The sequence below is a fragment of the Triturus cristatus genome, chromosome 11, assembly GCF_964204655.1.
Source record: "Triturus cristatus chromosome 11, aTriCri1.1, whole genome shotgun sequence".
Taxonomy (NCBI): domain Eukaryota; kingdom Metazoa; phylum Chordata; class Amphibia; order Caudata; family Salamandridae; genus Triturus; species Triturus cristatus.
The window spans coordinates 345,141,791-345,430,148 of NC_140594.1; the positions used below are offsets into that span (position 1 = coordinate 345,141,791).

A 288,358-nucleotide genomic window follows, 5' to 3' on the forward strand; every position below is an offset into this window, starting at 1 on the left:
CACATCTTTCTATGAAGATAGTTTTTAAATTGTGTGTTTAGAAACCACGTTTTTAGAAGTGGCTGGTTTCTTGTTCTAACCATCCTGTGTGCCTCTGCCTGGTTGTATATTGGCTGTCTGGGTTTGGATGTGACAGCGTCTGGGTAGGGGTCCTGACACCAGGGAGGAGTAGGTGAGACACCAACAAGCTTGCCTGTATTTGGTGTGGTGGGAGGAGTAGTCCCTTTGATGCGAAGAGGGCTGTGTTGCTGCCACAAAAAGTTGGCTCCACCTCCTGCTGAGCGTCTAGGCCCCAGACCCTGACTATCAAAGGAGTAGGGTAAGCACTGGCAGGAAGTCACCCAGAACTGGCTTGGACCGGGCTCAGAGCCCCCTGAACACAAAGACTTGAAAGGCATTTAGGGGTATAAATGTAAGAGCTGAAACCCCTGAACTCAAGACTGAAATCCAGACAGAAAAAGGATTGAACCTACTTCGTGATCAAGAGGAACCTCTGCCAAAGGAGAACAGCTGAAGAGACTGAAGAGAAGGACTGCCCTTGCTGTATGTTCTGGGGCTGGCATGCAGTTTGCTGTTTGACTAAGGAGAGGACAAGGTACTTTGCTGTGTTCTGTGTCCCCCTGTTTGAAAGGACTTTGCTGTGTGCTGTGTCCTGAAGTAACTTGTCTCCAAGGGCCCGAGGAGAGCTGGTCCCCTGTTTTGGAAACTCAGGAACATCAAAGTTTCCAACCGTGTCTCAGCGAAGCTTGGTGCGTGTGCTTTTGCATGCCTGAGACTGCCGTGTGGTCTGTGGTGCGGTTTACGAGGTGCCCTGCGACCGCATTGCCCCCGCAGCGTGAAACATCGTCCACACTGCTGGATTGCTGTTTGTGGCCCGAGCCGTCCTCGTAACTGAGGCTGTGAGTAAGGATCACCGCCACCGGCTCAAGCCGCAACGTGCTAAAGGATTTCCTGAAGCTAAGGAAGCTGCAAGGTGAACGGGATCGTGATCGTTGTTCGCCAAGAGGAATCTACCCAAGATCGTCAACGAAGGAGAAGACCGCGCCATATCCCATCCAGCTACAGCGTCGCCTAGGAACGGAGCTGTAACATCATCGGGCCACCCAACAGGACATCGACGAGCGGAAGTACAGAGTGAGGCAGCGCACCCCTCAGGTGGGAGACATCCTTTACAACGCAGGCATTACAATGGAAAATCCTTTAACAACGCAACCGTTACAACGCAGGTACACTTACATCGCATGATTTTACAACACATGCCATTGCAACGCATATACAAGTACATCGCATTGGTAAGTATTGTATGGCAAGTGTTTGTTTTATTTTTTGATAATGTACGTCTAATAACATAACACATTAATAAATAAAAATATTTGTATTAATTTTTGGGTCCTAATATGGTTATTAAATTGTTAATATTTATGATAATTATATTAATTATTTTATGGAATAGGTATATTTTTGGTTACATTAATAGTCCGTTATGAATATTAATACTAACTTGTTATTAAATAGGGAAACATTTATAGGAAATATTTTGATTTAAAAAAAATAATAATACACAGGTATTTATTTTGTTCTTAATCAGTTAATATTTATGCTAGTAATGTTATTAATTATTTAATGGAATAGGTATATTTTTTGGACAATTAATACTCAGGTATGAATATTAATTGTAAGCTGTTATTTATTTGTAAAAATTAATAGAAAATATTATTTTGATTTTAAAAAAATTGACAGGTATTAATATTTATATTTTAATTTTACATTATTAACTGAAAAGTTTATATTTAATATTTCATATTTAATCGTATTATTTTATTTTGGAAATTGTTTGTTATTGTGTAAATTAATTTCGAAGTAATTATTTTTTTGCTAAGGTATGAGGTAATTATGTTATTTTTTTTAAAAAATACTCTGGTAATATTAATATTTATATATAAAAATTAGTCTAAATATACATAATTAATAATGAAAAATAAGTATTGTGATGTTTAAATATTATGATGGTTAAGATTTTAATGGGGACAAATTATAAATATAATCTAATGTAAAGTAAATTAATATTTATTAATATTTAAAAAAAATTAAATATATACCTTTAAATGTTAAAATTACTAAAAAATTATTTAGCATTTTTACATTTTTGGGACATAAGTAAAAATGTATAAACAAATACATGACATGTAATGTATTTATAACAATTTCTTATTAATAAATTAACATATTTTTTATTATGTAAATAAATTAAGAGAAAATTATAAATAAAATAGAGTAGACATACATATTTTTCAAAAATATATTTGTATTTTATTATGAACAGTAACATTTTATAATACATTTTTGAAACATTGTCTCATGCTTTTCCATTGTTTTCAAAGAGAGAAAATGTCCTGCCATACCCCCGGGAAACGGGACCGCCCGCAATGCATGCGGCGGTCCCGCAACTACAATTAGAATGCGCCCGCCACACTGGCGGGCGCATCCTGCATTCATGACATTGCGGCGGACGGTGCTTTCAGCACTGCCTGCCGCAATGCCACAAAAGCAAGTTGTGCCTTTCAATGTACAACGTGACAGGCACCGGGAAATGCAGGGGCGGTACCATAGGTACCCCCATGTGCACCCCCCAACCCCAGAATCCCTGGTGGCCCACTACGGGCCCCCAATGTCGAAGACCGCATGCCTTTCTGTGGCAGTAACCCCCCGCCTGCATATTAATATGGATGGCGGTGTCTACCAGACACCGCCACCATGTTAACAGCTTTTCCGCCTGGTAGGCAATCGGGCGGATTGCCTACCGGCGGTAAACCGGCGGACGGTATTTCCGTCCGCCGGGGTCTCCCCCGCCATAGTAATATGGCAGGGGGAATTGGCATGCGGGCGGGAAAGCATGTCGGGCGGATCGCCACTACCATGCGGGCTGTGGCGATACACCCGACATTCTAATGGGCCTCATAGTGTAGTGGTAATGTTTATTGTAAGGAGAGACGAGGAAGGTAGATAGATGTAGTAAATGTGTTTTAGTTATTTTTGATGTGTGTTTACCAACTAATTTCCGCCATTACATTTTGCAGTAGTGGGCCCACGTTGGGTCTCTTTTTTTTCACAAACTATTTTAGTTTCATAAAGGGGTTAGTGATATATATATTAAAAACTTAGGGGCAGATTCCGATTCCGGCTGCAAAACGTACCGACTGACACAGACCCGGAACGGAGACCGACCGACACGGACCGGCGCCGTACCACCCGTGCAGTACGATGCAATGCATGTGAATTACAACCGACACGTACGGAATACAAGCCGTATGACCGAGCCGTAGGGAAAACAGTGATTCGCACGGAAACCAGACGCGATTCGCACCGACCGACACGCACCAGGAATGAACCCGACCGACACGTACCCGCGATGTCTGATCCGCGCAGTACGATGCAATGCATGTAAAACCAGACCGACTTGCACGGAGCCCGAGCCGCATGACGATCACGCACATAAAGCAGGGACCTGAAGCAATAGAGATCTCCGTGACCGACGCACATGAAACACAGAAGAAAGTAAGCGTGAAAGACCCGGAGAAGCCCGCAAGAGCCAACATCAGTAAATACAAAAAAAGGACCAAACATGCAATGACAAAGTCAATAAATATCAACAAAAAAAAACTTGGAACTAAGACACACCCACAACTCAATCTATATAAAGGACACCAATCACTACCATGATCCTTTGCAAATTCAAGAGAACAGCCAGCAGAGAACACCATCAGACAGCAACCACAGACACACTCACAACTCACCCATCACACAACTTTCACACCATTAGCACCTCACCAAAAGCACTCACACATACACCTAGCAAAACTGACACTCACCCACCCTCACACACACATCACTCACCACCATCACCCATCACCATGGAATATGAGACGTTATTTCGCATGCCATTACTTCGCATGCTTTTACTACGCGGTTATTACTTAGCAATAACCGTTACTACGCAAGTTTTTACTTTGCATACCATTACAATGAAAGTGTTATGGTATGCGAAGTAAAAACTTACCTAGTAATAATAATGGTATGTGGAATAACGTGTCATACTACACTTAACCCTTAAACTCTACACTACACTTCACTAACACACAACACTACCCTTAACCCTAAACTAAAACACTAACCCCCCGACACTACACTAAAACCTAAAACACTACCCTAGACTTCACTAACTCACAACACTACCCTAAACCCTAAATCACTAACCCCACGACACTACACTAAACCCTAAAACACTAACCCCACGACACTACACTCAACCCTAAAACACAACCCTAGACTACACTAACCCACAACACTACCCTAATCCCTAAAACAATAACCGCCCAACACTACACTAAACCCTAAAACACTAACCTAGACTTCAATAACCCACAACACTACCCTAAACCCTAAAACACTAACCCAACGACAATTCACTAAACCATAATACACTACACAAGTACACAACCCTGCACTACCCTACACAGCCCCTTCACAGCCCCACTTACCTCTTAACACACGTGGTTCAAATCTTCTCCCCCTTCATGCTTCCACCGGCTTCCTCTGTCAGACTCTCTTTGCAAATGTCCGCCGTGACTAGTACCCGCCCCCTACGCATGCGTTGTACAACGCATGCGATGTGAAGTGAAGTGAAGGGTTTTTATAGAGCGCGTCTGCTGCCCGCGGGCGTCCAAGCGCTAGTAGTGGAAAGGAGACTCTGAGGAGGGGCCAGGAGAGAGCAGGGGGGATTAGTGAAAGGGGGCAGAAGAGGATTAGTTTCTGAATAAAAATGTTTTCAGTTCTTTGCGAAATGAAAAAGGGTGGGGTTGGATCTAAGTGAAAAAGGCAGAGAGTTCCAGAGTTTGGCAGCATTCAAAGAAAAGGACCTACCACCTGCTCTCGCTTTTTTAATTCTTGGGACTACGGCGAAAAATGCATTGGTGGAACGAAGGGTTTTACCTGGACAGTAAGGGGAGAGAAGTGAGTGATTGATCTCCGGGCTCACTCTATGAAATGCTTGATGCGATATGCAGAGGGCTTTGAACTTTATTCTCTCTCCGACTGGAAGCCAGTGGAGAGATCTGATCCCTGCCTTGACTGACTGTCTGTGAGGGATCTGGAGAAGGGTGCGGGCAGCACAGTTCTGTGTTCTCTGCAGTTTTTCCAACACATACTCTGGGGCTCCTAAGTATAGAGCATTGTTAAAATCCAACCTAGATTGTACATGGCCCTGAATGACGACCTGCTTGGCTTCAGAGGGTAATATTGGCAAGATTTTTTTCAACATTCGGATAATCCCGAAGCAGGTTGCAGCTGTTTTCGTTGCCTGAGTATTTAGTGTGAGTTTGTTATCTAGCCATACTCCTAGGCTTTTTATATCTTCCTTCGGAGTTGGTATTGGTCCTAAACTTGCGGGCCATAGCTGGTCGTAGGTGGTAGGGGGAGAGGGACCGAGTATCATTATCTCGGTCTTATCACCGTTAAGTTTTAAGGATGACTTTGTCATCCAACTTTTGATGTCCTCCATGCATGCTGCCAGATTGGATTGAGAAAGCACGCTGTCTTTCTGTGTCAGGGAGACCACCAGCTGTAACCAGATGTAACAGCATCCGTACTAAAGGGAAGCGTTGTTACATTGCATGCGTACTAACGCTTGCGTAGTAACGGTACGCGAAGAAATGTCCGCGTACTAGTGGATGTTTCCCATCACCATGCCCCCAAAGAAGAATCCAAAGTTCACAGATAGTGAGTTACAAGTGCTGGTAGATGAGCTCATCAGAGTAGAGCCACATTTGTTTGGTACATTGGTCCAAAGGACCCCCATGTCACAGAAAACAAAGATGTGGACGAGGATCGTGGACAAGGTGAACGCACAAGTACCAATGTTGCACACAAAGGATGATATCCAGAACAGGTGGTATGACGTGCGCAGGAGGGTCAAGAAACTCATCAAGAAGGATTACGCCTTGAGTCAGCGCACTGGTGGTGGCCCTCCTGCTAAACCAGTATACTTCAGGTCCTGGGAGGAGAAGGTGCGGGACATCCTACCACCAGAGAGCGTCCATGGTCTATCAGACATACCAGAGCCTGGTGAGTACACAACCAATATACTCAATATTGTGTGGCAAGGGGACAGTGAACCCATGTACCATTAGCAAAGCCACAGTAACCAATAGATAATCATACCAAGATGGGTATGCTAGTCAGACAAACACAATACCTGCTATCTCATAGTGACTTGTAACTGTGTCATGACATGTACAAACCTACCAACAAATAGAGCAAGGCAGTGGCACAAAGCTAAATAAACACTGTCGGATAGTTTGCCACCACAAACACACTACCTCACAGTGAAGCTGACTGACAGGAAGAAATAGTGGGTATGCATGTGAAATGAGTGTATCCAAAAGCATGATGGGGTTTGTAGTCACAGATAATGCTCCCCCTCCCAATTGGCCCTTCAAGACCTCTCTGAACCATGCCCACATCACAGGGAGTAGAAAATGACTGACAAGATGGCTGACACTGGGTCCTGCTGTGGGGAGCACATGGCCCTGGTTGTGCGCAAATCAGAAGCAGGACTGCTTGACATCCTGAAAGCCAACTAGGACGCCATCCAAAGGAAGCACGTTTCATGGTGGGATGTCTCGCCGGGTGGGAAGGAGGACTGACCATACTTACCAGCATGTGGAGACATATGCACCCCTCAACACAAACTCCACACAACTCACCGGGTATAATGCATTGACTCGCACTGTAGTGAAATATCACCCAAAGATACACCGCATTGGGTTCTGCGTGTGAAGCACAGGGGCTCTGTTTGTACTTGTAGCCAAAAAAACACCAGGACTTCACAGTCAGCCATCTTGCCATTGCTGTCACACTCCCTCACAGGGAAGCAGAGTCAAAAGGAAGGAAGTATGGCATGCTGGGAAGGGGGTGTAGCCAAAAGCATGATGGGAGTTGCAGTCACAGACATTCCCCACCCACCCACATGGCCCAGCAAGCTCATACTGAACCATGCTCACCTCACAGGGAGTGGAAATGGACTGACAAGATGTCTGACACTGGGCTCTGGTGTGGGAAGCACAAGGCTCTGCTGGGAACTGGGCACCAACAAACACCAGGACTGCACTAACTGACATCCTGAAAGTTAACCTGCACCCAATGCAATGGTGGCACGCTTCATTATGGGATAACTGGTCTGGGGGAGAAGGAGGTCCTGACTTGAAAACAAATAACACCGATGCTGGCCATACACACACCGTCTATGCTAAAACACATTGCACACGTCGTACCAGTCACTCACAAAGATAATGCCCGGGCAAGATGTCCGACACATGGGCCTGATAAATGATGTGGCTGCAAATCACACATATGCACTGGCCAACCCAAACACGGTCACACACACACAGCCATTGCAACCATATGTTCAAACTCACTGTCTGGGGATGCAGTGTCCAGGGGTGTCCCCTGGCCTGGCTGTGGAGGTGTGTCTTGCAGATGACAAGTGTGGAGATACATATATATAGTACATCGCATAAAACACACAGGCACTCACATATACAACATTGACAGGGGACATCTGACAGTGAATGGAATGGACACACCAATATAGCCGACACCATAGCATGGTCTCATTCACACTCTGTGCTGTTGTGAGCTGCATTCCACTCCTACATTGTGCTGCAACATATGTATCCTTCACACAACACACCACTCACTGACAGACACTGTAGACACAAGGTCTAACCTGGACTACATTGGAGGAGACATGCTACTCACAGCAGTCAAACCGCAACACACACAATACCAGCTCTCACTGTCATGAGCATTGAAAAGTCAGAGTGCTTCCTTGCCCAATCCATGTCACCATGGAGAACATTGACAAGTCAAATCATATATGCACGTGCAAAACTCAGCACCAGACTCATTAACGATGGGGACATAATCACTTGTATGAAATGAGATGGGAACTATGGAACACTGTAAAAAAAACTTTCTCTCAAGAGATCACAGGCATACCGGACTGTGACCATGTCGTACAAATACACCAATGTGACACACAAAGACTAGCAAAATCTGCTACCACACATGCCCCAATCTTACAACATATCCTCAGTGAAATAGCACGTATGTCCTTGTTAAAGCTCACATGTGAACAGGGATGACACACCTTTGTCAGCAACGTGATGGCCCTTGAGTAGTAATGGCCATGTACAGCCAAATCTATACATGAGCTGGGCATGCACACACTTCGACATACACATTGAAATGTTTCATGTTGGCTGGGCAATGTGCCACAACAATATCAATCTCTGTCCGTGACAACTTTGGACAAAGTAGTGTACAGGCACCCATCCTGACGTACAGTAGCAAATGTCATGTACGTGAACAATTGATGCCTGTAGAAACATAACTTACATTGTGTGTCTCTTCCAAACACAGGTGGTGCTGGGGACACAGCAGCAAATGAAGAGGAGTCCCTGTCCCAGACTCCGGTGGACCCTAAGCTCTCTGGTGTGGATCAGTCTCTGTCCTCTTTGGATGACGAAGAACAACGTGGCACCTCCGGTGTGAGTCATCATGCAGCACCAGCAGTACAAACCTCTGCTCCCCCTGTACCCACGCCTCCAGCATCTGGCAACAGACAGGGCACACCCGCCAGCACGGACAGACCAAGGACAGAACACTAACAGCACAGGGACACAGGACCCCCAGGAAGCTATGGACAACACCACCAGTAACAACACCCAAGGGGGGGCCAGTGTCACCTGTGCATGGCACCGCAGGTCTTTCCCGTGTGGCTAGGGGTGCTGGGAGGGGTGGTAGGCAGAGGTGGCGGTTTGCAGAGGGGTCTGGACTGCATGATGACCCCCAACTGGCACGCATCATAGATGCGTACAAGGATTGTACCGGAGGATTCGGCCAGGTAGTGGGGATCCTCAAGGACATTCAACAGGAGCAGGCTGCCCATCATGCCCGCATGGAGGCAAAGTGGGATATACTTACTGTGGTGCATAGGTACATACTCACATGCCTCCGCCAGATAAGCACCAACATGTCCACACCTCCCTGTGTGGCCACATTATCTGTTGGTGCAAGATCTGCCAGTGCCACAAGGAGGAGAGTCCTCTGCACTGCAGACGTCTGCACCTGAGGATCCCCCCCCCCTGAAGAAGAAGAGGGGTAGTCCGAAGAAGGACAAGTGAGACACAGATGTCCATGCACATCCCCCAGGGCCTCAAAACCTGTTCTGGAAAATGTTCTTTGTGCGCAACCTGTTCACCTTGTCGTATCTAACAAAACTCGCCTACATGACATGGAGGGTTCATGTTGGTCCAATGTAGCAGGTGACTGTGGACTTTACTCTACTGTGAACTTTGGATTCAAAACCCAATGTACAACACCCACCATCCTGTGCACTATCCTTACACGTGTTTGTAAATGAACTCACCAGTACACTACACTTGCCTCTGTTGTGATTCCAACTTGTTATGTGTCATGGAGATGTTGAACACAGTGCATGCCAAATACTACAGCAATGTGATCACCGTTATGCGAGTCATGGTGATGTGACACATGTGAGGGAGACACACCACTATGGCACCACAACACATACTCGCCATGGCCATGTAACTCATCCCATACAATGATGTTGACCTGAAATACAGTGGAATGCACAGAGACCACACTTATCCACAGTCAGTGGTGACAATCCCACAGGTGAGGTAAGCAAATGTCAGTCAGATGTGGGAAGACAGACAACGCACATAACAAAGCGTAGCACAGGTTCATTACACATCAGCAACATGTTTATTCCACAACAGTTGCAAGGTAATTCTACGTGACAATGGACACACGGTCACAAAGTGTCGGAGAATTGAAGTCCAGGGGTGTGTGGTACATCACTTGATGGGAATCGACAACTTCCATCCTGGGATTGGATTCTGGGTGTTGGGGGTCAGTGTTGACCAAACAACAGGCAAAGTAACCTGGGAAGGACAGACACAAGACACAGTCAAAAGCACAGCAGAACTGGAGAGAAATGCAAAACACATGCACAGAACATGTCAAAATAAACCTACACAGAAACAAGTTAGCAGTTCGAAACTATTGTAGAGTACAGACCACCTGAAAGGACACACTGCACGCATCCAGCTAAGTAGCACACAGACACACTCAAACAGCAATAAAGCAGCCCCAACACATTTCAGGCTAACTCAATATATTGACATAACAACCCTGTAAACTCACATTCAGGTGAAGAAGTTGTTGATGAGCTGTGTGTGGACGTCACCCTCATCATCCTCATCACTGGCATCGTGGCCCAGGCCTGGATCCTCCACAGGTGGCGGATGTAGGTCATTGTCATCCTGGATGAGAGGCAACTTCTTCCGCACTGCCATGTTGTTTAGCATGCAGCATACAAGGATAATTTTGCACACCTTTGCAGGGTCATATGGGAAGGCGCCTCCTGTCTTGTCCAAGCAGCGGAAGCGGCTTTTCAGGAGACCAAAGGTCCGTTCAATCACCCTCCTGGTCCGACCATGTGCCTCATTGTAGCGCATCTCGGCTGGTGTCACAGGGTTCCTGAGGGGTGTCAGCAACCACGGCATGTTGGGGTATCCGGAGTCACCTACATACAAACAATTGAACAATTGGCTGAGTTTTGAAAGAGGGTGGAATACAACATTGTCAAACACACACAATGGTAAACAGTCAGTACACACCGACAAGCCAGGCACGCTGGTTTGGCATCTGTGACATCAGCGTTACAATGCGACTTCTCATAATGTAGGCATTGTGCGCAGAACCGGGGAAACGTACACACACGTGTGATACACATGTCTGCAAGACATACCACCAGAGTATTGATGGAGTGGAAATGTTTCCTGTTCTGGTATGCCTGCTCATATGCCTGTGGTGGTACCAGGGCCACATGTGTACCATCAATAGATCCAATGACGTTCGCCATACTCCCCAGTGTATAAAAAGCATCCTTTATGTCAGTGAGTTGACCTGGGCTAGGAAACTTGATGTACAGGTCAAGGAAATGCAACATCCCCTCCAAGACATTGCGTAGCACACGACTGAACATAGTTTGCAACATACCACCAGCAGTAGCCACAGTGTACTGGAAGGTACCAGTAGCAAAGAAGTGCAGGGCTGCCATCACCTTCACCTCTGGGGTCCGTGCTGTAGGGTATGTCCGGCCAGGAAGCAGATGTGGCGCCAACTGCTCCGCCAACTCCTCAAACACTGGCCTGGTGAAGCGGTACCGTCGGATGCAGTCGCATTCCTGCATAGTTTCAAGGTCTGGGAACGTCTATGGTGCCCTGAAGTACAGAGATGAACAAAGGAAGATTGTCGATTCATCCACCCATGTGGCTATGACCAAGCAAAATATCACATGATACATCATGACAATACACAATGTACTGAGGTGTGTGCTGTTGGGTATGGACACATATGTCACCTACATGCCCATCACCTCACATCTCAAGTCCACATGTCTACATAAGTTCCATGTAGTGCAATGGCCAATCATTGGGCTGTGTCACAGTACCTATGTACTGCTGTCACGTTACAAACACACACCACAGTGACAAGTGAGGCCTGATGTCTCCCAGGCATCACAGCTCTTTGACATGCAGATAACCAGGGTCCCTGTATTGCCACATGGACACTGGCATGACATGGCGTATCATATACACGCCACAAAACAACCATGAGTCCCACAGGTAGTGGCCACTGTTGTCTCTGCAGGCCCTACATGGACGTCTCGCAGACACACACACAACATCAATGTTGATGCACAAACCACATGGATGTGGAGACTGTCTCCCATTGGGCACCTTTGATCAGACACATCTGAGACACAACATGCACACAGACTGTGGGTGTACATCAGAATTGTGGCTATGGGTCTCACTTTGACGTACATGCCATCCAACCCAGGACTCAGGGTGTATGTGACATGTCCTAAACATATCCAACCTGCAACTGTGTCCATGACTCATGCCTATAACTGTACAGTTGCACATCACTGTGGTAATGTGTACAACACACAAAGGATTCTGTCCCCATGAACACGTGCACAGCCTGGGAGTGGCTGCACAAAAGTGCCACACAACAAACAAAATGTTGCCCCCCCCGAAACAACAGGTAATGCAGCCTTACATGCCATGGGACACAGCGTGGCACATGCTGTAGTGTGGTAGGTGTGCCCCTGAGTCCCTGACAAGTAATTGTGTGTGGAAGCCGTCACAAAGTCACACCAATGTCAACCGACGTGGGTGACTTCTACAGAGATGCATTGACCAGTCCAGGACCGAGCCGTGCATATGCTTAACCATTGACTGCAATGAGAACCGATGCGGGTGACTATCATGCGTACGCATTGCACAGTTCAGGACCAAGCCGTGCGTACGCTTAGCCATTGACTGCAATGAGAACCGATGCGGGTGACTATCATGCATAAGCGTTGTGCAGGCATGGACCGAGCCGTGCGTACGCTTAGCCATTGACTGCAATGAGAACCGATGCGGGTGACTATCATGCGTACGCATTGCACAGTTCAGGACTGAGCCTTGCATACGCTTAGCCATTGACTGCAATGAGAACCAATGCGGGTGACTATCATGCATACTCGTTGTGCAGGCATGGACTGAGCCATGCATACGCTTAGCCATTGACTGCAATGTCAACCGATGCGGGTGACTATCATGCATAGGCGTCGTGTAGGCATAGACGGAGTCCTGTGCACGCCTTGGCCATTGAATCGTATGGAGACGGGTGCGAATGGATTTTCAAACTACGCGTTGTACAGTCAAGTGACCGAGCCGTGCGCACCCATTGGCTCTGGACTGTCATGGAGACGTATGCGGATTTAAAACTTGTACGACTCGTGCGCTGGAAATTCAGTTGGATGACTACAACAATGTTGCAATTTCTAGGGTTTTATGAAGGTGAAGATTTGAACGATGCAGAAGACGTGTACGAGTCGTACAATTCCATGGATTGGCCAGATTCAGACCCCAGGGAGCTCACTTGCCTGCACAACATGCTACTGGACCACATCTCTGATACCACTGCTGCTGTCTCTGCATCCTCCTGCTACTGCTATAGCACGTACTCTGGAGAGGGCCCCAGCCTTCACTGAAGAAGAGAACCAGACCCTGCTGGACGGGCTCCTTCCACAGTATTGCAAGCTGTATGGGAAACCAGGGGAGTAGGTGAGTGTGCAGTCAACTGCCTTCCTAATTGGGATTGTTGTCTGACTAGCAGTACTAGCAGTGTGTACACCAGTGGCAAGCATACTGAGTACTTTCAACCCCCAAAGTGTGTAGGTACATGTAATGAACAGGTGTTCTGCAGCAAACGTGCATTTGTGCAAGCTTCAACTTCCCAGGCAATGATAACATGTCAGACATGCAGGGCATTTGTCCATTTCCATGGGTGCACTACCTGTGTAACTCATTTTCCTTTGTGATGACAACATGTATAGCCAACTGTGTGCGGCACAAATATGGGGTATGTGTGTTAATGGACTCTTAACTTTGTCATCCTCACAAGTTGATGCTCACCAGAAGCAGGAGATCTGGCTGACCATCGCCCAGGCAGTTCGATCAGTGGGGGTCTTCAAGCGCCAGATCCGCAACAGCCAGAAGAGGTGGCAGGACCTTTGGGGCTGGACCCAGAGGATCGCAAGGTCCAGCTGAAGCTGTCGCCTCCTCGCAGGAGGGGCGGACACCAGACCCTGACCCCCCACTTGCTCAGGATTCTGGCGGTGGTCTTCCCGAACCTGGATAGGCAGCTGAAGGCCATACAGCAGCAAGGAGGAGGTAAGTCCATGCCTAATCTGTCTACTATGTCTGACATGCTATTTGCAGTCTTTTGGACTGGTCACACTTCCACATTACGTAGGTCTTGTAGTCCAGGACTCATGTCCCTCAATTGTGTAATGCACCCTCCACATCTGATCCACAGGTGTGGACCCTACAGTCTGTGGCTTGTGTCACTAGGGCACTGTGTCCCTGCAGTTAGCTAGGCTTCAGGTTCCGGACAGCATCTGTTACCGTGACTCTGTTGTGTTTCATGGGTGGGTCAATTGTTTATACAATGCCTGAGATCTGACATGTGATCTGTGCGTGCCCTTGATAAGTGTTCCAATTGCTGGTCTGACTCGCCACATGTGCCTGGGGTATTTCAAACACACCCATGCAGCAGGGGACTCCACATTTTGGGCCTCAGGAGTATGTATATCAAGTGTGTCACACTTGCTTAGCCACCTGACTACTGGCCAGGGCTATACACTGTTTCACGTAGACCTGGGCAGTCATGCCTACTCAAGGGCATTTGGAAACACTCTGTAATGCAACTCCTGTGTATCAACTTACAGGTTGTGCTTACTGACATGTGCCTTCAGATGTCTGCCTCTGTCATTGTGGTGTGGCTTCCTTTTCAGGACAACTGGGGTGTTCATGAGTTTGAGGGTCAGCAGGACATCTGAGATGTGACTATAAGAGACAAGACCTGTGTGACATTTAGGTGTGTGATCACTTGACAGTGCACAATGGTGTATGCAACTGTAAACTTCAGGCAGCTGTGTTTCATGCACATCAGATTGTGATGTGCTCATGTACAGGGAGTTGTGTTTGCAGAGACCGAGACGGTAACCCTGGCAGTCCAGAATACACTTCGGTGTAACGCAGACAGGGATGTCCACCAGGCACTGGTGCTTCTTGACCTGTCTGCTGCATTCGACACGGTCGACCATACTATTTTGGTCGGCCGTGTCGAGCAGGCAAGCCTCAGAGGTGCTGCCCTGAGCTGGGTGGAATCATTCTTGTCCGACCGGACTCAAGCAGTGAGACTGGGCACTTTCACAGCCCCTAGAATTAAGAACGATTGCGGGGTCCCTCAAGGCTCATCCCTGTCCCCCCTTTTATTTAATTTATACTTGCGTCCCCTTTTGTACTCCTTGAGGAAATTCAAAGTGTGGATCTTTAATTACGCAGATGATCTGCAATTGGTTTTCCCCCTGGGGTCGCCGGATGCTGTCACTGAGTTTAGGGAGGTCATGGCTCATATCCAGAGATGGATGGGCCTTAACCACCTAAAACTAAACCCAGGCAAGACTGAATTGATCTTGCCTGGGAAGAGCGAACTCAGCTGGGGACCTCAATTTTGGCCTCTGGAGATGGGAAACCCCTCCTCCAATTCCCGCACAGTTAAGAGCCTTGGAGTCACCTTTAGTGAAGACCTCTCCCTGAAAAGTCAGGTAGGGTCAGTTGTTTCCGCTTGCTTCTTTCAGCTGCGCAAGATTAGAAAGATTGCCCATTTCCTAACCCATTCTGCCCTGATACAGGTGACCATCGCCCTTGTGCTGTCTAGGCTGGACTACTCAAATAGTTTATATTTGGGCCTTCCAGCCGGGCAGCTCAAGAGGCTGCAGCTGGTTCAAAATCAGGCGGCCAGGCTGATCTGTGGGCTTCCTAAATGGCAGTCCATCAGGCCAGGCCTGGCAGACCTGCACTGGCTGCCGGTAGCCCAGAGGGCGGCTTTTAAAACCGGCTGCATTATCTTTAGGGCATTACAAAGTAAAGGCCCCAAATTTATCATCAATCTGCTTGCCAGATACACCCCCTCCCGCAACCTCCGCTCTGGTCACAAAAACTTGCTCATGGTGCCGGTTGTTAGGAAACAACGTCAGGGCGGCAGCTCTTTTCATTTTCTTGCTGCCTCCCTCTGGAACTCCTTGCCAGCTTCTTTAAGGTCACACGAGGATATTCTAGCCTTTAGACTAGCCTTTAAGACCTGGCTTTTTAGAGAAGCTTATCCTTAGACGTTCTAAGTTGTCCTCCTGTTGTTGTGTTATGCTCTGAAAACCTCCTACAGCGCCATGAAGCCTACGGGCGTACGTGCGCTTTATAAGCTAAATTTAACAGAGACTCGCATGTCTGTTTTGTATGATGTGGGGTCATCTGGGTCCGGGATATGTTGTTTGCAGGGGATGGACAAGTGCACTTGTCAGCTGCAGAGTTTGCTTTACCCGTGACCTATGATTGTGACACAGTGCATACTGTTGTTGTCTGGATGCCCTGCACCCCTGTGACAGGAGACAGTGATGACTGACTTTCCAGGCATGCCTGTGCCATAGCATTTAACTTGCTATGAGTGATCCTGCATTGGGGTCAAATGTGCTCCATGCACCCCATTGTGGCATTGACTATCAGGACATGAGAACATCATAGTGTGTGTTGCTGGTATGCATCACAAGCATGTGAAATGTGACTCTGCCCATCCCTTCTTCCTGACACCTGTACTGAGTCAGTGGCAAGAGATGCGATGTGTGTATAGTAACATACTCCTACATGTTCACTTGCATGTCCAACAAATGTGTAGGTGGTGCATGTCTGCACATAGGGGTATTAGCATACAACATGCAACAGACATATGGGTGCAAGTCCAGGAGGGATACGAGTGCCATGGTTGATGGTGAGACTGTCAATTGGCTTATTCAAAACAGTGTGAGCACTTTGAGCAGTGTTCAGCTGAGGATGCCAGGGCTTGCCCTGTGATGTGCTGTACTCACTGTGGTGTGTTGGGTCAGTGCAAGTGACTGATGTTCTTTTTTTCCTAATTCTATCCAGATACATCCACGGCCACAGGAGGGGACAGCTCCATGGACCAGGAGGAGCCACAGAGCCAGATTGGGACAGAAGGCGAGGAGTTGGAGGGACCCAGTGGCACAGGAGGGCGAGTGGTGCCACACCGAGGAGTCCTCAGCACCATTCACCCCAGCTGAGGGCCACAGCAGCTCGGAGGATGACTCCCTTGTGGAGGCGGGTGTCAGTAGCCACCAAGCCCCAGCTAGTGAGGTTGTCCCCCCCACCATCATCACCCTCCCATCGGCTCCCTTCCCAGAGGTCCGTGGAGGCTCCCGTGTTCTAGAGCATGTCTCCTTTGTGCCAGGCACCGCACCCCCACCCCGGTGTCCCCTGCTGCCCTGAGTGTGGAGTCTGTGGACTTGCTTCGACAGATCCATGTAGGGTAGACATCAATGCTGAGTGTCCTCCATGCACACACCAGTCTCTTGACACAACTGGTATCATTCATGGATGGCATTTCATTGGGCATGTCTGCCCTACAGAGGACAAATCAGTCCGTGGCCTCCTCCCTGACTGCAGCAGTCTCCCTGCTCCAACAGTCCCTCATCCCTCCTACCTCTTCCCCATCCATGATTCCTAGCACCCTACCTGTCCCAAGCATACACACACCAGCACATTCACCCAATCCCACAGACACGGGCAGCACACAAACACCCAAACCAAGGTCTAGACTTGCACACAAGCAACCTCAGGGGACTAATATCACACTCACAGGGGATGGTTTGCAAACACACACACAGGCATTCACAACCACTCCGCAGTCCTCCGATACCTCTCCCTCCAAGACCCCTTCCCTTGCCTCACCTGCAACACCATCTCCCAAGAAGCTCTTCCTCTGTGACCATGACCTCTTCCCCACCGATCCAGCACATCCAGCTTACAAGGGGAAGAGGAAGTCCCCACACACAGAGGGGAGTGCCCCTCACACCCAGACACCCTCCCCCAGGCACAGTCAGACTAAGGCCCCCACCCGCAAGTCCCCCCGGAACTGGAAGAGCAAGACCCCACCCCTGCCCCGCAGCTCCACGACACAGTCTCTGTCCTCCATCCCCCAGGCCACAACTCCAGAGGTTCCCCTGCCACACCCTGCCACAGATAAACCATCCCCAAAATGCTCTTGCCCTCCCCCCCTACCACTTGCTCTTCCACCCCCACCGCCCCGGTCAGACTGTTTGTGCCACTGGTGGGGGGACCATGGCACAGCCATCTGTCCTGCCGACCTCACCTGAACCCCATTCCGCTCCCATGGAGTTGGGCACTACAGTGGAGTCCACGACCACCCCATCTGATTTGGGCACTGCAGTGGGGACCCAGTCCACTCCATCTGACCTGCCCACTGCAGTTGTGCCGGCACCCACCCCATCTGACTTGTGCCCCACAGTTGTGACTGCACCCACTATGTCAGACACCTCCACTGCAGTTGCCAGTGACTCTCCTGCATCCACCACCACTTCACTGCCTCCTTCTGCTGAGCCCTGATCCTGTCCCTGCGGTGCCTGGCCTGCCCCCTTGTATGCTCCTCCGAGTGGATGTCCCCTGTCCTTACCAGTGCAGGCAAGCAACGTGTGACAGTTGTCACTCAAATCACATTGTTGACATTTGGATATGGACTGGCCATTGGCCTTTGTTTTGAAAGGACTTTGCATTTCAATTTTGCTGAATAAAGCATTTGTATTTATCCTTGTGAATTTGATTTACCTGTACATTATATTGATGATGTTTACCATGACCTTGCAGTTATAATACTGGATTTCCAATGTTGAATACTGAGGTGTTAATGTGATGTACTCCATGTGGTCCATGAGATATGTATCCTATTCTGGTCGGTATCCATGTCATCCTTTGCAGCTAACTGGGTTTGTCATGAATAACAATTTGTGAACATTTCTGTAAACATTTCATTTGCATGGTCACATTGTGCTTCCCATTGTCCAATTTTTCTATTTCCCTGACTGTGGGTGCATCTCCTCTGGACCTGCAGGTGTGGGCATCATTGGTGTAGGAGCAACTGGGTCCTCTGTGCAACTTGCTGGACATATGTATTGAGTATGTGCAGATGACTTAAGGGACACTCCCGTACCCAGGCTGTTGTGACCAGAGTCTTCATTTGGTGGTAACTGATGGCTGACTGACCAAGTGTTCTGCTGACATGACTGAGGCCTGCTGGGACTATGTTTGGCACAGCTGAGCTTCCACAGGAGTTGAGTCCCCTCAAGTAAGTGTGTTCCGTGACATTGCCTGGGCCCATGGTGTGTGCTGTGTGAGCATGTGTGTGTGTGGGTCCACATCCCTTTGTATACACAGGCAGTGTTCCCTTGATATGTTCCTGTTGTTGATGCTTTGCTGAGTTGTACTGTGTTCATCCCACATCTTTGTCCTGGGATACCAGATGTGTGGGTGCATGACACACTACTGTTAATTGGTGTTTCATCATTGGGATTTGTCAGTTCGGAGTGGTGATGATGTGGTCAGACGCAGATGGGACACAGTCATGGGTCCCCAAGGCACTTGTTTGTTCGCAATATCATGTAGTTGTCCCTAGGTGGTACCTTTCGGTGATTGAGACATGTGTATGTGTGTGTGACTGCTCCCACTCATCAGGTTCATGGCTGCAATGTTGGCAGGTGTCCGCATGTGTGCCTTGTGGTTCTCCTTGGCTTCTGTATTGTCCTGGGACTGTGGCAGGGATTCCAAAGGTTACGGGAGCTTTGAAGTCATGGCCAGGTACCGCATACTGTGCAGTATGTCTGTCCTTCACCAGGGTTGTACACTTTCCTTGTGTGGTGAGTCTGTGCACCTTAGTTCCTCCCAACATTACTGTGTTTGTCATGGGTGCATGTGCAATGTCACCTGTCCATGTGGGCTTCACAGATGCACATTGGTGCAGTTCAGGGTGTGTGGTGTTGAGGGTGGACAGATGTGAATGTTGACATGGATCAGCCCCTCCTCCTGTTTGTCCATGGATGACATGCCATGCTGAGTGATTTGTGTTTGTGTAGGTGTAATATATGTTTGTGGCACAGGACACATGTCTGGGTTTCACAGTTTCTACGACATCTACCTTTGTCATCACAGTAGACGTATCATGCATGCTTGTGTTACCCCAATGTATGGTCCCTGGGGGTAGTGCTGTTGTGTGTCAGTCTCTTGCTGTGTTAGTTGCTGTTCATTCCAGCTTGTGTCACATGTGTCTGTTGTGCTTCCTGTCATCTCACAATGCCTGATTGCCCACTAAGGGGGGCCCAATGATGGGTTACTTTTGTATGGCACTGTGTTCACATCTGTCTCACTTTGGTTCAGCCCCCCCTCATGTGTTGTGTAGTTGCCTAGGGATACTGAGACACACACACATGTTGTGTCAGATGTGCAGTGTGAGGTTGCCTGTTTGTGCTTGTGCATCTGCACCAGGGCATTGGTATTGCTGTTGGGGGCCATTGTCTGGATGTTATTTTTGTGATTTTCCCTGCTGTCCCTGTGAGTCATATCACATAATTCTGCACATTACCTCCTCTTTAGTCTTCCTCGCCACATGACTAACGAAGAGAGCTTCAGCTCCATGCCAGAACCCTCCAAAGAAAAAGTTAGCCTCCCATGGCTCTCATCCCTTCCCAATATGGCCGACCCATGCACTCCATGACCACTATAAGAGGCGGGCCGGCCCAACCCCAAAGCCTGTTATTTTTAATCTGCGTACGTCTCTCCAGATGCATCAGGTAAGTGGTGCCTGCAGCAGCGGGTACGTGGGGGGTGGCAGGGATGTATGGGGGCCGGCACTGCCTTGCCTCCTCTGTTCTTCCCTATGTGTCTTTTTCCTGCCTACTTTTAGGGGCCACTGTTTCGTTCTCCTGTTGTGGTCTCCAGTGGGCTGCTGCTGTCTTTTGTGCTAGTGTTCCTGTGCTGTTGCTGCGCATGGAGCGTGGGGATGTCCCTGTGGAGGAGGACCCGGCCTCCCAGGTTCCTCCTCAGTCAGTCACCCTTCAGTCCATTCAGGACATGATTCAGGCTGCGGTGGCGGCTGCTTTTGCGCAGCGCTCTGGTGGGCAGGGTCCCTCTTTTCCTAAGTATCCTCACTTGGACCCCGCTTCGGTTTCGGACGCTGAAGGGGAGGAGGAGGATCTCCGAGGGCGCTACAGCCAGGGTCAAGAGTTGCGGGATGTTCTCCTGCACATCAAACAGAACTTGGCTTTTCCTGCTCCGGCGGCTGCGGAGCTCTCGGAGGACTTTTTCTTACAAAACCAGCGTAAGGAACCAGAGTCTCTGCCTCTTCATTCGTCCATTAAGAAGGTGTTGGAGGGGGAATGGATGGAGACTGACAAGCAGGCCTTCCCGAGGTACCTGGCGAAGCACTACACCATCCATGACTTTGCCAAGGATTTCCCTCCCTCTGTGAAGGTGGACTCTCTGATGGCGGGGCTTTCCTCGCAGGGTTCCATCATTTCCGAGGACGCCTCTCCCTCAGACCCTGTTGACAGGCGGGTGGAGGCGGGCAATTTTTCCATTTATGTCTTTGCCTACCTGTCTTACACGGTGCAGTCCTTGTTGAAGGATTTCCAGTCCTTGGCGGAGCTGTTGGACCAATGGGCGGATGTGGTTCCTACCCTGGCACTTACGGAGAAGCAACTCGGCTCCTGTCGGACATCTCCTTCAACACCTTGGGGGCCTCGGCTGCTGCTGATGGCACTGCTATTCAGGCCCGGCGGCAGATTTGGTTGTACAACTGGAAGGCGGAGGCTGCCCAGAAGGCTTTACTGATGAACATCCCCTTTTCCGGGCCGAAGCTCTTCGGGTCTTCCCTTGAGGACATGGTCAAGAAGTCGGCTGAGGACCGGAAGCTGCTGGATCCCCTCAGGTCTTCCAGGGCCCGCTTCCAGGGTCCCAAGAGAGAGTTTTCCTCCTCGTCCACGCCCAGGGGCGGGGTGCCCTTTCGAGGTAGGGGTCGCGGCCGGGGCGCCCCCTTCTCCAAATCCCGGTCTCAGCCTGCTGCTTCCACCTCTGCTCCCAAGTCCCGACTATTTTCTGGCCCCGCCGGGTGGATTCCCGGTGGGTGGCCGACTCCGCCACTTCCTTCTGGCGTGGGAGTCCTTTGTCTTGGACCTTTGGGTTCTTCGGATCGTAAGGGAGGGTCTCTCCATCTCCTTCAGTTCCCCTCCTCCAGACGCCTTCCGCACTACCCCGCTGCCTTCCTCTCCGGTCAAGCGGGCGGCCTTGCTCGCTGGCATCCAGGACCTGCTCATGAAGCGGACCATCCGGCCTGTTCCTCCGTCTCAGAGGGGCTTCGGCGTCTACTCCATCCTGTTCCTGGTAAGGAAGGTGTCTGGGGATTTTCGGCCTGTCTTGGACTTAAAGCGGGTGAATTCGTTCATTCCTCACACTAAGTTCAAGATGCTTTCTCTGCAGGAGATTGCCGCTGTTGGTCCAGGGGGAGGTGGTGGCTTCTCTGGACCTATTGGATGCCTACCTCCATGTGCCGGTCCACCTGTCTTCTCAACCCTTCCTCAGATTCTGCGTGGGGGCCTGCCACTACCAGTTCCAGGTACTCCCTTTTGGTTTATCGTCTGCCCCGAGAGTGTTCACCAAGATTCTGGCGCCCTTGGTGGGAGTTCTTCACCGGGAGGGTATCCGGGTTTTTCTATACCTGGATGACTGGTAAATTTCTGCTTCTTCTTTTTCAAAGGGGAGGCTACACGTCCAGAGGGTCTGCGAAGTCCTTTCTGCCCACGGTTTCCTGATCAACCTGCGGAAGTCCCACTTAGATCCCACCCAGAACTTGGTCTTCATTGGGGGCCGTTTGGACATGCTCCAGGGGAAGGTGTTCTTACCCCTGGAACGTCGCAACGTCTTCTGGTGGGAACTGGGGGCTCTTCTTGGGCGGGACTCTGCTCCTGTGAATCTGTGGTTGAGGGTTCAGGGGTTAATGTCTGCCACCATCAATGTACTCCCCAGGGCTCGCCTCCACCTGTACCCCTTAGTCAATCACCTCCTGTCTCTCTGGGCCCCCTGCTCTGAGGACTACCCCGGTCCGACCTGGGCTGGTGGCTTGTGGCGTCCCATCTCTCAGAGGGTCTTCCCTTTCTGATCTCCCCATCCCGGGTGGTCACGACCGATGCCAGTCACCTCGGCTGGGGGGCGACCATGGAGTCCTGGTCGGTTCAGGGTCAATGGGGTCCTCTTCTGTCCCACTGCTCCTCCAACTACCACGAGATGATGGCAGTCCTGCTGGCTTGCCGGGAATTAGCTCCCTCTCTCCGGGGTCATCATGTTTTGGATCGGTCGGACAACCAGTTGGTGAGGTGTTACATCAACCACCAGGGGGGTTGCCGGGTGCGCTCCCTATGGTTGCTGTCCCGGGAACTGTTGTCCTGGGCAGAGGGGGCGGTCTTGTCTCTCAGGGCAGTCTATCTCCCGGGGCCAGAGAATATGATGGCGGACCATCTCAGTCGGGTGGTCACTCCGTTGAGTGCCCTCTCCCTGTCGCCAGCAGTCTTTCGGCGTCTGGTGGACCGGTTTGGCCTTCCCCAGGTGGACTTGTTCACAGAGTTGGACAATGCTCTTCTGCCCTGCTTCTGCGCTCTCCATCCGTGTACGGGGGTCTGGAGGGTGGATGTTCTGTCTTTCCCTTGGCCTCGGGGTCTCTTTTATGCCTTTCCCTTGATTCCTCGGGTCCTCTGCAAGATCCGATTGGACCGGGCCCGGGTGCTCTTGGTGGTTCCCGGTTGGGTGCACCGCTCCTGGTATCCTCTCCTGGGCGAGCTGGCGATTTGGACCCGTTAGCCAATTCCAGATCAAGCGTTCCCCTTGTGGGGGCCTTCTCTCTCCGGGGCGGTGTTGCGCCGGCTCCATCTGCAGGCTTGGCTGTTGAGCGGGTGACCTTGTTGGCCCAGGGGTGTTCCCCGGGGGTGGTAGCTTTTTTGCAGGGTTCCCGGAGGTCTTCGACCTTGCTGTCCTATTGCCGTCCCAAGTCCTCCTTTTCCCATTGGTGCAGCCTGTGGACCCCATGAGGGTTCTGGATTTGTTGGCGGAGGGTTTTCCCTGGGGTTGTCTACCTCCACTCTGAGGGCTCAGTGGGCTGCCCTGTGGGTCTTCCGTAGTCCGGACCTGGACCAGCTGGATTCCTTAGTGGCTCGCTTGCTACGGAGCTTTTCTCTGCGGCGGCCTCGGGCTGTGTGCCTGGCCCCTCCTTGGGATCGTCCCTTGGTCCTGCGGGCTCTGCAGGGTCCCCCCTTTGAGCCCCTTCAGTCGGTGGATCCGAAATTCCTCACCTTCAAGGTGGTTTACTTGGTCGCCATTATCTCGGCTGGCCGCATGGGCGAGCTGGGGTCCTTCCTTCGGTCTCCCCCCTTCTTGAAGGTCTTGCCGGACCGGCTGGTCCTGCGCCATGATCCCTGCTTTCTGCCTAAGATTCCCTCCCTTACTAACCGCTCTCGTGAGGTGTCCTTGCCTTCCTTTTCCCCGGCGGTGGGTGTCCCCCTGTCCTTACTGGATGTCCGTCGTGCGGTGGAGATTTACTTGGACTGCATCTCCTCTTTTTGTCAGTTTGTTTGTGACCTTTGGTCCAGTGCGTTCTGGTCACAAGCCTTCTCTGTCTACTCCGAGTCACTGGCTGAACCAGGCTATCCTGCTGGCGTACGACTCCCAGGGTTCTGACCTCCCGGGGGTTGTCCAGGGTCGTTCCACCCGGAGTGTCTCTCTGTCTTGGGCTTCGTTTAAGGCTGTGTCTACCGAGGAGATTTGCCGGGCAGCAACGTTGTCTTCTCCCCACATGTTTATGGAACACTACCGGGTGGTCCTGGGGGGCTCTCCTCCTGGGGATTTTGCGGGAGCTGTTCTGAGTGCGGGTTCTGCCATCCCTTGATTTGTCCCTTGTTGGACTGTGTGTTTATTCTGTTGTTTCTTTACACGATGGATTAAAGTTGTTTTGGTTACCTGTTTCCACCTTGGTGGTGGTTTCTTGTGTTCCATGAAGCCTTTTTGGCTTGGGTATGTGCTCACTTCGTTAGTCATGTGGCGAGGAAGACTAACGAGGAGGTAATGCCCCGGTTACTTACCGGTAATCTTCATTACTCCGAGTTAGTCTTCCTCGCCACATGAGTTCCCGTCCCTCCCTCCCTGTCTGGCTATCGGCTTCATGTTTTGGCTTGGTAGTTTCATGCTTTGGGGTTGGGACGGCACACCTCTTATAGTGGTCATGGAGTGTATGGGTCGGCCATATTGGGAGGGATAGGAGTCATGGGAGGCTAACTTTAGCTTTGGAGGGTTCTGGTGTGGAGCTGAAGCTCACTTCGTTAGTCATGTGGCGAGGAAGACTAACTCGGAGTAATGAAGATTACCGGTAAGTAACCGGGGCATTCATCCTGGTTGTTAGGTCCCATTGCTGCCATGGAATGGGAGTTTGTGACCTGACACCTACAGTCTACATAGGATGTTTTGATTGTGTGTCTATTTTCGAGATGTTTGTATGCTTAGTGATGGTCACTTCTGCTTTTGTGTCATTGTACACTGTATGCAATGTCAGCCCCCATGGGTGGTGCTTGTCTGCACATGGCCGAGAGTATGTTAGGTTTCCACAGCACTGTTAGCCTCACCACATCTCTGTGGGTATGGGACACAACCACTACTTGGCCACAAAAGTGTTTCATGTGTTGGGACAAGGAATCATACATGCTGTTTGGCATTTGTAGCTTTGACCATGATGACACTTACCTTTTGGTCACTGTGATGAGGGCGGTTTTAGACCCCATCACCACAATGCTTAATATTTGCTGCAGTTTGGAACCCCACACTTAACTTTTGTTCTACACAGTGAGGGGGTGTTAGTGCACAATGACACAGTGCTAGTGTGATGCTTGCCTTGTGTAGGCCACACTCCGTTTTTGGTCACACGTGATGGTAGTTACATTGTATGTTCAAAGTCATATTCACTGTTGTCGGCATTTGTCACAGACTACACACTGTTGTCATGATGTTAAGGGGGATGTTTTTTGCTGACATACCTAATGTTGGTGTGTGATGGATGTGTGGCGCATCACCCATCCTATGGGTGGGGGTGGCAGTAGTGATGGGCAACAGGTCCCCTATGGGTGGGGGTGGTAGGAGTGCTGGGCAACGTAGTCCCTATGGGTGGGGGTGGCAGTAGTGATGGCCAACATAAGCCCTATGAGTAGGGTTGGCAGTAGTGATGGGCAACAGGTCCCCTATGAGTGGGGGTGGCAGGAGTGAAGGGCAATATAAGCCCTATGAGTGGGGGTGGCAGGAGTGATGGGCAACATAGTCCCTATGGGTGGGGGTGGCAGTAGTGATGGGCAACATAACCCCTATGGGTGGGGGTGGCAGTAGTGATGGGCAACATAAGCCCTATGAGTGGGGGTGGCAGTAGTGATGGGCAACAGGTCCCCTATGGGTGGGGGTGGCAGTAGGTAGTGATGGGCAACATAAGCCCTATGAGTGGGGTTGGCAGTAGTGATGGGCAACAGGTCCCCTATGAGTGGGGCTGGCAGGAGTGCTGGGCAACATAAGCCCTATGAGTGGGGGTGGCCGGAGTGATGGGCAACATAGTCCCTATGGTGGTGGTGGCAGGAGTGATGGGCAACAGGTCCCCTATGGGTGGGGGTGGCAGTAGTGATGGGCAACATAAGGCCTATGAGTAGGGGTGGCAGTAGTGATGGGCAACAGGTCCCCTATGGGTGGGGGTGGCAGTAGTTTTGGGCAACATAACCCCTATGGGTGGGGGTGGCAGTAGTGATGGGCAAAATAACCCCTATGGGTGGGGGGTGGCAGTAGTGATGGGCAACATAGTCCCTATGGGTGGGGGTCGCAGGAGTGATGGGCAACAGGTCCCATATGGGTGGGGGTGGCAGGAGTGATGGGCAACAGGTCCCCTATGGGTGGGGGTGGCAGGAGTGATGGGCAACATAAGCCCTATGAGTGGGGGTGGCAGTAGTGATGGGCAACAGGTCCCCTATGGGTGTGGGTGGCAGTAGTGATGGGCAACATAGTTCCTATGGGTGGGGGTGGCAGGAGTGCTGGGCAACATAGTCCCTATGGGTGGGGGTGGCAGGAGTGATGGGCAACATAGTCCCTATGAGTGGGGGTGGCAGTAGTGATGGGCAACAGGTCCCCTATGAGTGGGGCTGGCAGGAGTGCTGGGCAACATAGTCCCTATGGGTGGGGGTGGCAGTAGTGATAGCCATGCAACCGCTATGATGGCCTGTTGCTAGTGGCCAGGGTATGGATCCCCTGGGTATGTGTGACATTTGGTGGGTACTTGTTGTTTGTGTGGTGGGTGTCTGACTTACCATCTGCACCGTCCGCATCTGTTCCTGATCCGGTCATGGATGTACAGTACTGGTATGACCTGCACGATAGGATTCATAATGTGTTTGTCTCGTACACGCTGCTTGTTGCTCCGTCTCGTTCCCGTTGCTAGCTGGTCCGTCTCGTAGCCGTGGATTGTGTTCTGGCGCGAATCGTACCTGATATGCTTCTTTTCCGGATGCTGTGACGTGCTGTACGTGGCGACCTGTCCGGCGCGTATGATTTGCGCATCGTACTTGTCCGGCCGGAAACTGCTGTGGGTACTGCTTCCGGGCGACTCGGTTCGGCGATCGGAGGTACGGCTCGTATGGAAAATGAAGCTTGAACCGCAGCCTACGTGTCGGTCGGAATCGTACTTCATCGCCCAGACGGACCGGTTTCGGGTACGAGTTGGTCACAAGGTAAGGCTACGAACAGCTCTCTGAGAGCTGTCCGACCCGGATCGGAATCGACCCCTTAATGAAACAAAAGTGTTTTGAAAGGTGTGCTTTTTTAGTTTAGCGACACGCTTTTAAAAAAAATAGATATTTTTATCATTGTCGCGGTTATATGTATTTACAATGTGATTTCAAGTTATAGATTTTGGATGAGCTCATCATTATTTTTAAACAGTATTTTTGGGCCAGATGGATTGAATCATTGCAATTTGTTGTGTTTTTTCGAGATAAAAAAATAAAATAAAAAATAAAAAAAATAAAAATCAGGATGTTTTTCTTGGGTCTCTTTATTTTGGATTTCTACAGCTATCGACATGGCATTGTCTTTCGATCAGAATTGGATTGCAACGTTGGGATTTGTTGCTTTTTTTGATAAATATCTATTTTTTGGGATTGTTCTATTGGGTGCGTTTCATGATATATGCACTGTTATTAGTGTGCATATTCATATTTTTTTAAACGGTTTATGGATTTTTTAAATGGATTCTTTTATTTACTATGGATTTTACAACAAAAAAAGGACTCTTGGTGAAGTAATGGATGGAATGTAAGTCCAAGAGTTGAAGAAAGAAAACATCTTAAGGTAAGGAGACGCAACTTTTATTATTAATTTAAAAATGTTTGGATGAAAATCAATTGAATTAGTAGGAGTTGTTTTAGGGCAAAACAGACAAGTAAAAAGATTGTGTGTGTTAGAAATGCAGGATGTGTGCAAGATTAATAAGATAGTCTGAAGCCACTGTCAACGTAAACTGTTGAATTACACCCAATAGTCTTTCAGACATTTCCTTAGTTCTGGTAGAAATAAGTGGGTTCAGACTACCCGTTAATGATTGCGACATTCTCATTTCTTGGAAACTTTGCTCCTTTTTCAAAATTTCCAAGAAATGATAGAAATTAGGATGAGGTTTGCCAATTGATTTGTTGAAGGAGTTGTGCCATCCCTCTATGGCATTGTTTGTTTTTGCTCTTCCCTCTAAGCAGGCCGAGTAACAGTTCCTCAAGTCCACATGGAAACGGTCCTCCTGTGACCCGACCTGCTTAGATGGCCAATCCATGTGTCTTCATAATAATTTAGAATAGGTGCCAATTTTTCTTCATTCGTTGTAAAATATTCAGATTCAGTAATTGAAGTGTAGTACTCGTCTACACTATCAGGAGAAACAAAGCAAAGGGTAGTTCGTTTTTTTAGTTCAAACTGTAGTTTGCTGTCTGATATATAATCCTCAATTAAGGATGTTTTTTGTAGTTTTCGCCAATATGCCTGAGAAAAGTGAAAGAAACATTCTTGAATTTGTGTATCAGGGTATGTTTTGGTTATTAGATTAATCATAGTTAATTCAAAGTCAATTATTACTTTTCTCGGACTTTTGTTATAGGTTTTAGATTTTATCACTGAGAAAAATTCTGTGTATGTTGAGGATTGTTTATCAGGGAGTAAACTGTATACTAAGGGAACAACTATAATGTTAATGTATGTGTGAATAGTGTATATACGGGTGAATGGATGGGGTGTGCTTTTAAACGTTCCATCTATCATCCAAATATCACTGTTTTCTAACCTTACTAGATTATGGGGTGTACCAAAGATTAGGATTCTCTTTTGAGAGTTTTGGTTGTCATGCAATAGGAATGGAATTATTATGTCAGAGTATGTTTGGGGTGTTACTCTTTGTGGGTTACTTGTCTGTTTTTGACGTAGAATTTTTTTCTCAAATTAGGTATTGTGGGTATACTACTTGCATCATGTGGGGGAATGTGTTGGGATACCTCCCATAAAACTGTACAACAGGGTTTATTGGAGGTGTATGTAATATATTTGATCTCATTAATACTTTCTCTAACTTCAATCTCCATTGCAGAGGCAAAGTGGTTATGGTCTGTGGTTCTTAAATCAGTGTCACCAAGACTAACCGCTCTGCCTCTGCAATGGGTTGAGTAATATTGCACACACCTCCAATGACACCTGGGTTCAGATAGTCTATCCTTACAATAAACATACCCACTATGGTTCAGCAGTCTGTTCCCTCTATTTGATGTTAGGTATTTTGCTTCTTTTGATGGGGTAGACATTTTTGGTTCTGTATGGAGAACAAAGAAAAAAAATATTGTTATTTATTTAATATTTTGTGATGCATACCTGTTTAGAGGGAAAATGAAAGTATGTTTTATATAAAAAGTTAATTTGTTGCATTAAAATATAATTCAGTTTTTCTTACCTATGAATTAGATTTTGCTAGATTAATTTGCTTTGGAAAATGTATTGATTTGTTGTGTGTTTCTGAAAAGAAAAATAATTTTTGAGTTTTATTACATATATATAGCTTATGGTGAAGTTTCCTAAGGAGAGAAACATAGTTAACTTTTGGGATTGGCTTTTCTTTCAGAAATCTTAACTTTATAATATTGTTTAGGTTGTTTCTTGCTTTGCTTTATGAGTTTGAGTTGTATTGTGGTCTAAAAAAGTTGAAAGAAAATGATTGTTAGTATATTGGAAATATTTTACGTTATTTTTTTTAAATATAATAGTATATTTTTGGTTAAGGAACAACAGGTTAATGTTTTAGAATTGTACAAAACTTTTTCATTGTAATTTGAAGAGATACATTTGTGTTTATTTGCCTACATTTCTTTAGTCAAGTTTAAACAATCTAATTTCCTGTTATATGTTTTTAACTGTGGGAGAAAAAATTTGAATATCTTAATAATAAAAGAACTAAAAAATTGAATGTAATAATTTATTGATGTGAAAATTACCTTATGTTTTTCTTTTTTCTTATTGTTTAAACGTTTGAAAGCTGAAAGAATTTTTTTTTAACATTGTTTATAATTTGTAATGATGATGTTTTTTAATTTGTTTCTTTTGTGTTTGTATGCTTTGTCATTTATTTACTTGTTTTTGGTTGTTTATATTTAAGGAAATTACCTTGCAATATGCTTTTCACAACGTTAAGTGAATATATATATATATATATATATATATATATATATATATATATATATATATATTCACAGAAAAAACCATAGGTTTCACGCACGTTATAGTTAGGAATTAGCATTTAAAAAACCTCAGAAATTCACTGAAAAACCCAGTGATGTCATCAGTGATGTCATTTGAGATGTCATGAGTGATGTCACTGACCATGTCATGAGTGATGTAATATGTGACGTCATCAGCAGTGCATTGCGGGCGCGCGAGTTATAGTTAGCTGAACTAACTATAAAGGGGGAATTTCAATTGTTTTGTACAAGTGAAAAGTCCAGCTAACTATAACACCCCTGAAACCTATGGTTTATTCAGTGAATTTCTGAGGTTTTTTAAATGTTAATTCCTAACTATAACGTGCCTGAAACCTATCGTTTTTTCTGTGAATTTCAAAGGTTTTTTAAATGCTAATTTCTAACTATGCCTACAGAGATAAGACATGTGAAGAAAGAAGAAAAAATGCACAGAAAGAAAAAAAAGAAGTGCAGAAAGAAGCAACAGAAGTCCTCAAAGACGAAGAAAAGTGCAGGAAGAAGAATAACGTGCAGAAAGAACAAAAAGAAGAGCAGAAAGAAGCCTTGTTGCAAAATCATCCTGTACCCTCAACTTTTTCAGACGGATACTGGTGGTAACTGAGTCTGACTAACCAGTCCTAGAGCCAGTGCTATGTTAAAAGACACTTAGAATACAGTGAAAACACCTACATACACTAGGGAACATTATGCGTTGGGGACCACCTCTCTGCAATGCAGCTCAGTGGCGCTTACTGGAAGCACTTGGTGGGCTAGTTAGCCCCCAGGAGCCCTCAGTATTGAAGGGAAATTATATCCCCAATTTAAAACGTGCCATAGTGCGTGTTTACACATGTCACCTCAGGCCCCGTCCCCTCCCTTCACCACTGTGTAAACACGCCCTGTGGCTGTTCAAAGTAGAGAGATTAAGTCCCCTTGAATCCTAAGGGTCCCTAGGGTCAAACCAGACCACTAGGTACCTCCAGTAAGCTCCACAGAGCTGCTTTGCAGAGAGGTGTAAAAAGGGGCTTGGCCCCAGAACACCTGTCTGCAGCGCAGCTCCCTGGCACATACTGGAGATGCCTGTTGGGCTAGTTGGCCCTCAGGGACCCTCAGTATTGAAGAGGAATTAATTCCCCAACTTAGAACTCGCCAGGGGGCGCGTTTGCAGAGTGCTGCAAGGAGGGGGCATGGCCTCCGGCACGATAACAGTCTTTTATTTATTTTAATTTTTTAAGAAGGGGGGCTGTGTGGTTCCCCTTCGTATTCTAATTTATTGGCCCTGATGACCCCATCCCCCAGGGCCTGTCTGCTAATTATATTTTTTTGACCCCAATCCCCAGGGCCGGCCACTGTTTTTTTATTATTTTTAAAAAATATATATTTATAGACACACCTAGGACATGCTGGACAACACGTACGTACCTATCACCATGACGATTTGCGTGATATTCATTAAAAGGCGACTATGCATACAATGAATCCACGTGGAATGTATTTACACCACTAGTGAAGCTCTGACATGTCTGATGCCCTACCGTGCCTAATCCCGGTAGACACCCTTGCCGTTTATTTATACAAACATGGGTAGCTATTGACGGGCACATTTACTACACATGCACACCAAGCCATTCAAAGGGGATTCGACAAAAATTCGACCAAAACTATGCAAGAAACCCCCCTCACGGTTAATAAAACACACATCCACTGCCGGATGTGTAATACTTTTTATTTTACTCTCTGGAAAGGGGACGAACATCACTTGAGAGTTACAGCGCGCTCCTGGCAGAGCCCAATGCTGTGTTACACCCACCATTGCCTGCTGAGTGCCACACACCTCTGTGTTGTATTCCACTAGCTAGTGCATATGCTATGACACTCTCTAGCCCATGTGCACTGTAACACCACCCCGTGAATATGTCATGCCACACTTGTCTTCGCACGGGTTATATTGCCCCATCTAACGTGCCTTCCTCGATGCCTATGTTATAACGCACAGTGCTATGCCATACATATTACAATCTGGGATCCATATCTTTGTCACAGTGCATATGCAACGTTACACTCCCCAGCACATATTTTATATTACAACTTTAGAGACTAGTTAGGTTACACAACACTGCCCTGTGCATATTACACTCCAAGGCGCATATCGCATAGCACGCGCTAGTGCCTGTGCTATCTCGCGCTCTCCAATGAATCTGTCATTGCGCAAAATGTATTGCATATTATATTTCACGCCCGGTTCATCTTATATCACACTTTTTGGTGCATAGTTTATACCATACACTATATCTAGTTTTCATTTTCAATCGTGCTCTCAGGACTATGTTCTATATAACACTGTGTTCACCTACCCTTTTCACGGGCATTACATTTTGCGATAGGGGGTGGAGGGTCAGGGGGTGTTTCTGCCAAGTGAGCCCGGAGTCACAGTCACAAACGTCCTCTTCTTCCTGAATAAAAGTGAGATTATGCTGCATACTTGTTCATATTTTAAGTAGTTCGCACAGACACACGTTTTAAAAACAATAAAGTTCCTAATACCCGCCTTCTCTGAACAGTTAGCTTGCTGCCCCATCCCCCTCCTCCCTATCCTCTGTTGTGTGAATCCATGGACTAGCCTCCTCCCTCCTGCCATGCATGGTCTGATGTGCTGCCACTGCCCTCAATTTAGTATGATGTACCAGCCCACTCCTCCTGCCCTCCATTGCCCAATTCTATGCCCCATCATTGACCTCCTGCTTAAACTCTGTGCTTAGCTTGCTGCCCCTATTCTCCTTCCCCCTGCCCTCCGATGTCTTTGTGCATGCCCCTGCTCCATCCTTTTTGCCCACCATGTTCCATGGACCTGCCACTCCTATCTACTCTGAGTGTTCTGTTGAGCTGCCACTCCCCTCCCACCTGCCTAGAATTGTCAGATGACTGTAACCTGTCCCTGCCACCTCCACCCTGCCTGTCCACATGCCATGCCCCTATCCTCTTCCTTCTGTCCTACATGGTCCATTGTACTGCCACACCCTTCTGCCCTCCCTGGTCTGTTGTGCTGCAACTGCTCCTCCTGCCTGCCCTGTGCGGTCTGTTGTGAGGCCCCTTCCCCTGAACTTTCTTGTCTGTGCACAGGTCCTGACCCTCCCTTCTATCCTCCATCGTCCTTTGTGCATGCCCCTGCACCCTCCTTCTTGCCCATCATAGCCATTGTGCTGCCACTAACCCTCCCACTTGCCATGCATGGTCTTCTGTGCTGCCATGGCCCCTCCCACCTTCCCTGTGTGGTCAGTTAGCTGCCCCTGACCCCCCCCCTACCTTCCCTCCATGGTCTGTGTGTATGCCATCACAGTCTCACTGTTGCTCTTCATGGTGTGTCTTGCTTCTAGTGCCCATCCTGCCTGACCTCCATGGCTATCTTGCTGCTCCTGCCCTGCCCCCTTGCCCCAGCCCTCTGTTTACATGTGCAGACCCCTACTCCCTCCCTCCTGGCTTGTCTGTTCCATTGTAATGCCCCTGATCCGTCCCTCCTGCCCTTTATGGTCTGTTATGCTACAGCTTTCTCTCCTGTCTGTGCATTATGGTCAGCTTGCTACCATTGCCTCTTGCCCCTCTGTTCTCTGTTGTCCATGTGCATGGTCCTGTCCCCTCCCTCTTGCTTTCTATGGTTTGTTGTGCTGCACGCCCGTCCCGCATGCCCTGTTTGGTGTATTGTGCTGCTGCAAACTCTGATGCCTGCCCTGCAGGGTCAGTTTGGTGCACCTCTCCATGTCCCTCCTGTCCTCTGTTATCCAAGTCCATGTCCCTACCCCATTTCCTTCCATGATCCAATGTACCATACTTGCGAACATTTTGAACTTGGTAAGAGGGAGATTTTGAAAAAAAACTGGGGTATTGATTTTCCCCTTGGAGTTACATTGAAAAAGAGGAGATTGTAGACAGGAGACAGATCAAATAAAGCCCATTTGAGCTTAAAAACATTGGACGTTTCCTGGCTGAATCGGGTCTGGCATGTATGGTTGTACTACCATTGCCTCTTCCTTCTGCCCACAATGGTCTATTATATTGCCACAGCCTCTCTTGCCAGTCCTGTATTGTTGATTTGTTGCCCCTGCCCCCCTTTCCACTGCCCTCCATAGTCTAATGTGCTGCTACTGCCCTTCCTGCCTGCCCAGTGTGGTCAAATTGTTGCCTCTGCACTCTCCTACCTGCCTTCAATTTTCAGAGTCCGTGGCCCTGGCCTCTGCCTCTCAACAGTATCCTAATGAACAACTAGATTGCTAACATTCTATATTTATTACAAAAGTGTGGAACGCCTGACATCATTTTGATGTAATCAAAACTGTAATACCTAGAGCATTTCCGTTAGAAATTACATAAATGAGAGGGTCTTATTGACATCAAAACTATGGTTAGTGCTCTAAAAGACTAAAATAAGGACATATTTTCTGAGTTTTCAAATAGCGACAAAGCACTTTTAAATTATTTGTTATCTTTATGTTTTTTTATCCAGTTGACCACTTGATTAAATGTTGCACTTAGGTGTTACTTCCAGAACTGCAGACTTTGCAACTGGAGAACCAGGTTGGAGTTTCTGCTTCAGCTCGACATTCTGTGATTCTGGTCAAATCAATTAGTCTCCCCATGTCTACAACCAAAATGAATTTGTTCTTGTGTGATGTAACCAATGCTCATGTAAAGCACTCCAATACCTGGCAAGTCTGCACTATATAACACTGCAAAAACACAAAATAATAAGTGTTTTGCACACTTCTGTCATTGGGCTATATTTGGGCTACATCTGGGTGATTTTGGGCTACATTTGGGCTCTTTTCTCTCCGGTGGCCATCTTGGGAGATTTATTTGTTATGAAGTTTCCTAATTTCCTCATGTACTGCAGTCTCCTCAGTAGGAAATGCTTTCAGTTTTTTACTTTGATTCCATCATGAAGGTATTCAGATATGTCATACATTAGCCATAAATTCTGAATGTTAGCACTCTAGTTGCTCATTAGATCACTGTAGTAAAACTACTGTTCACCATGGAAGTCTGCTCTTGGTATTAAAAGTGCATGTTTCAGTCTGCATGTCAGAATTTTGTAATGAAATAGAAGAGGATTTGAGAAGTCACTCAAAATGTGCCCTCATTTTCTTTCTTCAGCATTAATCATAATTTCTATGGCAAAATGAACCCCCTCATTGTGTTCCTTTTTAAATTAAATGTTTTAAGTGTTACCACTTTATTCCAATCAAGATGGCTTCAGGTGTGCCATACTTTTGTCATAATGAAGACAGTAAGCGCTCTAGTTGTTTTTAAGAACACTCTGGGACATTCTGTCATTGGGCTATACTTGGGTTACATCTGGGTGATATTTGGGCTACATTTGGGCTCTTTTGTCTCTGGTGGCCATCTTGGGAGACTTATTTGTTATGAAGTTTCCTAATTTCCTCATTTACTGCAGTCTCCTCAGTAGGAAATACTTTCAGTTTTTTACTTTGATTCCATCAAGAAGGCATTCAGATGTGTCACACATTTGCCATAAATTCAGAATGTTAGCACTCTTTTTGCTCATTAGATCACTGTAGTAAAGCTACTGCTCACCAGGAGAAACTGCTGCTGGTATTGAAAGTGCATGTTTCAGTCTGCATGTCAGAATTTTTTAATGAAATAGAAGAGGATTTGAGAAGTCACTCAAAATGTGCCCTAATTTTTCTTTCTACAGCACTAATCATACTTTTTTATGGAAAAATGAACCCCCTCATTTTGTTCCTTTTTAAATTAAATGTTTTAAGAGTTACCACTTTAATCCAAGCAAGATGGCTTCAGGTGTGCCATACGTTTATCATAAGTAGGACTGTTAGCGATCTAGTTGTTCTTTGGAACACTCTGGGAAGCTGCAGTAGAACACAAAGGAATCAACTGACAGTCTCTGCCCTTGTTGGATGTACATGTTTTACTGAGAATGTCAGACTTCATTCTCACATGACTGAGAAAGATAATGTGAATTTACAGAAAATAAGCTCTCAGTTTAGCTTATAGATCACCTTCTAAACCTCTGTGGGAAAAGCACGAGAAAATATTTTTCTCTCAATCATGATATCCCAGCAGAAGGCTTTTTCACATGGTAAAATCACCTTAGAACACACCACAATTCCTAAAATGAGTATGGTACCATCAACAAATGATTTATAATGTAACTAAAGTTTTAAATCCTTCTATTAACTGCAATGCTTTTTAATGAGGTGCTATCATGTATATTGGTCCCAAGATGGCTGCCAACACTTCTTGGATGAAGTACTGACAGCCAATCAGATCTCACGATGAGATGTGTCGTTAGGCTCCACCCACATATATATATGATTTTACTTTTGATTTTCTCAGGAACTACTGAACAGATTGACACCAGACCTGCAAAAGGCACATCCCTGAGCTGAGGACTACCTCTCTGCCAAATTTCAAGTAATTCTGTTCAGCCGTCCGGGCTGTACCTTGGACTAATGGTCCCTATGGAAAATCGCATGGAAAAAACGCGTTTTGGGACCCCCCTTTTTTCTCAGCCCCCACTAGACGAATCCCCCACGAGACTTTCAGGGTAGGAGCGGAGCGGAGCGCCCCACCTATTTTGAAAATTTCGCGAGGATTCGTCAACTGGCGCCAAAGTTATTCCAAATAGAATGTTGCGGATTTCCTATGGAAACACGGTCCTAACTATAACTATCTACTGGCGACCGCCAGTAGAATATATATATATATATATATATATATATATATATATATATATATATATATATATATATATATATATATATATAGTAAAGAAGCTTCAATGATTAAACATTAAAACACAAAACATTATTATACATATTGTCAACCTTTTTCCTTGTCTCTTGCTACCTCAATCATATTTGGAACAGCGAGGTACTTATTCCTTCTGACCCAGGGATTTGGATGTTTAAATGTTATTCTGCCGCCCTCTGGTCAGAAGGAATAAGTACCTCGCTGTTCCAAATATGATTGAGGTAGCAAGAGACAAGGAAAAAGGTTGACAATATGTATAATAATGTTTTGTGTTTTAATTTTTAATCATTGAAGCTTCTTTACAACAAAGAACAATTTTGTTCATTTATATTTTCTCACTGTCTTGTAAATACACCAACCAGTGTACTACAATGACCAGAATGCCGAGCGCCAATTCACAGGAAATGACGCAAATGAGTTTGCCTGTTAAATAATGGTTCTGACATTATCTCTGGTTACCCGTGACAAAGGTCTAGGAGAGACTGAAACGCGTAGGGTTATTTGTCGGCGAATTTTTGCTGTTAAAATTAAAGCAAACTATTTGGACGCCCGTGAGTGCGTTTGAAATATTTCCGAACAGGAAAAACGCTGAGAATATATATATATATATATATATATATATATATATATATATATATATATATATATATATATATCAGTCCAAATGTTGTTGGTCTTTGGCTGTTGGATATAGTATTAATCTGTTGATTTATAAAAAAAGTAAAATAAATATTTTTAGTATGTGATAATATTTATCAGGTAGCTACAAATAAAACAGCATGTTTTACTGAGATAAGTTTATGTTTTAGTAGGATTAGGAATTTAGTTCAATAAAAATACAGCATTTTTACAGTGTTAGACATCATTTATATTAGGAATAGTAGTTTAATCTTATCTCTATTTAGAACTGTTTTGAGATGTGCATATTTTGGGGTAAGAATAGTAATTTGAATAATTTCACTACACGGCATTTATTTTTGAGGTATGCACCCTTTGGAGTAGGAATAGTAATTTTAACATGCCACTATACTGCACCTTTCTTTAAGCAAGCATATTTTGGCGTTGAAATAGTAGTTCAAACCCCATCACTATCCAGCATTTTAACTGAGGCAAGCACACTTTGGAGTAGGAATGGTAATTTTAATATACTACTATCCTGCACCTTTCCTGAAACAAGCACCTTTTGGAGTTGGAATAGTAATTTAAACCCCATCACTATCAAGCATTATCTATGAGGCACGCGCCCATTGGAGTAGGAATAGTAATTTTAATATACCACTACCATGCACATTTTCTGAAGCAAGCATGTTTGGGTGTTGGAATAGTAATTTAAACCTCAAAACTATCCAGAATTTTCTTTGATGTAAGCACATTTTCGATTAGGAATAGAAATTTGAACATACCATTATTCCTCACCTTTCCTGAAGCAAGCATCTTTTGGAGTTAAAATAGTCATTGAAACCCAACCGCTATCCAGTATTTTACAGGAGGCAAACACCCTTTGGTGTAGGAATAATAATTTTAACATACCACTATCCTGCACCTTACTTGTGGCAAGCATGTTTTTGAGTTGGAATAGTAATTTTAACGCTATTACTATCCAGCATTTTACGTGAAGCAAGTACATTTTGGACTAGGAATAGGAATTTTAATATAACAGTATTCTGCACCTTCTCTGAGGAAAGTACCTTTTGGATTTGGAATAGTAATTTAAACTAATAATATCCAGCATTTTCTGTGAGGTAAGCTCCCTTTGGAGTAGTAATAGTAATTTTAATATACTACTATCTTGCACCTTACCTGAAAGAAGCACCTTTTGGAGTTGGGATAGTAATTTAAATTCTACAACTGTCCTGCATTTTTTCTGAGGTAAGCACCCTTACAATTAGGAATAGGTATTTTAACATACCACTATCCTGCACCTTTCCTGAACCAAGCACCTTTTGGAGTTGGAATAGTAATTTAAAAACCACCACTAACCAGTATTTTATAGGAGGAAAACACTCTTAGGTGTAAGAATAGTAATTTTAATATACCACTCTCCTGCACCTTACTTGTGGCTAGCATGTTTTGAGTTTGAATAGTAATTTAAAGTTGTGCTTTATAACATTTATTGTGAGGAAGCACTATTTCCATTTGGAATATAATTTGTAAACTTAATACTATTTATTATTTTCATTGATGAAGTATCCTTTAATTTTTGAATATTTTGTATAAACCCACCATTATACATTTATTAGGAAACGGTAAAAAATATGTATATAGTTTTAGTCACTTACTTTATATATAATGTCCAAAATAGAGTGTTTTGCAAAGTTTTGTAGGAGTTTGTAAAGTTCTCTGACAAACTGAGAAAAAGTTATTATGTTTTATTTTAGTATATTTGCGTATAAACAAATTTTTAAGTAGTTATACATTTCTATAGTTTGTACTTATTTCGTGTTTTCGATGGCTGTCTCTGAGGATTATAGTTTGGAGTATGTAAACGCGCGTGCAGTCTCTGGTAATCAGGTAACTACAGTTTTTAAAATGGTGGATGCCTCCTTTCATACGTTTTGTTGTGTTGAACGTTATTTGAAAGGAAAATATATGTTTTGCATATGATTTTTCTTTGTGTGTTTAATGGTGTGTAAGAATGTAAATAATTATTTTGTTATGTCAGTTTTTGTAACTTTTCATTTTGGTATGTTTTAACATCCATTTTGGCTATTTCCGGGTCAAAGTAATTTCAATGAAATAGTTGTAAGACTTTTGTTTGCCTGCATTTAAAAACGGTAGTTTTCTTTTTTATGTTGATATTACTTGTGTGTTATTGTGTTTTTCACATATGAAATTTATTAATGGCATTTTACTTTGCAAAATTAAGTGTATTAATGTTTGCTTATTTGTTTGTGATTAAATTTAAAAAAAATTGTAATTGTTGGATAAATGTGTATGATGTTTAAATATTTTTTATGAATTATTTTGTGTTAACTTAAGTTTTACATTTATTTTATATGTGTTTTATATATTTGGGTAATGTTTAGTATGGTTATATTTTTTTTTAATCTTTCATTAGTTTAAAAAAGTACACCAGTACTAATTTTATTACTCAAGTATTTTTTTTTACATTTCGATAATTTCATTAAATATCATGTTACAAAACAGTATCTATTTAAGCAATATTTTAATAAATTCGTATATTTTTGTATAATTAATAGTATACATGAGTATTAATTGTAGTACTCGAGTATTAATTTTAATACTTAGTTGTTAATTTCCATTAACTACGTTTTAATACACATACCAACCCAAAACCCCTATTTTCCTTGCATCACGCTACAGAGAATTATTAGACAATTTTTTTTTTTACATCGCGTTGTAAATGTGTGCGTTGTGGTAGTATGCGTTGTAAAGGATCATTCTATGTATTATAGTACATTTGCGTTGTAATGGTATGCGTTGTAAAATCTTGCAATGTATTGTCATTTGAATTGTAAAAGTTGCGTTGTAAAAGCATGCGTTGTATTTGTTTGCATTGTAACGTCATATAGTCCTCTCAGGTAAGGCTTGGACTCCGGTCGGGAGCCACAAGCGTGTGTGGCCTGGGGAGGCATGCAGGAGGAGTACAGGAGTGCTCCGATCTCTCTCCCACTGCACCATGTTAGACGCGTTGAGTCCCCGAGCGGCCCGTACCAGCCCAGCAGTACCGGGGCCGCCCCTTTAAGCTTACAACCGTTGTCTCTGTTGTTGGGGCCTAGTGGTGCTCGAGTTGACCGTGCAGATTGGCTTGTAGCATTATTCCTCCCATTACGAACTGCATTATTCCTTGCATCACAAACTGCCTGATTCTTGCATTATGAACCACATTCTTCTTGCATTACGAACTGCCTTATTCTTGCAGTACGAACTGCCTTATTCTTGTATTACGAATCACATTATTCTTGCATTATGAACTGCCCGATTCTTGCATTACGAACTGCCTAATTCTTGCATTACGAACAGCCTTATTCCTGCGTTACGAACTGCATTAGTACTTGCATTAGGGACTGTCTTATTACTACATTACGAACGGCATAGCATTGCATCAGGACTGCATTAGATCATCGTGAACTGCTCATTAATACCGCAATAACCTACAAGTGATTGTTGGCCTAATAACCGACAAAGTGAAATATTACGAATACGCATCTGTTGGATTTCTATCGTTTGGTCTCATCGTATTCCTTTTGATAAAGATACTGCTATTTTTATAAAACCAGTATGGTGTCAATTTAGTGAGGACTAGGGGTTGGGCTTTCATTGTAGTCAGGAAGAATGGCGCTCAGACGCGTACGCGTGGTGTTATATGTGAACCTGAGTAAGTACGGTGCTGCCAGGTCGGGGGAATAACCCAATAACCCCCTGAAGTATGTGAATCGAACGATCCACACTTGGAAATTAGCAACGGTTCCGGGCACACGTGGGGGGGGTATGACAGGCTGGTTGTTTGTTTCAAATGCAGTCGTTGCTTCATAAAAATAACTTTTCAATCCACAAACTGATGTTGACCACTGGAACTGTTATTCACACGAGACTTCCACATCAGTGTCATACCCCCACCACGTGTGCCCAGGACCGTTGCTCATGGTGTCCATTTGTGGTGTTATCACTGTGTTACTGGGAGTGTGGTTGCAAATACTTTACACATTGCCTTGGAGATAAGCCGGATTGCTCGTGCCAAGCTACCGAGGGGTCAGCAGGGATTATCTAAGAGTGAGTCTCTCCTTTACCTGACTAGAAGCAAGTGTCCATATTTGGACTAAGGTACGTACCTCAGCCAACTAGAGACCCCCAGTTCTAAGGCCTTAATTACGATGTCGGTCGAACAAACATCTGACCTACATCGGAGCGGAAATGGACTGCCCAACAAGGAGTCGGCGGTCCCGCTTCCACAATTCTGATGCAACTGCCTTTACGGCGATTGGAAAGTGCATATTTTTTTTATTGAGGCTGCCTATCTGATCTCAGAAGAGCCCTGAAAACTGCCTCACTTTTGCAACTAGGAGAAATAAGTGAACTCCAAAGTCTTAGAAATGGGGGTCTCTAGTTGGCTGTGGTATGCACCCTAAGTAGTGACCTTCCTTCTAGTCAGGATAAGGGAGTCACACACCCAAGATAACCCCTTCTCACCACCCCGGTAGCTTGGCATGAGCAGTCAGATCTATCTCAGAAGCAATGTGTAAAGTATTTGTACATAACACACACAGTAACAAAGTGAAAACACTCAAAATGGGCACCACACCAGTTTAGAAAAATAAACGTTCTTTATCTAAACAAAAGACCACCAAAACAACAAAAACCCAACATTCATAATGCAAAATAGGGCTTTTTAAAGGTTTCAAGCAATTCTGTCTATATAACTCTATGAATGTTGTGATTTTTCACAAAGCACCTTAGATGCATCAAAATCAAAATCCACAAGGAAAAACTGCTGCACAGGAGGGAAGCATTGAAAAAACTGTGATACGCCGATTCCTATGTTCCTAAGGGAGGCAATGAGTAAGTTCTGCTGCACACAGGAGAAGTGTTGTGTTGAATCCTGGCTGTAAGAGGAAGTGGTGTCTCAAAATTCAAGACGGTTCTGGTCTGCGGGTTATGCGGTGGAAAACTTAGCACACAGGTGCAATGGATGGAAATCTGGACATGCTGAAGGTCGATGCAACAGTGACAAGCAGGTGCTGCATCCATTTCTTCAGCCGTGGTCCAATGATGCAATGATTCTTTCAGCCTCACAGCGGGGCTTGCATTGGAGTCAGTGTAGTGGTCACGGACTTCGGAGATATGATGCGCTGAACTTGGGCTACTGGTGCTTTCTTCAGCCATGGGCAGGTGCTGCACTGATTTCTTTGGCCACATGGCGGCAGCGCATGGAAACTCTTTCCGCACTGCAGTGCATATTGGAAAAATAGGAGCTGGAATGGAGAAGCATCGATTTTAAAAGTCTTTTGTACCTTTTTGCAGCAGGAACAACCTCTAGGGGCCTAGGACTAGAACTGGCATCACTTGGCAGGTCCGAACTCCCAGCAGTGGAGTTCAGGGGTGCTGCCGATGTCATTTTTGATGGCCCTGAGACTTCGTAACAGGAGGCAAGGACATACAAGTCCTTGGAGAAACTTCACAAGCAGGATACACAGCAAAGTCCAGTCCTTTTCCTCTCCAAAGCAGAAGCAGCAAATGCAGGCCAACCCAGCAATGTAACATGCAGCAAAGGGGCAGTACTCCTCCTTACAACTCTTCAGCTCTTATCCTTGGGAGAGTCTCCTCTTGATCCAGAAGTGCTCGAAAAGCTTTGGGTTTTAGGTCCAATGCTTATACCCCTTTTGGCCTTTGAAGTAGGCATTCTTCAAATTATTTTCTTTGTAGTGCCTGGTCTTGGCTCCAGACACACCCCAGGGGGTTTGAGATATCATTGTGAGAGGCCAGACACAGCCCTATTCAGGTGTCAGGGACAACTCCTCCCACCACTCTAGCTCAGGAAGGCCCATCAACTTGGTGATGGGCAATCAGGATAAACAGGGAACACCTCAACTCCCTTTGTGCGACTGTCTAGAGTGAATGCACAAACAGGTCCCTGTCAGTCTAAACCAGACATTGATTCCACAGGCAGGCAGAGGCACAGGATGGTTAAACAAGAAAATGCCCACTTTGATAAAATGGCATTTTCAAACACACAGTTTAAAAACCACCTTCACTAAAAGAAGTGTTTTTACATTCTGAGCTCAGAGAGCCCAAACTCGAAATTTCTAGCTGTTCCTAATTGAAAGAAACACTTGTAAAATGTTATAAGGCAGCTCAAATGACAGCCTATGGGCGAGCTAGTCTTTGCAATAGTGAAAAATGAAAAGGGTATTATTTCACTATCAGGACATATAAAGCACACCAGTAAATGTCCTACCTTCACATACACTACACCCTGCCCATGGGGGTATCTTGGGCCTACCTTAGGGGTGTCTTAAATGTAGTAAAAGGGAAGGTTAAAGCGATCGAAGACAGAATCTCCACCCATGCACACAACAGCACAGAACTCTTCAACATCATCAAGGAGTTCGCCCCACCTACCAGCAAGTCCACCGACATCCCACCCTCACAAGACCTCTGCGACAAACTCAGCACCTTTTTCCACCACAAAATCAAGAGCATCTACGACAACTTTGATGAAGACAACCAACACACTGAACCCTCACCAACCACCCCCGACACCATGAAGCCAACAATCGACAACTAGACAGCCCTCACCACCGAATACACACTGAAGACTACAAACTCAATCCACTCTGGGGCCCCCACGGACCCCTGCCCCCATCACATTTTCAACAGAGCCGCCGACACCATCGCACCCATGCTCCACCACACCATCAACCGCTCCCTGGCAAACGCATCGTTCCCTGACAACTGGAAACACGCCTAGATCAACCCCCTCCTCAAGATACCCTCGGCAGACCCCACTGACCTCAAAAACTACAGACCCATCTTCCTGCTCCCCTTCCCAGAGAAAGCCATCAACAGCCAACTCGCCACATTCATCGAAGAGCACAACATCCTCGACTCCTCCCAATCCAGCTTCAGAAAAAACCACAGCACAGAAACCGCCCTCCTCGCCGCAACAGACGACATCCGCACCCTACTAGACAAAGAAGAAACAGCAGCCCTCATCCTCCTCGACCTCTCAGCTGTGTTCGATACAGTCTCTCACCACACCATAATACGCAGACTCCACGACGCAGGGTTTCAAGACAGTGCCCTCAACTGGATCCGCTCCTCCCTCTCAGGCAGAGCACAGCGGGTTAGACTCCCCCTTTCCTCTCGGACCCTACACCAACCACCTGCGGAGTCCCCCAGGTGTCATCACTCAGCTCTACGCTCTTCAACGTCTACATGGCTCTACTCGCCCCATCGTCAGAACCTACGGACTCAACATTGCATCATACGGAGAGGACACAATTTTCGAGAAGGCATGGAAGCCGTTGCAAAATGGATGAAAAACAGCTGCCTTCAACTAAACACCAACAAAACAGAAGTAATCATCATGGGCCCACACCCCGATGCCTGGAACGACACCTGGTGGCCCCCCGCCCTCAGAAGTCCACCCACCCTCATGGACCACGCACGCAACCTGGGAATCATCCTGGACTCCGAACTCAAAATGGACCGCCAGATCAACGCTGTCTCGTCCTGCTGCTTTCACACCCTCTGCCCCCTACGCAAGACCTTCAAATGGATCCCCCTCGAACACAGAAAAAATGGTCACTCACGCCCTAGTCACCAGCAGACTTGACTATGGCAACGCACTCTATGCCGGAATAAACAAAAACCTTGCACGCAAGCTACAGAACATCCACAACGCCGCTGCAAGACTGGTCCTCAACCTGCCAAGACACTGCCACATCTCCCAGCATCTGCGCACACTCCACTGGCTCCCCATCGAAGCTAGAGTCACCTTCAAGATGCTCACCCACACTCACAAGGCCCTCCACGACACCGGACCAGCATACCTGAACAGCCAACTCAAATTCCACGCACCCCAAAGGACCCTACGATCAGCCCAGCTCTCCTAAGCCGTGGTCCCCCGCACCAGAAAGACCAGATCAGGCGGCCGCTCCTTCTCCTTCCTCGCGGCCAGAGCCTGGAACGCCCTCCCTGTCCATCTCAGACAGACAACATCTCTCCCTATCTTCACAAGAAACCTCAAAAATTGGCTCTTCGACAGACCCCCTGCTTGATGGACTGGAACCTGCAAAACCCCCTCCCCCAGTGGCTTGAGACCCTCACGGGTGAGTAGTAGCGCTTAACAAACGCATGATTGATTGGTAATTGGGTGCACTTGCCAGGTCGACATGACAATTTAGAACTGCACTCACAGACACTGCAATGGCAGGCTACCCATGTGGGTGTCACAACCAGTGTTGCAAGCCAACTAATAGCATTGATTTACAGGCCCTGGCACCCCAAGTGCACATCACTAGGGACTTAACAGTAAGCCAAATATGCCAATCATGGGGAACCAATCAGAATTACAATTTACACAGGGAGCACTTGCACTTTACCACTGATCAGCTGTGGTAAAGTGCCAAGAGTACATAAACCAGCAACAACGAAGTCCAGCATAACATTAGAAATACAGGCGGTAGAGGCAAAAAGACAGGGGAGATCACACCAAGAATGCCAGGTCTAACACAAAGGTCATACAGCTGAACTCCTGTTCAAGATATAAGGACACAACAAGCTATAAGAGGCGTTTTCTTCAACTTCCCAGTTGATCAGTTTCAATTGGACCAGCCCTAGACCCTGGGGTGCATTGCTTCATGGCCAAAAATTCAGATTGCTCTTGCTTGGAGTTTTTCTGCAGCAGCGAATCCGATTCATCTGGACATCATGGAGAAAGCATCCAGCCTCGTGGAGCCCTTTTCAGCTGCAGCAAAATCCGTTCCCTCGATGCAATATTCGAATTTCTTCTGCTCCAAGCTAACACTTCCGTCCAGGAGGAAGCTGTTTTTATTTTTATCCGACTAATGCTCCTTCACGGTCGGCCTTAACGTGCACCTAAGTACAGGTCAGATAAAACAGATGACCACGGTTGGAGCTTAATGCTTTTGGGGCCATTATCGCATCCACTTATTGGATTTGTTGTTTTGGTGTCATTTTATTTATTAAAATGTTCTTTTTTTCTTAAATTGGTTTGGGATTTTCTCGTGTTGTCTTTTTGCTTTGTTACGGTTTTGATAATGCAAAAATACTTTGAACATTGCCGCTTAGTTAAGCCTATCTCTTCTGCAGCATAAGTACTAGGCGGTTGAGCTCGGGTTAATTTAGTAACTTTACTTCCTCATCCTGACAAGGACTGTGGTTATTATTTGATGTGAGTACTCGCCACCCTCAACTATTACCCCAATTTCTCACACAGAAAAATAGTAGATTGCTTTCATATAAAGGTGAAATTTTCAGTATCCTACTCTTCCCTTCAATCTCATTGTACAGTTGGGGGTAGGATGAGGTGTTTAGACTAACCCACTCATGGTTCTAAACTAATTACCAACATTTTGCAGTTAGCTTTTTCTCGCACATTCATACTGCCTATCTTTCTTTGGATTCTGAGACTTTTAGTCCACCATTTATAATGACAAACCTAAAACTACAAATACCATATGCAATTAATAAAAATAGGGTTGGAGAAAATATTGGGGCCAATATAAACAACTTGAGATGGATGTTTCTGTTGAACTCGTACAGATGCAGTAGGGCGCATCCTTGATTACATTAATCAAATCTCTTACAAAGGATTCTTAGTTACACTTCATGGGCATGTGCACTTTTGAGAAGCCTCTTACATATCCCAAAGCAAAACCATAGGGGATGACGGACGGAGTGTTGAACAATGCAAGCACTCACCCCCAGTCAACTGATCTGGGTTTAATCCATCATCATTCTTTAGCTCACTCCGCCACCCCAGTTCAGACATGGCCATATGCAAATCAGTCTGACCCTGTGCCTCATGGGAACAGTCCAGCCCGAACTGCCAAGCCATGTCTTCCCTGGACCGGAAACAAGCATCCTGGGACCGGTTTCTTGCTAATCAGACGTCATCAGCCAGGCTAGCTTGAATCCAGTGGCAAAGTGAGCAAGGAACCCACGTCTGGGCATACTCTGCCAACTTAGGGCGAACAAAGCAAAACCAAAGGGGATGATGGACGGAGTGTTGAACAATGCAAGCACTCACCCCCAGTCAACTGATCTGGGTTTAATCCATCATCATTCTTTAGCTCACTCTGTCACCCCAGTTCAGACCGGTCCTAGGATGCTTGTTTCCAGTCCAGGGAGGACCTGGCTTGGCAGTTCGGGAATATTTTCAGGGCTGGGCACAGGCTCTGAGAGCCGAGCCAAACCCACGGCTCTGCTCTGGCTCAGCTCTCCCTGTTTATTTGTTGGCTGACCCACCTCAACCCAAAATACATTATTATAAATCTGCTCCATAATCTCCAGATATTAAAAATACATTTTACAGTTACTAAAAACATAGATATGTGTTACCCTCATTTGAAGGTGCTTTACAAATGTTGACTGGTCACCTTTAATTTTCTTGTTACTGTATTTGCTCGTTTAGCTGGTGCTAATGAGGTGGAACGTTTGTTCAGACAGTGGCAACATGTAAAAATAACAAAATAATCAAGTAGCATTATCACAAAATGTGCAGAACTTTGCAAAGTTTGCCTTTTCTTGTCACATAATTTAGTCAACACTACCACATAATTTGGTCCTGCCGCATAATTCCATTGGTGAGGAGTATAGACCACAAAAAAGTAGGGTGGATTTACTAATACGACCTTTACAGGGGTAGGAGTGCTTATTGGTCACGGTGAAGCCAGGGAGGAACAGTACAGTTCAAGGTGCAGAGTGCCATGAACTGGTATGGGAGCCTAATAGGAGTACAGTATAGATCAGGGTATTCCGTATTTTCAGCGCACAGCTCCCAAATAGTTCCAAAGCAGGTACGGCTCATACGTAGGCAAGTACGGGCCGTACTTTTAGCGCGATTGTCCCAAATACCTTCTTTTCCCCAAGGGGATGGTCACGGCAGCCTCGGGTTTCCACGGGGAGGGGTCCCACGTCGCGGTGTCGTCCCTCAAGGTCAGAGGGCGGCGGTGCTTCGTGGCACCCTCGCAGAAGGTCTCAGCCACACGATAGAAGGCAGAGGAGGGGAAGGCAGCTCCGGGGCAATCCTTAGCGCGTTGCAGCACCGACGGCTTCTCAGTAGATCACCTGTAGATCGCAGGTCCTCACTGTGATCTCGGCGGCGCGGGGTCGCCAAGACTCGGTGCGCAGACACTCAGGCTCCTTTCCTTGCGGTGCAAGCTACGGCTCGGAGGGGCGGGTACTTGCGGTGCTGGGACCAGACAGGTCCTTGCAGTGCTCGTGGTAGCCCCAGGTGGCAGATGTCGCGGTGCTGGTAAAGGGGTAGAGGCACACAGGTTCTCTGGGAGTCAGCTTCACAGAATCGCTTCCAGGCACTTCTCCTCTTCTTTGGGAATGGTAGCGCCCACTGTTCCTGGGGCGCTGATCAGGGGGCAAGTTCACAAGCAAGCCCTTGGAGATTGTTTAAAAGCGCCTGTTGACTCATTTTTTTTCTGTAGTCTTTTCCTCTCCTTCCAGCAGACAGGCACCCACTGCAGGCCAGTCTCTTAGGCAGAGAAACAGTACTCCTCCTTCAGCTTCTCCAGGTCCTTCTCCTTCAGGCAGAGATTCGTCTTGGCGCAAACAGGATCTGCTTTCTTAGGAGCAGGGCTCCTTCTTTTAAAGCGCAAATCTTTTGTTCTTTGTCGCCAGGGGGCCTGGGCCTGGCTCAGTCCAGTTTTGGAGCACTTTGTTGTGGTGACTCTGCTCTTTCCTTTCAGCAGCAGGGCAGAGACATCAGCCGCTCCACAGGGGGTGGAGCCGACTTTGTGGTGGCAGAGCACAGGTCTATTCAAGAGTCAAGGTGCATTCCTCCCACCCATCCTGGTGTAATCTCTCTACCCACCACCTGGCAGCCAGCCTGTCTCCTGGAATTCCCCAGCCCTGCTCTTCACTGTTGCTAGGCAGAACACACACACACAGCGCAGAGGCGGACTGAAATGGCCAGGTCAGTAAATACTAACTTTCTAAAAGTAGTATTTACAAACGCAGGATATTAAAATAAACTTTACTAAAAGAAGTATTTTCTTATTCTGAGTTCAGGCATACTAAATATAACTTTCTACCATGCTCTATGAGTCCACTGGGATTACAGCGTGTAGTAATTCCAGCAGCCCATTCTGGCCTATGGAGAGCAGGTAGCCTTCTATAGTGAAAAACGAAAATGGCTGTAATTCCCTATTAAGACATGCCACGCACATCAGGGCATGTTCTACCTTATGCCTACAATGCACCCTGCCCTTGGGCCTACCAGAGGGGTGACTAATATGTAGTTAAGGGAAGGTTTAGGGACTGGCAAGTGGGTGCACTTGCGCAGTCAGCGCGACAGTACCAGACTGCACGCAGGTTCTGCAGTGGCAGACCTTAGACACATTTTACTAGGCTGCTTCTGTGGGTGGCACAACCAGTGCTGCAAGCCCACCAGCAGCATTTGTATTTACAAGCCCTGGCACTCCTGGTGCACTTTACTAGGGGCTGACAGTAAACCAAATAAGCCAAACATGGACACCAATCAATGTATACATTTTACATAAGGGAGAGCAAATGCACCTTAGCACTGATCAGCAGTGGTAAGGTGCCCAGAGTCAAAAATCAGCCAACAACAGGTCAGGAAAAATACAGGAGGAAGGCAAAAAGTTTAGGGATGACCCTGCAAAAAGGGCCAGGTCCAACACCCAGATTATTATAGAGGAACATTATAGTCTATTAAATTACACACAATATGTTTTTGTACAACAGTCATTCTGAACTCACGTACAAAACAAATCCGAAAATGACAGTGGAGCCTTTTAGCTACCAGCACCTAATTGAATATTACTCCTAGATTTATATCCCCTTTATATTTTTGAGGGTATATGTTAACACCGATCAGCACCCACCATCACAATGCTTGTTCCTACAGGAACTCTATAATTTTAGAACAGAACCACAGGTGCACCATGCTACAACAAGCAAATTAATTGGAACAATGATACAGTCCAAGTCCAGTTGATAAAAGCGATGAGAATTCTTTGATTTTTTCTCTTTATTCCATGTTCATATGATGTTAACATAGAGACACAACACAGTCGACGTGTTTCGTCCTGATACAGGACTTCTTCTGGGCTGTTAAGAACATATAAAAATACATATATAAGAACACTTACAACAATTAAAGAACATTAAACATGGACTGACACATATAAAACAAATTACAAGCCAAAAGGTTTTTTTCTCTTGGACATGGCATTAGATCTTAGCAATAACAATCTTATTGTATTGTGTATGATATGAACAAAATCCTACAGATAGACAAACATTTTCAATTTTTTATATCGTTTAAGCATGAGATTGAAGAACTCTCTAGAACCATATCATAAGGGGGAAAAAATGTATGGAGATTGTTTTATATATATATTATATAATTTTATGAGGACCAACAGTCCTTTCGGGAAGATACCATAACATGCTCTTTTACATTATTTTTTTATTCATCCCTTTGTTTAGTCAAGGAATGACTACCCAGTTCTGGCTATAATATACCTGACATGGGTAAAGTTACAATGAAGGTGTCCTTTAATTAAATAATCATGTTCTCAAAAATATAAATTAGCAACTAGAGGAAAGACGGACAGTAAGAGAAAAGGAAAGAAATATACAAGAAGACCAAAGAGAGGTAACAAGAAGAGAGCAAATGTAAATGGTTGTCTTATAGGGTTAGCTTCCATATATCGTTTGGCATATTGAATATGTTTGAAAAGTTGTTGGTGCCATATATAAGTACCGAATTAGTCGAGATAATAAGGCTCATTGATAAATGGTATTGTAATTGTATCTATCCATAGCATGCTCCTGTTATATCAGACGCATATCCTAGTTCAATATAGAATAAGATATAAGATCTATACCTACCACTGTATATAAATCAAAATATCTTCATAAGTGAAGGAGGGTAAAAGAGAGATGATAAACTCAATATCAAGGTTCCATCCAGAAAAATCTACAATTTTAACAATAATATATGCATTCAGTTATATTCATGATAATTACCAATATATCATGGCAAAAGATTTTTTAGAAGGATACTGTAACATGAACCCATTTATCAAAAGTTACGGAGCCATCCGATTATAGATCACAAAAAATTCTAAAAATTGCCTCATCATCCCATGCATTTTTTCTCCAGAAACTCCACCATTTAGTTATTGGATAGACGGTGCAGTCAGACATGCAAGGAAAAGGGGGTTGGACATTTATTAAGGAAGCTCCAATCCAATGTGTATCAGTCTATATATAGATCATAAGGTGTTAGCCCAATATTTACAACCGATTAAAATAGGCCCAATGTTTATAACCGATTGGTATTCTATGTAAAGAGAAGCTCCCTGCAAGCAGAACTTTATAATAGATATGCCATACCTTCATGAAGTGAATCGCATATAAGATCTTAATGAGGACATCAAATTCATAGAATAGATATCCAAGTTATTTAGGACATTATTAAATGGACCTGAAATAGAATAAAAATAGGACAATTCAAATTCAGCTTGCATGCGTTTTGTCACCAACATAAACTCCATGTATTGACTCTAAAATTCAATGTTGTATTCCGGTATGACAGGACTATGTCTTCAGACAAGAACATTTTTGGAAAATGTCCCTAGGGGCCATATTAATTGTATCCTCTTATCTGCAAGATGCGACCTTTAACAAGCTATAAGTTCTCCAAGTTCAAGCGTTCAGCATTCACCTCAGCCAGTTTATATGAATACATCTCCAAACTATTCCTTTGCTTTACTTAAAAAGCGTGAATCTATCTCAAAGAACACCCGATCGTATGTACATTAGATTTTAGTTTTTTGTGTATTCAATGTAGTTCCCTATAAGATATATAGCCTTAAGCAACAAGTAAAAGACAGACCGAGAGTTTCCATGACACCTAGAGATGACTAGACGGCTCGAAAAGTACGAGAACCAACATCCCTGGATTACACCTACCGTGATTCAGTAGTCACGTTCGCCGAAAGAGTGCAACGGCAAGGCTTCCTCCAAAATAGCATCGCTACGAACGCCATAACCCCGTTTAAGTAATACGGGACGGCTGTTCAAATCGGTACACCTGTATCGGGCGAATGCAATGCGCCTAGAACTAATCACGTGATTTGTCATAAGAAGCTCGCGGCCATCTTGTAATGTATGTGTTTGGCTCAAGTTTCATTACGGTTGAAACACGATTAAAAACTAAGCGTGCCGGCCCAATAACTCGAATCTAAATATAAAGTAAAAAGGAGTCCATACCCTCATACAGCGTGTTAAACTACCCCTTATTTTAATCATCACATATGGACACAGTTCTTGATGGATCTTCTTGGCGGTCCCAATGTAATGTATATTTTCTCGATCCAATAATGCTGATAAGGAGTAGCTGAGTTTTTGAACAATAGTGTGATAAGGTCATTATAAAATATGCTCCGCATGTTGCAGTGATGTCTTTGTCAATCAAAACATAGCGGCCATCTTGGATAGGTCTCAATGCCCGTCCTGAATATAAATAACTAAAATTTCAACAACGAAAAAAAATTAAAAAAAATAATATGGCCCCTAAGGACAGTTCAAAAAAAAATTCTTGTCTGAAGATATAGCCCTGTCATACCGGAATACAACATATGAATTTTAGAGTCAATACATGGAGTTTATGTTGGTGACAAAACGCATGCAAGCTGAATTTGAATTGTCCTATTTTTATTCTATTTCAGGTCCATTTAATAATGTCCTAAATTACTTCGATATCTATTCTATTAATTTGATGACCTCATTAAGATCTTATATGCGATTGACTTTATGAAGGCATGGCATATCTATTATAAAGTTCTGCTTGCAGGGAGCTTCTCTTTACATAGAATACCAATCGGTTATAAACATTGGACCAATTTTAATCGGTTGTAAATATTGGGCTAACAGCTTATGATCTATATATAGACTGATACACATTGGATTGGAGCTTCCTTAATAGATGTCCAACCCCCTTTTCCTTGCGGGTCTGACTGCACAGTCTATCCAATAACTAAATGGTGGAGTTTCTGAAGATAACATGCATGGGATGATAAGGCAATTTTTAGAATTTTTTGTGATCTATAATCGGATGGCTCCGTAACTTTTGATAAATGGGTTCATGTTACAGTATCCTTCTAAAAAATCTTTTGCCATGATATATTGGTAATTATCATGAATATAACTGAATGCATATATTATTGTTTAAATTGTAGATTTTTCTGGATGGAACCTTGATATTGAGTTTATCATCTCTCTTTTACCCTCCTTCACTTATGAAGATATTTTGATTTATATACAGTGGTAGGTATAAATCTTATATCTTATTCTATATTGAACTAGGACATGCGTCTGATATAACAGGAGCATGCTATGGATAGATACAATTACAATACCATTTATCAATGAGCCTTATTATCTCGACTAATTCGGTACTTATATATGGCCCCAACAACTTTTCAAACATATTCAATATGCCAAACCATATATGGAAGCTAACCCTATAAGACAACCATTTACATCTGCTCTCTTCTTGTTACCTCTCTTTGGCCTTCTTGTATATTTCTTTCCTTTTCTCTCATTGTCCGTCTTTCCTCTAGTTGCTAATTTATATTTTTGAGAAAACAATTATTTAATTAAAGGACACCTTCATTGTAACTTTACCCATGTCAGGTATATTATAGCCAGAGCTGGGTAGTCATCCCTTGATTAAACAAAGGGATGAATGAAAAAATTATGTAAAAGAGCATGTTATGGTATTATCCCGAAAGGTCTGTTGGTCCTCATAAAATTATATAATATATATATTAAAAAATCTCCCTAAAAATGTTTTTTTCTTATGATATGGTTCTAGAGAGTTCTTCAATCTCATGCTTAAACGATATAAAAAATTGAAAATGTTTGTCTGTTTGTAGGATTTTGTTCATATCATACACAATACAATAAGATTGTTATTGCTAAGATCTAATGCCATGTCCAAGAGAAAAAAACCTTTTGGTTTGTAATTTGTTTTATATGTGTCAGTCCATGTTTAATGTTCTTTAATTGTTGTAAGTGTTCTTATATATGTATTTTTATATGTTCTTAACAGCCCTGAAGAAGTCCTGTATCACGACGAAATGCGTCGGCTGTGTTGTGTCTCTATGTTAACATCATATGAGCATGGAATAAAGAGATAAAATCAAAGAATTCTCATCGCTTTTATCAACTGGACTTGGACTGTATAATTGTTCCAATTAATTTGCTTGGTGTAGCATTGTGCACCTGTGCTTCTGTTCTAAAATTCTGAACTCCCGTATTTGAAAGTGCTTTTATACCTGATAATGAAGGAAAAGGAGTTTTGGTTAAATAAAATATTTGCTTAAGATCACTCAATAGAAGCGGGGCAGCTGGGATTTATACAGGTTTTCTCTGGTTTTACTTAATACAACTCAGCCGCTAAACGGGTATCTACTTGACTGTCCTTTGAGCCTTTGTTTTTACCACTTTTGTGCATTTTTCTGCAGTTGTTGTATATCGCGAACTCGACCTAAGCTATGGGAGTGCTAAAACACGGGGCATTTGCCAGAATCACAGGAGGTTCAGTTGACGCCAAGGCTCGAACTTGGTTTATCAGTTCCAAAGTCCGCAGCTTCGGTCGTAAATCCACATCTTGTATAGAGGGTGGGCGTCAGGCAGAACCCACATAAAAGCTCGGCTCGCTGCGGCATCTAGGGTCCAACAGGAACCCGAACTGAGTCAGAGCCGGGCTCGAGAATGGTTCGAGCTTTTAGTGGCTCGCCCACCTCTAATGTTTGGGTTCAGTCATACTGTGTATTCTGTGCTAACCTGACTCCTATAGGTCTGCTCTTTACTGTCTGCCACTCTGCTGACCCACCATGCCTGTTTAGAGGTCTGCCACGAACCGCCCGCTTCTCTCCTCCAGTCCCTACCGCCATCCCTCCCTCTCATCTCTTCAAAACATTCGTCGTTGTCGGCTGCAGCCGCAACAGCCCTCTCTGTCCTGCGAGCTTAAACAACCCGCCTGCCGGTCCCGTGGGGCGCCTCTGGCACAGTTTGTAAAGTGGGCGAGGGAGAAGGTCACTAGAACCGCACCCACCACCGGCTGCTCCACTGTCGAATAGCCGGTCCCTTCTGTGGGCGGAGCTCCTCCGTGGCAGGGGCGGGTCTGTGCTTGTGGGTGTGGCAGCCAAGTAGTGTTTCGTTAAACTCCGAGTTTCTGCCCAGTCTGGCTCCGTCCTCATTTTGTTGGCCTCTTGGTTTTAGCTCCGCGCATCTCGCCCTCAGCCATGCCCGTAGATCTGTCTGCCTGGACCGGGCCGCTCTGCCTCACTGACGTGGAAGAAAAGCCCAAACACCCGCTCCGTCTGTGCTATGGGAGCCTGGAGGTGGACCACCTGGGAAAGGAACTGACCCCTACACAGGTAACGGTTGTTGAATGAACCCCCTAGAGAAAACGGCATTCACCCCTCTCTTCAAATAGGCGTGTGGCTGCTTTCAATGCAGTAACATTCCAGCTTGCTTTACTGACGTATCCTGTTTAGGCCTATCCCATCACCCCATGGTGCCTCTACACACCCAGCCCATGGGGTACCCGAGCTCACACACCATACTCCACAACTCAGGGTGGAGGAGTTCCTCTGGTAAATATAGTGCTTCGAGGCCACTGTCAGGAGATCGAAGGGAAATATTGGCAATCCAGGTACTTAGAGCTGCATTTCCATAGCGTACCTGTCCCCTGCGGCAGCTCCAGCAATAGTGTGTGTCAGCTGAGGAGAGGGTCCTTCTCTCCTTTCCTGTGATCGTTCCCCGGTGATGTTTTGTGTGGGGGGGGGGGGGGGCGAGTAGTGGAGAGTGGCTTACATGACTTTTTTAAGGGTTGGGACAGTCAATTTCTACCTTAGGGTATTGTATGCAGTGGTTGGGTGGGGGGGGGGGGGGGGCGGCAGGGTCGGATTGGTAAGGCGGGCACTCGGGCAATGGCCGAGGGGCCGGTATCGATGTTCCAGCTGTGGTCTGCTTTTTTGGCAGCCTGGAAGGCCGATTAGGGCTGTCTGGTGTGTTCAGATGCCGCCAGCCTCCTAGTGGGGCCCTGAGTGGGCTTTCCTGGTAGCAGATGGGCGTCCATTACCTCCCTTTTATCAATGGCCAGAGGTTTCACTCCCTTTCTCACCCTGGTCTGGCCAATTAATGTGTGCATACTGATCGGGGGCAGGGGGCCTGAGCAGAAGTGGTCTCACTTGTTTTCAGGTGTTTATAAAACTTCGCTGAAGCAGTGTTTTGCAGAAAGGCAATATGCAAATGTGAGCCACCTTTTTTTAGCGTGCCCGGGACGATTTCTATTCCCAATCCAACCCTGGGAGGGGGGGGGCAGAAGAGCACGACGTGGCCACACTTTTTTTTAGAAAACTAGTCCCCCCCCCCCCCCACACTTTTTGTAACAAAACGACCGTCCCAAGATGGTTAATTTTGACAGTTGAAATGCTTCAGCTGAAGTGTCAGGCAGCAGGGAGTCTCCTGTGCTGTGAAACCGAGGGAAGGCTGACAGCTAAAGAAGCCTTCTTGCCAGGGTGCCGGTTTTCCTGAACTAAAAGTACATGTGTGCAGCTAGTTAATCTATAAATGTAAAGGGGCATGGAAGCCGTTCTTGGCTTTGATTGTCACTTGAAGCTTCATGATGCTACAAATGTATTCTTATTAGAGGCATTGTATGGGAGCTACCAGCTGACCTGTGAAATGAGCGCCTTAAAAAAACAATTAAAAATAATTGCACTATGTACAGTGCAAAATATATAAATGGAAGCACTTTTTTCTCTTTTTATCTTAAACCTTTTTGTGCATTTTGTAGCAGCCTATCTTAAACTGCGAGTAATGCACGTTTCAAATAATGGCTTACATGTCCACAGTGCTTTCTGTCACAGGCTGGACCATTTAGGATTAAACATACACAAGTCACTATTCTCCACTGCACCAACCAGGATTCAATTATATTTCTCTCTGGTACAGCCCATTAACTAAAAGTGGTTTCCTAATGTACGATGGCGCATTTCACAATGATTAACATAACTTGCATTTAGCTTTCATTTAAGCAGGGCTATATTTCATATGTTACCTGAAGGTGAATGACCGATAAAAGTTACAGAATCTTTGATTTTTTTAGCCATGCCTTTGACCACACCCCTGTGCTCACTCACCCTGCCCCATTGCGTGCAGCATCACAGTTCCCATATGTTTCTTAGTTTACCTCGAACACTGATTATACATACATTTTTCAGTTTTACTAATCAGCAGTAGAGTCAAAGCTTAAAGAGGAGCGCCCAAGAGAATACATTCATTCATTAACAGTTGTTGGGACGGAAGTGTAGATTAGTTGAATAAGACATGGTAAGGATGGAGATCATGTAGTATCAGAGTGGAGGATGCAGGGCAACATTATCTGTACTGTAGTCTTACATACACCGCTATAAGCTAGTAGTTAAGTATATAAGGGATAAAGTACCCCCGCCTTACATTGCATGGATATTGCAAGTCACGGAGGAATCATATAGAGCAACGATGCCAAAGGCTGATTTCCTTTAGAAGGTTATGAAACTACAAGGTGACTTGCATTATCCTTATCATTTACTGTTGGGAGTACTTTATCCCATAAAATACATTTGCCACACCATCACCTTTCCCATAAACCACTTAAAACTTTGGTGCGTTGCTCTTTCATTCGAAACAGCTAGCATGTTTGTAAACATAAAGAAAAAAAAAACCCAAGTGCAAAATTAAACATATCAAAAACGTGTTAGATATTTGTTGCAAATACATATTAGAAACAGCCCCATAAGAGTCAGTTTTCTATAATAAAAAAAAGGCTGCAGCAGCTTGGGATGTGTAGAACACGTAGAAAGATTACAGTTTTTCTCTAACTATCCAAGGAATGCAAAAAAATAAACTTGTTCTCTCTGCTTGTCATTGTAAGCTAGAAAAACAAGCATTTACAATGCAATAGGTCTCGCAATGACATTATTTTGAGTTATTGACACTGTAAATGGCAATGAAATGAAAGAGTTTTTATAAAGCGCGATGGCTACCCTGAGGCGTCCCAGCGCTAGCGAACTGAGTATACATGAGTGGGTGGAGGGACCTAGTCAGTGGTGGTAAACAGCAGCGTTTTTAACCCCTTTCGGAAGGAGAGATGGTTGGGTTCTGAATGCAGATGGAGAGGGAGGGAGTTCCAAAGTCTTGAGGAGTTGTAGGAAAACAGTCGTCCGCCCGCTCTGGATCTCTTAATTTTTGTCACTATGGTCAAAAACAAGGACGCTGACCTAAGATGCCTGGTAGGGAGATAAGGGGAGATCAGCGGATGGTTAATAGTGGCGCCAGTCTTCCAGAAGGCGCGATGGGCAATACATAAGCTTTTGAAGGCAATTCTTTCCCTCATTATGAGCCAGTGCAATTTCCTTAGGCCAGGTTTTATAGAGACGAGATGGGGAGCTTGCAAGAGCATTCGTGCTGCACAGTTTTGGATGACCTGCAGCTTATTGATGGTGGACTGGGGGGCCCCCGGATAGAGGGCGTTGCCATAATCCAGACGAGAAAGTACCAATCCTTGTGTCATAATCGGTCTGGCTTTAAAGGGGAGTCTGGAGAGAATTTTTTTGATAAGCCTGAGCATGCCGACACAGGTGGCTGAAAGCTTAGCCGCCTGGTGTGAGAAGTTAAGGGTCTTATCCAACCAGAATCCCAGGCTCTTAATTGAGTCCTTGGGAATAGGAGTGGGGCCAAGGCAAGATGGCCAGAGGAAGTTATTGATGGCATTTGAGGAATTACCCAAGAGGATCATCTCTGTATTATCTCCATTTAATTTAAGACAGGAGGAGTTCATCCAAGATGCGACTGCTTCTAGGCAGTCCCTCAGGTTACTGGTAGTCTGTGTCAGGGTTTGATCAAGAGCGACTACTAGTTGCGTGTCGTCTGCATAGATTACAATTTTTATCCCGAAAGGGCGGACGATTGCAGCTAGCGGGGTCATATAGATATTAAAAAGTGTTGGGCTTAGTGACGAACCCTGCGGTACTCCACACCCTAGGGGTTTACGAGGGGAGATAGTATCATTCTCGAAGACCTGAAAAGAGCGGTTGGATAGAAAGGACTTAAACCAGTCGAACATGGGTGGAGACTCCCAGATTAGAGAGTCTCTGAAGAAGGATGCTGTGGTTCACAGTATCAAATGCAGCACTTAGATCAAGGAGGAGGATGGCCACGGTCCCTCCTTGATCAATAATCTTCCTAGCCTCTTCCGTCACTGCAACCAAGGCGGTCTCAGTCCCATGCAGGGGCCGGAACCCGGTTTGGGAGGGATCTAACAAAAGATTGGTTTTGAGAAACTCCGTCAGTGCCTTGTTGACAGGTTTCTCTAGAATCTTACTTAACCAAGGTAAGAGAGAGATTGGACGGTAGTTAGACGGGTTGTTACTATCTAAGTTAGGTTTTTTCAACAGAGCCTTTACCATAGCCTGTTTCCAAGGTAGCGTGACTATGCCGGTGGTAAGAGAGGCATTAAGCAGATCCATGATAATCGGCATAATGAGCGGGCTGACCGAGATCAAAGAGCGCGGGGGCGCGGGGTCATTAGGCGAGCCTGACTTGACCTGGGACATCAAAGCCTGTAGGGTGGCCAGATTCAGTAGAGGAAGCTTTTCCAGAGTGGCCCGGGACAGTCCCTCTGACCCAGCATCTTTAGTCGATGTTAGAAAAGGCTGGGTAGCTGGGAAGGAGGAGTAGATCGCTTGGATCTTTCTATGAAAGAACTCTGCCAAATCGTTACAACGACCTTGGGCGTCCGAAGAGTTGGGAGTTTTTTCTGGGAGTTTGAGAAGAGTTTTAGCGATATTGTAGATCTCTTTTGGCTTAGAGGCTGCTGCATTAATTTTTGTTTCATAGAAAGCAGCTTGTGCGGTTAGGATTTTTTCCTTATAGGATTTTATGGCAGTTCTATAGGCCCTTTTCCTGGAGGGTGAGAAATCTAGCCGCCATTTCCTCTCTAGTTTTTTACAGAATCGCTTGCTTTCCCGCAAGTCTTGGGAGTACCAAGGGGCAGTTTTTGTGGCACGTTTAGGTTTGCTACATTGTAAAGGAAGTATTACATCTAGAGAGTTCAGAATCCAATTGTTAAAATTAAGGTTGGCCAGGGTAGGGTCCAATATAGGAGGTGGTCTTGATGATTCGAGGGCCAAGGTCCAGTCCACTCGGGAAAGTTTAGACCAATTCCGCCCTGCCCGAATAGCAGTGGGCGGAGGAGGGGGGCTGTGCAGAATAAGCAGCTTAAACGGGATCAGAAGGTGATCTGTCCAGGGAAGTGGTACAGGGTTTTCCACCAGAAGGTCAGAGCAATTGCTAAAGATAGGATCCAACAAATGGCCCTTACAGTGAGTGCGTTTCGTGACTAACTGTAACAGTTGTAATGCGGCAAGGTTTTCGGACAGATCAAGGGCATTATGGTCATTGGAGTTGTCAAAGTGAATGTTAAAATCTCCTAACAGAGAGTAGTTGGCCGAGCTACACACTGAGTCAGCTAGTAGGGGAGAAAGGCCATGGAGAAATTGCCCTATAGGTCCCGGTGCACGATAAATAAGTGTCCCAGAGAAGGTGTAAGTGGCTGAAAAATCTAAAGCGAAAGTTAGGCTTTCGCAATCGGGTATAGAGTTGGGCAAGCTCCGACAATTGTATCCTTCCTTATAGATAATAGCCAATCCACCTCCTCTCCTAGTGGGACGATCTACCCGTAAAATCAAATAGCCCTTAGGAAGGGCATTAATAATATCAGGGTCAGATTCAGAGTGGAGCCAGGTTTCCGTCAGAAATAAGGCATCAGGTTTGTTTTCCTCTAGGAGCAATGAGATCTCAGTACTATGTTTGGGGAGAGATCTGCAATTCAGTAGGTACATACGGACTAGAGTAGTTTGGCCCATAGGAATACCAGGGAGTTGAAAGCCACAGTGGGAACAGGTCACTCCTTGATCTATGGGATTGCAGGAGGGAACACACCGAGGAGAGACCTTCCCTCTTAGTGAGAAGAGGGCCTGGGAGCTATACCTCCGTATAGTGGGAGAAAAAGGAGCAGGGTTCCTGGCCCCGTGCCCCGGTTGGCCGCGGACGGGCGCAGACGGGCTTGCCTTTGGCGCGCCGCCGGCGCGCCCGCTGCGCGCTCGCACCATGCCCCTCTTTTGTAGCGTGAGGGGAGCAGACGCTAGACTGCTCCCTGCGCTACTACTAAGATGGCGGCCGGGCGAGTGATAGAAGAAGTACTGGGGGAGCGAGGAGCTTAGGCTGCACAAGAGGTGAGTGCAGGTAAGAACCTGCTTCCTTTAAAAAACACAAGTCACAAGAATAAAGATAAAAACAGGTTTAAAAGCTACCTGATTAAAAACACTCTTAGTATCACTCCAACCCTCACACAACACTCGGTAACGCTGCAGCTACTGTCTCCCGGCTCAAGCCTCAGGAGTTTACTTACAATACCAAAAGCAACACCTATTGCATTGCATAGCGCGGTGTCCGTGAAGACGGCGCTGCACTTATTAAAGTAAAAAAAATAATAATATGAGGGGTGGGGCTTCAAGCCCCCTCCTGAACCTCTTCTCAGAAGTTTACTGACCACCAAACGGCAATGTGTTTGTTATTGAGAAAAATATTTAGGACAAAAAGATTGAAAAGCACTGCTGTAGGTAGGTATCAGGTGTTACTTTTACACAATATCATTCCACTCTATTTAAACTGAAAATATCAAACATTTGTTACATACTATTGGCAAGTATTTAGCAAAACCTCTGAACATTCCTACATGAATGCACTACCGTATGAGCTACATGCTGCATGCAAAGCCTTCTGTGGCAAAACTTCAACCTCTAGGACATTAAATGCGTGCACGTGTAAAGTGAGAAGTGGTGGGGGCAGGAAAGTGCAACCTGCCAGTACGGCTGTTGGAACGGGCGGAAGAGAAGAAGCGGGAAAGCTGGGTGGGGGATATCCCTGCGCCGGAGGGAAATCTGCAGCAGGTTGAAAGTTGTTGCGGCAGGCTGAGCCGCTCCGAGTTCCTCCTCTGCCCCCGGGGGAGAAGAGTAGAGAGTTCAGCGCTGCCAGGAAGGTGAGACCTGGAGAGGAGTGGGCATGCAGTGCGGCTGCTGAGTGAGACATTTGTGAGCAGTGCTGCCCTTGGGGAGATGACACCCGCCGCCCCTTCCTCCGAGAGGAGCCTGCGAGCAAACAGCACCAGGAAAATGAGCCACCATGACTAACAAAATGTCCAGCTTTCTGTACACTGGAGACATCGTCTCCCTCTATGCGGAGGGCTCGGTGAACGGCTTCATCAGTCAGTGCTGGAAGCGGGGCGGCACGCTCCGTGCCGGTCCGCGTTGCATGCTCACTTCAACTGGTGTTCACTTGCAGTGTGTGACCTTTCATTCCCACATATCTGCAGCATTCTTTTAACCCATTGACTGCTGTCCTACTTGCAGAAAGTGACCGCATCATTGAAAAGCTCTGTTAACATTCAGACTTACAGTTTCATGTGGTCCGACGTGCACACAGAACTCAAAGAAAATAAAACAAATAAACAACGTGTTTAGGTTTTGCATTTAGTTTTAAATCGATGCTTGCACAGCAGTCTTAAAAATGACAGACTGAAATCTACGCCTGAAATCGTGCCCTACTTTCACAGAGCACCAGGCGCCTGATGTGCGTCGCTACCTTGTTTCCACCACAGTTCTGCCTTCTGAGGATGTTGTGTTGTGACACGGCGTCTGTGAAACGGAAACATGATCCGCCACTACACGCCCTAAAAGATAAGAAATTGCGTTGCAACAGCTGCAAAGCAGACGACCCTGTCCGGAACAGCCGGACAAAATGGCGAAAGGGCGGCAACAAAAAAAACTAATTTCCAATGGCAGGCCACCGTTTAGCATAAACGGTGATGCCAGCAAATGAAAATGATGGGCGGGGCTTCAAGTCCCCTTCTCAAATCTACTCTCTCACTATATGTTCGCCGAGCGAGCAGCGCATGCGTTGCAACGCTAGGCGAGGCCTAAAATGCAGACTAAAGAAAAGCAGTATTCACTTTTTGTTGATTAAAACAGTTGCTCAGTGACCTAACCTGCCTTTCAACTCGGCCTCTTGCTCTGGCAGCAGGCATTGTGATGTGAGAACTAGACTGTAGTAATATACTAATAGAGCTTCAACCTTTTTTCTTAAAAATCAGTGACTGAGTGTACCAGAAGTTGCAGATAATAAGGAAATTAGAGACTGACATTTTGTATAGGGATTTGCAGAACCCCATGCATTATAAGGCCCTTTAGTTGCAGCCCTCTCCTGGAAGCTACAGCTCTCTTTGCTGCTGCCTCTTTTCCAGCCCTCTCCGCCCACCCCACAACCTCTGAATTTCTCCTTCTGCCAGATTCCAAACAAGGAGGTATGGTGACCTAAAAGGAATACCGGGCACCAGACGTTTTCCTGGTGGCTAGCAGGGTGGGTGCCGGTTTCACTGCTGGGGAAGATTCTGTTGCTGGGGACAGGCTGGCTGCCTTTTGGGCCTGGAGCTCTTCAGTGCTTTACACATAAACAAATCAAAGACTGGTTTTAAAGTAAGCTTTCTAGGTGTCTCTTGTCTCACGCTGGCAGCAAGGGCTTTAGGGGGAGTAGGGGTTTAAGGGGTCTGCTGTTGCTTGGTTCAGAGCAACCAGTGCATATATGATAGACTCTATAAAAAATATATGCGGTTTTGAATTTTGCAAGATGATCTTTGCAAAACAGTTCAATTTAAATGCAACTAGTGACCCTTTCCAATGGGCCTGCAATGCTCACCATCACGTGTGGTGCAATATGTGTAGTCACTTTTGATCAATTTGAACAAGAACTATTCTTTTGTTGAAAACTACAAATTATGCTGCATCTGACATAATCATTTGCAAGTGCGATAAATCCACACTTATGTAGAACACACTGCAGCACCATATAATTCCAGTGGCCCCTACAATTGTAAATACACTGCAAGATACTTACATTAGCTGTTCAAGCCGCCTGTGAAAAATTAAGATTTGCATGTTAAATCACCAGCTCAACTGAAGTGTATATTTAGCAAATTCGGGTTTGATGTACTATGATTCAATTTTTAAAAAAGTGGCTGTACTACGGCTATTTTTATGCTTCCTTTTCTACCACAGAGTATTATATACCTCCGTATTTCTGTAGCCTAGGAAATTTCTCCTCACACTTTTCTTTGTACGCAACACATACTTTTTGTGGGACAATCCAAGCAAAATCAGTAAGTGAAGTTCAACTATAGTACTGGCGATTGTTCTATTGTTCCGAGCGACCAGTTAAAAGGGGGCGTTGTCCCCAATGCATTTATTATGCATCCATTGGAAAACAATACAAGTCCCATAATCATTCAGTCATTTATTTTCTAATGTACCTTATTTGACTGTTTTTCACCTTTAACATCTGAAGTCACAGTTTCCCCTCCATCTCTGGCACGTTTCAAGCGGAAAGAGCCACGTAATACTTTGTTTCTCTGTGGGAAGAACCTCTGCCAATTTATCCACCTAAAGTAACAGTATTTATTCTTCTTGAAATGTGTCACACAAAAGCTAGTTATGGGAAACAGATGTCAGCTGACAACTGTTAAACATTTAAATTGTTGAAGCTAGAAAAAAAAAGTAGCATTACGCAAAAATAAATTATCAATGATTTTGGGGTCTTTGCACCGCAGGTGCAACTTCCTAAATCGCTGCTTACATTTAATCCTGGTTCTCAAAGTGTTAGTTACATTGCAGCATTTTAAAAACTGCTTAGCATCAAGAGGAGGGGGTTGCATTCATCAGGCTGTAGCGGAATAGAAGTGCCTGGTGTTATACAATGTTATATTTTCATTTTTTTTTTCTTAAACAAGTTAAGTTCAGCTTGAAAACCTGGATTTTTTTGGCAGGTAATTCATTTTGGAAAGCTCGTCCCCAGGCTCATAATACTTACCTGCAATGGAAACCGTGTTTTCTGCTAGCGACCTCTATTCTGATTTAAAGAGTATCAATCCAAAAAGGAGGGAGGTGATATATAACGGGGGAGCTTTCTATTTTATCACAGAATTGGACTAAATCCCGCCATCTAATATCCAATGGCGGCCTTTTGGGTTGTACGTGCAGTAGGGGATCTAGAACTGTGCCATCCTGCCTCCATTTTGTTTTGTTCCTTTGTCTGGCATGGAGTTCTTCTATTGCCCAGTGACTTCTTGAATCTCAAACCAATTTGTGGATGTTTCACAAGCTCTTTAATATTCTCTCTCTTAGCACAGTTGAAGATTCCGCGAGGCTGTGAGGCGTGCACACATAACAATGCCACCAGGTGCGAAGGGTTGCTTTGGTGTCTTCACTAGGTGACTGCTTGGAGCCCGGTCATAAAATTTGATCAGCCTCCCATCCCTGGAAGCCTGATTTTAGGTTTCACCTATACAGCACATGTACTTGCAAACAATGGGATCACAGCCTGCCCATAGCTCTCATTTGCCTCGCTCCCGTTTTTCACGGTATGCAGGCATCATGTCCTTTTCTTGTATTTGAGCATCCCCTAGGGCATGGACCAAGAATTTGTGTCCATCCACTGCTCCCGTTTTAGGAGCTACTTTGTTTTTGTGCTCAAGCACTCACTCCATATGAGTGCTTGTTTTTTCAGTCTGTCTCCTATATCCTCATCCATGTAGCTTTTTCCTCTCCCTAAACTACACTCTACGCCACTGCATTCTACTCTGCACCACTGTACTCTACGCTACTGTGCTCAATAGCCATTGCACTCTACACCACTATACCCCAAGCCGCTCCACTCTATGCCACTCTACTCTGTGCTACTGTACACTATTCCGGTCTGCCCCCACTCTATGCTACTGCATTCTACTCAGGAGTGCCCTACTGTCCACCACTGCACTTTATGCCACTGCAATCTACGGTGCCACTCTACTCTGTGCCCACTGCACTCTACTCTGCCCCACTCTATGCCACTCTGTTCTACACAGGTGCACTATGTACCACTCTACTTTGTGCCACTGCACCACTCTACTCTGCACCAGTCCATTCTACTCCATACACTCTATGCCCCATCACTGTATGCGACTCTATACCACTCCACAAAGTGGCACTCTAACCCACCCCAAACAATGCCACTCTACTCCACCCCTCTCCACACCACTCCACTCTACTCTACTCTACTCTACTCTACCCTACCCCACCCCACTACAAGTCCCTCTACGCCATACCACTTCACTCTGCTGTGCAACATCACTAAAAGCCATTGGCAAAGCCAGTAGTTCTCAAGTATGTGAAACCTATTGGCTTTGCCAACGTTTGTTTACCTTTTAATGCCATGTGCATGAACGCACTGGTGTGTGCATGTGTTGTTTCAGTTACAGTATGTACAGTGACCTTTTTGAGGGATTTTGTGGCCGACTCATAACAGAAGTTCCATTTAAGTGCATGCCACACTGGCTTCTTTTCTAGTACATGTTATTGTCCTAGTACTGCCTACTCCTTCACTTTCAGAAACGACAGTTTCTGTTCCCTCACTTTTTTTCTCTGCAAAGACTTTGCCTTCTGATACAGGTTGCCAAAATCCTGCCCAGAAGCAGTAGACCTGAAGGTCTGACCAGGTAGCCTCCCTCTCTTCCTTCAGTAAAAGAGCGAGGGCATCTGGGATGAGCTTAAAAAACCTCTCCACATCCCTCCTTGTATTCTTTTTGGAATTCCAGGGAAGAAGAAAAGCCCTGTAAATTATTGGGACAGTCATCTGAATTTCAAAAGATGGCAGCTGCTAACTCCCATCACATTTAAGACAGACAGGATACTAAATACATGGTTGCATTTTCTTTTTTTCTCTCCTTACATTCCACAGTTACCCGTATGCTCTAGAATTATGCTAACATTGACTGTCGGACCAGTTTTTTTGTAGTACCTGCTGTTCCTGCAGGATGTTCCAGATAAAGACTTTGACTTGTCTTGCATGATTTTGTGAAACTACAGAAGGTAACTGTGGGAGGGCAGGCTTAATGAACAGGCGAGGAGGCTGTATATATTTGCCTAAGGAAGGCTTTTTATTGATTTTCGGTGAGAATAGAGATCCGGATGATGTTGGTTCTTCTGGTTTCCCTCCTGAGAGACTGTCTTCCCGGTCCGGAGATTCCGTAGGGTTCAAGGTGGATGTATCGGGGACTTCTTTGGCGATGGCGTGGCCGTCTTCCCGGAGGCTCATAGGAGGGAAAAGAAAGGGGTTTGTCAGGGTGATATATTGCGATACGTTTGTCTTAACACCGTCACCGCACCAGCGAGTGTTGTTCAGGATCAGTAGGAGGGGTCGTGAGGGAAATAGGGACGTGAAGGGAAGTATGGACGTGAAGGGAAATACTTCAAGTTGAACGTAGTCCGGCTATGTATCGGGAGTAACCGGTTTAGCAGGATAGTTAGCTTTGGCTATGGAAGGTAGTGAGGTCAGACATTTATCTAGACAGATTTCTACTTGGTTACGACAACTACACGGTAACTCGGGCCTCCCAGGTCTCGACCCAGTCCCTCCGTTGCCTCCCTCAATCCCCCTCCCAGCTCACACCCCGGAGACGGTTTCACTCACCGACCCCCGCCGTAACTCTCCTGAGTTACGGCCGCTTCTCAGCGTCCTCCGGTGGGCACCACCATTCCTCGTACCAGCGGTCCTCTGAGTCCGCTTCGTCTCGGTCTTCCGTCTGCTTGTGGTCCTCGGGGTCCGCTCTCTCCTCAGCGCTTTCTCCGTCTTCGTCTTCTTCGTGTGGTTCGTTCCGGGTTCCTTCCTCTTTCTCGCGTTTGGTCCTCGACAACGACGTTTCTTCTCCTCCGGCTTTCATTGGCGCTGGGACAGTACTTCCGGGTTTAACCCCGCCCTCTTCCGGGTCTTTGGTTCCCGTCTGTGAAGAAACCAGAGAGGAGCATGGATATTGCAGTTCCCGTACGTTCCTCTTCTCTTTCAGAGGGGCGGAGTGAGGGACGGAGTGTGTGAGGTCAGGACCAGAGTGCTTCCGTGACGTCAGTCTCGGGCGGTCATCGCGCAATCCCTCACATCCCCTTTCCCTTGCTGTCTTTCTACTAGGGTTCTGTTCTTGGGGAAACCTAGATAAAAAATCCACGTTTCCTTGTTCGGTCCCCTTTCTATGTTTGGTTGTGAACCTGTAGGGTTGTAGGGCCAGGAACCATCTAAGGACTCTCTCGTTACGTCCTTTGTTTCGGGCTAACCATTCTAATGGGGCATGGTCCGTAAAAAGTGTGAACTCCCGGCCATCCAGGTAATATCGTAGGGTCTCAATGGCCCATTTAATGGCCAGGGCTTCCTTTTCAATGGTAGCATAGTTTTTTTCTCTCGGGAACAGTTTACGGCTAATATATAAAATTGGCTTCTCACCTTGTGGGGTTTCCTGAGATAGGACCGCGCCGAGGCCTTGATCTGACGCGTCCGTTTGAAGGATAAAGGGGAGGGAGTAATCCGGACTAACTAAGACTGTGTCCGACGTAAGAGTCGTTTTCAGGGTATTGAAGGCTTGCAAGACCGCCAAGGGAGGGTGACGTAGCACCTCTTCGGTGTTAACTTTCTTCTGGAGCAGGTCTGTTAGAGGTGCAGCTACCTGGGAGAATAGAGGTATAAATCGGCGGTAATAACCCAGAAGGCCAAGGAAGGCCCTGAGATCCTTTTTGGTTTTGGGGAGAGGGATTTGAGAGATGGCGTTCAACTTAGACGTTTGGGGTCTTATGAGGCCTTCACCCAGCAAGTACCCGAGATAGTGTACCGTCTGGGCTGCTAAGTGACTCTTGGTGTGGTTGATTTTCAGACCTTGTTGGCCTAAGGTCTGGATAACCTGATACAGATGTGCAAGGTGTTCTTCCCAGGTGTTGCTGTAAATGACTATGTCGTCTAGATATGCTCCTGCGTATGATGCATGGGGATGTAGCAACACATTCATAGCTCTTTGGAAAGTGGCAGGGGCTCCATGCAACCCAAAGGGTAACACCTTAAACTGATACAACCCGTCCGGAGTGGAAAACGCCGTTTTCTCCCTATCCTGGGGTCTGAGTGGGACTTGCCAGTAACCTTTACACAAATCTAACGTGCTAATGTATTTGGCCTTCCCGATTCTTTCTACCATCTCATCCACCCTGGGAAGAGGGTAGGTGTCGAATTCTGATATCTTATTGACTTCACGGAAGTCAATGCAAAAGCGTACCGATCCATCTGGCTTGGGTACGAGAACAATCGGTGAGTTCCACTCACTTACGGAGGGCTCAATGACATCCATTTTTAACATCATTTTTATTTCCTCTTTAATGACTTGACGGCGTGCTTCAGGTATACGGTACGGCCGTTGACGTACTTTTTTTCCTGGAGGTGTTTTTATGGAATGTTCTATAAGTGTTGTTCTACCCGGGGTGGTGGAGAAGGTAGTAGCCAGAGGGTTTAACCATTGGGAAAGACTATTCCGCAAAGAGGGTTCTAGATCAGGTGAAATACACTGTTCGAACAAGGGAACTGGGGTATCCACCATGTTTACTGCGAGAGGACAAGGGCCCTGCCATTTTTTTAATAAGTTTATGTGGTAAATCTGAGAGGTGTGTCTTGCCGAATCTGTTTCTATCCTATATGTCACGGGAGTTACCTTTTCCACTATTGGAAAGGGCCCCTGCCATTGTCCCAATAGTTTCTGGTCTGATGAAGGCATCATTAGCAGTACTAAATCTCCTACTTGGAAGCTTCTCTCTTTGGCTCTTCTGTCATATTGGCCTTTCTGAGCTGTTTGGGCGTTCTCCAGGTTGGAACGCATGATGGTTCTAATCTGGCTTAGATGGGTGCGTAAATTGGCCACGTATTCAGTTAGGGGTTTGGAGAAGTCGGGTTCTTTCTCCCATCCTTCTTGTGCCATGTCCAGGAAAGTACGGGGTTTACGCCCATAAAGTAATTCAAAAGGCGAGTAACCCGTACTTTTCTGTTCCTTGCATCGAATGGCAAATAAAGCCAGGGGTAGGATATCTTCCCATTTCCGGGTTTCTAGGGCCAAGAGTTTTTTTAGAGTGGTTTTAATGGTGGCATTATACCTTTCCACTAATCCATCCGTCTGTGGATGGTATGCTGCTGTCCTAATCTGTTTAACCCCTAACTGGGAACAGACCTGTCGCATGAGGCGGGATATGAAAGGAGTGCCTTGGTCAGTCAGGATTTCCTTCGGAAATCCGACTCGTGAGAAGAGGTTGATCATAGCCTTGGAGATGTTAGAGGCGTCTGGCCGACGTAAGGGTATGGCCTCAGGAAAACGTGTGGCATAGTCCACTATAACTAGCACATACCGACACCCACTACGGGACGGTAGTAAGGGACCAATGATATCCATACCGATACGTTGAAAGGGTTAGTCTATTATGGGAAGAGGACTTAGGGGAGCTCTAGGGGGTTGATACCTGCTATTCCTTTGACATACAGGACATTCCTTGCAGTATCTTTTGATCTGTTGGTATATCCCTGGCCAATAGAACCGTTCGGTGATCTGTTTTTCGGTTTTCTCCGTGCCGAAATGCCCTCCTAACAAGTGGCTATGTGCTAGATAGAGGACTTTGTCTCTGAAGGGGCCTGGGATCAACAACTGGGCACGTAGAGTGGGGGATCCCTTTCTGTACAATAACCCTTGCTTCGTAAAGAAATAGGGACATACATGGTGGGGATCTTCAGCGTCAAGGGCTTGAGACCAGGCTCCTTGTAGTAGGGGGTCCTCTCGCTGTGCGGCGTGGAAATTCCTATCTGTTTCCCAGGGATTTTCGTCCAGAAGAACCGGTAGTGCCACAAGATGTCTGGCCTTGTCTGCTCTCCTTTGTTTCCGGCTTTTCCTTGTCTTTGTTGGAGGCCAGTCTTTATCCACCTCCTGGGCAAAAGGTGCGGAAGACCACCAGTCACCTTCCTTGGTCTCCGCCTCCCGTACCAACTGGGTCAACTTCGGGTAATCGTTTACTATGATGGCTTGTTCAGGCAAGCGAGGAATCAAGCCCACAGTAAGGAATGAACCAGGATCTTGAGAGTGCTGGATTTGTACTTGTGTTGTGGGATACGGTTTGGTATCTCCATGCACACACCAGATGGCGACAGTGCCGTCGATAGGACCGACATGATTCCCGAGGTCCTGTGGCCTTATTACACTATGTAAACAGCCGGTATCGGCAAGGGCAGTCATAGGTTGTCCGTTCACTGAGATGGTACATCGGTAGGGTGGTTTTTCTTTTTCAGTGGGTGAACAATAGTAGTTACGAGCCACTCCAATTTCCATTGGTTCTTCTTTCTGTGGACAGAACCTGGCGATATGACCCAGTGTTCCGCACTGGAAACACTGGGGTCCTGCTGTCGGTGGTCGTATAGGGGTTATCCCTGGAACAATGGTAATAGTCTCTGGTCTTTTGGGCGGTGGGGGCCTCAAAGGCCGGTGTAATCCTGAACTAGTGGGTTTTGCTGTGGGCTCGTCGCGCCCTTTTTGGACCTCTTGGGCCCTACTGTAGGCACTGGCTATTTCCACTGCGGTTTCAAGGGTAAGGTGAGGTTGTTGTCGTACCCACCTTTGGATAGGGGGGTGTAGAGAGGACAAATATTGCTCTAAATATATTTTTGCCATGATTCCATCCTTATCTGTGGTAGCGGGTTTCAGCCATCGATCTGCCATGTCCTTCACCCTAAAGTAGAGAGCTCGGGGTGTTTCTTGGACGCCTTCCTTCATTTGTCTTAAGCGCTTTCGATACGTTTCGTCATCTACCCCCAGTCGCTCCATGATGCAGCGTTTTATGTCTGCGTACGGAACCACCCCCTGAATGGTGGCGGCCTGATACGCGGCTTGTAAATCTCCTGATAGGAGGGGTCCTAGGTATTGGCCCCATTTATCGGCCGGCCAGGAAGCCGCTGTGGCCATCCGTTCGAAGTTCGTAAAGAAGAAATCCGGATCTTCACCTGGTACATATCGTTGTAATACTACGGATGGGAGCGTGGTGGGACCTCTCTGATGTCCGAGAGCTTCAGTAAGTTTCTCCATAGCGGCCCCGTGGGTATCGCTCTGTCCACTGAGTACTTGTTGCAACTTGCCTCGGTCTTCTTCTACCACCGTCAGGAAGCGTACCATCACTTTGCCCAGATGCTCCTGATTTTCAGCCATTTTCGCTAGGGCAGCCTCCATGACGCCTTGGGATCCCACTTCTGACACCACTTGTGGGAGGGCAGGCTTAATGAACAGGCGAGGAGGCTGTATATATTTGCCTAAGGAAGGCTTTTTATTGATTTTTGGTGAGAATAGAGATCCGGATGATGTTGGTTCTTCTGGTTTCCCTCCTGAGAGACTGTCTTCCCGGTCCGGAGATTCCGTAGGGTTCAAGGTGGATGTATCGGGGACTTCTTTGGCGATGGCGTGGCCGTCTTCCCGGAGGCTCATAGGAGGGAAAAGAAAGGGCTTTGTCAGGGTGATATATTGCGATACGTTTGTCTTAACACCGTCACCGCACCAGCGAGTGTTGTTCAGGATCAGTAGGAGGGGTCGTGAGGGAAATAGGGACGTGAAGGGAAGTATGGACGTGAAGGGAAATACTTCAAGTTGAACGTAGTCCGGCTATGTATCGGGAGTAACCGGTTTAGCAGGATAGTTAGCTTTGGCTATGGAAGGTAGTGAGGTCAGACATTTATCTAGACAGATTTCTACTTGGTTACGACAACTACACGGTAACTCGGGCCTCCCAGGTCTCGACCCAGTCCCTCCGTTGCCTCCCTCAATCCCCCTCCCAGCTCACACCCCGGAGACGGTTTCACTCACCGACCCCCGCCGTAACTCTCCTGAGTTACGGCCGCTCCTCAGCGTCCTCCGGTGGGCACCACCATTCCTCGTACCAGCGGTCCTCTGAGTCCGCTTCGTCTCGGTCTTCCGTCTGCTTGTGGTCCTCGGGGTCCGCTCTCTCCTCAGCGCTTTGTCCGTCTTCGTCTTCTTCGTGTGGTTCGTTCCGGGTTCCTTCCTCTTTCTCGCGTTTGGTCCTCGACAACGACGTTTCTTCTCCTCCGGCTTTCATTGGCGCTGGGACAGTACTTCCGGGTTTAACCCCGCCCTCTTCCGGGTCTTTGGTTCCCGTCTGTGAAGAAACCAGAGAGGAGCATGGATATTGCAGTTCCCGTACGTTCCTCTTCTCTTTCAGAGGGGCGGAGTGAGGGACGGAGTGTGTGAGGTCAGGACCAGAGTGCTTCCGTGACGTCAGTCTCGGGCGGTCATCGCGCAATCCCTCACAGTAACTCTGTAAACCTAGTCAGTGATTTGCTTGTAGGCTTACCCCAATATGAGTAATACCACTGGTTGCATGCGTTCAAACAGAAATAATTGGCTAGAGAGCTTAACTTAGCCAACTGCTGGAGGAGTTTGTATTGCCCTCTATTTTCATGAAAAGTAACCTGTCCATCCTTTCTTTGAGTAAGACCCTCTTAATGTGTCAAACTGTTGTTGCTTTTTGGTCATGTGGGAAGGGTAATAAAGATGGAATGTTGATTTTTATACTGCATTGCTTGAGTGCAATGACGTTTCAATCAGAAGTCATTGGATTGGCTTGAACCCCGTTTGAGAGCTTCAAGTTGAAAACGTATTCAACGGAGACATTTATATAGATAATAACGAATAGAAAAATTAGAATTGATATTCTCACAAGAGAGAGCTTTATTGTCTAAGGGAAACAAAAAGTCAGTGTTAAGAAAAGATGATGCACAGGTGGCATAAATGTGAAGTCTCCATGTGTGATGCAATGTGCCTTTGTACATCTCACATATGATGTGGGATATGAAAAACTTGTCAGCAGACTGTAAAGCTGCTCTGCGGAACTGAATGCAAGGGAGCAAGGCTAACATGCCTAAGTAAAACCTTTTTTGACTGGCTCAGATCTTTCTTTAACATTAAATGTTTTTTAAAATGCCTGCAATATCCAAATGAATACAATTCAGTAGTGGGACACTCAAGGTGTGCTGCATCTTAATTAATTTTAGAGGGGCATTCATAGTAACAAGCACATGTTAGGAGACACATTGAAAGGCTCCAGCTTTTGTCCTCCTAGTCAGGCTGGCACCAAACCCGGGGAAGAGGGAGTGGAGCCGTCATCCAGAAGAGGTTTGAAGTGACCACAGAGAAGGGACCGGTCATTACCCTGTGCATGGATGGGCACACAGGGTCTGCACATTGTGGGTGGGGGAAGGTTCTCAATTTTGGATTTTGAGCGTGAAGTGCTCTGTGTGGTTGCTTGCAGCAGGTCAAACAAAGTGCTGCAAAAATGGGTAGGGAACCCCTTAGAATGTTTACACCCATTGATTAGGGAGGAGCCAGGAGTCACCCCCAACCCACTAGTTGGTGCCAGACATAAATGTGGCACCTTCAGGCACCCCCTTCAGAAAACCCTCTGGATCTGAGGAAAAACAGAAGTGGGCTGGACCTGCTTTCTGTGACCCGAGCGGAGCCTTGAAGGCTGGTACTAGCCTTCTCTTGTACCCAGAACAAAGTGGACTCGAAGGGTCAGTTGCCTGACCTCCTTTATGGCTATAGGGTCACAACATGCTGCAAGAGGCCTTTCTCCTAAAGAGTCTAGCTCAGCTGACCAGTACCAACTGAACCTGAACTGAATCCTGCTGGGGTCTCTGCTGGAGTGACTTCTGACCTCCAACTTCTATTCCCATGGTCCTGGGATCTTTGACTGTGTGTAACTGGACTTTTCTTTACACCCTTAAAAAGCTGGGACTTAGAAACCTTTTGCACTTCCAAACCGCAGGGATGAACCACCCCAGTCTATTTGCCTAAGGTGTGACCTTGTGGGGCGAACAAAACCGTTTTCTCCTGCTCTGAGGTTCTCCACGGTAGCAAATCCAATTCAGCAGATACTTGGTAAGAAGGCATCCAGCCTTGTGGAAACCGTAGTTGGATGCAACCTGCAGCCTTGTCCCGCTAGAGATTTCCGATCTCCACAACAAAGAGATTAAGTCCAAAGGTAAAAATCTTGACTGGGTTAAGGAAGGCACCAGAAGTATCCCTTTGGCTGATGACTTCCCTGTGTGTGAACTTTGAATTTCTCCTGCTCCCGAGCTTTTGCTGCCAAAACCAACAGCTTTAGAGGGACCTAATGCCTACCCGACTTTGTGAGGGCTCCTCGTATACAGCCTGCTGCCTTACCTCACTGAGACTGAGACTGAAACTGAGTCACAAGTGAAAACCTTTAGCCCTGTCAGACCTGGTTTTGTATCTGACCTGCGTGCCTTCGCAGACGGCCTGAAATAGCACCTAGATCCTGTTCTACTGACCTGCCATTGGCATTGTGGGTTTTTGGCACTATTTTCCCTTAAATAAAAATTCATATCTCTGGTTCCCCTTATTCGCTTTTTGTCATTTTGGTATCACTTTATTACGCTAATTTGGTTTAGGATTTTTATTGCTTGGTGTTTTCACCTTTTTACAGCTTTGCTACTACTTAAAACTTTACACATTGCCCCAGGTTGAACCTATCTGCAATGTGCCATAGCTACCAGGGGGGTGAGCTCAGATTAATTTAGTGACTAAGTATTCACTCTATATATCGGAAAAAAATGGATTCCTACTCCGTACTGTGTGCTAAACCTCCTACAGGGAGAAAAAGCTCAAGGCTTTTTTTATGACCTTCACCCACCAGGTGGCATGCTTCATCATAGGGTTCTTCCGGTTACGCTGCGGAACGGAGCAAGTTGCTACCTGTGAGATACATGGAAGCACTGAATGCTATACACCAAATGATGGTAAACAGTAGTTGGAGGTGTTTTATTGTAAATTGAAAATAACTGCCAGGTGGGAAAGGTATGCTTTATTCAGTCCTCAAGACAGTAAGATTAAAAAGGGAATAAATGTAGAAAGTATGTGATGTTTTATTGACCCTTCTTTCTTCATGGTCTACATGTTTTAAGTCACCCTTCTCTGTGGCTTTCATCAGGACCAAGGACTAAAAGCCCTGACGCCACTCCTAGTTTGGACTATCCAATAACAACAAGTGTAGCAACTTCACACACTCTGCCTGAGTAAATGCCCTTTTCACCTACTTGGTACTATATTCTGTGTTACCTGTAACATATGGAGAGAATTATCCTGCCTTATTATATGGCACATTTATGTGAAACAAAATGCTTCACACCAGTATGATAGGCATGGACCATCATGCATTTTGCTTAAAAACATCTTAAATGGTTATAGCCAGTGCAGGCAGGTAGGGATACTTCATAAAGTGTTTATGGTTGCACATCTACTAAACCAGTGAAGACCCTGTGATTGGGCACTCTAAATAAAACAATACATGGATGGCCGATATTGCATACATATAAAAAGTGCTAACCTGACAGCTTTAGGGTGGTCTTCCCCCACACTTTTCCAGCCTCTTGCTATTTTTCTGTACTTGTTTTGCTGGTTTTAGGACTCTGAGCACTTTACCACTGCTAACTAGTGTTAAAGTGCCTGTGCTATCTCCCTTAAACATGTTATGATTGACTTACACTTGTTTGGTATATTTATTTACCTGTAACTCCCTTGTCAAGTGGCATGCCATATACCCAGGGCCTAAAAATTAAATGCTACTAGTGGGCCTGCAGCACTGATTGTGCTATCCACACAAGTAGCTTTCCAAACCTGTTTCAGGCCTGCCATTGCAGGGCCTGTGTTTGCTTTTACCACCACTTCGACTTGGCATTTATAACTACTTGCCACCCTTAAACTTTACTTTTATTACATATAAGTCACCCCTAAGGAAGGTCCTTGGTAACCCAAAGGGCCCTGGTAATAAAAACAGTCTATTTCATTTTCCTTTACTGTGAGGCCTACTCCTCTCATAGGTTAGCAGTGGGAAATCCTGAATACACTTTTACAATGTAATTCCTGAAGAGAGAGGAGTAGCTTTTTCATATTTCCTATGTTTGGAATGGGCTTGATAAATCCTCTTTACTAGTGAAGTTGGATTTCATTACTGTTTTAGAAATGTCACTTTTAGAAAGTAGACATTTTACTGCTCTTAGCTCTTCTGTGCCTTATAGCTTGTCTCCAATTTATGTCTGAGATGGGTGACAGCTACGCTTTGCGTATTCCCTCTAAACATTCAGAAATACAGTAAGAAGCATTCTGAACACTGAACACATCTGCATTCTGATGGGTCTTCCTGGGCAAGGAGGAATGGGAAGGGCTGGCACACTTCAATAGGTAGTGTCCTGTCCACATACAAAGCACTGATTTGCCCCCCGCCCCCAGGGTCAGCCTGTCAGACTGGACTGGGCTGAAAGGGTTTGTGTGCATTTGATGTCACCTCCACTTCGAAGGCACTTTCGGGTATCAGTACTGGGACCCTGACCCACACAAATCAGACACTTCTGGACCTACAACTGGACTCTGTCAGAAGACTACTGTGCTGCTCAAAGCCCTCAACTGGACTGCTGATCTTAAAGGCCAGCTTTTCTGCTTGTTGCCCTGCTGCCTGATGCTCTTTGACTCTGCTGAAGGAGATTTGTCTCTGCCTTCTTCCAAGTGATCTCCAAGGGCTTGTTGGCTTGCCTACGGTTGCTTGAGACTCATGGAAATCAACGTCTCTATCCCTGCTCCTGTGCCTGACTCACTGGAAGGGGCCCAGCCACTTACAAGAACTATTTTGACACCTCTCCTGCCTGTGTGTAGCAGAACCAGCTCATCAACCTGGTTGCGGGAGTAAAATCGGTGTATCGCGTTAGAAGCAGCACTTTGCCTCCAGAGATTGATGCATCAGACAATGCATTGCCACCGCTGCTGCTTGATGAGATAGGAGAATCCCCTCAACTGTGTGGCAGAAGGCGCATCGCTCAACGCCTCTCTACACCGGCATCTATCCTAGGAAAAGACTCATCGCCTTCACTGCGTGGAGAAGATCGTTGCAGGAGAGGTACTATGTTTACCAGGGCATGCGTAGGTTCTGTAGCTGGCCAGCGCTCCATCACACCCGGCCCAAATTTCGACTTTGCTCCAGTCCAACATAACCTAAAGTAACTTTTGTTGTGCTACTTGCTTCTAAACACTTTAGTGCATTTATTTCTTCACAGATTTAATATCTGTACTTCTACACATTGAATATTTGTCGTTTTGGTCTTTATTTAATCAGATAAATAGTCTCTATTTTTCTAAACCATTGTGGACAGTGGAGTACTTATGTGGGCGGGGGCAGCAAAAGTTTTGGAGGTGGCGGCCCCCAGCTCTTACTTGGCATCCTGAGTGGGAATAGCAAACACCCCCCTCATTCCTCAATGCGGCAATCGGAGAAAACTCGCTAGCACTCCCCCCCCCCCCCCGCCCGCTCTTCACTGCGGCCACTGCAGGGTGGCAAACGCTTGGACCACTAAGGGCGGCCAGAGGGCTAGCTACACCACTGATTGTGGAGTCTTTTTGTGGGGTTTTTCACTGTGTTACTGTATGAGTTATTGAACAAATACTTTACAAATTGATTTCTAAGTTAAGCCTGCCTGCTCTGTGCCAGGCTACCAGAGGGTGAGCACAGGATAATTTAGGATTATGTTGTGACTTACCCTGACTAGGATTGTGGTCGTGACGTGGACAGGGTGGATACCTCTGCCCACTAGAGGCCCAATTTCTAACAAAAGCAAGAATTTTACTCCATAGGTCCTCTGAGCTAATCCTTCAGCAGTGTCAAATCAGTTCCAAGAATTTTCTAAACATTTAGAAGCCAGAAGTCCCTAAACAAAAGCATCTGTTTGCTGGAGAGTGCCATCATGAGCAAAATGCAACAAACAGTATGAAAATGGATCCGTTCGGACTAGAGAAATCAGTGTGGGTTTAGCCAGCGGATCCCGAGCCAGAGATCAGCTATAGTGTGTACAGCAGTTTGTAATTAATCCCCCAGGAAAGTCCATTGCCCCGAGAGGTTGCCTAGGATTTGAGCAGCACTAGCTTTTCAACCAACTCTGTTGGGAGGGCCCTAGGGGACAAAGGAATTGGAGCACACCTTGCTCAACACAGGATTGCAACCTCAGGTTGGTGTCCCACTTCCCGGACACTGGACTAGGGGAGCCCCTGGGCCAGTCAGACTTAGGCCATAAGGAGATAAGCTCCCCAAACCAGGAACAAGGGGGCCTTCTCTCATACGGGCAGTTAAGGCTGTGTGCAGAGTGGAAAAGTGAACCCTGCCCTAGCAGTTTAATTTTGGGCTACCATTCAACCTCCCAAAAAGTATCCCCACAGGTGGGGCAAGGGCACCTGCCTGAAAAACAAGCATTTGCAATGCAATAGGTCTCGCATTTATAAGAGTTTGAGCTATTGGCATTGTAAAATTACAATGCCTTTTATTTATGTTTTGGTTTTAAAACAAATAAAAGGCATTGTCATTTACAATGTCAGTAGCATAAACTCGCATAAAAGCAGTGTGCGGCGTGCAGCAGTGTGAGGCGTGCAGCAGTGTGAGGCGTGCAGCAGTGTGCGGCGTGCAGCAGTGTGCGGCATGCAGTAGTGTGCGGCGTGCAGTAGTGTGTGGCGTGCAGTAGTGTGTGGCATGCAGCAGTGTTTCGTGTAGCAGTGTGAGGCATGCAGCACTGTGTGGCGTGCAGCGGCGTGCAGCAGTGTTTCGTGTAGCAGTGTGAGGCATGCAGCACTGTGTGGCATGCAGCACTGTGTGGCGTGCAGCAGTGTGCGGAGTGCAGCAGTGTGCAGCAGTGTGCGGCATGCAGCAGCGTGCAGCAGTGTGCGGCATGCAGCAGTGTCAATCAGCATGCAGCAGTGAGTAATGCAGCAGTGTGCAGCAGTGTGTGGCATGCAGCAGTGTGTGGCATGCAGCAGTGTGCTGCGTGCAGCAGTGTCGTGCAGCATGCAGCAGTGAGTAATGCAGCAGTGTGCAGCAGTGTGTGGCGTGTAGCATTGTGCGGCGTGCAGCAGTGTGTGGCATGCAGCAGTGTGTGGCATGCAGCAGTGTGTGGTGTGCAGCAGTGTGCGGTGTGCAGCAGTGTGCGGCGTGCAGCAGTGTGTGATGTGTAGCAGTGTGCGGCGTACAGCAGTGTGCAGCAGTGTGCGGCGTGCAGCAGTGTGCAGCGTGCAGCAGTGTGAGGCGTGCAGCAGTGTGAGGCGTGCAGCAGTGTGAGGCATGCAGCAGTGTGAGGCATGCAGCAGTGTGAGGCATGCAGCAGTGTGAGGCGTGCAGCAGTGTGAGGCGTGCAGCAGTGTGAGGCGTGTAGCAGTGTGTGGCGTGCAGCAGTGTGAGGCGTGCAGCAGTTTGAGACGTGCAGCAGTGTTTCGTGTAGCAGTGTGAGGCGTGCAGCAGTGTGTAATGCAGCAGTGTGTAATGCAGCAGTGTGCGCAGCAGTGTGTGGCGTGCGGTGGGGGGTAGTGTGCGGCGTGCAGCAGTGTGCGGCGTGCAGCAGTGTGCGGCGTGCAGCAGTGTGTGGCGTTCAGCAGTGTGTGGCGTGGTTTGTAAACAACAAGAAAAGCGGACATCAAAGGAAGGGTGGGAGGGAACGAGTATATGGGGTGTGAGTTATAACGAAAGTTAATTGTTGTAAGAGGGGATGCAGGAAGTGAGGCCGAGCGCACGCTGGCAAAAGCAGTCTGCTGCTTTCAAGTCCGATGCCAGATGCCAGCTTCGCGCTTGAATGCCTCACATGAACTGGCCATAAACTGCATTCCTAAGGTCTTGTACCCCTTACTAAATCTCTCTGAATGCGTGAGGCGGCGCACGCGCAGGAAGTAGCTGGTGGCAAATGGAATGCGCGTGGTTGTGCGCGTAACCACCACCCGATCCACCTGGGAAGCCTTTGGGAGCATTTTCTGAAGCCCCTACATAAGTCTCGGTGAGCGATCGCTTACGCGATAGCCAGGCGAGACCTAAAAATGGGTGCAATGTGTCTACAATTAAAGAAAAAGAAAATCCCTTTCTTGTGGTAGTTGAATCAAAGGACACTGCCCCAGGAAGAAGTAGCACCCAATAAGCCAATGTAGCTACTTCAAAATGTGCATATTGTGCACTTGTGATGCCCAGTAGGAGCAGGTGACTTCCAACAAATCGAATTGGCTCTGGGGACTGCGAGGACAGTGGCAGGCCCCCACAGGAGCCTCATTTGATTTTTGGCTAATCTCACAGAAAAAATTGGGTGGAGAGAGTTTGCTTGCAAATTCAAGCACACCTAGAACTGTGACGTTTGTCCAGAGCCTCTGGGATGAATTCACCTTTGTTACTGGACCCTGTGAATGCTTTGCAGCCATGTTAAATATAAGGGTGGGCGATAAACTCTGTTCCGCTGGCGGAGTTCGTGGAGTTTTTCCCATTCCACGTTTTGCTTGAAACGCGGAGTTCCGGCAAAACTCTGCCAACCGCCATGTGGCGGAGTTTTTTTCACGCACGACTCGCCGACGTTAAGTTAAGGAGTGAGAATTTGCATACTCTGGTGCAATTTTCTTGCTCTAGAACACCTCCCAGTGAGATCTCTCAATGCGGGCGGTAGCAGCAAGTTCAGACTGATTGCATTGAGAAAGGGTGCCCTATGGAGTGCCGCGTGGTGCATTTCACACTGATTTTACAGCGCGAGAAGCATGATGTGGCAAATTCCGCCCAATCGCAGAACTTCGCGGAATCTCAGAGTTTTTTTGTATTCCGCCGAATTCCTCAGAGTGGTACTCTGAGTTCTGCCCACCCTTAGTTAAAAATAGAAGACAAACTGGATTATATTGAAAACTCTGATATGTACATTGTTGACAGTGAATCACTGCCTATGATTTATGTCCATGAAAAGTTGCACCCTCTTCCATGATTCTGAACATCAATAAACATTCTACTGGAATGCATATTTTACCTGTGCTATTGCGACACCCTTTCAGAGCCAGTAGGTCTGACTTTTTATTAATACTTACCACATGTTCGATCAATCAGTATTTGTTAAGCACGGCAATTCACCTGCGAGGGTCTCAAGGTGCTGAGGGTCTCAATGTTGTGTTGGGCACATGGATAGTATTGTATTTTTAATGGAACATTAAAGGTGCCTCCAGCACAAGTGGGTCAAGGTATATTTAATGGGTTACCTGACCTTTAGGATCTTTCTATCGTGTGTACACCCTGTTCGTTGAGAGACCCATTAGAGAGCCACAATAGGCATTTCGACCTGCCTTGCTGCATATACTTGTTACTTTGTGTGTAATATTTGGTAGTGTCTGTAATAAAGCACAGCACCTTCCCCGAGTAAGCCTTAGACCAGGGGTCTCCAGCCTTTTCTGTAGTGAAAGCCCCTTCTGATCAGTGAAAATTATCATGAGCTACTGAAGGCCAAACAACTCGCTAATTATTACCAGATACCCCCATGCCTAATTTCATTAACTAAGCCTAATGTTCGTGGAGCCAGATACTATGGTTTTTCATTATAATTTCTGACATAGCTATGGTTCTGTATTCTGAGCGCCGAGACACCCCCGGGTAGTTGCGCGCTATAAAAATTGCATAAACATAAACATGGTTTGAATAAAACACTTTGACTAGGGGCACTATGACAGGGCTTGCACGTGTCTCAGTGAGAGCATGTTCTAATGCGATGTATGAACATGTGTACAAATGAATGGGATATGTGTGTGTATGGGTGAATGAAAGCCTTTGTTGAGTGTACCTGTGGCACAGGACATACCTTACGCCATATTTGGCACCATTTTTTTAAATGGTAGGGATGTAAAAATGTTCATAAAAATGTTCATGATATGGAACATTTTTCTACACTTGAAAAAATACAGCTTTTTATTAAATGTCAAAAATATAGTTATAAATATGACACTGTGCACTGGCCACTATAAACAAGATACCTGCTGTTTGTAACTGCAACACTTTGTAATGGGAGAAAATTAAAATGAAGATTCAACTTAATCATTAGTTTAACTCTTCATTTTAATTTTCTCCCATTTAAAAGCATTTAGAAGCATGTTTTTCTCAGCTCTAATACGGAGTTGACAAGGACTTTTATTCAAGAGTCAAATACTTTAATTCTTCACTTCCTCACCCCACCTTGTCTCCCAAAGTGGAGTCCAGGACTGCTCATTATCTGGTCCTGCTATCTGCAGCTTGATGTTAATATTTTTAAAAAATACAGAGCCCTCCGTTAACTTTAAGAGGAAAACATGATCCCTGAAAAATGAACTCAAGGCTGAGAGCTACTCTGAAGGGATCTGTGAGCTACTGGTTGCTCACAAATCGTCCGTCTGAAGAAACTTGCCTTAGACTTTTGTATCATACTATCCTGAGAGTTAAGTGGAAAAAGAGGTGTATCTTTCCCAGCTGGGGAAAGACCCCAGTTGTTAAAACTGATGTTTTTCTGCCTCAGACCTGGATTTCTTGAATATAGGCTGTAGAGGAGTCTGTGAGGCTTGTTGTTTGCTGAGAGCGAGCTGTTTCTGTGCTGCCTCCATGTTGTAACACGTGGCCAAGGTCCCACTTCCCGCTCCCACCAGGTGGCTGGCCCAGCAGCACTGCTTGGAGTGCATCAGTCTGCCACCTCACTATCCTCCTAGAGAAGTGTATTTTATTTATGATCAGCCAGAGTTTGGCACTGCTGTGGGCCCACCCCTGCAAAACCCACTCACCTATCCAAACACACTCACCAATCCATGAAGAAGCACTTTCACTTTAAAAAAGGTTATATAACCTTTTGCCTATAAAGACATTTTAATCTTAAAACTTTTATGTGTTCGACTATGAGAAATGTGTTTATTTGCCCATTATTGTTCTAGGAAACCATATATTAAAAACATGTTGAGAATCAACTTTTTTTAATACCCTACTTTAAATTTTGAAAATTTTAATAGTCATATGCAGTGCATTACTCAGTAGTGTATCTAATAGAACAAGGTTTGTGCTACATTACTTTTTTTTAAATCTGCCTTATGATGCCAGTTTTCCCTTTTTATTTTAAACACTGAAGGTTAAGGACAAACCAACAGCCTTTGACTGGCCAGGAATGGACAAAAGCAAGCTCTATACTGTGGTTTTCACAGACCCCGATGTCCCCAGCAGAGAAGATCCAAAGTTCGGGTAAGATGCAGTAGGCTATGGAAATTAACTTACAGTACAAAAGTGGCAAATGTTTAGGAAGGAATGTTGCAATCAATAATGTGTAGATAGAGTTCCGCTGCGTAGCAAATTAAACCCACATTTTGTGCTAGATCTCAATATCTTGGAACTATGGAGATCTAAAGCAGTAAAGTAAGGTTATAAAAAAGGCAAACCCAAGACTTGAACAACATTATACAATTTGTGAGGGAAGATTTTAAAGTTAGAGCTTGGGGTCCATATTATATATTGAGGTGCACTGACTCAGTTTGTGCTGGTACACCCTCATTGGTCCTCCTTCTACAGACAAGGAGCCTGTACCAGATTACATATAAAATGATCTTTGAAGTAGTGCGTGCACTCGAGAGAGTGAACGGGAATAGAGAGGCAGCGGTTAAAACCACCACCACATGTTTTACTGTAGGCCTGACTTGGTCTGCATTTGGAGAGAGAATAATGACCTCCATCATTTCCAAAGAGGGTTGATGTCTCAAATTTGAACTTTTGAGGGAGGTTCCCCATTGTCTCCTGGAACCCTCTGTGGCCATTTTCCTTTCTTTTCTCAAGTTTATTGTAACAAAAGGAGAAAAAAGACAATAGTACATTTCCAACCGTCATTGACTGCGTCATAGTACAGATGATATGGCCAAGTGTGCTAATACAAAGTACACACGTTACTCCCTTGTAGGTTTTAAGCACATCATCAGCTAAAAAGACCTTGGAGGGTTCTTAGAAGGTGAACAATATCTTAGAATAGAGAGAATTAAAAAAAAAAAAGTTCTTCACCCGCCGCATACAGATCGCACCATTTCCCCAGAGTTTTACCTCATTATGCAGACACTCATCTATGCCATGCATATGTGGTCATATAAATAATAGGGTTAATTTTTTAAGTCTGTCTTTTGTCTTTGGTATACACCAGTCCCCTTGCAGGGGGGGTTCCCATGATCTATTTTCCATCTTAATTTAAATGAGGGTTTAATGTGTCCTTGCATATGTTATCTGAGTTGTGCTAGCTCGAAGGCTAACCTGTATGACCATGTGTTGAAAGTGAAGCCCACCCCATTCCAAGGATGAGTGTAACTTAACTAGTTTAAGTATGGGTTTTCTGCCTTGCCACAAGTAGGCTTTCCATAACTGAGATAGTGTGCTTTTTAGGTTTGATGGGGCACACAGTGGGAGCATGGCAAATATGCAATTTAAGTGGGTCATTATGTTCATTTTGATTGTTTGTGCTTTTCACCGGATGAAGAGTTTAGTTTGGACTAGCAAGCTATCTCCCCCACATCTTCTCAGCATGAGGGCCCACTTTATCTTGCGTCATATTTCGGAGTGCTCTATTTACTAATCCCTAAATATTAGAGATTATAGGGAATCCAGTGGAATGGAGATGTTATAAGTGAGCCTATAATTGTTACAGGGGTTAATGGAAGAACCTTGCATTTGCTCCAATTAATGAGATACCCAGAAAAAGGTCGAAAATGCCAGTATTAGGTCTAATAAGGCAGAGATTGATTGTAGTATTTTCCTGAATTGCCTTTTGGGACTGGGCTGTTATATGTAGGTAGGGCATCTATTGCTTGCACGATTTCTTCAGTGGAGATTTGTGCTTCTAGTGATTGGGATAGTGATTTTAAACAGAGGCAGGAAAAGAGTTTAGGTTTCTGCTCTTGTGTGTTGCAGTTGTGTATAGCGATTAGTAAAAATCCTAGATCACTAGTATGTCGACAGGACATTAGTATGTCGATAGGGCATGTCAGTAATGTGTCCAGATCTGTACATATTTCTGGTGTTGCTTGCTGGGCTTCTTTTTTGCCTTATGTGAATGGATATGAGGCATCCCTCTTCCCAGCCATGTCTCATATACGAATATGCTGCTGCCCTAGGTGCAGAACATCAGTAAATGTGGCTGCTTGAAACAACTGCTTGGTCTTTCACTGTGCATGCAGCACCTGTCTGGACTTCAAAGAGGGCTAAGAGATCCACAGCAGGCATGTCAATTGAGTGACTGCAACCAGCTGCTGGGGGATATATGGGAGGTCCATGGTTCCCTTTTTCTCACCTCCAGAGAGCTGCTTAGTGGGGATGCACTGACTGTGCACCAGCTGACCGCTCTGACGTTGTAATATGAGAAAGGTGCAAGATGCAAAGTGTTGCCTCCATGCAAATGAAGGAAGATCCTTTAAAGAAAGTACTGGTGCATTTTTGTATTACAGGATATTCCACATGTAGTTCCTTTGTAATACTGTAGTGCCCAGAGGGTGAAAAAAACTTTTGCACAGGTCAGTTGCACCCCTGGGGCACAGTATGTAATATGGCACCTTCTGTAATGCAGATAGCACAGATGCACATAAAGCACCAGTACTTTTTTAAGAGAACACTCTGCGTCTGTGACTGCAGTCACTTAAGGCACCTGTCTGCAGGTGGGATCTTGGTTTCCCCTTTGAAGTGAAGACAGGTGATACTTGTATAGTAAAATAGATGCTTCAAGCAGCCGCTCCTTTTTACACTAATGTGCTGCCCCCCAGGGCAGCTGCAAGTTTCCATATTATCATGAGTAGGGCACACTCTGATCGTGTTTGCATCTGCTGAACCAATTTGAAGTTGTGATGTGTGAGCATGCAGGGCCATTGCCATGTATGTGTAATACAGGCACTGGTGTGCAAAGGAGATAGGTAATCCAGTCAATTCAACAAAAGAGCTCAGTCTCTGCCAACTAGGGACTGTTCCAGCATTTAATAACAGAACCAGCTGAGGGGCTAAGTCTGAGGCAACAAAGAGTAAGGCCGTTGGGATATGAATATTATGGATATGGTGCAGGGCTAATATTTAAAAAGTGTTACCAGTAAGGTAATTGTATCAATAGAAGTTATGACGTCTTAACACCACAAAGAAGTACAATTATTTGGTGAGATTAAACACTTGAAGAACACCAAGATGTGAAGGTGTTAATCAATCTGTATTGTATTTCTATATCTTTCCACGGACACTCTCACAATGGAAGATTTATTTCACTTTAGGGAATGGCACCACTGTATAATAGTAAATGTGAAGGGAAACGATCTCAGTTCTGGATGTGTCCAAACAGAATATGTTGGATCGGGGCCTGGTAAAGATACAGGTCAGTATGACTTAATTGTGGTTTAAGACTATTATATTAAAAGAAAGCCATATCTAATGATTTTTAATTGTATTTGTAATGCTATTGCCCTTCTTTGTAAATTAGACCAAGTCGAATAAGATCTACGAGAACGCGTCTATCTTGTGGTCAGTATCAGGGTTTGTTGGTAAAAGCCACCCTGCTTTTGGATGGTCTTTCATCTTCTACCAAGAATAGCAAGGCCTACATGATTTTCCCAGAGCACATTCAGGCCTTTCTCTTCTAAGTATGTGTTTGATCCCTCCATGGATTTGTGTGCTAATGGTGTGATGCAGGGGGGCCATTCAATTGAAAGGCTATGGATATAAGGAAGATGTGGGATTCACAGGGGCCCATCAGGATTCATGGGGTGCTTTCATTTTTGTTACACTACTATGCCTTTGGGTCCTAAGGCACTTTAAAATTGAGGAGGAAAATTAGACTGGGCTTAGCAAAGACATACTTTCACACACAACTTTTGAGCTGATCTGTAGTACTTACTAGTCTGATTTGGTTATTGGGAGTTCAAGATGGGAGCAGACCCTTCCACTGGCAACTTCCATAACGTTCTTGAAGATGCCTCCTATGTGCTCACTTAAAAGACTGTTGAAGCACTGCTCTATGTGAAGTGCACACTTTGAAGCAAAACAGAAGACTGGGTGAAGAGCAGTTGTGTACTAGTGATATTCTTCAAGAGGTGAAGTTGAGCATGCCAGCTTTGTGCACATTTCCTATTCACACCCCCAAAATACATTGAATATATGCTTTTTTTGTCAATTGTCAGGATTTGTATTGCTCATCTTACTACTCACTGTAGCCACACTCAATAAAAACATGTTCACATACCTAAAATGGGTATGCAGATACCTGGGAGTAAGGCTATGAAATAATTTTATAAAACGCACAAGAGCCCTCGGGTCGGAAAGGTGAAGTTTAGGCTGAGTGAGAATACGTCATAACGAAATAGGTGTCCTTTTAAAGGATGGTTTCCCTCACCCACCAGAGGTGGCATGCTTCACCATTGGGGAACCTCATTGCACCATGAAGCCTACTCATGGTGCGGGCTACAACCCCCTCACTGAGAGGGAGGAGCTCAGAGATGTTTTATATACTAGGAGGGTTGTTACTAAATAATCAATGTGAGCTACAAAACATGATGAGGCACTCAGTGCAAGTGATGAGGTGAATTAAAACTCGCTACAGGGTTTGCTGCATGTCTTTATTCAGGCTGACATGTGTTAGGATTAAAAACATAGGACATGATGGGAATCATTAAACCCAGTCGTGTTGTACTAAGATCGACATGTTTCAGCCAATTACCAATAAGTGTTGTGGCCTTCTTCAGGATACGATTCGTGCTACTGCAGTGAAGGTGATATATACAAGAGAAACTGTATCATTAAAGTATATTCTTTGTTTACAAAATTAGTGATCCATGGATTTTCAAGGTGATGGATTCACTGGTAGTACCTGTGTGGAAACATAAACATACCATACAGCTTGAAAAAGTGTTTAAAAATCTCAACTCTGCCTACTCTTCAAAATTACGAGACAACCGTGTTAACACAAATTCTTTATACATATGTGAAAAATACCCCCAAACCACCCAGTGTGACTCTGGCGGTAGGGAAACAGAGAATTAGAACCCAGTTTGCAGAGCACCAGAAACAATTGTCTGAAATGGACACTTACCGCACAGGAGTAGGGTGTAATGTCTCAGCTGTCCTTGGCTTAGACGCTCGAGAGGCAATCACGTCTCCAACCTGTATGGTAGAAGGTAGGGACATTACCAAACAAAATATAATAACAGGGTGTATCAAAAACATGGCTACAGTGGAGATCAAATCGCTATCTAAACAATAGAATGAAAGAGAGTAAGATATAAAATCCTGTAGGAGGGAGAGTCACTTCAATAGGTATGAAAATACGATCATTTGAATTGTGTGTGGTATTGAGTGAGTGTATCTGAATAGGCCTGACGTTCCATCATGAGGCCATTTATTCGGAGTGAAGCCAGATGGAACAGAGCCCCACGGTTGTTACTCCATGCTCTCTTGGCGGACATCTTAACTAGTGACGATGGATAAACATGGCTTCTGGTGCACTGCTGCTCGGAGGATGAAGTCCACTTGTGTCCTGAGCTCCTCAGGACACAAGAGGAGCTCATCGTCCCACCAGCAATGCACCAGAAGCCGCGTTTGCAGAGTGGTGTAAAAAGGGGCATGGCCTGGGAACAACTCTCTGCAAAGCAGCTCTGTGGCGCTTACTGGAGGTACCTGGTGGGCTAATTGACCACCAGGGACCTTCAGGATTCACAGGACTTAATAGGGATGTTATAGTTAGAAATTAGCATTCAAAAACCTTAGAAATTTACTGGAAAAACCATATCATTGAGGCACATTATAATTAGATATTTTTGTTTAAAAAACACTGAAAAAAACTGTAGGTTTCAGGGACATTATAGTTGGAAATTAGCATTTAAAAACCATTGAAATTCACTGAAAAAAAACATAGGTTTCAGGCTCATTATAGTTAGAAATTAACATTTAAAAAACCTTACAAATTCACAGAAAAAACATAGGTTTCAGGGACATTATAGTTAGTTGGACATTTCCCTATAACTCGCGCCCCTGCAATGCACTGCTGATGACGTCACATATTACATCATTAATGACATGGTCAGTGACATCACTGATTACATCACTGATGACATCATCAATGTGAAAATCTGATGCACCCCCTTGCACTCTAATATAACCTTTGATACACCCACTGTAAAATACAGACTACCATTTTCGAAACCATCGACACACCAATACCAGTTACTGCATACGCACTCACTGATTCCTAGGTCTACACACACATCCACTCATTCACCCATACAATCACTCATAGATGCAGTCACTCAGCAATACAACACTACCATATGCACTCATATACCTAATCAGACACTCGCACACCACCACTCATCCAGAGTTACTCACACACCTAGTCAGGCATGCAAATAATCAATCACACTTCCATTTACTGACCTATACAGTTATACACACACAACACATCACTTATTCAAACAGAAACAAACGCATATGTACTCTCTTGTACAACCACTGATACAAGTACACACTCATCCATACAGCCACTCTCACAATCACTGACTCTCACGTATAGTCATTTATATACTTCAACTCTCACATACACTTCCTTTTACATATGTAGATACTTGGACATGTACCACCGAGACATCCATTCACTCACCAACACACCCATACACACACTCACCCACCCATACAGATGTTTGCACATGCACTCTTGAACCCACACACTCAGTGAATCAACCACTCAAACATCTATGCACAGTCACACACCTCCGACCCACCCACCCACACACTCAGGCACCCATACAAATACTCAGGCAACTTATCGATAACCCATATAGACACTCATTTAGCTACTGACTAACCCATGCAGCAGCTTATACAACAACAGACAGACTGATGCAGACATTCACACAGTTTAGTCACTAACCCATGCATTCAGTAAGACACATGTAATCACTCACGTAAACAGTCAGTCACGCACCTACTAAATCCAACATACAGACACTTATACACCCACTCATTCTTCAATACACCTTGGCATATATATAATACATATTCCACAACAGGACGGGAGCCGTTTTTCATGGCAGGAATGTGTGTGCGCAAACAAACGAGGACTGCAGAACAACCCACTGAGGCAATACTTATGATTTCAACACTGTTGGGCATGAAGGCTCACTCGAGCAATACTACAGCGCACCACAAGTCCCAGAAAGCCTTGCAAGTGGCCGCGCCCATGTGGGCGTGGGATTTGATTGATATTCAGGTGTGCCACTTACTTCCTGCACTCCAGTTTTCACAGCCAATGATTAAGGGCAGGGGCCCGAAACGCGTCTGGCTGTACTGATGGACTTTGCATTTTCTTTTGTTGTGCGCTGCAGCCTTGAATAAATCATCCAGCTTTACTTACCCGTGTGGGCTCTCTCTTAAAGGTAACTTTTGCGGTTGAATGTGTATATATATAGATTACCTACTGGCGGTCGCCAGTAGGTAGTTATAGTTAGGACCCTGTTTCCATAGGAAAACCGCAACATTCTATTTTGAATAACTTTGGCGCCGGTCGACGAATCCTCGTGAAATTTTCAAAACTAATGGGGCGCTACGCTCCGCTCCTACCCTGAAAGTCTCGGGGGGATTCATCAAGCGGGGGCTGAGATAAAAGGGGGGGTCCCAAAACGCGTTTTTCCCATGCATTTTTCCATAGGACCTTTAGACACAGCTACAGCCCGAACGGCTGAACAGAGTTCCTTGAAATTTGGCAGAGAGGTAGTCTACAGGTCAAGGAAGTGCCTTTTGTAGGTTTGGTATAAATCTGTTCAGTAGATTCTGAGAAAATAGCCTTTAAATCAATATATATATCTGAGCCAGCTTACGGTGCGCTTACGGTGCGCTTACCGTACGCGTACGGTGACGTGCGCGAGCGCGATTCTGATTGGCTGTTAGATCTTAGTAAACATTCGAATCGGTCGAAACCAGGAAGCGGCGGCCGCCATTTTCTCTCTCGCACTCTTATGGGGTGATGAAAAAGAAAGGCCAAAAACATGTAATGGGACTGTTTAGACAGCTCCTTACCACCTAGCCTTGATTAATGGGTCCCCACAGTTCCCCCATGGGCAAAAACCCATTTTATTTTTTTTACGAAAAATCGCCGATTACGCTTACGGTAAAAAAAAAAAAAAATTTTTAAAAAATCAATCCACACTCTCCCCACCCCGTGTGCAAATGGTGCCCGATGTTGAAAATGAAAAAGCTTACCTTTCACAGCAAAGCGCATAATATGTCCTCCATGTGCGCACGGTGCGCGAAGCGCATCGTGTGTACATGGCCCATCCAGCGTAACGTGGGCACGCGGTGCGCATAGCGCACCGCGTGCCCACCCTGCGTGCACGGCACTAACTGCGTAAAGTGGGCGCGCGGTGCGCGAAGCGCACCGCGTGCTCATGGTGCGCGAAGCACACCGTGCGCGCACGGAACGAACTGCGTTAAGTGGGCGCGCACGCCACGAATGGCGTAAAGTAACTTAGCATTTAAAAAACCGTACAAATTCACTGAAAAAACCATAGGTTTCACACACGTTATAGTTAGGAATTAGCATTTAAAAAACCTTGCAAATTCACTGAAAAAATCATAGGTTTCACACATGTCATAGTTAGCTGGACATTTTACTGATAAAAAACCAATGAAATTCCCCCGTTATAGTTAATGCAGGCAACTATAACTCACGCAACCGCAATCCTCTGCTGATGACATATGTGTCTTTATGAAAAAAATATATTTGCAATATATGTATAGCTAAAATTTAATGGAAGAAGACATGGGCAAATAAGTGTCTAAATACAGTATTAGCATCAGCAGAGGATTGCGGTTGCGTGAGTTATAGTTGCCTGCATTAACTATAACGGGGGAATTTCATTGGTTTTTTATCAGTAAAATGTCCAGCTAACTATAACATGTGTGAAACCTATGGTTTTTTCAGTGAATATATATATATATATATATATATATATATATATATATATATATATATATATATATTCACTGAAAAAACCATAGGTTTCACATATGTTATAGTTAGCTGGACATTTCACTCGTACAAAACCATTGAAATTCCCCCATTATAGTTACTTCAGCTAACTATAACTTGCGAGACCGCAATCCACTGCTGATGATGTCACATATTACATCACTGTATTCACTAAGATACTGTTAATAAGTCAGTTATACAATTAATTTTACAAAAAAAACCCATCTATTTAGACACTTATTTACCCATTTGTTCTTCCATTAACCTTTAGATATACATATATAAAAAATATTTATTTTTCAGAAAGACACCTATTCACTGGATGATGTCATCAGTGATGTCATCAGTGATGTCATTTGAGATGTCATCAGTGATGTCATGAGTGATGTCACTGACCATGTCATGAGTGATGTAATATGTGACGTCATCAGCAGTGGATTGCGGTTGCGCGAGTTATAGCTGAACTAACTATAACGGGGGAATTTCAATGGTTTTGTACAAGTGAAATGTCCAGCTAACTATAACATGTGTGAAACCTATGGTTTTTTCAGTGAATTTGCAAGGTTTTTTAAATGCTAATTTCTAACTATAACATGTGTGAAACCTATGTTTTTTTAGTGAATTTGTAAGGTTTTTTAAATGCTAATTTATGTATGTATTATTATATTTTTTATATATTTATTTTACAATAAACTACCCATGTATGTAGTTATAGATTGACTGCATCCTTTAATATGGAATGGCTCAGCTCTTTTATTTTGAATTTGGATAAAGTTGAACAGCATAGTTAATATCTTCTATAAACTTATAAACAGTTTAAAATGTTTTTTTTTTTATAAGGGTTTTTTTTTCACCCTTCGGGGTCCTTCAGGGACCCCCTGACAAAGGCGAGGGGGTCAGGAACCCTGCCCCCTTTTCACGTTCTCCACCTTTCTTTTTCACTGTCACACACAAAATGGCGTCCGACACTTCCTGATTTCGACTGATTGGAATGTTGACTGACATCTAACCACCAATCAGAATTACGCTCGTGGACATTTGGTGCGCGCACCGTGCGCGCATATAGATATTTATGTACTCTTAACTGCAATTTTCTCAGGAACTACTGAACAGATTGACACCATATATGCAAAAGGCACATGCCTGACCGGAGGACTACCTCTTTGCCAAATTTCATGTAATTCTGTTCAGCCGTTCGGGCTGTACCTTCGACTAAAGGTCCTATGGGAAAACGCGTTTTGGGACCCCCCTTTTTTCTCAGCCCCCGCTTGACGAATCACCCCGAGACTTTCAGGGTAGGAGCTGAGGGAAGCGCCCCATTAGTTTTGAAAATTTCACGAAGATAAGTCAACCGGCGCCAAAGTTATTCAAAATAGAATTTTCAGATTTCCTATGGGAACTCGATCCTAACTATAACTATCTACTGGCGACCGCCAGTAGATTATATATATATATATTCACTGAAAAAACCATAGGTTTCACACACGTTATAGTTACGAATTAGCATTTAAAAAACCTTGCAAATTCACTTATAAAACCATAAGTTTCACACGTGTTATAGTTAGCTGGACATTTCACTCGTAAAAAACCAATGAAATTCCCCCGTTATAGTTAGTGCAGGCAACTATAACTCACGCGACCGCAATCCTCTGCTGATGACGTCAGATATTACATCACTGTATTTAGACACTTATTTACCCATGTCTTCTTCCATTAATCTTTAGCTATATATATATTACAAATATTTATTTTTCATAAAGACACATATGTCATCAGTGATGTAATATCTGACGTCATCAGCAGAGGATTGCGGTCGCGTGAGTTATAGTTGCCTGCACTAACTATAACGGGGGAATTTCATTGTTTTTTTACGAGTGAAATGTCCAGCTAACTATAACATGTGTGAAACCTATGGTTTGTTAAGTGAATTTGCAAGGTTTTTTAAATGCTAATTCGTAACTATAACGTGTGTGAAACCTATGGTTTTTTCAGTGAATTTGTACAGTTTTTGAAATGCTAAGTTATGTATTTATAATTTTTTTTTTTTCAGGTTTTTCACCGTGCGCGCACAGTGCGCGCGCTGTGGGCGCTCGGTGAGCTTCGCGCACCGAGCACCCACGGTTCGCAGTGCATGCCGTGCGCGCACCTCGCAATTTAAAAAAAAAAACAAAAAAAAAAATTCTCCCTTGGGGGTCCTTCTGTGACCCCCTGACCAAGGCTAGGGGGTAAGGAACTGTCCACACTGCCCCCTTTTCACGTTCTCCACCTTTTTTTTTCACCCCCTCAGACTGCGAGAGACAAAATGGCGGCCGACACTTCCTGGTTTCGACCGATTCGAATGTTTACCGACATCTAACAACCAATCAGAATTGCGCTTGCGCACGGCAGGGTGCGCGCACAGTGCACGCGTATAGATAATGATATGCTTTTAAATGCTATTTTCTCAGGAAATACTGAACAGATTTACACCAGACCTGCAAAAGGCACTTCCTTGACCTTATGGCTACCTCTCTGACAAATTTCACGTAATTTTGTTCAGCCGTTCGGGCTGTAGCTGCGACTAAAGGTCCTATGGAAAAATGCATGGGGAAAACGTGTTTTGGGACCCCCCTTTTCTCAGCCCCCGCTTGACGAATCACCCCGAGACGTTCAGGGTAGGAGCTGAACGGAGCGCCCCATTTGTTTTGAAAATTTCGCGAGGATTCGTCAACCGGCGCCAAAGTTATTCAAAATAGAATTTTGAGATTTCCTATGGAAACTAGGTTGTAACTATAACTATCTATTGGCGACCGCCAGTAGATTATATATATATATTCATTTAATGTAACAATGTGGTCTAGATGCAAATGCCGAGGCACATGCTGTCAGCTGGTGGCGGCGAGGAAGGCAGATCAATCCTTCCCTACAATTCTTCTCCAAGTGCAACCAAATCATCACACTTTAGGGAGCGAGTTTTATAGACTTTTATTGGCTTTCCTCAACTTCACTAACACGTTTTGAACTTATCGGTCTTGTTTGTCTGGTGAAACCTTCCTCCAGGCTCTTTTTATACTATCTACCTGTATTAACTGTAATGTGGCGATATGGGATTCGTAGGTGCATCCAAAATTATTTGAAATATAAGCGTGAAAAAGTATAACAACAAAGATGAGCAAAGTGAACAAGCTAAATAAAATTGAGCAATCTTTGAGCATTTTTACATCGCATCAGTTTTTGTGCGATATATACCATCATACAACCTGTACCTTGCAATTGCATTTTGAAGTGTTGTGAATCTCACGGATTACTGGAATGTGGTATGTGTTTGATTACTTTAGAACATGCTTCTCCCAAATACTCTAAATTGGTTACCAGGCAACATTGTGTCAAGAGCAGGTGCTGTGAACACAATAGCTCAACTTTCCTAGTAGCTTTTTAACCGTCAGAACAGGTGTTTACTTATAGAAAACTGCACAAAGCAAACATCACACAAAGTATACAGTTGAATCTTGCACCTGCATAACTCGTGAAATTATTATATTGTAGCTTTCTTCCATCAGTTGTGCAACACAAACATGTATTTTTAATCAGATTCAAAACACATTGATTGATACGAGATGTGTCCTTTAAAGAGAAATCCAACAGATGCGAATTAAAGCTGTTTTGCAGATGAGTGGAAATGGTCAACTACACAAAGATGCGAATTAAACAAATGTCATACAACTCATTCCACATATTACAATAGTACCAAGATAACAGAGATATTACTGGAAAATAGTGTGGAGTCCTCTATGACATACCTAGGGTTCGAGTATCAAACAGTCAGCATCGGATGGTCCCACCTGGATGCTAGACTCCCTGGAGTAAGAGAGCTATTACATCATATAGGATTGTAAAAATTGGGGTGGAAATGCTTGATGTTGAAGCACCCCTTGTAAATCTTCACCACTAGTTATAACAAGAATCAGAAATAATTATTAAAATTTGGTCAAGGACTACATTAGAGATTTATGGCAGCAATATCGAACAAATACAACCACTTGTGATAATATATCATTTTTATATATTGAAACAGAACATTGATTGAATTATTAAGGCTAGGGTAGCCAAAAGGAACATTAAGGCAAATGAAATTTCGCAGGAGTTTGTTCACAATCTACAACTGCTAATATAAACCATGCACAACCAGGTACCATGATAATTTAATTTAAACAAACCTTTATTTAATTGGAAAGATTGTCCAAAAAAAAAAAAAAAGTTGGGACATCATTGCCTTAGAAAAATATATAGAACTTGAGCGAGTTCCCAGGGCTTAAGAATTTATCATGCATAACCATTCTAAGGTGAGGCCAGAGATGTTACAAGAATGGGGAGACAATAACATGAATTGTTCAAAGAATATGATGCTAATTGTAATCAAATATGCAAAAATTGATTTAGAAGAAACAAATAAATTAATTGAAAGGATTGAAGTTCAGATTAAAACTAATTCCAGACAAGAAGACTTTATAATGTGGTAGAAAAAAATTGAAAACAGTTTAGATGAACACGTTGAAATGATTCAAGCACATAAACATCGCAAATTCATAAGGTATGAGAAAGACTATAATGAAGGGTCAATTTTAACTTTTGCAAAGCGTTTTGATGATTTAACACAGAAATATGATTTGGAACAAACAATGGCTAAACATTCAACAGAAGAAATAAGTGAATCAGATGAGGAACTTAGCGAAGGGGGAAGTACCTCTTCATCAATATCAACAACAAAATCCACTTTTTGTAGAGGAAATGAGGATTATCTATTTGGAAAAAAAGGCTCCGAGAGAGGTCTTAGACGAGGCAGAGGAAGGGGTCAAATCAAAAGAAAGAGAAAAAGCAGAAGAGGCAGAGGAAATAAAATATCTTCTTCAAAATCGGAAACAACAATGGACCAAATAGATGTAACAAATCACTAACATTTTACCCAGAAACCCATTTTAACTATGACTAAAAAAAGTTTTTGCAATGAAACAGAACATCAGCACTCATCAAACAAAGATCATCCAATGATGACTCTGTGGACATTAAATTGAACACATTCTGGATTTGAAAAATGTATTTGACCTATTGCATGATAACAAGTAAGAAGATGAGAGAGAATTGAATATTTTCAATGAACTGGCCATCAATACGAACAAGCACCGACCTAGTGAACTAAAGCCCAAATGTAACTTCTGTGCACCACTGTCCCCAGGCAATAAAATAGAGGTGTTCTATGACCTTGTTATTGCGGATCTAGAGAATTTGAAAAATCAACTTCAACCAGAAAAAAATCAGAAAATGTAAGCATGAAGGAGAGATTGACCTTGAAGAACCTTATGGGAATGACCATAATTAAACCCGCCTATAAGCAGGACAATGTGGTAATACTCGACACTGAAGACTATATAAAATGTGACAATTATGTGATGAGGACAGCAACATAAATTTGCAGCAAAATTCTATAAATAAGATGATCACAGAATTACAAACCTATTTGAAAGCATGACTAAAAGAGGATCTAATCCGTAATGATTAATAATAGTATCACATGGTCACACATACATTGATACCAAGCATTCTTTTCTTGCCAAAAATCCATAAGGACTGGACTGCCTCCCAGGTAAACCCATAGTATCTGCATGCAACTCACTAAATGAAAAAATATCTATATATGTGGACCAATATTTATCCACTACAGTGAGAACTTAAGAGTTCCTATATAAAAGATACAAGTGACTTATTGAGAATATAAAAAATAATACAACTTGGAACACAGAGTACCTTCTCATAACAATTGATGTGGTAGCATTGTATACCTCCGTTCAACACACAATGGGCTTACAAACGTGCGCATTTCTTTGAATGAAAGAAATGTTGGTGCACTTCAACATACCCAAATGCTGCTGCAAATAATGGAAACATGTTTAAACAACAATAGGGGGTTATTATGATGTCTGTCGGACCGACGGCATGTCGGTTGCACCAACATCTGAGGCCGCAGTGAGACCACTGCTTTGCGATGATGTTGGTCGGACCACATAGGTGCAGGGACCAACCAACAGCTTCCGACGAGCTCAAGGAGCCCATCAGGTGATCGGTCGGATCGCATTCCCCACTCTTTAGGCGGTGCCTTCTTAGGCACCACCATAGAGATTATGATCCACCTTGCCGTCTGCCCTTTCATGGCAGTCCACCCACCGTGAAAATGGGGGAAGAAAGGGACTTTGTGGGCCCAAACCTGGGCTCCCTGGCCCTCCTCTATGGGGCCTGTGTATACATCCCTGCACCATGTGCCAGGCACCCCATGGTGCCTTCCACACAGTGCAGGGCTATTGGAAACCATCAATTTTTCTATTGTAGCTTGTGCTGCAGCCCTTTTCCGGCCACTGCACAAGCTGCAATAGAAAATGGATGTTTACGACCCCCGTCACATTCTAATACTGCGGGTGAAACCGCTGACTATTAGTTGGGCGGTACCATTCCCTCTATGGTGCCGGTCAAATGTTTGCCCGACCAACATCGTGATGACCTCCCATGCCTTATTGTGCGGAATTCATTTCTCCCACACTTATGCGAAACTCACAATGGGCTGGTGAGAGAAGGAAATTACCTAGGGACAACAGAATGCACAGTATCTAGACAAAAGCATCTTATGGTCAAGTTATGTCGATAACACATTTATTATATGGCATGGCATACACCAGGAATTTATGCACTATTGCAATAACTTAAACAACCATGATGTCGGTTTAAGATTCACTTGCACAACCAGTAGTGAGAAAAATCTATTTTCTAGACGTCACTGTATACATACAGGAGCACATGATTGAAACCACAGTATACAGAAATTCCACGTCCACCAATAGCGTACTGCATGGAGACAGATTTCACCCCAACCCACTAGTAAAAGGTATTCCATATGGAGAATTACTGAGAATGAGATCTTTCCCATTTACAATGATCTAGCCAGAGTGTGTGACAGCCTCTTGAAAATTAATCAACAGAGGCTGCGAATGTAATATTCTTAAAAAGGGCTTAGAGGGAATGAAACATAAGACGCAAATGTAAATATTAATCATGAAGAAAATAAATATCTAAATAATTCAAGACAATTCAGTGAGATTAATAATAAATTGCAGCAAAGAGAGCTCAGATGTTGTAAGAATATTCAAGAGACACTGGCATCTGATAAAAATTGATGCAGATATAGCAAACACTGTGGGTCACAAACTAGAAGTGAACTATAAGAAAGCATCTTCTCTGAAAGACTTGTTAGTTAGAAGTAATTTCTCCAGGACACCAACGACAAACTGGCTTGACAATTCCCAAAAGTGATTTGTAAAGTTCTAAAGCTGCAAAACCTGGAAGATTGGTAAGAATATGAAGAAGATTCCAGTAGACAACAACCAAGCAATACCTATAAAACATTGTACAAATTGTCAATCCAAATTTGTAGTATACATAATTAAATGTGAGTGTGGGATGAAGTGTTGAAAGTACCACTTGCAGACTCAAAAAGTTCATCCTGGAGCATATCAGGGTTGTACAAACAAATAATATGACATATGCTGTAGCCAAACACCAATTGAATAATCATGATAACAACTGGAAAGCATTGAGATACTATAGAATTAATATGGTACTTGAACATTAAAGAGGAGGAGATCGATTTAAAAAAAAAACTGAGATAACTGGAATCATGCCACATCATTAGATTCAAAGCCAAACAACCTTTGGGGTTCAACAATGAAGAAGAATTGTTTTTACATCTATGAACAACTGGACTATAAGACATTCTACAATTGAGTGATAACCAACCACTTCAATAGGAATAATCAGAGACTGTATTGAGTATGATTGAAAATAATGTCCACTGAGGCCCAGATTGACATACAACTGTGAATTATAATAAATATGAGAAAATCATGTTAGTAATAGTGAGATTCAGGACACTAAAAAATGCAATTGCAAGGCACATGTCGTATGATGTTATAGGTCACACAAAAAAAATGAAATATAAAAATGCTCAAAGATTGCTCAAGATTATTTAGCTTGTACACTTTGTTTATGTTGTGTTATTTTTTTATACTTTTTCACTGCTTACATTTCCCAGGATTTTGGATGCAACTATGAATCCCATAATGTCACATTACAGCAAATATAGGTAGATAGTATAAAAATAACGAAAAGGAAGGACTCACCACTGTACAAATGACAAGAAACACGTTGCTCAAGCTGTAGAAAAATCAACAAAATGCTTATAGCACTTCCTCCATTGAGTGCGGCCATTTATTTGCATTCAGAACAACAGATATATTTTACCTACTGGCGGTCGCCAGTAGGTAGTTCTAGTTAGGACGTAGTTTCCATAGAAAGAGCATATGTATTTTTGATAATAATAAGTTTGGCGCGGCCTAACTAATCTTCATTAAATTTTGAAAACGTATACTTTAGTCGGTTCAGCTGCGGAGTTTGAAGTTTTTAGGGTGATCCATCTAGTGGAGTCCGAGAAAAAGGGGGAGGTCCCAAAATGCGTTTTTCCTATAAATTATCCTGCAGGGATTTTCAACAGGACTACAGCCTGAACTGCTGAACGGAACTACACCAAATTTGGCAGAAAGTTACATGTTGGTCTAAATCTGTTCAGTAGTTTTAGAGATATTAAAGGTTAAAAAAAAGTCGTGATCTACAGGAACGCGGATCCTCCATGGATCCAACAGTCCCCGTGCTGTAATCTCATTTACTGGCAACACCTCAACCAGGAAGTGATAGCAGTCATCCTGAGACTCTGCTTGAGCAGAGTTCCACCCAAAACTTTTAAAATAAAGATAAGGGGACAGGGTAGAAATACCCTGATCCCCTGGATGTGGTGATGGGTTCCCAGAGGGACACTGCTGGGGATTAAAAGCCTTTTTTTCAATTTTGCAGCATATTCACAGGTAAATTGGCGGATTCTCAGTGAAATTGAAAACATTTAACAAGCGCGGTCTCCCATGCTTGTTTTGAAATGAGCCGCTTGGTGGGCATTTGGAATTAAAGACAAAAAAAAAAGGGGGGCTGTAAAGCCCCGGGGACCACCATCTCCCTGGGGCTCATCTTTGTGTTACAGGGGTGCTGCATGCCCTCCCCAGGCTTAGGGACCGCCACCTCCCCAAGGCTACCTGTAAAGTAATCAGGGGGGACCTCACAGAATTGCAAGCACCAGTGACCACCACCTGTCCAGGGCAAACTTGATAGTAATAGGGGGGGGGCTCACAGACCCCCCCCCCGACCCCAAAGTCCACCACCACCTCCCCAGGGACAACATACCATTTTAGAAGTAGGAGGGGGGCCACGCTACCCCCCTTCCCGTGCCATATATGGCCCCTGGGAACACCACCTTCCCATAGCCGGCCTGTAAACTACAAAGAAGTGGGGCTGCATGGCCCCCGTCCGGGAACCATACATGGCTTTAGATACATCCACGCCCCCAGGGCCAGCTCCTGCTATGTTCTGGGGTTTCCACCCCCAGGACATAGCTGTTTGCTTTAGCTTGGCAGGAGCTTTGACAGTTTCTGTCAAGCTAAAGCAGGCTGTCTGCTTCCAGTGGGCTGGAGCTGTCAAAGTACTCCCACCCATTGAAAGCAGAGGTTTCATCTCTCTCCCTGGCCAATGACATGCGGGCAGGGAAAAACAGGCAACAGATTGCTCCTGCATGGAGGGAGCTGCCTTTCCAGAAGCTCCCTCCATGCAGCAGCAATGCCTTCTCCTACAGGAGGCTTAGAGCCGGATGGGATCATGGGGGCCCTGAGGCTCCCCACGCAGTCCAGAGGAAGAACAGAAAGAAGCAAAATAAAGGTGAGAAACTAGCAGAAAGAGGCAGAATAAAGGTCAGCAATGAGCAGAAAGAGGCAGAATAAAGGTCAGCAATGAGCAGAAAGTGGCAGAATAAAGGTATGAAATGAGCAGAAAGAAGCAGAATAAATGTGAAAAACTAGCAGAGTGGGGCAGAATAAAGGTCAGCAATGAGCAGAAAGAAGCAAAATATAGTGAGAAACGAACAGAAAGTGGCAGAATTAAGGTGAGAAGCGAGCAGAAACAGGTAGAATAAAGGTCAACGATGAGCAGAAAGTGGCAAAATAGAGGTCAGCAATGAGCAGAAAGAGGTAAAATACAGGTGAGCAATGAGCAGAAAGAGGCTAAATAAAGGTGATAAACAAGCAGAAAGAGGTAAAGTAACGCAGAGAAATGAGGAGAAAGAGGCAAAATAAAGGTCAGCAATGAGCAGAAGGGGCCAAAAACTGGTGACAAACAAGCAGAAAGAAGCTGAATAATTGGCAGAAACGAGCAGAAATAGGCAAAACAGAGATCAGAAATGAGCAGCAAGAGGCAGAATAAAGGTCAGAAACGAGCAGAAAGAGGCAGAAAAAAAGTCAAAAACAAGCAGAAGGCAAAGTAGAGATCAGAAACTAGCAGGATGATGCAAAATAAAGGTCAACAACAAGCAGAAAGGGGCAAAATAAAGTTATGATCAGGTTTTGCTAAAGATCTGATAAAGGTGAGAAATGAGCAGAAAGAGGCAAAATAAAGGTCAGTGATGAGCAGAAAGGGGCAAAATAAAGGTGAGAAGCAAGCAAATAAAAGGCAGAAAAGGAGCAGAGAACGAGCAGAAGAGGGCAAAACAGAGAGCACTCAGACGCTCATGCACGCCTCACAGACCGACTGAGAGACACACACCCACTCACAGACTTACTGAGAAACTCATGAACTCACACACAAACTCACTGTAAAAATGTTAGTGGTTACATTTAGGAAATACAATTTAAAAAAACATTAGAAATTCACTTAAAAAAACAAAAGGTTACAGGGATGTTATATTTAGGAAATAGAATTTTTAAAAACGTAGAAATTCACTGAAAAAAACAAAGGTTACACGGCAGTTATAGTTAGGCTCAGATTTCACTAGTACAAATCCATAAACATGGTCCATGACATCACTGATGACATCATCCACATAACCAGTCGGACACTCACTCACACCCCTATACTGTAAGTTACGCCCTGCAATGCACTGCTTATATCCTCACATATTACATCACTCATAACAGGCATTTAACATGAAATAGGCCTCCAAATGTGATAATACCTGAAAAATAGAACTATTCATTTTTATCAACATAATAGAATGCTAATAGAAATGATAGAGATGTGCCTATAAAACATAGTTTTATTAAATAGAGTTATTCAAACAAAAAGGACTGCCATGCAATTTTCATTTTAACCAAGCAATGCCAACCTAACAATGGGTTGGTGGGAACAGCAGATTGCATAGATAACTGAAAATGAGGAGTTCAATGAAAAACAATCACGTGGCTTTGATTCATCGATTATTTGTTCCTAATCTGGGACGGCACATAAAAAGAATTCACAAAATATCACACAAAAACTGAACAATAATCAGGCAAAACTCCAAATCACGTATGAAATAAGCGAAAAAAGGGTGACTTTCCTAAATACTGACATCTATGTTCAAGAGAACATGATTCACACAACACTGCATTGAAAGGAAACAGCGACATATGCAGTATTACATGCAGAAACCTTTCAGCAGACGAGTTTAAAAATTTGGTGAATTCTTGAGAATCCTAAGAAATTGTTCGCAGGAAATGGAATTTGAAAAATACTATCAAATAACCAGTGAATGTTTCAAAAAGTGCAAATATCCAAATGTCATGATAAAATCCGGTCTTCAAAAAGCAAAACACAAAAACAGAATGCTTATCCTACACGTGACAGACAAACAACCAGAAACAAATCAAATAAAGATTGATAACATTCTGCAGAAACAAACATACTGAATTATATATTAAAAAGACACTGGGTCATATTAAAACTGGATAGGGGCAGAGATAGTAGGAGATCACCCAATTGTAATAAACAGAACAGGAGGGTACGAAACTTGAAGGATAAATTAGTGCACAGTCACTTCAAGAAAAACAACAAAACCGAGATGAACTCCCCGGGGTTCTGGAAGTGTAACCAATGCAAGGTATGTAAAATAGCATTAAAATGAAAGAATTCACCTTGAAAACTCGCATGGGTATGAAGAATATGGATAATATAGTAGATCCGCGGCCAACTAAGCTTTACGCTAAATACAGTTATTGAGCATTGAGCATTCAGTGGCTGTGGTAATAATCATACATATAATAATCTCATTCATTCCACCGGAGGAAGGCAATATGCTATGATATGTGATGGTTCAGGCAGCGAATTATTCAATCCATTTCTCAAAGTTGTGAAATGGATTTATGATTGCCGAATCAACAGTTTGTCATCCGCTTGACTTGGGTCCTCCAACACATTGCTATGCTTTCCACGCTGTTAAATCTTTCGCCTGGCAGGAGCACGGAGCCCAGCGATTACTTCTCCCAAGCACTTCTCCATCTCCGGCTAGCCGGTACGGCTGATTTTTGCTCAGCCACAGCAAGTTGGGGGTCTACTATGCGGATAAAGCCTTTATGCATCAATATGTGGCCAACCCCCTGCTATGCATGGCCAAAGCCGTGTGCAGTGTAGGGTTGGCTTCCTGTGCCATGGGCGGCTGTGGGTTGGCTCTAAATGTTGTATTAAAATATTACTTCATGTTAAAAAAAAAAAACTAGAAATTCACTGGAAAAAGCAAAGGTTAAATGAACGTTATAGTTCGCTGAATATGTCAATGACAATATTATTAAAGGAGGACCTCACATATTATATCACTCACAGCATGTTCTATGGCACCATTTATGACATCACAAATGACATAATTGGTGACAGAATGTACAATTCATAGAAGTATGTCTGTTGCCACCTGTATCAACTGCAGCACTCATGACGTTTGTCCACTTATTTGTCAGAGGCTTTTGCCATTTTGGTTATAATGCATATTGTCCTTCCCCTAGGTCTTCACCGATATGTGTGGCTGGTATACGAGCAGCACGGCCCAATCAAGTGTGAAGAGCCTGTCCTTGGAAACCGCTCTGCTGACCACCGTGCCAAGTTCTGTACATCATCCTTCCGTAAAAAGTACAATCTAGGAGCCCCTGTTGCTGGTACTTGTTTCTTGGCTCAATATGACGACTATGTGCCAGAGTTGTATGAACAATTAGGAGCAAAATAGTGTGTGTATATATATATATATATATATATATATATATATTTTCTTTTTTTTTTCCAACACTATGGCTATACCTAGGCATGCATAGTGAGACTTACTGATTTACCTATCTATCCTTCTTTGTCAGGAGATTTTGGGTTCTGTCTAGGAAGTATAGTAAGTAGGTACTCTAGAATTTTAGCCTTGATTTTTTTTTTTAACCCCCCCATAAAAGAAGAGCAAAATAGCCATTGTAGAGAAACTGAAATGCTACGTAACATCCCATTCTAAGGTAAATCTCAGGCTTCAACCTTGTTTGAGCGGGGTAAAGGTATAGTGGAGTATTAACATGCTCATCACCAAATTCAGGCTTCTTGTATAAATTTAACATGTTGAAGTTATTAAGACATCATGTCGACCAGAGAACTATTTAACGTTTTGTCCAAATCAATGTACTTTGAGAAGGATTTTCTGGGGGTATTTTGAAGTGTGACACATTTGAAAACAGATCAGGTGTTTACTTTGTGAGAATTTCAGGGCTGATTTGAGGCCACTCTCAAGCTACTAGCATTTGGTACAAATCGGTGGGTAGGAATTTCATGGTGCTAGTAAAAAAACTTTATTAGGAGACATTTGAACAGCAAAACAATTGGATTAAATCGTTTATCCTTCAAATCAAAAGTTATTTCTTAAACTGTGCAGGCTTTTAAAATTGTCCTGCATTCAATATTGTAGAACAAAACAGCATCTCGCCTCTTTAGAAGTGGGTTCTGAAGCCTACTCTCTTTTGACCAATGTGTTGTGTGATGTAGAGGACGGAACCTGAGACACAGAGGCTCCCTTTTCAGTGCCGTTTGAATTAGGATAAGCAACAAGGGATACCTTGGCGGAAATTGGTTTTCGAAATGCTTTTTAAGAACAACATTTTATAAATTTCCTGGAAGAAAAATTGATAAGGAATTCAGCACCCTCTCACCCTCTAGTGTTATGCGTTTTTAAGCATGTCCACTTCAGGCCAAAGCCTAAAAGCAAGAATTCGCTAAATACACATCTTGTTACTAAAATCTTAAGAATCTCCAGATCATCTTTGTAAAAGTTCCTTTACCGTAGGTTTACCATAATCTTAATGTAAACATTTGTAATCTTTTCACTCTCAAGTGGCTTCCATTACCTTTAACTACTTCAATCACCTTGCCAATTTCACCACATCACTCTGACACGTAGTTAGTAGCCCAAAGTGTGTTTTAGGACTCTCGGATAAAAAGGTTACGAGTCCCTCACCCTCCAAAACAAACACAGTGTGCAGTATTATGCAACACTATGTAAAGTAATCAAGGGAGGGCCCGAATACATCAAAAAGTACTTTGTGAAAACAGGAAATGGCCTTTCTTGAGAGAAATACTCAGTACAATGTGACTTACTGTCCTTTTTAGCATGCTTGCCTATCATAGCTGTAGCATAACTATATCTCACTTTAACAAATGTGTTGATTGCCTCTCATTTACTTTGAGATTTTTTAATATTGCTTTTTAAATGATCTGTAACTAATATTTTGTCTGTCCTGTTTTAATAAAAACTGAAGATGAACTATGCTGTGGGCTGGCCTTTTACTTTCTCGCATTAAAAAGCATTCCATATTCAACAAGTCAAGTGGAAAAAAAAAAAATGTTACCGTTTGAAATGTTCCTGTTTATTATAACAAGTATGATATTCAGATTTCCTGCTCAAAAGTAAGAAATTAAAGTGCATTTTATAGACAGGAATAGTAATTGAAAGACACAGAACATTCGAATAAATGCTTTGTTGTTTAGACTGCCTTCAAGGTACTTCGGTTCCAAGAGTACTGATTTTTGTTTTCATTTTTAGGTCGAGTATTCAAGACCTCTTGTATATACTTTAGCATATACCTATATGTGTATGTACTTTGTGGGCTCTGGAGATCACCCTAGGACTCGTCTGCTTCCGCTTAGGGACTTTTTTTTCTGTTCAACTGCCTCTATTTAACTGTCTTGATAAAAAACGGCCAGGTGAGGTCAGTAAAATACCAGAATTACTTTAGCATTCTCTAGATTCCAGTCCATAGAAATTGTCTTCCACGAGCTCCCGTAGACAATAATATTTTTTTTCAAATCTTGTATTTTCAGTGATAGGACCACCGAAAGCCCTGACTTTATATTAAAAACAGAGCTTTGGACTATACCATTTCCTGCTGAAAGACAATATTTCTCTCCATGTGTTCCCATACCTGGCTTGTCACGCAGTTAGGTGCTTACTTTCCCTCCATGTTAAAGAACAGTAGATGTTTCAGCACTCAGGGCAATGTGCTGCACAGATAAATACCTGTAAGGTCCCAAAATCAAGACCGGTTGCATTGCAAATGCTTGTTTTTTTTGTTTTCCTCCAGGTCAGCATCTATCTTAGTCACAAGCTTAAAATGTTCGCACTGCCAGGTGGACATTAGAGCAAAATCTTTTTCAGGTTTCAGCAGAGCGACAACATTTTAAAGAGGCCATTTGGTTAATGATGTCACAATAGGTCTCAAAACCCATGTTGACAATCAAAGGAGCATTCTAGGACGCTTACTGTTGCGGTTTGTTAGTGACGCAGGATTTAGTAAAGACAACTGTACAAGGAAGGTGATTTATTCTGCGCATTCTGTAGGAAATGTAACTTTGCCAGCTTTTGAGTTTTTGAATATTTTAAAGTGGCAGGTTTCATATTAGAGGTTTATTTTGTTACTTATCATTACCTTGGTGCCTCTTATTGTTTTCTGCATTAGAAGGGTTTTATGCAGTTCATCTGAATATTCAGGCTGTAATATCTTTCCTTTCCTAAATTGTCAGGTTAAAAATATACCCTCTCTGCTGCAAGGTCCCATGAATTCAGAGTAAATGCAGACTGTGCCATATCTGTGGTCTATATATCTAGCGGTGTGGAGCCTCTGCCCTGCGCATGAGTTATGGCACGTCTTTCTACTTTGAACATTTGTTTTTGAACTCCAGCAGTAACGATTTATACTCACTTCAAGAGATCCAGATTGGGATTACTTCCCCTAACTGTCAGAAATCCAAGTGGGGAAACCATCTTGAATCGCAGATGCCCCAATTATATTTCGGGTATAGTCTGGTGCACCCACTTGAGCACCAGAAAAACACAGAATGCGCGGAGGTTCAGTATTTAATGGGTATACAATTTGTGCCCAATTCCAATCTTCTTGCCTAGCTTTGGGGATCAAAAGTTCAAATTGTGTATGTTTTCCCCCCATTTTAACAGATGTGGAAACTGAAAATTTAAAGTATTATTTACCTGGCTGATTTGTACCAGATCCTACCTAGTGCAAATGAAGTCGCATAATAGCCCCAATATGTGCAGTTTTTGCCTGGGATTTAATCTCGTTTTGGGCACAAACTACTATTTTGGGTAGGGATTACCACCAGAGTAGTAATCAAGCTCTAAGTCAACTTTTGGAGAGCGGAACTCTGTTTGCTGGCCGCCCCCACTAGTCATCTAGCTCAATGTCATGTACCACACTGTGGTGGTCAGTGGAAACCTTGTTCAAATTCCAGTTTGTGCAAAAATTGGATTTTCTGCCTAAATTGGGATAATGAGAAGCGTTGTATAACCCCCTCCTTTGGATTTTCATAGGCACATCACCTATTTAGAGAAGGCCTGATAAATTTAGACAAAAATGCCTAGAATGTGGGAAAAACTTCCCATTCTATATGTCTAAACTTATAGTGGTGTGGGAATACCTTTCATGGTATTTAACAGGCCCAGCAACAGTATTGGTGATCCTGGGTACTATATTACCCAACCAATGTCTTGGCGGAATCTATAATGAGCACCTTGTTGTGAAACTGTACTCTCAATCCAAATTTGATGCTACAAAGGATTTTTTGGGCTAGGGAACATTTCACTTTCGTAGACTCCACACATCACTTCCACTCAAGGTTCAAGATACTCAAGTGCCAGTCGCAAATCTGTATCAGGAGAAAAAAAGCAAGAAGTCCAAGAAGACCCTCCCCAATAGACCTTGCTTTAGGACTTACTAGCTACATGTATACATTGAGGACACTAGGAACTCATTCATGGAGCAGTTGAAAGAATTTCATTCGCCAGTCTGTGTGTGAAGACAGTTAATCACTTACAATACTCTTCCTGACAAATTACTCATCATCCTTATTCAGCATGCAGCTAAACATTTTGGTGGGCCTCTTCCTTCAGAGAGGAGCATCCTAGAGACTCTAGGTCTGTATGAACACTGAGCTCTGATTAACCTAGTTTGTCCCATACAACATCGGATCAAGAGCAACTGGTGAGAACTTACTAAGTAAGGTTAGACACCAGTCATCGGTGGGTTCCATAGTTCTTCAGTATATGGCACAGACTGCCCTCTTTACATGAAGTGTTGTTGTCATGACAAGTTAAGAGCATGAATGCGATGCAATATTACCGGATGTGTAAAGATCTGTCAACTGGTTTGGGGGATATCATCGAATAGTTTGATCTGATTTGATAGCTCAACTCAAATAGATGTTACAGATTTGTATAATCAGATGACTCAGAGCATTATTTTGCTTAACCCCTTCAGTGCCCATGACGAGCTGGACTCGTCATGGGCTGCGGTGGCGCTGTGCCCATGACGAGTCCAGCTCGTCATGAACTCCGCCCGCTAATGCAAGGCGCGGCACTGGGCGGGGAAAGGGGCGGGCATCCAAGGGGTTAAGGCTCACTAATCTCCATCCAGAAGTGTAATAAAATGTAATGGGTCTACCTGTTATACGTAAGTCTGTTTGTGGATGTTCAAAATATTAATACCTACAATGTTTGATGAGGAATAAATAAAATCTAACATCAGATTCTACAACAGATACTTGCTTTTGACCTCCTTTATACAGGATTTGTCCCTCCAGTGTACTCAAACATCACATAGTCTTAGTATTCAGGAGAACTACAATGCCTCAAATCGAGTTTAGCACTCACTCCGAGTTCATGACTGGCTCCAGTGCCTTAGTTTTGGTCATTTTCTGATAAGCTGTGGCGGCTCTTCTGCTAAGGCGGAGGAGCGTCGCCCCACTGCTTTGCAGCACTGTGAATAAAGGAAAAATAAAATGGTAATAACTCGTTGTTATCATTTAATTTTTTTCATGCTGCACCAGCACTCTGCAGGGTTGGCTGTCGTCACAGCCAGCAGGGGGAGGAGTGGTATGTGCACTTAAGTGCGCTAAGTGTTTGGTTGGCCATCCTGGGCAGGCCAAACAGTCATGCACACTTTGCATGTTCTTCAGAACATGCCCAGGCCATCTGAGTGCCGAACCACGGTGCTCAGACCAATCACACTGCTGCATTGCAGTATTGTGATTGGCTTAGAGGAAGCCTAGTTGCTTCCTGTTCTGCCTAGGAGAGACGCAAGTAGGCGGTAAGTTTATTATTTTTTTTATTTACCCTCTCTCCCACCGCCCCTGTCCTCCGCCCTCTCAGCCCTGATTCGTGCCAGCCACCATTGCTGATAAGTCAGTAGGATAAACAACAATGATTTACAGTCGAGGGGTAGGTTATAATGTCATCATACAAGTAAGTGTTTGAGATTGTAGCCAGTCTTTAAATGGTAAAAATTAATTAAAAAGGATTGGCAATGCCAATAAAGCAGGCCTATAACTGAAACTGCCTCTTCAGTCACTTGTGAGCTTACGCAGTCAATATATACTCATTCTCATAATGTATAAACTCTTTATAGTCATGTAGTCACCAAGTGATACATTCTTGCATTCACACACTTATCAAGCCACAATAAACAAACACACAAACTCAACAAGAATATGCAGAATAAATTGAAAGAAAAAAAATTGAAAAATGACAACAGCGTGCTGCCTAAGCATGGCAGGTATATGCGTGCAATAAAGAAAAAAAATTAACAAAGCAGGCCATCATGCAATGATATAGTACATAGTGTAGCATTGTGTTAAAAAACCAACTTGGTATAATATTTAGATGCAACATGCTTGCCATCTTGGAGCAATAAAACAATTATACACTATGCACAATACCATTCAAGATTATTGCTCAGTAAACATCACACTGGGCAGCCATTTCATACTGGGCTTGTTATGGCAATCAAAGATGGCAAACATAATGCTTCAGCAATTGGGGGACCATCCTGAAATGGTAAAACAAAGAAACAGTATGGCCAATATCACTCCAAGGTGGTTGCCCTATTTGGACACCGAATTCACATGGGTTGCTGCACACTGCAAATGAACGGAGTGTTAAGCACAAGGCTCTGTCACACTACTGGAGGAGCAGCAGGACATTCTGGAAACACAGAAAAAAAGTGGAGGAAAGAAATGAAAGGGTACCTAAAAGAAGAGAACATGGAAAACTAAAGGACTCATCCACCAGACCAGTCACAGAAGCACATTCATTTTCAGACAGATGTGATCAGGTCAAATATTATCACTTACACAGCAACAGAGCCAGTGTCTAAAGTGGATTGCCCCACTGCCTATGTCAACATCATCATTGAAAGAAGCAAAATATCAATGACACATGCACAGACCAATGAGAGAAGAGGACTGACCCCATCTCTATATGTGTATATATATTTATGTAGATGCAGATTTACTGAAAACGTTCATGTTTAAAGTAACTTTATAGTTAGGTGTTGAAATCACATAACATTTAAAACATTTTAAAGTACTGCAATTTGCCAGTTATAGTTATATGAATTATTACTCAAATCCCTGTAATGCACTGCATAGGACCTCATATATTACATCAATCATGGCATGTTAAATACCATCACTGATATTTTCTATGGTATGATTATTCATGTTCCTCTTTAAACCCTTATTAAAAAAAAAGAGACTTGTTAGTAAAGAGGGTACAGTCATGTACAGGCAAATGTAATTTTAAATGTTTTGTATTTACTGGAAAAGTTCATACATAACCAACAATTCATCTTAACATACACAGAGATTCCATTCTTCTCCACCACAAATCAGTATATTATGAAAACAGGATAAGAACCATCACATCATATTATTCGGGCTTACCCCTAAAAAGAAATGAGTATTGCACATTGTTCCTTATATTAGCAGCTATTAACAGCCCCCCACCTATTGCAGATCCCTCCATAGCCTCAGGGATTTATTATATGGGAGTTACCTCAGTGCGTAAAAATGTTCTAATCCCTTTATTTTTCTCATTTTAGATTGCCAATGTTTAAGGGAGGGAACAGTTTGGACCATCAATTTTGCAAGATTATAGATCTTGCTATAAGAGTAATCAGGAAAACATTTTTCTTCTGTATCAGCTTCAGATTAACACCTGACAAACAGCTCAGTACTACTGCCTGTACATCATTTGAGAACCGAATGTTTACTGTACGTAGGCAGTATTCCTGCATAGTGGCCCAAAACTGTGTAATTTTCGGGTAATTCCAAATGATATGTGTCCAGTTTCCCCCACCCTCCTTCGAGCAACTAAAACCTTTTTTCATATCTGCAGATACATTTTATTGAGGAACACTGGTGTTCTGTATAGCAGCCATTTAGTATAATAATGCATCTGATGGGGACTGGCCCCTATAGAAAGGTGAAATTAAACAAGTTGATCTTATGCCAGGTCTCCGCGGAAATGGTCAAACCCTCTGTTGACTGCCATTTCTGTCGGACTTCACTAAAAATACTAACTTCCTTCTGTAGTCTAAATAGTGCTACCCGGTGCCAAATAGACCATGTGTTCTTGATTTGATCAGTTCTTCCACCAAATCAAATCTAGTCTTTATACTCCTAGGGTCTAATTCTATTAGCAAAAGCCTAATACGAATAAAAGACCATTAGTCAAAGGTAGCGGCTGAGCGCTGGAAGGAGTTCCTCAGACTCTTGTATCAGTTTAGATCTGGTGGTGCCTAGGCTTCACTATTTCAATAGTCAAAACGGAAGATTTTGTATAAAGGAAAGCTACACATTTGTACGGACTTTGGGGAAGCACGTAAAATGTTGGCAACTGTTTGGTAGCCGGGTGATGCTCCCAAGCCGGGGAGCTAACCCTAAGCACTAATTTGCACGCTAGAATAGGGCATGGGTTTCTTTGGGTGCAGAGTGGGGGGGCACTTATTCGCATAGGCGGATGGGTGAGAGTGACGCAGAAAGAGGGCGCCAGTTAAGTTGGGGATTACAGAGGTCTCAAAGGGCACCTCTCCTGTAGTGTCATGTGAGTTTGCAATGATGGAACCCTTGTGATTCCAGATTAACTTTGTAGATCTGTGACGTAAGTGTTAGAGCGTAGTGAAGTGAATGCAGGTTTAGAATGTGGAGTTTGCAGTTACACTCAGAAAAATAAACACGTGGTATACAAATCTCAGTGTGTGGTGTAGGCATTAGAGAGTACTCCGGCTGGGCGAGGATGCTACAACTGGCGGTAAAATGGGGGATTAATAACCTGAAGATTGACAGTTCTCTCCCAGAGAGTTTGTCGTAGTCCATCAAACTGCTTGTGTGTGCCACATGTGCCTCCGTTGAAATGTGGAATCAAAGTTTGGCATATGTAGAGTCAAAGCACAACTCCAGGCAGTGTGAAGCATTTGACAATAACAAAATCTTTGCTAAGAAGTCTACATACCTTTGGCTGAAAACCTGCTGGGAAGGCCGCAAAGAGAGGTACCTGGACTACTATGCAACCTAAAGCCGTACATCATAGGGAGTGATAATACTGTGAGCAGAAGCGCTGCAAAGCAGACATCAACCAGGTGTCAAGCAGTACAAAGAAACGTTTACAAGCAACAACATTCAAATACAGGAAACGATCTTCTGCTTACCAGAATGGAGTAAAGAAAGTCATCATACAATAGAGCTGGGTAGAGAGGCCCCAGGGGAAGCCCCGCGGGGTTGTGCGTGAGAAGCTGTCCATACCCGAAACAGCACACCACCAAAGCTGCCGCGCAGCGGCTCAGAACAACTCCAAAAGTATCCTGAGAAGAATGGGCTCTCATTAAGTCCAAGAGGAAGTTCAAGGTTCCACAGACTGTCCAAGATGACCTAAAAGCCAGCACAGTACAGAGCCTTAGAGATTTTATTGATGAAAAAATTCTTAACAGACAGACAGTGTTGGAGAGAACACCACCCTCAGTGTCAGCCAATCTTGCAAATGGTTACAATGCAGCCACCTTCTTGAAACCACCACCGCCATTCGATACCACCAAAAAGCTGAATATTGATGTCCGATAGACTGCCTGGATAGAGACATTTGATGATTTGATGATACCAAGAAGATTATCAAGTACCGTAAGAAACGTGCTGGTGAAGGTGTAAAAGAAAATGCTGCAAGCTGATGAAACTACATACTGTCAAAGCAAAGCAGCCTTGAATCTCAAGTTCAATCCAATGCTGAATGAAGATTATGAAAAGTACATCTTCAGTCAAGAGCGACAAAGCCGGTGAGACCATCAACAAATTTGTTGAAAGACTGGATACTCTTATCAAACACTAAGTTCAATGAATTTAATGATGAGGAAGCTACACATCTCAGAGAGATTGACATATGCTTGTCAGATTCGTTCAGAAGACGAATGCTGAGAGAACCTCTTAGTCTGGAGCAAATTCTCATGGCTGACAGAGCTGAAGAGCATGCTGTTGACAAACTGCTGACATGGAGGCTGGAGGTGCCATTAAACACTACTACCGTGAGTAGAAAACCTACCACACATACTGAGGTGTAGATGGTTATAATCTAGGTCCTGAAGAATCGCGAGGAGAATAATCCAGTAGCGAGAAACATGTTGACCAGCACTTAGTTAAACAAGGTATCACACGACACAAGACATTACACTCGAGTGTGTGCCTTGTTTCTTGTTTTTAGTTAGGGTAGGAGACCCCCTGAATAAATACTTGTTTACCTCGGCACTCCCAACCCTATTTTAAACTCACCTCACTTCATCTACACTATATTGCCCCCTCACCCGCACTTCACCATACGGCATTCTGATAAAAAGATCTCCGGTAAAGAGCCCCTATGACAGGGAGCCCGTTGGGTATTGCACTGCCGACCCGACCAGGAGCAGCCCAGATGATGAAGCATGACACCTGCAAGGGTGTGTGAGGGCATTATTATCCGATTTATGGATTCCCTACACTGACCCCAGCTCTTGGGGCTTTTGGGTGTCTGGTCTACCCTGACTCTGCACTTTTCTGTTAGAGAGGAACGGCATAACCTTCTTGTAAAACATTTGCTCGGGTCTTTGTTTATGCTGGACCTCCCACTCTTGTGAGAGTGGAAAAGGACCCCCCCTCGTCCCTCCCTATTGGTTACAGCTTTCTGCACGGCTAAACACCGTGGGACCTGTGTTTTGGTGGGTGCATTTTGTTCTATCCCCCTTCCCCTTTTTTAATCTTACTCCACTACACTAGAGTGGTTTGCTCTGACCTAGCTTTACTTTTAAAACTTCCAGACTTTGCCCTGCCAACCTAGCCATGGAAGGCCAGGGCTTAAGTTATGGTGAGGAACAAGCAGCAGAAATTTTAAGGACACCCTCTATCCTTATGACAGTGATGGCTCTACAGGGAGCTATACAGAGGATTGGCAGTCTTTATCAGCCATTGAAGAGGGAATGGGTCAAAATCCCCTTACATGGTGCCCTAATGACTGAGTACCTCAGGGCTAACATCTCACCCAATGGCCTCATAGTTAAAAAATGTCCAAGAATCTTTTGGGAAGATGGACAATTTAAGGTCGAATGGTCTCAGATATCTTGGAAATGCACTAGGGACCTATTGTAAATTGATTATCAATACTGCCAAGAGACTGGCCGATGATTTGCTGACCAGTATCCAAATAGCCGAAAGCAGTCTTAAAAGCGCTGCACCAGGCCCTAGCTTCAAGACCAAATTAACAGAGCTCAACAACGAAATTGCGGAGCATAGAGAATATCTCATGAAGCAGAAAGTTACTAAGCTTCAGAAAGACATAAAACGCTTTGACAAAGAAAAGGTGTATCCTTATCTTAAAGCTGACTTTGTACCATCCGGAACAGGCTACTTATCAGACACTAGTTCCAACTCTACTAGAAGAGGGTCATCAAGCAACAGTGAATCGAGTGGTGACAATTGGCAACCCAACCAATCTAGGAGAGGAGGGAGACAGGGGTACAATACCTACCCCCCTCCACCTCAATACCAGGGACCTGCCTTTTGGCAATATCCTCTTTTCCCACAATGCCCACCCCAATTTGCACCCCCAGCAATGAGCCAGCCTTTTTTAGGCAGAGGTTGAGGCAGAGGGTGCGGGCGAAGAGGGAATCAGCAAGAAAAGCGGGTCCAGTGGGAGGATCCACAACAGCGGGTATACGAAACCCGGAGTCACACGAACAACAAAAAAAGACCCTAGTGGTCGATTTGTCAACTAGAATCCTCAACTAAACGGAAGAAGAGGTACTAGAGAAAGGTCTGGGATTTTTTCCCACACCTCCAGTGGATCACTTTAAACAAACATGCGAACTACACCAATTCTTTAGAAAACTACGCCTCAAAGGATTCTTTGATGGCAAGGTTTACCAACGGGATGACAACTCAGGGTTACATAACCCATTAACCTTCACTCCCAACAATGGGATAATACCCAAGGAAGTCATCACTTATGAACAAGCCGTACTCAAAGAGGTCAAAACCCTCATTACCTCTAGACCCTTTTACAACATGTCCTAGAAAGAGATGGCTGCCAATGAATCACTAGCTAATGACCCCACTCTCACAGTCAAACAAGCTGATAAGGCTGGCGCAACAGTGATAATGGCTACTACCAACTATGACACTGAGTGCCTCAGGCAATATTATACTCCTATTGCCAGAAATCCCACAAAACACCTGACGAATACCATTACAGGCATTGTTGAATCAGCTGAAAATCAGGGATGGCTGAGCAAGAAGGAAGCCTTGTTCCTAAATAAAAAAAGATTTTAAAAAACCCTATTTCTACATTCTTCCAAAGATTCATAAGGGGGTCAATCCCAGTACCAGGGAGACCCATTGTCTCTGGTATAGGCTTGGTTCTAGAACCTTTATCACAGTTTTGTGATCATTTCCTGCAACCGTTGGTGAAACTTGTACCTTCATACTTACAGGACACCATGGATGTATTACGCTTAATACAGCAATTCCCACGGGCTCATGAGATTGACTTCCTCATCATCCTCGATGTAGAAGCACTTTATACCAACATCCCACAGAGGGCCACTTTTGAGGCGATTGAGGAAGACCTTAATCGAGCCACCTGGGAGTCATTGACACCCCCCAGTTTTATCATGGAATGTGCAACATTTGCATTGACCGAGAATTTCTTCGAATTCATGGAGCAACTTTACCATCAGACCCAAGGTACTTCCATGGGAAGTACCTTCGCCCCTAGTGTGGCCTGCCTTTATATGGCAGCCTTTGAGAGACAATATATCCACCACGATTCCAACCCATACCGTGATAACATTATGGAATGGAAGCGGTTCATTGACGACATTCTTATTTTTTGGAAAGGGAACTCAGAAACCCACAGGGATTTCTTGAAGTGGATCAATAACCTTAATCCATATTTGAACTTTACCATCACTGTCTCACCTACACACATATCCTTTCTAGACCTCACTATGAAAATCGAAGGAGGTCATTTGGCAACTACTATGTAAAGAAAGAGCACTGACCGCTACAGCCTCCTTCATTTTAGCACCCATCATCCTAAGTCACTTAAAGAAAACCTACGCTTCGGACAATTCCTGAGAATAAGAAGGAATTGTAGTACGTGAAGGATTATAAATCTGAATCTGAGACCCTTGCAATGAATTTGACAGCAAGAAATTACCCACCTAAGAGCATTGCACTTGCAAAAAAGCGAGCATGCAATAACAACAGAGAGGCCCTTTTGGAACCCAGAAACCAGAATGTGTCTGAGACCGAAACACTTACTTGATCACAACATTCACACCTATTTCCAACAAACTTACCAAGGTGCTAAAGAAACACTGGGGTATACTGAATACGGGTTTCTTACACCTAGAACAACCACGATTCGCGTTTAAACGCTCCAAAAATGTAAAAGATATGCTCATTCACACAAGACCTAAACCTAAGGACACCATGAGACAGAGGACACTTTGGCAGTTACCAGCAGTCACTGGAAATTACCCTTGCGGTTCTTGTGCGGCTTGCGCCTTCACTTCTGTACACAAGACCATCACACTGAATAAGACATTTATCTGAGAATTGAGAAACCACATGAATTGTAACACAGCCAACTGTATTTATTTACTCACCTGTCCTTGTGATCTCTACTATGTGGGCATGACCACTCGCCCCATCAGATTGCGTATTTCGTAACAACGCAGCAACTTTCGCTGCCACAAAAACAATATGAAATTATGCGCACACTTTCTAGAAAAGACACACTCCCCAGACTCTCTCAAATGGGTGATTCCGGAAACTACACAGAATCCTTCCAAAACCAGTCTGTTCACCAAAGAACAGAGATGGATACACCGTTTATCCACATATGATGGAGGACTCAATGATGATATTCCCTGGAGCTCTATCCAGATCTAGGTGTTAAGATGAGATCTTACATGGTAAACCTTAAGGTTTCACAACGCCTATTCATACATTATTGGAGGGTATCCACACCCTGCTCTAACAGATTCATGCTTTTGTGGTCGATTTTCCACTCTAGCAGTACTGTTACCTTACATTTTGCATCTTACTAACAGGTTCCTCACCCCTAAGCCTCTTGACTAACTGTTAAAAACAGTCCCCATCTTTAAACTTCATTTTTTACATCTAGTTTATTACCTTCATTGCGCCCCACTCTTGAACAGCCTCTGCCAGATGGCTACTGCCAGAGGACTGCCCTGACTAAATAGATTGTATTCATGAACTACGGAGAGATCCTCTACCAGTCCACTATCATTATTTTTATCCAACACCATAGAACTTGGAGAGGACCGTAACAAAGTACATTTTTCCTCATGAAAGCTCTTATTACTATTAACAAGCCCCCATTTTTGTTTCTACACTGGTTGCTTTTGACTAATTACTATAGTGGGACCCAATATGCCAAAACAAACTAGTGGTTCGCATACCATTCTAAGATGGGCGCCACATTAGCCACACAATCATTGAGGCACCAATCCCCTTCCCCACCCACATCCGTAGGAACATGACATGCGCTGTCCATTTGAACCCGAGTAGGAATCTAAACATCTACCTCCCGGGACCCGGTGGACAGGGCAGGTCCACGTTTCTGCATTATGCGCCTTAACCGTAAGTAAAAACGCAACGCTGCGTTGGTGTCACTGCTGTGTTTGGTTGTTTAGCACTCCGTAGTATACTTCCCAGACCGGTTGACTCTCCGATGCTAGGGGACGTTACCGGCTGTGACTTAGGTAGCGCTTGAGCATATTTTAATAGACCAACGGGGAACTGACGGTTATTGGGCACAATAGACGTTTACTAGCCGCTTTATAACACAACAAAGCAACTTTCTGCCTTTATCTGACTACCTCCTCTATCGTATGCTACACTTTACGCTGGCCACCGTGCAAAACATGTTGAGAACACTACACTTTTGGGAGAAATTGAGAGGTATTTACACCGCCTTGCCACCAGACCCTAGCGGTCAGGTTATCTTAAGGACTTGACAAACACCATGTCCCTTAGTGGGCTACATTCGGCAGACACGCAAATACGGTCTTTGTCTTGACCTGCCCACGCCAGTCACATATTACACGAGGGAAATACCAATATTATCTCCATTAAGACATGAGCAAACTGTCCCGATTCTTGAACTTACCGTGAATATTTTCCTAGTCCTTAGCCCACACACTAACGAGCAGCTAAGGGCTATTTAGTGAATTCAACATGACTCTCTGTGCGTAGATCAACAGACGAAGAGAGACCATGTACTTGGTATACAACTACAGTTACCACTACCCTTTTTTATATGAATTGTCTCTCTGCTTAAGTCCTACAATTATAGGAACCATGAGCTATGCATATCCCACCGGGTACTGTTGAAGCCTGGGGTTTTACTGATTAGGGGGAGTACCTCATTTTGTTTCTGCTGCATCACGGTTTTTCCATAGGGGCTTAGAGTCACATCAGCTCACTGTGGAGACCCACCACCTGTTTCTAATAGAAACGTTTTAATTCTCCAACGTAATTACGCTCACTTCACGTCTGTTTTAGTTTAGAAGTCAGAGTCACTGTTAGACTGTGTTTATGCTTAGATTGTACCACTTCAACCTGAACGATATGTATATGGTTTTTTGTCTCCCAACAACAGGTAGATCCAGGTACTTTAATCATTAGACACTACTACCATGAGTAGAAAACCTACCACACATACTTAGGTGTAGATAGTTATTATCTAGATCCTCAAGAATCGCGAGGAGAATAATCCAGTAGTGAGAAACATGTTGACCAACACTTAGTTAAACAAGGTATCACACGACACGAGACATTACACTCAAGATTGTGCCTTGTTTCTTGTAATTAGTTAGGGTAGGAGACCTCCAGAATAAATACTTATTTATCTCGGCACTCCCAACCCTATTTTAAACTCACCTCACTTCATCTACACTATATTGCCCCCTCACCCGCACTTCACCATACGGCATTCGGATAAAAAGATCTCCGGTAAAGAGCCCCTATTACAGGGAGCCTGTCGGATATTGCACTGATGACCCGATGAGGAGCAGCTCAGATGATGAAGCATGACACCTACAAGGGTGTGTGAGGGCATTATTATCCGATTTATGGATTCCCTACACTGACCCCAGTTCTTGGGGCTTTTGGGTTTCTTGTCTACCCTGACTCTGCACTTTTCTGTTAGAGAGGAACGGCATAACCTTCTTGTAAAACATTTGCTCGGGCCTTTGTTTATGCTGGACCTCCCACTCTTGTGAGAGTGGAAAAGCCCCCCCCCCCTCCCTATTGGTTACAGATATTAGTAAACCATAACATGAATGCTCATCATAAAATAGTAAGTCAGTTTCCTTCCTTGTTTCATGGGCAAGGAAAACTCAAGACTATGAAAGTCCAATTACACATTAATCAGGACGTACGTCCCATTGCTCAAAGACACAGACAAATTGGCTTTCATTTACAAGAAGCTGTTGAAAAAGAACTTGAATCCTTACTCAGACATAATATCATTGAGCGTTCCACTTGTCCAACACCCTGGGTTTCTCCCATAGTGGCAGTACCCAAAAAGGACAGTGAAGGAGCTGTATGCATCTGCATGGATATGCTGCAAGTGAACAAGGCAATCGAAAGAGAACGACATCCAGGTCCACGCACTGCAGACTTAAGAACACAAATCTTGCAAATACATTTTCTCACCTTGATTTGAATAAAGGATATCATCAGTTGGAAGCTGAGGAGAATTGAAAGTATATTACAACCTTTTCTATACATATTGGTCTGTTCCATTACAAAAGACGGAGTTCCGGTGTGTCATCAGCTGCTGAGCTGTTTCAAGATGTCATTCAACCTACTATACAGCCTGTCACGAATGCTTTCAATTATAGTGATTCCATATTGGTCTTCGGAGCTTCACAGAAGGAGCTCAAAAAACTCTCATGCAAGTGTGTGGTTTGCTCACTGATGCAGGTTTAACTCTGAATGCTGAGAAATGTGAGTTCCATAAGACAAAGTTAAAATTATTTGGCCATATATTTTCTGATGGGAGAATAACACCTGATCCAACTAAAGTGCAAGTGTTGTCAACTGCCAGTCCCCCACAAGAGGTCTCCATGTTACGTTCTTTCCTTGGCATGGCCAGCTATTTTTCAAGATGTATGCAAGACTTAGTCCCCTTCAGTACACCATTAAGAGACTTGACGAAAAAGAAGGTTCCTTTTCACAAGTAACCTTCCAGAAAGTCAAACACGCTATTGAGAACACTACTAAAATGGCCTGCTTTGATACAAAGCTTCTTACTGAGGTTGTTGTCTCTGCTAGCCCTGTCGGGTTGTGAGCCATTCTTGCACAGCACATCGGTCATCCAAACGCTCGGAGATGTATTGTGGCATATGCAAGCCAAAGTTTGTCCCAAACTGAACATGCTTATTCACAATCTGAGAAAGAAAGCTTAGCAGTGGTGTGGACCTGTGAGCATTTCTACTTATTCTTGTATGAGGAACCCTTGATGCTTGTGGCAGATCATCAAGCATTGTTGACCATCTTTGGCAATCCAAAGACAAAAATGCCGCCTTGCATTGAACATTGGGGTCTGTGATTGCAAAAATACAACTGCACCATTGTGCATCATCCAGGGAAAGATCAAAATCCTTCTGACTACTTCTCAAGAGTCCTTTTACAGTGCCCTGGCACTTCTTCTAAGATGGCTGAAGCATATATACATTTCATTGTGCACCCCAGCTGCCATTTCGATGGAACAAATTGTCACGGACAAGATAGTGACATGCTAAAACTGAAAAACATTATTACACATCAGTCTTGGTACCAGCACTCTTGACCTCTTGCCAGTGACAGTAAATACCAGAAGTTTAAAAATGTCAAAGATGAACTGCCCATTACTCGGGAAGACATTATTCTAAGAGGTTCAAAAATGGTCATTCCGAAGACCCTGCGACAACAGATAATTTGTGGCCCATGAAGGACACAGTGGGATTTTTGCCACCAAAACAAGCTCTCTGAGATAGAGCCTGGTTTCAACATCTCAACAAGCGGGTTGAAAGAACTAAAGGTCTCTCATCTATGGAACTGCCGGTCATCGAAAACCACTCAACACACCTTAAGCATGTCAGAGTTGCCAACTCATGCATGGGAAAGAATTGCTGTTGACTTCTTCGGTCTTCTTGATAACGGACATCACCGGATTGTGATCATTGATGAATACTCCAGTTTTCCATTGTTTGACGATCTCTAATCTATCACTCAAGAAAGAGTCAGAGAGATTAGATGGGGTGTTCCTGCGATCTTAAAGTCTGGCAATGGCCCAACTTTCAACAGTCAAGAATTCAGAGACTTTCTCAGTCATCTTAATGCGAAGCAACAGAAGAGCACACCTCTTTGGCCACAGCCCAATGGCATTGTCGAACGTTTCACGAGTACTCTTAAGAAAGCTGTCTAGCGTGCTGTACTAGAAAAGCTCAACCTTAAAACCATCTTAAATTTGACTCTTTAAGCTTACCATTCAACCCCTCACTCAACCACAGGTGAAAGCCCTAAAACCTTGATGTTCAGGAGAGCCATGATGACCAAGTTACCTCAATGTAACAGCAGATCAACAACTGAGGAAGAAACCCGCATGAAAGACTTAAATTTTAAAAGGAAAATGAAAACCTAGGTAGACAAGCGTTGACATGCAAATGATGTTACATTCACTAGAGACAGAGTGCTTGTTCATCAACACAGAAAGCAAAAGTCGGATGTTGCTTTTGATTCTGAACCATTTCATGTTTTGACCAGCAAAGGACACAGGTGACTGGCCAACATTCTAGAAATCCCTCATGCAAGATTCCTTGCTTTTCCAACACGGCTCATAGCACATCTGGTACTGGTATCAATATAGAGACTGGGTCTGAAAGGACAAGTGAAGACCCCCTGAATGCTGTTGTTCCAACTTCACCAACGCAGGTCATGGACACTTCTACTGCCTGTCACCAGTTTGCAAAGAAATGGTCGGGATGTGTGATCAAAGCAAGATGAAGACTCATTGAAAAGCTAGAATTGTTTATTTAACAGAGAGGAGGGTTTAGTTTCGTGTGAGTTTGCATCGACTGAACCCCTATGGCTCCTGATGCACTCTGTAGAATTGTGACTGAAGTGTTAGAGAGTAGTGAAGCAAATGCATGTTTAGAATGTGGGGTTCGAAGTTACACGCAGAAGAATAAAGATGTGTTATACTAAGCTCTGAGTGAGGCATACTCATTGGCGAGTATGCAGGCTGGTTGGATGCTGCAACTCTCCCAGTGGAAAGGACAAGGTTGAAGGTATACACTGGGAAGGGCCTCCAAATTGAGGAGGGGAACGGGAAGGGGGCACATTCCATTAAATGAAATGGAAGTGTTTGTACTATGAGAAATTGCAAAAAGCATCAACCTGCAGAGAAATACATATTCAGTACTTTTTAGAACTAAGGGTTAGTGCAATGATGTGGTGCAATGTTGCAAAATGCTTGCACATAAGCACAGAGTCAATTTGGCCCAGCGATTTTGCACACAACTCTTTAAATCGTTAAGGGGTTTGGAAAGAATTAGCATTTTGGGGACTTTTCTGACGTATCCTAAAATAGGGAGGTGTGTGGTAGGACAGTGCACTTTAAAGCTTAAGCACTTTAGGTAGGTATATGGAGCAAAGAAAAGCGACAGGCTGAACTATGAAAAATGTCAAATATATCAGTACTCGCCTTGTCTGCAATACCTATAGACACTAAGGACTTATGTTACACCGGTTTCCAGATAACAGATGAAACCACAGAATGATTGTTTGAAAATAGTCTTGTTCAATGCCAACCGACTGAATAATAAACGCAAGGCTAGAGCAATTGAGGATTGGCTGAAAGGACACTCCCAAGATATTGTTCTAATTCAGGAGACCCATTTCTGGGAGGGGGTAGAGCAGAGCTGCACAATGTTCAAGCACTGGGCTGGGTTTGAGTGCATTTCAAGTGCAAAGGCAGTCGACAGGGGAGTTGTGATGTATAGAAATAAACATCTCCAATATCGTATAGGCACCTCCCAAATGGATAAAAAGGGGAGATGGGCACTGGTCAATGGCTTAATCAGTTAAGTTAGAAGGACAGTTGCAGCAATCTAAACCCCTTAGTAGATTATACTGCCCCACGAGCTGAGCTTTTTCAGCCACTTATAACCCTCGCTGAGAAAATGATCTTGGTAGAGGATTTCAGTTTTTTTCCAAAGAACGACTCAACATCCAACTCGCATAAACAAAACAGGCCCCAAATGGCCAAATTAATCCCTGAACATACAGGGAGTCTTAATTTAGTTTATCTATGGCGAGAAAAATATCCAACTAGGCGTGAGTACACCTGTATCTTAGAAATACTCAATTCTGTGGCTAGATTAGATTACTTCTTATCCTCTTATGATTTAAGTTTAAGTAGTTACAGTCATATTTCAAATGGATTTTATAAGCACTCATTGGTTGAAATGCTGGTGACCAGGATCAAACTAGATCAGCCAAATGGCAGATGGTCCTTTAGTAAGGTGAGACAGGGAGATGAGGCCTGGTGCACTGGGATTCAACACAATATTGTTAACTATCTTGAACTGAATACCAATTATGTCAGTGTAAAAACTTTCTGGGATCCTTTAAGGCAACTATTTGTGCTTGTAATACCTCCAAGGGCATCATGGAATAAGCAGCTTGTAGAGAGGAGAGAAGAGCTAGAATTCGCCATCAACCTGGCCAGCGAAAAAGTCTTAAGCTATAAAAACCCACATAAATAAACAGGGGCTTAGGAAGGTGAAACAACTAATGCAAAATTATTATTACGAGCAATATTATATCTCTAACAGTGCCTCTCTGCAAACGACATACAAAGAGATTGAGTATGCTGGCAGGTTCCTAGCTTGGTAGTCCCAGGAAAGACATACTCAGAATATGATCACATCACTTTTTTGAGGCAGAGACAAAGACACAAACAACAGACCCAAGATAAGTTTCTAAAACACTATAAGCGGGTATATAGTGTGGAACAGAAGGTCGATATTTCTCCACTCAAGACGTTTTCTGAGCCAAATTCCCCACTGTGAAGTAAAAGCAGAGACAAGCACATGCACTCATGAGTGGGTTCTCCTAATGGAGGTCGAGCAAGTCACTAAACCCCTAGCTAATGGGAAGGCATTTGGGGAGAATGATATACCAGCCAAATTGTATAAGAAAATTTTACCCACTTTATAGTTTGAAATACTGAAGTTCGCCAACCATATTTTAAAGTGGGGAAAAATCCCATCATCTTTCTACACCACCATAGTGGTTAGTTTCCTATGATTATAGTGTATTGATAATTAATACTTTTTCATTGATAGTCAAACTTTAAAAAGTTTGAGACGCCATCAAAATCTATAGAACATGTTTATTCCCTAGATAATTGAAAACGTAAAAAATAGGGCTACATACACTAAATGTGGGTAAGTTGACAAATCTGTAATCTTTAATGCACAACAGTAAAAGTAATGTCCATTAACTGTCAATTACTTTTAAAGGACTGGTCTCATGGCTTTTAACATGCTGTGAGTAATGCAACAGGTTAGGACCTATGCAATGCATGATTGGGGTTCAAGTTATAGTTTGTTCACTAAACTATAAATGGTACATTGTCATCAGATTTGAAGTTGAACATAGGCCTAATTCCCTGAGGGCAACCTCCACCCAATCCTCCACTGTGCATAGCGTTCAACCCTCCCTTCCTACACTGTGCATGGCCTCCGTACAGGTACTGTACCCAACCCCCCAACAGCAGACACACAAAAGTTGACGGGAGGAATGCTTGCAATAAGTCTAACAACTGGAAATTTCTCAGGGTAGCATTTCAACCAGTGTTCATTTGTCCACTTGCCACCTCATTTTGGATCCCGCCGTATGCCAATCAGCCTTGACCCTGCTCCAATTGGAACAGCCCAACCCTAACTGCCAGGTCAGAGCCTCCCCGTACTGGAACAAAAGTGAACCAAGATTGATTTTGCCCCAAGTGGGGTTGGTCAGTCAGGTGTAGCTTAGTTCAAGTGGCACAGTGAGCATGAGTGCACATCAAACACTTGGAAGGTGAAAGAAAAAATGCTTGCAACAGGGTTAACCACTGGAAACCCCCACCAGCAACCGGTAAGGAATACACTACTGGTGGCCAACTCCCATGCCCATGCAAATGAGGGGGTTGAACATGTGCCCAACTTCCACTGTGCACGGGCTTGAACCTGCCCAGTGGCGGTTGGCCACATGGTCTGATCTATGAACAGACACTTGTATCTTCTTTTTTGGAATTCTTTTTTTTTTTACTTTTTTGTTGGAACTGAGATACTAGTGTGGACCTATAATAATACACAGGAGAGCCTTCCTGGGTACTAGAGATCCAAATGCTGGAACCACAGTTCCTACAACAGAAAAAATAAAAATAAAGTTTAACCCCAAGGAATGTATCAAAGAGCAACCCCACCCCCCGCATGGAAATGCTCACCATGCACGCCCTTCTCCAGGACTTGGAAACAGAGTCTCAGAGTCTTGCAATGGCAGCTGCAACATCTTTTCTCATTTTGCGGCCACCCAATCTGATAATTCCCCTGCTCCAGATCTTTCTCTGGACCCTCCTGGTTTTGCTCCCCACTCGACAAATCAGTGTAAAAGGGTCCATGAAAGAGCACATGGTGGAAGAACTTTTTTTTTTTTTTTTTACAAAGTTTCATGAAAATTCGTCAAACAGTAGTACCAAAGTTATTTAGAAAACAAAAAATCCTTTCCTATGGAAAGTCTGATCTATCTAAAACTTCGCTGGCTTTATGAACGGCAGAGATATATATATATATATATTCATTGAAAAAAATAAAGGTTACAGGGACATTATAGTTAGGCTCAGATTACACTCATACAAAACCATTAAAATTCAGCAGTTACCTAAGCTAACTATAACTTACGCCCCCGCAATGCACCGCTTATGACCTCGTAATTTACATCACTAATGACATGGTCAGTGACATCAGTAACGAGATCATTGATGACATCTCAAATGACATCACTGATGACATCATCCACAGAGCGCAAATGTTTCGTAAAAGTTTCTGAGCGTTAAAGTTATATACTAAGGTACTACATAAGTTAAATTAGTATTATTTTTGTACTACTAATGAGTGATACCATTTCTAATATATGTAATCTCAGTGGCACTGTGACTGTCTGTGTGGGAGTGGATGTGTGACTGGCCTATGGGTGAATAGGTGTGTGCGCGACTAGCTGATTAGGTGTGTGAGTAGGTGTGTGTGTGTGTGAGTAGGTGTGTGTGTGTGTGAATAGGTGTGTGTGGGTAAGTAGGTGTGTGTGAGAGTGGTTGTAAGGGTGAATAGGTGTGTGTGCGCGAGTAGCTATATAGTCAGGCGTGTGTGTGTGTGAGAGAGAGTGTGATTGTCTGTATCAGTGGCTGTGAGAGTGGCTCTATGGGTGGATGAGTGTGTCTGAATGGCTGTATGGGTTGAGTGACTGGGTGTGTAAGTGGAAGTATGGTTAAGTGAGTGGCTGTTTGAGTATATGGCTATGTGAGTGGGTGTGTGAGTAGCTGTTTTGCACAGTAAATATTTGAGTGAGGGGCTGTATAGATGTGTGAGTGGGTGCATGGGTGATTTTATTGGTGTGTTAATGGGTATGGAAGTTGTTTTGTGGATGTTTTAATGGACGTGGGAGTGGCTGTATGGGTGAGTGAGTAGCTCTGTTAGGAGCTGTATGGGAGTGTCATGTAGTTCCTATAAAAAGTATACAGGATCTGCGCGTTTAGACAACATACACTGGATTGGTGTCAGATGAACTCTGATCACCCCCACCGGCTATGTTGGCCTTTTTGTGGACCAACTAGCTCACAGTGCCACTATACTTTCTTCTTACCAATGAGAGAATAGTTCTTGGCAACCATCGAACATGACAACCCTGATCCCTCAGGATCGTGAAAACAATAGACTTCCTTTCATTCAGTCACTCGTGCTTACTTAGTTTGTCTCAGAAAGATACACCGAATAAAACAGGCTGGGCGTTTTCAATAAGTATTTATTGAACAGTTGTTATTCTGGTGTAAAATGGATGTGCTGCAACAACCGTTAGACAGTATAAGATATAAATGATTAACAGTACTATGAAGGTAAAAGGATGGTATAGTTCTACCATCTTACTATAATCATGGTTACAGTCAAGTATATAAAACACAAGATAAAAGATATGTACTCCTACGATACCTTCCCTAACTAGATGTACCTACGTGTACCTAGCATGAGTGTAGGTGTTAAGCCAAGAATCCCTCTAGGATTTAGTCAACCCCATTACCTGAAGTGTGAGACTGAGGGACCCCTTCCTGGTCTCGAGCTGAACACCCCGCAAGGGATGTTAGACCACTGTGAGCTGGAGTATCTGCACGCAGGAATCTCAGCGTCTCTGGTCAGTGTGTCGGCCGGGAAGTCTAGGTCTCCTATGTCTATCTTAGCAAGATGTGGTGTATATATATCCATAGGTCTCCCCAGGGGTCCTACCTTGCTGTATTACTTTGCCGGCCTAAGGATGACATTGGGTATGAACTTTACACATAGATTATATACAGGAGATGACAGACCTGCTGTGCTTCCAAGAACCCTCATGCATAATGTATGAGATTTCAAACTAGGGAAAACCCGTGTTCTGAATGCAGTGTCGTATCTAGGTAAAAAGTCAGTCCCCGTAAAACCTTGGACAAGTGTAATGTAGGGAGAGAATATAGGTGAAGGGTAACGAGTTTACCAAGGCCTATGTTATGGTACATATATGGAATATAACACCCACTCCTCTTCCGAATGGACGACATGGTTAAATTCTAAAACGTACTACTAGGTGGACTAGATACTTGTACGCATATATATATATATATATATATATTTTTTTTTTATTATTTAATTTTTATTTCGGCCAATTTGGCCATAAAAGATATACAAAAAAACACATATGAAACATGTAAAACCATCAAAGAAAAATAATCAGGAAACACATTTGGTACAATGTAAAATCATTCCACCCTACGAAAAAAATACTACTAGGGTGAATCAGATAAAAGGCCATGCGATTAAAATTATGAACTTAAAATTAGGTGGGAGCCTGCGACTTTAGGATACGGGTGCGAATATACCAGACATTAGTAAGAAATTTAGCTAGTGCAAACACAATTGGACCTGAAACGTCAGTTTTTAAAATTCTATACACCGGGAGGTACTCCCTAAAACCAAGGTTTCTGATGAGTGGTAGGAGCCAATGTTTCCTGGCGGCCGTGTAAGTTGGACAAAACAAGACCACATGCAGATCGCTTTCCTCGGCACACACACATGCCGGGCATTGCTTGGTAGAGGGCGGTGTTGACCAGGAGCTGGTGTAAGATCGCAGAGGTAATGTGCCATATCTCCATTGGAGAAATAGCTTCCTGGCCAACACAGGAGACATAGCGTCCAGGACCCTCTCCAGCCTGTATGAGTCCTTGCTTTGCGCGAATACAGATGTTAATGACCCCTCTTCCTTGCAGTCTAGGGCCATAGATAATTTCTGCTCGTGATAAGCGTTGGCCAAAGCTCTTCGTGCGATCCTTAGTGAGGCGTTAGCAGGATCCGACCACAGGTCGGGGAGCCCCAGTCTCACACAGGACTTTTTTATATATTTTATCCACGGGATCTGTAGAGCTTTAGGGTGGGTTAGAAACTCCCTCAGTTCCGCCCTGTAGGTAGAAAGTTCTTCACTGCTCCATAGCCTTCGCCAGAAGACTATGGGTCTGAGACCTAGTTCATCTGCTATTGGTCTCAGTCCCAGATCCATCCTCAAGGGGAGGAGCGGAGTGCTAGGCGGGAGTGCTACTATCTGTCTAATGAAGTTATTCTCAGTTATAGACAAACTGCAGGAGGCTGTATGACCCCACAGTTCCGCCCCATACATCAGAGCTCCTCTGGCCTGTGCCTTATAGATCTGGATAAGCGGCCCCAACGGTCGATATGTGAAGCTTTTCATCAACCGAGCAATGCCGCCAGTGGTCTGCACTAATTTAAGATTAACCCTAGTCTGGTGTGTTCCCCAAGACATGGTTTCATTCAACGTTACACCGAGATATTCAAAGGTGGAGACTCTCTCTAAACGTGATGATCCCAGTAGGGAGTTCGGGCGTGATCTTAGGGTTGGGTTCAGGACCATAAACTTGGTTTTGGTAGCATTGATTTCTAACCCCCTGTCTGTGCAGAATGCCACAAAAGAATCAAGGATCCTCTGTATCCCCATAGGGATTTTGGACAGCAGCAGGGTGTCATCTGCAAACATAATTGCAGGCACCCTGCTGCCATTCAACTTTGGGGCATCAGTGTATTCGGTGCCATTGAGATGGGCGATTACCCCGTTGACAAAGAGGCAGAACAGGGTCGGTGCCAGTACACAGCCCTGTCTAACCCCCCTGTCAACGGGGAATCTGTCCGTTAATTCCCCAAGTTTCCCGCACCTGACCCGGGCATAGTTATTATGATGCAATCTCTTTAAAATTATCAGGATATCCGGGGGGACCCCCATCTCAGCCAGAACACTCCAGAGTTTCCCTCTGGGCACGAGGTCAAAGGCGGCCCTCAGGTCCACAAATATGGTGTATAAACTGCCACCTTCCAATATCGCTGCCCTCCAATAGATAACGTTCAAACGAAAAACCTGATCCACTGTAGAGACTCCCTTCCTAAATCCCGCCTGATACGGACTAAGGGCGCCCGTCTCCTCCACCCAGTCCTGAAGCCGATTCAGCAGTATCCTGCCAAACAGCTTCTGTGACACGTCAATTAAACTGATTGGTCTATAATTGGCTGGGAGCAGGAGCGAGCCCTTTTTAAATATAGGAACCACCTCTGCCCCCAGCCAAGTACTCGGGATTTCCATGCCGTGCAAAACTCCATTAAACACAGCGGCCAGATAGGGGGCCCAAACATCGGGCTCCTGCTTAAACAGGTCCCCAGGGAGGCCATCCAGTCCTGGCGCCTTTCCACCTTTAAGTCCTGTTAATGCTACCTTCACCTCCCCCACTGTTATCAAATCCCCGTCATACTCTGCCAATCCAGTACCGATATCAGTCATAGTTTCTCCCATCTCAGAACTGTAGAGAGACTGGAAGTGTGCCTGCCACACCCCTGCTGCAATATTTGGCTCTATTGCCGAATGGAGGTTCCCCGACCCCCCATTTACTACTCTCCAAAACATTCGGTGGTCTCTTGTTGCGAGGGAAGTGGTGAGCTCCTCCCACTGGTTCTCCTCCCATTCAGTTTTAGCGTGGGTGACTAGTTTTTTATAAGCCCGTCTACTTTCTCGCAGCTTCTCTCTGCCTATTCCCTCCTTGATGCTTCTGAGGAGTTCTCCCTTAGCCTTCCTGCAGGCTGCATTGTACCATGAGGACTTGTGTTGCTGGGCCCTCCTCTGATTCTGTACCTTACTAAAAAGCTCAGAGGCCGCTCCCTTTATAAGGTCCTCATGAGCCTGGTATAATTTCTCATGGGAGTCTTTATTGCCCACGTCATTAGCTAGATCTCCCACTTTTTCCAAAATAGGAATTAGGCCTGCATAGAGCTTCGAGAGTTTCACTTGGCTCGTGGCTAGTTTTTCCCACCCGATTCTTCTCCTGTTGTTATCTAATAGAAGTTCAGGTTTGATCTCCTCAATGGTTGTTATCGAGGCTTCTAGCCTGGGATGGCTAAGATCGAGTTCAAGGGCATTATGATCACTATCTAGTCTCTCCATAACCCTAAAGTCCAAGATAGAAGACCAGTTCACTATCTGTACAAGGGCATAGTCCAAGCGGGACTCTCTTTCCACTCTGTTATACGTGGTTTTGCTTGGTACATCAGACTTAATGCGTCCATTGCAGGCTCTAATTCCATGCTTTAGGGTAAGGGCAGTAATCTGCAGTGCTACAGGCGTCCATGCCTTCGGGGAGGGTGCTACTACAGAAGGTACTGACCACCTGGACTCTTCTTCCATGGGGAATCCCTCTAGGAGGCCGACCAGCGGCTCGAAATGGGAATTTAGATCCCCTCCCACTATATAAGGAATGTCTCTTGGCATTTCCGATAAATAGGCTGAAAGCTCCTCTACGGTGGAAGATTCACGCGAAGCTCCCACTGGCCTGGAGTAGATATTTATCAGGGCAAGTTTCGCTAGGTTCGGCCAGGCTAATAGAACCACTAAGATGTCGTCTGATGGCACCGGTAGGCGTGAAGCCTGGCATCCTAAGTGGGATGCCACCCAAGTTATGAGTCCACCGGAGGAGCGGCCCTTACCCTCCCACCTAGCCAGGATGGAAAATGACAAGTAACCTTGGTGCTTATATTCTTCCCTTGCCCAAGTCTCTTGGAGCATGCAAACATCCCCGGACTCGATGTAAGTTATCCAATCTTGAGTGCCCAGTTTATTGGCTAGGCCGGCCACATTCCACCAAATTAATCTCATGTGCGCCGGAGCAACCACAGAGGGGATTGCAGAGGTGGAGTGAAGGGGGGAGCCAGTGCCAAAGCCAGATACTACCCCAATTGCTCTATCAGGGTCATTTTCAGAGGTAGGTCTAGCCGGATCAGAAGATTCGCTGGGACCGTTGCCCAAGCTCACAGGATTTGAGTCCGGGTTTGAGGACAGTCAGTCAACCCCATCCAATCCATTCAGACAGTTGAAACGATTGTGATCCAAAAAGGGTGTCTCCGGAGGTCGATAAACTGGACGTGGAGCATATCCCCTATGTCTAGATCTCCGTTCCACCCTTATCCAGTTACCTTGTAACAAATCATGATGCATGCGAATGGGGGGGGAACAGAAAGAAACTGGCAAAGTCTGTATGGTGGAGTCCAGTGATCTGTTTGACCCAGCACAAATGTGTAGTACTGTCCCAGGGTCTCGAAAAGACACCATGATACAGTCCCCTGATATTGATTTTCCCGTCTTCCCCAACCATGGTACCCTTCTCACCATAATGATCTCGTTATTGAGGTGGGCTGGAAGAGGTCTGTTCCAATTCAACCATTTGATGATTTTCCTCTTGAGTGAGTGAAAGTTCTCGTTTTCACCCACTTCAAGAGGAGGAACACCTGCCAAAACCACCATGAGGCTGTTAGCCTCCGGTGGTAAGTCGGGTCTCCGTGGTCTAGGGGCAGGCTTACCAGGAAATAGGGGGGCAATACTAGCATTAGGTAGGACCCCAGGGTTTATGCCAGGGGCTATACAATGGGAAGCTGGGCCTTCTGTCTGTGGAGGTAGGATGTTAGGATTGCTAAGTGGAATTGGAACTGAAATAGCCATAAGTGGCTGCAAAAGGGGAACGGCAGTGGTGCCCAAAGGAGGACCCGTGTGGGTCGGAGGGTTTTGAATATTGGGGAAGGTTCCTATTGGTAGATTGGACTCAATGGTTCTACTCTGTTTGCTGTCCGAGGTTTTCAGGCTGGTTAAAGTTGCCTCCAAAATGGTCAGCCTGATTTCTATTTTCTTCAAACTCTCGCTAATGGGCAACAAGAGTGATCTAATTAGAATTTCAATGTTCCCCAAAGAGATGACAGGGAGTGATATATTAAGTGGGTTATTCCCTTTGTCGCTAATGGAAGCAGTGGTAATGGTATTAGTACCCTTGGGGGGAGTAGCATTATGCACATTGACTAATGGCCTGTCATACATAGATACGGACTTAAGTGTCTTTCCAAAGTCAGAATGGGGGATCTTGGTCTTCCCCTGGCCACCCCTCAGCTTCCTTCTGCGCTTGTTTGGTGGTAGGTCATGCACCTCTGCCACCACAATTTGCTTTGGCTTATTATCCTAGTTTTAGCTATGGGGGGCGTTTGGGTGAGTAAGTCAACAGCCAAACTACTGGCAACTAGTAGTGGAATGATGTCCGTAGTTTGTTTAGGAAATGAGCCAGGGTTGGGAATGCTATCCCGTAGTAATAGGGGAACGTCTTCTTGGGATAAAAGATCCTGGCTACCATTAAGGGAACCTTCCTCTTGGGAGATATAACTCCCTATCCTATCACTGAGGGGCCTATTTTTCATGTGTTCGATCGAGCGACGGCGCTCTGCCCTACGCATCTCCAGAGAGGTTTCGCTTCCCCCATCACCCTTTATCGATTTAAAATAATTGTCCAGAGTCCCGGTGTTGCCTCCCCCCTCCTTCGCTGGTGTTCCACCTAGGGCCGATGATGGCATACCCAGAACCTATTTCACAAACCAGATAGGATCAAGGAAATGCAGGTGAAAGAGAGTGGGCCCAGCCCAGCCTCCTGCGGCCCCTGACGGCCACAGACGGTCCCGCCCTTGTCCCGGGCTTATCCCCGGGCGCTCCCGCGCGCTTCCGCAACGCGGAGGTTGCTGTTTAAATTTGTAGGAGGAGAGTTAAGCTGTAAGTGGGGCGGGGCTTGCAGGGAGAGCGGCCAGGTGGCAGGTGGCGCGCGTTGACAGGACTGCTGGGAGACGTAGTCCTGTCCCTCCGCTCGCAGCCCTGCACTCACCCAGTCCCTCACTGATGAAATCCACAGGTCTTGACACAGGCGGCTATCGCGCCGCAGCGGGACCCGCGTAGCGGGTTCCGCAAGGAGTGGTGGTGAGTCCGTAGAAAAGCCAACAGCAAGCAGCAAAGTCAGAAAGGTATCCCAGGGCAGTGGAGCACAGAGGGGCTTTTTCAGGCTGTAAGTGGGGCGAGGCTTGCAGGGAGAGCGGCCAGGTGGCACATATATATAAAACATTAATTTCTTGTGTTATAAACATTTTAGAATGTTAAAAAAGGTCTAAAAATAATTGAAAAAGGAGAAAATATTAGAAATTGATATCTAAGCTACAGCTCTAATATGTCCGTAGGTATAGTCCGAACTACTACAAGCATTTTGAAAGCCATACATGCTCAAAAGAAATGTTAATTTTGAAATGGAGTTCTAATTTTTCTGTTTGGTATTTAAAAGCTGGATTTTTTCCCAGCACAGGACGGGCCAAATGAGTCAAATGTTTATGTGTCCTGGCTGGTAGACGCAACATTCTCGTTGCTTACCTACGCAGTCGAAAGTCCCTGTAACACCTCCCAGATTATGTCAATTGAGCAGAGATGATCTTCCGTACTGTCCACAGCCAGTGCCGGAGCAGCCTGTGCACCGTCCAAGGCCTGGGTGTCAGAGGAGGAGCCGGTGTCAATATGGGAATACTCTGGGGACACTGCAGAACATGGGCTGTTATAGGGTCTAGTAGAGCATCAATATCCGGTTGCGCACACTAAAGGGTTGAATGTTAATATTGATAAAAATTAATGCCAATGTCTATAATGATACATTCGCACATAAGAAATATTATCACTGTCAGAAGGTGATGTAGACCACAGGAGAGGGCTGTGGGTGGTCCACTGACATTCCTGTAGGAGATGGGAAAGTAGCTCGTCAAGCATCAAGGCTACTCGAGGGCGGAGCAGCGTAGGTGCGCTAACCTCTGGCTCGTTGCCAGGTTGAGATTGTTGTAGTGCCTGGTAACCTCGGCCCTAGCGCAGTTGACTGGTAGGGTCCTTGCGGGGTCTGGTTTGGGGGGATGTTTGTGGGGAGAGTTTGTTCTATTGGGGGGTGGGAGGGTGAATGGGGGAACTGTCTGGCCAGGTTGGGGGGAGGTCGGCTGTGGGCGGGGGGGTGGGTTGGGGTTTGGGGCGGGGGGTTCGCACGCACTGTGGAGTGGTAGGTCATTTGTTGCCTTGCTCTGTGTCTGGATTGAGTTGTCTGATAATTGCCGGTGGGTGGCACTTTGCTTTGGGTCAGTCGGGACGCAACCGCTGTAACGCCGAGTATCTGTGATGGGAGAACCTAGTGAACTGACTGGTGATAATGATAAAGCGTCCCTGAGGGCACTGACATGGAACGTGAGGGGGTTGAATGATTTCCGTAAATTGAGGAAAGTGCTGAATTACCTGCGTAGGCATCATATAGATCTGGCGCTTCTACAGGAGACACACCTCCCCCTCACGAGCCATATGCTTAATGCGAGGGGCTTAGCTGGTAACAGCGTTGCGGCAGGCTTCACCTCGCATTCCAGGGGTGTGGTCACCTGGGTAAATCCTCGATCCAATTTGGTGCTGACGGTACTAGAAGCAGATCCGGACGGGCGTTACTTGACTGCCCGGTGCGCAGGGAAGTGTCATGATTTAGTGATAGTCAACGTGTACTGCCCCAATTACGACAACCCTGAGTTCTATGCGGCTCTGGCCGCCAGCTGCCGCCGCTATACGCATGCCCGCATGGTGTGGGGGGGGTGACTTTAACTTCATGTTTGACCCAGCTTTGGATCGCTCCTCTGGGCCGGTGCGCCGCCCGGCGGCTGCTGCCTTACACATGCAGGCGGAGCTCACCAGACTCGATTTGGTGGACGCCTGGAGACAGGGACACCCGGGGAAGGGGGGATACACGCACTACTCTGCGTACCACGACGTCCACACTAGAATTGACTATTGGCTGACGTCACAGTCGCTACTTGCGATGGTCAAGGGCTGTGCGGTCCTCCCGCGTACGCTTTCGGATCACTCCCCGCTACTCCTAATACTAGATACCTCGGTTAAACGTATCCCGCCATTTACATGGAGGCTTCCGCCATACTCGCTACTAGACGAGGTGTTCCAGGGCGAACTGGCGGCGGATATAGAGTCCTTCTTCGACAACAACTTGGGCTCTGTCCAGAGTTTCCACACGGTCTGGGACTCGTTCAAAGCCTACATCAGAGGCATGGCCAAGCATTCTGGTGTACTAAAATCTATACGGGGGAGACTTAAGGATATAGAGTCTCAGCTGGTACAGCTGGAAGAGAGACAGCAGTCGTCTGCGGACCCCGCGGTGGAGGCTCAGATCCAAGTGTTAGTCTCGGAATATCACAGGGAAGCGGACAGGGAGGTGCAACATATGGGCAAGTATGCTACAGCCCGGGTGTACGGGGAGAGCGAGCGCCCAGGCTCCCTGCTTGCGAGGATACTGCGTAATAGCAGGAAGCCCCTGGTCATCGACGAGTTGGTTACGGGGGCTGGCACAGTGGTCACTGGGGAGGAGGCGATCAGCGCCGAGTTCAGGGACTACTACGCGGGGCTTTATACAGCCAAGTCCGCTCAGATGGAGGAGGAAATAGAGGATTACCTCAGTTATATCAAAATGCCCTTTTTATCCGACTCTCAGAGGGAGTTCCTGTCGCTCCCCATACAGCAGGACGAGATTTTGGAGGCACTAGAGGGAATGAGGTCTGGCAGCGCCCCTGGGGCAGATGGGCTGACGGTGGCATTTTATAAAGCATTCAAAGATAAGCTCCTCCCACATCTGATAACCTTATTCGATGGCATATGCCAGAACGGATACATGCCGGACACTATGCGCGAAGCGCTCCTAGTTACCATTCTGAAACCTGGGAGGCCCCCTATCGTGTGTGGATCATACCGGCCGCTCTCACTCATCAATGTAGATGCAAAGTTGTATGCTAAGGTGCTGGCCACGCGTTTGGCGCTGCTGGTGCCGGAACTCGTGGCGCCAGAGCAGGCGGGATTTATACCTGCCAGAAATCTTACATACAATATTCGCACGGTACTGGGGACCATGCAACACGTGCGTCCGGAAAACAAGGCCTTGGCCATATTCCTGGATATGGAAAAAGCGTTCGACTCGGTTGAGTGGCCCTTTATGGTACGGGTGTTACGTAAGATTGGGTTGGGGGAGCCCTTTTTGCAGATGCAGGGAGCCTTATACTACCAGCCCACAGCCAGGCTACGAATGGGCGACCGGGTCACAGAAGCCTTCAGGGTCAGCAGGGGAACCAGGCAAGGCTGCCCTCTCTCCCCTCTTCTTTACGCCCTGGTGGCGGAACCGTTGGCGTGCGCTATCAGGGAGTACCACCGCTATGAGGGCATTAATTTTCCCACCTACCAAATTGGTATTTCCACATATGCAGATGATACGCTGCTTTATGTCCGGGACACGGAGGAGAATCTCTCGTCCATACTACGGGAGGTGGTCAGGTTCGGAGCGCTGTCTGGCCTCAAGGTGAACTGGAGCAAGTCACTGGCATTCCCGTTGACGCCGGTAACTGCCCCGTTCCCAATGGACTATCCATTGCAATGGACAACGGACTCGGTTAGGTACTTGGGGATACGGCTACATAAAGACCCGGAGGTGCTACTCAAAGAAAATTATGGAGTGGCGTACGCCAAATTGGTCGAGGATGTAAAGTCGTGGACCCGACTGCCCTTATCCCTGCTGGGCAGAATAGCTATCATGAAGATGGTCATCTTACCGAGATTCTTGTTCCTCTTCACCAACATCCCCATTGTTTTGTCTAAGGCCTTTTTTAAGCAGCTGACCCAAACTCTAATTAAGTTGGCCTGGGGTGGCAGACAGCCTAGAGTACAATGGAAGGTGTTAACGCTTCCGTACGAAATGGGGGGGCTGGGGGCTCCAGATATGGAGAGATAGGGTCGCGCAGGCAGCACACCTACACGCGTGGATACATGCCAGCGCGGATGTCCCCCATGTCACCCTGGAACGTCTGTTCGCGGACCCGCTCCCATTGCCTGCGGTCGTTTTCCAACCAGCAGACCGCTCGGTGGGGCGACTGGACTCCCTCAAGGCCACGACTCATGCATGGCAGGCGTTAATGAGGGCACACAACTGTGCACTTCTGTACTCCCCTCTGCTACCGATGGAATAGGTGATTTGGCTCCCCCCGCTGAGGGAGAGGGGAGTGGTCCAGGCATTGGACGCACTGGGCATTACGCGGATGGAGGATTTATTCGCGGATGGGGTTGCCAAAACGTGGGACCAGCTTGGGCTGGCTCAATCTACCCACACCCCCCTGCAGCGCTTTCAGTTCCACAGGGTTCGTAGGGCTTTATCGGTAGCGCTGGGCCCGGGCATGGCAGAACCCCCGGAGGTCCCGGAACTCACCTACATTATCAAAACGGTAGCGCCGCCCAAATTGATCTCGAATCTTAAAAGAATAGGAGACCGGCAAATGGCGCGTGAGTACGCCACGGCGCGACGAGCCTGGCAGGAGGACCTGCAATTAGAGTTCTCAGACGAGATGTGGAGGTATTGCTGTGTCAGCACCAAGACGATATCACTCAACGGCCGGCACAGGTTAGTGCACTTTAAGTATCTGCAGAGGGTGTACTATACCCCGGAAAGGTTGCATAGGTACGGGCTCAGGACATCAGCGGAGTGCGAGCGTGGCCACTTCCCGGTGGCTGACTTTATGCATATGGCTTGGCACTGCCCGGGAATTGCCAAGTTTTGGACCGAGGTGTTCATTGAGTTGAGCCGGGTCTTGGGCACCGAGATTGCCCCCAACCCTGCCTTGGCGCTGCTGGGGTACTCCCGGCCTCTTCCGGTGGCGTTGCGCCGCTTAGTAGACATGGCGTTGCTTATTGCTAGAAGGGTCGTCGCAATCTGCTGGATGAGGGGGCCCCTCCCCACCAAGAAACGGTGAGCCAGTGATATGCCGTATTGCAGTACACAGGCTGAGACATATAGTGAATTGCTGCCACCGAAGAGTCGTCCCAAGAATTTCTGGGGGTTATACCGGACGTATTTAACGGCTGAGGCCCCGGTTCCGTCGGACGGGGGAGTGCGCAGGGGGGAGGAGCTTGATGGACGTGCGACAGCGGAGTGCGCTCCGGCTACTGATCCGGACCTGGGGTGACTGTGTGGATGAGGAGCGCTGGCCTGCGAGTTGGTATGGTCGTTTGCCTGAGGGGCATGTGAGAGGGCCTACAGTAGGCCCCATGGGGTCCTCGGGGCGGGGGCAACGTGAGAGTAAATGTGCGGTGTGGTGTGCTGACTGATGGTGGTAGAGTGCTGCGACTGGCTGAGCGGGACTGACGTGACAGTGGACACACACAGGCGGGGAAGGATGACCAGAGGAGACAGTGACCGTGCGCTGGGTGGGTGGGTGGGGGTTAGGGTTGTGATTGGATTTCATGAGAGTGTGCTTGGTTCGCCAGTTCGAGCTGACAGTCTAGGATTCCCCGAGATGCCCACAGACTACTATATGGGCTAGAAGTGGCGTAGATGCTATGCGCAGTCAGGCTCAGTAGGATATACTTGTCATACGTTGGGTAATTGAGACGCCGCCGGTCCTCCGGGATGTCGGCTGAACGGCTGTGTTAGTGACAGTGAGGAGACCCGCCCGTTTGGCGGAGCCTTGTTCTTGTTAAGCGAACTGCGGGCAGCTGCCCTGTGCATCTCCTTCTTACCAATAAAGGTTTTTGAAAACTAAAAAAAAAAAAAAAAAAAAGAACTATTATCGCTATTATCAAATTTGCCCGTCATGAACTCTCCATCAACCTAAACTTACAACTATGTGGTGAGGCAAGCTCCGAGACCTAGGCCTGTGGTTACTGATTGAAAGGTCACAGGTGAAGTTGCATATTGCCAGCAGACAAATACGCGAACAGGAAACTCAGGTCCATCACCCAGATAAGTGCAGCGACACTACAATGGTCGAGGGAGATTAGTCCCAATAAAGCAAACATGGCCAGAAGGGTGCATGCATTCCTGAAACACCATAAGGTCAGATACCGCATGAAGTTAGGAACACACCACCAATCAAGACACAACACACACAGCACATGCAGTGATCATGCACCCCTCATGCCCGACGTCTGGACACATTACCCACTGGCCCACAGTGTGTCAACGCATGGTCGAGGCCCACATGCATTTATCAGGGGCCTTATTTTTGACTCCACAGACAATGCCTGCATTCTTTTAGCAAAAAAGAACTTCTGAAAGTACTTTAGGATACTCAAATTAATATATAAAACCCTGTTCAGATTGTTTGTACTTTGAGACAGTCCTCAGTCCTTATACTGTGACTGTGTTCCAGACCGAAGTGTTTAATTAAACCAACTGTTCCTGTTTTGCCAAGTGCCTCTTGTTTTTTCAAGGTACATTCATATTCGAGCAACAACTCCATGCATTTAGAAGCATCTTAAATAATGTAAATATAATCTATTATGTACGGAGTTCCTCATAGAAATAATGTAACTGAATTACTGCAAATACAAACGTGGTTATCAAGCAATGGAAAAAAGTAGTCTTTGTAGGCATCCACTGATGATGTAATGTCCTTCTGCATCTGATCTAGCACGGCCAGACATCAAGACAGTCTTTTAGAAGCAATATTTATAAACTTTTGTGGCCTATCCAATAGCCTCATACCTTGTCCCCACACAAAGAGGCAGTTGAATATTATTTTAAAAACATATTACACATATACACCCTTGTGAGAAAGACTCCTCAGTGGGATCTAAATAGGGTACTGCCCCACTCATGCACAAACACCTACTCCTATATGCTAGCCCTCTACATTTTTCGATTAGTCTATACACTGCAATTTAAGAGTGGTGGAAGGGCTTCTATGGCTATCAAAAGCAAAGCTTGTATGTCCGGTACCAATAACAGCCTTGCACTGTGGCTGGCCACATCTAATTCCCCTGCACAGCAGTTCACTTTTTATTACCATTTTCTTAGTATTTCTCCTTCTACTAGGAAATGTTTATCCATTTTTTCTGAAGATGTCTTTGTGTTTCTTACACCATTTTTCCAGCTCCTCTAAAATAGAATGGCTTTTGGTTTTCAAAACATGTGTTGTAGAGTCACTGGGCCCTTTTTGATCAATACCTTTTTTTTTTTTTTTTTTAATAAAACACTCGCCATTTTTCTCATTTACTTGGTCCTCCGATGGATCTTGCTTCGTGCAGAGAGGTGTTGGATATAGGGTATCCAACTCCAGTTATCCGATGAGGACCGGAAACTGAACTACAAACTCGTATTTAGATTCATTTATATAACTCTCAGAACTAAGCTATGCAAGTAAAGTATTATCACTGTTAGACCGAATCTCATGAAGAAATTCAGTCAAACTAAGATCATACAAACCAACAATTCAGTTAGAGATATGCATAATAATAACATTAGTATCTGCTGTCCAGTGATCTCTCTATTAGAACTCCCTCATACCATCAATAGCTCAATTGGAACGCACAGTTAATTATTGGAGATAAATTGTGGAGACAAAAACAGGATTTAGTTAAAGTTAGATTTATCATAATTTTTGAAGGAGTAACTACATCAATATCAGGCATTTGAGACCAAAGAAAGTCAAATCAAAATTGGAGTTTGCCATTAATTGAAATGCCTTTTTTTTTTTTAATATAGCGCATGGCTACCAAGAAGCATCCCAGCGCTGAAGCAGTAACTAAAGGACAGATAACCTAGGGGAAAAGCCACGTTTTTTGCTGTTTCCGGAAAGTCAGATGGTTGGGTTCCCTACGGAGATGTAACGGAAGGGCTTTCCAGAGTCTAGATGCGTTGTATGAAAAAAGCTGGCCAGCACTTCTGGCCTTCTAAATCCTGGGGACCGATGCTTGGTGAAGTTCGTCTGAACAGAGATTTCTGTTCGCCCTGTAGGGGAGAATCATGGCTTAGTTGATAGGAGGTCCACTCCCATCAATGACTTAGGGGCAATGCAGAGGGCCTTAAAGTTGAATCTCTCTTACACCGGGAGCCAGTGGAGAGAGCGTAACGCGGGCCTTGCTGAACAACGATTTGGGGTCTCCGTAAGCAGCTTGCTGCACAATTTTGTACGACCTGCAATTTCGGGACCACTAAATTCAGGGCCCCTAGGTAGCGGGCATAATTACCAAAACTCTGGAAATGTACAAGCAGGGACATGAACCACAATAGTTCAAAAGTACTCTCCCATGAGAAGGAAAGAAGTCCGAATAATAGCCCACACACCATATGCATCAGCTGAAACGAAAGCCAGTAGAGTCTGCAAGGAAGATCCAAAAGTAAGGAGAAGTGATCTGTGTCCGATCTCACATCACATCAATGTATAAAATAATCCTCAAGTTCCGGGTTGACACTTCCCCGGTCATCTTATCTGGTCAGACTACACAGTCCATTGGTCAGTTCATATAGGGCGATTGTCATGCAGCATAAGGAAGACACATATTATAGCAAAAAGGTGGTGCTCATCACGTACATTGTTGAAGCATCCAGTGTGTATAACTTGCAAACAATAGTCCTTTTGCAAATGCACATGAGCGAGTTCAAGAGAAAAGTTTCTCATGGCAGATGTTCCCACAGTAACTAAATTGTTGCAATCAGTCCTCATATGTGAATGGGAACTCGCCCTATAAGACATAGTTTCTCTTCACATTGCAAGTTTACGAAGCCTTTCCATGAGAACAGAATCCAGCAAAGTAAGGAAAAAGCAGGCCTAAATTGAATTTGGTTAATTAAATACAGAATATAAAATAATGGAAATATATATTTCATTTAAAACCTTTGGGACCTTATATATTTCTTTCAATGTCTTTGCAATCATAAAGCATTTTAGTTTTGTTGTAGATAGCACGTGTAACTATGACATACTACTGCATTTTCAAAGTACCAACTCATAAAATTAATTCAAAACATAGATCATTAATATTGTTTCTGGTCATTAAAATTAGTACATGTGTGAAGCTTATTCCCTAAACGTTTCTGCGCATTTGGTTTTAGTATAAACATGCGGCACCCTTTCCTCCTTTTTACTAGGTGCACAATTTCACAAATGGAAAATATGGAGTTTAGAAAGAAACCTTTCAATATCACATGTAAATATCTCTAAATCATGTTAGATTTGATTACATTCTTCACACCCATCATTTTGATAAGAATGGTTAGAAATCTTGTAACACCTAAATACATCACATTTACTTTTTGATTGATACACGTTTAATTAGAAACTGAAATGGTTTAAACTATGAACCGATATTACTGGAAACGCTGGTTAGTCCCGTTACTTAGGAACTTGGGCTTCAGATCCTTCCAACCAGCCTATAGGGTCTTAAAGTCAGACCTTTCTCCCATTGTCGTTTTTGCAGTTGCGAAATTCTTAACTTCCATGTGGTTTACCCGCAGCAGCGTACTGAAAAGACTTGTATAAATTGACTTATTGTCAGATTTTAGTACAGTACATCACATTTCCTTTTTTCTCTTAATGTATTTTAATGTCTTAATTCATTGGATCACATCATGTTTAATACTTTTTTAATTGTCCATATTTTACCATGTATCTTTTATGATCTGTGATCGAAATAAAGATTTCTGAAATGAAACGAAACTTAATGTATATGTTTCCATCGATTCTACAATGTATCTGCATGCTTTTACGATGCAGTAACTCAGTCTTCTCATGATTTTTTTCTCATGATTCTTCAATGTTTATTTAGCACAGTTGGTGCACGTTTGTCATTTTTCTCTCAAATGTGTCAATCATTTTTGGGTGTCAGTGAAAAGCCTCAGCAGTTTATCTGCTTCATCACATCCATGCCATGTCACTGGCTGTTTCCAGGAGCTATACCACATACCATCTGCTTTTCCTGCTTAGAAAGTCATAACCCTGTTCACAACTGTTCTCTGTGTACTAATGGCTGATGTTCCCTCAAACCATGTGGAGTGGGTGCGGACTAAAGATGACCCTCTCTCATTGGAGATACAGGATTTTGTCATTAACATTTAAAAAGTGTTGGGGCTCCTAAACCTGAAAATGGAGTGAAAACCTTTCCTGACAGCTAGGCATTCAGGGACACCCTGAAATGACCCCGGAGTGGGACTACTTGTTTTAGGCAGATCCAGTAATCAAAGTCCAGATGCGAAGCAGCAAGCATGCAGGTGCCGATGGCTGTCTGAGACTCAAATGAACTAGTAGATTTTCTCCCATTCCTCACACCCATGAAAACCTACAAGAGTAGCCACTGGGCCATGTGATAGAGGAAGTAACTCAATTTATTTGCAGCATTTCTGACTTTTAGCACCGGGAGGACAAGCCTCCATCTCTGGGCACAATTTGGGACACCTAGACGGAATCTGCTTAGTTGAATTCAGGGAGTTGAATCAGTGAGTAGCTCCCTGTAGACGTGCTTGGTCACTATCCCACTCGGACACATTCTATCCAATTACATGCTGGTCTTACTCCCTTGAAGTAAAGACTATTTAGAAGAAAGCTGCCATATCATTGAGTGAGGGCTTCCCCACAAGAAGCAACAGAAAATGAGCCTACTCCTCATCAAAACACCAAAATACAATAAAAGCTACCTTCAAGAGGATCCAGACCAAATAGAGTGCTTTTGTTGCTGGAAAGTTGCTCCTGTACAAGAGTAACCCAGTAATATGTGATAAGGTAAGTGGCAATCTGGAACTAGAAATTAGGCCTCGACACCTTTTTGACTACATACCACTCAGATTAGCAGTACGTCAATGCAGATCCTGGCAGTGGCGGCTATTCCACTCCAAGCACCAATTCAGTTGTTACAAGTCCCAGTCACACCAGCCCGGTTGCCTCTTCCAAAACCTCTGGTACAGTCCCAGCTGCCTTCTATAATCATATATACCACCTGCACCTTCAAGCGGCAGAGATATTCATGACGATCTGTGTCCCAGGTCTTACCCAAGATAAAAGGTAGCAATTTGATAGTTCAAAATGACCAACATAAGATGGGGCGAGTAGGGGTGCTAACAGAGTTTCATTCTACTAACAGTTCTTCTCAGTGCTAGTTAAAACACTCTGCTAAAGGGAACATCTATCTGTTGGTGTAACCCTAAACCACCCCTTCAGAGGCTGCAGCTAATCAAAGACTTGAGATCTTCAGAAAGACTCTGGAGGTAAGGAAGAAACCACATTCCAAGCGGTCCATTTCAAAGAGTCGGAGTAGAAATAAGTAGCGGGCACCCAAAGATACTCTTGGCTGTGCCTCATGTGACCCTCGGTTCAGTAGTCCTTTACCGAAGCTTATTAGAAGGTCAGAATTTTGTCATCCCAAATGAACACAGAAGCAAAATGGCCAGAATTCTGCCACAAGAAACTACATCTGTCCTTGAGGATTTTGCTCAGTTAAGTCTATGCCAATACCATCATGGCAAACTATGTGATAGATCTGTGGCAATCATTTGGCTTTATGTCTAGCAGCTCCTTTTCTACGTCCAGGAGACTATTGACTCATGTCCAGCATGGCAAGGAGTCTGCTGAGCAGAAGCTGCTGATGTTTCATGAGCTCATTGATACTGCCGGTAGGACAACTGTGGTTTGGGTGCTTCTCTCTTCTTGTACTGATACATCAACTCACTGCATTTAAGGCTTCCCAGGTGGTACAGGAACAACTGTCCAACTGGCGGTGCTGGTCATCTACATCACTTGACTTGGAGTCATTGGCTATTCCTGCTATACTTCTGGTAAATATTTTCAGATATTTGTACTTTACTTTGTAAACCTTGCACATGTCTATATTCAAATACGCGTTACAAAGTCTTAAAAAGTAATGTGTTCTTCTCCTTTCACATATTCCAGAGTCACTAGCTAAAATTGAAAAATACCCTAATGGCATTCCTGCAACATGAGGTTAAAAAAAATATCTGCACTTAAAGAAACAATTTGTACTTGATTGCACACTAAAGGCGTAAAGACTAATAAAGGCCACTTTACATTTAAATCTCTATATGAACTCCATCAAGGATGTAAGAGTATATTGCCCAGGGTGGGAAGGGGAACGGAACACCACAAAATCTATGGGGGAAATAGTGGAGGAAGTTTCTCAACAGACAAGAGTTTTCCTTGGGGAGGAAAAAAATGCAACCGCAAAGCAATCTTTCCCAATGATGAAAGGTAGTGTTTATACAATCTGCAGTTTGGAAATAGTAAAGTCCAAAAATGTCACATTACAATAGAATGCCTGGAAACCTGCAACTGGCACAGCTTTCCAAGGCTGCTATGGCTCATGTTTGTGTATGCCATAAAGTAGTAAATTTGCACCTGTCCATAGCAGTACTTGTATGGTTGCAGATTTATAAGTTTTTCGGAAATCGGTCGCTCTATATCTTCAAGTTCTCAACACAAAAAGTGAACAAGTTAAAACCTCTTCTCTTAGTGAAATGAGGACGAAAATAAATTTTTAAATGCGAAAGACCTCTTTGCATCAGATTTGAGATAAACCAACACAAACATAAGCGAGCCGTCTCAAGTCCGCGGATCCATCAACCAAGCCAAGAGCGCACCTCTTTGGAGCATGTTACGCACCAAAGACACCGTAGCTCTCGAGTTTACCAGCCCTTGTGCGAGTAGCTCATCCACTCCAGGTTTTTTACAGTTCTGTACATCCTGTTATAAATTCAGGACTACAAGACCCAGAATGCAAAGGAAATACAATCTGTACTGGATTACTCACTCGTGGGCCTAGAAAACTGAAACTTGAGAGGTTAGTGTCCCCTCAAAGATAAATGTCACAAATGAAACACTCAAATGTCCCAGTCGGGTGCATTGCAGACAGAAACATGCGGTAAATATACATAATGAAAAGTTCCTTACCGTTACTGCTATCCGCTTGTCTACTCCTTCATGATCATTTACATTCGTCCCGATTTACTCCTGCTCCGATAAACCTGCCGCTTTCCACAAGGCCGCTCCTCGACTGGGGCGGGATTAGCTAACCCGCAAGGTGGTTCCTCGTTCGGGGCATCGTAGGGGCCTGCCTACTGGCCAATCGCAGAGGGGCAGAAAAGGTGAGTCAAGAGCAAGAAAAGACCGACAGCAATCGATGGAATCAGAAAGGCAGCTTCCCATCAAGGCATTGAGACACGAGGAGGGAGGTTGTAGCGAGTAATGGAGTCAGTGGGTGTATATAAATAAAGCAACGAAACAACCTCAGGCTTTTTGTTTTCCATTCCTTGGTGAATGCTTGGGTGTAGGTCTGTAGATAACCAGTTCGTTCCACGTCCCCAGGGTACCACATTTCCACTTCCGGCTTTGCATATCAGTGCATTCTGGGATTTGGAGTCTTGCTTCTTTTGAATTAGGCAAATTGGATCCACACACCTCATAACCTAAAAGTGGTGTCCCGGTTGCACAGAGCCCTCTGGTCAGCCTATGTTTACTGGTATATGTAACGAATACAAGCAAATAGAAGTGTGTTTCGTGTGCCACAGTCCTATCGCCCATACGCAGGTGTGTTTTCAATGCTTTTTATCTGTCTGCTGGTGTGAGGAAACTGTTCATGAGTGTAAACGTAATTATGATTTGGTTTAACGCCATTTGACATAAAATAATGAAGAGCTGCTGGTTTCGTCAGCTCTCAGTTGGAAGCAAATAGGAAATTTCCGGCGGAATACAAGGCTTAAATCAATGTTCTTCTAGAATATGAAGTTATTTTATTGACGCATGGACAGATAAGAGTTGCTGCAGCGGTAGTGCATGGCCGTGTTTCTCACCGAATACCAACAGAAGACGCCAGGACATTAGGAAAAGAATCCTCAAACAAAAAACATGGAATAGTAAAAGGAAGCAATTTATAATTTCTGGAAATAGTTTCTCTGAGCCTCTCCGCATGTTCCTATATCTGCACCTGGGAATTGCTCCATGCGCACACCACTCCACCCACTCTTAGAGGCTTCCCTACCCCATAGGCTTGAGTTGTTTCTCGCTCTGTGACCACATTGATGTAGTTTTATGAATGGGCGCTGCAGATTTCACCACTATCTTTGAAGTGTATCTTTGTCCCATTGATATCTGTACTTTTGCTGTGCCAGGCATCCGGTCCAACGCTGTCCGGGGCTGACCTTGAATCTGCACCCCATGAATCCATGACCATCTCTTCTTCCTAAGGTCCACCCACCTAAAACCCCCTCAAGGCGCCTGAACGCTGTGATCTGTATGCATCGTTTACATGTATGTTCTGCTCCTCGGCTTTTTTCAGTGGGTAACATTTACTATTTTTTTAATTGCGTTGGTTTGAACCAGGATATGGAACAAATGACTTGGTCATGGATGACCGCCCTTAACAAATCATTGACAAAGCCAGAAAGCAGGCTTCTCTACAACCAGCTGCTTTGGTGGGATGAATATGAAGAGGTATTGTTTGCAACATTTTGTAAGGTAGACTAGGCTCTGAGGGTAGTGACCAGGTGTCACTGATTTGATAAGACAGTTATTTTTTTAGGTCATGGCTCTAGACCATGGGTACTCATAGTATGGCCCTCGGGCCACCAGCGGCCCGGAAAGCCTTCCTTGGCAGCCAGCAGACCTTGCAGACATCGTACCTATGTTTTTTTATTTTTAAAAAGAGTGTCAGCAAACACCGCCGGTTGCAGCAGTGCGGACTCCGAGAGACTCTGCTCTATGGGGGCCGGGCGATTCCAGCGACAGTCAGAGTAGAGATGAAGGGGCGCTAAGAAGAGGTGAAAACAACAAAGCCTCATTAACAAGTAAATGGTCTTTTAAAGACCTGTGAAGTACTCGGGTGCGGCTGTGTGTGTGTCCGGGAAGCTGTCTCAGCCCGGGCTGCCACACAAGGGGCCAGACCTAGGCCAATTATTCATAGTGCTGCTATATGGTGAAAGATTAATTTCCAATATGGCAGAGGGGGGAGGGGAGTTTGCTGAAGTCTTTTCAGCCTAATGGGTGTTGCGCGCCTGGGTGTGGAGTGGCGTGGGTGCACAGTTACAAGTGCTGGACTGCGCACATCTGCCATCTTTCCACAAGAAAAAACGCTATTTGTTGCTGTTTTAATAGTCTGCAAAGGGACTTTTGTGATGCTAAACAGAGGAATACCTACGATTTCGTTTACAGTCGAAAACAAAATTGTATGTATTCCTCTGATATTTATAGGTTTCATTTTGCTTGCGAGAAAGTGTCACAGAAAGTCTTTACAAGTTCACAGTACCAGTTTGATTTGTTTGGGAAAGATTTTGATCAGTACATGCCCTGTCTCTAAGAGACATGCTGTATCTACTTTAAAGGCTTCAGCCCACCCATAGGCTTCCCATTTGCTGGCACCATCATTGTTCTCTTATTCTTACGCCCCATTTGTCCATGTTATGCATGTGTCATGCCTCTTTCTGTGTTTAGCTCTCCCAGAGAGCATGGACCAACTACTACTATCCATCCACTGCTCACGATTTTGGATTTGTTTTAGAAACGACTTTTGTCTTTGTTTAACAGCACTTACCATGAGCGCTGGTGTTTTCACTCGTTCTGACCTCTGTTTCTGTAAACAGGACTGTAAATCATGTTCTTATCACATTTGCTGTGCATTCAAAGATAAATGTCAGACACTGTTTTAGGAGGGCGTCTCTTTACTTTTCTTTCTTGGACTTCAAAGTGAGAATGTCCTGGGGTTGTTTGTCTGTGTCGACGCACCCCCTCCCTCATCGCTGCTTGCCCCCTCCTTTTAGGACAATAAGGCTGCCTGAGTGCTGCACTTCTTTAGTGTAAGCATCCAGAATTAGGCCACTAAAACGTATTGTTGTGCCTCATTCACTATGCCCCAAAATAAGTATAAGTGCTATGCATAGTGCAGACCTAGGCCAATTATTCATAGTGCTGCTGTATGGTGAAAGATTCATTTTCAATATGGCAGACTTCAGTTAGCAGTCTAGTGCTGCTTGATATTAAAGACCCCATCTCAGCACACATATCATGTGCCGGGAGTACTTGCACACCTTCCATGATCTCAGAAGAAACCATTGCTTCTCCGTGAATATAACTCCCTCTAGGTTAACTTAATTTCCATGAGGTACTTGCAAGATCACTGATATTTTTCTCACTTGTTCCATTTCAGATTTAAACCCGAGCTAGCGAATTCTTTTTTTTGTGCATGTAAGTAAGATTACATTCCAATTGCTTCATTTCACCACATGCTGCATAGTTTACATGGATATTCCTGCTACAGAGCAATGTTGCCACACCAAACATGTGGGCTGCTAATTATTCACAGCATTCAATTTGTTTTACTTCTTTTAAAATGATGCGCTATGGTCATTGAGCAAATTAATGTACCAGACAAACTGCTCTATGCTTGACATACTAAAGCATGCATGTTGCTTTACCATAAAGCATATATTTACGCAGATGCATGGCTCAGGCATGCTCAGGCTCCTAAATAATTTCACCGCTGTAAATATGCGAGTAGCTCACTGTTTTTTAATGCAAGTGTGTATTTGAGCAATAGAAATACACAGTTGCACTAAAGAGCAACCGTGTTATGCTTTGCTTGTGGGCTGTTAGATAATTCTTCGCAAAGTCCAATCAGTTTCACTTCCTTTAAAGAGATGCTCTATGGTCTATTGAAGTAACAGACACATCACTTAGTGCACATTAATTTGGACTGTCTGTTTATTAACTAAAGTGTACATGTAAATTTATTGACAAGGATTCATTTTGCAGAGTAATTTTAACCCAATGCATTTGCAGGCTGCTTATTTAGGACTTTTTGTGAGTGCATTCCACTTATGTTTGATATTTCCAGTTTCGGCTTATGTGTGATATCTTGTTTATTTTGTTTTCCCCTTTATTGTTGCTTCCACCCGCTCTCTCACGTCATTGCTTGCCCGTCTCCCCATACCTTCCTGCTTTCCTGCCTCACCCATTCCCCCCACTACCTCCTTCGTTGCTGCTGCCTTTAATAAAAAAATGCTATGCAGTTTTCCATAGCACAGACACGATCCAAAGCTATTGGACTGCTTTACGTGCTCACCAGTTCCATTACACAATAACACATACATTGTCCTAGGCAGGGGTAAGTGTATGTGAGTTGCCAAGAATCACAGGCTATTGAACCGATGCAGAGTCTTTTTTGGACCCCAGGGCCGGACTGGCCGTAGCGGGCACCGGGCAATCCACCGGTGCGCTGCACGGGTGGAGGCCGGTTTTGGGCCCCTGGGGGCCGTTTTTGTTACAGGGATGTTTTTGCAGCATAGCTGTAAAATCGGTCCTGTAACAAAATCGGCCAAAAACCGGCCCTGGCAAAGAGCTCGGCCACACCCCCAATTCCCCAGGGGGCTGGCCGAGCGCTTTGTCAGGGCCGGTTTTGGTTCCCAGTCCAGCCCTGTTGGACCCCAATGTTCAGGTCATTGTCCTGCCACTCCTCACATACAAAAAAGTGCTATGATGTGGCCTGCGCTGGCCACATCACTGCTATTTTTAATGACTTTTAGCCATGCGGAACAGCAGATGTGTTGCTAGACAACACGGCTCAGACATTCATATTGATAAGGACAATAGCTCGGGTATTGCAGAGACCTATTGGCTTGGCCAGTGCTAATTTAACCATTGTTGTGGAGTTCAACAGGGCCTGTGCATTAAAGCATCCATCTAGACTTACACTTTAAAATGTACATCTTTTCAGAGTGTGACTTTTTATATGCTTTGCACAAACATGCTAAAATATTCAGTAAGTGTTTTGCTTGCAAGCGAACTTCTTCATAAGCATTTTATCATGACACTTGTACACTCTGCTCAAGGCTACCAGAGCACTTAGCATGCTGCCCTTGCATTTTGTTGTCTGTTTGGAGACCGCTCTGAATCAGAAAGACAAACACAGACATCAGCATTGAACCTCTGATACAGTGTGAATAAAACTATGCTTTTTTATTGTGTAAACTGCCTCTGAGCCAAGTTCCTCTGAGGAGCACTTAGATGGATCACCCTGGAACTTTCACATATGACTGAGATCCAGCCCTACTGACTCCAATTCCCATGCTGGAAAGGACGGCAGCCTGTTCTACACCAGACTGGCTTCCTAATTCACCACACACAGGTAATGGGGAGTTAGGTTACTCCAAGTGATCTGACAGAATGCATTCTCGCTTTGCTCTCTATAGTATAGTTATTGTTAAGTTGAAGTATCATTATGATATAAGTTCATATAATCGCTGCAAAGTTATAATGGCTGAATTATTCATCTTTATTACCATTCTTTTAATGCTGGTAACAATGCTTTGTTTCCTCCTACTAATAATTGCAGCTCATGTTCTTTGCACAAGAATCCAATTGCTTCAATGAATGTTGAAATGACAATTTTGTATTTTTTGTATCTCTCTTTGAACATGCCTGAGTAGTAATGAAAGGGTAGAACTGATTCCCCTGATACATTAGGGGAATTAAAGTGGTCATGTTCTGAGGTTGCAGACACCATCCGGTCACCTGTCAGGTTAGGGGCCCAGATGGCACACTGTGAGCTAGTCAGAAAGTGGACCAACACACTTTGATTATATGAGTGGACTCAGTCCCCATAATTGGATGTTTATGTTGTCCACAAGCACAATCCTACTTCATTAGTAGGAACCGTACAACACCATTTAGCCTGAAAGATTTGGTACATTTAGGACACATCAAATCCGTTTTTCAGTGAGGGAGAGAGGAAGGCAAGTTTTCATGAGTCCCAGTACAAGGTTAATTGGCAGCCTTTATCAGAAAGCAATTTAACACGGGTGTTACAATGTGTAAATGTATTGTTTCATTTACTGCCTCTTTTCAGTGTTGGCAAGCCTTGTCAATTAAGCCATTCTGACCACCTCCGTCAATTCAAATTTGTAGTCCTACTTCTATATAAATGACTCTACATAAGTGTACATTAATTTGTGTTTAGTCTAGTGGTTGAGGAGCATTTAAAAAAAGTACAGAACTTTGATCCTGGGCATAATGCATGTGGGTGAAAGGCTAGCTAAAAGGAACAAAATATGCTTTAACCATTGTGTTGGTTTTGACCTTCACCATGCAATGTCCTGGTAGCCCTTCTAAAGCGAGAATCCCTCAATCACCTCAGGTAAGTCCTCCTCTTCCTCAATGTACTAAAGCGGATTGCTTGCAGGTCTAGTCAAGAGGAAGGTCTTCGAATTGCTAGAGAGGGACTTCAATGTGCATGTTCAGTCCTTAAAAGTTAGGCAGCAGACCCCTGCTAAACAGGTAATGTGCATCTTCACAGTTTGAAATTCCAACTCCTAGGGTTGGAGCATATTGTCTCACTCCTACAGAGCTGTGGATGTGGCACAGGCAGGCTCTAGTGCAGTCAGCATAATCATTCAATCATTCATTAAAAACAATAATATTCCCAGTTACCAGAGATTGATGTATCAGTAAGTATCCCCCTTGGTGTGCCCAGCCAGAAAATAAGTAAGATGTGGGGGGTTTCATGTTTGGTGCATAAGAAATGGATCAAGAACAGATATCTTCAAACTTTTTGATGCAGAGACCCTCCCTGTCAAACATTTCTAGGTGTAAGGACCCCCTCCTGACAAACATTTCTGGAACCTGGTACTCCTCATCCCTGACAACCATAAACGTCCCCAATTCCCACTGCAAATCATTTTTATGGAGGGAAAACAATTTTAAACAGTGTTTAGCAAACCAAAGGTTTGTGAGTGATTATGGATTGGTATCAGAGGCTTACTACACAGTTCAAGCACGATGTCTCCAAAAAGAATTACCCAAAAATTCACAATGATTCTTCTTCACAAAAAAAACATATTTTGGCAAAACTTATTTGGATGATAAAACCTTTCTGAACTAAAGTGATGAGTGTGCTTGTTTTTCTACACAGAGACAATCTGTGATTGCACCTTATAAATACCAGTTTAACACCACAACATAGCAATAAGGAACAAAACAGTGACCAGTCCAGCTTTGCAAAGGGCCCTTACTGCGCAGCAACACGTGTCGCTGCTTTTTAGTTACTAGTGAACCGGTTGAGCTATAAACAAAAAAATGTTGGGTTAAAATCAGCAGCTTATGTGGCTTGTGATTGACTATGTGACAGATCTATAATTATGTGAAAATCGCGGTGGTTGCATAATCGCATAATCCCAGTGGCCCTGGGTGTAATGGCTGTAATGCATGGGCTGCAACTTTAGTGCAAGGCATCTGAGGAGAACCATACTTTATTTCATGGGATGCTGGTGGCTTGGCTTTTACAGCTGCATGGAACTGGAGGTTGCTGAACATCATTCATTATCATTGAAACATACCATTTACAGGCATTAATAATTAACTGCAAGGTCCAAGTAGGATGGTTTCTTTAATTCCAGGGGGGGAAGTGGTCCCTTAATCTTCTTTCACACTGTTTTACAAAAAAAGATTTTATTTTTAACATTATGAAAACTGCTGTTGTTGATTTCAGTCATGCTTAGGGGCGGCTGGAGGGCCTTACGAGTGTGAGCGCTTGGGTGGGTCAAAGGTTTGGCTAGAAATAAAATATTCTGTATGTTTTGGGCAATGCAATATCGTACATTATTAAACCTCCAGTAGTAATTCACCTTAATAAACGGTCTGTGTGTATCTAGAGAGCCACTGAATTAAATCTTGGTTGGTGCAGTAGAGAATAGTGATTTGTGTATTTTTTTAGTGCTACTAGGTCACAGAAAGCACTGTGAATATGTAAGTCATTATTATACTAGCATTACACACAGTATAAGATAAACTGCTACAAAAAGTGCAAACCGTTTTACAATAAAATGGTGCTTCAAAAATATAGATTTGAGTAATACCCAATCCATACGCAATGCAATGTTTGTACATAACTGTCCCTGCAACACCTCCTCAGGGATAATAAGCACTATGTATATACAATTGCAGTTAAAAGCATGCACTTCAGAGCTCAGTTGTCCATTCAGAAACCCCTTTTATAGTAAAGTCTTTCAGTGAAAATTACTTTGAATATGAAACTGAAGTACCCCAACATTTTAACTTGTAGTCAGCTCCCATAAAATGCATCCGGGCTAGTGAATGCTGATAAAAAGTCAGCTACAAGAAAGTCAGAATAGGAATTCACACTGTGCCTGCCTGGTAAGTGACAGTTTACAAAAGCAATCTGTAAAGCATAGTACCAAGTGTTTGGGCACTTCTCTTGGTATAAAACACTCCTAGTCTTCCAACACATTTCACCACAATTTATTTTAAAGCCTGCCCGCTAAACACTGGCTTTCTTTTTTTTCTTGCTCCTTACTGGCCTCCAACACCTTCTCTGGGGTAGTAAGCGATTTGTAAATATATTTACAATTAGAAGCACGCACTTCACAGCTCATTACAAAGCTTCCAGCGATTTGATCAATGTCCGTTCACTGCTCCTGTCCCTTCACCACTTCTGCCCAGTCACCGCTTCTGCTCCTGCCTAATCACTGCTCCTGCCCCGTCAGTTCTCCTGTCCTGTCACCTCTCCTGCCCCGTCACCTCTCCTCCCTGTCACTTCTTTTTGCCCCATCACCTCTCCTGTCCAGTCACTGCTCCTGTCCAGTCACTGCTCCTGTCCCGTCACTGCTCCTGTCCCGTCACTGCTCCTGCCCCGTCACTGCTCCTGCCCCGTCACTGCTCCTGTCCCGTCACTCTCAGTGAACAATATTGGCAAATTACACAAGGCCACAAGTCCCCCACAGTACTCTGTTTGGGAAAAGCTCCTCTTTAATCACTAACTTCGATCTACTGGCTCCAAGTGAGTCACTGGCCTCCACGGTACTCACTCGCATATGATTTGCTACAGTCAGATGGTGCACTGTCATTCGAAAGAGGATAATCCGCCTCAGTCAGAATGACAAGGGGCCTGTCCACAGTCTGTGCGAGCTCAGTGAGAGGCTGCTGCAGCCTGTGGAGTTCAGCTGAGAAGTTGGAGCTGGCCCCTGAGAACATTTCATTTCTTGGGGCTGCTTGTAGGATAACAGCACAGCTTGCTGTAATTAATCTCCAAAATTTCGTACAAAAGGCGTCCGTAAAAGGAATGATTACGGACAATGGACCTGACACCAAAATGACGGACAGTCCGTGAAATTTACAGACGGTTGGTCACCCTACCATTGACTGCATTGCTGAGGAGAGCACTGTTGTGTCCTCGTGATATTTTGGGTTGCCTTCTGCAATAACGAACTGATGCAGAAAGTCACAATGCCGCTCCTCGAAATGCAGGTGTGGTATCATAATTATGAAAACTATTTGCTGGTGTAACAAAATCTACATTTCACTCAACACGACGATTCACACAACTGGAGTGTAATTCTCTTGTGAAGTGTTTTTTTCTTCAATATCCCAATAGACGACATACACGAGATTTGTTTAGAAAAATACCCTCAAATTAGTTGAGTAAATGTGACGTGTAGAAATCCTGCTTCCGATCCGGTCATTGACTGTACAGCTTCAGAGAAAGACCCTCCTTACGTAGAATTAACGTGCAACAAACAGAAGCAGGGCGATGAGTTTTAGCATACAGGACAGCACATTCTGTTCAACATGCGTCAAGGCGTTTTTGATAACTGGCTTTGCTAGAGGTGTGTAACAGAATTTTTTCTACAGCAGTGCTGAATATCCGTATTTCTGATTATGTACCACCAGAGGTCAGTATGATATTAGGAAAAGATTACATAAACAGAAAACATGATAGTGAACATGTTTTCATTTCTGTAAAACTTAGTGTTCATGAAGTATTATAATTAGGGCTCCCGGTTTTATGGTATTTCTTTTTTCGACATTTCCATCTGTATTTATCCATATTTATTTTTTGCTAATTTTCTCTGCATTTTTTCCATATTTATTTTGGGCTTTGTAAGAAAAATGAAGCTGAAACTGGTATATTTCCACACATATTTAACCGACAAATATGCACTCATGCTTCAGGTTTCAGTGATATCAATGCACTTCTATGAAAATATGCAAATGTCAGTATCAACCTTGTGCAGATCTACTGCTGTTTAACCCTCTTTACTAACATTCCTGGGTTTTTTTAAACTCCCTTACATATTAATCCACACAACTATTGGCCTGGTTGTTATGGCAGAGAGCATTTAGAATCACTCAAAAACCAACCCGATTTCCATTTTTATCCACATTTAAAAATAAATACAGACAAGAAAATAAATGTTTTTTTGTCTGTATTTATCTATAAAAAAATAGGTAAAAACGGAAAACGGGGAGGTTTAATTATCATATGGGTACTCGTAAACATCTTCCCAGTGGCCAAAAAGTATGGTCTTTGATGTGCTTGAGGACTGAATTGGTGTCAGTAGGCAGAGGGTCAGAGGAGGTGGAAAGTAAGTGGGCATAGTAGAGTGAAGTATAAATATGGTGTGGCCGGTGAGGGATGGAATTATAGTGATGGTTTGATTTCATACTGCTCTTAAATTAAGTCCCTCATCTGTAGAAAAAGCTGTTGCGTAAACTACAGCTTTGGAGTAGGTCTACAAGGTTTGCTTTCCCACCCACGGAAGACCCAAGTGAACTAAGTTCAATGCGCCAGCACTGAATGTGAGATACATGTTATTGTAGCCTCGCAGAACCCCACTCAAAACATAGTTGCAGTGAAGTCATTGCTTTTGGATTACTAACAAACCCCGAAAAGGGGTAAGGGGCACCATGGTAACAGTAAAGCTACACACAGTATCACACACACAGTACAAGGAAGAACAGAAACTTTTACCTAAAAGTATGTATTACAGCAGGGTGAACCGGCTTCTTAGCACATCTAAAATAACCACAAAGGATATCATAAAAACAGCAAGAAGGTATGTTGTAAACAATGAGAATACAATGAACATTTCTAACATGGTTAAAATGTCATCTAAAAGCCTAACACTCTAAAACCTACTTCTATGGGCTACCCTAGGAGAGCATGTACTACAGAACACTGCAGTCTAGAGTTTCTAATGGAGAAGTGGCACACTGCATACCTTGTTGATAACAAGGGCTGTCGTTATCGCAAGAGCAGTGGAGGAAGTGTTTCCTGCAAAAGGCAAAACGCACAGCAGTAGAAGCCTCCCTCGGGTATTCGGCTCATATCAGTGCCAGCCAAAATGCATTATTTTTTGTGAGTGCCGGTAATCACCAAGACAGTCTTTGGATAGTACCTTGTAGGACAATATGGAGCAAAGGACCTCTCTACCTAAGGGGTAGAGTGGTGGTTCATAAATACTAATCATTATCAGGGGTGAAAACCTCTCCCATAGTTTCAGGAATGTGGTAAATAGATTATGGGCACTAGAGGAAGGGTTTTACACATATCTTTGATAAGATGGGAGGAAAGGGGATGTCAATTTTAACACCTTTTTGAATTATCTAGGGATGTTTCTTGATGGCCCTAACATAATGATAAGGTAACACTTGTTCTAGACTAGTTGTCTCGTCAGGTGTTATATCTGGATCATCATCAGAATGACTTGACACACTCTCAGCTCTACGAATGATGAGGGCGGACGTAACTCATGTTATTGTTTACAACAGTAAGTTGACAGAATTTGGGAGGGCGGTTGTTAGAGATGGATTTGGGGGCCTGACCGGAATGGAGTCGGACCTTAGGGACTTCATGTCAAAACATAGATTTGACAATACTGTGTTATGCTGTATCTGAGTAGCTAGCCCTCTTCTGCCCCCTGAAGTAAGCCTTCTCTGCTTGTTGTGATCTTTAGCGAGTCAAGTGTATAAAAGGACGTAACTTGATTATTGCATTATAATGAAATAGGGGGATTTTGAGTCTTAAGATTCTATGTCCTAAGTGCATAGAAACAGGTTCAGTTAAGGCAGAGAGGGATATAAAAATCTTTGACAAAGGTCCCCCAAACAAGGTGTGGAATTCACTGAGGTGGGCAGAAAGAAACATCACCCTTCACTGATAGACGTGGCACAGTGGGAACGTTTTAGTCATTGTAGTAGGAGACTTGATATTTAATCCTCTTTTTACCACTTTGCCAGGATACGATGGTTGTGAACTGTGTTTTAAATGTCTGGGCGGGTTCCAAAACACAGTGGGTATTTCTTTGGTGAGAGTAGTCCTCAAGCCTCCCCATCAGAAATCACTCACACCCATTTTAAAAAAAGTTTAATATAGCACAAACAAGAACCTAAGGTATCCGAGTACTTTACATGAGTGCCAGTTGCGTTACAGATAGACACATTCCTTTTATTTTGTTAGGTAAGGGGAGATTAAGAGATTTTCCCAGAATCACAGGATGTTGAGCATCCCTGCCAAAACTTGAACCCGGTTCCCCCAGCTCCGAGGTCGACCACTGTAGCCAGTAGGCCACATCCTCTTCCCAGTTGTTGTGTAATGAGTAAGATAGAATCTATGGAACCAGACAACATGTGTTTATTAATTCCATCCTTCCCTTGTGACATTTTTTGTATGCTTGGGCAGTCAATTCTTTTACCATATTCTCTTTTCCTTTCTCCAGAGATGTGTAGAACCTAGATCAAAGTAAACACTGGTAGGACTTATGAGAAAAAAGAACTGTAACCCAAAAATCGTTTGATTTTACCCATGAGGTGAGAACACCCACTCTTGTAGTCTACTCGCTAAAATGTGTAATAATAACTAAATCTTGGACCTTGAAACAAGAAGTCCTGCACTGTGCTGTTGGTATTCCTGCTTCACCAAATTACTTAGTAATGGTCAAATCATGTCTTTCCTGTACCTTTGCCCCCTTATTTGCCACTGTATAATAAAGGTAGATGAGTCACTGAAAGCTCGAGCCAGACCTCTGGCTTAGCTTGAAGTCCTTTTGAATCCTCAAACCCAAAATGATCTGAACCTTCGTGTAGCTTCTGTCTCCCACCACGCTATAACCTTATATGCCAAGTAATAAAGACAGCCATAAAATATGTTGTAAAACAAAAAAGAAGATAGGTACCCATCTAATGGCTGACTTACACAATGTGAAACCAGAAAGCCTGGGATCAATCCTAGCTTCCCCATTAGACCAAATTGTGAGGTTTTAGGCAATTGCTTTATATGAGAGCACCTTGAAATTCACGAGTTCAGGATGTGCACTGTAGAAAAACGTCTCATGTGTTTGATTTATTGAACTATAATTTTCCATGCATAATAGCAACCTAGGCCACATGGAAGGGGCACATAACTAACATGCTTCTTGGTTAACAAATTGCATTTTTGTGAGAGATGGCGGGAGGGTAGGAATGCTTCTAAGTTCATGTGTAAAAAATATAACTACTCAATGCAGTGATATAATCTGATGTATTAAGGTGAAACACTTAGAGAAATATTTGTTTTAAGGGACCTCATCACAAGTTTGTTGCACAATGTCTTTAAACATGAATGTGCTCCTACAGATACGCAGCCGCGGCCCGTGGAGGGAGTTCCGTGGGGCGGTAAGGCGAGGCGGGGGAGGGGCAGGGTGGATTGAAATGAATTCGTTTTATTCATTTAATTGTTTACTTACCTGCAATTATCCATATTCCGGTTTTTAGAACCCCCCACCCTGCCCCTCCCCCGCCCCGCCTTACCGCCCCACGGAACTCCCTCCACAGGCCGCGGCTGCAGATACGTGGTACAAGACTCCCTTTGTGCTCTTTTTCATATTTCTTAACCTGTAAATAAATGCTTGTCAATTTAAAATCTTCCTAAATGTTGGTGCTCAGTCAAGTAAGCAGCAGCTGAGATGTGCTGTTCAGCACATATAAGGGTCAGACAGACTGTACAATGAGTAACTATTTATTATAAGGTAAGCTTTCTCCCAGTTCTTGAAATGTCATCTCCCATGCATCTCAATGCTTAAATGCCAGTCCTAAATGGGTGAAAAGAGTCATATGGAGCTGTACAAAACGTCAACAATACATTTTAGTACCAGGTCTACAAAGGTGTCTCCAGACTGATTAGTACTCCTTTCTCCAGAAAGAAAGGCTTTCTTTTTGTAAAAGGTCTGAATGCTGTTATTGATCCCATTTCATCAAGTTAAGCATATAGATGTTGAGCAAAGTCGTTCGTTGGCTCCTGAATATATAATAGTGACACTGGAAGTACACAGTCCTTTTGTATGAGGAGGATGGAGAAGCAGATGGACAACTGAAGTAATTCACTCTCCACCACAAGCTTTCATTTAACCAATCAGTGCATTCTGGGATTTGTAGTCCTGATTTTCTACCATCAAACCTATAAAACACATTAAGGGTCATGTCAAAGATGCAAAAACCATAGCAAATCCATTAGCATTATTTTTACAGCGGAGATTAAGGGTCATTCCACAGTATATCACAGAAACTTTGCACAGATGCAAAAACCATGGTAAATCCATTAGCATTATTTTTATAGCGGACATATTAAAGAAAGGAGCAACTAGACTTTGCCGATGTCCCAGTGCTCTAAACAGACAGGGCTTGCTGTGACTGAGTCCAGGCAAAGTAAAATAGAGACATTGAACTAATGACCCACTAGGAACTCTATTTCTGTCTTTAATCAGCTGGGGGAATATACTGCACCTACCTACCTGTCGCATGCCGGAGCTGTAACGCAATGTCCCTTTTCCTTGACAAAGGGACAAAGCAATACAGGAAAACTGTTGCTTGCTACTGGTGTCCCAAGAATCTATTCATTCCAATTGAATAACAAACTTAGCTCCTCGTTACACTCTGCACTGCTTGAGTAGCCTATCAAACATTCAAGGTGCTGCTTACTTTTAAATTGACCTCGTTAGGTGTTTTATTGTTTATGATCGAGGCTAATAGTGCTATATAAACTGTACAATAAATAGTTGTTGTCCAGTGATTTTTGTTACTCTTTGTCCAGTAAGATTTAGTATTTATGAATTTGTCTAGCACAGAACCCTGTTCTGCTTGTATTGGGCTCGGTAACTAGACAAAATATCAGAAAAAATATATAGAATGGACAGAATATCGAAGTCAAAATATAGAATGGACATAATATCGAATGGCCATAATATAGTGGTTAAAAATATCGAAATGCAGGTAAGTAATATTGACTGTCAAAATATCGAAGTACATAATATAGGCAGTTAAAATATATTGGATTTTTAATAATATCGACATTTTTAAAGTTAGTACATGTGTTAAAAGTGTATATTATTTTTGTAATGTATGTTTAATTTTTTTTAAGTAATGGATTTTATGATATTAAATTTGTGCGTAATTTAATTCCGTAGCGGGTTGTGGGTTTATAGGGGAATAGGGTGGGAAGTAATTTAATTATAGTAAATTAAATATTAATTTTTAGGAATCATTAATTATTTTTAATTGAATTTTGCATTTTAGTTCTGTAGCGGGTTGTGGGTTTATATGGGAATAGGGTGGGAAGTATTTTAACTGTAATTAAGTAAATATTTATTTTTAATTTATTTGTATTGATAATTAATTTATTAATTATTTATTAATTGGTAATTAATTTTCATTAATTGATAAATTGATCATTATGTTGTATTAATTTATTATTCGGAGTGGGTTGTGGGTTTATAGGGGAATAGGGTGGGAAGTAATTTAATTGTAATTAAGTACTTATTGAAATTATTTTTGTATATTGATAATGAGTTTATCGTTAATTATTAATTGGTAATTTTTGTATTACTTGTTACACTTTTGGTATTGACAATTAATTGGCTGTTAATTATTAATAGGTAATATTTTAATAAATAATATTGGTAATTATAATTAATTAATTATTAAATATTTTGTAATTGGTAATTCATTTTAATTAATTTTTATTGGTATTGATAATTAATTTATTTTTATTTAAATATTAAATCATTACTTTCCCTACTGTTGCACTCACTGGAGTGGGAATAGTCATTTTTACCCCTACGCTATCCAATGCTTTCCCTACTGTTGCACTCACTTGAGTGGGAATAGTAATTTTTACCCCTACGCTATCCAACGCTTTCCCTACTGTTGCACTCTCTGGAGTGGGAATAGCAATTTTTACTCTCCCACTATCCAACGCTTTCCCTATTGTTGCACTCTCTGGAGTGGGGATAATAATTTTTACCACTATGCTATCCAACGCTTTCCCTACTGTTGCACTCACTGGAGTGGGAATAGTCATTTTTACCCTCCCGCTATCCAACGCTTTCCCTACTGTTGCACTCACTGGAGTGGGAATAGTAATTTTTACCCTTACGCTATCCAACGCTTTCCCTACTGTTGCACTCTCTGAAGTGGGAAAAGGAATTTTTACCCCTACGCTATCCAACGCTTTCACTACTGTTGCACTCACTGGAGTGGGAATAGTAATTTTTACCCCTACGCTATCCAACGCTTTCCTTACTTGCACTCTCTGGATTGGTAATAGTAAATTTTACCCTCCCACTAACCTACGCTAAAAATATTGAATAGTTTTTATTATATAAGTTAATATATATGTATTAAAAAATACAAATGTATGCTTATTGTTTTTTATAACTTACATTAATCATTTATTAATTTTAAGGCTATTTAAGTATTTTTAAGTATGTTTTAGTTAATTATATTTATTATTTCATTAATTTTACATTAATTTTAAGACATTTAAAAAATTCGATATTTTAACCAAACTATATTATTTACAATGATATTTTGGATTCAATATTTTTGTACTTACCTGTTTGTAGATAGGAATTCGATATTTTGGCATTCTATATTTTGTCCACGATATGTTGGCAGGTCGATATTTTGGCATTCTATATTCTGTCAGTGATCCGTTTCTATGTTTAGGGTGTCAGAGTAAAAGAACCTACACACCCCAAATATCCCCACCATCAGAAGAGTAGAGGACATACTGGTGTATTGCTTTTGTAATTCGGCCATCATGACAAGAAATTACAGATATAAATTTTGGTTTTTTACCTATCCATTTTTCCTATTTTTTATCATTTCAACAGTTACTTTCTTTGGAAAACCACAAGTGTTCGACGCAAATGACCCCTTCCTGAATTCAGAAGTTGGTCTGCCTTTTGGAAATTTATTGCTGTCTGGCATTGCCCATAAGTTTCATACCTGTTCCCACCACAAACTGGAAGTAGCTACAAATATTTCTTTTAAAAGAGCAACCTCAAAGACAAATGCAAAATACAGTGGTATCCATCTCTGCATGTTTCCAAAAGCTGGGAAGATGGTGATGTTAGTACAAAAAGCCTTTAATTTTTAGGAAAAAAACACACTTTTATTGCCAAGCACTTCGTCCCATTTTAAGAAACCAATAGTTAGCTATATTTTGGCTATTTTCTCCGCAAATCCTTGGGCACCTTAGAATCCTCAGGATGTTGGGAAAAAGGGCACATATATGGCATAGTTACCTTATGTGGAAAAAAAGTAATGGAGGCATAAGGGTGAACTACCCTAAATAGCAAATAAAAAGAGGCTCAGCACTGGTGTGGAAAATAGTGATATTAAAAACTGGAATGAGGACAGGATTAAGGAGATCATACTCCCATTAAGTACTGGTAGCCTTTATTACTCCTTTTACCTTTCCTCATCACAGTACTCCCACATTCCTCCCTTTTTCACTTTGTCAGGAACTAAATTCCCAGTTCTTGGTGATGCAGTGCTTAATTTGAGCAGGTGCTTTCCGGTGCTCAGCACCTGCACTTAATCATCAGCACCGGCGCTTGAGCACTAGTTAAGGACAAATTCAATTTTGGTGAGCACAGGGACATTAAGTGATTCGTCCAGAATCACAGCAGGTTGAGCCCACCCGGAGGTTCGAAGCTGGTTGCCCAGTTCTGAGGTCGGCAGCTTGGCCATTACGCTACATCTCCTACCCTCTTGTAGTGTTTGTTGGTTCTATGTTAGCCAGTGACAACAGGGGGAATGGGCTGGTCAAAGCTGGCTCGTGATGGGAGTCCCGGCACTTCTTATTTTACAAATGAACCACTGTGGTGATGACAAGATTTGCCAAGCCCACCCACGCTATTTTTAGGTTTGCAGGAGTGAGAAGGGCATAAAGGGTGAAAGGCAGGTAAGTGCACAGGAGAGGAATTGGGGGTTAGTATGAATTAGCTATATCATGTGGTGGCCGGCGAAAGGTCAGCTCGTACCATGATTTTAAGTACGAGGAGGGGTAATCCGAGATCTGAAGACCACTGGTAAGTAAACTAAATGTTTCAGCTTTGCTCTTGCACTATTTGTCTAACACTACTAAGCACTTCTTTTTCCATGTAGCTACCATCACATTTTTTACACATTTCACTTGTTTTTGTTAGACTGATGGGCATGTGGTCTGTACTTCCCTTCCTACCCATTCTCGTACTGACTTGAGGTGTACCGAAGAACAGAATGTGCTGCAGTCAAGCTACCATCTTTTTATGGATCCTGAATTCCTCCAACCTAAGACCCTCGAGGTCACTTATAAGTGTGTGTTTGGAAAAAAACACTTATACCATTGCCTGGTCAATGCTCCTCAAACTCAGCCCAACTTCTGTTATTGCTAACCTGCAGAACCTCCTACACTTCCAGCACCCACAGATCCGCCAATATTCCTAAGTTTCTCTCTACAGCACTCTCTCCTTTACAACAAAGAAGGTGCACCTCTGCAGTACAACTCAGTCCTAACCCTCCCAATTTACTATGTCAGCACAAGGCTACTTCTTGTCAATGCAGGATGCGTTCACGTATTTTTGAATGGTCACTTCCCACTTGGGAAACAGTAGAATATTTTCTTCCTTTTCCAATGTAGGATTGGAAGGGGAACTCCCCCAAAATAGGTGGCTCTGTAGCGGCAATATTAACAGCCTGCAGAAAAAAATTACTAAGTGCAAATGCACTAATAGATACATTTTCCAATGCATAAATGAAGGTGTACTAGTTAGTAGATCTGCTTTTGTGAAAAATTCTAAGGATGTGTTTGTTGCTCACCCCATCACACCCTACCTTTTTGGCAGGCTTTGACCTGAAGTGAGATTCTGCACAGTCATAATGACAACTCAGGAGTTTCAGAGTGAAGGATCTCACAGTGTAGAATGAAAGCATTCCATCTGCTTGAGTAAATGAAGGGCATGAATAAATATCGTTCATCAGACGCTACAGACACAAAAGAAAAGCTGCTGGTTGCATGGGAACAGACTTCAATTTGTATGTGATGGAATTTCTCAAACACACCAGTACAAACACCCTTTAGCAATCCTTGCTCAGGTGGAATCACACCAAAAATTGCCCCGCATAAGCGAGAAAATGCAGTACACGTATTGGTCAGTGTCCTATTTTTGAACTAAGTGAAATACTGATAGTTCGGTGTTGGAAATCAGTACTATTGCAAACTAAGTATCAAAAGCGGTGAAGCGTTACTCTCAAACATTAAATGTAAGGCTAACTCCATAAAGCACACACATTCCATCAGTCCTGACAATTCTGCCCCATATGAGAGTCGCATGTTATGAGGACATGGGAAAGCTGGGGCTGGAATCAATGCTTGTGGACGGTGCAATTCCAAGTTTGGACAGCCATAATAGGAAATGAGATGTGGGGCTAAGAATTCCCAGGTGCTTCCCCCTTGTTTATTCCTGATTCCAGCCAGATTTCCACACACAGATTCTTTCTGATTTCAGCCATAGGGATGTGTGCCTGTTGACACAGGAGAGCCACACAGTGCGAGTCTGCCCCCAGTGATCTCGGAATCCGACAGGGTGGCAGCTACCGCCCAGGTCGGACTGGCATATGGGGCAATCAGGCAGTGCCCAATGGACTGGTCGGTGTGTGGGCTGGTATTTTAGCAATTGTCGGTCAGTTTTATGGCCAGTTAAGACAGTTTTTACTGTTGGTTTCAGTGATATAACCACTTTTTTCTAGCTATCTGCTTCTGCAATGGGGGCCAATTTTAATTTGGTGCCCACGCCTATTTCTTGGCCCAGAACCACCCTGGATATCGTTCCAGCTGATTCAGAACCAGGGGCCTAGCCAGCCAAACAACATAGGGCCTGATTTAGATCTTGGCAGACGGGTTACTCCGTCACAATGGTGATGGATAACCCGCCCGCCGAAATATAAATCCATTATACCATATGGGATTTATATTTTGGCAGGCGGGATGTCCGTCACCGTTGTGACGTGGTAACCCATCCACCAAGATCTAAATCAGGCCCATTGTCTTTTCATAAATTTTCTGCTGCAAATTTGTCATTCATATATAAAATAATTTCCTCCATTCTTTGCAAGATATAGCACACTGGAACCCAATGCCTTGTCGCATGTATCACATAAGACAAACACTTTGACCACAAGGAATACATCTGACTCTAAGGAAACCTACTACTAACCCGGATAACCAAGTCAGAGACATAAATCTGACCTCCTATACCCCATGGATGTCCATTCAACAAAATGCCAGAGGTAGAGGAAGTGATATCATAAACCATTTGACGTTAATGTCATCACAGGAAGTGACCACGTATGGCCTTTGAACCTGAAGCTGCCCAAGAAATTGTCACATGACCATAACCCGGATTACATCACAATAATTGGCATAGCTAAATTATTATAACAGAATGATTAACATAACAACACAACTCAGACAACTATGCATTTCAGATACAACCCATATTTATTTTAGAGCGTTGACACAATATGCACAGGGATATTACCTGTTTCTCTTTGTATTAGCCAAGATCTAAATCGGGCCCTATGTGTTTTTCTGAAGACAATTTAGTGCCCCAAAAGACAGAAATGCTTTGATAACCTAAATTATTTGCACAACAATCTTTCATGGTTTAATAGTTGCCTCTGTGAACACAGGAATGAGAAATGTATAAGTAAATCATCAGGAGTGAGAAAAAGAGATAAAAGAAACAATAGTAATTAATTCTGCATGTATTAGTTGATATAGACCATATGACGAATATGAACTATGTTGCTGGCTTAAATCATCCCTAATTGCTTGTACATTTTGATGAATATATCCCTTTACATCGCATGTGTTCACAACGCATGCGATTACAAGGCGGTCGTTACAAAGACCGCGTTGTTACATTGCAGTACCATTACAAAGCAAGTCGTTCCGACTTGCTGTAGAGGGCACGCTGGACTTAGGAATAGTATAATTTACTATTCCAACTCCAGTGTGTGCAACAGTAGGGAAGGCGTTGGAATAGTAAATTATACTATTCCTTAGTTTAGAGCGCCCCCTAGAGCAAGTCGTTGTAACGACTTGCTCTAGGGGGCACGCTGGATTTAGGAATAGTATAATTTACTATTCCAACTCCAGTGTGTGCAACAGTAGGGAAGGCGTTGGAATAGTAAATTATACTATTCCTTAGTTTAGAGCGCCCCCTAGAGCAAGTCATTGTAACGAATTGTGTTGTAATGGTACTGAGATGTAAAAACGCGGTCGTTGTAATGAATGCGTTGTCATCGCATGCGTTGTAACACATGTGATGTGATGGCTGTTTCCCTATTTTGATTGATGATCATTTGCAAGGCACTGTTACGCAGATGAAGCGCAGAGATGAAGGATTTCTTCTAACACAACATTTTTCATGAATATGGCAACAACTTGTCTAAAAATTTGTTTGAATTTTAGCAAATTTTTTATTTAATCGAAGAATGCAGATTTCAATGTCCCATTCCCACTTGAAGCTGCAGAAAGTACAGTGCACTGTTTACCCTTGTGTTCTTGAATTGGAGGCTGATGATTTTTGAAAGTGCTGGGGCGTAATATTTGTACTTTCAATACACTAGCAAAGCAAGTAAGCCCATCTTGTTCTCAGGAGGGCTCTCCCGAAGCAAATTTTGAAAAAAACTGTTTAAAATAGTGCATATTGGAGCAGGATTTTCACACAAATTTACTAAAAAACCTGAGGCTCTGAAAGGGTACTCATTAAAAGTCCCTTTAGGGTGTGACAAACCAATGAAACCTGATGCTCTCCTTGCGTTGACAACATTTTTATCAAAATGTACTATGGGTGCTCAATATGTCAAAAACCACTTCCATTGTGTCAGGTCCAGCTTTTTATAATAGGTGTCCCACATATTCTATGGTTCATTTCCTTGGGCCATCTTTGGGTGAGCTTGAGGTGAATAAAATATTCGAGAAAATCTGTAAAGTGTAGGACCGATAAAAGGTCTGTTATTGGTTCACTGTTCATGCAACAGTCAATGGGTTGCAATACTTTTTTCCACTTTAAGGATAACTTCTTCAGCAGAAGTGGTTTCATTAACTTTGATTCAAGGATACTTAGAATAATTGCTTTTCGAAGCCAAGAAGTCCTGACCAACTGGGATACTGACAAAATCAACACTTAACCTGGCCCATGGGCTAGTAGGAATATCATCGTTGATAACGGATGCAGAAGTGTCGAGCAGTTTTGCAGGAATCGGCAAGGCAGCTTCAATGCGATGCAGTTTGTTCAGTATGATAGAATTCCATCTTCTATGTACACTTGCCATGATGGCGGGATGCAGACGAAAATCATTAGAAGTGGCCACTTGTTGAATGTATGTATGTATATGGTATTTCTATAGTGCCAACCTAGCCAAAAAGCAGCAGACATCTGCAGGGGTCTGGACCATGATATAACTAAGGACATATATACTCTTTTGTTTCCTCAGCATTTTGTGCTTCAGCCTCCAAGGCCATTGGTGCCAGTAGAGATAGTGAACTGCATTGAGACAGCCTGGCTTGTAGATGACTTTGAAGGAGGACTCTTGGAGTTGATAGATAGACTTTACAATTCTTGGTGATGGCTTTGATGAGGAAACTTGAAAGAGTGGGACCAACAGCTTATGAGCTACATTGATTTGATAGACATGACTATGGCAATGGATATAAAAGTGGTGGGCTCCTAAGCGAATTGCTACGGTTTTCACTTTTCGTTGGAAATACCTCTGTTTCACCGTGGTAAGCACCAGACTGGTCTAAACAATGCAATGCCACTCTCCCCAAGACCACTTCTAATGGTGTACTATTCTTGACCTGAGGGTCTAGCATGAACAGTTAGCTGAATTCCTATGGTTTGACTGTAGTTTAATAACATATTTTGATAATAAACAGAGCCTTTTTTCGAATAATGATTTTTTTTTTTAAAGACAAAGCTATGTGTAATAATGGCAATGAAATAATAAATATTTTTGTGCATTAAAAGTAAAATTTAGACGATGGATAATCAATCAGCATTTAGGATTGCAAAGCTGTAAGGGATGATAGTTAGGCAATAAAATTACATTTCCCAGGTAGATATTTAAAAGGACATATGAAACCTCATATAAAAGGTTTACTGATAAAGATTGAACGTTTATTGCACACACTGCTCTGCACTCTTCTAATTGTGAAGATATTAGGTACTTATGTTTCGGGTGATTTTTAAAAGCTAATAATTTTATTGCTTGCTTTTTACACCACCTGCTTGTGTGGTTAAAGCAGTAACACAGGTTAGCACTCTGAACTTTTTGGTGGGAGTGCATCAGTGCAGCAAGCTCTGATTGCACACACAGTTCTGCACATTACTACTTGTGGGAAGATTATTATTTTCTGCTTGGGTGATTTTTAAAATCTGCTGATTATATATATTTATTAATATTGCATCCTTGTTGGTTAAAGCAACAATCTGGTTAGCACTAGTCTTTTCGATGGGGTAGACTAAGCATGTGCAAAGGCATCATTTCTTTATATTTAAATCTTGCAGGAGAGTGTCCATCCAGTGCCGCTGGTTCACCGAAGACGTGCTAAAGGCAAGCCCAACTGCACCCACTTGCCAACCAGTGGCATCCATGCTGCTCATTTTACACAGGACCAGATATGTATCATAATTTTCATTACTGAGTTAAAGTCCTATAATCCTCTTTCATATTCAGATGTTAACCATGACAACACCCTTAAGGAGGCCAAGACTACCTCTAAAATCTCCTCCGCTAAATCGACATCTGGCCAGGGAAGAGCGAATCTTAACCATGTGTTCAACGATGAAGGTAACAAAACAGACAATGCAAAGCCCGCCCGCCCGCCCACCAACGCCAATCTCTTAAACTTTTGAGACCAAAACCTTACTCGAGATCTTGTCAAAGGCGTCTGAAAAATCTAAGAGCTAATGGCTGCACATCCACCCTGATCCAGAACCCATCTTAACTCATCCTCTTGTCACGAACAGAGCTGACTTGGTGCCGTGCATAGGTCTAAAACAATATTTAGATCGGTCCAAGGCAGTCTGTGATTTTAAAAAAGAAGTCAACATGTTAACATGCTTCCCAAAAATTTGAATGGGTACAGATAGAGATACTGCAGAGAGTTTGCTAGAACATCTGGGTCAACAGAAGTTTTTTTTTTTGTAGGTTGATGACAAGCTCTCATTGTCTCATCAAACTAATAAGACTGTTTCTGCTTACTTTTTCCACCTTAGAATGCTAAAAACATCATCCTATATTTAACTATGGATGGTCTAAGCTGGCTTTATATTTGTCTAGGATATACTATTGCAACAGCTATTTATCTGGGATCAATGAAAACTTTTATTGACAGGTGGCAATGACCCTAAAACATGGTGATTAACCTTATTTCTGATCTTAGAAAACTGAGGAAAGTGTCTTCTAACATAACATAATGTGTATTTGTAAAGCGCACGTTCACCCGGAGGTATCTTGGTGCTGAATAACAGATATTTATTTTTATCAAACTCAATGGTACTCGTGTTATCGACCTCAAATGGATGAAAGGCTGAGTGGACCTGCCGGCATTGTTAGAAATTGGGTTGCTGGTTAACTGGGGTGTGGGCCCTGCTGAAGCAGCAACCACAATCCTAGTCAGGGTAAGGCACAAGCAAACCCCAAATGAGCCTGTTTTCAATCCCTCTAGTAGCTTGGCAAGGAGCTGTCAGGCTTAATTTAGAGGAAATGTGTGAAGTATTAGTGCAACACTTTAAAAACTAAAACTGTGAGAAAATAACAGAAAAAAATCCCACACCAGGTTAAAAAAAAATAGAGCTTAATTTAAAAAATAACCATTACCAAAATGACAAAATTCACATCAGTAGAGCTGGATTTATGAATTTTTAACGACTAAACTGCAATATAGTACCTAAAAGCATAAAGCGCTAACCACAAATCTGGTCACTCTGAGCTGGGTCGAAGTCAGAGGTTCAGGCCGACCGCAATGGAGCACGGTTTGGATACAGTCCTAGATTAGTCCCAATGAAACTTTATCTTCTCCAGTTTTGTGCCAAGATTCCCAGTCGTGCTGGAGAGCATCGCGGGGAGAAAGGAGAGCGTCTATGGTGGTGGCTGACGTGGGGCGGAAAGCAGGCCGGGGGTTGTGAACAGTAGGGCCGGAGCTTCACATCAGCGGATCTCCACGGCAATCGGTACTTGCTCTGTGAGGGCAGCAGCAGCTTGCACTGAATTTCCATGCGAGCTGCATGGTTCCAGTGCGATCGGTACCCATTTACAGTCGCAAAGAGCCCAAAAGCTTGATTTGAGAACCTGCTGAGCCACACTAAGGGTCCAGGACCTGAGGGGCATCACTTGGGGGGGGGGGGGGTCTAACTCGCTGAAGACAGGTCCAGTAGCAGTTGGGAAGCCTTGTATATCCCTGGGGCTCAGGTCAGGAGGCCAGCACACAACTCTTTGAGCCACTCTGGGTCCTGGGTTCAGGGTGGAGTTGCAGGTCCAGTTTTCTTTCCCCAGGCAATAGGGCAGCAGGTCAGCACAGCAGGGTAGCTGTTTCTTGTAGAGCAATGATCCAGCAGAGTGACAGTACTTGCAGCAGCACAGCAGTCCTTCTTTCTGTCAGAGTACCTTCAGGTCCAGAAGTATAATGAAGAGGTGATGTCTGGGGTCCTTATTTTATGCACAGTTGTACCTTTCAAGTGGGCAGAAGCTTTTAGAGGCATTCCTTTGAAATGCACAGATGCCCTGCTTTCCCTGCCTTCTCTGCCCTGGCTCCAGACTAACTACAGGGGGCATGCAGCCCTTTGTGTGGAGACAGGACACAGCCTATTCAGGTGTTAGTGAGGCTGGGCCCAGCTCCTCCCTCCCATCCTGCCTGTAACTGCTCCCCATCCAGAAAAGGTGCCCGTTCAAACTGCTGGACATCACCTGCAAGGCCCTGCACAACAAAGGATCAGCCTACCTCAACCACAAGCCAGCGCCTGGATACCCTCACGGGTGATAAGCAGCACTCTACAAGTCTTTAATTGAGTGATGGCCCATCCCATCAAACCTAGGCTCCCATTATGTGTGGCTATCTAGGAGGAATTCACAAAGTCCAACTGCCAACTACACCCAGTCATGTGATCAGAGATAGGCGGCAGGCACCAAATAGGTAAGGCAAGAAAATGCCAACTTTTTAAAGTGGCATTTTCAGAATTGTAATTAAAAATCCAACTTCACCATAAATTAGGATTTTTTAGAAGGATTCCAGCAGACACAAATATGAACTAGTTATCTCTTTCCATTTACAAATTACACTTCTATAATGTAGTAAGGCAACTCCAATGTCATCCTATGGGAGTGACAGTAGTGAAAAAATAAATATAAAGTTTCTCAATACCAGGACATGTAAAACTTAAATGTACATGTCTAACCTTTTAAATACACTGCCTCCTGCCCTTGGGGCTGTCCAGGGCCCACCCAAGGGGTGACTTATATGTATTAAAAAGGGGAGAGGATGTGGTCTAACGGCTAGGGCAGCCGATCTCAAATATGGAGAACCGGGTTCAAGTCTCAGCACTGATGCTCAACATCCTGTGATTCTGGGTAAATCACTTAATCTCCCCATGCCTAACAAAATGAATGTGTCCTTGTGTAACACAACTGGTGCTCATGTAAAGTACTCTGATACCTTTGGGTCAAGTTCGCGCTATTTAGAACTCTGGAAAAAAAAATGGCTTGGGCCTGGCAAAAAGTTTATTTTGCCCAATTGGCATGGAGGTTTAAAACTGCAAATGCAGGCTCTGCAATGACAGGCCTGAGACATATTTAAAGGGCTACTTGATTGGGCGGCACAATCAGTGGTGCAGGCCCAGTAGTAGCATTTAATGTACAGGCCCGGGGCACATGTAGTGCACTTTACTAGAGACTTATAAGTAAATAATATGTGCCAATGTTACGATGTTTTGAGGAGAGAGCACAAGCACATTAGCACTGGTTAGCAGTGGTAAAGTGTGCAGAGTCCTAAGTCCAGCAAGAACAAAGTCAGCAAAAGCAGGAGGTCTGAAGGCAAAAATTCCAATGTTTTCCTTTACAGCTGTACAGTTGTACAAAGACCTCACGGCGCCCGAGAGGATTTCAACCACCACAGGCTCCATGAGTCCTTTGTTTTATTTGTGAGAACATTCTTCCCTCTGGTGGCGGAATTTTCTAATAACCTTATAGCCCTCCATATCTGGACTATACACGCATTAACGTTTTTCTCCCTTCTTAAAGGCCCTCTCCTTTGGCTCTGGTCTATAATGCTGGAGCGGGCCTACAATGGCTGGTACAGCAGACTATAAAGCTATAGTACAGACGTTTGGAAATTTCTGCAATCTCAAGAATTTCCAGTGTATCCCCACCCTTGGACACTCACTCCCCGCTCAGGTAGCAGATTTACCCAGTGTGCAATAATAAACCATCCTGAGGTAATTGTAAGGATAGGTAAATCGAGTTACAATTGCCAATTCACCTTTTGTGGCTTGAGAGATGAAGTTAAATACAGAAAGGTTAATTTGAATCAGGCTTAGGCTGTAGAATCCTGTGTGCTTCCACTCTGCACTCATGTGAAAATATTGAAAACCGATTCATATGTAGAGTTCACCTAAGGGATCACTCGATTTAGTTTTTAATTTTGTTTTATTCACCAAGTTGCTCTTACAGTCTTTTACAGATTCAGTTACCTAAGATTCTCACTCCTGCTTAAGATTCACTGACCATATACACTTTTTACAACGATGACATTCCAATTTTTTATTTGACCTTAGAATTATGTAGAACAAAAAAACTTCACTTTACGTATGACTCTATTTTCCATATTCTTTCAGGCAAGTCCCTTCACGTGTGTATGTTTTTCTCAACTGCTAATCCCAGTAGCTACAGGGCCAATGCAGAGAACCACAAAAGAAAGCTTTTTTTTCTCTCGGTCTCTCTCTCCATTTAAGCAGGAGTGCCTGGGCCCCAAGCCAGATCATAATCACTGGAGCCTCGGTCTGTGTATACAACAACGTGCTCTGGGCACAGGATGGCAGAGCACGCCCACATTTCTGGCCAACCACTGACATAGAAATGTATAACGCATTTAGGCTAGTGTTTCCTCTCTGTTTCCCAGCTGTCATTGACGACTTTCATAATCTTGAATTTGAAAGGAATGCACACTTTCGCTGCTGAAAAATTAAAGGCATCTTTCTTAAGGTGTTTTTGTTTGTCTCACGTTTTCCATTTTCTGTGTTACTTCGGCTCAGAAGGCTGGGGGATACTTTAGTACTTAGAAACAAGGTGCTTAATTACAATTTGGGCGCAGCTGCGCTGGCTCTCTGCTGACACTGCAGCGCCAAAGCTGTGCAAGGACCCCCCACCTTATTATGAGTTGAACTTGTGCAAGGCGGACGGTCCTTCGCCTTTCCCATGGCGGTGCCTGGAAAACAGGCACAGCAATGGGAAAGGCAAAAAGTTCAAGCACGGCATGGACAGTGACGTCCAGGCCGTGCTGGGACTATCGGGGAATGCAGACCCTGAATGTGTCCCAATGGTGGGGAGGGGGTGTGCAGGCCCTCTAGGGCCACCTTTGTTCCTTCACCACCAGCCTTTTCTTGGCGGGCTCCCACCATGAAATGGCTGGCATCACTTTTGATCCGCTGAGCAGGACTGCGCCAGTCAGCATGTTACTTTGTGGGGCAGCTCCGCCACTGCTAGTGAACGACTGTTCCCTGGCGCCGCCGGTGGTCCTCCTCCACAATGACTTTTAAAGTCATAATGCAGCAGATGGGCCTCTGCCACCATGAGTCCGGCAGTCTTATGACCCCGAGAATTGTAATCAGCCCCTCAGTGCTTTTTCAGCATTAAGAAGTGAGGATGGCCCTAACGGTGAGCTACAGTGTGTGCGGTCAGTAACTCAGCAGCAAACGCCTGAGATATACAGTTACATGGCTGTCATTTTAGGCTTCCTGACATTTTAGGCTTCCTGACTGAATCTTGTGGTTATCGTTTCACAGCTGCTGTATTGGAACTTCATTTAATGGGCTTTCACGTCTCTTATTTTATTGCTTATTATGTCTAACGTGCTGCAATAACACATATTTCCATTCACTAATTTTATGTAGGGGCAGAACCAAATCTCTACAGCAGTTGTCAAATAGCAAAAAAATTAAAATTAACATGGTCAGCAGCTCACTCGTTGGAGTTCAAGCTACCTCAGAGGCAAAATCTAAGAGGGCCAAAAATGATCCACCTTCACTTACCGCTTCATCTAACAACCCCATTTTGGATACCATTCTAGATGAGGTGCGCGGCTTGCAACCTTTTGAGCACTACCAATAAAACATTACCACAAATTGGAGACCAATGGATCATTATGGAGAACAGGATGGTTGATCTGGAACAAAGTATTAGTTTTCTTCAGGATATGTCTGTGAAGATCCCATTACTTGAGATCTCAAAACCTAAACTTCATATAGAGGATACGGAAAACAGGAGCTGTCTTAACAATATAATAATAATCTTCATCTATAGGATCTGCCAGTCTTCTTGAATTTTGACAGAAGTTCCTTCCTGATTTGCTTGGTTTTCCTGGTCCCCCTTCTCTTAACTTGCAATGTCCCTATTGTTTAGGAAAACTCAGTCATCAAAATCCCAAGTCATCCCAATGCTTTTTCTGGAATTCACAAATCTTCCCAGTGTGTTAAAAGCAGCTAAAGCAAAATAAATGACTAATATGGTCTGGACATAACCTATTCATATCCCAAGATATTTCCATTTCCACCAGCACCATACAAACGGGGTTTCTAGCCTTGAGAACGCAGATGAGACATTTGAATATCCTATATGGAATTCTACACCCGTGTTCTTTCACAATAACTCATGAGGGAACTACTAAATCATTTGATGATCCTGTCAAACTATAAGTATTCCTTCAAACTATGGCATTGCATGCAATAGAAACTAATATTTTCAAATCATAAGATGCTTTCTTTTCTGCATCCCTTTTGTTTGGCTTTATTTTTTATGTTCTTCATCTCTGCTCTTTCTCGTCATGGTGTTGACACGACACACTCGCTTCTTCATTATTTGTTCTGTCAGATCTGGGTCTTTTTCCCTCATCTGCTTTCTTTTCTCTCATTGTATGTATTACTTTTTCCCATATATGTCTTTCCATTCTTATCTTTTTTTTCTTGCTTTTCTGATATTTGACCTTTATTACATTCCTATTGCACTTAACCATTGTTGTCCCATGTCCTTTCCCCCGTTTTTTGTAGATTATCATACTGGTTTCTGTGTTCCTTTCGCTACGTTTCAAGTATGCTTACATTTGTCTTGAGGAATGTTTGTTGGCTTGGACACCGATAAAAAGACAAAAAGGGACTTTCCCATCTTTCTTAACTTCAAACTAAAATTGCCATTTTACAAGAAACACATTGAAATGCCTCAGAATCTCTTAAATTGAAGAAACAATGGGTTGGTCTGGTTTATTTTTTACCGGCAGTTGATTGGAAGGGTGTGGTTGCTATTCTATGCCATGAAGCGTTAAACCTGCATGTTGTTCCATAGAATGTGATAGCGATGGTAGACTGATGCTAGTCAATTTTACTTTGAACAATCGACACTTGACTTTTTTATATATATATGGCTCTGTTCAACCCGATTCTGAAGTTTGACATACTATTAATAAACAAATTGCAAATATATCCAACTCCAACGTCATCCTTGCCAGTGACTTTAAACAACTGCTAGATCCCTTTACTGATAGACAATCCAAATATAAATTTAAACCAGATGTATCACATAAGGCTTTTAAGTCTGATATTTCCTCTAGACCATTATTTGATATTTGGCGGATGCGTAATCCTGTTGAACTGGAATTCCCTTTTTTTCTAATGTTCACAATACAATGTCGAGAAATTACTGTATTTTAGTTACTAAATCATTACTTAATACTGTGCAATTTGCTGAGATTGGTTCCATTTTTATCTGTGACTATGTCCCAATACCAGCTTCTTTTGCTATCTCAAATATCAAATAAAAAACTAGTTGATGGAGATTTAATAATTTGCTCTTGTCAGACCATCACTTTATTTCTGAAGCTACTCTTTCTATACAGCAATTTTTCCCGTTCAATAATCCCACTGATACTTTTATTTTCAATTATTGGGATGCCTTTAAGGCTTCTTTTAGAGTCTTTACCATTGCCTACTCAGCAAAGTGGAAAAAAAGTTTACACATTCAAAACATCCTTTTGTTACAAAAAATTAAAGCATTTACACATAGTTATTTTACTTCAAAATTTTAGATGCTATACAATGTAATCAAGGCTAAAGCCAATTTAAATAAGTTTGACACGTAATATTCTTCTTGAAGTTAAGTCTAAATTTCATACTGGGCAGAACAAAGCTGGTAAAATGCTTGCAAATTAAAAACCTAAAACAGATGTTGATATTTCTAAACCCTTTCAAACATTTTTATGATTTAATATATACTGAAGATACCACCCCATGTGGACTAAATGTTGAAAAATGTTTTGATGGAATCCCTCGACCACCCTCATTGATTGATAAATGTACAGCTCTAGATGCAGATATTACTTTTCAAATTCTTTAGCTGCCATTCAGTCCTTGAAGTAAGTGAAAGCTCCTGGTCCTGATGGGTTCTATATTAAACTTCCTTCTTAATTTTCCTCACCTTTGTACACCCAAGTTATTAGAACATTTTAACTCCTTTAAAGTACAGCCATGCATGTACTTTAGAAGCATGGCTGAGGACTAACATCAATGCAGTTGCCTCTCTGACCTCACGTACCTTTAGGAGGACCGGCCGTTCGGCGCCATGGTTCAATGAATCCTTGAGAGTCAGCAAAAACAAAGGCCTTGAAAGAATGTGGCTTAGGCATTATCTCTCAGAGGATATGAATATTTATAAGGCAGCTCTAAATTCACACTATATAATGGTGAGAATGGCCAAAATAAGCTATCTGAAGAATAAAATTGCAACAACCAACAACAGGGGCAAGGAAAAGTTTTAATATCGTGAAGTCGTTTACGGCTCCTAAGGCAGTGAGCAAGGAAGCTCCGTTATCTGCAGATTGGACAAGCCAGGTGGCTCCTTCCTTTCACGGAAAGATAATGATGATCCAGCAGTCCTGCTCCACAGAGGCGGGGGAGGATATCTCTTCTCCTCGCACCCATCAGGGAATCATCAATCAACCCCATCCAGCACTTTCACAATTGCCACCATTGTTACAGATACCGGACATCGAACTTAAGATTTCACTTGCATATCTCATGGGCCTCAAGTTGGGATCCCCAACAGAAGTGTGCCCAGCTAAACTGGTACCTGCTCTAGCAGCCACCTTAAACCCACCAGCCAATACGGTATTTAACTCCTCTCTTGAAATGGGCATTGTTCCACCACTCCGGAAGCAGACAAAAATTCTGCCACTCCTAAACCAAATGTGGACCCTAACGTTCCTATGAACTATACACCCATCTCCCTCCTCACAGCCTTCTCCAAAGTATCAGAGAAACATGTTAACAAAGTACTCATGGAGTATACAGAGAATTACAATCTCCTGCACCCCATGCAATCTGGCTTTAGGGACAACTACAGCACCGAGACAGCCCTGTTGGAGGTGACGGAACATCTAAGAGACAAGTTGGACCATGGGGCAGAGAGATTCTTATTGTACTCAACCTGTTGGCGGCATTCGACACAGTGCCCCACGTGATGCTCCTCGACAGACTGATGAACATGGGCATCAAAGGTAGGGTACCAGCCTGGATATCTGGACTCCTACATGATCAGCCTCTGTGCCCAGCATGCAGGTTGGAGTCCCGCAACACTCCTCACTAACCCCAACTCTTTTTAATTTATGAATATCACCTCTAGCATCCTTTGCGGAGTCACAGGGCGCCTTAATAATTTCTTATGCTGATGATAATACTCAGCTGATTATCACATGCGATAAAAACACAGACTTCAATGGGGATGCAATTAGATGGCTGAAGGAGAACCAGCTCAAGTGCAATCCTGATAAAACCGATATTATCTTCTTTGGCCAGCCCGCTGTGAACAACTGGAGCCAATGGTGGCCCGCAGAACTCTCCCCTCCCTGTGCTCCCCAATCTACCGTCAAGAACCTGGGTAACTACATCGATAACTAGCTCTCGATGCTGTCCCAGGTTCAGGCTCTAATAGGAGCCTGTTTTGGTTTATCACGGATGTTGAAGAAATTCCTTCCGCTTCTCCCTCCAGATTCCAGGAAGACAGTGGTACAGGCATTGGTCACGTCCAGATTGGAATATGCCAATGCCCTCTACCTGGGACTTCCGGACTACCTCCTTCAGCGCCTTCAGGTAGTGCAAAATTCTGCAGCCAGGGCGATTCTCAGACTGAAACCCAGGTTGGATATGACCCCTCATCTCAAGACCTTACATTGGCTTCCAGGGAGGGAGCGGATAAAATTCAAGGCCATGATCATTTTCTTCAAAGTCTTCCATGGCATGGGCGCCAGCTACCTTAGAAAGCGAGCCAGCCGCTACACACCTACCAGAGCACATAGATCATCCTCTGCCGATTTGGCCTGCATCCCCAAGACACGCCTGGTATGCAGAGGTGGTAGGTCTTTGGCTTCTTAGGAGCCCAAGCATGGAAAAAATTGAGAGCATCAACAGATCTTACCCACTTCAAGAAACGGCTGAAAAAATGGCTTTTTAAGAGCTAAGCCTTCTAGTAGGGCAGCCATATGTGAACTGTTAGTGCAGGGACACTCCTGCTGGAGTAGCTGTGCACTTTATAAGTACCGGTCATTTATTCATCTCCGACTCCAAACCAGTCGCTCCTTCCTAGATGCCCTGCTAACTATTATCTTCAAACATGATAAAGACCCAACATTTTGGAAACATTACAGGCCCATTTCACTTACCAATTATGACTGCATGATATTCACCAAGATCCTGGCTTCATGTTTAGATTCTGTTGTATCTATGCTTGTCAAATCTAACCAATCTGGTTATAATGCAAGAATATTTTTTTCTAATAATATTAGTCAAGCTGCAAAAGTCAAGTCCCCTCTAGCACCAGTGTTACTGAATGCTAAAAAAGCTTTTTATCATATCAATTGACTGTATCGGTTTCAAACTGCAATGATTTGGTTTTAGTCCTATATTAATTTCATTTGTAAAATTACTTTTTCTCTTACCCTGATGTAAGTGTATTTGTGAATGGAGATTTCCCCCCCCCCCACCCTTATTTTGATTTACACTGTGGTACCAGACAAGGCTGTCCCCTACTTCCTTTATTGTTTGTTTTATGTTTAGAACCCTTTCTGGAAAGAAATTGATGTAATACTAACATATCAGGCTTTAAACATGGCACTCAAGAAGTTAAATTATCTGCCCATGCGGATGATATTTTGGCATATATGTCCAATTGTCCTACCTCTCTAACACCTTTTTTCAAAGGAATGTCTTTTTATTTTAGTATTTTGGGTTACATACTCCATTTTACTGAAGTCGAGATTTTGCACTTGAATTCTTTCTGCTATCAATATGATTTTACTAATCATAGTTTTGCATGGTGCCCTTTCAAGATTAAGTACCTTGGTGTATGGTTCTCTCCCACTATTCTAGTAATGATTAGTCAAAATGTGTTAAAATCCAAAATATAGCACTACTTTCAACTTGGTCCCCACTGTTTTTATTATGGTGGGAAAGGCTAGGTACTATTAAAATGATGATTGTACTACATATCCTATACACTGTTTCAATGTCACCTTTTAAAATCCTAAGCTATTATTTTACACAGTTTGATTCTTGCTGTATAAACTTTTATGGAATATTAAATCTCCACGTATATCTATCACCAGACTCAAACAACCCAAACTTGTAGGAGGAGTTAGATTCCCTGATTTTAAATTATATCATTCCTCTTTAAAATGTAGACACTTTTGTGATCTAACTTATGATTACAAAGATCAACCCATACCCTCTACTGGATTCATTTTGAACTATCCTAACTAAAGACTGTTTCTTTTACAGATGTTATTTTGATGTCAAATGCATCTTTATTTAAAAAAAATCCTATTTTAAAATACTCACACATTTTATTGAATGGATTACTCTGTAGTAAGTTTTCTATCCAACAATGTTTTTTAATTTTCTTCTGTTTGGTGCCATACATTTCTCAAGATGCATAATAGATTATTTAATTTAGACACTGGAAAGAAAAAGATATTCCTTGTGTACATCAATTTATGAATGATATGTGTATTGCAACATTTGATTACTTGCAAACTACATATCACCTGCTGGATTCCTTTTTAGATTACTATCATTTAAATCCCTCCTCTATCCAACCATTTACATCAATAGCCAACATAAATTATGATCCACTTCCATCAATACCAGCTGCATTCATTTATGAATTTCTATAATCCCCATCCTCCTCTACAATTAAAAGTACGTTAGAAGTGTTACGGGAAAAAGACTTAAATACCTCTTCCCCTCTCATGTTTGGGAAGAACTTTGGCTTAAATATTTCAGAACCTCAAAAGCAGCTCGAATTACACAGTCACTCTTTTTTATATTTAATAGGCCTGTTACTCCAGAACATGTAGCTAAATTGAATCCCTCTGCCTCTCCTTTATGATGGTCGTTTTCTAAACATTTTGGATCATTAACACAAGTTATGCAATTGTTGTCATGTTGACACTTTTTGGACATCAGTTTGGAATAAATGCTTACTAGTTTTTCAATGTAATATTCCTCTCACACCTCAACATGTTTTCTTAGGCTCTTTATGCATTGAGATTGATTCTCTGACTAACAGACCAATGTTACTAGATTTGTTTATTGCTCTTGCCTTTAAAATAATACTTTCATGTTGGAAAGATTTCTCCAAATTATCTGTACTTATTTGGTGGAATTTTGTATGTGATAAACATGGGATCCATATTGTATCTTCTCTTAAGACAACAAAAACGATTAAATCTGATTTATACTGGCTACTTTTCATTAATTTTCTTACTCTGCACTCTTAACTGTATTATTTCCCTCACTTTTCTTCCCTCTCTTCTGCTCCCTCTTTTTTTATTCTACTCTTTATCCATCTTTTATTCTCTCTCATCTCTTTGTTTAGAAAAAACATTTTCTATTTTATTCTAATATTGTTACCAACTTTTTGCAATCTTTACATATGTATCAATTTATATCGTAGTAATTCTGTTATCAATTTGTCTTATAAATTGCAAATAAAAATCATTTAACAAAAAAAATGAATTAGATTGTCGGCAATTTTAATGCTACATTGTGGTGCTCCTTACCTGACAATTACGTGATAACACAGGATGACAGGAACAAGCATTGGTAAATGCAGTGGTTTCACCTATGTGATTAACAAAAAAAAGATTATTAGTTTTAGCTTGGTGAGCAGTTGTGCAATATAATTTAAAGGAATTCCGTAAAAGTGTTATGACTTGTTTTATTGAGAAAAGCAAAATATTGTGTAGTAAGTAACAGGTGGTAAGGCAAAAACTGTGGGTGGGGCTCATGGCTGAAAGCAAGGCTTGGGGAACGATGCGTTCCAAGCCTTGTAAAAGAAGTGAACGTTACAGCGCGGAGTGAAACAGAAACAAGAGAAGCAAATAAAAGACATCCGATCCGACGGCAAAAACATTTGATTAACCAACTAAGCCTCCCAACAGAAATGCAAGCACATGAAAAACAAGCACAGTGCAAGGTCAGTGCAGGCAAATCCTAAAATAGTTCCAAACAAGTGAATTAAAGACCAGTCGGACAGCAGAAGAAACACGGCCACAGTAGACAGCGTAAAGAGACGGCCCCCTCAAAAGGTCTGTCTAGTATTAGGTAGTAGGCTAATTGCTGCAGACACCGTACAGTAATGTGTTCTTCCCAAAGTGTTTAAACAGCAAAGACCTCGCCATTGGCAGTGTACAGTGACGGACAACCTCCCCATGAGTGTTAAGCGCTGGAAGAAAATGTGTCAATATGCACGCAACTTACAGCTATTGGCAGCCCTTTTGGGCGAGGCATTAGGGTCACTGCACATATTAAATGCACTGTTAAATGGCATGTTCCCTTTTCAGCGTTGTTGCGAAGTAAAGTTAGAAAGGTCACTGACTTTATAGTACAGTGATAAATCCCCTCACTCCATGATGCTCACGTGGACACTGTATGCAAGACACAGTCCTTCCAAAGGTGCTTGTAAAGTAAAGGCATCATTGTCACTTCTGACTCCCAGGGAGGGACACTGCACTCAGCATCCCTCCTACAGTAGCAAGAGGAACACTGTCTGCAGTGTGTTGTGCAGAGGTAGCAAGGTCACTGACCGGATTCATATCTCATGGTAATTGAGATCGCTGTTGAATGGTAATAATGAATGAAGTGATCTCATTGTTTCATAAAGATAGTCTAGATTAACATGATTGGCAGTGGTTCAGACTCACTGGTAAGGGATGACCTGTAAGTAGTATTACCCCCTCCGTCACGTAACCAACTCTAAGGACGGATACACATTACCTATGAGCATAATATGTCTTGTTAATGAGTAATTGACTCTGAAGCGTTTGCCGACGATAATGTACAATGAAATCTGATAGCTGTAGTGATTTTCTGCTTGTGGGCCGTGATATCTATTTATTCAGCAGTGACTATTTGAGTGTCCACCTGTAATTAAAATTGAAATTGAAATTAACAACTCCAATGTCTCTATTGAAGGGAGTACATGATCGACAAAAGTCAGATACATCACAGATGGATGATAATCTGTGTGAGTGCTATGAATATGCTTCGATTAGTGAGATAACAGTGCAAATTTACCAAAGAATGAATGTCAATTTACCTCACGATTAGGTGACGTGCCCACGAGAAATGGGAAGGAGGCGGGATTAGACACATAATATACATAACTCTGCAAAAAGGGGATCAATAATATTGTGATGACGTTAAATAAAAACAGTATTCACGAAAGTTGGTAAAGAGACTGGTACACTTACTTCCTGGGTTGTATCACTGTGTCCAAATATTACAATGCTATCTGTCCTAAATGTAAAAGAAAAAGACAAATAAAAATTTACGGAATAATGCATGTAATAGGGGTCCCACCTCTCAGCCTCGGCTCCCCAGGTGCGGAACCAGGTTTTCCTTCCGCCGAGTTCAGTGTCTGCGCAGTGAGCACCAGAAGCGCTGCTTCACGAGCCCATGCTCTCAAACTGAGCATACGCAGAGGAGAAGTATCTCTGCACTGAGCATGCACACTATACTAGACTCACGTGCTCAGGACAGGTTGTTCCAGTTTCATTCAGTACATGCTGTTATGTAGTTTCTCAACAGTAAGCAGGCTCAAGGATCTTCAATAACTATGTGCATGCATAGAGGAATAGTTTTAGCTGGCAGGACGATTTGTTTCATTTTTACAGTGATTATGCGTATTTTATCAATAGGTGTAGGGCACAAGTCCTAAACAACCACTGTGCAGGGGAGATTGGATAAACAAGTTCAGCACAAGCGCTGTGTAACATCAAGAAAATATGTTCCACTTCAAAAGCAGATGGAAACAGCACTTGGGTCTCAGGAAACTGATAAGAAAAGCACACCATGAAAACAACAGGAAACAGTATGCTACAGCTAATAGAAGCAGAGGAAAGTAAGTGACATGCATGGGAATCAATACAAGGGAGACAAGTGAGAGATTAAGATTTATATTTAATACAATAGATTTCACAACCACAACACAAATGATGTGCAGGCAAAACCAAAAAGGGAGTGTTTCATGGATGCACATCCAAATGAAACAAAAGTGTTGCTCATGGGAAGTTGGTCCTTGAATTCTTGACCACCTTTGACTTTCTTCCTTGCCAAATGTGTAGCTTCGGTGTTAACAATGCACATATAAGGAAAGCACTGCTCCCTCCATGATTGAAGGTATACTGACCTCAGGGAGCTTGGTAAACAAGGTAATGAATGTTCGGGTATTAGCTAGGGAGGAGAATGGCCATAACAACTTATGTTAGTTGTTAAAGTCTGTTTATGGTTTAGGGGATCGGCCATCCAGTTAATGAAACCCATGGGAAATGCTTGTCAAATAAAACAAGACAAGGCTAAGATGTAACAAGATGGATCCCAAGGATGCTAATGAAACGATAGTCAAGTCACTTAGGCCTGTTAAAAAAGTCTATTAAAAAAGGCTTGGACATGAGGGGGTTCTGGTTCACTTGCATAAACCCTTAATAAAGATGCTCAAAGTGATGAAGGATAGACTTAATTTTCCATATTGTATATACCCATGTATTAGTGCACAAACTTCCTGTCTGTTATCGTTATGAATCTGTCATTGATATTTCAATAAAGATCACTAGTATGATCCAGCTGCAGGAGAGGGGAAAAGGCAAAATATTCTAAATCAAGTGCAGTTGGGTTTTGGACAGGTTGTGGGCATTGGCCTTACACAAGCATTGGTTTTCTAATATTTTCAAAATACACATGGACCAAAAGATGAGAAATTCATCTGGCTTTATGGACCTGACATCTGCACTTGATTCTGCAGATGGATCCAAGCTGTGGAATTGTCTGCACAAAAGAGAGATGGAGGGTCCTTTGGTGGAAATACTTTGTAGTTTACATACAAATACCACAGCCCAACTTCTGTAGTGGTGAGTTCAGTGATCTGCTCTTTTACAAAAAAAGAGTAGGGACAGGGGTGTGTCCTTACCCCCGTTTTCCCTGTATACAGACTAGAAGACTCTGCTTAAAATTCAGAATGATTTTCCCAAGTTATAAAATAAACCCCTTCTGTTGTTCCTTTACACAAATGATGCAGCATTAACCCAAAAATCTTGAATGCCCTCAAATATTAGTAAAGGGATCCATAGATTTCATGGACAATCTGGGGCTTAAACCTAATGTAGGATAATCTAAAATATTGAAAGTGGGCAACCCTACACGAAGAATAAAGATATATTGCTAAACAAATTGAAACAAGAAAGCAACAGTGTCATTGTCTATCTGTAGGTAATTGGTGATACCAAATTAATCTAGTAATGTCATATTGAATTAGCCAGTCTTGAATCTGTGAGCCTAAATGTCTCATTCCTGTTTTTTGCGAACTCACATGGAGGGATAGAATTGGCGTCCATGTTAAGGTTATACATTATGAAATGCATCCTGTCTATTACTTGTGGGCAGGTTTTTCTAGCATTAAAGGGTTTTAACCATATCATGTTTCTGAAAAGAAACAGCTAATTATACTTTTATGTCTTCCAAATTAATTTTCAAACTATGTTACCCATGAGGAACTTGAAAAGGCTTTGTGGAAAATAAGATCAGGATTTCACCACTAGTTCCGTGGCTAACTGTGTAGTCTAATCCACACACAACTATGATCCGCCTTATTTTCAAGGATGTGCATACTTTATATAATGCAATTTCAAACTCATGGCCTGTGTACATTCTTAATACATTCTGTAGCCTGTTATTCACTCCTTAGGCAAAAGGAAGGTATGCACTTTCAACTACACTGATGATCTTCAACTGATCTTTGACATTGACCAGTCGGCCGCCTCCGCCACCAATTTTCAAACTACCATGCGACACATTAGCTGCTAGATGAACAGTAAGCAGCTGAAATAAAACCCAGACAAAACGGAATTGATCCTAATTGGTGGGTCCTCAAATCCCTGGAATTCTAACTTTTGGCCGACTGAGCTGGGAAATCCACCCCTACCATCTAGATCCACTAAATGCCTTTGCATCACAATCAACTGTGATCTGAATATAAAATCCCAGATTGGGACAGTGGTCTCTACCTGCTTCTTTCAGCTCCAAAAAATCAGAAAGATCAGCAGATTTTTCACTACTGAAGCTCTGACCCAAGTCGTTTTAGCACTAGTTATCTCACATATTGACTATGCCAACTCACTCTACTTTTGTATACCGGCATATCAATCTAAAAGTCTACAACTGGTGCAAAAGCAGGCTGCTAGATTAATTTATCCCTAGCCAAGATGGCAACATGTCACCCCTCTTATGAAAAAGTTACACTGACTGCCGATAGTGGAACACAGTGCATTCAAGTTGGGATGCCTCATTTTCAAAGCGCTTCATGGCAACTGCCCATTATTTGTTTCCACTCGGGTTCAGAGATACACCCCGACGTGGGACCTTAGGTCTTCCCATCCAAATTTCTTAGCCTCTCCGTCCTTCAAATGCTAGAAATTGGGCGGACTAAGATTTGCGGTCCTAGCCCCTCAAATTTGGAATTCTCTTCCTCAGGACATTAGATTTATGACATCATACCCTTAATACAGGATACTTTTGAAAACCTGGCTCTTTCACAATGTGTATAAATGAATCTCTCAGCGGGAGAACTCTTTTGATCTCAGTGCCATGAAACTGTGTGGTGTACGCGCGCTTTACAAGTACTTGTAACATAACATTCACTGAATTCTACATTGAAATGACTAACCCTTCTTTTATCAGAAGAGGCTCTGATTCTCTGTATATCATTCCCCTAGTTAAATCAGCTCTTCTACCCCTGTCAGGGTCATGAACTGGTTTTCCTTCCTGCTGGGACTGTAGCCAAAGGAGTCTAAGAGGTCCTTGAGAGGAATGAAAAACAGAACCAGTCATATGCCTTTGCATCTTCAAGTCAAAGAGGTAGAGTGAAAACCATCATTTGTTCTGTCCACTGTTTCTGTCCCCAACCAAGATGGCTAAACCCTGCTAAGTGGCCTTTTGTTAACAACGCCCTGCCTTCCTAGACCTATAGGCCAGGCTATTGTCCTTGGGAAAGGATGGCCAGTAACGTCAGCCATGGCTATGTGTTGTGCCTCTGGAGGTGAAACGAGTGGCAAAACTGCTTCTAGGCAAGTTTTGTCTTAAGTAGCACATGCTAAATACTTATAAATGTAGTTTTCAACACATTTTGTTTTTTACTCTATATCCTTTATTATGTCTTTACTATATCAATGTTGCTTATGCCACTAATGTTATCAAACATCCACTTGCAACGCAAAACTAGATTTTTTAAACTAAGTTGAAAATAACTGTGGAACATTTTCTAGCATTTTAACAAGAGGAGATATAAATTAAGGGTTTTGATTATACCTAGGTCTATTCTTGCAGAATCTAGCCTCACATTCACAGCAACAACAGATTTTGGATGCATGGCCATATGAAGCACCCAAACCAGTAGGCCTACAAGGCACTCCTTATTGATGACTTAATAAACAGAAAAGGTTTTGGGGTTGCCAAAAGGCACTTTTCCTTTTCAAATGTTTCTGTAGTGCTTTTAAATTGCACTACAGCCACAGCATAATGGTACTCCTAGCAGCCATATATTTTTGCCTTATAAGTGGGTGGTGTAAATACACACTGCACCCATGGTGTGGAAGGTAAAGCTCACGTGGGATGCAGTTTTTACACCATCTTCCCTGCCCTTCCAGAAAAGTTAAATAGACCAACTGGGATAAATCAATTTTGACAGTACCATTTTAGGGGCAAATCACACATTGAGGCATCAAATCAATGCCACAGTGCATAGAATCATAATACCAGGAACAATATGGTTCGTAAACAAAATAATCTGGAGTGATCACACAGAAAAGGTGACTTTCCCACATCTGACATGGTATCAGAATAATCTTTTACAGAAATATTGTGTCCTAAATATTGTTTACAAAAATATAATCCCATTGAAATTCATAATAGGAAATCTACACCTAAGGGAATGTTATTTTTATATAGCACACAGTTATGTTGTGTTATGTTATAAGGAACTTATAAAAGCGCACGGACACCAGAAGGTTTCATGGCGCTAAACTTGAGTAATGTTGGCAGCGAAAGGACCTATGCATAAGCTTGCATGAATAACCAAGTTTTGAGTGCTTTTTTGAAACCTAACAGATTGTCACAGCTCCTGATTGCTAGGGGTATAGTGTTCCAGAATTTAGGGGCGAGGTAGGAGAACCTGCGGCCACCTTGACGTTTGAGCTTGAAGAGGGGGAGAGTCAGTAGATGGAGATGGGCGGAGCGGAAGTCGTGCCGAGGGGTATGTTTAGAAATCATGCCACTGATGAATTTGGGACTCCTGCAATATAGCGCTTTGAATATCAGACAACCAGTCTTGAATGCTGTACGTTGGGCTATAGGGAGCCAGTGAAGTTTAGATAGCCAAGGTCTGGCAGAATGCCAGTTAGGTTGTTTAAAAATTAATCTTGCGGCCTGGTTCTGCACCAGTTGGAGACGGTTAAGTAGGAACAGGGGCAGGCCAAGATAAATGGAGTTGGAAAAGTCAAGACATGAGAGGACCAAGGCGATGACAACTTGTATAAGTGCAGAGTGAGATAGCAGATGGGTGTTCTTGCGAATTGTACGCAGTTGAAAGAAACATGAGGAGACCACTGCACCGACCTGGCTCTTGAGAGAGAGGTCAGAGTCAATGGTAACCCCCAGACTCTTCACAGCGGATGAGGGGGTGGGGGGGCTCCTAGTTCGATAGGCCAATAATGGTGGCCCCATAGAGACTCACTTTTCCCAGGCAGGACTAATTCAGTCTTGCCCGGGTTAAGTTTGAGATGATTGAGATCCATCCAGCGCTGGATATGAAGCATGGTGGCTTGAAATTCAGCAGCAGAATTGACGGAGTCCAGGGTGAACACTAGCTGAAGATCGTAAGCATAGTTGAAAGTAGTTACCTTTCTGACTTTTAGTGAGTGAATCAATGGTTTAAGATATAGGTTGAAAAGGAGTGGAGACAGGGACGAGCCTTGTGGCACCCCACAGGTGGTGGATAGATTGGGGGCTGTAAAGGGACCGAGGCGAACCGCCTGTGTCCTGTCTTCGAGAAAGGACCTTATCCTGTTGAATGCGGGACCCTGTATGCCGGCCTGCGTGACACGGTCCAACAAGATTTTATATCGGATGATATTTCTATATACAACATGCTGACACATTATGTGCAAGGTAGAGGAGCGTCAATGAAATCAAGATCTCTGCCTTTCTCAGACATATTACAGTGGTTTTATCAGTAAATAAGGAAGAAACATGACTTTATGTGCAATACCGCACATCTGTAGGGATATGCCACTGTATTTATCATGGTATGTAGCTGACCACTGATTTCCATGCATAGCATTTATCCGAATCGAGACACTGATAATATTGGTTATAGACAATTTCCTAAGTCCAGACTGTCCTGCCTTGTGCTACAAGTGCTTCCCAGGCCTTCTATCCTCTGATACCATCATTTTAGCCTTAATCAATTCTACATACTACATACAGCCACAACAGATTTAGTAAGCACTGAAGCTCAATAGTAAGCGCTGAAGCTCAATGCTCATGTTATCAGCATAAAACAGAGTTGGGGCTCAGTCTGACAAGTTGCTTAATTTAAATAAATCCAGGTGTAGCTTTGACGGTAAAAACATTTGATAGCAATGATTCTAATAAGTAACTCTGTAGAAGTCCCTTTGAGTGATTATTATGAAGATTTACTCCAGCCCCCCGTCTTAACACACTGTTGCACCAGTCTTCATGGTATACTGCTGGATACCTCTCAGTAACCCAGTGGTGGCTGGCATGACTTGAAGATGGCCGGGCGGATGCGGGGGTGGATGACAGTGAGGGGGGCGCATGGCGGCGAGGTTGAACAATGTAAAACAAAACAAAACAAAAATTATTAAACACTCATTTTGCCGCCGGCACCAGGTCTTGCTTTTGCTCCTAGCTCCTGCTCTCCTCGTGGGGCAGGAAAAACAGCCAGGGTCCCCTGATCAATCACAACACTGCAAGGCAGCATTGGGATTGGTAAGCACCCAGGCTCACCTGACCAATCACAATGCAGCATTGTGATTGGTTTTGAGCTTCCTGGTTCAACACTCAACCAGGGAATGGGCGCCTGTGCTTGTTCTCCACGCCGGCTGTAATGCAGCCTGCATGGAGATGGGGAAAGTGCACATGATTGGTTTGGGCAGTCCGTGGGCCGACCAAACAGTCATTGCGCACTTAGGAGTGGGCAAACCACTCCTCCCCTGTCTTGCTCTGTGAGTAGAGCAGCCCTGCCCACCCGCCCGCCCGCAAAGGAAACTTAAAATGATAATAACTAAAAGTTATTATCATTTTATATTTCCTTTCCTTTACACTGCTCGAAAGCAGTGGGGTGAGGCTGCTCCACCATAGCGGAAGACCCGCCACTGAGAATACCATGTTCTTTAGGTTAACCCTAAAGAAAGAGCCCATCAAGGTGTTGAATGCTGTAATAGGATCACTTAATCTGCAATCAAGGGGAATGATTTCTTAACTAGGGATCATTTTATCGTGTTGGTGAGAGCTAAACAATTGGTGGAATGGCCGTTTCGGAATCCAGAGTAACTGTAATTATTCTGTTTCATTCCAGTTAGACTTCGAGGCTAGATTCTAGTAATTTAGCTAAAATATTACTAGTAGATCTCAATGTGACCGCTGGTTGATAATATTGGATCTTTGTCACCCTCTTCTTTTCTAATAACAGCAGAGATCCTTGCTAGAACTACTGGATAACCACAAGGCAAATGAGCAAAATCGATACCCAACATCTAGAAAAATGTTTGAATGCAACACCAACACAGTCATCTGGGTCATTTTCTTCAAACAGATTGAGAAATGTCACTAACAGCTCAAGACATTTGGAGAGCATTGAATGGTAGTGTACAGGCATGGCCATGGCAAATTTACAAACTTGCAGTCCTGCTTGAAAGAGCTGATCTCTCTGTTCTTCCTAACGAGAGGTAGATATTTCATCTCTTTAGCAGAAATTGAGTAGCAGCCACTAGATTCTAGAAATTTCTAACATCTTTGTTAGCATTAGATACCTCAATTTACCCTATAATACTTTGTTCTGGTTCGAGATCAGGTATTTAAGGGATTTTTGTATTTTTCTTACAACAGGCAATTTACAGCAAGTTGACATTCACCTACCATTATGAGTGGCTGGTATTTGCCTCAAGGTCCAGATGTTCCAGTTTACATTTTTCAGTAGGAATGTTTATAGGCTCTTTTACAAACGTTCAAGAGGACCTCTAACTTTCCCAGCCACTATTCACACAAAATTCAAAGTACTGTCTTATTGGATTGTTGGTTGACTGGGGTGTGAGCCTGACAGGGTGAACCCCAAAATTTCACTAAATTAACCTGTGCTTAACCCTGGTAGCTTGCACAAAAGCAGTCAGGCTTAACTTAGAGGCAATGTGTAAAGTATTTGTGCAGCACACAAACAGTAATAAAGTGAAAACACAACGCAAGAAAAATCCCACACCAATTTAGTAGAATCGGTGTTATGAATTTGTCAAATGTTTTAGTAAACACTAGGGCCTAAAAAAAATCAGAGCGCCAACCACGAGTCGGAGTAAAAAAATATGGCAGACCACGCTGGAGCGCGGGTTGGATACAAGAAGTGGATTGGACCAGGCCAATGCCTACCTTCTCACTTAGAAGAATTTTAAAGAAAAATGTTCTGAGAAGATAAAGTTCAGTGGGGCAAGGCTGCAGGGGGTGTCCGAGGAGGGAGCGTCATCATCGGGGATCCACTGGACGAAGTCATGGTGACTGTTCCACGAGGTTGGATACACCTTTGGTGAAGGGTCTCTAAACAGGCTTTGCTGCTGCAGAGAACATAGCAGGGGGGCAGCTGCAAATTCAGGCTGATCGGCGATGCACCTCTGCTGGATTAATGAGCAGGTTGGTCGCGGTCGTCCCTCAGTACTTGGAGCAGTTTTGAGCCAAACATTTTCCAAGTGCCCAGTTTTAGATTTTGACTATCTAGGCATCTATAGGATCCTTACCATTTATGCTCAGGAAAACCATATCTGTGGCATCTACACTTAACCTCTCACCTCCTGGTCAGAGACTCTGCCCTAGCTGCTCTGCTGTTGTGCCACTCCCGCTGACCTCTTCACCTCCCTGAGCTGTTAGGTGTTCGAGGCCCTCCTCCACCCGCAGGCTCCTGCCTGTGCCTCATTCCTGGTGGTCCAGTGGGAGAGCCTTGCTCTTCTGCTGGTCCGCTGTTGTCTGACTCTGTGTTTGTGCCCATTTTCTGTTTTTTGTCTGTCTTTTTTTGTTATTGTGCCTTGTAATTGTTACTTCTGTATTTCTGTTTTATTTTGCCTGTTTTAATTCCTTGACTGTACCTGTGCTGCTGTTGTCCTCCGTGCCCTTTCCTGCTGCTACTGCCCCTGTGGCCTCTCTCCCCTGCTGGTTCCCACTCCCACTTCCCAGCTGCATTTCCCTCCCCGTTCCCTATTTAATGCAGGACGCTGCGCAACAGGGGTGGTGCTGGCATGCCAAAGGCAAGCCCGTGTGCGCCCGTCCGTGACCCGACAGCGACCAGCACCAGTGAACCTGGTTCTCTAACCACCTGCCGCTACGACTCAGCTGCCCTCCATTCACTCAACCCTGGAAGGAACAACAACTGCCAACTGTCTACGTCAAACACCACCCATGGCCAGTCCACCTGCTGACAATCCTTCACTACCCTCCGCAACCCCACGTCCACCGCACTCACGCCGGACGCCAGCAGCCACAAATGAGGTGCATCCTCCTCAACGTGCGCTCCCTGCACAGACATGCAATAAAGATCTGGGACCTCCTCGACACCCTCTCGCCAGACGTCGCCTTCTTCATGGAAACCTGGACCAATGTCTCCTCTGGCCCAACATGGCCACCGCCATCACCGATGGATACAAGATCCAGAGAAAGGACTGCCCAAACCACCCAGGAGGAGAACTCGCAATGGCACACAAGAGCTCCCTCCGACTCTCCACCACCGAACACCTCCATTTCCAGATCCAGACCAGCCCCAGAACGGCCCTAGGCAGCACCCTCATCTACAGACACCCGGACCTAGAATTTAGTTCACTACTACCATTGCTGACCTCATCCCACCCCACGCCACCACCTCCATTACATACCCATCGGAGACCTCAACTTCTACTTCGACAACCTCCGCAACCCCCAAACTCCACCTCCCTCCTGGACAACCTCGCCAACCTCGGACTGAAACAGCTCATTACCACCCCCAACCACAAGGCAGGACACATTCTCAACCCCATCTTTGCAGGAGGGAACAACATCCATTTCAGCCACACCACCCAACACCCTGGGCGGACAACCACTGCGTTCGCTTCTCTTTCAACAACGCCACCGCTGACGAGGAGGAGCCTAGCGCGCACCCAAGATGGCCGCGTAGGTGCGAGGCTCCCGAGGACCTCCGCGACCTCCCGCATAAATCCTGACCGAATCCTGTCCTAGATGAGGGGACTGTGTTTGTGAACCCGAACTGAGGTGACGCCCGTTTTCCGTTTTCAATTCGGACTTCGGACACCGGCGGGAGCACCGATTAAGGTTTGCGGCCTTCTCCACACCGGCCCCCCGTACTGGAGTTGTGGGGCGATCCGGCGACAAAGTGAATAACAGCGGCGGGCAAGGCCGGGCGACTCGCGCACCCCGCACTTTCACTTTCGCTTTTGCGCCCTCCTTGCTGCCAGGCGAGGTAGGGTCGCGAAGCGGTGTGCGGTGGTGTGGCCTCGTTGGGGTGCCCTGCCGGCCCGCCGGCTGCGGTCCGTCCTGCGGAGCGGTGGTCGCCCCCCCCCAGAGCCCTTGAACGGGATTGTCTACCCCCTTTTTGAGGAGATTGGCTCGATTTGGGGACCGCGACCATGGCCACAAAACAAGATGGCGACCGGGCTAAGGTGAAGTCGACCCGTCGTGGCGCGGCCCATCAATCCAACAACATGGATCGCTACACCCTCCAGAAGGGGTCTCCAGAGGCGCTGCGTAGGTCCCCTACGGGCCCGACTGATGCTCCTGCTCTGCCCACGGACCTGACCCTCCGAGACGTCATGGGCGCCATCGCCGAGATGAAGGCCTCGGTGGACCAGCGCTTCGACACTCTGGCGCAGAAGATCGACTCGGTCCTCGTGGACGTGGGCCTCGTGAGAGCCGATCTGTCAAAAACAAATGACCGGGTTGATTCTTTGGCCCACTCTACCTCGGGCCTCACATCTGACGTGGCGGCCCTCCAACAGGAGGTGCGCAGGCTTGGCCAGGCGAGCGCCCTGATGCATCGTCGACTGGAGGATTCCGAGGGTCGGGCCCGGAGAAACAACGTCCGCATTATCGGGGTGCCGGAAGGACGCGAGGCAGAGGCAGCGGATCTGTTTGTGGAGGACTTGGTCCTCACCCATCTCCAGCCTCGGGGGCTGAGTAAATTCTTTGCAGTGGAACGTGCCCACAGGGTCCCCGGGGGTAGGCCTAAGGCCGGAGCCCCTCCGAGGCCTCTCATCGCCCGGATTTTCAATTTTCGGGACAGGGACGCTATCCTGCAGACTTCCAGGCTACAAGGGCCGGTCAGACTTGATAATATGGATATAAATTTCTATCCTGACTTTACTCCGGCAGTCCAAAAGCAGAGACTGAGCTTTCTCGGTGTCAAACGTCGCCTACGGGACCTGAATCTCAAATATGCAATGCTTTTTCCGGCTAAGCTGAGGGTGGAGGTGGATGGCCGCACGCACTTTTTTGATCGTCCCGAAGCGGCCGGGGACTGGCTGGACACTTTGCCCGGAGATCGGGGCCGGGGGGGTGGGGGGGGAGCGGTTGGTGGGGAGGGCCCGCCGGATCAGGACTGAGGGACTAATGGTAGGCCTTGCTCGGGACTGTGTTATTGTCACCATTGACTGTTAGGGTAAGTTCCCTTCCTGTGGAGGTCGTGTGGGGTCTCTTGGGGGATCTCCCTCCTCCTCTGGGGGACTAGTTAGTTTTCTTTCTATGGGGCGACAGGCACACTGCACTTTGGGGGGGCTGTTTGGGCTCATGCAGGGGTGCAGGGTGGGGGGAGTTCTGTTGGGATGGGTGGGTTGGGGTGGGGTGTGGTTCGTTTCTACCGCAAGGCAAACCCTTCATTGTATTTGTGTTTTTGAGATGCTCTCCGGGGGACAAATGGTGGCTTCTGTATGGGATGGGGGGTAGGGACCTGACTTTGTTGTCCTGGAACGTTAACGGACTGGGTGATAGGATTAAGCGGGGTGTGGTCCTGCAATATCTGAAACGGATTTCGCCTGATGTGGTCTTTTTGCAGGAGACGCACCTCATTGGTAACACCTTTTGTGCCATGAATCGGCGTGGCTATCGTTTGGTGGCCCACTCGGGCTTCACATCAGGCTCACGAGGGGTGGGCATTATGGTCAAGACCTCGCTCCCGCTAGAAATAGACGAGGTGCGCCATGATGAGAGGGGACGCTACACTGTCTTGGTGGGGAGAATGGAGGGCAAAGTAGTCGTCTTTGTCTCAGTGTACGTCCCACCGGGGTTACAGTCCACCACCTTTGCGGACCTGGGACGCCTCCTGCTTGACCTTCCGGGGGGGCTTCTGGTGGTTGGGGGGGACTTCAATGCGGTGGCCTCTGGGACTATGGATCGCTATCCCCCTAGGGACCTCCCCCGGGCACAAGCGTGGCTGTCTGGCCTTTTGGACACACTGGGATTGGTGGACTGTTGGCGTCTAAAGCATCCCACTCAGCTGCAATACACCTTCCATTCGGGGGCCCATGGTAGCCTTTCGCGGCTTGATCATGTCCTTGTCCCTGCGGCCTATGCCGGGAGAGTGGGGGAGGTGCGCCATTTGGCGCGGGGTATTTCAGATCATTCCCCACTCCTGTTGCACTTTGATGTCTTCCCGAGGGGGGAGGGCAGGGTAGCTCCAATCAATGCCTGGTACCTGCGCGACCCCACTATTCGTGCGGACTTGATTAAATCCTTGCAACGGTATTTTGAGGAGAATGTGGGGTCTGTCTCGTCGGCCATCTCCCTGTGGGAGGCTTTCAAGACAGTGCTTAGAGGGGAGGCCCTCTCCTTTATTTCCCATGCCCGGAGGCGCGCACAGGAGGAGGTGACCCGGGTGGAGGCCGAAATTACTGAACTGGAGGGTGATCTGGGGAGTGGGGTGACTGACGCTGCGCTGCACGTTCTACACCTTAAGCAGGCGGCCTATAGGTCCCTCGTCACGGAGGCGGCCAGGGGCCTCAGCAGAGAGCAACAGGGGCGATTGTATGATGTGGGTGATAAGGCTGGCAAGTTGATTGCGTGGTTGGATAAGAAGGAGAGAGCTAGTCGTGTGGTCCCGCTGATTGAGAGAATGGATGGTGTACGTGTTACTGAGCCGGAAGGCATTGTCTCTTGCTTCGCAGATTATTTCCGCGAGGTATATTCCCCGGTTTCTCCCTGCCCGGAGGAGGATTCCCAGACCCTGCTGCGTGACATCGCGCTGCCCTCCCTCTCAATGGAGGACAGGGAGTTGATGGATGCCGCCCCCACCTCGGACGAAATTGCCCTCGCCATCCGCTCGGTCGCTTCTGGCAAGGCCATGGACCCGAACGGCATTCCTATCGAGTTGTATAAACTGCGACCGGATGTACTGGCACCCCATCTCCGCGCAATGTTCCTTGCGGCCCACTCGCGGGGCTCCCTCCCGCCGGACCAGCGTCTGGCTACCATCGTGGTTATCCACAAGGAGGGGAGACCGCGAGACCGGGTCACATCCTACCGGCCTATCTCGCTCTTGAACGCGGAGCCTAAAATCCTCGCCAAGGTGCTCGCCAACCGGCTGGTCGGCGTGGTGGGCGAGTTGGTCCACCAAGACCAGTCCGGCTTTATTCCCCATCGCAATACGGCCCTTAATCTGCGGCGCTTGCACGGGGTGCTCGCGCGTGTTCCGTTCGTGCGGGAGCCGGCCATCTTGGCGTCCTTGGACGCCACCATGGCGTTCGACACGCTCGAATGGCCCTACATCTGGGCGATGCTGGCGAAATTTGGATTTGGCCCGGGATTCATCAGTTGGGTCAAATTGTTGTACTCGGACCCATTGGCACAGGTGGTGGTGAATGGTCGAGTCTCGGCCCCATTCGTGCTGGGACGGGGCACGCGACAGGGTTGTCCCCTGTCGCCGCTCCTTTTTGCACTGGCCTTGGAACCCCTGGCGGAGTGGCTGCGGTGGCACCCTTCTATCCGTGGTCTCCGTTGGACCCCCGAGTATGAGGACCGCGTGTCCCTCTACGCTGACGATATCCTTTTGTACTTAGCCTCCCCGCGCAAGTCACTGATTGTCCTGGTCGATGTTTTGCGCTCCTTTGGCCGTAATTCAGGCCTTGTCATCAACTGGGCTAAATCCTGTGTCTATGTGCTTTCCGGGGAGGCTCCTGTCCTCCCTCGGGGTTGTCCGATCCAGATTGCCTCGCAGGGATTTCGATACCTGGGGGTCTATATTACGCTGGACCCGGTGGCCCGCTACGAGCGAAATTTGCTTCCCCCCCCTCCAGCGCTTGAAGGAGGACGTCGCGCGCTGGCGGCGCTTGCCGCTCTCGCCGCTCGGCCGGGCGGCATTGTTCAAGATGATGTCATTGCCGCGCTTTCTGTACGCTCTCCAGAACACTATGGACTTGGTCCCGGCGCGCTACTTCCGTGAGGTGGAAAGCTTGCAGCGCCGTCTGTTTTGGGATGGGAGGCCGCGTATAGCTCTGGCAAAATTGACGCTCCCGTGGTACGACGGAGGGATTGCCCTCCCGGATATTAAGCGGTATTACTGGGCCTCCCAGTTAGCTGCAATTAATCACGGTTTCTATGGGCCCACCCTAAACCCGGCATTTGAAATGGACAAACTGCTCCTGCCCGGTGGCGACTACAATCGAGCGCTCTACACTAGCGTGCCCGATTCCCGCTTGACGGGACCCACGCGTGTCATGGTGCGAGTATGGCACGCGGCTAATGCAGCTATGGGATGGAAGGACCGTTTGACCCGAGCGTCACCGTTGTATGCGTCGGAGAGGCTGGGCTCTTTGTGGACCTCGAAGGGCTTCGAGAGGTGGGACATGATAGGCATCAGTACAGTGGGAGATCTCTGGACGAGGGGAGGATTCAAAACATTCGAGACGCTGCAGGCGGAGTTTCAGCTGCAGGGCAGTGAATACTTTCGCTACCTGCAGATCCGTCACGCACTGGGTTCCGTCTTCCCAGACGTGGCCTCCATCCCGGAGTCCTCCCCCTGGAGGATAGAGTGCTAGATGGCCACGTTCCGGACAGCACGATCTCCCTCATTTACAAGAAATTGATAAATGACCGCTCGGGCTTACTGACTGGCCTCCGCGAGGCTTGGGTTGCCGATGGGCTGGAGTTGGACGACAAGGACTGGATTTCCGCGGTGGCCTCTCCGAAGGAGGTGGCCATCCCGGCTCGCCTTCGCTTCGTCCAGCTTAAGATACTCCACCGGGTGTATATGACGGGGCCAAGGCTTCTGCGTATGGGTTATGCCGAGGATGGATTGTGTAGGCGTGGGTGTGGTGCTTTGGCGACTTTTTTGCACATTCTGTGGGAATGTCCGAGGGTGGAGCGATTCTGGCGTGGTGTGCATGAGGTCCTGCGAGCGGTTACGCATGTCGCGCTGTTGCCTGAAGCGAGGAGATGCTTGCTGAATGTGTGGGAACCGACCGATTACTCGGTTCCGCAGACACGATGGGTGACTCTGGGATATATGATAGCTAAACGTGACGTTGCTCAACTGTGGGGATCCCAGAGGCCCCCGGCGGTGTCAGCCTGGAAAGAACACATGGATTGGTGCATGTTCCGAGAAAAGGTGGTGTATGTGGCGCGGGGTAAGCCTGGGGCATGGGTGAAGATATGGGGCCCCTGGAACGCCTACCGCGGGGGTATTTGCGAGCCGCCGTTGTTGCCTCCCGCTTCACCAGCTCCATCCCCCTAGTTGACCCCCTCCCTCAGCCCCGGGCACATTGTTCTCCCAGTCCCGGATCTGTTTCCCTTCCCCTCTCTGGATTTCTTTGGATGGTTGGGGTCCCCCACTGGAGGAGCACGTGTCGTCATTTTCGATTGCGGGTTGCCTTGCGGGTGTGGTTTTATGTTGTTGTGTTGTATAAAACGAAACCGTATTGTGGGCTCAGAGTCATGTGGCCCACGTTGTTGATACCTCCTGCTTTATCGTCTCTGCAAAGTCAGGTGCCTTATTGTATGTATGTCATTTGCTTCTGTCACTTTAGCGGCCGGCCGGAAGGTTGTAGGCCCATACTTGTATATATTTGAGATTGCAATAAACGGTTTCAACAAAAAAAAAAAAAAAAAAAAACAACGCCACCGCTCACAAACCAACACCATGCCTACCATGAAGGAACTGGAGCAAGGTCACTGAGGAGCACCTCAACTCCACCCTCAACCCTGATCCCCCTCCCGACACCAACTCTGCAGCCAAAGAAATACACCAATGGATCACCAACTGCTCAGACATGCTCGCCCGCCTATGCAACCCAACAAACAGCGCCCATTGAGGGCCTCCGGGTTCACCTCCAACCTTCAAGAATCCAGACGCACCTGCAGACGCATCGAGAAGAGATGGAGGAACAGCAAAACCACTGAAGACCAGGCCACCTACAAAAATATCATGGCAGAACACCACCAACTCATCTGATCTACCAAAAGGACCTTCATCGGAACAAAATCCTCGCCAACTCCAGTAACTCAAAAGAACTCTACATCATCATCCAGGAATTCACCAAGCCCCCCAGCGAAGCCACGGACGTCACACCCTCCCAGGACCTCTGCAACAAGCTTGGCTCCTACTTCCATCTGAAAATCAAGACCCTCTACGACAATTTCAACAAACAGACCGCAAAAATCATCCCCTCCCCCAGCGACGACAGCCAGCCTACCATCACCACATGGACCCTGGTCACCACCAAAGATACTGCCACGACCATGCAGAGAACTCACTCAAGAGTCCCCACGGACCCCTGCCCGCCACACATCTGCCACAGAGCCACCGCCGCCATAGCGCCCGAGCAGCGACACACCATCAATGCCACCTCCGTATCCGGCACATTCCCCAATGACTGGAAGCGCGCAGAAGTCAAGCCCCTCTTCAAGAAACCCTCTGCAGACCCTAAGGAACTGAAAAATTACCAACCCATCTCTCGCCTTCCCTACGCGGCCAAAGTCACTGAGAAGATCCTCAATGCCCAGCTGACTAACTTCATTGAGGAGAACGCCATCCTTGACCCTTCCCAATCCAAGTTTCACAGCAACCACAGCCCCGAGATCGCCCTCCACACTGCCACAAACGACATTCACACGCTCATCGATCAAGGCCACACATCGGCCCTCATCCTACTAGACCTCTCCCCAGCCTTCGACACCGTCTCCCACTGCACTCTCACAGCCAGCCTCCGCGACGTTGGCATACAAGGAACCGCCCTTGTCTAGCTCCGCTCCTTCCTCGCTGGCAGAACCCAAAGGATCAGACTCCTGCCCTTCCTCTCTGAACCCACAGAGATCAACTGCAGAGTACCCCAAGGATCACCGCTCGGTCCCACGTTCTTCAACATCTACATGGCCCCCCTCGCAGCCATCATCAGACTGCATAGTATCCTGTGCCGATGACACCCAGCTCATCCTCTCCCTCACGAAGGAACCCAACGCCACCAGACTCAGTTTCCAGGAAGGAATGGAAGACATTTCATCTTGGATGAGCAGCAGCTGTCTGAAGCTCAACTCGGAGAAGACAGAAGTCCTTGTCCTCTGACCCACCCCATCAGCTTGGGGCAACACATGCTGGCCCACCACCCTCGGCAACCTCCCACCCCCTCGGACCACGCCCGGAACCTCAGCATCATACTCGACTCCTCCCTCACCATGACCTGCCTAATCAATGCCGTCGCCTCCACCTGCTTCAACACCCTCTGCATCCTTCGCAAGACCTTCAAATGGATCCCCCCGAATCCAGAAAGACCGTCACCCACGCACTCATAATAAGCAGACTAGACTACGGAAACGCCCTCTATGCTGGAATCAACAAATCCCTGCTACTCAAACTCCAGACCATCCAGAACACCACGGCAAGACTCGTCCTCAGCATCCCACGACATGAACACATCACCCAACACCTGCAAGACCTCCACTTCATAAATACTAAACATTAACTGCTTATCTGTCTTCAATCAAACGTCAAAAAGAACAATTGATGGACAGAATGCAGAACAATGTCATACATTCACCCCAGTACAGAGATCTGGGCCTAAATCCATTGTTTTTTTTTGCTCACCATGCCATTCCAGTTTGGACCCAGCCATATGCAAATCAGTCTTGACCCTGCGCCCAATGGGAGCAGTCCAGCCCAAACTGCCAGGCCAGGTCCTCCCTGGACTGGAAACACGCATCCTAGGACCGATTTCGGGCTTTCAGCCCTCATCAGCCAGGATAGCTTGACTCCAGTGGCATGGAGAGCACAGGACCCACATCTGGGCATACCCGTCCCACTCGGGGTGACAAATGAAAAAAGAACAATTGGTGGACAGAATGCAGAACAATATCATACATTCACCCCAGTACAGAGATCTGGACCTAAATCAATCTATTTTTTGCTCACCATGCCGTTCCAGTTTGGACCCAGCCATATGCAAATCAGTCTTGACCCTGCGCCCAATGGGAGCAGTCCAGCCCAAACTGCCAGGCCAGGTCCTCCCTGGACTGGAAACACGCATCCTAGGACCGATTTCGGGCTTTCAGCCCTCATCAGCCAGGATAGCTTGACTCCAGTGTCATGGAGAGCACAGGACCCACATCTGGGCATACCCGTCCCACTCGGGGTGACAAATGAAAAAAGAACAATTGGTGGACAGAATGCAGAACAATATCATACATTCACCCCAGTACAGAGATCTGGACCTAAATCAATCTATTTTTTGCTCACCATGCCGTTCCAGTTTGGACCCAGCCATATGCAAATCAGTCTTGACCCTGCGCCCAATGAGAACAGTCCAGCCCGAACTGCCAGCCCAGGTTCTCCCTGGACTAGAAACAAACATCCTAGGACCGGTTTCGGGCTTTCAGCCCTCATCAGCCAGGATAGCTTGACTCCAGTGGCATGTAGAGCATGGGACCCACGTCTGGGCATACCCGCCCCACTCAGGGTGACAAATGCAAATCAAGCCATCCTGGCTGAAGAGGGGTGAAACCCCGAAACCGGTCCGAGGATGCTTGTTTCCGGTCCAGGGAGGACCTGGCTTGGCAGTTCGGGCTGGACTGTTCCCATGAGGCACAGGGTCAGTGCTGATTTGCATATGACCAGGTCTAAACTGAAGTGGCATGGTGAGCAAAAGAATGATGGATTTAACACAGATCTCTTGACTGGGGGTGAATGTTTTGATTTGTTCTGCATTCCGTCCATCAATTGTCTGTCTTTTGCTTTCTCGCCCTAAGTGCTCCAGGTATACACAGACGTGGGTCCTGGGCTCACTGTGCCACTGGAATCAAGCTGGTCTGGCTGAAGAGGGATGAAACCCCGAAACCGGTCCTAGGATGCTTGTTTCCGGTCCAGGGAGGACCTGGCTTGGCAGTTCGGGCTGGATTGTTCCCATGAGGCACAGGGTCAAGACTGATTTGCATATGGCCAGGTCTAAACTAGGGTGGCATAGTGTGCAAAAGAATAATGGATTTAACCCAGATCTCTTGACTGGGGGTGAATGTTTTGATTTGTTCTGCATTCCGTCCATCAATTGTGTGTCTTTTGCTTTCAATCAAACGCTGTTACCTATTAAATGTATTAAGGCAACCCAGTGTTATCCTATGGGACAGATAGGCCTCGCAGTAGTGAAAAATGATTTAAGGGGGTTTTCAATACCAGGACATGTAACACTTAAAAGTACATGTTCAACCATTCAATTAAAATGCACCTGCCCTATGGACTACCTTTGGCCTACCTTAGGGGTGGCTTACATGTAATAAAAAAGGAGTTTGATGCTTGACAGGGGGATTATGTTACCAAGTTGAATTGGCAGTTTAGAACTGTCTTCATGCTGCAATGGCAGGCCTGGGACATGTTTTAGGGGGCTACTTAAGTGAGTAGCATAGTATGTGCTGCAGGCGCACTAATAACATTTAACTTACAGACCCTGGGTACATGGTATATCACTTTCAAAGGGACTTATAAGTAAATTAAGTATGGCAGATAGGATTAACCCAATCTTATCATGTTTAAGGGAGGGAGCATAGACAATTTAGCTTTAGTTAGCACTGGTAAAGTACACAAGAGTCCTAAGGCCAACAAAAGTGAAATCAGCAAAAATAGAATGAGTGAAGACAAAAAGTTTGAGGGTGACTCTGCAGAGAGCACCAGGTCCAACATGCTTTCAATCTTACACCACACGTTTCGTAATCATTTAGGATAGATCAGCTCTGTCAACCAAACACAGTGGCTTTCTGACCAGCCAAGATCTAAACATCTTTGCTTGTTGTTTGAGTTTTCTCAGGAATCTCCATTGCCATTCTAATGTGAGAATTTATCACTCTCCGTGCCAGATTAAACTTCTAAATTGGGTTTAAAATGGAATGTCCATAGCTCAAGTGAAGGTAATTGCATATTTTAAGAAAATTATGTCTTAAATAATGTTTATCTTTTGTAAATTATTGATGTTAATGATTTGATGTGTCTTAATAAGCTTTATTATAACTACTATTTCTAAGTACTTTGGTTATAGAGCAGAACGCCTTGTATCACTGTTGGCATTCTGGAGACTGATGTTTTTTAATCTGTATCACCAGAAAAAAGCTAACACATTATCTCTATAGCATTGCCTCAGATCAGCTCCTATGTTTACGTTCCAGCAATTGTGATCAGCTCATATAGGATCACATTAAGGTATTCCAAGAGAAAAATCTGTTGTTATCATTGATGTTCAATATTTTAGCTTCTCATACAACCAGCCATTTCCCAAATTTACTTTAGAATGTCTTTCTGTACCTCTTAAAATTGCTTATCTAAACAATTAATATTTTTTGTTGCTCTCAACCAAACTAGGGGTCGTGAGGGGGCATGGTCAAAGTTTATCTCTTACCAATTTCATGCCTAACTAGGAGTATAAAATAGGATAAAAGTTTTTTTTATCTTACTTTAGATATGTCACTTCTTGTCTTGTTCAGTTATATCAAATACAATTGATATATTATACTTACCTTCACATTTTGATTAACAATTGCTGAGATTTTATATCAAGAGCCAGAGGCCAATGTTATGCAATAAATCCCTTTATTGCCACCACTCTGCAGCACATTTTAAGCTTATAGAACTTCGAATCCAATAACAATCCAAAGATAATAAAACACTCCAGCAACAAGTCCTCTTCCTTCTTTTATTGCTGCTGCTCACTCAGTTAAGTATTATGTATGGTGTGTTACAAATTTTGATATGGTGTTCTCTGATTGAAATGTAAGTTGTCACAGCGTGAGTTCTGCTGTTTGGCGCTGTGTGTTATTTTAAATGTAAAATACTGGACTGCACTCATTTATATACAAAAGGATTTGGCAGTACGCCCAGTGAGTGCACAAATTGCTTTTCATTTTCTTGGTGCGGTGGTGCCAATTTTATCAAAGGTAAAGACTGTGTTTGGGCTGCGTATTGAGCATCACAAGCGCAGACACGCATTTTGTTTTGGAAGTAAACAAGGTTTTGATTAACTTTAAACATACAGAATGTTTTAAAATTGTTACTTATGACACGCAGGGTGGGATGGGTGGGCTGGACGCTGAAAGATGTACCAGGGGACTGCGTTGTGATTAACTTCAGGACCCCAATGCTCGAACAAGCACTCCTAGACGGGAACCTTTGAAGGGTGGATGGGGCATAAGCGCTCTCTCATTGGGCTATTTATATCCCCCAGGACATTTAATAGAAGACAGGATGGCTATGAGAGGGGGATGTCGAACCAAACTAAGCAACTCACTACTCTGGGACAGAACCGACCCAGTCCACTACTCTGTAATTTACCAATCTCTAATAGAGTCAACCTTTTAGAATCGGTAGACTGACTGGCACGTATGGGGTACCCATATGGGAGTTCTGACCTACAAGGGGAGTCCACTCAGGGGCATGGGTATCCAAAGCAGAAAGGGGAAGAGGCTGTGGTCCAGGTGGTGGGAGAGGGTGGAGTAGAAACCAGAGGATGGAATAGGGTCTCTACCATCCAAATACTTCTCGACCAACCCTTGGAGAGCACACAGGCATCCAAACTTCAAACGTGGGTGACCGCAAACCCCCATGCTAATATAGCTGGCCACCCTGTTGTCAGTAATGGCCTACAGACAGCAGGTTTGGAGGCGATTAAACCCACTGCCCCCAGGTCAAACAGCGAGGCAGGGTGCCCAACTCCTCATCCCAGAAATCTGCACAGGTCCTCCCAGGCTACAGGTTTTTTCTTGGAACATAGCAGGACTCACCTCCAAACTGGACAACCCAGAATGGGGGTCATTTATAGGACAACATGAGATCTGCATGTTCCAGGAAGGTTGGGCCAGGGCGCACAAACACAAAGTGGGCTACGCCTCATTCAGCATAACAGCTACTAGTGTGGGTAGGCGGAGCCCATCAGGGGGACTATGCACCTGGGTTGGTGTACATTTGGGTTGTGCCGTAAGTCAGATAGAGGCATCATCACGCAACATCCTTGGTATTTTTCTGACCTTCCCTAAGAAGATCAGAATTGCTCTGACAAATGTCTATGCACGCCCGGCCAAGAATCACCAACTCTAGTCCAACTGACCGCCCTTCTCCTCACAATCCCTGACAACTTCTGGGTAATTGTAGGCGGGGACTTTGACTGCCAGTTTGAACCATTGAATGGCCTGGTTACAGGTAACTCAAGCAATGAGGACCTTCACTGGGCCATCCCAGAGCCCAACATTCCTCCAACACGGGCGTGGTCTCCATTAGCGTTGCAGATGAACTCCCTCACAATGAACCGCTCATTAAGAGCGTGCAATGGTCCCACCAAATTCGATACACTTGGGAATCACACCTTTAACAGACCGGGCCAAGCATCTTTCATAGATTATATTCTGGTAGACACAAAATCTTGGCATAGGGTGCTAGACTTTAAAATCATGCCCCACTTTGATAGTGATCACAATGCTCTTATAATAGAGGTAACTTCACCTTGTGATAAGAATGGATCTGAAGTATTAACACCACCAGACTCTAGGTTAAAATTGACCAACTGCAGGAGGAGAGTACGCTCGGGTGATTTTTGCCAATCTCAAGAAAAGTTGGCCTCATTATACCAAATAATCATCCCATTTTGAAACAACTTATCTTGAACTATGGGATCCCCAATTCCCTCTCCAAAATTTACAATAATCATCAAAATCTATTAACCACTATGGCTAATATTTTTAACCCCAATAAAAGATCTAGGCGGGCAAGAAGTCCTCGCCACCCATGGTACAATGATAGCTGCCGCATGGCCAAGGCAGATCTCCTTGCTGCAATTAAACTTAATGACAGGGTGGTAATTAGAGAGAAAAGGGCAGCCCACAAAAAAAGTCACTAAGAAAGCAAAAAGAAGCTGGGAAAATAAGAAATGGTTTGCATGACATGAGGTGTTTTTTTGGAATGTGGTTAATACAGGAACCCAGGAAGGAAAAAGGGTCATAGAACCAAATATTGGGGAGAACGTATGGAAGGCACATTTTGAATCCTTATACGTAAGGGCGGTGAATGAGGAGGGGCTAGTGGGCAACACATGCACACCATACGAGACAATTTCACCAAATGCTCCCCTATCACCCTTAAAGAGATAACAGATGCAGTAAGCAGCATTACACCATCTAAGGCCCCAGGGCTCAATAAGAACCATGGGGTCCTTTTTTGCTCCGAACCCGCTATCTGGGCCCCCTACTTGTGGTCTTTGTTTAACGCGATTCTGCAGTGAATGTCGATCTCCATCACCTGGGCGGGGGCCGAAATCATACCTATTTTTAAATAGGGTTCTCCGCTTCTTCCTGCTAATTACTGCCCAATCATTCTCATTGATGTATGTCAAAAAATATTTGCCCACGTTCTACTAGGGCGGCTACAGAGATGGATGGACGAGCATAATGTCCTTAGCCCCTCCAAGCTGGATTTAGAGCTAAGATCTCAGCAATCGATCACATTTTCAGGTTACAATTACTATACTGGAAATCAGTTTGTATAGAGGGTGGCAGCCTCTATTAATCTTTGTGGACCTTAAATGCACATTTGATCTGGTTCCGAAGGGAAAACTTTGGGCCCCCCTGTTGGCCATGAATGTCCCATCATATCTCTGCCATCAGTTGGAACGTCTGCATGAAGGCAATTATGTCCAAAGTAGGTTTGGTAAAAATGGCGAACTAACTGCTCCTCTGCAAATGGAAAGAGGTGTACGCAAAGGCTGCGTCTTGGCTCCCACACTTATTGCCTCTTTATCAACGGCTTAGTAGAGTCACTGATTGCAGGGAATGATATCGATGCCACTAAGCTTGCAAATTGCAAAATACCAGCGATGTTTGCGAATGATACTATCCTCCTCTCTAAATAACCTATGGGAATTCACAGGGCCCTTCATATTTTTAGTGTCTACTGTAGGAACCGGGGTTTGGAGATCAATCTGCAAAAAACTAAGTACATGGTATTTAATGCAAGTAATAGTACCCGGCCCAATCCTTGCTTAAATGGGAACCTGTTAGAGAGGGTGTCCATTTTTGAGTTCCTCGGGATCACGCTCACTGAAAAATTGGACTGGGGAGTGCAAATCCAGAAAGCAAGTTTAAAGTTGGCACAGACAACAGGGGGCCTAAAAAAGGTATTCAGGAGCTGTACTTAGAAATCTATAGGCCCGGCAGTGGAAATATATAAATGCCAAACCAGGGGTACTGCCCTGTACAGTGCCGAAATCTGGTGCTATCATCCCCTGGGCTCTTTATCGAGCATTGAGAACTCCTTTGCTAGGCAACTGCTGTGTCTGCCCTCTAGCTCCCCACTAACACCTCTTAGAATGGACTTAGGGGTTAGACCGATCACAGATAAAGCTGCCCTTAGACCCCTATTATTTTGGTGACACCTGTGGAGCACCCCTGAACTGGCCGCATATAGGGACGAGCTGAGTGAAGTGCTGAGTCTCCAGGGTGCGGGCTAATTTCCATGGTTGGCACACATTAGGAACATCTGTGTCACCATGGGGAGGGGCAATTTGTGGATTAACGCAGGAGAAACCTGCCCCGTTACCTCTAGGAAGAACCTGATGGAGAACTATTGGGAGTACAAACAAGCTCAGGTACTGGGGAGCCCTCTAGTCGGTCGACTAACACTGGAGTTTCTAGAAGTAAAAGACCAAAACAGACTAGAACCAGCTCTGGGTGATATTCAGCCATTCTTGGCTAAGAAATTATATTTACAGTTCAGACATGGGGTGCTCCCGCTGCGTGCATTTAACAGCAAGTGGGCGGACTCACCCGTTTTGGGCTGCCCAGCCTGTAATAACCTAGAGGAGATAGAATCTCATGTGATATTTTTCTGCCAAGGATATAAAAGGGCGAGGATTCACTGGCTCCGCCAGCTATGTAGAAATTTGGGATAGAGACACTGAGGTCTATAGGTTTTTGAAATATAACACCCACTCACCTATTGTGTTTTCTATTTCACGTTTTTTCTTCTCAATGTGGTGCACTCGTGGTGCCATTTTAAAGATGTTCCTTTAGACCTGGCAAACCCACTGTTTTATACCTTTTTATAATGAGCCCTGATTATTGATTTATTTGTGATATTTTATAATCGAACAAAACCATTCCAGGACCTTTTTAATTTTTTTAACTGTAATGTTTCATACAAGTTGTTTTATATTTTTCTTCACATGACTGTTCAATGATGCTAGATGAGGGCCACTTTGACTGCAATAGAAATGCTGCTAGGGGTCAATTTCAATGGCCTTGGCCCTATTTAAGATTTGCATATGCATTTTACAGAGTACGGTCCCAGAACAATGTAAACATCTCTATGCTTCTGATGTAATGCACAAGCACTTTACTGAAACTAACTTTTTAATGATTTTTTATAGCAATGTAAAAGTGTACAGTTGCCCAAAAACTTATTTTATAGAATGTTTACTTAGAATAGAGTGTTGTGGGTCTGTTGAAATAGTCACCTTTTCCTCAGGCACTTGCACTTTATTGAATCTAATTTTTCAAATAATGTAAAAGACATCAGGCCGCCCTTATAGCGCATGAGCACTTTATGATTTCCCTCATTCAAAGAATAGCTTTGGGCCATGGGGTGAGCTAGTAGGACACTTGTGATGACCATGTAACATGATTGTAAGTCTATACCTCCAATGTGCTAGTTGATGCCGCTCCCAGTGCAATGGTTATGTTAACGAGTCAAATGTAATGTATTGTATTTTTAGCTGTGCTTTTATGGGCATATCGGCCGAAATAGAGTTATTTTTGATGATGATGAAAATGTTTAGTTATAATTAAAATGTTTAGATACTGACCTGGGCACAGGCCAAACGTTTGGAAATACGGATATTTTAACTGTCTCTTTATTACCCGCACACACTCGTATATCGCGGGCGCCATCTTGGTGGAAGGCTGATATGCTGACCTGGTTGCGAGCGTGTGGTTATTCACGAAATGAGAGGGTTTCCTCACAGCAATTGACCACATGTACTACCTGTAGTGAGACGAGATGAGGTACTTTGACGGAAGACATCGGTTTGAGTGTGTGGAAGGAGCTTAGACAATTTCAGAAGGCATTAGCATTGATCAAGTGTTGGAATTGTGATGGTTTCAGGTGACTTTAGTAGGATCATTAGTAGGATATGGAGCGAGATGATGATGCCTCGCAGGAGTTGAGTATTGATGAGAAGCTCAATAGAGCTATTGGAAAAACTATTTGGGAAGTCTCAAGTAGGATGGACAGGAAATTGGATTTGTGGATTGGTAAAAGTATTCCTATGGAGGAGGAATGCTTTTGGTCTGCTAATGAAGCAGAAGTGAATGTAAAAAAAGGGGTAAAGCTACCCAGAAAAGAAAGTATGTGATTGTCAACATAGGGTTGGCATAAAAGAGGAGATCTGCTGAGGCAGAGCATGATTTCTGTGTTGACAGGAAAGATGGTGGTGTTGAGGCCCACATGGTGAGCAAGAGAAAGGCCAGGGAAAGATGGAAGTAGAGCGGTCAAAGGGCAGTAAGCATAATACAGTGATTTGTGATGAATCCTCTAGAAGTGCAGAAGTAGAGCTCAGCTGTTCTTCGGATTTAGACCAGGGATCTCAGATGGAGAAATTCTCTAAAGATTATAGTAAGGAAAAAGGTGATGAGGTACTTAATGTGGTCAACATATGTTTGACCCTTACTCATTAAGCATCCAGTCTCACCTCAGTGGACACCCTCTGAACATTAGGCTGAATATGTTCAGTTTTGGATGAAATGGGAGATCCCTAAGGATGTTCAAGTCAGACTGACCTCTGAGTGCCCTAGACCCTTTGTTGCCAAGAGTTTGTTGATAGCCCCTGAGCTAGATGCTACGATAATACAGTTTATTAGCATAGGTCGCCAAGACCCTAGGAAAGGTTTGGACAAGGGTCTGAGATCCTGGCAAGACAACCTTTTGCATGTTGTGGGTTCACAGACCAAACGTTTTTGACATAGCCGAGGAGGCAAATATTTACAATAAGAAAGAGGATGTGGATGAATTGTGCCAGTGGATTCAAAGGGCTGCTTGCTTGTTAGGCAACGCCAATATGGCACTTTCTAATGAAAGACGGAAAAGCATTCTGGGTAATACAATCCTAAATTGGTGGACCTGGCGAATAAGGTACTGGGGCCTTCAGCTAATGGGTTGCTTTTCGGTGATGCCTTATTAAGAATTTTTCTAGTTTTGTAGGGGCTTTTTGTTCTCTTCAAAAGTCCCAGAAGAAAGTGTTTCAGGATCATGTTTTTGGGATGGCCGGAGAACGAGTAGTTGGTTCGCAGGCCGTGGCCAAAGTATTACTAGAGGCTCTTTCTCATGATGTCATAGAGGCTTTCAAGGTCAGCAAACCTACCAGAGTAGAGGTGTTTACCCACAAAGACAGAGAACTTAGGGAAGGTTTGCCCAAGGATAAATGGGAACCAGAGGATCATCAGGTAGGTCAAGACCCTTCTTGTATCCCTTTAAAATTAGACAGTAGACTTGCCCAGTTTTACCAACAATAGATACAGATTACAAAGATTCCTTGAGATTCGGAAACAGTACGTGGGTCCAGTTCAAAAACATTTGCCAAGCAGACTAGTTTTCAATACAGATCATATGAGGTTGATAGATTTGGAAATAAAGTCGTTGATTTCAAAGGGGGCAGTTGTGTTAGAAGAATATCACTCAAACGGATTTATGAGAAATGTTTTTCTGGTGGAGAAGAAGGACAAGGGTGTGAGACCAGTTATAAATTTACAAGATTTAAATGATTGAGTGGTTTGCCATCATTTGCAAATGGAAGGAATATATTTATTAAAGGATGTTTTGCAGAAAGGGGATCGGATGACTTGATTGGATCTGGAGGATGCATATCTAACATTACCAATTTGGGAAGGTCATCAAAGGATTTTAATATTTATTTGGAAGAGGAAGGTGTTGAAGTTTGTGTGCCTGCTATTCGGACTTTCGTCAGCACCTTAGGGCTTTACAATGGTCCTTTGGTCAGTTGCTGCGTATCTGAGAGAGAGTGGAATTGAAATGATAATCTATTTAGATGACATCTTGAATTGGATCAGGACAGAGAACAGTTGATTTCTCATACAGGGTTGGCAGTGCAGCTGTTGGAAAATTTGAGATTTGTAGTGAACCAGATGAAGTCATATTTAGTACCACAGTAGCAAACTCGGTTTCTTGGTTTTATAATAGATAAGATGTAAGGTTTGCTGAGGTTACCAAGGAGAGGTTGAAGAGAATTCAGAAAGAGATATGGTATACTCCGAAATTAGACAAGTTTTCATTGAGTATGTTAACACCTGGGTCTTTCATCCTCTACTATTCAGGCTATTTTCTCAGGTCCCTAGCATTATTGGGCCTTTCAGAGTTTGAAAGCAAAACACTTACGAAATGGATTGAGGTACTCAAAATAGTGTGTCTATCATTGGAGGCAAGGGAAGAGAGGACATGGTGCTGAGGAATATTCAAGCATGGAATGGGCATGTGATATGTGTTGCAAAAATCTAGATTTGGTTGTGGGATTGGATGCGAGCTTGGAAGGAAGGGGTGCAAGTTGGAAACGGTCAAGGACTGGTAGTCATTGGACAGATTAAGAAAATAATTTGCATATAAATTGTTTAGAGTTATCAGCAGTATTGCAATTAAATGTTTTGCAGATCTAACTGTCAAATGTTCAGTGGTGCGAAGTATGGACAGTGCATCAGCGGTAAGGTATGTAAACAGATTGGGAGATCCACATTCGAAGGGACTGGCAGATTTAACAAGGATTTTTTGGTAGTATTGCCTGGAGAGTAGTATGAGAGTTCAGGCGGGCCATATTCCAGGGTTGATGAATTCAGTGGCGGATTGGTTCTCAAGGAATTTTCACAATTCAAACAACTGAATGTTGAACAGGATTGTTTCAGCAATTTGAGCAGGTTGTGGGGTCCTTTCAAGGTGTATCTCTTTGCGAACAGGCTGAATGCTCATGTGAAGAAGTATTTCAGCTGGCGTAGAGATCCGGAAGCAGCAGACATACATGCTTTTTTCCAGGATTGGAGAGGGATTCACACGTATGCCTGTCCCTCATTTGCAATGATGATTAGAATTATGACAGGGATGAATAGCAGATGGATGGAGACGGTAGTGGTGGTAACTCCTTTATGGATATCTCAAGTATGGTATTCAATCATACTGGAAATGAGAGTAGACTTTCCAATGTTGCTTTTGACATTTCCAGAACTTTTGCAAGGTCCTCAGGGAGAAATTCACTGTCTGATCAGTGTTGATCAGTTAACGTTAGTGGCATGGAGACTTTCAGGAGAGTATGGAGGAAGCCAGAGTTTTCATCAGAGGCTTCGAGGCATATCGAGGAATCCTGGGCTCCAGGAACGAGAAAGGCGTATAGATTGGTATGGAGTAAATGGGCATGCTGGTGTGTGGAAAGGGATCTTGATCCCTTTTCAGTTGATATAGTTCAGGTGATTAATTTTTTATCAGAGTTGTCTGTTAGAGATCCGGCTTCCAGGACTGTGAATATGTATAGGTCAGCTATTGCTGCTAGTCATACTTTAGTGAATGGCTTATCAATAGGTCAGTATGTGATTGAAAAAAGATTATTAAGGAGCATGACGATTGCTAAACCTTCAGTTTCTATATACACTTCCCAATGGGATGTTTTGAACGTTCTGAAAGTTCTAGAAAGTTGGGATGGTAATGCAAATATCAATTTGAGAGATTTGTATTTTAAGTTGACTATGCTGTTTTGTTTGGTGTAGTTTCATAGAGTATCAGATGTGCATGCTTTGGAGGTATTTTATAGGTCATATCCTCCAGAAGGGATATGTTTTCCTTTGAGACAGAGATATAAGATGATTTTTTTCAATTTTGTATCCTTATTTTGATGAAAGAGAGAAGTTCTGTGTGGTTCGGTGTGTGAAGGAGTATGAGCGCATAACAGTTTTGATGAGACATTCAGGAGTGGATCAACAGCTTGTTTTGTTTAGGCATCCTCATAGAGAACTTTCTTTGCTAACTTTAGAAAGATACGTGAAAGAGATAATGCAACGATCTAGTGTGGGTGTAAGTTTGTTTTAGTGCACATTCTCTGAGGGGTGCAGCTGCTTCAAATGCTTTTATCATGGGTGGCAGTTTGCAAGATATTTTATGTTGTGCTGTTTGGTAATATGATTTTATGTTCAGACGTTTTTACTTTAATCATGTGGAGAGTGCAACGGGTTGTTTGGTTTCTAAGCTTTAAACTTGCATAATATTGGCCTTCGGTTCTTGATATAAAATGTAGATTTTCCACAAACTTGGTGGGCTGAAAATCTGGATTCCATTAAAGACATGGAGGCTAATATTATCCCTCCCAGAATAAACCATTCCCTAATGTATTGATTGTTTGATTTTTTTTATACAGGTCAAGTTTAAGATCTTTGCCAATTTTGATGGATTTTTTTGGAGAAATAAGTGTTTGTAAAAATGAAGTTTATTACAAGTTATAAGGATGCTAATAGGAAGACATATTTAAAGTTTGAGAAGAGGACTGGTTGTTGGGATGTTTTATTATCTCTGGAATGCTATTGGGTTCCAAGTTCTATAAGCTTTAAAGGTGCTGCTGGGTGGTGGCAATAAAGGGATTTACTACATAATATTAGCCTTTGTGTCTTTAATAAAATCCAGATTTTCAGTCCACCAAGGCTTTTAAAATTTACATTATCTTACCGACATTATGCCAAAAGTAGTTCCACGAAGGGCAGCCAGCAAACATGTGACTGTCATCAGGTTGCACCATTTCACATATTCTACATCTCCCTTCTGAATTTTCAGATGTCTTAACTAATTTGTGATTCATCCAGTCTATTCTGTGCAATGCAAATAAACAATTTTTCCTTAATGAAACAGAATTTAATATTGAATAAAGCATACCTTATATAAGGGCCATATAATCTTATACACTGCTACGTATAGTTGTTGATGCCATCTGACAACTTCTTTCTTCACCTGAGCTGTATTTTGTAGCTGGAGCTCCAACTTTTCTGAACTTATAGCAATCCTTTCTTTTCTATCAAAACATGATGACAGTTGTGCATACTTCTACTTTGTGAGATTTCCCTTTATTATATCTGTCAAATGTTCACAGCTATGGATAACCTCACCACTTAATAGTGGAATCAGTTTTAGAATTCTTGCTTTTCCTAAAGTGATGCTAATTTGATCTTTTAGGCATTTTGGGGAACCTGGGGAATCCGTATTGGAGTCAATTCACTGCAATGTGGAATTTTAAACTGCTTCCTAACCTCAAGTAAGAGGTGTAGCTGTCTGTAGGTTAGTCTTTTTAAAATACTTTGGTGACACACATTTTTATGAAAAGTATCCTTAATTAGATTCCTTGATATTTCTTGTAACAGCAGTCCCCTTTTGTTCTCCATTTAGTAAGCAAAGGGGATTTGACGATTTTTTACTGGAATGCCCAACAGTATAACTGAATATCTGGCAAATCTAGCCCTCCTTTCTTTTTTACCTCTTGATTGTTTGCATGAGATCCTGATCCACCTAGAAACCCACTTAAAACTATTGATTTCACCTTGTACCTTACATTTCTCTTTTCTATCAAATTGTAGTCGTATATATTTAAACAAATGGGTTAATTTTGGTAATATGGATTTTTAATCAGATTTACTCTTTTATATTCAGTCAAATGACTACTACTGTGATCCTGAATAGTTTATGTATTTCCCTTGCTACTCTTTGTATGTTTTCTATGGGGATCAAGTTTAGAATGTGAGCAATACTAGTTCTCAGATACTTCATTTCTTTACAAATGTAGTGATGTTGAAGGTGTGTATCCCCTGTCATTCCCTCGGACGTGTCTGCATTCACCCTTTATCCGGACATTCTCACAAAGTTCTGGGTTCTTTCATTTATTCTCAGCAAAGTTTTTACAATATCTGAATAACTACAAGATCAATAGCAAATAATGCTACTTTATTTTGGATAGCTATACAGGTACAAGGAATAAGGTTCTGGTCCATATACTGGGCTGCTGCCTCAAAATACAAATCAAACAAAGGCAGTGAGTTAGGGTATCCTTGTCTTATACGTGTTGTTTTCTTAATGTCCTGTGTAAAACTGCTGTTCATGAATATTTTAACAGGTGGTATTTGACATATAGCTTGTATAGCGCTAACAAAGCCTTATCTTCCTATCAAACACCTTAGCTGCTACTATTGTTATAATTGCTAGAGGTCTATTATGGCTCACTGCTAGGTCGGCAGTCCTTATTAGGCAATGGATTAGCTCAAATAATTGCCTGGATAAAATAAAGCCTTTTTTGCCATTGTGTACAAGGTCAGATACTATTCTAGTCAGTGTTGATGCTAATACCCCAGGAGATACGTTATGGCTGCTACTGAGCAATGATATTGTAGATACGATTCTCACTTCTCAGGGTCTTTGTTGGGTTTTAAAATTACCAATATAAATGCTTCATTCCATGTTCTAGAAATTGGCTTCCTATTGGTAATATTGAATTAAAGAATTCACTGCTTTCCCTTTTTTGTCTTATCAAGGCTAAGGGCCTTATTAAGAGTTTGGAGGTCCATGGTCCGCCGTCCCAGCAGTGGCGGTCTGACTGCTGCAAGCCGTCTACCATACTACGAGGTAGGATTTTTGCCTGAGCAGAGACTGCCACTGGACCTCCAGCACTGCCAGCACACCACCGGCTGCCGGGGTCGCGGTCTGGGGAAGGAGGCCTCCATTTGGTGGTACAGAGGCGCAACATCTCCGTCGGTATTACGAGCTGACTGCGGCGTTCAGGCTGCCACCTAAAGGCCGACGGAGATTAAGAATTTGGGGTGAATACTCACCCCTTTCCAGTTCTTTCCAGCAGATTTCGAAGTATATCCCTTTCTCCAAGTCCCCCTACACAGGAGCATCTTCACCCAGAGGAATACAACCCGTCTGCGATGAAATACAGGTAAGTGAATTGCTACCATATACTCATTACCAAAACTGCCCACATAGGGGTTGAACTTCAGCAATGGGTAGGTGATATTTGTCAACATATATCATGCATTAGACATATATGCATTAGGAATGTACACACAGGCATCGATATACATTGAAATACATTGCCCACTGCCGCAAGACCGCCGCAGCCACCCTGCCAGCCTCTCAGCAAACTTGTAATACGGTAGTCAGACAGTCAAAGGCTCAGCAGCCTCCTCGCAGTTGCGGACGTGGTCCTTCGGCAGCCAGACCGCCAAACTCGTAATAAGGCCCTAAGTGTATTTCTTCTTCAGTGATTGGACTTTTCATTCCCATTGATTGCAGATTACTAAATTTTGGATATTTTACTGACTTCCCAATATTCCTTTTTTCTCTAATTAATATAAATGTCCTCCGTGCTTTCTCTAGCTGTTTAGATATCATGGCCTTATAGGATTCAAGAGTACTAGTCTGATGCAGCCAAGTCTGCATTTCTTTAATGTTGTGTATTTTTCCTTACCTTTTATTCTTTTTTGACATTCCTCTGAATATTCTTGTTTATATTCTTCTCAAACAACTCTTATCTTAGTGCACCCTATAAGAATATTAAAAATGTCTTCATTTTTCTTATCCATTGTCCATCAACTATATTTATGCTTCTCAGGAACGTTCAGCTTTATAGAGACTGCCATATGATCAGAAATATGGGAGGGTAAATGTTCACCCTTATCAAAGTATTTCAAGTCTATTAGATCGACAAGAAACAGATCTAACCTGGAGTAGTTTCGATATTCTTTTCTGTAGCATATAGAACTTCTCTTGAGTACCCACCTCTTCTCTCCATTCATCAATGAAACCTACGTTTTGCATAGCATTTAGTAAGTACTATCGTATTTCATGGGTTTTTATGGTAGCACCTATGTTTGGTCTGTTTAAGTCATTATTAAGGAGGGCATTAAAATCTCTGACTAGGACTACTGCAGTTGTGCAATCCCATACATTTTTTTATTACAATTTCCAGAAAGGTGGCATCATTTACCATTTGGTCTGTAATAGCCAGCTACTATCAGAGAATTTGATTCATATTTATCTTTGCCAAAACCCACCTTACAGACTTGTCTGTTCTTGATTGGATTTCATCCACTACTGCATACCAAAGTCACTACCCCCTCAGTATAGCAAGATTGGTTTGTGACTAAAACATCATGTGTCCACCTTTTGTTTTTATATAAATGTTGACATTCAATATTTATTAGGTTAGTCTTTCGAAGGACCATGATTGAGCCTTACATTTCTTCATATGTTCCTAAACCTGCCTCTGCTTTATTTTCATTCTTGATCCATTTACTTTCAATGTTATCAAGTTTATTGCTGAATCCCTTTTAATATCCATCTCGATCATGCAATTTTTTTTTAGGGTGAATAATAAAAAATATTTTTGTAATGCCAGCTCTCTGCTCTTCGCCAGCTGTGCCCACCATTGGGGAACCCTACCACAACCTTCAGTTCAAAGTGACTTTCGATCTTTCACTGCTTTTGTCCCCTCCATAGCTTATTCTAGGTGACTAAGACTTTGTTTTCCTAACTTTGCTAATAATTCTAGGGCTGTTCTTTTGCTGTTTTTATACTCTTTATTGATCGTCAACTTCACTTATGCTCCTAATATTCTGCATTTTGCTTTGAAACACTATTCTAAACATTGCTGGTAACCACATCTGAACTGTAGTTCCTAATTGCTTGAGTTCCTCCATCCTTTTTCTCAGTTCCCAATGCCTTTCCTGTGAAGCATGACATATATCTGGCCCAATAGTTAATGATATGCCTTACAAATAAAATACCTTAGATTTTAGAGTAACATGCACCACCGCCTGGTCTTCCACCAACCCTCCAGAAACCTTTGCTCCGCACATTTCTCCCTTACTCAGACACCATGTATACGCCGCAGCCACTCCGGAAGATGCTTATTCTCCCACCTCGCCTCCAAAGCCTGGAACACCCTCCCCCTCCACCTGCGCAATTCTCCTTCACTAAACCACTTCAGGAACAGACAAAAGACCTGGTTCTTCAACTGATATCTGCAGCACAGCACCTGTATACCCCCAGGGTGATCAGCCACGCTTACAAATACTACTTGATTAATTGAATACTGAATTATGTGTTTCTTCATTATACAGGTCTGGAAATTAACAAGATTTTCCTGGGCTTCGGTCTATTTAGGTTGAGTCTTAATATGTCACAATTCTTTTTTTCTTTTGTTAAATCTACTGTTGTGTCCTTTTTTTAAAAGGACTAATGAAGGCAAATGTTTCTAATTTGTTTCCTTTTGCTGGTTTAGGTATTTCTAGTAATCTTAGATTATTCCTCCCAGTGTAGCCGAGGCAGCTTTGGGGGGGAATATCCCTAACGGGCCGCAAGTCCTTTTCCTTTCTGGGACCCTCCTTGTGGAATTCCCGTCCAATCGCAATAGGGGAGGAACCCGTTCTTGGAATTTTCCGTACAAGAGCGAAGACATAGGAATTTAATCAGTAATTCACTCTTTATATTTTTCTTACCTGGCCGCGCCGGGAAACCCCTTGGGGTAGCTGTGCGCCTTACAAATTTAAATAACATAACATAACATAGCACGCAGCACATGAGCTCTGCGCTGAGATCCCTCCACAGTACTATTGTTCCTTACCTGATGTTGTCTGTGTAACACCTAGCCAATGTTTTCCTCACCTCTCACTACATATATGTTCCCAGGACAGAGTGGCGTCTGAGAGAGCCCTTTCACCTTGGGAAAAGCTGCGCTTGAGGTGCCACACAGCAGTAAACTAATAGCTGACTCGACTTCCGAGGGTGTGGCAGCACCAGAGAAGGAAGAGGCAGAACAGGAACGTTACCGGAATCCAAAAGGTTTCAGTTTCAACAGACAAGTAAAGAAAAGCCAAGCTTATTCAGACGAATGCAGTATGAGAGGTGGATGAGATAGTAAAAAGCACAGGGTAAGAGAAGAATGTCAGTTATAACATAAATGTAATTGACAGACGTAGTAGTTGCCAACTGAGACTAGGAGTATTAAACTGGATTTATTATTATCTTGAAAAAGGAATAAATAAAGTTTTGCCTAATGATAAGTACTTATGTGGATTTGCTGGAAAAATAAGGGGAAGACCCACAGCTACTTTACCCAGACCTCATATAAAAAACGAAAACTCTAAGCATACTACTCAGAAATACATACACAGGTTAAACTTAAGCCCAATCAACACCCTCCCTTCTCCTTCATATCCTTTTCCGAATAATGGCGGATGACAACAATGTAGTGAGATTGCCTAAGTATAAGGGATAAAAGGCGGAGCAAGAGTAAATATACTACTGACACTCAAGTCTATTTTATAACAAACTCAATGTCAATCGACAAATAGTTTATTGATTAACTGCCGTAATTGCTGCCATGAGCTGCTCCCTTAGACCAAATAATCACTTTAAATATTCAGTGGAGTTCTTACAAAATTATATCATCCATTTATTAATGTTCCATAATGCAGGTTTTCACATGATTTCATGCCTTTTTTGACTTATGCTATGCATGATCATGGACATTGTCCATTAAAAATCATCAATCCCGATGTCCTTCGCCAGGGGGTGATACAAACGCACATGCAAATACAAACAAGAATGAAACATTGCTTGAAACTAGAGGAGACGATAAGTATTCAATATGCATTACTATATTTTCAAACAAACTTTTAGTGCATAGCTTCCCATACCAGGTGTGTAACAATCTACATTCAATAGATGTAATTAAATTCTATTTTATTTAAGAGAACCCAGACAGCCCTGGAGTCCCAATAAGTTTGATAACCACAAAAATCTCATATTATGTCAACCCATGTGTCTAAAGCACTGACCTTACACTTAACTAATATCTGTGTGGGGATTCAACCCAAAAACTGCTCAACCACTTCCTGACTCTCAAAAAAGTTGTATAGGCGTCTAGCATACTGTGTGTCCTTCATGGATCTCACGTTGTGTCGAAATCCTTCATCTCAAACACTGAAAACGTATGGGACTGAAGCTTAATTTTATATATTCACAGTCGCTCCATTGTGCTACATCTAAGCAATGTTAGCCAAAGGATTTCAATGTGGGGCGTTTATGGCTATGCGACTTGGAATCTACATGTACCTGGTCCATTGGGTGAAATAAATGTGTTCAAACTGCATGGGTATTTTTGATACCACCATAAACCCCCCCGCCCCCCCCCCCCCCCCCCCCAAAAAAAGGAAAGGAAAATCAGTCTGCAAGGTCATTATACAAGATAGAAGATATGATTACTTTGTTATACAAAAAAACTGTAAAGTATCTTGTTGAACTTGACAATGGAGGTCAAATATAGATTTGAGATATCTGTGTCGAATAAGAAGGAATCCTAAGAGTTGCTGAAATCAAGAGAGAATGCCAGACGATTGAGCTTCTAGAATTAAATTACTGGAAACTGCATTTAAGGAAAGAAGTAGCAGAACATACAAAAGAAATACTGTCACTAAAAGATATGGCTGCCGTTGACATTGTGCATTGCTAATAGGAATATAGCCCACGCCTGGGGGGGCAAGAAGAGCAGCACGGGTTGGAGACTGGGCAGCAGATGTGGATTGGTGTCAGAGAACCAAACAAGTGGTCTACCAGAGTAGGGGATGTCTGAAGAAATGGGAGAAAATCTGGGACCCGTGGTGCAGTTATAGAGAGGAGGCAGAGGGATAGAACACGTAGGGTGACCAGATTTTTAGAATTAAAAACCGGGACACGGGCACAGAAATAGAAAATGTCCTATTACGTCTTGGGGCTTTATATATATATATATATATATATATATATATATATATATATATATATTCCCATACGAGTGCTCAACACTTGAGGGTGCACTCGGGAGACTGCAATCTTACTCAGACATCGCCAGCGCTCCAACCACTCACTGAGCCTGACGCGTTTCGGACGTATCCTTAATCATAGGCTGACTCCAGTAACTGATATGGCAACTGACATTTATTCAAATAATCTTCCTCCAATGGGATCGTTGGTTCTTCACCCAATGCCTTCTGGGATTTGTAGTGTCTAGCTGCCAAAACTCTTGCCCCAATGGGATGTGGTAAGTCAAAGTTCCTTCAGCCCTCACTGGGCTGTGAGGCGCGGGCAATGTCCATATTTATAAGCACTCTCCCCACATATAGCGACGACGTGATTTCGCGCTGTGGCCCCTTCCTCGATCCAAGGGTGGTGCAGCCCTCCTACGCCTGAGCCGGCGCGAAAATATTCCCATACGAGTGCTCAACACTTGAGGGTGCACTCGGGAGACTGCAATCTTACTCAGACATCACCAGCGCTCCAACCACTCACTGAGCCTGACGCGTTTCGGACGTATCCTTAATCATAGGCTGACTCCAGTAACTGATATGGCAACTGACATTTATTCAAATAATCTTCCTCCAATGGGATCGTTGGTTCTTCACCCAATGCCTTCTGGGATTTGTAGTGTCTTGCTGCCAAAACTCTTGCCCCAATGGGATGTGGTAAGTCAAAGTTCCTTCAGCCCTCACTGGGCTGTGAGGCGCGGGCAATGTCCATATTTATAAGCACTCTCCCCACATATAGCGACGACGTGATTTCGCGCTGTGGCCCCTTCCTCGATCCAAGGGTGGTGCAGCCCTCCTACGCCTGAGCCGGCGCGAAAATATTCCCATACGAGTGCTCAACACTTGAGGGTGCACTCGGGAGACTGCAATCTTACTCAGACATCGCCAGCGCTCCAACCACTCACTGAGCCTGACGCGTTTCGGACGTATCCTTAATCATAGGCTGACTCCAGTAACTGATATGGCAACTGACATTTATTCAAATAATCTTCCTCCAATGGGATCGTTGGTTCTTCACCCAATGCCTTCTGGGATTTGTAGTGTCTTGCTGCCAAAACTCTTGCCCCAATGGGATGTGGTAAGTCAAAGTTCCTTCAGCCCTCACTGGGCTGTGAGGCGCGGGCAATGTCCATATTTATAAACATCTAAAAACCTGGTTCTTTAATCTCCAAGATATAACTGCCAGAAGCCTAGTGTAATTCGGGTTCTCGGTCAAGTAAGCATAGGGACTACCTAACATCTGGTGGTCCTTTCTGGGCGCCTAGATGCTCCTTGGAGCGATTGCCGCGCGATACAAATTGGCACTTACATTACATTACATTACATTACATTAAGGATACGTCCGAAACGCGTCAGGCTCAGTGAGTGGTTGGAGCGCTGGCGATGTCTGAGCAAGATTGCAGTCTCCCGAGTGCACCCTCAAGTGTTGAGCACTCGTATGGGAATATTTTCGCGCCGGCTCAGGCGTAGGAGGGCTGCACCACCCTTGGATCGAGGAAGGGGCCACAGCGCGAAATCATGTCGTCGCTATATGTGGGGAGAGTGCTTATAAATATGGACATTGCCCGCGCCTCACAGCCCAGTGAGGGCTGAAGGAACTTTGACTTACCACATCCCATTGGGGCAAGAGTTTTGGCAGCATGACACTGCAAATCCCAGAAGGCATTGGGTGAAGAACCAACGATCTCATTGGAGGAAGATTATTTGAATAAATGTCAGTTGCCATATCAGTTACTGGAGTCAGCCTATGATTAAGGATGCGTCCGAAACGCGTCAGGCTCAGTGAGTGGTTGGAGCGCTGGCGATGTCTGAGCAAGATTGCAGTCTCCCGAGTGCACCCTCAAGTGTTGAGCACTCGTATGGGAATATTTTCGCGCCGGCTCAGGCGTAGGAGGGCTGCACCACCCTTGGATCGAGGAAGGGGCCACAGCGCAAAATCATGTCGTCGCTATATGTGGGGAGAGTGCTTATAAATATGGACATTGCCCGCGCCTCACAGCCCAGTGAGGGCTGAAGGAACTTTGACTTACCACATCCCATTGGGGCAAGAGTTTTGGCAGCAAGACACTACAAATCCCAGAAGGCATTGGGTGAAGAACCAACGATCCCATTGGAGGAAGATTATTTGAATAAATGTCAGTTGCCATATCAGTTACTGGAGTCAGCCTATGATTAAGGATACGTCCGAAACGCGTCAGGCTCAGTGAGTGGTTGGAGCGCTGGCGATGTCTGAGCAAGATTGCAGTCTCCCGAGTGCACCCTCAAGTGTTGAGCACTCGTATGGGAATATATATATATATATATATATATATATATATTCACTTAAAAAAACATAGGTTTCACACATGTTATAGTTAGCTGGACATTTCACTCGTGAAAAACCATTGAAATTCCCCCGATATAGTTAGTGCAGGCAACTATAACTCACGTGACCGCAATCCTCTGCTCATGACGTCAGATATTACATCACTGTATTTAGACACTTATTTACCCATGTCTTCTTCCATTAATTTTTAGCTATACATATATTACAAATATTTTTTTTTCAGAAAGACACATATGTCATCAGTGATGTAATATCTGACGTCATCAGCAGAGGATTGCGGTCGCGTGAGTTATAGTTGCCTGCACTAACTATAACGGGGGAATTTCAATGGTTTTTCACGAGTGAAATGTCCAGCTAACTATAACGTGTGAAACCTATGGTTTTTTAAGTGAATTTGCAAGGTTTTTTAAATGCTAATTCCTAACTATAACGTGTGTGAAACCTATGGTTTTTTCAGTGAATTTGTACAGTTTTTTAAATGCTAAGTTATGTATTTATTTTTTTAAGGTTTTTCACCGTGCGCGTACCGTACGTGCACGGTGCGCTTCGCGGACCGTGCGCCCACGTTACGCAGTTTGCGGAATTTTTCCGTTTCTACCGTAAGCGCACGCTACGCGTACTCCGCGATTTTTCGCAAAAAAATTAAAGGAAATTTTGGCCCTTGGGGGTCCTTCTGGGACCCCCTGACTAAGGCTAGGGGGTCAGGAACTGTCCACCCTGCCCCCTTTTCACGTTCTCCACCTTTGTTTTTCACCCCCTCAGACTGCGAGAGACAAAATGGCGGCCGACACTTCCTGGTTTTGACCGATTCGAATGTTTACTAAGATCTAACAACCAATCAGAATCGCGCTCGCGCACGGCAGCGTGCGCGTACGGTAAGTTTTACCGTACGTGCACGGAGCGCGCTTACAGATATATATATGCTTTTAAATGCTATTTTCTCAGGAAATACTGAACAGATTTACACCAGACCTGCAAAAGGCACATCCCTGACCTGAGGACTACCTCTCTGCCAAATTTCAAGTAATTCTGTTCAGCCGTTCGGGCTTTAGCTTGGACTAAAGGTCCTACGGAAAAATGCATGGGGAAAATGCGTTTTGGGACCCCCCCACCTATTTTGAAAATTTCGCGAGGATTCGTCAATCGGCGCCAAAGTTATTCCAAATAGAATGTTGCGGATTTCCTATGGAAACACGGTCCCAACTATAACTATCTACTGGCGACCGCCAGTAGATAATAAATATATATATATATATATATATATATATATATATATACATATATATATATGAACGTCTCACCATGTGTATATCATACACGAAGGCACTCCTCCCCAAGAAAGACACAGCATATCCAAAGTTCCTTCACGCAAGTTTTAATGTGCTTTAAGCCATAAGGTTTACCCAACGCGTTTCGACGAACATATCGTCTTGGTCACGGGTAAGTATCTGTTTGATTCCAACAGTTAAATACATTCACCACAAGAAAAGAAGCATCGGCACTACGCGCAAGTCTAGCGTACAATAACATAAAAAGAGGACTACAGTTTGTATGTGTTCCTGGTTGATAGTTTGGCGGCCATCTTGAAACGGTAACAACATTTTGTGATGTTTACCTTAAAAGTTCAATCTCAATAAAGTTATATAATTGACAGTGAACAGAGGCGAGAACAACAAAAAAATGTTAATTCACATTTCTGCAAACATAGCAGTGTGCCAATAACAACCAAGTTTGCTTAGTCCTCTATTCTTTTTTATATAATTCACGCAACTATAAATTCATGAAACCTTGTTCTCAAATTGCCTCAACATCGTATTGTGCCTAAAAGTTCGCAAAATTTTCAAAATAGGTAGGCTCTCCGCTCCGCTCCAACCCTGAAAGTCTCGGGGGGATTCGTCAAGCGGGGGCTGAGAAACAAGGGGGGTCCCAAAACGCGTTTTCCCCATGCAATTTTCCATAGGGACCTTTAGTCCAAGGTACAGCCCGAACGGCTGAACAGAATTACTTGAAATTTGGCAGAGAGGTAGTCCTCAGGTCAGGGAAGTGCCTTTTGCAGGTCTGGTGTCAATCTGTTCAGTAGTTGCTGAGAAAATCGAAAGTAAAATCATATATATATGTGGGCGGAGCCTAACCACACATCTCATCCTGAGATCTGATTGGCTGTCAGCACTTCATCCAAGCATTGAAGTTAATAGAAGGTTTTAAGACTTTAGTTAAATTATAAATCATTTGTTGATGGTACCATACTCATTTTAGGAATTATGTTTTGTTCTAAGGTGATTTCGTCATGTGAAAAAGCCTTCTGCTGGGATATCATGATTGAGAGAAAAATATTTTCTCATGCTTTTCCCACAGAGTTTTGGAAGGTGATCTATAAGCTAAACTGAGAGCTTATTTTCTGTAAATTCACATTATCTTTCTCAGTTATGTGAGAATGAAGTCTGACATTCTCAGTAAAACATGTACATCCAACAAGGGCAGACACTGTCAGTTGATTCCTTTGTGTTCTACTGCAGCTTCCCAGAGTGTTCCAAAGAACAACTATAGCGCTAACAGTCCTACTTATGATAAACGTATGGCACACCTGAAGCCATCTTGCTTGGATTAAAGTGGTAACTCTTAAAACATTTAATTTAAAAAGGAACACAATGAGGGGGTTCATTTTTCCATAAAAAGTATGATTAGTGTTGCAGAAAGAAAAATTAGGGCACATTTTGAGTGACTTCTCAAATCCTCTTCTATTTCATTAAAAAATTCTGACATGCAGACTGAAACATGCACTTTCAATACCAGCAGCAGTTTTCCCTGGTGAGCAGTAGCTTTACTACAGTGATCTAATGAGCAAAAAGAGTGCTAACATTCTGAATTTATGGCAAATGTGTGACTCATCTGAATGCCTTCTTGATGGAAGTAAAAAACTGAAAGTATTTCCTACTGAGGAGACTGCAGTAAATGAGGAAATTAGGAAACTTCATAACAAATAAGTCTCCCAAGATGGCCACCAGAGACGAAAGAGCCCAAATGTAGCCCAAATATCACCCAGATGTAGCCCAAGTATAGCCCAATGACAGAATGTCCCAGAATGTTCTTAAAAACAACTAGAGCGCTTACTGTCTACATTATGACAAAAGTATGGCACACCTGAAGCCATCTTGATTGGAATAAACTGGTAACACTTAAAACATTTAATTTAAAAAGGAACACAATGAGGCGGTTCATTTTGCCATAGAAATTATGATTAATGCTGAAGAAAGAAAATGAGGGCACATTTTGAGTGACTTCTCAAATCCTCTTCTATTTCATTAAAAAATTCTGACATGCAGACTGAAACATGCACTTTTAATACCAGGAGCAGACTTCCATGGTGAACAGTAGTTTTACTACAGTGATCTAATGAGCAACTAGAGGGCTAACATTCTGAAAGCATTTCCTACTGAGGAGACTGCAGTACATGAGGAAATTAGGAAACTTCATAACAAATAAATCTCCCAAGATGGCCACCGGAGACAAAAGAGCCCAAATGTAGCCCAAAATCACCCAGATGTAGCCCAAATATAGCCCAATGACAGAAGTGTGCAAAACACTTATTATTTTGTGTTTTTGCAGTGTTATATAGTGCAGACTTGTCAGGTATTGGAGTGCTTTACATGAGCATTGGTTACATCACACAAGAACAAATTCATTTTGGTTGTAGACATGGGGAGACTAAGTGATTTGACCAGAATCACAGAATGTCGAGCTGAAGCAGAAACTCCAACCTGGTTCCCCAGTTGCAAAGTCTGCAGTTCTGGAAGTAACACCACATCCTCTCCCCTAAGTGCAACATTTAATCAAGTGGTCAACTGGATAAAAAAACATAAAGATAACAAATAATTTAAAAGTGCTTTGTCGCTATTTGAAAACTCAGAAAATATGTCCTTATTTTAGTCTTTTAGAGCACTAACCATAATTTTGATGCCAATAAGACCCTCTCATATATGTAATTTCTAAAGGAAATGCTCTAGGTATTACAGTTTTGATTACATCAAGATGACGTCAGGCGTTCCACACTTTTGTAATAAATATAGAATGTTAGCAATCTAGTTGTTCATTAGGATACTGTTGAGAGGCAGAGGCCAGGGGCACGGACTCTGAAAATTGAACGCAGGTAGGAGGGTGCAAAAGCAACAATTTAACCACACTGAGCAGGCAGGAAGGGCCGTGGCAGCACAACAGACTATGGAGGGCAGGGCAGTGGAAAGGGGGGCAGGGGCAACAAACCAACAATACAGGACTTGCAAGAGAGGCTGTGGCAATGTAATAGACCATTGTGGGCAGAAGGAAGAGGCAATGGTAGTACAACCATACATGCCAACAGACCGATTCAGCCAGGAAACGTCCAATGTATTTAAGCTCAAATGGGCTTTATTTGATCTGTCTCCTGTCTACAATCTCCTCTTTTTCAATGTAACTCAAAGGGGAAAATCAATACCCCAGTTTTTTTTCAAAATCTCCCTCTTACCAAGTTAAAAATGTTCGCAAGTATGGTACATTGGATCATGGAAGGAAATGGGGTAGGGACATGGACTTGGATAACAGAGGACAGGAGGGACATGGAGAGGTGCACCAAACTGACCCTGCAGGGCAGGCATCAGGGTTTGCAGCAGCACAATACACCACACAGGGCATGCGGGACAGGAGTGCAGCACAACAATCCATAGAAAGCAAGAGGGAGGGGACAGGACCATGCACATGGACAACAGAGAACAGAGGGGCAAGAGGCAATGGTAGCTAGCTGACCATAATTGACAGCCAGGAGAGAAAGCTCCAGCATAACAGACCATGAAGGGCAGGAGGGACGGATCAGGGAGGGAGTAGGGGTCTGCACATGTAAACAGAGGGCTGGGGGCAAGGGGGCAGGGCAGGAGCAGCAAGATAGCCATGGAGGTCAGGCAGGATGGGCACTAGAAGCAAGACACACAATGAAGAGCAACAGTGAGACTGTGATGGCATACACACAGACCATGGAGGGAAGGTGGGAGGGGGTCAGGGGCAGCTAACTGACCACACAGGGAAGGTGGGAGGGGCCATGGCAGCACAGAAGACCATGCATGGCAAGTGGGATGGTTAGTGGCAGCACAATGGCTATGATGGGCAAGAAGGAGGGTGCAGGGGCATGCACAAAAGACGATGGAGGATAGAAGGGAGGGTCAGTACCTGTGCACAGACAAGAAAGTTCAGGGGAAGGGACCTCACAACAGACCGCACGGGGCAGGCAGGAGGAGCAGTTGCAGCACAACAGACCAGGGATGGCAGAGGGGTGTGGCAGTACAATGGACCATGTAGGACAGGAGGAAGAGGATAGGGGCATGGCATGTGGACAGGCAGGGTGGAGGTGGTAGGGACAGGTTACAGTCATCTGACAATGCTAGGCAGGTGGGAGGGGAGTGGCAGCTCAACAGAACACTCCGAGTAGATAGGAGTGGCAGGTCCATGGAACATGGTGGGCAAAAAGGATGGCACAGGGGCATGCACAAAGACATCGGAGGGCAGGGGGAAGGAGAATAGGGGCAGCAAGCTAAGCACAGAGTTTAAGCAGGAGGTCAATGATGGGGTATAGAATTGGGCAATGGAGGGCAGGAGGAGTGGACTGGTACATCATACTAAATTGAGGACAGTGGCAGCACATCAGACCATGCATGGCAGGAGGGAGGAGGCTAGTCCATGGATTCACACAACAGAGGATAGGGAGGAGGGGGATGGGGCAGCAAGCTAACTGTTCAGAGAAGGCGGGTATTAGGAACTTTATTGTTTTTAAAACGTGTGTCTGTGCAAACTACTTAAAATATGAACAAGTATGCAGCATAATCTCACTTTTATTCAGGAAGAAGAGGACGTTTGTGACTGTGACTCCGGGCTCACTTGGCAGAAACACCCCCTGACCCTCCACCCCCTATCGCAAAATGTAATGCCCGTGAAAAGGGTAGGTGAACACAGTGTTATATAGAACATAGTCCTGAGAGCACGATTGAAAATGAAAACTAGATATAGTGTATGGTATAAACTATGCACCAAAAAGTGTGATATAAGATGAACCGGGCGTGAAATATAATATGCAATACATTGTGCGCAATGACAGATTCATTGGAGAGCGCGAGATAGCACAGGCTCTAGCGCGTGCTATGCGATATGCGCCTTGGAGTGTAATATGCACAGGGCAGTGTTGTGTAACCCAACTAGTCTCTAAAGTTGTAATATAAAATATGTGCTGGGGAGTGTAACGTTGCATATGCACTGTGACAAAGATATGGATCCCAGATTGTAATATGTATGGCATAGCACTGTGCGTTATAACATTGGCATCGAGGAAGGCACGTTAGATGGGGCAATATAACCCGTGCGAAGACAAGTGTGGCATGACATATTCACGGGGTGGTGTTACAGTGCACATGGGCTAGAGAGTGTCATAGCATATGCACTAGCTAGTGGAATACAACACAGAGGTGTGTGGCACTCAGCAGGCAATGGTGGGTGTAACACAGCATTGGGCTCTGCCAGGAGCGCGCTGTGACTCTCAAGTGATGTTCGTCCCCTTTCCAGAGAGTAAAATAAAAAGTATTACACATCTGGCAGTGGATGTGTGTTTTATTAACCGTGAGGGGGGTTTCTTGCATAGTTTTGGTCGAATTTTTGTCGAATCCCCTTTGAATGGCTTGGTGTGCATGTGTATTAAATGTGCCCGTCAATAGCTACCCATGTTTGTATAAATAAACGACAAGGGTGTCTACCGGGATTAGGCACGGTAGGGCATCAGACATGTCAGAGCTTCACTAGTGGTGTAAATACATTCCACGTGGATTCATTGTATGCATAGTCGCCTTTTAATGAATATCACGCAAATCGTCATGGTGATAGGTACGTACGGTTTGTCCAGCATGTCCTAGGTGTGTCTATAAATATATATTTTTTTAAAATAATAAAAAACAGTGGCCGGCCCTGGGGATTGAGGTCAAAAAAATATAATTGGGAGACAGGTCCTGGGGGATGGGGTCATCAGGGCCAATAAATTAGAATAAGAAGGGGAACCACACAGCCCCCCTTCTTAAAAAATTAAAATAAATAAAAGACTGGCAACGTGCCGGAGGCCACGCCCCCTCCTTGCAGCACTCTGCAAACGCGCCCCCTGGCGAGTTGTAAGTTGGGGAATTAATTCCTCTTCAATACTGAGGGTCCCTGAGGGCCAACTAGCCCAACGGGCCTCCAGTATGCGCCAGGGAGCTGCACTGCAGACAGGTGTTCTGAGGCCAAGCCCCTTTTTACACCTCTCCGCAACGCAGCTCTGTGGCGCTTACTGGAGGTACCTAGTGGTCTAGTTTGACCCTAGGGACCCTTAGGATTCAAGGGGACTCAATCTCTCAACTTAGAACAGCCACAGGGCGCGTTTACACAGTGGTGAAGGAAGGGGACGGGGCCTGAGGTGACGTGTGCAAACACGCACTATGGCACGTTTTAAATTGGGGATATAATTTCCCTTCAATACTGAGGGCACCTGGGGGCTAACTAGCCCACCAAGTGCTTCCAGTAAGCGCCACTGAGCTGCATTGCAGAGAGGTGGTCCAGGCCATGCCACTTTTTACACCTCTCTGCAACGCAGCTCTGTGGCACTTACCTAGTGGGCTAGTTGGATCCTAGGGACCCTCGGGATTCAAATGAACTTAATCTCCCAGCTAAAAACGGACACAGGGCGTGTTTACACAGTGGTGAAGGGAGGGGACGGGGCCTGAGTTAACGTGTGCAAAAACGCCCTGTGGCCTGTTTTAAGAGGTAGTTTTAATCCCCCTGCCCTATTATATACTAGGGGCTTACAGAGGAGGTCATGCTAATCACAGGGAGACCCCAACGCATAATTTTCCCTAGTGTATGTAGGTGTTTTCACTGTATTCTAAGTGTCTTTTAACATAGCACTGGCTCTAGGGCTGGTTAGTCAGACTCAGTTACCACCAGTATCCGTCTGAAAAAGTTGAGGGTACAGGATGATTTTGCAACAAGGCTTCTTTCTGCTCTTCGTTTTGTTCTTTCTGCACGTTATCCTTCTTCCTGCACTTTTCTTCGTCTTTGAGGACTTCTGTTGCTTCTTTCTGCACTTCTTTTTTTTCTTTCTGTCCATTTTTTCTTCTTTCTTCACATGTCCTATCTCTGTAGGCTTAGTTAGAAATTAGCATTTAAAAAACCTTTGAAATTCACAGAAAAAACCATAGGTTTCAGGCACGTTATAGTTAGGAATTAGCATTTAAAAAACCTCAGAAATTCACTGAAAAAACCATAGGTTTCAGGGGTGTTATAGTTAGCTGGACTTTTCACTTGTACAAAACCATTGAAATTCCCCCGTTATAGTTAGTTCAGCTAACTATAACTCGCGCGCCCGCAATGCACTGCTGATGACGTCACATATTACATCACTCATGACATGGTCAGTGACATCACTCATGACATCACTGATGACATCTCAAATGACATCACTGATGACATCACTGATGACATCATCCTTGTGATAGAGTGACAGACCTCCTCTCACCCTAATATAACCTTTGATACACACATTCAAAAATAGAGACTAAAATTTTCAAAACAATGGACATACCAATACCAGTTACAACAACCTCTTCAGTAATTCTAAGATCCACATACACATCCACTCATTCACCAACAGTCCTATACAGTCACTCATACATGTACTCACTCATCATATGTACTCATACACCTATACATCCTGTTACACAATGCCACTCATCCATAGAGTTACTCACACACATAGTCACTCATGCTAATAAAGAATCAAACATACATTTACTTGCATATACAGTTATACACACACCACCACACTTACTTCTACAGAAACTTACACATTCTTAGTCTTTTAAACAATCACTTATAGAAACACATACTTATTCATACAGGAACTCTTTCAATCTCTCACTCTCACATATACTCACTTATATACACCAATAGTCACATATACTAGTTTAAAACATATGTAGTTACTCATAAAGACACTATTGAGACAGTCATTCACTCACTAACACACCCATACACACACTCATCCACCCATACAGTCCTGCACACATGCTGTCTTCAACACATACAAACAGTGGATCACTCATTCATGCACCGTTGCACTACGTAATACCCCCCACCGAACCATGCAGACACTCAGACTGATACTCAAAAAATCAACTAATAACCTATATAGACACCCATGTAGCTACTCACCAACCCATGCAGCCACTTATACACAAAGTGAGAGACTGATACAGATATTTACATATTTAAACATTACTCACTAAGCCATGTATTCACTATGATACACTTAATCAGTCAGTTACACAATCAATTTTTCAAAAACAAATCATCCATTTAGACACTTATATACCCATTTATTCTTCCATCGACCTTGAGATATACATATATAAAACATATTTAATTTTAGAAAAACACACATTCACTGGATGATGTCATCAGTGATGTCATTTGAGATGTCATCAGTGATGTCATGAGTGATGTCACTGACCATGTCATGAGTGATGTGATATGTGACGTCATCAGCAGTGCATTGTGGGCGCGCTTGTTATAGTTAGCTGAACTAACTATAACGGGGGAATTTCAATGGTTTTGTACAAGTGAAAAGTCCAGCTAACTATAACACCCCTGAAACCTATGGTTTTTTCAGTGAATTTATATATATGTATGTATATATATATATATATATATATATATATATATATATATATATATATATATATTTGTGTTCGTTAAGAAAAAAAAATCATTTCACTTCATTACTTTACCGCCCGGTCTGGGAAGCGCTCCAGGGTCCAGCTGCTGCTGGGCCTGGCCTTGCCCTAAGGCCTCTGCAGCCCCCATTCACACCTCATTAAATCCTGCTTTGCTGCTTGAATGAGGCGAAGCAGCACAGCAGGAGAGTTTAAAGAATTTAACTTATGTCCCCGTTTCTAAGAGCCAGTCGAAATGTGAGCCTTCACAACACTGTGATTAACGTGCAGGTTCACCCGACCCTCCCTTAAAAGCTGGGACATAACCCTGGCACTACCAAAAAACTGGGACATTTGAACAATTTGGAGAAAAGTGTCGGGACACCGGGACGCTTCTTCAAAAACGGGAACCGTCCGGGGAAATCCGGGACGTCTGGTCACCCTAAGAACACGTCCCAGTGAGGTCAAACTCCCTGCGTTTTTAAAACTGTGCAATTCCACCTACACATTTGCATGCAAAACATGTGAGAAAGTGCTGGTCCTTATGGCAGGGTGTAACGCTTACATTAACAATGTTGTATGCATGAAGTATTCATCTCGATGGCAGATTTGCAGAACTGAGCGAATGTTTAATAAAATATAATAAATAAATAGAAAAGAAATACTATCACTAGGAGCTCAAGGAAAAGCTTTAGCTGAAAACTTAGAAAACATTGAGACTGCATTTTTTTTAGAAAGTAGTATTTTCTTCAGACTGGAGCTTGTTGAGAATCATGACGACTTCCTTTTCCTATGTCCATGGTGTCATTGTCCCCCAGTGCCAGTGTCTCCGCACTGGCAGTCTCCTCAGGGACCGTGTACCCCCACAGTCCACATTACCTTTGAGACCTCAACTGAATAGCATATTACATACAATACAAACATTTAAAGAACCGCTGTAGCTTCTGTAGCATTTTGATGGTTTCTCATTTACATATTAGCGCGCTTGCGCTAATTAATCACAGGAGCCGGTGGTTTAGTTTATACACGCGGCTCCCGACTGAAAAGCCGAGGCCACGCCTCTTTATTTTATACCCGCTAGCGTCTGACGTCACACGTCAGCGCTAGCGCACTCCGGCAGCGCAGTAGGCTAGAACGCCTCCTCGCGAGCCGGACATTACACTCCTTTCCAACTTTATCAAAACAGCAAACAATTAACACAATATGCAAATAAACGAAGGATCTGTTACCAGTCCGCCAGTCCTTGCGGGTTACACCAGATAGTCAGCCAGCTGGGAGGATGGTGCTGGATTCCTCCGCAAACCATAGTGGGATTGGCCCCCTCTGTACAGGGTCATCTCCGGGGTCCTGCACCTTGGGGTGTTGTGCTCATCCTGGGGCGATGAGCAGCTGAGCAGGTTACCCCAGAGCGTGGCAGGCGGGGACAGGGGGTCACGGCCCCTCGGATCGTAATCGTCCTCCGGAGCTTCCTCCCCCTCCGGGTCTCCGCACTGTTGGCTCGGGCTCCGTCCCTCTGGCTCGAACCCAGGACACGGAGGTGTTCCAGGATGGGCTTTCTTGAAAAAGGATACATCCCCGGTGACCGTTTCAGCTCCTCTCTGGGCGGTCACCGTCGTGCCGGTCCGGCGGGTGACAGTCCATGGTCGTGGTTCGAAGGGAAGTCGAAATTTGCTTCCGGGGTATCGGTCCTTAACATACACTCGATCTTGGATCTGGATCGTTGACTCCTGAGCTCCTCTCCGCCGGCTGGCTTGATCATTTGAGCGAGTCCGATTGGCCAGAGTCTTCTCGTTGTTGGCCTGTGCCGGAACCCACGTCGGGTGGTGGCGAAGCGTGTCACTCACTATTCGGCCCATGGTGGCCGTTCCTGGTGCTGCCTCCGTTGTGATGTGGGGTGTCATCGTGTATTCCCTCAGAAAACTATAGATCGCCCTTTCCAAAGGAGACCCATCCGCCATGGCTATGCGTATTGTCTTATTTAGGGTGCGCATAAATCGTTCCACCTCTCTGTTGGCTTGGGGCCAGCGTGGTGTCACCTTGTGGTGATGGATCCCCCAGCTCCTAAGGTACTCTGCAAATTCTTGCCCCTGAAAAGGAGGTCCGTTGTCAGTCTTGACTACCTCAAATATGCCATGAGTGGCGATGGTTTTCTCAAACTTTGCGATCACCTCTGTGGCTGTTTGGCTCCCCACTATTTCGACCTCTGGATACTTGGTGAAATCATCGATGATGACTAGTGCATGACGTCCATCTGGGAGGTGCCCGAAGTCGGCACTTACACATTCCCATGGCCTCTGGGGGTTTTCTTCTGTCACCACTGGGTGAGGGCGATCCGGCTGTCCTGCCGCTTGGCACCAATTACAGGTTCTCACCGTTTGCTCCACCATTGCGTCCATGCCAGGGAACCATACCTCGGCTCTGAGCCTGCCCTTGGTCTTTACCATTCCTTGGTGTCCTCTGTGGGCTAGGTCTACCGCCTGCTGGGCGAGGCTGGCCGGCATGACCAGTCTGGGGCCTCGTAGCAGACATCCTTGGCTGTCAATGAACAGTTCCCCCTTTACCCTCAGGATGGACTCCAGTGTCATTTTGGCATGGGGTGTCCTCTTATTTAGCGACTCTTGGATGGCCCTCCAGTCCCCTGACTTGACTGCGGCCGCCACTATTTGCAGACATGCGTCCCTTCTCGACGCGTCGATGATTGCATCTAGACTTATGGGAAGGGGTCGTGATCGTTCAGTCACTAACCGGACATACTCTTCTGTGTCCTCCGCCTCGTCCCTTTCTTCCTTGGTGGCTTTACGCGGGTGCCTAGACAAGTAATCCGCCAGATTTGTGGCTCCCAGTTTGTACTCCACCCGGTAATCGTACCCTTGCAGTTGGAGTATCCACTTCTCGATTCTGGGTGGAGGTTTTGAAGCTGACCCTTGGAAGAGAGGTATGAGTGGCTTGTGGTCAGTCGCCACCATGAAGTGATGGCCATACACGTATACGTGAAAATGTCTGCAGGCCCAATGGATGGCGATGGCCTCTCACTCGATCTGCGAGTAGCGTTGTTCCATCTCGGTCAAAGACCGGCTGGCGTAGGCGATGGGGGCCCACTCTCCGTTGCTCTGGAGTTGCACCAACACCGCTCCCAGACCATTGGGGCTGGCGTCCACAGCCACATTGGTGGGCTTCGCATGGTCAAAGTACGATAAGGTGGTGTCTGCCGACAGAGCCGCTTTCGTTGCTTGGAAAGCTTGCTCTTGGTCGGGCCCCATTGCCAGGTGGTCGTAGACTTTGTCAATTCCCGGAGGGGCTTGGTGAGGTTGGAGAGATCAGGGATGAAGCGTCCGCAGAAGTTTACCATGCCCAAGAAACTCCTTGCCTCTGAAATGTTTGTCAGGCCGGGGCTTCTTGAACGTCCTTCACCTTGTCTGGGGCCACTCCTTGATCCGAGAAGGTGTACCCGAAGAAACTAATTTTGTTCTGTAAAAATTGGCATTTCTCCTAGTGCAGAGTCAGGCCTGACTCCTGGATTCTCTTGAGGACTCCTCTCAACCTCTGGTGATGCTCCTCCATGGTTGACGCGTAGATCAGCAGATCATCGCTCACCTTCAGCACTCCGGGGAGTCCGCTGAGGACTTCTCTAATGGTATTCTGGAATACCTCGGCGGCACTCGAGGCCCACGTGTGTAGAGAAGGTGGTTATGTACCTCGAGTCTGGGTGAAGTGGCAGCTGGTGATAGCCTGATCCACCTGGCCCCATTCAACTCCCCTAAGATGTCATCAATGGTGGGCGTCAGGTGTCGTTCCCTTTTTACGGCGGCGTTGGGGAGGCGCATGTCCACACAGATGCGGACCTGTCCGGGCTGTTTCGGCTTCCTGGCAATGACGATTGGGGACACCCACGGGGTTGGTCCACTGACCTTCTCTATGATGCCTTGTTTCTCGAGAGCCTCCAGCTCCTCTTCAACCTTTTGCCTCAGATGGAACGCAATTCGCCTGTGCCTCAGTGCCACCGGTTGGACCGATGGATCGATATGTAAGGACACTTCTTTCCCCTTCAGGCACCCGATTCCTTTGAACACTTCCCCGAACTCCTCCATGATGGTATCCAACTCCTCCTTCAGGACTGCCATGGCAAACGATATCAGTCTCAGCTCTTCGGCCGATTGCCCGCTCAACAGCATGCCACTGCCTTCTTCTGTGACATAGATGGTGGTGCCTATCTTCACCACCCCGTGTTGCAATTCCGTCTTGAAGCACCCGATGAGTGGGATGGGCGTCTTTTGGCCGTATGCAAATACTCGGATCTTTGCTTCTCATAACGGGGGTTTGGTGCGTAGTTGGTGATAGACGTTGGCGGCCATCAGCTCAATGGACGCCCCTGTGTTAATGGTCGCTTTAACTTACTGTTGGTGGATCAAGATGCGACATTTCGGAAGTCTGCGCTTCTTCCTTTGTGGCTGGTTGATCGCGAATACGTAGTGGACTGGGTACTCCTCGGTGTCATCATCCATGTCTTCGCTATCCGCCTCTTCCCGCACCGCGTGTGCAGCCTCTTTCTTGACTCTGGTGGACCTGCACACCGCTGCGAAGTGGTTCATCCATCCGCATGCACTGCATTTCTTCCCTCTTGCCGGGCACTCTTGTATGCGGTGGGGCTGGCCTCCACAATACCCGCAGTCTTTCCTTTTTGTGTCCGGTTGTCTCTTCCCTCCTGCTGGTCTCACCTTGGGCCGTACCACATTCACCTTTTCTGCCACCTGGACTAGTTCAGTCTTTACATGTGAGGCCCTCGCCTGCGACAGCTCCTTTGACCGGCCTAATGTGAGGATGTCCGCCAGGGGCTTTCCGTCTTCCTGGAGGATGGTGACCCGGAGTTTGGATGAGTAACACCCTTGTATGATCTGTCCACGGATCTCTTCTTGCTCATCTCGGAACCCACACGTGCTGGCAAGCTCCTTCAGTCTGCCATGGAATGCATCTAGCGACTCGCCGGCCTCCTGCTTGGCTTGACGGAAGATAAACTTTTCATAGTCTCTGTTCGCCATGGGTTCGAAATGGGCATTTAGAGCGTTCAGCAGCGTGATGTATGTCTTTGGCGTCGCCTCCACGATGGTCTTGTAGATGCGGTGGATGTCCTTGCCGCCAAGGTGGAGCAGTAGGGCTCTGCGTCTTTCCCTAGCTATGCCTGCCCCCTCAAAATATATTTGTAGGCGGTCTGTCCAATCCCTCCAGCGCGGGGCAAGGGACGACGGGGCACCGTCGACGATGAACGGCTCTAGGGCGGGAATGGACGCCATCTTGGCACGTGCTCAGCGTGCTGCGGAGGCCGTCTGCTTCTCCTCCCTAATCGATCTCAAATAGTGGGCAACGCCCAGTGCGCGTCTGGTGTGGCCCCCCGTTCCTCCTCACCATCAAGTGGGGTCACGTCCCTCAGGGATCCAGCTTCAGGGTCCTAGGGGCCTGGACGCTCCTACAGGGCGCGGGCCTGCTCCGGGGTACAGGACGGGCATCGGCTGGCTAATGGTTGTGCCTCCCTTCCACCAAACAGGTGCGTGGCAATGCTCCCGGGCCACTTGGAGGGGCCACTCACCATGGGTCCCATGTGTAGCACCAGCTGCCTCCTCAGAGCCGCCCGGGAGAGAGCACCGATCTCAGGCCAAGTACATGGGGGGCAGCCACTCAGCCCTGTGAGGCCACATGCATCACATGCAGGGTCCAGAAACACTCCCTCGTCGCCAGTGTAGCATTTTGATGATTGCTCATTTACATATTAGCGCGCTCGCGCTAATTAATCACAGGAGCCGGTGGTTTAGTTTATACACGCGGCTCCCGACTAAAAAGCAGAGGCCACGCCTCTTTATTTTATACCCGCTAGCGTCTGACGTCACGCGTCAGCGCTAGCGCACTCCGGCAGCGCGGTAGGCTAGAACGCCTCCTCGCGCGCCGGACATTACAGCTTCAACACTTGCAAAATGATTTATCCAGTGTAAGATTACAATTCTGTGAGTGAAGATGGCACTAAGGGCCACACAATGCAATCCAGGAAATCACATTTTATGGACCTCTGTTCTTGATCTCTTTGTACCCCAGTCAGATCACGTTTTTCTACTGAAGATACATTTTCTATATTACAAAAGTTATTATGAATGTTATTTTAGAAAGCATGTGTAAATGTCAAGAGTAGTCTATTATTGTCGGTCTTCCTCGTCACAGTCTTTACTCTATCAGGGTGACTTCTGCTCTGGAGACAGGCAACTCCAATATGCACCCCAATCTGACTCCCACTTTTATCTAATATTTGTTCATTGGTCCCTATGCAACCTACGTTTGTGACATGCATCAAATCATCACCCAGGCACATAATGTCTCTCATTGAAATGCTGTTTTCTTCACTTTCAGACATCTAATAGATGTCTAAACAAGCATAGTATTTCATGTTGTTCACACACTAAGCAGGACATCATATAGATCCCATGTGGACACATCTTGTCTGTCCTCCTTGCACTGCTTTCTGTTGGCAGGGTCATGACCAAGGGCCATTCATGCAGGCATCTTCGGGTCACCTAAACATGGCACTCTAGTTTCTGGTTTCCTATGGAAGAGGTTTAGAAGCCCACTAATTGAACAAAGAGATAAACAAGGTCTAGTGTCAACCCCAGCGACTCCATCTGGCACATGGACAGCTGCTTTAAGGAGTGTGGTTTTAATGTATGGCACATGGACAGCTGCTTTAAGGAAGGTGGTTTCAATGTATGGCACAGGGACAGCTGCTTTAAGGAGTGTGGTTTCAATATATGGCACATGGACAGCTGCTTTACGGAGTGTGGTTTCAATGTATGGCACATGGACAGCTGCTTTAAGGAGTGTGGTTTCAATGTATGGCACATGGACAGCTGCTTTAAGGAGGGTGTGTTGTCAATATATATAACAAAAACCTTTTTAAACCCACAGAGCAGCATCAGCTAGAAGAAACAGAACAAAAACGGTTTTGTCTTGGAACTTTTTGTAAGGCAAACAACAGTTACAAGTAGGAGGTTCATGACAAGACACGTATTTAGAAGGTTCATTGTCAGGGTATTAACATGTCATTTAAGGTTAGTAGTTTCAAAAGTGGATTTAGCAAGGCGGCCCCATGCGCATACTTGGTTCTCTACTGGCACATTTTCAGCTATCTTAGAAAAGTGCCAAGGTTTCATTTGGCAAGGTGTCAAAAGGTTCTCTCAACACGCCCTTTTAGTTGCATGAAGAAAGGGTGTAGTCTGCCTTTCTATGTGACCAACTAATCTATCATTATGCACAAGAATACGATCTGTGGAGTGTGTTTGTAAATACGGATAGAATATCAACTCATACAATGTAGGTCAACATAGCACCTACAGTATATCTTGGCATTAACAGTATAAAGGCCTACTATGTTCATCCATTTCGCCAGCTCATAGCACTGATACCAACAAATCATTAAAACAAGTCAGATTTTTACTTACAATGGGTCCTAAATCCAAACATTTATATGCACTTAAGTTGAACTTAGGCACACAAAAGCGCAATGCATGAAACTAAAATAAGCATCCTGATTTACAGAATAAAATGATTTGGAGTTTTCTGTTGAATGAATAACGTTCACAGAACTGCTTCACCCATAAGTAGGGTTAGGGGGCAGGAATATGGGCATTCATAGGGGGCTATCTATGACAAGTGCAGTGGAGATTCTTACCCTAGAAACACTCCTATCACAAGCATGCTATGGGCTCCTATGTCTAATGAAGGCTTTGTGGAAGGATCTCCCCTTCGGGAAAATATAATTAAACTTGTGTAAATGAAGCAACAATGTCAACTTCCATCTGGAACTATTTTTCTACATATTTCTACATATTTGGAATGTTCCAGCTTGTGGCAAATTGGAATACTCTAGAAAATCTATGCTTGATGTACATTTTCTGTAGTACTTCTAGGATTCTTTTTGAAATACTGAAAAGTCAGAAATCTATACCAACTATGTATGTAACCCTAATGAAGCAGATTTGCTACTTTAACAAAGGGTTATTTGTTTGAGCTTAGACTACAGAAGCCAGATTAAATGGTGTGTGTCATTTCATAGAAACCAATTTCATGGAATACATTACAGAGAGACCATTTCATCTAAACTGTTTATTGGACATTTTCAGAATAAACAGCTTTTACCATTTGCAGAAAAAATCTTAGAATGTCTTTTTAGTCGAAATTTGCTTTTGAATGCTTATTTTATAAGTGTAAATACAATGGTTGCCAGTCTTTCTTTCAGAAACAGTTTTGTCAGAGATATTCATTTCAGTGCTTTACTTCAAGGGACATTATTTCCTATTTATATCTTTTACATTGGCAAACAAATTACTTTGGATGCTTTTAATTCGCTGACCCATCACCACCCATAAACTCCATCCATCGCTGACCTTCACAACCCCTAAACACCATAAATCCCTGCCCCTAGAACCCTTCACCACACTGAAACTACACTCATCCCTGAAGCCTAAAAGGCTTTTCTACTCCTAAAGTCCACCATGCATGAACCATAAAATCAATAACTACTTTACCTCCCCTCATTCTTATACCCTAAAGACCCCTTTCTATGTCTAAACCCCACCCATTCTATATCCCTTAAAACACCTCAGCACAACCTAACTCAAACCGTCCATAAACCCTAAAAGAAACCCTCACCACCCATAAACAACAGCTATTCATGACTGACCCATAAGAACTCATCAACCTAAACTACTTATCCCTCAAACCTAAATACCCATTTCTACATCCAAACTCCAACCATCTCTGAATCCTAAAAACGCCTCACCACCCAAACCTCTACCTTATCCTGAACCCTAAAAACTCTTCACCACTCCAGCTGCTATGCATAATTGAACCTTACCAGCCCTAAACTCTGCCCATCCATGAACCCTAAAACCTTTCCACAACTTTCACACTCTACCCAGCCCTGAAACCTTTCTATGCCGAAACTCCAGTTATTCCTGACCCCTAAAAGTCCCTTATCTTCCTAAACATTACATATCCCTGCACCCAAAAACCCCACAGTAGCTCTAAACTCCATCCAAGTTTAATGCAATTTTGACCTTTTCATTCAAATTATATTTCCTTTAAAATGTTTCCTTTAATTTTTGATGTTTTTGTAGTTTCTCAAAATTGGTTTTCCATGTTTTGTTTTTCCCCATTGTGGTTTCTCAGTTTTTGTTTTCCCTTAATTCACACGCAGCAAGATTATATATAGCATGCACTGTCCTGATTTGTGCTGCAGCAAAACCTTAATTTTACTTTACTTTTACTGGTGCACCGCTATGGCCGTCACCTACCCAGCCGGACTTCGGAAATATATCTTGTCGTTTTTTCTCAGCTGCTGTCTCCTTCCTGTGGACTTCCTGCTCTCTTGGTCTTTTTTTTTTTATTTTGATTTCTGGTGTTCGCTAGTAACTCCTGTCTTGTCTATGTAAATCATTCTGTAATTTTTTTTTTCTTGTGACTTGCAACTCGTTTGTTTCCTTATGTAAAGCGCTCTGATACCTTCGGGTCTAGCCAGCGCTATATAAAACTCATCAAATAAATAAATACTTGTTGCACCCAGAACAGTTTCGGATAGTCCTCCTGATTAATTCACTATCCCCATGACACATGCAAATGTGCACCTGCACTTAGGACAGTGCTACAGTGAGAGTGACACTTTGTCACTGCAAGCAGTGTACCAGCTAAGATTACAGAGCAGGCAAGAACTCACCTTGCAGGTAGATGCAATATGTTACTTCACTCCCCTGCAAAGGGGACATCTTATCGGTTCCAGGACTCAAACATAGGTGGAATGCTTCGGAGATCATGTGGCACAAAAATGTGTGTCTGTGCAATAATTATTACAGAATATGGCACACAAACATCTGGAACTTCTCCGTGATTTGAAAGAGCCCTTGGGGTGCAAAGAAACTATTTGAATGCTCAGAGTATGTACTGTAACACAACCAGAGATGGCGGCCTCTTATGTTGCTGAATATTATCTGTGTCAGACAATTGTATTGCCAGTGGTCTTCAGTACTGATGGTCACCTCATCCTAGAGGCTGGTGTTTTTCAGCATTGCCTAAGACTGGCTGGGTCTGAACTGGGGTGACAAAGTGAGCTAAAGAAGGATGATGGATTCAACCCAGATCTGTGACTGGTGGTGAGTGTCTGAAACGTTTCAGGGCTCCATCCATCATCTCCTTGAATATGCTTTATTCGCCCTAAGTTGGCAGGGTATGCCCATATGTGGGTCCCTTGCTCACTTTACCACTGGATTCAAGCTAGCCTGAATGATGAGGGATTCTACCCCAAAACCGGTCCCAGGATGCTTGTTTCCGGTCCAGGAAAGATCTGGCTTGGCAGATCGGGCTGGACTATTAGCATGAGGAATAGGGTCAAGACTGATTTGTATATGGCTTGGTCTGAGCTGTGGTGGCGAAGTGAGCTAAAGAACGATGATGGATTCAACCCAGATCTGTGAATGGAGGTGAGTGTCTGAAAAGTTTCAGCACTGTCCATCATCTCCTTGTGTTTGGCACATTTCAATTTCCCCCTGCAGAATTTGAATGGCATTAAAACATTTTCCAGGGCTTTTGGGTTCCCATTCCAGCCCAGCGCACATGACTCAGTCTCTGGGGGTAGGCTGTAGAAGAAAATCACAAATCACTGCTGCCAGGTTTAAGTCACCATTCACTTTTCCAATAACCATACCATAGTGCAACACCCTGCTCCTGCCAGCCAACACAGTGTCCTGAAGGAGCTCAAGTTCATGAAGCTGCTATTTTATAATAGCAAAAAGCTACTGTACTCTAAGAATAGTTGCTAGGTGAGACCACAAGCACGAGTAAGTTCTAGGAGAATAATACTTCCTGGTTTTTTTGGGGGGGTTTTTTAAATACACTAATCAAGGAGTGGGATAGCTTAAGCTTATCATCAGTTGAAGGATAGAATGGAGTGGAAATGTCATTGTAGTCTATGTGGGAAGTGTTACCACAGCATGCATGATAGAAGTGGCTCGTGTTTCTGTAAATGTGTAGCTGCACATATGCGTGGAGTGGTGCAAAGTCAGCGATATCTGTGCATATTGCATGCCTACAATCCTTTTCTGAAATGTGGGTCTAATTATATGGTAGGTATGATACAGACTTATGTGCCATCCTTTCCTCCAGACAGCTCAGATGCTGGGTTCTATTGGGTGGTGTAATCCTTTAGCACCTGATGGCAAACAGCCCAGTTTTTACTGCTGTTTCGAATTCCCTGTGGTCTTGAACATTTGTTGTCTTTCCCAAGAGTTTTTCGAAATTTCACTGCTTGACTGAGGAGGCAGGTTCCACAGATAAGTGTCTCTACGTAGTGAGAGACGGTCAGCTGTGGCAATCCATTAGAGTTGAAGGTTCTCGTAAATAAATATTTTTAGAGTTTAATTGAATGAAGTTTGGGCCATTGACATATTCAGCCCTGGTACAACATAGAGTGGCTTTAAAATCAAGCATATAGGTATGAGCAGCCTGAGGCACTGGAAAAGTTGGTGTAATGGGGGTTGTCTTGCAGCATTTCGGATAGCTTTCAGTGTTCGGAGTAGGAATAGCAGGGTCCCTAGGCAGAGTTCATTTGTGTCATCTATATGAGATATGACAAATGTAGTGGTAGCCTGTAGCTTCAGTGTTTAACTTAAATGAGAAAAAATGTGTTAAAGAGTTCACATGTACTTCTTGTGACCTGGTTCATTTGGCAAACTAGTGGTAAACTGTAGTCCAAGAAAATTACCAACTTTTTATTTCAATTGATGTCGCTGGTAGCAGGCCAAGTTCCTGCTGCCTAATGGTTGCTGGTTAAGGGTACTTTCATTATCCAAAGGTAATGATCTTGGTTTTGTAATCATTAAGTTTAAGGTGATCTTTCAGCATCTATTAGTGAAAGCTAAAGCCAGTGGTCTAGTCATGAAGCATGTAGGTCTGTCCGAATACCAGGCTTTAACATTGATTTGAGTGTCAAAAAATAAGTTTTAGAAGGTAAGATATCAGAACCTTATGATGTCCAGAGCAAGACTGATAAAGTGTTCAAAACGAGTGTTGATAGGATCAAGCTTTGACCCAAACCAGATTTGATGCTGAAAAGAGGCAATCTTAAAAGTGTTTGTTTTCATTGCTTTTTAAAGTAGTATGTCTTCCAGGTCTGGCATATAAATACTCTGATCTGCCACAATCAGTACATGGCAATAGTCTGTAGCATCTGTAAGAAACCCAGGGGATGAATTTTGAGAATTATGTTACAGCTGCACTGTATTGTACTATTGAACCATGCTTTTAAATGCTGCCCTAACAAGGGTAAACGCATGGGGCAATCAATCAATCAGGGATTTGTAAAGCGTGCTCTTCACCCGTGAGGGTCTCAAGGTCCTGCGGTGGGGGGGTGCAGCTCCAAATCAGTCCAAGAGCCTGGTCTTGAGGCTCTCCCTGAAGGTGTGCAGAGTGGAAAAACGTCTGATGTTCTAGAGGAGTTCGTTCCAGGTTTTTGCCACAATGTAGGAGTAGGCTCTTCCACCTGTCCTGGCTGTGCCGATGCGTGGGGTTTTGGTGAGGTCGGCAGAGCGGAGGTTTCTCTTGGGTGCGTGGAAGGAGACTCTTTTGTTGATGTTTTAGGGTCCAGTGTTGTGGATGGATTTGTAGGTGTGAGTGAGTAGCTTGAAGGTTACTCTCTTCTCGACAGGGAGCCAGTTGAGGACTCGTAGGTGCTGGGTGATGTGTTCATGTCGTGGGATGCTAAGGGCAAGCCTGGCAGCGGTGTTCTGGATGGTCTGTAGTTTTCGGAGCAGGGATTTGTTGATTCCGGCATAAAGGGCGTTTTCGTAGTCCAGTCTGCTTGTTATGAGTGCGTGGGTGACAGTCCTTCTGGATTCTGGGGGGATCCACTTGAAGGTCTTGCGAAGGATGTGGAGGGTGTGGAAGCACGTGGAGGAGACGGCATTGATCTGTCGGGTCGTGGTGAGGAAGGAGTCTAGTATGATGCCGAGGTTCCAGGTGTGGTCCATGGGGGTGGGGGTGAGGGCGTGATCGAGGGCGGTGGGCCCCCATGTGTTGTCCCATTCTGAGGGGTGTGTTGTGGCCGAGAATCCTCAGGATCGTACGTTGCTTAGAATGGTCCACCTCTCGACACCACCACGGTCTGAATGTGTATATACACAGACTCTATGGAGTGGTCAAGTGGGAAGGAAGGGGACAGCAGGGAGGGAGACCTGGAAAGACAACAACAGTTATATAAACCACTAGAGCATTTATACTGTTCTTTCCTATTCCATCCGAACCCCACTGTAAGAACAACCCGAGTTCTAAGGGAAGTACCTGTAAGGAAAGAAAACACCGCCTCATCTATTCTGCAAGGTTATTGGCTGTCGTGATCTATAGCTCAACCTGGGGAAAGAATACCACAGTCAGCAATCTGCGCAATACCTTGTAACATTAACCATGAGGTGGCACATAGGCTCTTACTACATACCATGGAATCAATCCTGTTGGCTGAGACAGTGGTGTGGAAGAGCCGTCCTGTGCCCACTCTCAGTACCCCTGCTACAGGACACACAAAGAGATCAACATGACGTTCATGAATTAGCACAGATACCAGCAATAGCAGAGAACTCGTCTGGCCCTACTCCCAATACGTCTTGGGTAGAGGCTGTGTTCAAACGCAGGAACAATATATATGCCAAACACCTTGCACCAGTGTGTCTATCCTCTCTCACCAAGGATAGTTCCCCTCCATTCCCGGAGGCTCAAGTAGTGTGCATATCACAATCAAAAACGATAAGACGTTAAGGCCACCAATGATTCCTGGCGGTGGCAATGTTTGTTAAGAGGAAACCATAGGCGTTTTTCCCTGCATGAACCTATGTGGTTCGCCAACAGGGAAAACGAGTTTGGGCTAGCCTGCCCCTTAAGTATCAGGAAGTATCTTTCCCCTGCAAGAGCCGAAGGCGGCTCGCCAACAGGGAAAACGAGTAAAGCAGCTTGCCCCCCTCCACAGGACCAGGAAGGACGACAGGAGCAAGCGATCAAGGATAACCCCGATGCCACGGGTCTCTCTCTGGCTGATTGAATGATTGGATGTGGGATCCACTGAAGGGGTTGCTCCGCAAGGAACCGGCAAGTGGTTCCACCAACGGAGCAATCCCACAGAAAGCGCGGACCCCCTAGACGGCCACTCGTAAGCTACGAGCGTGAATACTGACCAAAAGGTAGGAACGAAGATGCGGTGCACACAGCACGCTTACCAGCCTCCAGTAAACAGCACGACTCCTCATGGATGAAGTAAGCGGCAGCGTTCCGCTGCCCTGGAAGCGTTTTCTAGGAAATGCCTTGTGCGTGTTATGACATCACCATGTCATCACGCCGAGGATCCTGGGAGGTGTAGTTTTTCTCGGACGGCTACATTGCTCTAGCGCGCCGAGTCAGTGTTCTCCGAGCCCCCATCCGGTGGGTTGCAACAGTACATCCCTCTCCCGATGAACACTGACAAAGGCATGGTTTCCTCGGGAAACGTTTGTGGAACTGCCGGACATAACGAGGGGCGTGTACTCCTACTGCTGGCTCCCAAGAGTTTTCTTCATCCCCTTATCCCATTCAAGATATCAGGTACCATAGTCTGGTTCGGTATATCTTGGAATCTAGGATACCCCTCACTTCTTGTTCCAGTGCCTCATTCACCAACACCGGAGGCAACCCTCTTTTGGCCGATGAACGAGCGGGTTTAAGCAAAGAGATGTGGTAGGACGGATGAATCCTAAGCGGGGAGGGCAAGGCTACTCTGACTACTACTGGATTTATGAGTTTCACTACCTTATACGGGCCTATGTATTTAGGATTAAAGATGCTGTATCTTTTGAACCTTATGTTCTTAGTGGACACCCATACATAATCCCCCAATTTATACACAGGCCCTGAACGCCGGTGTCTATCTGTGTATGCTTTGTAAGTCCTTTTGGCCTTTCTCAACTCACCCTGTGTTTATTTCAAGGTATTTTGAATGTGAAGTACCGTCTGTCTCACTTCTGGCAAAGCCTCCGTTCTGGCCGGGTGCAAAAAAGGGATGAATCTAGGGTGGAAACCATAAGAGCAGAAGAAAGGAGTACATTTTGTGGAGCTATGTGTGGCGCTGTTGTAAGCGATTTCTGCCAACCATAAACTGTCCACCCAGGCTTTGGTTGTGTTGTCCACGTAGCACCGTAAGTATTGTTTTAAGGTTTGGTTCACCCTCTCTGTTTGCCCATCGGTTTGAGGGTGGAAGCCCTTAGACAGATTAGGCGTTATCCTGATGGCTGTGCACCATGCCTTCCAAAACCTGGCAGTGAATTGTGGACCCCGGTCTGAAACTACCACTTGTGGTAATCCGTGTAGCCTCACCACGTGTACCAACAGCAGTCGAGCTAACTGACTTGCAGTGGGCATGGCTTTACAGGCAATGAAGTGGGCCATTTGTGAGAGGTAATCCACCACCACCAGGATTGTCGTGTGCCCTTTATCTGGTGGCATGCCTACTATGAAGTCCAGGGAAATGCATTCCCACAGTTGTTCCGGAGTGGGCAATGGCTGTAGGAGTCCTGCTTGTCTGGCATGTGATGACTTCATCTGGTTACACATTACGCACTCCATCACCCATGTGCGGATGTCGGTCGTTACGGTAGGCCACCAGAACTGGTGCAGGACTCTCTCTGTGGTCTTTTCTACCCCATTATGACCTGCGCTAGGAAGGGTATGACAGCAGGTGAAAACCCGCTTTCGCAGAGAGCTAATGGGAAGCAACAACTGCGTTCCCCGTATCGGAAGACCTTCTTTTATTGTCCATTCCGGATGTCTTGACAGCCACTTCTTCCAACCGTGGGTGTGCATGCCTTGTGCCACTCTTTTGAGGAAGGGTTCCGTGGCGGTGGCACAAATGAAGTTTTTTGGATCGATGATGGCTTTCTCCTCCTGTTCTTCCTGAGTGGACTGTTTGTTTGACGGGTTAAGGCGTCGGCCTTCTTATTGTCCTTGCCAGGCCTATAGGTGACTAGGAAGTTATATTCGGCAAAGAACAGGGTCCATCGAAGTTGTCGAGGAGATAGGTGGCGGGCAGCTGCCATGAACTGTAGGTTCCAGTGGTCCGTATAGATGGTAACCACATGTCTGGCTCCCTTGAGGAAATGTCTCAACTCCTGGAAGGCGTCCTTGATAGCCAGGAGCTCCTTTTCGGCTATTGTGTAGTTTCTTTCTGCTGGGTTGAGTTTTCCGGAGTGGTATGCCACCGGTGGAGCTGGCCTGTGTCGACATGGCGTTGAGACAAAACGGCTCCTACCGCATGTTCAGACGCATCTGCTTCCACGATGTACGTTTGATCGGGATCCGCGTGTACCAAAACAGGAGCGGAGGTAAACGCGTCTTTCAACGCTTCAAACCCTTTTTGAGTTTCCTCGGTCCACAGGAAAGGGGTTTTCTTCTGCAACAAACGGGTGAGAGGGGTCGCCAATGATGAAAACTGGCTGATGAATCAACGATAAAAATTGGCGAAGCCTAAAAAGCATTGGATGTCTCTGACATTAGCTGGGACGGGCCAATCTATTATCCGCTGCTATCTTCCTTTCTGCCATTTACTGCCCCCTAGGGGTTAACATCACTCCCAGAAATTCCACCGTGGTGACAACAAACTCACACTTGCTGATTTTGCAATATAGATTGTGTCTGTAAGATGGTACGTACATGACCGGTGTGGCTCTCGAAGGTGGGTGAGTAGATCAGTATATCGTCGATATACACAATGACTAAATGATCCAGATACTCGTGCAGAACATCGTTCAGGAAGAACTGAAACGCAGACGGCGCATTGCATAGCCCGAAGGGCATGACGAGGTACTCGAATAAGCCGTACCGCGTTTTGAAGGCCGTCTTCCACTCATCTCCCTCGCGCATTCGTACAAGATGATAGGCCCCCTTCAGATCCAACCGTGTATATATGACGCCCTTTTTCACCTGCTCTAGTAAGACCGGGATCAGTGGTAAAGGATATCGACTCTTTACGGTGATGGAGTTGAGCGCCCTGAAGTCAATACAGGCTCGCAGCTCGCCATTGGCCTTCGGAATAAAGAATAGCAGGGAAGCCACAGGAGACATAGAATTGCAGATAAACCCTAACACCAGATACTTGTCCAGGTATGCTTGCAAGTGCGTGTTTTCTGGTTCCGTTAAGGCGTATACCCGTCCTGTGGGAACGACGGCTCCGGGTATCAAGTCTATCTGGCAGTCATACTGCCGGTGGGGTGGGAGTATCTCGGCTTTCACGTCGTTGAACACCTCGGCGTACTCCTGGTATTCGCTTGGTAACGTGACCGACTTCTCTGCGGCTGTGGCTATATGGTGAAGTGTGGCCATCACTTGTGACTGACTCAAGGATGAGGGAACCCAATGTGAAGTACAATAGTTCGAGGTAAACCGTATTGTTTTCTCCACCCAATCCACCCTTGGATTGTGTAACCTTAACCAGGGGAACCCCAAGATGATCCCGTACTGGGGGGCTTGGATCACGTTAAAGGCAAGCCTTTCCAGGTGGTCTAGGCCCTGGCGTACTTTCAGGACATCGGTTTGGAACCGGATAGGTCCTGCTTCCAGAGATCTTCCATCCACTGCGAATACTGCTTCCGAGGTGTCCTTGGCTTGCAGCACCAACCCCAAAACTGCTGCTTGTTTTTGGTCTATGAAACATCCGGTAGCACCAGAGTCCACCATGGCCGATACCTGACGCCACTCCCCTTGTACTAGCAGGGAAAGGTCAATAAAAAAAAGTTGTCTGGTGCTTTGGGGTTCACCACTCAAAGAAGGGATGTATGTAGGGCTTGAGGAATACCCTTCTCCCTTCCTCAATCATGGTTGTTTCCCGACGCTCCCTCGGATGTAGCAGCCACTTGTTTGCTTGGGTACTTCGTCCTCAAGGTACACTCCTGGATGAAATTACCTTTCTTCCCGCAGTAAATGCAAAGGCCTTTCTTGCACCTATATTCCCTTTCTTCGCGGGTAAGGGAGGAATGGACCGTTCCTATCTCCATGGGCTCTGACTTGGAAGCGGCTGAGTGGTCAGAGGTCTTGGTTGGGTCTTGTCGCCAGGACGCACGGTCTATCCGCTTGTTTTCTCCTCGTCTTTCACTGAGACGATGATCTAGACGGAGGACTAGGTTTATCAAGTCTTCGCAATTTGCGGGTTGTGGTTCAATCTGGGCCAACACGTCCTTCATCTCTTCTTTGAGGCCTCTATGAAAGATGGCAGCCTGTTTAGCCTCTGGCCATTCGGCCTGCAGAAGTCGTTCAAATAGGCTATGAGGTCCCAGTTACCTTGCCGTAGCTCCAACAGGTCTTTATTCCGCTGAGAGTGTGTCAGTTCGTCGATTGAACGTTCTTTCAAAGTCCTTTATGAATGTATCCCAATCATACAGTAAGGGATCGTCTCTTTTAACTAGAGGGACCGCCCACTGGGCTGCGTCCCCCGCTAAATAAGCGATCAAGAAGGCAACCCTAGCATGATTGGTAGTAAAACACCTGAGTGAGGTAGACCTGCACCTTGCTACTCTCTCCGTTAAACCATTCGGGTGGCTAAAGGAACAGGCGTGGGTATCTCCACCACCAGAGGGGGAGAGTGGGAGGTCAGCGGTAGGCCTGCACTGAAGGGGTTTCTTTGCATCCTCTCTACGGTAGCTTGTAAGGAAGCGGTTTCTGCTCTAGAAGCCGCCAACTCAGTCTGTACTATCTGCAACACAGCAACTACATCCTCCAAGGTGGCCATATCGGAACGTACGACCGGGAGGGATATTATTCTTGGGCCGCTTACTCTGTTGTGGCCGGGAATCCTCAGGATCGTACGTTGCTTAGAATGGTCCACCTCTCGACACCACCACGGTCTGAATGTATATATACACAGACTCTAAGGAGTGGTCAAGTGGGGGAAGGGAAGGAAGGGGCCAGCCGGGAGGGAGACCTGGAAAGACAACAACAGTTATAAAAACCACTAGAGCATTTATACTGTTCTTTCCTATTCCACCGAACCCCACTGTAAGAACAACCCGAGTTCAAAGGGAAGTACCTGTAAAGAAAGAAAACACCGCCTCATCTATTCTGCAAGGTTATTGGCTGTCGTGATCTATAGCTCAACCTGGGGAAAGAATACCACAGTCAGCAATCTGTGCAATACCTTGTAACATTAACCATGAGGTGGATCACAGGCTCTTACTACATACCATGGAAACAATCCTGTTGGCCGAGACAGGGGTGCGGAAGAGCCGTCCTCTGCCCACTCTCAATACCCCTGCTACAGGACACACAAAGAGATCAACATGACGTTCATGAATTAGCACAGATACCAGCAATAGCAGAGAACTCGTCTGGCCCTACTCCCAAAATGTCTTGGGTAGAGGCTGTGTTCAAACGCAGGAACAATATATATGCCAAACACCTTGCACCAGTGTGTCTATCCTTTGTCACCAAGGATAGTTCCCCTCCATTCCCGGAGGCTCAAGTACTGTGCATATCACAATCAAAAATGATAAGACGTTAAGGCCACCAATGATTCCTGGCGGTGGCAATGTTTGTTAAGAGGAAACCATAGGCGTTTTCCCTGCATGAACCTATGTGGTTTGCCAACAGGAAAAAAGAGTTTGGGCTAGCCTGCCCCTTAAGTATCAAGAAGTATCTTTCCCCTGCAAGAGCCGAAGGCGGCTCGCCAACAGGGAAAACGAGTAAAGCAGTTTGCCCCCCTCCACAGGACCAGGAAGGACGACGGGAGCAAGCGATCAAGGAGAACCCCGATGCCACGGGTCTCTCTCTGGCTGATTGAATGCCTGGACGTGGGACCCACTGAATGGGTTGCTCCTCAAGGAACCGGCAAGTGGTTCTGCCAATGGAGCAATCCCATAGAAAGTACGGACCCCCTAGACGGCCACTCGTAAGCTATGAGCGTGAATACTGACCAAAAGGTAGGAACGAAGATGCGGTGCACACGGCATCCTTACCAGCCTCCAGTAAACAGCACGACTCCTCAAGGATGAAGTAAGCGGCAGCGTTCCGCTGCCCTGGAAGCGTTTTCTAGGAAATGCCTCACGCACGTTATGACGTCACCACGTCATCACGCCGAAGATCCTGGGAGGTGTAGTTTTTCTCGGACGGCTACATTGCTCTAGCGCGCCGAGCCAGTGTTCTCCGAGCCCCCATCCGGTGGGTTGCAACAGGGTGGGTCCGAGGACAAGGACTTCTGTCTTCTCTGAGGTGAGATTCAGACAGCTGCTGCTCATCCAGGATGCAACATCTTCATTCCTTCCTGGAAGCTGAGTCTGGTGGTGTTGGGTTGACTCATGAGGGAGAGGATAAGTTGGTTGTCATCGGCATAGGATACAATGATGAGTAAATGCTGTCTGGTGATGGCGGCGAGGATGGCCATGTAGATGTTGAAGAGCGTGGGGCTGAGTGACGATCATTGGGGTACTCCACAGTTGATCTCTGTGGATTTGGAGAGGAAAAGCGGTAGTCTTACTCTTTAGGTTTGGCCTGTGAGGAAAGAGCGGATCCAGTCGAGGGCAGTTCCCTGTATGCCGGCCTTGTGGAGTCTGGCGGTGAGACTGTGGTGGGAGACGGTGTTGAAGGCTGCAGGGAGGTCTAGTAAGATGAGGGCTGCCATGTGGCCCTGGTCGAGGAGAGTGCGGCTGTCGTCTGTGGCGGCGAGTAGGGCAGTCACGGTGCTGTGGTTGCTGCGAAATCCGGATTGGGACGAATCGAGGATGGAGTTTGCTTCGATGAAGTCTGTGAGCTGGATGTTGACAAACTTCTTGGTGACTTTGGCTGAGAAGGGGAGGAGAGAGATGGGTCTGTAGTTGTTGAGGTCCATAGGCTCTGTAGAGGGATTCTTGAGGAGGGTCTTGACTTATGTGCATTTCCAGTCATCGGGGAAGTTGTCGTAGAGGGACTTGATCTTGAGATGGAAGTAGGATCAGAGTTTGTTGCAGAGGACCTGGTAAGGTGTGACGTCCGAGGCTTTGCTGCGGGGCTTTGTGTATTCTTGAATGATGCTGAAGAGTTCCTTCAAGTTGCTGGTGTTGCAAAGGATTTTGTCCTGGATGAAGGTCCTTTTGGTGGATCTGATGCATTGGTGGTATTCTGTCATGGAGTTCTTGTAGGTGGTCCGAGCTTCTGGGGTTTTGGTGTTTCTTCAAACATTCTCAAGATTTCTGCAGGTGTGTCTAGATTTTCGGAGGGCGGTGGTGAACCAGGTGATTTTCATGGGGACCTGTCTGTTAGAGTTTGGAGGAGGGCAAGCTTGTCTGCGCAGTTGGTGATCCATCTCTGGAGTTCGTTGGCTGCAGAGTTGATGTTGGTCGTGGTGGGAGGGGGATCGGGGTTGAGGGTGGAGTTGAGGTGCTCCTCGTGACCTTGCTCCAGTTCCTTCGTGGAGGGCGTGGTGTAGGTTTGTGAGTGGTGTTTTTTGTGAAGGAGAAGTGTACGCAGTGGTGGTCCATCCAGAGGGGCTGTGTGGTGTGGCTGAAGTGGATATTGTTCCGTCCTGCGAAGATGGAGTTGAGAGTGTGTCTTGCCTTGTGGGTAGGGGTGGTGACGAGCTGTCTCAGTTCGATGTTGGCGAGGTTGTCTAGGAGGGCGGTGCAGTTGGGGTCACTGAGGTTGTCGGGGTGGAAGTTCAGGTCTCAGAGCAGTATGTAGTCCATGGAGGCGATGGCATGGGGCTCAATGAGTTCCGTGATGGTTGTGGTGAACGGAGTTCACGGTCCGGGAGGTTTGTAGGCGAGGGTGCCACATAGGGTCGTTCTGGGGCTGGTGTAGATCAGGAAATGGAAGTGTTCAATGGGGGATGAGGAGTCGTTTGTGCTGGTAGTGGTGAGTAGGATGGAATTATTGTGCGTGATGGCAAGCCCTCCTCCTGGGTGGTTGGGGAGGTCCTTCCTCTGGATTTTGTATCCGTCGGGGATGGCGGTGGCAATGTCAGCCGGATGCAGAGTTTGTCCAGGTTTCTGTGAGGAAGGTGACGTCTGGCACAAGGGTGTCGAAAGGGTGCAATCGGATTCTGAACGTACACCTTTCACTGTGCAATAGTGAAGTGAATTGCTTTACACATTTGCACTTGTCTCCACTTGTCACTGGCTCATGTGCGGGTACAATGTGTAGCAAAGTGTTGCCCATTCCTGTCCAAAATGTATCATAAGTGTGGTATAATGTTTTAACCAAGTGCACATTTCTGATACAATAATAACTAGCAGAAATGAGAGGCCTGTCTTGTACATAAACTCATACACAGCAAGGCGTTGATTTAAAATAAATGACCTGTGCAACAAAAAAAAAACCCTACACGTGCTTCTTCTTGTAACAGAGCAGAGGGCTGTTATGCGATACCATGTTAAGCGAAATGCAACCTCATGTTATTTTGCATTACGCCTCCGGCTTTCCTCTGCAGGTACAGTTATGGAAACAAAAAATGTTTCTCAACCCACACAGTGGTGCTCTAGAGCTGTTACAGTACACACCTCCTACTTATGCATGGCAAAGGCTACATCAAAATCAAAACCGAAGGGTATCCTGAATCTGCCTGATTAAAATATGAGCATCTTTGCACTTCATCCTTAACTCAAAGTCTGTCATAAAAAATTGAATGCAGTTCAAACTCAATATTTGATTGACACACCACAGAGACTACTGGGAGTTTTATTGATGTTTATAGCATTCTAAATCACTTTAGGTAAGGGTTTACTCATATTGTTTTAACTATAGTGATTCCAGTACCGAAACATTGTGTGGAAATAAATGACCTTTGCATATGAATAGAATTGGAAATTGACTTCACCCTTTCACACTATTACACATCGGATTTTTACACAATTTAAGGTCTACCTCTGCCATAATATTGGTACCTGAGCATCTGTATTAGTGAGGTTTGTAATACATCATTTTCTTTTATTTCAAATGCTACACCTTTATCACATCTCTGTGTTTAAAACATGTGGTGTTGTTTCATCATTTGGAATGGTAGTTCAATGTGATTTATGATTTTTAAAAGTAAATAATTGATTGTCAAAACTTTATTTGGTAGAAAACCTTTGTTAATTTTGCAAGGTTTTCGTTAAACCATTTATGTAGATTTTCAACCTTGAAGCAGTGCTAGAAAGGAAAGAAATGGTTTGTATGATTTGTAGCATCTTACCTTTTGGTTTATAAAGTACCCGCTTGGAGTGGAGATTACAGTTACTTGGACTCCACCTTGTTATCTTGAATCTAAATAATTGATTAACACAAAAATACTTGAGCGCCTCTCCCATTCTGGACCTATTTTTGCACAGGTACAGTTGATGATGTGGCTCGTTGAGTATATGGGCAGCTGGCTGATGTAGGAGGGTGTCCATATAACTACACAGTTATAAAAGGGGGGGATTGATGTCATAATCCTTGCTGCCTAATTTTCAATTGGCATACAAAAATAGGAAGCTTTGCACTTGCCCCTGTTAGCCCACATTCTAAATGCATCTGCAGAAGATGCAAGATTGGAGGCAGAGCCAAGGGCAGGTACTCGGGATGAAAAGGTCCATAAATAGGGATGGGCACATTGACATTAAGAAGAGGAGAACCTGATCTAAATGTCTAGGGTACTAATGTCAACGGTGATTACAGAACCACAGTGCTCTTCACAGTCCTGTCCGTTCATCACACAGAACAAAAGAACACTCTGCATCTAAGCTCTTTTGCTACTAATTATCATTCCCATTGCCTTTTTCTGTCATGAATGCATAGCTTGCAAATTAATCAGAATTCTGGCTTCCCTGGACCCTGGGTCTTGGCCTCTCCTTTCACGAGGCAAAAGGTGTTGTCTCTGTTCCGTTTACAAATGAGAGTTCAAGAATCAACAGTAAGTTTACCCAAATAAAAGCCCTCACACATACTATTACATGGCTCTAACTTATGACAACTTTGTCCAAGCCCTCCACCCCCGGCTTTAAGAGATGCAACACCATTAAGACATGGCCATGCATTGCTTAGTCATACTCAAATATATAAAAGCTAGGCAGTGGAACCCTATAGGCCTCAGCACCTGATTTGCTATCCCTATCTATTATACATAGATTCTGGAACTACCCAGAATATCTAGTGTGCACCCACTGTCACAATGTAGATCCAATACTGGAATATCACAGTTTAACAAAAAGCACAGGTGCACCACAAATGTACTCAGACACGGAAGAAAGATCTAAAATATGTGTCCACTTGTATTCTTCAGGTGTCTTCTTTATTTTGATAAAGTTTAAAATACGGGGGTGATCAAAACACAGCCGACGTGTTTCGTCCTTTACAGAAGGACTTCTTCAGGGCGCAATAGATCCGTAAAGTTATTGGGAATAGAATGTTGCAAATTTCCTATGGAAAATAGGTCCTAACTATAACTACCTACTGGTGACTGCCAGTAGGAGAGATATATAGATATATATCAACAGAGATGACGCTGCCCGGGGGCAGTTAACAATTCATTTATTCAAACAACAGATTCCCATGACGTGTTTCGACCTTCTGTCTTTCTCAAGTGGGTGTTGAGTGTTTGTCGTGCTAATTGCCCTATGGATGCCACTTTCCTTTCGAGCGATTGGATGCCATTACGGTAGACCGCAGTACGTCAAGGAGGACATGAGATAGATGAAGGATCGTGACCGGGATTTAAACAATGGGCATGGAGGAATTGAAACCTCCGATAATTACCCTGAGAAAGTCCATATAAGGTATGAAATACTTTGACTGGGTCTGCCCAAAAAAGGTGATGTTTGTGAATAAAGGATCTTGAAATAAAGTTCAACGTTTGATGATTTAGCAAAGAGACTTTGTTTACATGAATGGAAAAAGAGTGATAACAGCTATAAAAGCGAATGGCCATTAAAATAGAAGAAGATCACATTGTTGCCCTCCTACATAGGAAAAAAAATATATATATGTGTGTGTGTGTGTGTGTGTGTGTGTGTATATATATATATATATATATATATATATATATATATATATATATCTATGTATTTAAAGAGATGCTGCACTCAGTAAATCCTTCGTAAATCTTCTTTTATTGCAAAACCCAGTACTCCATCAACGCGTTTCGACCTTACAGGGTCTATTGTGCCATTTTGTTTTGTGGAAACATTATTTTCTCAGTGTCATGATTGGGCGCCTATTGTAAATTACAGTTGGTACTCAGGGTTTTGTAGTTTCATAATCATGTGAACATAAATTACAATTGGTCTTCCCATTATTAGTATAATATTGCATAAAATTCATATCCACTACACCCTTCTTGTTAAATACATTTGTTTACATGCTATAATTCATTATATATATACAGTTATTAATAAACCCATAACTGACATTTATCTGTGTAATATCTATACACACTCTGAGCATTTGCCAAAATCTCATCGCTCTCCAGTCACTGTAAGGTATGCAAGATAGGAATTAACAAGAAACATCTAATTGATAAGGAAGGAAAAATGATCCACATTAGACATAACATTACTTGCAAAACAACATACGTAATCTATGTGATAGAATGCACCTGTGGTTTACAGTACATAGTAAGCACAACATGTATCTTGGAAAAAATAATACTTGAACATATAAGAGCGGTCAAAAACAAGGATGTGAATTACGCCACAGCTAAACATTTGATTTAATGTCAGAATAGTGACTGGAGAGCGATGAGATTCTTCGGACTTGATACAGTCCCACAGATTGAACGCGGGGGAGACAGAACTAAAAGGTTGAGACAACTTGAATCTCGTTACATTATAAGACTCAGGACAAAGACACCAACCAGTCTAAGCAATGCTGAGGAACTTTATGTGCATCTATGAATTAAAAAGTGTTTAATGAGTCATGTTAGCAAATGCTAAGAATGTTTGCATCCATCTTAGGACTCTGCTTCAGCCAAGTCCCAGGAAAAATGTTTTTCTTTTTTTAAAAAGAAAAGGGGGAAGGATAGGAATACCCTAATCCCCTAACTTTAGCCCTGGGGTCCCCCTGAGACTCCCCAGACAGGGCCAAAAATTACTTTTAAAAACAAATTGCAGCGGGAATGCATTTGTTTACATTATAGCCCCCGGGTAGGCCAGATCCAGGGGCCATGCAGGCTTTTAAAAAAAAAAAAAAAAAAGGAGGGGGGGTTTATTATGACCCGGGACCACCATCTACGAAGGGTTATAAAAAAATTGACTAGTAGGGCCGGGTGGACCCCCAGGCCCTTGGACCACCACCTACTTGATGCTAATTTGAATTTGGAGTGTGGGCTGGACAGACCCCCCCACACCCCGGGGACCTCTACCTCCCCGGTGCTTTTTTATTTTTTTAAAGGGGGAGTGCAGGCCATTCTCTGCTCTGGGGATTACCATCTCCCCAGGGTTGGCTCCTGATTTGTCCCAGGGTGCCCACACCCAGGACATAGCTGTTTGCTTTTATTTGGTGTGAGCATTGACAGCTCCCACCAATCAAAAGTAAACATTCTGGTTCCAGTGAGCGGGAGCTGTTGAAGTGCTTCTGCCCGATGAAAGAGGAGGTTTCATCTCTTTTCCTGCCTGCAGACATGAGGGCAGGCAAAGAGATAAAGCAATTGCTCCAGCATGGAGAGAGCTGCCTCTGTGCAGCAGCAATGCTGGCTCCAGCTGAAGGTAGGGAGCCAGATGGTACCGCTGGGGCTTTGGGCTCCCTCGGCGGTCCCGGGGAAAAGAGCAGAACGAGGCAAAATAAAGGTAAAAACTAGCAGAAAGTTGCAGAATAAAGGTGAGAAATTAGCAAAAAGAGGCAGAATGCAGGTCAGAAATGAGCGGAAAGGGGCAAAATAACGGTGAGAAACAAGCAGAAAGACGCAAAATAAAGGTGAGAAACAAGCAGAAAGAGGCAAAGTAATGATCAGCAACGAGCAGAAAGAGACTAAAATAAAGGTGAGAAACAAGCAGGAGAAGGCTAAAAAAAAGTGAGAAACGAGCAGAAAAAGGCTGAGTAAAGCTCAGAAACTAGCAGAAAGAGGAAAAATAAAGGTCAAAAACAAACAGAAAGAGACAGAATAAAGGTGAGAAACGAGTAGAAAGAGGCAAAATAAAGGTGAGAAACAAGCAGTATAAGGCAAAATGAAAGTGAGAAACCAGCAGAAAGAGGCAAAATAAAGGTGAGAAACACACAGAAAGTGGCACAATGGATACAGAAACCAGTACCAAGAGGCTAAATAGATGCAGAGACCAGCACCAAAAGGCAAAATAAAGGTGAGAAATGAGCAGAAAGAGGAAAAACTAAGATCAGGAATGAGCAGAAAGAGGCAAAATAGAGGTCAAAACGAGGAACAAGAGGCAAAATAGAGGTCAGAAATGAGCAATGAGACAGAAAAAAGACCCAGGAGAGAGCATAAAGACGCAGAATAAAGGTCAGAAATGAGAAAAAAGAGGCTGAATAAAAATCAGAAGGGAGCAGATCGAGGTAGAATAAAGGTAAGAAACAAGCAGAAAGAGGCAAAATTAAAGTGTGAAACAAGCAGAAAGAGGCAAAAGAAAGGTGATAAATGAGCAGAAAGAGGCTGAATAAAGGTCAGAAACTAGCAAAAAGAGACAAAATAGATCTATGCAGAGAAGAAAGAGGCAAAATAATGGTCAGAAGGAAGCAGAAAGAGGCAGAATAGAGATCAGAAAAAAGCAGCAAGAGGCAGAATAAAGATCAGAAACGAGCTGAAAGAGGCAAAATAAAGGTCAAGAGCGAGCAGAAATGGGCAGAAAGAGGCAAAATAGAGGTCAGAAACAAGCAGAAAGAGACAGAATAAAGGTCAGGAAAGATCAGAAAGAGGCAAAATAACTGGCAGAACCAGCAGAAAGAGGCAAAATATAGGGCAGGTTTGAGGAGAGAGCAAACACAAGGAGATGATGGACGGAGTGCTGAACATTGCAAACACTAACCCCCAATCAAAGATCTGGGTTGAATCCACCATTGTTCTTTAGCTCACTTTGCCACCCCAGTTCAGACACAGCTATATGCAAATCAGTCTTGACCCTGTGCCTCATAGGAGCAGTCCAGACTGAACTGCCAAGCCATGTCTTCCCTGAACCAGAAACAAGCATCCTGGGACCAGTTTCGGGCTAACAGCCCTCATCAGCCAGGGTAGCTTGAATCCAGTGGCAAAGTGAGCAAGGGGCCCACGTCTGGGCATACCCTGCCAACTTAGGGCGAACAAAGCAAACACAAGGAGATGATGGACGGAGTGCTGAACATTGCAAACACTCACCCCCAGTCACAGATCTGGGTTGAATCCACCATCGTTCTTTAGCTCACTTTGCCACCACAGGTCAGACACAGCAATTTGCAAATCAGTCTTGACCCTGTGACTCATGGGAACAGTCCAGACCGAACTGCCAAGCCATGTCTTCCCTGGAGCGGAAACAAGCATCCTGGGACCGGTTTCGGGCTAACAGCCCTCATCAACCAGGCTAGCTTGAATCCAGTGGCAAAGTGAGCAAGGGACCCACGTCTGGGCATACCCTGCCAACTTAGGGCAAACAAATCAAACACAAGGAGATGATGGACGGAGTGCTGAACACTGCAAACACTCACCCCCAGTCACAGATCTGGGTTGAATCCACCAGCATTTGTCACCCCGAGTGGGACGGGTGTGCCCAGACGTGGGTCCCGTGCTCTCCATGCCACTGGAATCAAGCTATCCTGGCTGAAGAATGGTGAAACCCTGTAACCTGTCCTAGGATGCTTGTTTCCAGTCCAGGGAGAACCTGGCTTGGCAGTTCGGGCTGGACTGTTCCCATGAGGCCCAGGGTCAAGACTGATTTGCATATGGCTGGGTTCAAACTAGAATGGCATGGTGAGCAAAAAAACAATGGATTTAGGCCCAGATCTCTGCACTGGGGTGAATGTATGACATTGTTCTGCATTCTGTCCATCAACTGTTGTTTTTGCATTTGAGGAGAGAAGAGGCAGAAAAACAAACAGAAAACAAGCGGAGGAGGCACAAAACTGAAGGTAGCAGAGTGTAGCGGATTTCAGACAAGCTGGACAGGATGATTGTCACAGGGGAGCTTGCACGAGGACTTTCTCCTGAGTGCTCCCCTACTTTTTTACCATGCACTCAGACAAACCCACTCACTTAACTACTCTAAGGCCCACTCACACACTGGTGCACCCACTCACAGATCCATTCAAGCACTTATTTACCAACTCACAGACCCACTGAGTGACTCACTGACATACCCACTCAGACTCGTATGCACCCACTCACAGATCCACTCACGCACCCACTCACAGACCCACTCAGAGAATTTTGCATGCTCTCAAAGACCCACTCGGACACCCACTCACAGATCCACTCAGACACTCATGTTCCCATTCACAGACCTTCTCAGAGACTCATGCCCCCACTCACAGATCTACTCAGACACTCACACACCCACTCACTCACCCACTCAAAGACGCATCCATTCAGTCACAACCCTTCAAATACACTCTAACACCCACTCACAGACCTACTGAAACACTCATGCATTCACTCACGCACTCATTGTCAAAGGTTAGTGATTACATTTAGGAAATACAATTTTTTTTTTTGTAACTCAGAAATTCACTTAAAACACCAAAGGTTATAGGGACATTATAGTTAGGAAGCAACATTTTAAAAAAGCCTTAGAAATTCACGGAAAAAAACAAAGGTTACAGGGATGTTATAGTTGGGCTCGGATTTCACTTGTACAAAACCAATTTAATTCAGCAGTTATAGTTAGCTGAGCTAACTATAACATACGGTACCTAAATGCACTGCTTATGATCTCACATATTTCATCACTCATGATATGGTCAGTGACTGCACTGATGACATAATCTACAGAAGCAGTCACACACCCACTCACATCCCTATACAACCTCTCATACACTCACACAACTACTCACAAAACCATTCACAGACCCATACAAGTACTCACACAACCACTCACTCATCCATAGAGCTACTCGCATATCTACTCACTCACTCTTACAGCCACTCACACAACCACTCACTCTCTCATACAGCTAAACATATTCCAGTCACCCATACAGCTACTCACACACCCATGTATTCACCCATACAGCCACTCACACCCATTCACTCATAAAGTCTCTCAACATAGCCACTCACTAACCAAGACAAGCATTCCCACATTGACTCGCATGCCCAAACGACCACTTACATACTCATTCACAAATCCATACAAGCACACTCACATCCACTCACTCTCCCATACAGCCATTCACATAGACACTCTCCAAATACAGTCACTCACACAGTATCTCACTCAACCAAACATCCACTCAAACAGCTCCTCTTTCATTCACCCATACAGCCTCTCACGCATCAATTCACTCACTCATAAAGCCAGTCACACACCCACTCACAGAATAACCCACACACCCACTCACACACCCATACAGCCCCTCAGATACCCACAAACACATGGATACACACAGTCACACACATAATATTTGTTAGATGTAGTATCACTCACTGCTTGTGCACCTAGTATATTAATCTAACCTTTAATCTTTAACACTCATAGAAAACACTTACACTCACTGCAGGATGTCATTTGAGATGTCATCAGTGATGTCATCAGTGATGTCACTGACCATGTTATCAGTGATGTAATATGTGAAGTCATAAGCAGTGCATTGTGGTGCCACTCAGGTGACTGCTAAATTTCACTGATTTTGTATGAGTGAAATCTGAGCCTAACTATAACTATCATAAGCCGTCTACCTGGATCCCAGATGATGCCAATGGGGTTCCAATGCAAGTTCCCAAATCCTCCTGAGACTTACCCTCAGTTTCCAGGAGGAGACACTGCTCCGGTGGCAAATTCCATGGGGAAGGGGGTTGGAATCAAGAGAGTGTGTAGAGTCAAGATGCTATGCTCGTCTACTCAACACAACACTGCAGCAGGCATTCACACCGGTTTAATGAATGGTACTGGCAGATATGGTACCTATAAACAGACAAACAATAAGGCTCTAGTCTAGTGTTAACTTTATCTCATAAGGTATCACCTCACAAAATCTTTTCAAATTTCAACCAATCTTTAGTTTTACTGTTGTTTTGTTTTCATTTAGATTGTTCGTACAGACTCTTTCATAACATTTTTCGAAACTATTGTGAGTATGATTTCAGCATCAAACCCACAAGCAACTTTGGATGGGGTTAGTTTCACCAAGGTCCTCTCTGACAGAGCCCTGCCAACAGCATGTACAAATTGAACAAAAACGCTGGTTACCTTTATTTGCAGCACAATTTTGCAACTGAGCTCAGTGCGCAGTAAAATCAAGTCTGTTAATGAGTCTCTCCCTTTATTCTTGTTCTTTTTTCCATCCAGGTGCGAGACTAATGAGGGACTTTCTTTTGCAGTGAGGTCAAAGCGGGAGGTTCAAGGGAGCTGGCAATACAGAGTCCTGGAAGTCAGAAAACCGGTAAGTGACAGGTGAAGAGGCTAAGCAAAGGGGAGGAGTGTGGACAGTCTTTAAATAACACTGCACTGCACCAACATCCAACAACTCCCTCAAGACCTCATAAATGAAATATTGAAATGCTGCCGAAGCACTACATAATCCGAAGGGCATAACAAACAGCCCGAACTTAGCCCTAAATGTGGTTTACCGTTCATGGTCTTCACATACACATATCAAGTGGTAATCTCCCCGTAAATCTAGTTTGGTGGAAATGGGGGAATTTCTGACCTGATCAAGTCGTACAGTAATTAACGGGAGAGGATAATAGTTCTTAATATTCACCTTATTGACCGCCCTATAATCCACACAAGCCCTCAACTCCCACTCTTCGAAGGTTCAAAGAAGAGTGGGAAGACACAGGTGACGTGGAGTAGCATATGAAACATATCTCAAGCAGTTTATTCAGATATTTGCGTAGATATTGAGTGTAAGGTTCTGTAAATGGATAATCTCTACTGCAGGGCAGCGTTGTTCCCAGGAGGATATCGATGCAACAATCAAAGGCTCTGTGTGGGGGGAGTTGGATAGCTTTCACATGGTCAAAAACATCTTAAAAGTCCTGGTATTCTTTGGGTAGTTTAAGGTTTTCTGCTCCTTCAACCAAAACGTAATGCAGAGGTATTCCCACCTCTGGAGCCTCTTGGAAGCAGGTAGTAGTGCAGAATGGTAAGTCCAAGGTTATGGTGCGGTGTACCGAATCGGTTTTTAAATTATGGTGTTCTAGCCAAGGTACTCCCAAAATTACCCCAAATGTGGGAGTTCAGTATACCCATTATCGCACACTAAGGTTAGAGCTTCTCGAAGTCCAGAAGACAACTCTGAACCATTTAGTGCTCGCATAGGCTCAGGTTTTTCTTTGGGAACTTTTGTGAGCCCGAGTTTGTTAGCTAGGGTTAGACAGAAGTAATTGCCTGTGGCCCCTGAGTCAATAAGTATGGATATTATGTGCCTCCACTGTGGGGATAGGATTACTGTGATTCAGATAGTCAAATGCCACCGGATTCATGCTCCTACATTGGATATTGTGAGACCTGTAGGCTTTTCTCAACAAGATGATCTCCCTTCTGGTCGAGAGCTTTAGTTTGCCCTGTTCTCGATCAACCTCTACACTAGCCATAGCCTTATCCTTTTTTGGTTTTGCAGAACATTCCCTAGTGAAATTACCAGCTTTGCCACAATAAAGACAGAGGCTTAATTTGTGGTGATGTTCTTTTTCCACATTAGATAGTAGACCCCTTATACCTCCCTATCTGCAAAAGGTTCAATATCAAGAGTCTTACCGTCTGACTCCTTCTCGGTTCTGAGAACATTTACTCTGGTGTCACTGCGAGATCGGTCACCCTGTCACTCACCCAATTGGTGATCTAGCTTAACCACAAGATCAATACATTCTGCACAATAATCGGGCAGATCAACAATGGGGGAGAAGGAATCTTTAAGGTAATCTCTCAACCCTTGATGGAATACGGATGTTCTTTTCTCTTTCGGCCAGCGCGTTTCCGCCACCAGTCGATTGAAAGTGATTTAAGTCCGCAGGTCCTAAGAACCTTGTTGTGGGTTTAATAATTCATTGTCACTTGCTTGGATAAAAACATGTTTTGCACATAACTAATCATGGGAGCCTTAAAGGCAAAATAGTTATAGAAAAGGGGATCATTTGTTTCTATTAAAGGAATTGCCCAGTTAGCAGATACACCTCCCAAATAAGAGATTACTAATGCTACTTTAGCAGTGTCATTGGGGAATGCCTGGAAGTTGCATAGGAAATGTAATTGGCATTGACTTATAGAGGGTTCAAATTTAGTACTGTTGCCATGAAAGTGTTTTGGAGCTGCTAAGGGCACAGGACTGGGTGTAGAGGCAGATATTTGCAGATTTTGGTCAATAGTTGTAAATGCCTATGAAATGGTTCTCCAAACACAGGCTGGGTGAGAACTGGGCGGCTATCCTTGGGTTTAGTATTCCTCCTTTGTTTGAAATGTGTCCTCTCGCGTTGCAACTCTTCCTTAAGTGTTGCATTTTCTGCTTTTAACCTATTTAAATCCAGGTGCCACTGCTGCATTAACTCAGACTGATTGTTAGTATCATTGGGGTCCACTGATAAGGCACCTGCTAGATTGTCCGTGAATATTTGATCTTGATTGTTCATGGTGCCCCCGAAAAGAATGTTGGGTGTGTAGCTTAGCCTTCTGTTATAAGCCACCTACATGGATCCCAGATGATTCCAATGGGGCAGCGACACTAGTTCCCGAATCCTACCGAGACTTGCCTTCAGTTTACAGGAAGAGACACTGCTCCTGTGGCAAATCCCAGGGGGAAGGGGTTGGGATGGAGAGAGCATGTAAAGTCAAGATACTGTGGCTCATCTACTCAGCAGCAACACTGCAGCAGGCATTCACACCAGTCTGATGATTGGTACCGGCAGATATGGTACCTTTAAACAAACAAATAATATGGATTTAATCTAATATTACCTCTATTTCTTAAGGTATCAGCTCATGAAATCTCTTCCAATCCCAACCAACCTTTAGTTTAACTGTTTTGTTTTCATTTAAATTGTCCGCAGAGGCTCCTTCATCAACATTTTGAAGCTATTGAGTATGATTTCAGCCTCAAACCCACAAGGAAATTTGAACAGGGTTAGCTTCACCCAAATCCTCTCTCGCAGAGCCCTGCTAACATTATGTACGAGTTGAACAAAAACGCTGTTTGCCTTTATTAGAGCACGATGTTGCGAGTGAGTTCAGCGTGTAGTAAAATCAGGACTGTTAATGCATTTCTCCTTTTCTTCTTGTTCTTTTTTCCATTCAGGTGCGAGACTAATGCGAGACGTTCTTTGCTGTGAGGTCAAAGCGGGAGGATCAAGGGAGCTGGCAAGACAGAGTCCTGGAAGCTGGGAAACGGGTAAGTGGCAAGCAAAGAGGCTAAGCGAAAGGGAGGAGAACAAATGGTCTTTAAATAAGACTGCTTTAGAACGTTTATAAAGGTCACATTCTAATTGTTTGTAACAAGGAACAGGTGCAGATAATTGACTTAATTAGGCTGCCTTCTATAAGGTGTTTTAGAATGTTCACAAAGGTCGCATTCTAATTGCTTATAGCAAGGAACAGGTGCAGGGGATTAATTTGAGGAGGGCTGTCTTCTGGAAGGTTCACATTGAGGTCATCTATGCTGGTTGCTTGATGCTTATTCTGGTGGATTTTCAGCATGTTTCCGTGGCCCTTGACCCTGCATATGCATGGGAAAACATTTATAAAAGCTATTAAGCCTTTTCAAACAAGCTATTGAAAAGAAGCTGCAGCTAGCTATTACCAACAGCATGTAATATAGTCAAAAGTCAGGGTACAAGTAGTTTGTTCATTCATAAGGGTTGGGGGGAATTATATGAGTCATGCCAGTATATTGTGATAGTCAAGAGAGGTGAGCTGTGGCAGGAATCCTGACAATAACGTCCATGTAAATATATAAATATATATATGATCAAGGGGTTGTCCCCAAAATGCGTTGGGTCTTGAACAAAGCGTGAAATAAAATACCGTTGCTGCAACATTCTGGTCTTCGGTGTGCTGTTGTGGAAAGAAATCAGCATTCGTTTAAATATAAATAAATATATATATATATATATATATATATATATATATATCCACACAGTATCTTCTTCAAAGAAGGACTCACTCTCTGGAGATAAACCAGTGTTTATTCGTAAAGGTTACGCGTTTCGTCAGACAAGCTGACTTGATCACACACAATACCACAGAAAACAGGAGGCATTACATAGCTGCTAAAATGAAAGACTGACTAGTAATTGGCAAGTGGTGTAAGTAACCACGGCGGCCATTTCTAAATGTACAAATAAAGTTCCATAATTGTAAATATAGGTTCATACTAGTGATTTATACAAATAACGAAACAGTGAAACTCTGCATTAATTTTACATAGAAACATGTCCATGGAAACACCCTTATTACAAGATTGAATAATCGGTTTTACAGGGTGTGAAGTGTGTGTCAAGCGCAGTTGCTTAACTCTAGATTAATACTACAATCTAGGTAACATGAATATTAAGAGGCCGAATAGCCTGCAAAATTCAACTCTATAATTAATGGGCCGAGCATCTAGACGAAGTGCAAGTAAATGTGAAAATCGGCATAGTGCCGCTATACTCAGCGCATAAAGCCAGATAGCCTGTAAAGTGTACCTAGATTGGAAGCTTGTGATAGTGCTTTTCATAGGGTTGTTAGGTGAATGTCTATAAACAAATCTGGCAAAATTATATCTGTAAGAACAATAAAATTGCAGCAATTGACAAAAGTTAAATGGCAAGCTAAATAATTAGTTGATGTATTCAATCACCATAGTGGTTTTTAGAATCAACACACTCATGTCCATAAGGTCAGGATCCATGTGTAATACAAGACCAAAATTACAGCTAGCTGACCGACTCCAAAATCAGCAGACTTACAACCTCCTGATCAAAGAAAGTGCCCAAAGTGAACAATAAGTGAAAATAGAAAAAGAAAAGAAAAATATATGTCTTATCTGAGATGGACCCACAGGACGGAGAAGAAAAGGGTAGGGTAACCGGAACGGATGAGACAGTCCACAAGTGTGGCGACCCTTCCTTTCCTCCTGTGCAAAGTGAAAAAAGGAAAGTGATGTTAAAATTAGAGATGGTTATACTATTACATCATAGTAATTACCTTTTGATAAAACCTAATTTAGCCAGCAAGATACATATACAGTCATAGTCAGAACAGATTGAACAGAAGGTAGAAACAATAATCATTCACTGCGCTCAATTCTTCGTCCAGGTTATGGCCTTTCGGATACTTTGTTTCAAGTTCAATTATCCACCTGGATTCACGTTTCCGAAGTAGTAAGGTTCTATTACCACCTCTTGGACCGGTGTGGACTAGTTCCAAAACAAAGTAACTCAAGAACGAACTGTTTGACAAATGAAAAAGGTCAACATTTCTGGCGATAGGGTAATGATTGTCCTTTTTATTTATGGCCCGCATATGTTCAAGCACTCTTTTTTTTTGCCATAAATGTGGTACTACCCACATACCATAGTTTGCAGGGACATGTCAGCACATATACACAATATGTTGTGCTGCAAGTTAGAAATTGATTGATGATTTTAGGCATACATAACCTGGGATGGCAACTGTTTTGGTCATATAACTATTACAACAGGCTTTACAGTGGCCGCAGGGATAAAATCCTTTAAGATTGTGTTCGCTAGTAACTGACCTAGATGTTCTGTCATTGTGGACGAGGATGTCTCTGAGGCTACGGCCTTTTTTGTAAGTTATTCTCGGTCTGCCCTGGAAAGTATGGCCAATGATGGGGGTCACTTGTAAGTATATCCCATTTGTTTTCCAGTATCTTTTGTATCTGTCCAGAGTTACCACTGTAGGTAAGTATGACTCTGTTGGTTTCCTCAGGGACAGTGATGTTCTCAATATTACTTTCAGATTCGGTGGTCAAGGTTTGAGCACGATCAATTTGATTCACTCTATTAATGGCTTTACGAAGAACCCACTTAGGATAACCTCTATCCTTAAATCTTTTAATCATGATTTCTTTTTCTAGTTGAAAAGCAGTGTCAGTACTGCAGTTCCTTCTCGCTCTCAGCAGTTCCCCATACGGGATACTCCATTTTAGGGTATCTGGGTGGCTGCTGAGAGCGTGAAGGAGGGTATTACCTGCTGTTGTTTTGCGAAAAAGGCTAGTTTGAAGTGTTTCTCTCTCAGGTTTAATGAGTAGGTCCAGAAATGCAATAGAGTGTATGCTCATATTGCTAGTAAGTGTGATGTTAAGTGTGTTACTATTTAATTTCTCTATGAATTTTATGGCCATATCCTCGGTGTCAGTCCAGATTACAAAGAGATCGTCTATATAGCGAAGCCAAATTTTGACTTTGCCAAAAGACGATGAAAGTGTTCTGTCATTTCTAATGTCCTCCTCCCATTTGCTTAGAAAGAGGTTGGCGAAACTAGGGGCAAAACAAGTTCCCATGGCCGTACCGAGGGTCTGTTTATAGATGGTGCCATCAAACATAAGGATGTAATTGGTAAGGCATAGGTGCATCATCTCCAAGAGCATTTTGGTATGTTCTAAGTACTCTAATGGTCTCTTTTCCAAGTAATGATGACATGCTTCAATGCCCTGCGTATGATCTATAATCGTGTAGAGGGAATTTACATCAAGTGTTATCATCAGGTCAGTGGGTCCCTGTTAGAAATGGGATTTCTGGTTGGCTAAGGCTTGCGCCAAAGTCAGGCAGAAACCACCACTCTAGTCAGGGCAAGGAAGTTACACGCCAAAGATAACCCCTGCTCACCCCCTTGGTAGCTTGGCACGAGCAGACAGGCTTATCCCTGAGGCGATGTGTAAAGCGTTTGCGCGCGCACCCAGCAACAACACCCAAGGCCCACCACAAAGGAAACTCCACACAAGGTATTCTATAAAAATAACCTTTGTATTATACAAAACACATTAGATAATAAATACACACTTTACAATGTGCCAACAGGCACGGGCAGAATTTACAAGGGATATGTACAAGACAGGGCCACCTGGACCACTGTCAGGAATCAGCACTTTTAGATATTTAGCACTTAGCACCAAATATAAAATTACTGTGGCACAAAAATAACATATATAGCACACAACCAGTAACTACTGGTAACAAGAAAGTACCACCTACGCAACCCTAACCACCTTAGGAGACTATCACGCAGGGAACTAGGACCTCACTAGCACCACCGGTACTAGGAGACAACAACCACCTAAGTAACACAATACCTGTAGGGGAAAACACACATTACACATGATGCATAAAACATTCAGAGGTGTAGAACATGGCACATGACGCATAAACTCATTCAGAGGTGCCGGGCAGGTAAACACATGATGCATAAAACATTCAGCGGTGTTCTGAAAGAAAACACATGATGCAGAAACTACATTCAGCGGTGTCATAAAAGAAAACACATGATGCATAAAACATTCAGAGGTGCAGGTAAGGAACATTAGTGAGAAACTCTCATGAGCCACCACCTGTGGCAGTCCCTAGGCCAACTGGCCTTGTCAGGGCTAAGACGCCCTGTGTCCGGTCAAGCTGCGCCAGCTGCGCAGACCAAAACGTAAATATCCCCAACCTAAATGTTGCAGCTGCCCACTAAGTGCTGGGCAGCTGGAGGAATGAGCGTGGCACCACTGTGCCCTTTAAAACAACTTTGATGCTCCCGTGGAGCCTCTCTGGGCTCTAAAACAATTAAAATGCCCCCTAGAGCCTTCTTGGCTCTGAACGAATATTCGTCCCCTTCGTTGGAGCCTCGGGCTCTGATCACCAGAAAATGTGCCTCGTGGGAGCCTCACAGGGCTCGTGGACACTGCCACCACGTTGGAGCCACACGGGGCTCTGTCCAAAGACTGCCCCCGACGTTGGAGTCCCGCACGGGGGACTCAATGCGGACAGAAACCACCCCGAGCACTCTCCTTACCGGGACTTCGCCGTGGGGACTCAGCTCCTCTGGAGGCGGCCACTCTTTGCTGCTTCGGGGGCTGCGGGGCTCTCTCCTCACTCACGAGAGCCCCGCTCCGGCTTCCTTCGTCTCGTGGGTCACGGCGTTCCCCCGGGGCACACGCAGGAGCGCGGGGTAGGCTCCCGCCTGCTTCCTGCTTAGACCACGCCCACGTCCTCAGCCAGGCGCCTGACTTCCTGGTTTCGCCGGGGCCGCGGCGGTGATTTTAACTTCACAAGAGGGGTGGGCTCCCTCGCAATAAGCAATATACGGCGGGGTGGGCACCCACCGTAGGGAAATAACTAAATAAGTGAGGTAGGCACCCGCAAGCGCACCACAAGGCCGGGTGGGCACCGGCCTCCAGAATAAAGCGCTCCTAGCGCTACGACCAGGTGAAAGCGCTCTAGAAGCGCTGGGGGCACCAAATAAAGCGCTCCTAGCGCTAAGGATAAAAAGAACCACAAAAGTCCAGCAAAGTTCTTCCCTGCATGCCGCAGGGCAGGGGTGGGGGCAAGGCTGGACCCAGAGCCAGCTCACTGGGCCTCCAGGCAGGGAGGTAGTCCAAGTGGCGGTCCTCTGGTCCAGCAGCAGCAGGCCCCCCTCAGGTAAGATCCTGGCAGAGAACAAGTTGTAAGGGGACACAGCCCCTTTTTATACAGTAAAACCCTTTGTCTTCAATGTGCAGGTAAGGGGCGAACCAGTTACAACTGGTCCCTGAGCACTTTGTTTTGCTCAGCCCCTCTCCCTATTCAGTGGACAGGCCAGAGTCATCAGTCGCACCACAGGGGGCGGAGCCAGCATTGTGTGGGGAAAACCCTGCCCTATTCAGGACCCAGGTGTACTCCTCCCACCCATCTAGCTGCTGATCTCCCCATTCACCACTGGGTGACTCATCCTGACTCTGGGGATTTCCCTAGCCCGTCACATGACCTCAACCAGCCAATCGCCAGACAAGGCACACATTTCATACTGCACACTGAAGTGCCCACTTCTAGAAGTGGCACTTCCACACTAGGTACATGCACGCCGCACACATCATCGCGCAGCATTCACTCACACGAGTCCGCACATACAAAACTTGAGCCTGCATGCCCCACGCATCAGGAACTACCAGGACACATACATTCCCCCATGCATTCCTATGGGAGGGCAGGCCAACCTCACTACACGCATGCACTTTACCCTGGGACACAGTGGTAAAGTGCGCAGAAGTCAAAAATTCACTAAACCAAGTCACCAATAAAAAGCAAAAAGTTTCGGGGTGAACCTGCCAGAAGGGCCGGGTCCAAACAGTCCCCATCTGACATCTTTGAGTTTAGTCAGAAAGTCTTTGCTATCCTTTACGTGTGAGTGGAGTCCTGTGACATACTGCCGAAGGAAATGGTCGACGTACTTGGACACATTTTCTAAGGTACTACCTATAGATGATACAATAGGCCTCTCTGGTGGCATAGTGGGATTTTTGTGAATCTTAGGCAAGAGGTACAAAATTGATAGTTTAGGAAAGTCACGTTTTAAAAAACAATATTCCTCCCATGTTACATAGCCTTTTTCCTCCCACTCTTTCAGTTTGTCCCAAGTGTCAAAAATGCTGGCATTATATGTGTCCATATTTGTTTTCATATAGACTTTTTTATCACCCAATTGTCTTTGTGCTTCCGCAATGTACATATGTTTGTCCCAAAGGATGATGTTTCCCCCTTTATCCGCAGGGCGGATGATGATGCTAGGGTCTGCTGCCAATATTTTAAGAAATTCCTTTTGTTTGATAGATAAATTAAACTGTATGTTCTTTTTCTTATTGGTTTGATGTTTGAGTTTAGACAGGGCTTGCGTGACAACGTCTTGAAAAGTATCTATGTTATCATGAGGGAGGTTAGGGTAAAAAATAGATTGGGGTTTAAATTTTGTTGAAACTATAGAGTCCGTGGGAATATCTGGCTCCCATTCTTCAGTGGGAGTAGTCATCTGCGGTTCGTATCCCATAGCTAACTCATGCATGTCACGTAATGTTTCTGCATCTGCAATGTTCAAATTTTGGAAGGGACGGCTGACGTTATCCTCTATAGAAAGTTGATTATTACTATCTCGTTTGTAAAGGAAATGCCATTTCTTAAGTTTGGCTTTCCTGACAAATTTGTACAAGTCAATGCGTGCATCTGCATAGTTAAAAATTTCCGTAGGGCTACAGGTAAGACCTAGGCATAATGTACTTTTCTCAGAAAATGTCAATGGCCTTTCACTTAAATTATTGATAGTTTTGTTTACCGTGTCCAACAGTTCGTTGTTAAGTTACTTTGTTTTGGAACAAGTCCACACCGGTCCAAGTGGTGGTAATAGAACCTTACTACTTCGGTAACGTGAATCCAGGTGGATAATTGAACTCGAAACAAAGTTTCCGAAAGGCTATAACCTGGACGAAGAATTGAGCACATATTTACGCAGTGAATGAATATTGTTTCTACCTTCTGTTCAATCTGTTCTGACTATGACTGTATATGTATCTTGCTGGCTAAATTAGGTTTTATCAAAAGGTAATTACTATGATGTAATAGTATAACCATCTCTAATTTTAACATCACTTTCCTTTTTTTCTCTGTGCACAGGAGGAAAGGAAGGGTCGCCACACTTGTGGACTGTCTCATCCGTTCCGGTTACCCTACCCTTTTCTTCTCCGTCCTGTGGGTCCATCTCAGATAAGACATATATTTTTCTTTTCTTTTTCTATTTTCACTTATTGTTCACTTTGGGCACTTTCTTTGATCAGGAGGTTGTAAGTCTGCTGATTTTGGAGTCGGTCAGCTAGCTGTAATTTTGGTCTTGTATTACACATGGATCCTGACCTTATGGACATGAGTGTGTTGATTCTAAAAACCACTATGGTGATTGAATAAATCAACTAATTGTTTAGCTTGCCATTTAACTTTGGTCAATTGCTGCAATTTTATTGTTCTTACAGATATAATTTTGCCAGGTTTGTTTATAGAGATTCACCTAACAACCCAATGAGAAGCACTATCGCAAGCTTCTGATCTAGGTACACTTTACAGGCTATCTGGCTTAATGCGCTGAGTATAGCGGCACTATGCCGAGTTTCACATTTATTTGCACTTCGCCTAGATGCTCAGCCCTTTAATTATAGAGTTGAATTTTGCAGGCTATTCGGCCTCTTAATATTCATGTTACCTAGATTGTAGTATTAATCTAGAGTTAAGCAACTGCGCTTGACACACACTTCACACCCTGTAAAAACCGATTATTCAATCTTGTAATAAGGGTGTTTCCATGGACATGTTTCTATGTAAAATTAATGCAGAGTTTCACTGTTCCATTATTTGTATAAATCATCAGTATGAACCTATATTTACAATTATGGAACTTTATTTGTACATTTAGAAATGGCCGCCGTGGTTACTTACACCACTTGTCAATTACTAGTCTGTCTTTCATTTCAGCAGCTATGTAATGCCTCCTATTTTCTGTGGTATTTTGTGTGATCAAGTCAGCTTGTCTGACGAAACGCGTAACCTTCATGAATAAACACTGGTATATCTCCCGAGAGTGAGTCCTTCTTTGAAGAAGATATTGTGTGGATTTAACGTTGCCGGGAGACCTGCCCGGTGTGACTCACCACCTGTCAACGGGCCATTGACTTCAGAAATCGGGGTCGCTTGTGGATAATATATATATATATCGCCAGTAGGTAGTTATAGTTAGGACCTATTATCCATAGGAAATCCGTAACATTCTATTTAGTATAACTTTGGCGCCGGTTGACGAATCTTCGCAAAATTTTCAAAACTCGTGGCCCGCTCTCGTCCGCTCCTATCTTGAAAGTCTCAGGGTGATTCGCCAAGCGGGGGCCATGAAAAAAAGGGGCTCACAAAACTGGTTTTCCCCATGCAATTTTCCATAGGGACCTTTAGTCGCAGCTACAGCCCGAACTGCTGAACGGAATTACACCAAATTTGGCAGAAAGGTAGACCTTTTGCTTAAATGGTGTAAATCCGTTCAGTAGTTCCTGAGAAAATCAAAAGTAAAATCACATATATATCTGGGCGGAGCCTAGCCACACATCTCATTGTGAGATCTGATTGGCTGTCAGCACTTCATCCAAGAAGTGTTGGCAGCCATCTTGGGACCAATATACATGATAGCACCTCATTAAAAAGCACTGCAGTTAATAGAAGGTTTTAAGACTTTAGTTACATTATAAATCATTTGCTGATGGTACCATACTCATTTTAGGAATTGTGGTGTGTTCTAAGGTGATTTTACCATGTGAAAAAGCCTTCTGCTGGGATATCATGAATCATGTTTGAGAGAAAACTGCTTTTCCCACAGAGGTTTGGAAGGTGATCTATAAGCTAAACTGAGAGCATATTTTCTGTAAATTCACATTATCTTTCTCAGTCATGTGAGAATGAAGTCTGACATTCTCAGTAAAACATGTACATCCAACAAGGGTAGAGACTGTCAGTTGATTCCTTTGCGTTCTACTGCAGCTTCCTAGAGTGTTCCAAAGAACAACTAGAGCGCTAACAGTCCTACTTATGATAAACGTATGGCACACCTGAAGCCATCTTGATTGGAATAAAGTGGTAACTCTTAAAACATTTAATTTAAAAAGGAACAAAATGAGGGGGTTCATTTTGCCATAGAAAGTATGATTAGTGCTGGCACATTTTGAGGGACTTCTCAAATCCTCTTCTATTTCATTAAAAAATTCTGACATGCAGACTGAAACATGCACTTTCAATACCAGCAGTAGACTTCCCTGGTGAGCAGTAGCTTTACTACAGTGATCTAATAAGCAACTAGAGTGCTAACATTCTGAATTTATGGCAAATGTGTGACACATCTGAATGCCTTCTTGATGGAATCAAAGTAAAAAACTGAAAGTATTTCCTACTGAGGAGACTGTAGTAAATGAGGAAATTAGGAAACATCATAACAAATAAGTCTCCCAAAATGGCCACCAGAGGCAAAAGAGCCCAAATGTAGCCCAAATATCACCCAGATGTAGCCCAAGTATAACCCAATGACAGAATGTCCCATAGTGTTTTAACGAACAACTAGAGCGCTAACAGTCTTACTTATGACAAAAGTATAGCACACCTGAAGCCAGCTTGATTGGAATAAAGTGGTAACACTTAAAACATTTAATTTACAAAGGAACAAAATGAGAGGGTTCATTTTCCCATAGAAATTATGATTGGTGCTGCAGAAAGAAAAATTAGGGCACATTTTGACTTCTCAAATCCTCTTCTATTTCATAAAAAATTTCTGACATGCAGACTGAAACATGCACTTTGAATACCAGCAGCAGACTTCCCTGGTGAGCAGTAGCTTTACTACAGTGATCTAATGAGCAACTAGAGTGCTAACATTCAGAATTTATGGCAAATGTGTGACACATCTGAATGCCGTCTTGATAGAACCTAAGTAAAAAACTGAAAGTATTTCCTACTGAGGAGACTGCAGAAAATGAGGAAATTAGGAAACTTCCTAACAAATAAATCTCCCAAGATGGCCACCAGAGACAAAAGAGCCCAAATGTAGCCCAAATATCACCCAGATGTAGCCCAAGTATAGCCCAATGACAGAATGTCCCAGAGTGTTCTAACGAACAATTAGAGCGCTAACAGTCTTACTTATGACAAAAGTATGGCACACCTGAAGCCATCTTGATTGGAATAAAGTGGTAACACTTAAAACATTTAATTTACAAAGGAACAAAATGAGGGGGTTCATTTTGCCATAGAAATTATGGTTAGTTCTGCAGAAAGAAAAATTAGTGCACATTTTGACTTCTCAAATCCTCTTCTATTTCATAAAAAAATTCTGACATGCAGACTGAAACATGCACTTTGAAAACCAGCAGCAGACTTCCCTGGTGAGCAGTAGTTTTACTACAGTGATCTAATGAGCAACTAGAGTGCTAACCTTCAAAATTTATGGCAAATGTGTGACACATCTGAATGCCTTCTTGGTGGAACCAAAATAAAAAACTGAGGGGCAGATTTACAAGCCCCTTGCGTGACATTTACGCCGCCGTTGCGTCACTTCTGTGACGCACCGGTGGCGTAAACCATGCGCCATGTTGCGCCTTATTTACAATATGACGCATCTAGGGAGATGCGTCACGTTGTAAAGCCCTGCGCTACATTAAACCTGTGTCAGGTTTAATGTATGCAGGGTGGGCGTTCCGTCGGAAAAAGCCTTGGAAAAGTGACGCAGTGAAATCTTCAAGATTTCATTGAGTCACTTTTCCGACGCTGCTGCGTCAAAACCCTGCGCCTGCTTGAAGCAGGCGTAAGACATGACGCAGCATGTTCGGTATGGGCAGTCCCTGAGCATTGCTGGAGTTGCGTCGTGCTTGCGACACAACTCCAGCAATGCGCCGCCCTAATACCATCAGATGCGTCACACATCTGTTTATCCTTGCGCCAAGATGCGCTGCATTGTAAATGCGGCGCATCTGTGGTGGCGCAAGGGTAAACTTGAGTGACGCATCTTTCCTGGCGCATCCCTGCTGATTTGCAGGGATGCGCCAGGAAACCTAAATCTGCCACTGAAAGTATTCCCACTGAGGAGACCAGTGTTGCCAGATTTTTAGACCCGTCCCAAGCCCAAAGCCGCTCAAATATAAGCCCAAAATAAGTCCAATCAGACCAGTTTCAGCCCAAAAACCAGCCCAAATTAGCAAGTCTCCAATTATGCACAAATTGTCATCGGAAACAATTTTAACGACAAATATACATTCTATTCAATATACAGATGGTGGGAGGGTGTTAACTGGGCACCTGCCTTAATGCTATTAATTTTTAAGACCAGTTCTCACTGTGACTTCTAAGAGCCCCTGCAGCTCCACTCTGCCTATTGCTTAAAGATTCAGCCCCCCCCCCCCGAAGTCAGGTCCAGTTCGAGCGGCAAACAGTGTGCGTCAGTGCGCGCCTTGGCATCAGCAACGTGGTGAAGCACGAAGTGTCAGATCCATGCCAGGACAGTGGTAAACAGACGCACGCGGTGCTGCCAGCAGGTGCGTGCGAGGTTGGGTGGCCCCTGCACGACCGTTTTCGAAGCTGGGCTGGCCTACGAACAACCAATGTGGTCAGTTTTGGTTTGGGTGTTAAAACACTCTTTACCTACGTCAACTTCCTGGCATCTATCAATATTCATCCCTTCCTACAAATAGGGTGACCTACAGGCATGGGTGAAAATTCAGGACGATAAGTGTAAAAATTCAGGACAAAGGGTCAAAATTCAGGACAAAAATTCAGGATGGGAGGTCAAAATTCAGGACAAAACTTCGGGACACAAGGTACGCTTTACATACACATCAAAGGAGGTCGCGTAATAGTGTGTAAGTAATTCCATCTATATCCAAACATATTCATCCATTTGAAAACGTACGTATCTTTCCATCCATCATTTCACTCATCCATCCCTCCATCCACACTTTCACTCATCCATTCATCCACCCTTTCACCCTATCCATCCGTACACTCATCCATCCACTCTTCCACCCAACCATCAGCCATTTATCCACTCACCCATCCAGCCATCCTTTCACTTAATCATCCATCCACCCAGTTACTCATCCTACCACCCAGTCCCCTTTTTAGTCATCCATTCATCCTCCCTTTCTCTCTTCATTGACCCTTTCACTTAGCCATCCTTCCTTTCTTCTTTCCACCCATACTTCAACTCATCCACTCATGAATCCATCCATTGACCCTATCACTCATCCATCCATTCACTCATCCATCCATTCACTCATCCATCCACCCATTCACTCACTGATCAGCCACCCTTTCACTCATCCATCCATCCTTTCGCTCATTATCCATCTATTCACCCTTTCATTCATCCATTCACCCTTTCACTAATCCATCCAGCCATCCACCCATCCCTTACTCACTCGCCCACCTTTTCCTCATAATAATGAGCTGAGCCTTTGTCTGCAGAGTTGCAGACAGAAGAGGCCCATCAAGAATTTCGCCCTTGCTGTCTTCCTAAATCGAGGGGTGGGGTGGGGGAGGGTTCACTATGCACCTGCACATAGGCAATCTGAAAAAGTGGAAGTCAAGAGTCATGCATGATGCACAGTGCCAGGCCATGAGGTGATTGTGACATGGTGTTTCCAGGGCTTTAAGCGGGATGAAAAAACTGGGGGTCTTATGTAATTAATGGTGTTGCTTAAAACAACTAAGCTAAAAACCTGTGCTTAGCATTGTGTGTCGCCGGACTGGTATTTTGCCTCTTCTGTCATTGCTTCCAGATATATATCACAACAAGTAACGTTACACCTACAACAAGCCAGAACCATTTGCTTTGTTAATGGTTGTTAGTTGCATAAAATAAAAATGCAGCAACCATGGCTTCCTTGAATATAATATTGAAACTGCACTTTTCTAAAATGGTGAGACTGAAAGAACTCTAGCCCCTTCTTATCAACTTGTTTCACCAGCTTCTTTGAATTAACTGGATTATGTACCCAGTCTCTCTCTCGGCTGCCCCACAGCCTGTCTTTCCCTCCAGCGGGCGGGAGCTGCCGTCTGCTCTTTCAGCTGACGGGCAATCACGGCCTCCGACAGTGTCGCTGAGGTTTACACGTTGCCCCGGAGAGGTCCAAATTACGGACCATGGTTGGTCACCCTACCTACAAATGCACGCGCCCTTAATTCCCTGCCCCAATCTCCACTCTGTCTATTGCTTAAGACTCAGCCCCCCCTCAAAAAAAATTCTTACACCCCCCCCACCCCCGTAATTTGGCTCTAGTTGCGCCTATGACTCACTCACCTGAGGTCCGGCGTCGAAGTCCGGACTCAGCAACTGCGGGCACCGCCGGGCGGCCTGCGGCTGTGCTGCGTTCATGCGTCCCGTCCAGCCGTCCACCGTTGAGCCAAGCACCGCTGCGGCACCGAAACTTGAAAGTAAGATCCCGTGATGTCACTCAGTCCCAGCATTATAGAGAACTGCAGGGGCTGGGCAAAAAATTATACCCAGAGCCTTCATTGGTAGCATTTTCGCGCGCTACTGGATTGACGGCCCCGGGGGACCCCCTCCTTGGCCCGCAGTGCCCGCACACACACAACTTCACAACAAAGCTAGGTGACCCCTCTGGGTGGCGCGTGCGGCGGTGCAGCATGCATGTGCAAAATAAGAGTGAGTGCACTGTGCACTACGTAGAGTAACAACTTAACGTTCTTGACTGCACAACATCACATACGCCTACACCGTCATGATGATGCATGCCTCCTCGTGGTCGGCGCCTGCCCAGGCCAGTGAAATTGCGCACACCCTTTCAATTCTAGCCCAAAAAGTAGTCCCCCGCCAGGCATGGGTTTTTCCCGCACAACTGGGAAAAAAGTCGCCCAATTGTGCGAGAAATAGCCCAATCCGGCAACATTGGAGGAGACTGCAGTAAATGAGGAAATTAGGAAACTTCATAACAAATAAATCTCCCAAGATGGCCACCAGAGACAAAAGAGCCCAAATGTAGCCCAAATATCACCCAGATGTAGCCCAAGTATAGCCCAATGACAGAATGTCCCAGAGTGTTCTTAAGAACAACTAGAGCGCTTACTGTCTTACTTATGACAAAAGTATGGCACACCTGAAGCCATCTTGATTGGAATAAACTGGTAATACTTAAAACATTTAATTTAAAAAGGAACACAATGAGGGGGTTCATTTTGCCATAGAAATTATGATTAGTGCTGAAGAAAGAAAAATTAGGGCACATTTTGAGTGACTTCTCAAATCCTCTTCTATTTCATTAAAAAATTCTGATATGCAGACTGAAACATGCACTTTTAATACTAGCAGCAGACTTCCGTGGTGAGCAGTAGCTTTACTACAGTGATCTAATGAGCAACTAGAGTGCTAACATTCAGAATTTATGGCAAATGTGTGACATATCTGAATACCTTCTTGATGGAAAGTAAAAAACTGAAAGCATTTCCTACTGAGGAGACTGCAGTAAATGAGGAAATTAGGAAACTTCATAATAAATAAATCTCCCAAGATGGCCACCAGAGACAAAAGTGCCCAAATGCAGCACAAATATCACCCAGATGTAGCCCACATGTAGCCCAATGACAGAAGTGTGCAAAACACTTATTTTTTGTGTATTTGCAGTTTTATATAGTGCAGACTTGTCAGGTATTGGAGTGCTTTACATGAGCATTGGTTACATCACACAAGATCAAATTCATTTTGGTTGTAGACATGGGAAGATTAAGTGTTTTGACCAGAATCACAGAATGTTGAGATGAAGCAGAAACTCCAACCTGGTTCCCCAGTTGCAAAGTCTGCAGCTCTGGAAGTAACAAAACATCCTCTCCCCTAGGTGCAACATTTAATCAAGTGGTCAACTGGATAAAAAAACATAAAGATTAC

General features: G+C 44.4%; 1 protein-coding gene and 1 long non-coding RNA gene across 3 annotated transcripts; one reads left to right on the forward strand and one right to left on the reverse strand.

The window, feature by feature from the left end:
- The first annotated feature begins 56,146 nt into the window (after nucleotides 1-56,146).
- LOC146784153 (phosphatidylethanolamine-binding protein 1-like) lies at nucleotides 56,147-108,542 on the forward strand. Its single transcript, XM_085633222.1, has 4 exons — nucleotides 56,147-56,376; nucleotides 84,950-85,059; nucleotides 88,098-88,198; nucleotides 106,762-108,542. The coding sequence occupies exons 1-4, from the start codon at nucleotides 56,242-56,244 to the stop codon at nucleotides 106,977-106,979; spliced, it is 564 nt and encodes a 187-aa protein (XP_085489348.1). The 5' UTR covers nucleotides 56,147-56,241; the 3' UTR covers nucleotides 106,980-108,542.
- Nucleotides 89,427-188,514, reverse strand: LOC146784154 (uncharacterized). Of its 2 annotated transcripts, XR_014970397.1 has the most exons (5): nucleotides 188,451-188,514; nucleotides 186,650-186,711; nucleotides 97,618-97,765; nucleotides 89,909-89,979; nucleotides 89,427-89,686 (listed from the first exon to the last, which is right to left on the reverse strand). It is a non-coding gene; the product is annotated as an uncharacterized LOC146784154 (long non-coding RNA). The 2 variants fall into 2 exon arrangements; XR_014970398.1 differs by lacking the exons at nucleotides 186,650-186,711; nucleotides 188,451-188,514 and adding an exon at nucleotides 150,079-150,479.
- Between the last annotated feature and the right edge of the window lie 99,844 nt (nucleotides 188,515-288,358).

Bases quoted from the DNA above. Each gene is read 5' to 3' on its own strand.
- LOC146784153 (XM_085633222.1), top strand. From the start codon at position 56,242: ATGCCCGTAGATCTGTCTGCCTGGACCGGGCCGCTCTGCCTCACTGAC. The intron at 85,060-88,097 runs GTAAGATGCAGT...ATTTCACTTTAG, and splicing joins AGAGAAGATCCAAAGTTCGG to GGAATGGCACCACTGTATAA. The intron at 88,199-106,761 runs GTCAGTATGACT...TCCTTCCCCTAG, and splicing joins GGGGCCTGGTAAAGATACAG to GTCTTCACCGATATGTGTGG.